The following is a 250,953-nucleotide window of genomic DNA, read 5'->3' as shown; positions in this document are numbered from 1 at the left end:
AGAGTCCCAAAAGCGAGAGTGAGGGAACGGGGGAAATGAGACTTGTGTCGCTGCATCTGTTTGAAATACGTAATTAAGCCCTCTCAGCAACATTCTTATTTTACCTTGATGATAAGGACGGTGAAGGTGCTAAAAATAGCTGGCTGGGTTAGGCAATCAGAGGACTGTTCCTGTCTTATCAAGCCCAGGTGAATACACAACAGAGTGCACAGGAAACAACAGAGCTTCTGCAATGAAACGTGAAGATGAGCAGAAAATGAATGTAACATATAGATACAAGTGACACTTGAATACCTATGCATACAGTGAAATAATAGTAATAATAAGAATGACATATTAAATTAATAATATAAATAATAATAATAATATTTACACTATGTTTTTTATTCATATTTTGCATTGGTCTTTTTTTTGGTAATTTTAATATGTACTTTTGCCGTTTTTAACAGGTTTAATTTATTGTTTATTTTAGTTGTAGTTTTTATTTATTTGATTTTTTTTCCTGTTAGTAATTTTAATGTTCCAGCTTTAAACTAAATGTGAAATTATAAATGTTGATATTGTCAGAGAATCACCACAGTCACCGCAGTCTCCACCAACGACACTCACCAGATCCCAATCCCCTGATTTCTGATCACTGCTAATCACTGCTGTCAGCACTAATCAGCAGCACTATATCCCTGCACTCCTCCCGTTCACTCACTGTCTGGTCTCAAACATTCTATGTTGACTAACCTGGCCCACTTACCTTTTGTCTACCTACCAGTTGCTCCTGTGTTCCTATCCCTGTTCTCCATTGCTCCTATGCTCCACTGTTCCCTCTGGATCCCCTGGATAAAGAAACAAGGACATTAACACTCAGATAAGCCTCAAGAGACTTTCCCATTCCCCGCCTGCTTACCCAGACTGCTCATCTCATTCCCCTCTGCTGCTTTTCAATAGACCTGTTGTTTGCATTGCATTTACCTCTGTGTCCCGAGTCTATCTGCTGACAGATATAAGTTTAGGTTTATCATCTAATAATTACTGTATTTCAGATTTATTTTGATTAACAAAAATGTTTTAGTTTCAGTTCTAGTATTAGTTAACGATAATAACCCTGTAAACTACTTGATGTTTTCAAATATTAGGCATTTTTAGGTATTTGGAAAAATTCCTGATAAATGCTTATTAATAAATAACATGCTTAAAACAAGAAAAATTTACATAGAACACATCTTACAAATGGATCCTAGAAAAAAGACAGAATTATAAAAATAAAGACAAATAACAATTTTATGTTTAAAATAAGAAAAACAATATTTGTGGGGTGAAAAAATTATATAATCTGTGAAGCTGTATTATTTTACAAACTTCTCAAGAAAACAAGACAAAAAGACTAATAATCAAAAAGTCATAAAAACGAGTTGTATATCATCAACACTGCAGATTGAATTTGACATTGTATTGTCATAACACACATGTCAGCAGGGGGCAGAAGAGAACCATAAACGAGACTAAGCCTAAACATCAACCCTTCAGTTTAGCTCTTGGCGATGCTGTTGTAACCTATTCATGTCAACCTACATTTGTGCAACTATTTATGTTTGCTTACAACCCCAAACCTTGTGTATTATGTTTTGTTGAGTAAGATTTCATGTTGATGATTTCACAATGTTCATGCAAAGTATATATGTTTAGTTTGGGGAAATGAACCCTAAACCATCTGTATCTTTAAAATGAAACAATCTTTCAGCATTTGCCCTCACAGACAGTCACCTCTGGATGTTGTATTTAGCTTTGAGCCAGCTGCAAGCTGTGATCTGGATGTTCATAGCCTGATGCCTATCTGCCTGGAGCCTTGTGCTATCTGCCTACACACAGCGTAGGCTACGGCATTCTGCATTCCTAGTGATGTGCTCCCTTGCTCATGAGATCTTAAATTTTGTTCTCGCATCCGTAGATACAGTAGCCCCAAAAGATGCAGCATCTGATAATGGGGTTGAAAAAAGACCACATTTCTGCACAAAAAAGCATCTGCTCGGAGCAACGGTGTAAATGATAAATATAAATGAGTATATATTACAACAAAATGAGAGTTATTTATTCACGAGCACACACATACATCCTCTGAACTTGTCCAGACTGTTCTGTGGTTTAAAGACGAAAAACCTCACAGATCTCATTCTTTTTTCAAGACCATCAGCAGAGACATATTGGGTCTTTCTGTGGAGACATGATAAGATACGCTCTGACAGCTACCTGATTCTCTTCACACTCTTTCATTGGCAGGAGCAAAAAAGCGCCAAGGGCTCAGGTGTATGGGGGCTTTGGGATAATGAAGGATTTTATAACTTTTTCCCCCTCAAGCATGTCTGAACATAGTGGATCTTGTCCAAAAAGCAGCATGGTAATGTACTGCTGTATCTGTTGGCTTTTTCAGTTTTGAGGAGGTGTCTGTTAGTAACAAATACGGCAGTCTTCTGTATTTTTAATTAAAGGAATTGTTCACCTAAAAATGTAAATTGCTGAACTGGAATTGGAACGGATTACTCCCTAATTGATTCACTGCAGTGAGTGGGTGCCGTCAGAATGAGAGTTCAAACAGCTGATGAAAACATCACAGTAATCCACATGACTCCAGTCCATCAATTAATGTCTTGTGAAATGTAAAGCTGCATGTTTGTAACTAATGAAGCCATAATTAAGCTGTTTTTAACTTCAAACCATTGCATATTTATTGCAAGTGGGTCATCCACATAAAATATTGAATCCTCTATCCATAATATTGAGAAATATAATGTCTTGTCTGAATCAGGAGAGAAATATGCACACCAAAACAGTTCTAAACAAATAAGTTGATGAATTTTGATGTGAGAAGACAAACAGTGAATGGATGGAATTTTTTCCTTGGTCAAAGGATTATTATGGATTATTTTGGTTAAATTAAATTAAAATGTTAACATGCCATAATGATGGATTTTTTTTTTATTTTTTATACAAGCATGCAGCTTTTCAATTCACAAGATGCTATTTGATGGACTGGAGTCTTACGGATTTCTTTTGGATTATTGTGATATTTTTAACAGCTGTTTCATCTCTCATTCTGACGGCACCCATTCACTGCAGAGGATCCATTGGTGAGCAAGTAGTGTAATGTTAAATTTCTTCTAAACATCCATTTGGATGAAGAAATAAACTCCTTTGCACACTGGGTGGCCTTGTGGTGAGTAAATGAAATTTTCAGCAAATTGTCATATTTTGGTCAACTGTTCCTTTAACTGAATGTTACTTGACATTGCAAATATGTGAAATTAGCTCAGTGAAGTACATTTTAAAAATGAAAATAGTAACTATTATGTCATCCAGCCTGTGACTCACTGAAAACACAAGGTTGCTTTTCCTCGTCTTACTATAACAGGTAGGGATGCTGTTGTGTGTATTGGCATGCGCTGGCAGTGAAGAAGCACAGGAAAATTGGATCTGTGGAATAAAACTTTCTAACAATGGTTGTTTCAGCAGTTGTTGACATCAGCAGATGACATGCAGCAAAACATGTTATGTCTTGGACTGATGAAGTCAAACAAAGCCAGTTCTTTTTTTCTCCAGTCTATTATTGTATTATGAAAGGAGGGAGTGGTAAATTCTTATGAGCGACATACTCCTTCACGCTCTGGAAGTCTTCTCTACCTCTGTCCCTCTTTTTCCTCTCTCTCCCACCCCACCTCAATCAAACTCATCAACTTCATTAACGTTTCACATCCAGGAGCAAACCAAGCGTTCAGCTTTAAGAAGAGAGGACAAAGTAGCATGCTCTCCAGAGGAATCACACATTGACATTTTGTCAAGTCAGAGTGTCGGTGCGGCTTTCTTCTGTGGAACTGGGTTCATTTTAAAATGATGCCGTATGGAAGATTTTCTCCTGTTGTACATCCACTATTTCTTGAAATCCTCTTGAATATTTTTTTAAGATTCCTCAAAATCTCTGTTCTTGTAAGATATGGCATAAGCAGAGCACTGTAGGCCATTTTATTCTACATGTTGGATTGCTTACCCTCACTGTATATGATTGTATATTGATAATATTCACAATATGGTCCTGTGGCTAATTTTGCACAATGATTACAAAATTGGTTTCTATTTAATGAAAAATTATCCTTATTAAATGAACTATTATTAATGTGTTTTATTTATTTTTTTTTCCTTCTGGGGCCTGAAATTCAATATTGACAATTAAACAATATTTTGCTGAATGTGTTTTTGTGTTAGCACCTTGGCTGGTTTAGGTCTGTCATGGATAAATGAATATGACAATATAAATTTGCACATCAGCATTTGGCAATTATTTGCCATTTTTCTTCTCACCTCTTCACTTCTCAAGCTGTCAGGTTGGATGGGGGCAAACGCACATTTTCAGGTTTCTCCAGAAATATTTGATTGGGCTCAGGCTCTGGCTGGGCCACTCAAGGACATTCACAGAGTTGTCTACAAGCCGCTCTTGCTCTGTTCTTGGGGTCATTGTCCTGTTGGAAGGTGAACCTTCTGCCCTTCTGAATGCTCTGGACTGGGTTTTCATTAAGGCTATCTCTATATTTTGGTGCATTGATCTTTTTTTCTTCTCTGACGAGTCCCTCAGTCTGAAAAACAGCTCCACAGCATGAGGCTGCTACCACCACACTTTACTTTTGGGATGGTACTCTGCAGGTGATGAGCAATGCCCGGTTTCCTTCAAACATGATGCTTGGAATTGAGAGAAACTTGTTTCTCAGTCTGAGGTGCTTTTTTGCAAAATCCAAGTGTGTTTTTTTGCATCTTCACTGAGGAGAGGATTGAGTTTGGCCACACCACCATAAAGCTCAGATCGGTGGAGTGTTGCAGTGATGTTTGTCCTTCTGTAGGTTTCTCCTGTTTCCACATGATCATGGTCATGGAGCTCAAAGAGTGGCCATCAGTTTCTTGGTCACCACTCTAACCAAAGCCCTTCTCCATCAATTGATCAGTTTGGCCAGCTCTAGGAAGAGTCCTGGTTGTTCCAAACAGTTCTTCCATTATGGAAAATGGAGACTACATGCATCTGTGAACCTTCAATGCAGCATTTTTTTTTCTGAACTCTTCCCCAGATGTGTAGTTTGATGCGATCCGGTCTCTGAGCTCTATGTGCAGTTTTTTTATTTTATTTTTTACCTTAGGACTTGGTCTTTGCACTAATATGCATTTTCAGCTGTTATACCTTTTATTAAGACGTGTGCCCTTCCAAATCATTCCCATTCAATTGAATTTGCGACAAAAGTGAGATGTCACGACAAGGCAAAAGGCAATAACTTCCACATTATATAGGGTGCATCACCATTTACAGAATCATTATAGAAACATCTGTATAAAATCTAGTGATCATTTGCTAGGCTATAACATCCAGTAATGTGATTCAGTTTTTTTATTCTGACTGTAACAACCAGACAAAAAGTTAAACATGAGTGGATACCGTTTTGCAACCAATTGTTTTGCAATGTTCGCTAACATTAAAGGGTGCTCTCATTACCCTCCAGCAGTCATAAATCTGTTGACCTTCTTTGTCTGAGACCAATCACAACAACACATCCCCACCTAAACTACTATTTGAACTTAATTTGAATATTAATCTTTGAGTTTTGGGAAGGGGTGGAGGACAACAACGACAAGATTTAAAAAATATATATATTTTCTCCTCTTCTTCTTCTTCATCATCTTTTTTGTTTGGCCTTGGTCCCCAGTAGGCTATGACATCCAGGTCTGTATCTGGTGTGGTGGTGTTGCAATAAGGGTGGGTGGCTGTGAGGTGGGGCATGTGTCTCCCCGCTGTCTCCCTGAACTATCACTTCCACTGCCACTTGCCCAGGTGGTTCTGACTTGCATGCCTCACTTTTTTTTTTAATGCATCACATATCAGCTGAAATACATGCACACCTGTTACGAACCTATGCATGTGTATATATATATAAGGAGGCAATGGGAAAATGAAAAGAAAAAAAAAATATATATATATAAATAAATAAATAAATACACACACACACACACACATATATATATATATAAATATACAGGGTAAGTGTGCCGTGTGGGTGGGATGGGTCTCTGGCATAGGCTGCACCATACGTCTCACTGTATTAATGCATCACAAAGTAGCTGAGACATATACACAACAAAAAAATTTAAATAAATTAATTTACATACAGGGCAAGTGGGCCGTGTGGGTGGGCCGGGTCCCTGACCTGGGCTGCACTACATCTCACTTTTTTAATGCATCACAAACTAGCTGAGACATATACACATCTACACATTAAAAACATAAATAAATAAATATATAAGTGTGGCATGTAGGTAGTGGCCGGGGATGGCTGATGTTTGGGGAAAGGGGAGATGGGAGATGGGAGATGGGGGGGGGCTGCTTTGCGCCCTGTTGCCCAGCAGCATCCTTCCCTGGCCCGTGACATGGGCTGGGGCGTTAAGTTCTGATATGTTCGGAGGCCCCCCCCAATTATTAAACATCAATTTATAATTCACCACTAATATTATTAATATTATTATTTTTACTTGCCCTCTTCATTGTCCTCCACTCTCTCCCAGTTTTGATGAAATCATCATTATTATTATTAAAATCATTATTATTATTATCATTATGATTAATATTATTATGGTTATTATTGTTGCTAATAACATTTGTTGTCTTATTACTATTATTATTAATATTCGTCTTTATTTTTATTTTCTTTATTTATTTTTTACACTACTTATATCTGTTATCAATCTATTATGATGCTATTTCAGTTGTATGCTTCCTTCCCCAACCCTAGACACAATGACAGACACGTGCGCACACACGCGCGCACACACACACACACACACACACACACACACGAACGCACGCACGCACACACACACACACGTATGCTCACAGACATATGAATGCAAATACAGGAGTTAATCAGAACGGACTTGTCATGTTGTCCATCAGTATATATGTTTATTTGTCTGTGTTTCTGCATTTTGGCACATGTAAATATTGTCACCTTCTTTACTTAGTGTTTTGTTTTGTTTTTTTCTTCTCTTAATATGTTTAATCTATGGGGTTCTGTATTTGGTACATGTAAACATTGTCACATTCTTTACTTGTATAATAATTGTATTGTTCCAGATACAACAAATAAAGATAAAAAGAATAGATGGTACTGGCGTCTTTATTCCATGTGGCACACAAAGCATGTCTCCATTACAACCTCTTCCTCTGGAGAGTGCACTTCATCTTATACCCTACATTACTGCCACCTACAGGCTTAAATCAGTACTCATCACAATAGATACTCATTACATCTCTTTTCCTTTTTTTTTTTTTTTTTTTTTTTTTAACACAATCTTAACACATTTTTTTTTAACACATTAGATTCACAATTAATAATAATTCACATCAACCCAACTGTAAAAAATGTCAATGTTTTTTTTTTTTTTTTTTTTTTTTTTTTTTCATAAGTCCATTCGAACAGGAGCTTTTCGAACTCGATTAGTTCTCCGCAAGAGAGGCATATCAGTCTTTGGTACAGATAATTCGAGTTCAGGAATTTGTTCTGCAGAATTAAACATACCTGGAGATAGCATTTCATGACATTGCAGATCAACAGGGGGCATGTCACAAGACTGCAGTTCTGCAGACAGGGTTGTCTCATCAACAAGAGGACACTTCTCTGCAGTCCTAAGCAAGCTCTGTCGATTTCTCCGCAATGTCTGTCCATCTTCTGTTTGAACCAGATATGATCTTGGGTTTACCTCTTTTAGGACTGTAGCTTTCTTTTTCCATCCAGTAGGCTCCGCAATTCTAACTGTATCTCGTTCAGAAAGAGGTTTCAGATGTCGAGCTCCCTTGTCATAATATTCTTTCTGCTTCTTTTTAAGATGTTGCATCTCTTTCAATGATAGACTGTTGTTTTCTGTTTTCAGGGATACTTTTGGCAGTGTATCACGCAGTTTTCGGTTCATCAATAACTCACCAGGAGATAATCCACAACTGAGTGGAGAAGAACGGTAACTCAGAAGAGACAGATTTATATCAGACCTGCTTGCTGCGGCTTTTTTCATAAGTCTTTTTACAATTTGTACCCCTTTTTCTGCTTTACCATTTGCCTTTGGATAAAATGGGCTTGAAGTAGTATGTTTAAAACCATACTGTTCCGCAAACAGTTTGAATTCACAACTAGTGTACTGAGGACCATTGTCACTTTGCACAATATGAGGAATTCCGTGCCTTGCAAAGATGCTTTTCATGCGTTGAATCAGGTCATTCGATGTTATGTGATGGAGCTGTTCAACTTCAGGATAATTGGAATAATAATCGATAACCACCAGATAATCCTTACCATTCAACTGGAAAAGATCAGTTCCTACTTTTTGCCACGGTTCAGTAGGATGAGCAGCTATCATCATAGGTTCTTTGGCCAGTTTATAATGATGACTTAGACAGACGTCACACTGATTGATGTATTTCTCAATGTGCACATTAATTCCAGGCCAGAAAACAGCTTGTCTAGCTCTTCTCTTGCATTTTTCAATACCAAGATGTCCCTCATGAATTCTACGAAGCATGTCGTGGCGCATTGATACTGGAATGACAATTCTGTTAATTCTCAACAGCATGCCCTCAACCACACTCAGTTCTGCCCTTAAAGGAAAGTACTGTGGACACTTGCCTTTGATCCATCCATGTTGAAGGTGTGCAATAACCCTCTGCAATTCAGCGTCCTTTGCAGTTTCCTCTGCGATCAGCTTTAACATCTCATCTGAAACTGGTAACGCTGAATACACCATACTCACATGTCTCTCAACTTCGTCCATTTTGCTGATCTCCGAAGCTACTGGTGCTCGAGACAGTGCATCAGCCACAATGATATACTTTCCAGGTGTATAGACTAGATTCAGATCATATCTCTGTAATTTCATCATCATACGTTGAATTCGGGGTGACATATCATTTAAGTTCTTTTGAATGATGGAGATTAATGGTTTATGATCTGTCTCCACTATAAAAGTAGGTAATCCATAGACATATCCATGAAATTTTTCACAGCCAAATACTAAACCCAAAGTCTCCTTCTCTATTTGTGAATATCGTCTTTCAGTCTCTGTCATAGATCGAGAAGCATAGGCCACAGGTCTCCAGGAATCCTCAAAGGCCTGAAGAAGTACCGCCCCCAATCCATCCTGAGAGGCATCTGTAGAAATCTTAGTTGGTCGTGTGTGATTAAAAAAAACAAGGACAGGTTCAGTAGTAAGAGACTCCTTTAACTGCTTCCATTCTTGATCATGTACTGAAGTCCAGACAAACTCCTGATCATTTTGTAACAACTTTCTCATATGGGTAGTTTTAACTGACAAATTTGGCAAAAATTTTCCCAGGAAGTTCACCATTCCCAAAGCACGCAGAATTCCCTTCTTATCTATAGGTGGAGGCATATCAAGGAGGGCTTGCACTTTTGCGGGATGTGGCTCCACACCTTTTGCAGACAGCTTGTCCCCTAAGAACGTGATCTCTGTGACTCCAAATTGGCACTTTTTCTGATTGAGCTTTAAATCATGTGCTCGAACTCTTTCCATCACTTTTACTAATCGCTGATTATGTTGTTGAATGGTGGACCCCCACACCACAATATCATCAATATATACTCGAACACCCTCTAGACCTTCAATAAGGGTTTCCATGGCTCGATGAAAAATCTCAGGAGCTGATTTGATTCCAAAAGGAAGTCGAAGAAAACAATATCGCCCAAAGGGAGTATTAAATGTACAATACTGGCTACTCTCAGAATCCAATCGGATCTGCCAGAATCCTTGAGATGCATCTAATTTGCTAAAAAACTTAGCTCCTGACATGTCACTAATGATCTCTTCACGAGTGGGTATCTGGTAATGTTCTCTTTTGATGCTATCATTAAGGTCTTTAGGATCTAAGCACACTCTTAAGTCACCATTAGGCTTCTTCACACAAGTTATAGAATTTACCCAGTCAGTAGGTTGATCAATCCGTTGGATTACTCCTGATTGGGTCATGCGATCCAATTCCTTTTTCAAGGCCTCACGCAGAGGTGCAGGGACCCGCCGAGGAGCATGTATGACTGGAGAAGCATCATCTTTCAATTGTATTTTATAGGTAAATGGCAGTGTGCCTTGACCTTCAAAAACATCTGGAAATTGTTTGACAATGTCAGTTATATTGTCACATACAGGCTGTAAGACTACGGTTTCCTTGTTGACTTGATACACTCTTTTAACCAAATGAAGGTCCTCACACGCTTTATCTCCTAAAAGAGATTCATGACCATTGGGAACTACAACAAACATCAAACTCTTCATCTTTCCTTTTACTTGTATGTTTAGTCTGCATATTCCTCGTGTTTCAATTGGTTGTCCATTATAGGCTCTGAGGGGAACTGTACGTTTTTTAATTAGAGGTTTTTCTTTCAGTGCTTTCACATCTCTGATGTTAATTAAATTAACTTTTGCACCCGTATCTAATTTAAAGGGTACTACGGTCCCATTCGCTACAAGAGGAACAATCCACAGCGAAGACTTGACTGAATCATCACTTGATACACACGTTGCAGCATCCAGATTTACTTTCTCTTCAGAAACCATGTTCACATAAAATGAGTCGCTCAAATCACTGTCATCTGCCTCCTCCACTAAATGCACTTTATTTTCCCTCTTCATGTCTTTTGAAAAACACATTTTTGCAAAGTGGTTGGGGCCATTACACTTAGAACATCTTTTTCCGAAAGCTGGGCACTGTCTGAACTTATGTTTGGTCCCACAGCGCTTGCATGAGAATGTTTCATTGTCATTATCTCTGAAACCTCTTGTATCATTGTCTCTGAAACCTCGTGTGTTACCTCTTCTCTTGTCTCTGAAGGAAATGGCATCAACTTCTACACTCTGAAATGACATAGCGGCTGTATTAGTCCCATCAAACTGCTTCACTTGCTGTCTCGCTACTTCACTGGATTGGCACAATTTGACAGCATAATCCAAGGTGAGTTCTGATTCTCGTAACAATCTTTCTCTCAGTTTCTTCTCATAGATACCAAAAACAATCTGATCACGAATCATTGAATCTCTCAATTCATTAAAGTTACAAGTCTTTGCCTTTATCTTGAGATCAGTCAGAAAGTAATCAAAAGCCTCTCCTTCATGCTGCACACGTGTTCTGAATACATATCGTTCATATGTCTCGTTCTTCCTTGACAAACAATGAGCATCAAATTTTTCCAGTACCTTATCCAGTTTCTTCTTGTCTGCCTCTTCATCAAAATTAAAGGTGTTATAGACCTCCACGGCATCAGCTCCAGCAATGGTAAGTAACAGGGCGATTTTTCTTTCATCCACCGCCGCTTTCTGTCCAATAGCAACAACATACAACTCAAACTGCTGTTTAAAAGTCCTCCAATGTGCATCAACATTTCCACACAACTTCAACGATCCCGGTGGTTTAATGGCATCCATTGGGTTTCTCGGACCCCACTCCTGGTACCATGTATTGTTCCAGATACAACAAATAAAGATAAAAAGAATAGATGGTACTGGCGTCTTTATTCCATGTGGCACACAAAGCATGTCTCCATTACAACCTCTTCCTCTGGAGAGTGCACTTCATCTTATACCCTACATTACTGCCACCTACAGGCTTAAATCAGTACTCATCACAATAGATACTCATTACAATAATAATAAAAAAACATTAAAGTATGCAAGACATACTTAGCCTATTGTTTTTACATCGAACTGAATTAAAATAGCTTAACCTATAAGAACGACTTGTGGATTGATGTGAACGCCAGCAGGGATAATGCTCCAGTCCGAATGATTGTGAATTAAACATCTCCTATGGCGTTCATTGCAATGGATTTTATCGATTTACAAGAAAAGGAAGGAAAAGGATTTAATTGTGGACAGTTATTGATTTGATGTGTGATACGCTGTCATGGCATTTGAGTCCTCAAGTACAGAAGTGTGCAGCCCCAGACTGACAGCTGGCACTGAGTGAATAATCTGCATTATAAAAAAAAAAAAAAAAACACTTTAAAAATTATTTACGATTAATTATTGGTGCCAAGTTATCTAGTCGTTATTGCTTACAGTGCTTTGTTGTATGGAGCACTTTAGATCGCGATCAAATTTGTTTGTCTAATGAAGTCCCGACAGATGTATAAAAGTACACAAGTCACACCAGGGCTTTTCACACTTGAAATAGTTAACCCTGGGTCATCCTAAACCCCGGATAAACGGAATCCTGGGTTATCTGTAATCATGTTTCACACTGCTCATACTATACCTGGGGTTAACTGTTAATCCTGGGTATTCATTAACAGACTTTTCACACTGTACATTCCTAAACCCCGGGTTAACGTTCTTATTTGCATACTTGCGGTGTCACTGTTACTGATTGGACAAACAGCGGGCAAACTGTTTACACGGCTTTTTCCAAGTCTTTCCAGTTATTAAAAAAATGTCGCAGCGCAGGTCTTTAGCCGTTTTAAGTCTCATGATGCAAGGAAACAAAGACAAACTCCTGTAACTGACTACTTGAGCCTCGCTGCTCAATTTCTGATTGGCTGTCTATTGCCAAGCGTACAGCAGCAACAAACAAACACCGCTCCGTTTCACACTGAACAAACTTAGCACAGCAAATGCGGTTAACTGCGCAAATGCGGTGCTAACCCTGCTCCAGAGCAGGGTTTCATAACCCCAGGTAAAAAGAGGTGCTTACACCGCTTTCAAATTACAGGTGTGAAACGTTTCTTTACCTGGGGTTTAAAGCGCTGTTTAGAATGACGATAACTCGGGGTTAAATGCAGTGAATGGACAGCAAAACAAAGGCAGAATACCAGAATAACTTCAGGCTGGCACAGTAATATTGATGAACAAATGCAAACAAATGCAGAACACCGTAACTTACTTTGAGTGTTCAAAACCTAAATCAAAGAGCGGTAACCGATCTTATACTGTGTTCTCCGGAGCTCTCCGGGGATACGTATGATAAAGGAGGTCATTAATGTCCCAAAATGATCAAGAACTAATTTTCGACCAAAAACAAAGTTATGGTGTTTTGTCTTTGCATGGCAGCACTGCTGTCACTAGACGGGCGTGGTTTCAGCTCAGCTTCACCCACATCCCGCCTTTTTGCCCATTTTCGATTATCCGTGAGTGACGCGCTGCCAAGATGTCGGTGGTCGGCTCCGCCCACTTTAGGCTTCAAAAATGGTCTTCAGAAACCTACGAGTGAAAAAGACTGTAATTATGAATACATATGAGAATGGTGGCCTTAATTTCTTAGATTTCACCAATGAACCATACCTTTAAGATTAATTGGATTAAGCATCACCTCACTATGCTTTTTCAAATATTGGTGGTCTTAGTTTTGTTTTGTTGTGTAATTATAATATAGATAAAATTCCAGCTAAGTTATCTGCTTTCCACAAACAAGTGCTCCTATCTTGGTCATTAATATATAAGCACAATTTTTCTCTGCATCGCTATTTCATCTGGAATAACAGAAACATTCTTTATAAACACATACCTCTTTTTTTAAAGAACTGGTTTGACAACGATATTAAATTGGTTAGTCAGTTATATAATAAAGAAGGAATACTCTTTTCTTATGATGAATTCCTTTCTTATTATAAAATACCAGTCAATCAAAAAGAATTTGCAGTTGTTTTTGATTCAATTCCTTCTGGTACACAAATGCTATTTAGAGGTATTGATAAAGACCATTCTCCCGGTTCAGTGTCTTTTGATCTTACTAAATCTTATGTTGGTAAAATTTGTTTTTCATCATACCTCAAGAGTAATAATAGAGCTATTCATACTCTTTTCCAAAGAGAAATTGTTACTGTACCTTATATTTTGTCTCACCTTATTAAATGGAAAATTGATTTGCTGGAGGAAAGTGTGGTTGTTACCACAAAAATATCATCTTAGAAATAAGGTTAAAGAAGTTTCTTATAAACTTATTCACAGATTTTATCCAGCAAATCATTATTTACAAAAATTGTAAAAAGTAATAAATGAAAATTGTACTTTTTGTAATGAATATGAGGAAACTGCCTTGCACTTATTTTGGCACTGTACATACTCAGTTACACTATGGTGTAAGGTCCAAAAGTTTATTAGTGAGAATGTTCAGTGTTTAAAACCCTTTTCTCTCTTATGGGAAAATTTACTTTTTGGCTTTACTGACTATCCTGACCAATAGGAACAGTACTTTTACTTAATTAATTTACTTATTCTGTTGACCAAATTTCACATTCATAAGTGTAAATTTACACTTAAATTAAAATTTACAAAGCTCAAAACAGTCATTATTTGTAACACAGGCTATCCAATGTTCAAAACATTGCATATTGCCTTCATATCTTTAAAGAAGCCTTGCATTTGCAGAAGCATTGTTTAAAAATACTAATTTATTATGAAATATCATAGGAACATTACTTTAGATCACCCACACATAAGATACCCATAGTTTCACTGTTTCACTGTACAATCATTAAATATAGTTGTTCAAAACACATGATGCAGCGTTCATTATGGTTCTACACATACATACATCATTTAGAAAAGTACAGACACTGGAATCGTTAAAATTTGAAAATTATTGATGACATAATCAACAACAGGTTTTTCAAAAAACTTTAAACAAGAAAAAAAAAAGTTAAGAAAAAACTACTTAGGCCTATAGTAAAATGTAAACTGGAGTGTCCCTCACTGCACTTCTATGCTTTTATCAACCCTGTCTTGTGGGTTTGGCCACAGCAGGTTCTCATCCACATCATAATGGATGTTTTCATTAGTTAAACATCTTGGAAACAATCTTCTGGTATGGCAAAAACAGGCCTGACATCAGTCTTCTTTGATATCATTGCACATATAATCTTTGGCTTGGAGAAGAGGGACTTGTTTGTGAGGTCTATTGTGAACCTTCCACCTCCATGTGGAGAAAAACTCCTCAGTTGGGTTACAGTAAGGAAAGGGGAATATGGGATAAATACAAGGTGATAAACTGTGGATGGGCCTGAAACCATGATTGCTCTCAGTGCCATCGCTAGGAATTCTGGGCCCATTGCACTGATTTTGCTATGGGTCCCCTCAAAGGCCCCCAGCGAACATCGTTATGGGCCCCTCTCAACTGCTGGACTCCCAACCTTTCATTCATGTCATGGCCTGCCTCATCCAAAAATATGAATGGTTTTCATCAGCATCCAGCTCTATCAACCTCTAAAAAGACTGTAGTAAAAACAAATACTGATAACAATTATATAGAATTTTGGGGATTTCTTTTCTCCCAACAACATGCATGTTGAAACTGATCATACCTGAACATACTCAGTCTTAAGTTGCTTCACTTTCGTAATGTTGTTCATAATTTTCCATAAGAGTAATGCAACAGTTACATAGCACTTTGAGCTGTTGTATCAATTGATGGTTAGATCATTGCAATGAAATGAATAAATACTCAATTCAGATGTAATGTGCGAGTTGTATTTTGCAATAGTAATACTTTGGTGTTAAGTTGTGTCAATTTGAACCTGTGATTTTAGTTCAATGAACAAAAGATCTTTGGCTCATGTGTATTTTTTCCAAGCATTTGTTTTTTTGTGTTATGTGTTTTGAAAAATGTGCATTTTGATCATCGGTTGTGAATTATGTGTCTAGAGTTTTGAAAAATGACATGAAGGTTCTGTTATTACTGCAAAAATGATTGTAAAAAACTGTAAAACCTGCTGAAGTCTGTCAGTGATGTGAATCAAGGAACAAAAGAAAAAGAGAAATCACTGACTGCCCTAGTTGCTGATTAATAAAGATTAATCTGTATAGTTTATGCATATGCCATTTATAGTTTATGTGAAGATTGTTTTAAAATCACTTAATATTTCAGAGCCTATTAAATGTAAAAAATTGAAACTGGCTTACAATTATCCTGTAATATTAAATGTAAAGGGAAAATGCATTTAATAGAAACACCAGTAGCAGTATTGCTATCAATAGGCTACTTCATAAAAAGATGCCATTAAAAACATATTTAAAATATACTATCTTTATGTTGTTTCTACATTAATTTGGAGGTTCAATGTGAAATGATGGCAATATAAATATGTGACCAATCATGATTAATTACCCAAAAAATTGTGATTTATTTATTTTTTTAATCGATTGACAGAAAGCACTAATGTTAACCTTTTATAGATTTTAAATTTAAAGTAAAGTAAAGTCGTGACGTATTGTCAAGTATGGTGACCCATACTCGAAATTGGTGCTCTGCGTTTAACCCATCCAAGTGCACACACACAGCAGTGAGTAGTGAACAAATGCACACACACACACACACACACACCGTGAACATACACCCAGAGCAGTGGGCAGCCATGCTGCAGCGGGGGGCAATTGGGGGTTCGGTGCCTTGCTCAAGGGCACCTCAGTCGTGGTAATGAGGGTGGAGAGAGCGCTGTACATTCACTCCCCCCACCTACAATCCCTGCCGGCCGGGGACTCGAACCCCCAACCTTTCGATTACGAGTCCGACTCTCTAACCATTAGGCCACGTCTTCCCCACGTCCCCCCCATTTCAATTTAATGAAAAAATTGTATAGGTCCACCCAGAAAGAGATCGAGATGGCCCCTACCTCCTTGCCCCCCTTTAAATTTTCAGTTCGATATGAGCCTCAAATTAAGCTAATTGAATAGCTCTGCTCTAATCCGTTAACATGGGTGTAGCAAAAATATGCACTACATACGCACTGCAAACTGAGTATGTGTGAAACAGGCGTAACACGATGGCCTGCTCCGTTTGCAGAACAAGAATCTCAAAGTTTTTAGGGACCAAAAAAAAAAAAAAAGAAGATAAATCAATAAATCTGTTTTGTTTGTTTTTTCCTTTCTTGTAAGTAAAGTAAAGGGACAAACTTAACACATTGTAAATATGTTTAGTCATTGTAGTAGTAATGACTGCCTGTTTTTGCAAAAAAAAAGAGTTTCATGGGCGGTAAAAAATTATTTTGGCCGGTAAATTTTATCACGTCACCGACCATTGGCAGGTGTGGCAAAAAGGTTTAGGCCCTGTATATATATATATATATTATGGCATGTGATTCAGGAAAATTTGAGTATATAGAATGGAATGAAACTTGTATGGAATGAAAGTCTGAATATATAAAATAAAAGTTTGAATATATGGAATGAAATTTGAATATATGAAATAAAAGTCTGAATATACAGAATACAAGTTTGGATATATGGGACGAAACTTGAATTGGGTGGATGATTGACATTAAAGAATTTACCGGTATTTTGAAACAAGTGAATGGTATATTACTGGTAAAAAAAAGAAAAAAAATGGAAGACTTGCTTGTGTGAACAGCACATTTGTGTAGTTCTGTAGTAATCTACATCGATGCCAGTTTTGTCGACAAATAAAAATGAGCCGAAAACGCCCAGTCAGAACTGACGTCCTGTGTGATAGATGTGTAGGCTACATCTGAATTGTAACGTTCTGATCTAACCGTGGGACAACTCTGCACTGATGCACGTTCTACAGGCTCGAACAACAGCACTTCAATAAACAAATAGCACACATTTATGCCAGGCAACTGCTTATGAACTACTGCTGATTAATTATAGCGATGTTTACTTTACAATGTTTATATGTTAATGTGTTTTAGACGGTTGTAAGAATGCATATTTGATCTCCCTCATGAATGAACAGCCTGCAAATAAGAATCCCGGTGTATTTCGGTCTTGTTTCGGGGATTCCAGTTACAGGAAGGAAAGACTAAGGACATTATTTGACATATTATTCAATAAATAAATTTTGCTATCAGGATTAGTATAGTTAACTAGAACCATAAAAAGTATGCGTTAGGCCCTGATGAGCACAGAATTAAGCTCTATTTTGTGTCTTTTTGCACTTGAATTGTCAAAAAACACACAAATATGTCAAACTGTCAGTTTAGTCGTGTATTCAAGTAACAGTTGTGTGATACTTAAATGCTTAATTAAGGCATTACAATTTAACCAAACTCAGTAGATTTTAGTCGAATAAATCTACTGTATTTTTTGTAGACTAAAACTAAACCAATTCAAATGACTAAAATATGACTAAAACTATATGGTATTTTAGTCAAAAGACTAAAACTAAATCAAAATGCTGTCAGAATTACCACTGTGTGTAATGTCTGAGATGATGGGATGTACACTCAAAACTGTTTGCATTGTTTGGAATGTGATCAGCTGTTGCCAAACGTTTTAGATCAACACAGTATTGGAAAATTTGTGGAAATTACATTATTAAAGTCATTCAATTCAGAAAACTATTCCTCTGATAACAAGGATATAACTAGCTACAGTATATTATTTTTCATTAAATACTGTCAAATTTGCATTTTAATTCCATACACTGCAAATTCCATTCTGTATATTCAGACTTTCATTCCATATATTCAAACATTCATTCAATATATTCAAGTTTCATTCCATATATTCAAATTTCATTCCATATATTCAAACTTTCCTTTGATATATTCAAGCTTCATTCCATAAATTTAAACTTTCATTCCATATATTCAGACTTTTCTTCAGTATATTCAAACTTCATATTATAAATACCATCATTTCCTGAATGGCATGCCATAATATATATATATATATATATATAAAACAAATGTATTACAGTTTTTCCCAGTCGCTTTGGTACATTTCTCAGATCAGAATTGAAATTCTCAAAACTACCTGTTCAATCTTCACATCATTGTGTCACTTGTGCACATCAAAAAAGCAGTTTCTCATTTCTTTGAACAAGTTGCAAATGCTTTGTTACATCCATACAAATGATTATGTACAATTCTCTGCTGTTTCCTACATTATCAGTTGCTATTGTCATGTTGCTCAAAGTGTATTATATAGATCTCTGTGCTATTGTCTTGCCCCTCAAAACATCTAGTCATTAGTTCATCGTATAAGTCATTAAATGCAAAATGGTTGATCTAGTTGTCATAAACTGTCAAGCATATTTTCTACACATCTCTATTAGACTTTTTGTAAATTTGCCATGAATTGTGCAAGTGAATCTTGACTCTCACTAATGAAGAGAATATAGATCAACTGATTATAAACCAGTTCTCTGAAATAGCTCAAAGGCTCATTTCATGACCCTTCAATTGGAAAGCATGTATAGACAGAGGACAACACAAAATTGTCAAATTCTGACGATGGATGAACATCCAGAAAACGATCAGGGACAACAGCCGAGAGGAAGAAGAGGAGTAAGGATGCATGGAAGTGTACAGAGGCAAAACAGAGGAAGAGGAAGAAGAGGCCAAGGACAGAGGTGCATATCAGATGAAATAATGTTGTCAATCATGGCCTTACAATGGCTGAAGGCTGCAGCTAAAAATTGGGAGATTGACCATATCCTCAATAATTCAAACATTTTGAAACAGTCTCTTTCAATAAATATCCCACATACAGTAATGTGTAAATTTGTACTTTTGAAAAGAAATATGGTATACATAAGTGCAGCCTTCTGCATTTCAGTAACTGTCATCCAAACTGTAGCCATAGTTTACATCAGAACATCCCTCCAGAGTACACTGTTATACTGACAACATGACTAAGCAATTTGACTGTCTTATCCGTACACAATGACACAAGGACTTGTCATTCTGATGGCACTGACATGTTCATTGACACAGATATTTACTTTTGAGAGATGAACTAAGTATTTTGAGCAAGAGACTGGCTTTTGCAGGCAATCCATGGTGTTTTGCTATTTGTACGAGTTGCACTTACTGTTTTGCAAATGTCAAGGATGATTCGAGAAATGTACCAAAGCAACTGAGAAAAACTGTAAATAGTCTCAGATGGCTGGACCCCAATGTATATAGATATTAGGTAGATATTTAGATAATATTCTCATTTTTATCTACATAGGAGCATGGGCCAGTTTCATATCTCTGCATTGTTTGAGTGGGTGACATGACAACAGCTTTATGAATTCAGCTGATGCTTTGAGAATCCAAGTCATGGCTGAATATTTCTGCCATGTCCTTCATTTCATTACACAAGTCCTTCATAGTCATTACCTCTGCCTGAAGGAGGCTTATGTTGCTCTTTAACTGTACTCCAGATAATCCTGTTTGATCAGACAATAACGGTGTCATTTAATGCTGTGTCATTTAATGAATACTAACTGGGCTGAGTTGAATTTGAATAAAAAAAAAATTATAATAAACAGTTTCATTACAGTTCTATGCTTGGATTTCATTAGCAAATGACTTAAATACAAGGCTCAAGGACTTTAAAGATTTTCTTAAAGATTTTCAAGCACCTGTTTGTTTAGATGTTAAACAAAGTTCATTTAAGTGAGACCACATGACTAGGTTTTGTCCTTGATTCGAAGCAAACATCAGCATACATGATTGCCTTTGTAATTACCGTGCGTTTAGATTATACGACATGCAAGCTGGGTTGTGCATCTTGATGAAGCCGACCAAAGATGTGCGTAGATTTACAGGCGGCAGCTGAGATCAATGACCAGAGGTGAAAACCTCATCAACGCTTATTGGGCAAATGGTGACCTTCTGCAATAATGAACAGCAATCAATTTTACAGCATCCTTTAAACAAGCCTTTGTGAAAGCCTTTCTCTGTGAAACACGAGGGGTTAAAAACCAGCTCGAGATTGGATTCGCAGCGGCTGACCAGAATGAATACATAAATCATATAAATCTATGAAGAAGGTTAGGTGGGGTCAAGGCAACCGCAAACATGAAGCCTTCAATATTTCATGAATTCCAGAGTTCTTAGAATTTGTGATGCAAGAATTTGCTTTTGTGAACAGCAAGTTATTATTTTAACCGCTAAATGTCTTGGTACACACCTGGCAGCTCATAGTTTTGAACTCTGTAGGATGCTGTCCACAGTCTGTCATACTGCAGGTATACATCTCAGATGCGTGTTTCTTTGTTTTCTCCTACTCGAATGAAGCTACATTTTTTTTCTTTTATTGTTTCCTTTTTGCACTGATGTCGATTCGCCCCTCTCCCTGAGGAGGGTACTAATGTATTTGATTTTTTTTTCTACTGAGATGAGTCAGCAAATCACACCATTATTTCACACTAACTTTCATGGCTGTAAATTCAGCTAGACGTTCATAAACTCTCCCTGTCAGCTATTAATGTCTGTGGTGTTTGGGGTGTAACAATGAGTTGGTGAGGTTTCTTGCTGAATTTATGGTCTGCCATGTCAGAGTCTCACATTGAATTGCCCCCTTGAAGTTTCACTCAAGACTCTGTTCTCCTCTACTTCTAATGGAGAGAGCGAGCTGGAGAGCGTTGTCTGAGTTGTTATAGTTGCCGTCTCTGTTGAAGTTTGCTGTGCAAAATCTGTCCTCTCGCACAGAAGTAACACAAAAAGTCTCTCTCAAAGAATTGTCTCAGGAGAGAAGAATCTAAAATTCTCTTTTAGGAAAGTACAGAGTCGTGCTTTTAACCCCCCATACTTAAAAATAGAAATGTGGGGTTTCGTGACTTTATTATGTGTGGGGAAAGATACCGAAACAAGACATTTGACAGCATCATCTTTCCAACTCAATTCCCCTTTTGTGTTCTCAAGGCAAAGCCAGATGTTTGTGTACCCACTCGAAAGGGAAAAAGCGTTCTCTATTTGGTCTCAATCTTCACTGGCTGTGTTAGCTAGGCTAGGTCCAATGACCCATAGGCAAACATCTACATATATTACACAGTATGCTTTTTATAACTGTAATATGGGTCCATAAAAAGGTCATTTTATATTACGCTGGATGATATGGCAGTCGTCTTGGACATGCTGACACCAGGGTAGCGTTAGGGCTGTCGCTATATTAAATTTTCACTGCATGATTATTGTGGCCAAAAAAAAAACACAATAATGACATCATTGTGATATCTACACAAAAAAAAATTATAATTAATAATTAATAGCTAATATCAGTCAAAATAATTGTATGTTTTATTATATTTATATTTATTATATTTAAATTATATTATATTTTTCACAATTTTCTTTTGTGTGTTTCCAGTAAGTATATCACAGTCAAAAAACAAAAAGGTGAAGAGAGTTTGTAAGAGAGGTTGTTGTTGTTGTTTTTTTTTTGGATTGAAAATAATCCAGTGCCATATGTGTTAACCATATATGGCACTGGATTGTTTACAATACTATTGGATGTGTAGTTTAACATTATCAATATTTCATGTTTTTTTTTTTTTATTGTCTATACTGGTATATTGTTACACCCCTGCACCATTCAGATTTTTTATTGTTTTTTTGGTATCCCCTGGGAATCTGAACTGAATTTGAAATGGTGAACAGAATGCAGAACTTTAATCTGAACTGCAATGTAAGTAGAATTTTAAACACAATTAAAAGAATTTAAATTCAAGTTTATAGGTTTTACTGACAGACATCAGCTTCTTGGTCACAGACAGACAGACAGATAGATAGACAGATAGTAATATGTGTCAATCTTTTAAAGTGAGCAAAATTGGGAAAGGAAATATGATATTGCTCCAACCCACTCTTAAAGCTTAGTGTCGATGCCATGAGAAGAGAGCATCCAATGTTTGATCAGGACTAATGCATCTCTCGGGGGGATCTGTGGTCACAGTGCCATGTGCATCTCTGATATTTCTCACATGTTATAGGTGTTAATACGCTTCCTCACACCCATCTCTTATGCTACCTGAGTGTCTTACCTCCTTTTCTTTTAGTACTTCATCCCGATATTTCTCTCTGCATTTACCATACTAGCCTGTATTTAGAACAGTGGGGGAGTCTAATTTAATTAATAATAATTTAATTCTAATTTAAATACTAATAGGACTTTTATAAAACCATAATGTAAAATGCTGCATAGTGAAAAGAAACACTCTAAAGGTAATTTAAAATATGCATCATGCTAACACATTCTGAGCTATTTCAATGAAATAGTTTGTGTTTTCTTCAGTTTGTGCTCTCTTGGCCATGAGTCACAAAGTATCACTTTAAGAATAAATATATAGCATGGCTTTTTGCTAAAATAGCAAAATAGATATAAATAGTTTTTTATCATTAATTTTCAGTGTACGTTTATTACACATTTTATTATTTTCAGTTGGAAGTCTCAATAATCTGTTTGTAGATAAATATGACTATGATCGTAATAGTATGTTTTACCGTTTTGTGTTTATTTTTGCTTAAACAAAATCTCTGCTTTGAATTATGAGGAAAACAAACAATAAATGTAATTTAGACACTTTAATGTTGTGTGACTGCTACTGAGAGTATCCACATTTATTGAAGACAAGTGTCATTTAAAATTGTTAGCACATTCACATATCACATTTCAAGGAAAGAAAAAAAAGTGAACAACACTCGTGGTAAAAAAATATGTTAATTTCATATGTGTAAAAACATAGTAGATTTCTAACAGTGTTCACACATCTATATAATACGTCTTTAAAACACACAGGGACCGCAAATGCTGAATAATGTTGCAGAAATGTCCAATAACTTTCTTGACAAGTTGCTTTTTTATGCTTATGAACATTACAATGGGTTCCAGTGTTTAGGTGATATTCATTGCTGAGTTTAAACGATACAGAAATATATATAATTTGTGCTCATCTGCCTCTTGTAAAAGTGTAAACATGTATAAAGAGAATGACATGTAAAATGTAAAACTGACTGAGTTAACACAAAAATAACATTGCTGAATTCAATTAACTGCATATGTTACTATGTTAACTCTGAAGGCACTTTTTAAGTGTATGTCTGATCTTCTTATGCAACTGCATCATTATATTCTCACAGCAGGTTTTCCCTTCACTTTATTCTCAAAATATCTGGCAGTATAGAGGATGGAGAATACTGGTTTATATCTAAGGGACAATATTCTAGAACTTTACATCATGTGCGGTTCCATCGCGGCTGATTTTTTCCTCCTGTGTTTCTCATGCGCTTGAGGCTGACGGCCATTTTATCCAAACAAACAACTGCAGAACATCCCTACCAAGACACACTCAACCCTCTGCAGAGAGGCGGACTTCAAAGCACGGCTGTCAGCCACTAGAAACCTCGCACCTTTCCTTTCTAAATGATTCATTCTTTACTCTGTCTCTCTTTTTAATCTGCACGAGCCCAAAACTCCCTGTGGAATCAGGAAGGAGCTGAATTTCACTCAGGCATTCTCTCTGTCACCAGGAGAAAAAGGACCATTCAGAGCAGGCATAACCTTCCAAAAGTGAATTAACTAAACAAAACAAAATGGAAAAAACATCAATATTGCTGGAAAGAAATTTTGGGATGGACAAAAAGCTTTTTTTTTATACCAGTCTCCTCATTTCTGTTCAAGGATGCCAACATATCAGTAGTGCTGACACTATTATTTATTGAGTGAAACGAATGAATCAAATTTTTATGCTGTGACAGACACGTGTGTGGCGCCACACCACATACACACATGCCCTCATAACACAAGCCAAAGCTGTCAAAGTATTCATTAACATTCAAACCTACCCGCTGAGCCACATTTCCTAACCTGCACACATTTAAAAAGCACCCACACACAATCACACTTATTCACCTCGTCTGTTTTTTTCTGTCTTTTTGCTCGCAGGGACCCTTGCATGATGCATTAGATCGGCTGTCACATAACCGGCTGGCACGGAGAGGGTGGGACCGCCTGTGATTGATGGCATGAGGATAATGCATGATTGACTCTATGACTAATGATCATGGTGAGTGAGAGTGACACAGTGGAAAAGAAACATGAAGTCAGGAAATGATTATGACAGGCCAAAAAAAATGACAGCTACTCTGACATCACCCACTGCCCGATGACACGCAACAGAGCGATGAGGGCAGTCAGAGAGATTGAGCTGTTGCCTGCCTTCTCTTCTGTGATGAACAATGCACCATTTACCCTGGCTTCATAGCTCCACTTCACGCTGAATACAAGTGAGCAGAGGTACGTCAATATGGAATGATCTGTTCACCTGAAATGATGCATTGGGGGTCATGCTGGTGTCTTTAGCTCTGCTCCTAATGCCATACCTTAAAGGGATACTCCACCCAACAATAAAAATCCTCCCATAAATTATTTACCCTAATGCCATCCCATTCTTTCTTCTGAGGAACACAAAAAGACATTTTTTAGAGAAATAATCCATCTCTGTAAGTTCGTCTAATGCAAGTGGATGGGCCCCTCAAAATTGGCGTTTCAAAAAGCACTCAGAATGAACATGACGGTAATCCATGTGACTCCGGTTGAAAAATCAGCGTCTTATGAAGCGAAATGATAGTGGTATGTGAGAAAAATATAAATATTTAAAAAATATTGAACTATGGACTATAGATTCCGGCCAACTGTCAGCATGTGGTGAAGTGTGATGTATGCGATTTGTGAAACTTGCATGAGAAGTGACAGTTCTCTGTGCTTCTGTGATATTTCTTGCACTAGTTTCATCACATTCTTTTTACATAATTTTAGCATCATCAACCTCGATGGTTCCATACACCTGGGGGCATATTACAGAAAGATCCTAACTTTAAAGTCTTATCTTATCTGTTTGGTAACCATGGTAATTTCAGTTAGGACCACATTTAGGACAAAAGCTATTACAGAACAGCATTTCCTAAGTGCGTTATCTTATCTTAACTACAGATAGGAAAGGGGTATTACAGAAACCTAACTTGACAAAAAACCCTAAAAACTGTCTTAACTTTAGGACAACCCCACAGCTGTCCTAACTTCAAAATTATTTGAAAGCTAACAGAAAAAACGCTTACAACTATGCTGTCTGACAATGGTATTACATTTATTAATAGTTGAAAATGAAGAACTGTTACGGTTCGTGGTTGTAGTAAGGGCGCCCACAATGAGGAATAACAAAAGGTATATTTATTCAGCATCAACACACATATAACCATTACTAACTTAAGATCCGACAAACATAAAGGCAGAACTGAGGACTTATAAAGGGAGAGGAATAAACAAGGTAATTAATCGAACACAGGTGATGCATATAACTGATTAACAGAACTAGGTCAGAAACTAAAACAGGAAGAACCAAATAAGGACAAAAAGGAAACTAAACAAACAGTTCTGTTACAGATATCGCCCCCCTCCCGGAAGGTGCGTCCCGCACCGTAACAGTAACATCGGGGAGGGGGGGCGGGCGTCCTGGAGGCTGGAGCAGGACCAGGATAAGATAGGGAAGCCTCCAGGACGGATCAGGAGCCTTGGGAGGCCATGGCAGGACTGGAGATTCGGGAGGCCATGGCGGATCTGGGGCCTTGGAAGGCCATGATGGATCTGGGTCCTCGGGCGACCATGGCGGATCTGGATCCTCGGGCGGCCATGGCGGGTCGGGGTCCTCGGGCGGCCATGGCGGATCTGGATCCTCGGGCGGCCATGGCGGATCGGGGTCCTTTGTGGCCTTGGCCTTTGGCCTGGCCACACAAACTGAGGCTATATGGCCCCCCCCCAAAATTTCTTTGGGAAAGTTCCCCTCAGGCGGCCATATTGGAGAAGAGGGATCTTGGGGGCGCTCTGGAGGAGCGGGCGCTTGGGGGCGCTCTGGAGGAGCGGAGCTGGACGGAACCAGCGGAGACGAAGGAGAGCTGGACGGGACCAGCGTAGGTGCAGGAGGGCGCTCTTGCAGCGTGGACTCTTGAGGGAGCACGGGAGGCGTGAAGCTGGATAGAACCAGCGGAGACGAAGGAGAGCTGGATGGGACCAGCGTAGATGCAGGAGGGCGCTCTTGCAGCGCGGACACTGGAGGGTGCTCTTGCAGCGCGGACATTAGAGGGCGCACGGGAGGCGCGGGGCTGGACGGGACCAGCGGGAACTCAGGTGGGCTGGACGGGACCAGCGGGAACTCAGGTGGGCTGGACGGGACCAGCGGGAACTCTGGCCCTGGAGAAACGGGCACTGGAAGGACTGGCTCTGGAGAATCGAGCACTGGAGGGATTGGCTCAGGAGAATTGAGCTCTGGGGTAAGTTTACTTAGAGCGTGCACCGGGAAGCACTGGCGTGGAGCGGACATAGGAGGGCGCTGTAGGAGAGCGGGTTCTAGGGAGAGTACAGGAGCTGAGAACTCCGGGGGTATTGCCCAATCCAGTAGCGCTGGAGTATGTGCCGATGGGCCCGCCACATTCACAGGTGGCGGGCTAGGGTTGGCCGCGAACGGCGGTATCATCTTCGCCGTGGGCGGTGGAATCACTAACCTCGCGGGCGGCGGTAACTTCATCGCCGCGGGTAGGGCTCCGGCTCGGGGTCGGAGGCTCTCCAGACAACGGATGGTGGCTTCTCTCCAGTCGAGATCGGAGGTGTCTGGGAGCTCTCGCTGCTGGTGGAAGGTGAGCCCGAGCCGGAGCATCATCTTAAGTGTCCCTCCATCCAGCGTGCTGGCGAGGGCGAGAGGCGCAAAAGCCAGCATAAAGCTTGCCGGATCCTGGTTGGCTTGAGCCAGATAAAAAAATTGCACCAGTTCGCCCATCTTCTGTTGCGGTCGGATCTTCTGTTACGGTTCGTGGTTGTAGTAAGGGCGCCCACAACAAGGAATAACAAAAGGTATATTTATTCAGCATCAACACACATATAACCATTACTAACTTAAGATCCGACAAACATAAAGGCAGAACTGAGGACTTATAAAGGGAGAGGAATAAACAAGGAAACAAGGTAATTAATCGAACACAGGTGATGCATATAACTGATTAACAGAACTAGGTCAGAAACTAAAACAGGAAGAACCAAATAAGGACAAAAAGGAAACTAAACAAACAGTTCTGTTACAAGAACTAAGATGTTTAATGGTAGAAAGACTCTTGGAGGACCCTGAAGATGTGTTATATTTTGATGACAAAACACAGACTGCCGCACAACATATTACAGTTAGCACAGGAACTGCAACCAGCATTATAGAGACCAACAAAAGTGTCACGGAGCATTACTGGTTGTAGTGCAAGTGACTAATGCCTTACGTTTTTTTGCAAAAAGCGATTTTCAAAGTGAAGTCAGGGTTCTGTCACTTCGGTCTAGTTTATTCATGGTTTTGTGACGGAGCCCTGACACTCCCTTCTTGTCTTGTTTTCTGGTGAGCGCGCGGCTTCGAGTGTGCTCGAGCTGCGCGCTCTCTTGTCTGCGTGCTCTGTTTCATGTTGGGGCGTGGTGTTCGGATCCCGGCACTCCTGTCTTGTTCAGACTCCGTTCTGGTTTCGTGTCGGGGTTCGGACACAGCGTGCGATTTCGAGTTTGCTCGGGTCGTGCGCTCCTCTGTCCTCTGTGTGTGTGTTTTGTTCGGCACGCGGTTCGGTTTCGGTGCTTTTTCTTATTTTGTTTTGATCGGTGCTTTCATGTTTGTCATGTTTTGTGAACATGCAGCTTATGAGTCTCCTCGTTAGCTGCATGTTCGTGTCCTGTCTTGCACATGGCTAGTGATTTGTTTTGCTGGCCATGTGCTTGTGTTTTTGTTTTGTGTGAGCACATGGCTTGTCTTGTTTGGTTCTATGTGCTCAGTGTGGTTCTAGAGAGCTCAGTGTGCTGCAAACTAAAAAAAAAAAAAAAACACCAGCAAGTTTAGAAAAAAGTTTGCGCTGTGATTATTTGCACGTTTCTGTATTTTTTTGCATTGTGAGTATTTGCAGCACGTTTCTGTATTTACAGAGTGTTTCTGTATTTGTTTGCATTTTTTTTCAGCATGTTTCTGCATTTGTTTGCGTTGTGAGTATTTGCAGCATGTTTCCGTATTTGTTTGTGATGTATTTGCAGCACGTTTCTGTGTTTGTTTGCGTTGTATTTTCAGTATGTTTCTGTATTTGTGTGTAACCCAGTGTAAATGGGGTAATATAATAAATGAGACATGAGTCGGTGATTTGTTAAATTTGTTTATTTTCATATTGTACATTTTTCCATTTCTGTAAAAGAAATATTCATTATAGTCGCTTGACGTAAAATGTTTACTTTATTTTATGAAGTGACATAGAGTCTCACCGGGTGTCTTGTGGAGGTGCCGAAGAAGAAGGGGATGACGTCGGACTAGGAGGGAAAAAAAGGCAGTGCGCAGAGAGCGCGAGGAATAGAAACAGTGATATGTGAATAACATATTTCTGGGTTGACATCTGATAGATTAGGGTGACTAATCCTTATGAGCTATCAGATTATATCTCAATGCTGATTAGTGCTTTGACTAAAGGCTCGATTCGGTTGATTCACGCGCAGCTTGGACTTTTGCACATTTGTTGACTAAACAGACTGGACGTACAGTCTGGGCCGTACGACTGGATAGAGTGCTGCCCTGAGACTGAGAGAACGCTGCACGATCTACTGACGGTGCTATTACATGATACGTGCACAGTGAGCTCATTCCTTTTATTTATTTTATTTTGCTCCTTGGAGTGAAGTAGCCACGATGAGTTTAGGCTACTACGAACCCAAGCGTGAAACGAGAACTGTGTTTAATTTGATTTCTGCCGGCTGTTAGTTTATTTAGGATCAGGAAAGTTAAACGGTCCATTGCCTTTTGATTATCTTCCAATTCATATCTTTGTGTTTACTATTCTATTTTATTTTCAGTAAAGTTTATCTGTTTGCTTTAATTGTTGTTGCTTATTCTGTTATTTTATTTCCCTTTACTGCAAGTTTATTTGAGAACACGAGCAAACCAATTAATCTTTTGCCCTTATCAGAATAACAGACATTTTAGTGTCTATTAGATGTAAAAGAACTCCGGTTAGCCTTCCCCCTTAAAACGTACTTATGGGGGCGCTACATGTGCAGTGAGTTTTTTCAGCTTATTTCTGTATTTGTTTGCACTATGTTTGCATCATGTTTCTGAATTTGTTTGTGCTGTGAGTATATGCAGTGCATTTCTGAATTTGCTTGCATTGTGAGTATTTGCAGCATGTTTACGTATTTGTTTGTTATGTATTTGCAGCATGTTTCTGTGTTTGTTTGCGTTGTATATTCAGTATGTTTCTGTATTTGTGCTGTGAGTTTTTTCAGCATGTTTCTGTATTTGTTTGCGCTATGTTTGCATCATGTTCCTGTATTTGTTTGTGTTGTGAGTATTTGCAAAACATTTATGCATTTGTTTGCATTGTGAATATTTTCAGGGCATTTATGAATTTGTTTGCATTGTGAGTATTTGCACCACATTTCTGTATTTGTTTGCATTGTGAGTATTTGCAGCATGTTTCTGTATTTGCAGTGTGTTTCTGTATTTGTTTGCGTTGTATTTTCAGCATGTTTCTGTATTTGTTTGCATTGTGAGTATTTGCAGCATGTTTCCGGATTTGTTTGTGCTATGTTTGCATCATGTTTCTGTATTTGTTTGTGTTGTGAGTATTTGCAACACATTTATGTATTTGTTTGCATTGTGAGTATCTGCAGGGCATTTCTGAATTTGTTTGCATTGTGTGTATTTGCACCACATTTTTATATTTGTTTGCATTGTGAGTATTTTCAGCACGTTTCTGTGTTTGCAGTGTGTTTCTGTATTTGTTTGCGTTGTATTTGCAGCACGTTTCTGTTTGTTTGCGTTGTATTTACAGTATGTTTCTGTTTTTGTGCTGTGAGTTTTTTTCACAATGTTTCTGTATTTGTTTGCGCTTTGTTTGCATCATGTTTCTGTATTTGTTTGCGTTGTGAGTATTTGCAGGGCATTTATGAATTTGTTTGCATTTGCAGCATGTTTCTGTATTTGCAGTGTGTTTCTGTATTTGTTTGCATTGTGAGTATTGGCAGCATGTTTCTATATTTGTTTGTATTGTATTTGCAGCATGTTTCTGTTTGTTTGCGATGTATTTTCAGCATGTTACTGTATTTGTGCTGTGAGTATTTTCAGCATGTTTCTGTATTTGTATGTCTATACACACACACACACACACACACACTGGACACTTTATTAGATACACCTTGCTAGTACCGGGTTGGACCCCCTTTTGCCTTCAGAACTGCCTTAATTCTATGTGGCATAGAAACATTCCTCAGAGATTTTGGTCCATATTGACATGATAGCATCACGCAGTTGCTGCAGATTTGTCGGCTGCACATCCATGATGCAAATCTCCCGTTCCACCACATCCCAAAGGTGCTCTATTGGATTGAGAGCTGGTGACTGTGGAGGCCATTTGAGTAAATTGAACTCATTGTCATGTTCAAGAAACCAGTCTGAGATGATTTGATCTTTGTGACATGGCGCATTATCCTGCTGGATGTAGCCATCAGAAGATGGGTACACTGTAGTCATAAAGGGATGGACATGGTCAGCAACAATACTCAGGTAGGCTGTGGCATTTAAACGATGCTCAATTGGTACTAAGGGGCTCAAATGGCGCTTTTCCACTGCGTGGTACGACTCCGCACGGCTCAGAACAGCACGACACGGCTCTGTTTGGCTCGGGTTGTGTTTCCACTGCAGTTTAGTACCGCTTTAGAGTGGGCGGGATTATTAACGTGTCATTATAGCAGCACCGCCGTTGTCATGAGAAATCGAGACCCCCCTTGAAATCGGGTCAGCTTAGAACACCAAGCGATCCCATTGGCTCAAATTACTTTTAATATGTACTCAAAAGTGTGCCAAAAAAATATCCCCCACACCATTACACCACCTCCAAACGGAGGCTACAATTTGCACAGGCTCACCAAAATTGGACAATATAAGATTGGAAAAACGTTGCCTGGTCTGATGAGTCTCGATTTCTGCTGCAACATTCAGATGGTAGGTTCAGAAATTGGCGTAAAGAACATGAAAACATGGATCCATCTCTAACCAGTCTGCCCATTCTCCTCTGACCTCTGACATCAACAAGGCATTTTCGTCCACACAACTGCCACTCACTGGATATTTTCTCTTCAGTTTTTTAAATACTCAGACCAGCCTGTCTGGCACCAACAGCCATTTTACGTTCAAAGTCACTTAAATCCCCTTTCTTCCCCATTCTGATGCTCGGTTTGAACTTCAGCAAGTCGTCTTCACCACATCTAGATGCCTAAATGCATTGAGTTGCTGCCATGTGATTGGCTGATTAGCAATTTGTGTTACCAAGCAATTAAACAGGTTTCCCTAATAAAGTCGCCGCTGAGTGTGTAGATACTATATATATGTATATATATTTATATACATATACAGTGTTGGGGAAAGTTACTTTTAAAAGTAATGCATTTAAATATTGCGTTACTCCCTAAAAAGTACCTAATTACGTTACATAGCTACGTTTTATGGAAAGTAATGTGTTGTAATGCAAAAGTTCTAATCATAGCAAATGTAAAAGCCCTTTCACACCAAAAAGGCTAATGAATAAACCTCAGGCTGAAGGAAAAGTAAATTCACGTCTGTAAAGTAGAACGCAGGAGAAGAAGGTTCAACACTCTTCAGCAATTAAAAACAATGAAGCACAATTGTTAGTTTATCTAAAGTCATTTTTTGCTTATTAGGATGGTTGAACTGGATCATCAAAGGTCAGCAGCAAAGACATTGATTAATAAAATGGGATTAGACACATTTGTGTTGTTTAACATATTTAATTATTGCAGGTTTGCGTCATATTCTGAGTTTGCATTTCACTGTTTTAATTCATTTTGATGAATACTAAATCTGTTTTTTTGCGAGTGGGATGAATTAATGCACATTCACGTTTAGTCTAGAACTACAGTAACAGCATGTTCACACAATGCACTGTCAGTCAATAAATGGGAACAAAGTTACTGGTGTTACTTTTTTGAAAAAGTAACTCAGATATTTTCTTGTAAATTAAAAAGTAATGCGTTACTTTACTAGTTACTTGAAAAAAGTAATATTATTACATAACTCGCGTTACTTGTAATGCGTTACCCCCAACACTGTATATGAGAAAAAATTGTAAATGTAATTTTGACACTCTTTAAAGTGGTGTGACAGATCTACTGCTGAGAATATCCATATTTATTGAAGACAAGAAATCACAGCGGCTTTCACACACAGCCCTTTTTGTAAAATTACTGGTAAATTACAGTTTAGAGATGATATGTGAACAGGACCTTTTGAGAAATACAGGGAAATAATTCAGCGCAATTTTCTGGGATTTGAAATTGTAGGATTACCAGGAAATGACCTTTTAGAAGTGTGAACAAATTTTAAGATTACCCATCACTAGTTTGAACCAATACAATCTCATCGAAATTCAAAACTGTCTTAGGTTTTGGTGAATTGTTGGTGAATTCATATGAATTATTGTGATCTGCATACACTCCAGTGATGGTTGTTTCAGTGAGGTTATGGGGTGGTCCTTCATGCTTACTTTGTTTCTAAAAATCATATGTTTTTGTATGATTCACATCATATGAATGTACTGTATATGAAATCTTTATAAATACCTTTAAAAATAGCTATGTTTTCCCATGACATCAGGTTGGTTTGAGCAGCTACCAGTGATGGGAAGTATTTTTTGTGAACTGGTTCTTTTCAGACAGTTTAAAAAAACAAAACAAAACAAAAAAAAAAACACTCTTTTGCATTTGCAGGTTTTAATAAAATTCTATAAAATCTTACGTTTCCCACCTCATTCAAGTCCACACACGCTCATACTATGAGCAGCTCACTCATCAATGCATAGGGCTTCAACTTACTGAAATGTGTGATCTCCCATGTAATTGTTTAATCAGTGTTTCAACTACAGTAAGCCTTTAATTAAACAGCAACTTATGAACAACTTGTCATCTGCCATTATGTTTATGTCTACCTCAGAAAGTTCAGTGTCAATAGTTCATTATTAGTTACCTAAGAAAAATAGAAGCTCATAGTGCTAATATCGTGAAAATATAGTTAAATTTGAACAACAATATAACTGTTAGAAATCACAGCATGTTTTTAGCCAGTTATTGATGTCTTAATTATTTCAAATATATTGCAATTATCCTAATTCTGTCACAAACTCTATTGAAAAGGTTTGGAATTATTACATTTGCAAATAGAGTCAGAATTCAGAGACTCTATTCAGTGCATAAAACTAAACTGTTTCTCGCATATTTATAATTAACATTTCTCTTATGTGGCCATTTTTTATTTATTGTCTTGTCGTAATGCTTTCTGTCATTGCCTTCTCTATTAAGCATACATGCGATGTTGCCTTGGAATTTGGCCAAAAGCAGGTATCTTAGGAGGCAGCGTAATTAAGTTGCATACTTTTTGGAACAGTCTTCGCACCAGGAGTGTGCCTAATATGTCTCGAAATTTTGCCTAACTAGATTCATTGCCTAACTCACTAGATTCATTTTTCGCATATGAGACTTGCACACATTTCCTGTGATTCTGGTGTTTAAAGCCTCAATGCACCACGTTTGGGTTTTGTTGGATGTTTTCATGGAAACACACACAAACACAGGTAAATACACACTTTAAAGGTTACAGCTGATAGGAAGCCCAATTTATTTTGTGATGGTAGGTGAAAACCGTCTGGGCCTCTCATCTGTCAAGCTCTTTTCAAAATGTCAATGTAGTTGCTCAGTCAATCACCAGCGACGGTAGCAGTGTCCCACATGCCAGTCTGCCAGGTACACTCATGCATGAGAAGAGCCTCTCTCATCTGTTTGACTGGCTGGCCCCTGCGTTACACAATGTGAGAGCGTTTATTCAAATGTAGCACACAGTCATGCATTTCATTGTGTGGACTCAACAGATAACATGAGTAGTGAAGCAGTTATTTGACAGAACTGGCACAATTCCCAACTATTATAAGTACCAGCCGAGTGCAGAGTAAATTCAAACAGAATATCTTAATGGAGCAACTCTCTTAGATTCCAGATGTTTCATTTTCTCTTAAAGGGATGGCTCACACAAAAAAAAAATCTATCATTTACTCACCCTCATGTTGTTCGAAAAAATTTCTTTAGATAACATAAAGGTAAGTGACAACTTAAATTTTGGGGAATATTCCTATAAAAATGTATATTGAGGTAACTACTGGTCAAATATTTGGAAATATATATATATATACATATATGTGAAAGGTCTCTTAAGCTCACCAAGGCTGCATTTAAAAAAAAATTTAAATACAGTAAAGCAGTAATATTGTGAAATATTATTACAGTTTAAAATAAATATTTTCTATGTTATTTTTTTTTTTTTTTCTGTGTTGGCAAAGCTGAATTTTCAGCAGCCATTACGCCAGTCATCAATGTCACATGATCCTTTAAAAAATCATTCTAATATGCTGATTTGGACATTTGGACATTTTTAATTATAGCTTTTGCTGCTTAAAATATTTGTGGAAACCATGAAAAAACAAACAAAAAAAGTATCATGTTTCCACAAAAATCTGAAGTAGCACATGTAACGTAAAGTAATGAGAATGCTGCCAAAAAGTCATCACAGAATAAAAATATTCAAATATATTCAAATTGAAAAAAATTAGGACTATTATAAATTGTAATAATATCTCACAGTACTACTATTTTTTTTTTTTTTACAGATTAAGTAATACCTTGGTGAGGCCTTTTAAAAAAAAAAATTAAAAGATCTTAATCCAAACTTTTCACTGGTAGCGAATACATTGATTTGGATTTTGAGTGTATGTCTCAGTCAAAAGGCTTCATTGTCAATCCTCACATGTGCAGGTATTATAATCTAGAACAGTTTCCTGGCACCCTGCCATTCATATTCCATCCAGAGAAATGTCAGGGCTCTGCAGTCTTGTCTAGGGTCAGTGCTTGGGTGGACAGACAGCCCAGAGGCTCAGCTGTGCCATCGCCAGCGGAAATAGAAGAGGTCACTCTCTGACCTGTGAAACACCTGAATGAAGATTTAGAAATCAATGGAACTCTCTCCCTTAGTGTTTTGCTGTTTTTATTAGGTTTGTCTGAAAATACAATCCACTCACAGAGACCACAAAATGTAAATAAGTTTTCTCCTTGGTGGCTAAGGCTAAATTATGGTGGCCCGATTAATATATAAAAATAGCACAAAAATGTAGCTGGGAGCCATCATTTTTGGTACCACTTTACAAGTTTAATTCATTAACATTTATTAATGAATTGGTTATATGAGAGCATGTACAACATTTATTCATCTAATGGTAATTTATAGATATACTATTGTGCGTTGTTAATTCATGTTCATTCATAATGCATTAAGTTAGTGTATGTAGAATATAACATTGACCTAGATTAATAAATGCTGTAAAGGTAGTAAACCCCCCTGAAATTATAACAAATTAAGTTCTGTACCTTTCCAAAGAATAGATGTCACACTTTTGAGCTCATTAGGCACTGAGGAAGCACGTCATTGTAAAATTTCTTATTTATTAAATGTCCCATAACTCTGAACATGAAAATATCCTTACGCAGTATATCTTTGATCAGTGTGAAGAATCAATTATATGCTGATGGCATCACCGCCAGGACTTTAAAGCCTGCTGTCTTCACCAGAACACCTACACAAGCCTACCAGAAGATTTGGTCAAGCCTCAGGCAAACCTTCCCAATTTACCTTTCAGGTACAGCAGGGGGGATGAGAGGATAAAAAGAGATGTACTTCAAAATGGAACTAGTGCTAATAATAAAGATAAAAAGAAAAGGATGGAAGAAATGACAAGCAATAAGAAGATGATGTGTTGTACTTGGTATCCTGGTTTAACCGTCCCTTTCATGCTTCAGTCTGAGTGATAAGCTTTTCCTTTGCCCTGCAGAGAAAAGAAGCCAGCTCTTTGTGTCTATTTCCATGCTGCAGAGATCACGAGATATCCATCTATGATTAGTGTTCTATGCGGCATTGGCACCAGTAACATAACATAAAAAAACCCACTGAAAATACAAACAGGATCTGCTAGACTAATTGCATTGTGTAAGATGATTACATTTCATAAGGCTCTAAACATGTACATTCTGATAATTATGAAACATCTGGGATGTGGAACCAATCACAATGTAAACACTCTCTTGTTGGTTCTCAGCTTGTGCATCATCACCCCTCTTCACTACTGGAAGCGTGTGATTTGATTGGAAGGCTTTTGCCATTCCGTCCTCTGGTTGGAAATCGTCCAACTGCAGTGATAGGGCTATCTCATCAAAGGACAACAATGGAAGCGTATAGAGCCCCTGCCGGTAGGCCATATTGTTAACATGAATTGTATTCTTTTATTTTCTTCGATGGTGTAATAGGTCTATCTTAAGCAGCTTTGGAGATGGGGCATCATATGGAAGACAGGCAATGCCATCGACATCCAACCGTGTTTGTGATTGCAAGGCCATTGACATGGTACAGCCTGTCTTGAAATGAGATTGGTAACTGTGGTTCTGGGTGGAAAATCTCATTGTTTAAGTATTCACAATACTCAAGGTCATAGGATGTTGCTCCTTTTCGCTCACATGTTTAGCTTGGAGTTTTAAATTGCATTTTGCTTTTTATCATCCAGGGTAAAGCCATCCTATCATAAGGGTTATCTGCAACAGCAACACATTTAACTGGCTGGATGTTACGCTCTTGAGAGCAAGACATTTTTGATGGCTTATGCTAAAGGTGTATCTCTATAGGATCTGTGCTGATGCGTTTCATTCATATTATAGCCATAGTATAAGTATAGCTTTATTCTACTTTCAGAGTATTTTAAAGGAATACTTTGCACAAAATGGCAGCTGTGCTCACTATGGACTTTATAAAAGAGTGTCAAGTTCTTAAAAATCCCCCCAGGTGGCTATTTTCTATCTAGGCAACAGGAATGCAGTATAGCTTTTATCGACTTGATAAGACTGAAATATCCTTTTGGCAAAGCTTATGTTTCAACAAGTAAAACCCCATTAAAATTTGACAAAATATTTTGCATGTAAATTCTGGAATAACAACAAAAAAGAGGGATCATATTAGAGTATTTTAAGCCTCATATACAGATTTATATCAGACGGGCAATATTCCTACTAAATATCTCTGCAATTCTTTCCAAATATAATGAAATATTATGAAGCAAACGGTCACTTAAAAAGCTTTTTCAAGGTAATAAATTTGATGAAATTGCTTGCGAAGACAAAAAAGACCAAAAACTGTCCTTGGGTTGTCTGTTCAGCTTGAAAATGAACCACTGAAATGTGGAAGTAATGAAATACTCACAGTGCTCTAGTACATGTATGTTCATCATCCTAAACTACACTTATCATGTAGGATGTATGTGCCACCATTCATCTACTCACTTAAAAAATGACATTACCCAGGTTCATCATCAATACAATGGCTGGAAAGAATTCCCTGATAGATGACCATGTTGCTGAACATTAGCTGAGATTTATGAGCTGATTTGACTAAGTTTAAGATGGAGAACGAGACACGGATCGGTCTGACCGCCGCCGGTGATGCCGTTGACGCCAGTCTCATGCTTCCATCGACCATCTCGCATTCACAACCCCATTCGAGACAGCTCTCCCCCGATAAGGACGTCAACCCCACTCCAGTGCACTCCGCCACAGCCATGCATGAAATATGACAATGCAGACTGTAATAACACAATACACAGAGCATTCAATTACTGCACTGCCATCACCAAGGTCCTTCTCCTCGAGCCAGGGGCCAGTATTTACACCAGCCTGCCTATAGCTGTCCCCCCAGGCCTGAGTTATTGCCCCCACCCTGTGCACTGGAGCACAGATGAGTCTTACACTCACATCCTCAAAAGCACACAAAATGTTTGCGCCAAAGCCCAGCATACTGATAGCAACCACCTCACATTTAATTAAAAACACACAATTATTTCATAATGATTTATAGAGCTGTCAGCAGGATGTGAAGGAGATAGAGGAAGGAAGAAAACCTCTCAATTTTTTCTCTTTTGCTTTGACAGGTAAGGCAAAGCAAAGCCAATTGTTTTTTTCCCTCCCTTTTATAATCTGCCGGGCTCTTGAAGACTTGAGCAAAATGGAGAACCACATCACATTGTGACCTGTTATTTGTATTCATTGGATTTAGAACTGTGGAAGAAAGATAAGACAAGCTTGCCTTTGTGGCCCTGAGCATATGATGAGTCAAAGAACATAATTATACAGATATGGGCTTTTTCACAGTTAATTACACAGCTCTCATATCTAAAATTTGGGAAGATGGTAATAATATTTGCTACTTTCGTTCTCAGATCATTTCAGCAGCTTTTCACAGATTTGATGTGTTGGACCTAAAGGAATTAACCCAAAAAGTGAGTGATCGCCTCAGCATAAACTCTCCCCGTCCTCCACCCTCCCCAGACGGAGCACAGCAATCACAGGACACCTGTAACAAGCTAATGAAAATATGGAAATCAAACTTGCTGTTAAAATGGGGAGACTCAGTTCAGATATTATCATAAAAACTGATGTTACTAAGTAAATGCAAAGTATAAAGAACTAAAAGATGCAGAAATTGTTTGTGTTAATAGGTTTTGAGTGATTGATGTAATGGTGTCATTCAAATAAATCTTACCTGTGCTTGCTACTTTGGCCATCTCTGAATTTTTTTTCCCTATTGAGGATGACATTGTCCTTTTCTTTATATTATTGTAATTACTCCACTGATATCACTCAGAGTGATAACAATATCTGCCCTACTGATGCAGTGAGCAAACAACACAATCTCCAATGATACCTTTCTCGCTTCAAATGTAAACAGTTGTCCGTAGGGTTATCTGTCATCACTGTCAGATAGCAGATGCAGCCTTTGATAAATCATGTTCGCTGCTGAGAGTATATTGAACTCAATAAATCATTGCCTCAGTCACACCAGCCTCTGAATAAGATTAAATCTGCACATAAGGTCACTAAACGGAGCTAAGCAAAGAATTTTAAATTAGCTAACACTATTTATTCCCTGAGTGTGTGTTATCCATTATTAATTGAACCAGGTTTTCTATATTGCCGTTTTATACAGACCTCTAGTTTGATTGGACAAGGTGATAATAAAAATTTTTAATAAATAATAAAGATTTTTAACAAATATATATATATATATATATATATATATATATATATATATATATATATATATATATATATATATATATATATTTAAACAAAGTTACTACAAATTTTATACAGCAAGCATTGCTGTAGCTCCTCTGAGTACACCAGTGACAGACCAAGACTGCAAGTTTGGGTATTAGGACAGGCCCAGAATAAGCATCCTGGCAGGTTGTTTTCTCTAAGAATCAATTCCTCACTGTTTGTTCTTTTTATTCTTAAAAAGAGATTGGAGGCAAAATCATTAGAGTTCATCTTGCTATGACCAGCGGATATAAAGGCTTACCTTTTAAATTTCTTTAGTATTCATTGATCATTATCAGAATTGCAGTAGCCTAGTATTAAGTAGTGCTCAAAACTTTCCATTGTGGACAACAGTACAAGGCGGTTTCACCCTCAAGCTAAACCATAATCACCACAATAATAATAATAATAATAATTATTAATATTAATATTACTTATTATAATTAATAATAATAATAAACCACAAGTTTATCTAAAGGACATCACTGGTCCCTTACTGGACCCCTGCAGTTTGCCTACAGAGCAAACAGGTCTGTGGATGATGCAGTCAACATGGGACTGCACTTCATCCTGAAGCATCTGGACAGACCAGGGACTTATGTGAGGATCATGTTTGTGGACTTCAGCTCCGCTTTTAACACCATCATCACGGAAACCCTTCAGAATAAACTAACCCAGCTCTTCGTCCCCACCTCTGTCTGTTAGTGGATCAACAGCTTCCTGACAGACAGATAGCACTTAGTAAAGCTTGGTAAATTCACATCCAGCACTCGTACCATTAGCACTGGAGCTCCTCAGGGCTGTGTTCTCTCACCACTGCTCTTCTCCCTCTACACCAACGACTGCACATCTAAAGACCCCTCTGTCAAGCTCCTGAAGTTTGCAGACGACACCACACTGATCGGCCTCATCCAGGACAGTGACGAGTCTCCTTACAGACAGGAGGTTAAAGAGCTGGCTGACTGGTGCAGTCTTAACAACCTGGAGCTCAACACGCTCAAAACTGTGGAGATGATCATGGACCAAACCCCCCTGCTCTCCCGCCAATCACCATCATGAACAGCACTGTGACTGCAGTGGAGTCATTCAGATTCCTGGGCACCACCATCTCCCAGGACCTGAAGTGGGATATTCACATAGACTCCATTGTCAGAAAGGCCCAGCAGAGGTTGTACTTTCTTCGCCAGCTGAGGAAGTTCAACCTGCCACAGGAGCTGCTGAAACAGTTCTACTCTGCCATCATTGAATCTGTCCTCTGCACTTCAATAACTGTCTGCTTCAGCTCAGCTACCAAATCTGACCTCAGAAGACTACGGATGGTAATCCGTACTGCTGAGCGAATCATTGGTATAACCCTCCCCACTCTCCAAGAGCTGTACTTATCCAGAGTGAGCAAAAGGGCTGGTAAAATCACTCTGGACCCCTCACACCCAGCACACTCTCTCTTTGAACTGTTACCGTCTGGCGCTACAGAGCTCTGAGCACCAGAACGACCTTCCCTCAGGCAATCCATCTCATGAACACGCAACAATAAACGTGGAACACACAACTATAATACACTATCCATTCACCACACTCACTAATTTTATTTTTATTTTCTCATTTCTAATTTGCACATACTTGACCTGTACATACATAGTTGTCTATATTATATATTGTGTTTTTGCTGCTTTGTACATTGCCTATTTGCATATTTGTATAGTATTATTTTATTATCTGTGTCCTGTCCTGTTGCTGTCTTTCTGTTGCACTGTGGAGCTTCTGTCACTACAACAAATTCCTTGTATGTGTAAACATACTAGGCCAATAAAGCTCATTCTGATTTCTGATAAGGCAAGCTATCCTATCGGACTGTGCCAACTTAGAGTTTCATGCCAGAACTCTGTATTTGTATATCATGACACCATTGTTTGGAATAGCCTAAGTCAGGGGTAGGCAACGTCGGTCCTGGAATGCCGATGTCCTGAAGAGTTTGGCTCCAACCCTGAAAAAAACCTCACCTGCCTGTAACCCTAAGACCTTGATTAGCTTGTTCAGGTGTGTTTGATTAGGGTTGGAGCTAAACTAGAACAGTGGCACTCCAGGATCGACATTGCCTACCCCTGGCCTAAGTGCTACTGACATCATTTACAATTACGAAAAAGACTGAATCGGTCTATTTGAACTGTCCGAAAGAACTGTTTCATGGAAATAAGGGTTTCGAAGAACTATAAGCAAATGAGTTGCGAATTGCTGTTTAATTAAAAGGGCTTTTAAGAGAGTTGATTCCATACGATGGAATCGAATCCGTCAAATGGAATCGACTCCAGTCAAGGGTTTCCAAAACCAACATGTGCTTTGGTTCAAACAATAGCACGGTATGGAGCACGAGTATACAGATCATCTCTTCATCCTACTGTAATTGCAAGTTTCATCATGAAAAAATTAACATCGGAAGGTATGTTGAAAGATACAGTCCAGCTTAAATGTCATTTTCCAATCATGTAATTACCTAATCAGTGTTGCGACCGTGGTAAAACATTGATAAAACATCTTGAGATTAACGTCACCTGGCGTTATATTTACCTTAAGTCATTTGTGCATACAAAGTTTTTATGACAGCATCTGTGTATATTTTTGTATTTCTCAAGCTCGGAAAACAGTAATTATATTGGAGTGGATCGGGGGAAAATTTCAGTCAATCATTTGTTATAAACCCTATGTATTTGCTGTTGTTCCTCAGTCACTTCGGCTCAATTCTCTAATGAGATTGTTTCCTGAAAACAATAAATTCAGATTTCCAAACATTTAGTTTCTTGTTCACACCAGATGTGAATTTTAGCAAATTGCATGGGTTTTGGCAGGTGTGCAAAAGAGTAACAGTCTAAGTAGCCTACAATTTGCACAGTAGCACATGGCTTGCTGATCTAAAATAATGATTGATTCCCAGCAAAATTGTCATACTCTTCATTACTTAAAAAAAATCATTGTCTCTGCATGTAAGGGACTTCAAAATGATTCAATCTGTGAGCAGATTATGCAAATTATGAATGTTTTCTGTTTACATGAAGACAATGCTACAAAAATCAATGCATTACTCTTTTTCTGCATACTACAGTATTGACTTTCCCAGTAAATGTTTATCTACAGTTGAAATCTGTTTTTTAAAAAGCTCAGTGTGATTCACAATAGGATTTCATAAGTGACAGTATCAACAGAAAATAATTTATAACAAACATTTTGGTTGACTGCCATTTTGTGGCATTGGCCAGTTTACTGATATAATAACTAGGGTTTGAAGCGTGAATGTTTTGGACAAATTGCTACACTTTGTAGATATGCATTAGAGTTGAAGTCCCATAAAACAGTTGTAACAGTTGCACTTACAATTTGGAGAATAAAAAATCAGCCAAAGTGATTGAGAAAAACTAAATAAATGGCCATTTCAGCTCATTTAAAATCTGCGGACATAAAAATATCAGAGGCAGGCTAGTTCCAACCATATTTCTGAGTGTAAAAAATGACCTACAAAAGTATAGCGATTGCCACAGACCCATAACGTTCCACTATTCCCAGCAGTCCCTCAGGTCAAACTCTGCCGCTGGCATTGTACCCAATTAACTAAAATCATGTTAAATTAGAGCAATGATCAACTGTGTGTTTTGCTGAATTCCCATGTTAGATATTTGGCTCTTGTTCTGACAGCATGAGGGGATGAAACGCTGACTCGCTAGTGGTACCAAAAAATGGAAATGCTAAATTAATGATTGTTTTCAAACAGATTTTTCAAAGCCTTTATGCCTCTTCCACCCTGTCCCGTCTGCCATTGTTTGAACGAAAAGGTTGTCCCATCATTAGAGCCATGGTATAGGGCTGAGGGCAGGATTAGTAGTTATGGAAGCTAAGAATGTTACAATGCATTGAAAATATAAAACAAGATAATGGCTAAACTGAGTGACATAGTGTTAACAGGGGCTGCAGTGATGTAGTGATGGTATTGGCAGTGGGTGTTTGGAACAGTGTGAATGAGTTGAAATGACGTCAGCTCAGCACAAAGACAGTGATGTGATGAGATGTGTAATCATTGCTTTTTATATATTTTTGAGTCACCAAGAGCTGGTCAAGAATATGAGCATTTGATTTCTATTCACAAAACCACAAATCTTTATCTATATAAACAATATTTTTAATCTCTCTAAAAGTCTACTATCCTTTTGGCAAATAATCATTTGCACAGGCACAGCACAGATGCTGTACCTGAGTAAAGAGCCAGTAAAATTCAAGGTGTGGTTTCTGAGGTTTTCAGTGCTCTGGGAAGTTTGCCTGCTAACAGATCGGGAGGAATAAAGATCCATCTGTTATATGTCCATCATCAGGTTTATTAAATATTGATGCGTGCATTCTGAAGAATACCTTTGCTTTAGCCCTTATCAGAATGAGAACCTCACCAAGAAGCTTCTGCATCCGCTCAGCCCTTCAGCCATTTTCACACACTCATTTTCATATGTCATTACTTTTAGAGAATGATAATCGTAGCTAGTGTGGTATTCTGTAATTCGTTCCATAGTCACATTAGATTTATTTTTAACACAGTAAAAACAATTTGTGCAGTGTAAAAAAAAAAAGAGACAAATTTCCCTGACTAATATATAAACATTAGCTATGTCCAAAGGATAGTACATCTACCATATTAAAAATAAATTATAAATATAAAAAAGGCTATTTGGTTTACAGGGTTAGGCTTAATTGTTGAAATGGCTTGCTTAAGCATTCACATATAGGGAATGCATTTTTTTCTCATTTTTAATTAACATGTTATTTTTGCATATTGCATGGAAATGAGAAACTCGTTCAAGTCCATTTCTGGCACTGAAGACATATGGGAACCTGGCTCTCCATTATAAGGAATATCTAGGTTTAATTGAATATATTTTTAGACCCAGGTAATGAGAGCCATTCATTAAACTAAGCCCACCATAGAATATATTTTTTACATTTACAGAATGGTAATGAATGTCAAACTGCTTAATTCATGTTCATACGTCAGGTCGATTTTAGAGACTGAGAAAAATATCAAGAACCTTCAAGGTGAAGCCTCATGATGAATGATGTCAGTACTGAAAGAGTCTTTTTACATTTCTATCTTAAAACCACATGAAATATTTTTAAAAACCTTCAGTGAAAACCACGTTTGAATCCTAAAGCTACATATGACTATCTTTACTTTTGAGAACAGAATATCATCCATGCATATTCTTCCACATTTCTGCCTTTTTACCTCCAAATTTGATTATGACAATTGAATAAAACCATCACAGAGGTTTTCTCAAGGCCGGCCGTGACAAACCTCCAGCCCAGCTGCCCCTCCCTCCCACACTCCCTCTGCAAAGTGTGTTGAAATGAGGTCTGATGAAAAGTCTATGGCGGGTGTGAATAATTCATCAATCATAAATTACAGCGCATGCCTCCCTGTAGGGGTAGTTATTTCACACCAGCTGTTCTGTAGCCTCCTCCTGCGCGGAAAATTAAAGAGAGGCGGTATCCTGAACCATCCGCCACCCTGACCACGTCCCAGCACTGTCCATCTCTGCCAGAGCTTTTATCATGACATCTTGTTCTTCGATACAAAAGGAACAGAACTGTGTGTTTTCTTTGTTGCGCCCGATCGATAGCTTCATTCAATATCTGCACACAGCACGACTGGCCCCATAAGGCTCCCTACGATTTGTGTGTGTGTGTGTGTGTGAGCCATAAAGCAGCAGTTTTTTGTTTATTAATAGGTCATTATAGTGAAACAAAGTACTAAGTGAAACTAAAAAGAGCTGACGCTGAGAAAAAGTCCTATTTCTGATGTCACACCCAAGTGATTTAAAAATAAAGTATTTTCTGCTACCTTTGAGTTAATGTAACATGGCTCTTAAAAAAGAATGTTTTTAACAAAAAGAAAAAACAAACTGAACACCACAAAACTCTCTAAAGCCCTTTAATGTGATTAATATATAAAGAACAAAGAACAAAAGCATTCATAGGTCTTAATATTTTATTTATTCATTTGATTTTTCAAAACTATTTTTTCATAATAAATCTTCACTTTGAGGTCATCAAAGAATTGTCACAATAAAAAGAAAAGAAGGTATTATAGAAAAATTGTACACAAATGAAAAACACACAAAAACAAAAAGAAACATTTTATTCAGAATGTCATATATTTTATACCTCTTGTACATTCCACACAGTACAAGATAGCAGAGAGAAGAATGTTTGCAAACACCTTTGAAGGTTTTTTTTTTTTCGCTATCTTTGTGCTTTTTAGCTGTAATCCAATACTCCGTTTTGGGGGGCTGAATTCATTTGTTACTTTTTGAGATTACGATATTGTCTCTCAGTAGACTCGGAGTCCTAAATACCATGCATAATTTGTTTGGTCACTAAGACAAGCAAGAGGATATTGCTTAAACAGTCCAAAATCTTATTTTCCACATGTCTGTTGCTTGTTGCTTTCCAAAACCTAAACTCATACTCGTCTTTTAATGTTGACACAATAGCAAAAAAATTAAAAAATAATAAGAAAATCAAAATAACAAAAAAGGAGTATGTCAAAAAGAACAGATGTTGGAGATGCACATAAAGGAGGGAAAATAAAATCTGTATAGCTAATGGCAGAAACGGTTCTATCGCTATGGCAACACATTAACATTTAATTTTCTGTTTTTCATTTGTTTTCACCTTGGTTTTTTCTAAAAAAAAAAAAAAAAAGTTTGAAGAGCAGGTATACTGTAGTTGGCATCATCTATATAACAGGCTATAAAACACCACTTCAGCCACAGTCCAGAGAGCACACAGATAGTCTTTGCACCGTATATAAACATGTAATAAGATACTTTACGTGCATGGAGATTTTCATCAACCTATCCCAAATGGTCCCGGTATTCCTTGTCGTCATCTGTCATCGTTTTGACAAACATACAAACAGAAGAAAATCCATCAACCTTTACACTTGGATTGATATTTAAGGCCTCCACAATTCTCTTTGACACCTAGGGTTCTGTCCACCGAATGAAAATCAGTTCGGATCCCACAAGGAGCGGTCCTTTCTCATCCAAACGCGCAATACTGCCATCAGAAAAGGGAGTCAAATACTTTGGCTGATTTAACAATCATAGGTAGCATCTCATTTTTAAGTCCTTCATTCCTTTTCTGTCCGTTCCCATAGGTGAATGTCTGTTTGGATTGTTGCAGATGGTTTTTCTGGCTTTAGAGGGAAAATGTTCCGGCAACACATATACAGGCAACATAATATGAAATACACTTAATTCTAACCAGCGGCCTTGTCTCTCAGTGATCCACAACTGTTGTGACTACGTGGAGTCTTCTTGCACAGTTCTGTTTCGTTTTGGACACACTTTTCAGCTTAGTAAAGTTCTGGTGTGCTTGGTTATAAAGTATGTTTTCTTGTTGTTAGTAACAGTATATTGTGTCTTAGGTCAAACTAAGACAGTTTTGTCTTTCTCGATGAATTTTTTTATCAATTATTATACACATGTGGATCTCCCTCCCCTTTTGCGTGTGAGTTCGGAGCACAGGATCTGTAGGTGGGTTGTAAGGGGGGGAGAACGTCTGTGAGATCAGACATAGTACTCCTTGTCCTTGTTCTTTTTATCTTTTTTATTTTTGGGCACGCCAATGGGCTTTTCTTTGACGGCGGCTCCGTTGGGCTGTGTGGCGGAATTACTAATGTAGTTACGGCTCTCGTCCACGTGGTATGAGCCCTCGTCGCGATTTCGGTATTTGTACATGGCGTAGAGAAGAATTAGGATGCAGAGGGCGGCTGCCGCGACGATGCCTACGACCATGCCCGTGGTGCTGCTGGACTCCCGAATCACCTCCGGGCTGGGGTAACCCTTGGCCTCGGGCAGTGGCGGGTGAGCTGTGGACACACGTGAAGGGAAAAGAGAGAGAGACCGTTCATTACAGCCATTTAACTCATTTAACTAAATTATTATAGAGCTCTCTAGAACACTTGATTTTGTTTGGTTACTTGCAGTGTTCAGTGTTCATTTCCTAATTTCTACCATCATTCGTAGCATTGCTAAATATTTGCCAGGTCAATTTGGCAACCGAAACCACCGCATAACTTGATCTTCCTGTGTAATCACAGACTTCTCCAACCCTGCTCCTGGGAGCTGTCAGTTCCAGCACTGCTCCAACACACCTTCTTGTAATTATCGAGTAACCCTGAACACCTTGATTAGTTCAGGTTCAGGTGTGTTTGATTGTAGTTGGAGCTCAAATCTGCAGGATGGTAGCTCTTCAGGACTATGGTTGGAGACACCTGTTGGTTCCTAACACTGGTTCTGGAAGCAACCCAACAACCCAACTCAGCAACCCAACTGTGCACATTTTGGATGTCTCTCTCTTTGACACATCCATTTCAGGTCTTGAGAGTCTCTACTAACAAGGTGAGGAGTAGATTTAGGTAAGTTTGATTAGGGAAACATACAAAATGTGCCAAGTTGGGGATACTCCAGGACCAGGGTTGGGATCACAATTCTGAAGAAATGATCCATTGCTATTTCTATTACATTGCGATATTAGAATTATAATATTGTTGTAGCATTCATCTTTTTGCTAAGCCATTTGTTTTATACACTGTGATGCTTTTTTTATTTTCCTTAGCTTTAAGATAATATGGAGGTAAAATGATCATTACAACACATCAGTATTTCATGTCCATGTCTTTACTGTATTTATTTGGTCAGAAGCCATTTAATTACCTCTGTTTTGGGGTCGGCCATCACCTTGCCAAGGCTTAATTTGCAATAATGACCAGCTGACTGCTCATTACCCCTTTCTTAAAACCTTAAACCATTTAAGTAATTGTTCTTATTGATTATGAAAGTTAATTTACAAGTATTCATTACTGTAATGTCAATATTGCAGCTTTTTTCACACCAGTAATGATAATAATATTCAGTTCTGAACTGATGAGAAATACTAAGAGGAGAAGAGACTTGAAAGAAACCCAAAAATAAATATTTCTTTGCCAAATTGATTAGATATCCCACTGAGAAACTGTTTCACGGCACAGTACAGTCACTTGAGTAAACAGGATATAAACCACAAAAACGACACTCAGCCTTGCAATATATGTATAGTATGTACTGCTGCTGAATGGACAAACTTTTACTGTAAGCTTGTACTAACACACTTTGCTTATCATATCGTCACAAAACACATCTGGCTGACACAGATAGAGCGATCAAAATGGATATGTCTTACATTTTCCATGAGCTGTGACCATTGAGTGAACCTCACTTCCTGGCTATTTATTCCTGGCAGAGAGTAGCGTGGTGGGTGGAATAGTGTGGTATAGTTTCTTCTGATTTATGTCTCTTGGAAAGGGGACAGTAACTGCGAGAGTGCGCGGCTGCAGGCTGAGCGCAAACGCTCGACAAAACTACACCTGTGACAAAGCCATTTACAGCTTAGGCCCGATCCACTGCAACCCGCAGATGCAGGAAATGAGATGATGACAAAGTACAGCAGGGAATTATGGATGGCGACCTCTGCTCAAACATCTGTTTTTAGAAATGTCGCGTGGAAGGAGGACACTTTGGGGATCCGTGACATCATTTCTCTGAGACCTTCTGAGCTTTGGCCAACATTTTATGTTTCTTTTTTTCTGTGCTTATTAACAAGATCACTGCATGCTTTTTCCATTGTCAGCTTGTTTTTCCATTATGTCATGGACATGCTTTCATTGCCCTACGTATAATATGACTGCTGCATGGGCCACTAGAGTCTGTAACTAAGCCAACTGAAGGAATCCAGATTGGGTTAACCTTTGTGCTTCATTTTTCATGTCGAAAGTGGTTTGCGCAGTCGACTGAGTAACCAGGATGCACCCGCTGCGTGGAGAAATGGGAAACGCAGTATGTGCTACGCTAGCATGCTCGCTGGCCTTTTCTGAATTTATACCTCAACAAAATTCGCCAGGTCTCTTTAACCCACACTCTTTGGCGTATACCACTGGCAAAAACGAAATGTGAGCTGAAATTATATAGAAGCACAAAGAAATTTGACAGTGACAGGCACAAGTTTAAGTTTGTTTAATATAATGACCTATTTAAAAACTCATCTAAGCAATGAGCTCCCTCTGTGCCAAAAAGAAAATTAAAATACTATATTTACAGCACATAAACAGGGTAAAGGATTTAATGTGGTTTAATGAGGTATTAATGTCTGTTTAAAGAGGCAAAGGCAGATTATACAAACATATATTTCAGCACACACTGTGAATACTTTGATAAATGAGCACATAAGCAACAGCGCAGCTCAGGTAACAGCGCGTCCTAACCGGCAACAAAACGATAAAAGCTCTTTCGAGTTAATCTGAGCTCCTGTTCGAACTAGCTGCGACAAACGGTGAACGGCCCTACATTTTTTGTCAGTCGCTCGGTTTCTATTTCTGCACCGTAGCGTTGGATTATTAAACATCAAACATGGATGAGCCTAGGAGAGGTTGTTTTTGGAAGCTGAGAAACATCAGATATGACAAATCCCTCAAGATCAACAAGGAACACCACAAAATGGATACCGCCTCACGGAAAAGCTGTAAATACAAGAAGTGTTCTAGGTTTTACGCTCTTCAGTTCGCCTTCGCTGTTATGATTAACTGTTTTGTTGCGATGAATTTTCGCATTCAGGAAAATGACTTCTCACTGGAATCTTGTTGCGCTTGACACAACGGACAAATTATTTAGATTGTTTTTATTTTTCTGCTGCACAATATGCCCGCTTGGCTGAATTTGTGAGAAATGATGCCATTTGGTATTTTAACTATTTTTATAAGTGCACTTGGTAAAATGTCAAATCTAAGGATTGTTTCACCCCAAAATTATAGTGAACAGACACAACACAGAAAATGGATTTGCGTTCTTTTAACTTGTACTGTAGTCACATAATCTTTCATGGAGTGGTTTCAAACAGAATGATAGAAAAATGGCAAACAACTTTGGAGGAAAAGAACAAGTGGACAGTAATAATATAAAAGAAAGATGACTAACCTAACCCACCTGAACTTGGGTCGCAAGGGTCAATGTCCTCATCGTCGCTGGGACATTCTGCCGACGCTACCAGAAGATCATCCTGTACCAGAGAGACAGAAGAGATGAAGGGTTAGTCAAAAACACCTAGTGGCATCATTACAGTTTTATAGGGCTGCTGTGTCATCTAAGGCCTCACACTGCGAAAGAGAGACAGAGGAGCGAAAAAGGAAATGTCCTTTCCACTGCCACTCTGACATCTCTCACAGGTCCTCTCAGTTTTGACTCACAGGCGTGATCAAAAGTGTCCTAACCATCAAAGGTCACAACATTTCCGCAAAAACGACTGTGTCTGTGGATTATAACACACCAAATCGCCTTATAGTACAGTCTGGAGAGACTTCCACATCAAGGCGGTTGGAAAAATCGATCAGAGCAGCACAAACACATACACGCACATACACAAAGATTTCACGAATCCTTTGACGAATACAATTTAGCCGGCAGTTGCTTTATAAAGACAGTCACGCAGGCACATGTGGTGTGAGGAGCATCAAATCCCCTCACATCCTTCCGTCCTGCTGGAAAACAATCTCATCAAACGTGCTTTTAATCTGAAATAAAACCATAGGAAGCAAATCTAAAGAAAAGCGCTATCAATGACAACACACGGCGCTGAGACGCGCACAACACCACATACTGAAGGAAATCTTGCCTCTGCTCCAGTGATGGTTCCGAAGGGAAAGAAAGCCATGTTGAGATTTCACGCTTTGAATTCCAAAGATGGTATCCGACTGCGGTTTAATAGCTCAGAACGTCTCTCCGTGCAGGAATTCTCCATCAACTATGCAAAAAGGCAGCGAGCTCAACGTTCCTCTCAGTGCTACGGCAGAAAATTCCATCTGACGACATCGCTTTGGTGGCATCCATTCAGTGCCAGTCTTCACAATTCTCTCTCTCTCTCTCTCTCTGCAATTAGCCAGAGTGTGTATACATTTGCCAGCTGGCCAAACGTGTACATGCATGTGTGTTTGTTCCAATAGAAATGCAGGACTGGCTGAGTGTGTGTGCGCAGGGGAGGAAAGACATCGATTTGTCTTTCTGAGCTCACACAGTCTGCCCACAGGCTGCAGGGCAATGCCCACGCCAATCAGGACCTTTCACTTTCATCACAGCCGCACGGACCACACGAAACAACACGGGAAGAGAAAGAGACAGAGAAGAAAGGGAGAGGAAAGTGGGAGTGGGAGGGCACCCTGCACGCTTGTTTCAAAGTGGTTGCTATAACCACATGGTTGCCATTTTCCTTGCAGCGATATCTGTTCAACTCCCAGCTCTCAAACACCCTGCAAGTAGGTCAGTGCGGGTGAATAATTTAGATCCCTGACGTTACAGTGCTGGTTTGTGTGCTGCTGCTGGAAGGCTGGGAGACATGGAGGTAATGTGTTGCAGCAGGAGTGCACAACAGAGCCCTCGCTAAAGGCCGGCAGCGGCATGTGTCTGCCTGACTCGAGAGAGAGACAGAATAATAACACAGAGGTCCTGGGAGCCACGGGCTGATGGGTGAAGTCATCCATACCACTCCATCTCTCGTTCTGCGAGCTGACATGAAGGCATAAAAGACCACAACTATCATAGACATTGAGATTAGTAGTCAACCGAAATGTGGTTATGCTTTTGATATAAAACGGATGGGGGAAAGGTACACAGTCTTAATAATGCATAGGCTTGAGCGAGAGACAACTTAGATTCAATGTTCCTTTTCTTGACATGACCACAGAGAGAAAAAATGGAGTTCTAGAACAGGGATGGAGGAGTGAGATAAAGGTGTGGGGTAACGGTTAAAAATGTCAGCAGGAAACTGAAAACACAAGTTGAGATCCATGAGATCAAAATTGTGCCGGAACAATCATCTCAAGATGTAAGTAGAGCTTGCTAAAATATATTGAATTTTCACAACATATACTACCGTTCAAAAGCTTGGGGTTGGAAAAATGTTTCTATATTTTTGAAAGGAATCCCTAATGCTCACCCAGGCTGCATTAATTTGATCAAAAATGAGGAAAACAGTAATACTGTGAATTATAATGACTTTTCTATTTTGTATTTTAAAATATATTTTATTTCTCTAGTCTACAGTGTCACATGATCCTTCAGAAGTCATACTAATATGCTCAAATAACATTTCTTATCAATGTGGAAAACAGTTGCTGCTTTTAAAAAAAGTTCAAGAGCATTTTTTGAAATAGAAATCTTTAGTAATGTTATGAATGTCTTTACTGTCACTTTTGATAAATTTAATGCATCTTTGCTGAATACGTTTCTTTAAAAAAAAAAATTTTTACTGACCCCAGACTTTTAAAAAGTAGTGTATTTCCAATGATTATGTTAGCAATATTAAATAAAATTATCATTATGTTTCCTAACTAACACATCATTAAAATAATTTTGAGATCCTTCCTTGCATTCCTTTGTTTCAGTTATAACTATCCTTTTCTATTAATTGATTCAAAACTCGAATTCACATATTTTTGTCATATTGTCGAGGACATACTCGAGTGGAGTTTTTAATATATTAAAAGACATGTAATAGAAAACAAGCTTTGACTATTTTAACTAGATTTTGTTATGCTTTGAATTTGTAGATCTTGCATTGAAATGTTTCTAATCTATTTGGTCACACCTAACAGTTTGTTAGCTGTGACCAAATTATTTTGGTCACAATAATGGTATATAGCCAAATAGATTAAAAGCATCTTAATGTATTTCTATCTAAAATGATCAAAAGGAATAAACTGATATATCATCCAGCCCTAATTGCATAGAGTAGACAGGAACCTGCTAAATGACTACATGCCATTGTGACTGGCGGCTTTACATGAACATTCTCCACTCAAATCTTTGTTAGGATCTGTTTTTGAATTCCTCTCACACAGCAGAGTGCCTGAAACCATCCTTTTCTTTCACTCTCTTTCCTCTTTTGGAAACACTGCCCCTCAGCAAAGTGTCAAAACTCAAATCTAAGTCCTCAGATGTGGCGTTACACAAGCACTTGAGCGTGAGGCTGTTTTCTGCAGAAAAGTCACGTATGACTAAGACCGAGCCTTCAGCATCCATCTGCCTGAGATCGCCGTTCTCCTCCATCCACTGCCCACTCAACAGCTGTGCTGAGGCGGATGAAGGGGGATAGAAGCGGCCTACATTATGACTGTCAATTTTCCTCCTGCTGAATAACTACGGTGTAGCATGTAAGAGACGGTGGGTGTGCTATAAGAATCTCATTTATGTGCACACACACAGACACCACATGCACAGTATCAGACTCCCTGTTTTGCTTGCTCTTAATTACTGCACTGCCAACGGGCACAATAAGGGATGTGACACAGAGACAAAATGGGTGGGAGAGCAAAGGGAGAGAGAGACGACGGCGCTCGGTTCACCTGTGAACGCAGAGGGGGAACCAGCTGTGCCCTAATGAGAAAGGAGTTACCTCAACACACACGCTCTCACAAAACACACACTTTTCAAGCTCCACCTCCATTCAGCCCATTCCAATTACCTCACAGCTGCCAGACTCATCTACAGAGACACAGACTAAAAGCAGGACCTGAATGAGCCAACTGTACATGCCCTGGATAAGACAGGAGCAGTAAGTGGGTGGATCTGGCCCACTGACCCCTCCATTCCTAAAACGTTTTACCTTGTGTAAGTAGATTTTATGTTATTACCTTAGCGAAGTGTATCATCTATTGTTCCAGTAACACTCATATTCATCTCTCGCTCTTAATGTTGTAGTCTGTATGTAAGTACTGACCCTCAAAACCCTCTAATGGTTCCCTCAATTTCCCTCTAAAATATATCACATTCCTCAAACCCTTGTTCTGTAATCATTTGCACTCAAAAAACAATATCAATTTTATAGGCAGCCTGAGATGGCCAGGCTCAGGCGCTCAAATTCACCTCTATCTCTCCATCTCTATCTCTTTCAGTCATGAAGATGCTAGAATTCCACCACGAATACGAATATCTCAGAACAGTGCACCGTCTGTTGTTGTTGCCATGGTGACATGAAGATTCAGCCTGTTCAAAATGATAGGAAATAAAAACCGAATCGCCTTGGTGGCTCAGCTGGGACCTGCAAAGCAAACCATTGATTTCTCGCTATCTGTTTTTCCTTTTTATTTTTCTCCATATTCCTTTCCTCCAGCCAGTGTGAGAGAAAGAAAGAGTGAGAGAAAGCACAAGAACATCAAAGTCTGCCAGCTAACTTAGCAGCACAGCTAATGAAGTGTGAATATTCATAGAGAGGTCTTGGTGCTAAATGCAGCCTCAGTTCGCTGAGAGCTGTGTGTTTAAAATACCGAGAGCTCATACAATGAATAAAAAATGGCCACTGATGCACTGCAGTATTCTCTAACAAGAACAGGTGAAAAAAAAAAAAAAAAACACAACGGCGATACGCTTGCTAGTATAACGCTAGCATCTACGGGAATATATAGAGCTGGCCCACAGGGCCTCTATATGCATTCATTGATATCCTGTACATGAGTTTCAACTTGTGAAAGATTTAAAGGCGATAAAATCATTCTCATTTGGGTAGATTATTATTTAGCACACTCAAAAGCTTTACAATGCCTTGGTTATTTTTAACAGCTCATTAATATTCTCTTAGTGAAGGCAACATAAAATCAAAATTAACCCAGTTAATTCATGTTTCATCAATGCTGGTATTGTGAATGATACATCGGTGCATTTTATTCCAAAGAAAACAGTTTTTGTCTTCATAAATATTAATTGTTGGATCATTTTAACCATTACCTAAATAGATGTTTTCAGTCTGGTTTCCATTCTGGTTGGTATCACTCACTTTTTGTTGTCCAATCAATTCCAGATGAGTAAAATCTAGTTCAGTCGTATTTTTTCCACGTAGTTTTGCGTTTCACTAAGAAATATGAAAAAATGGCTTAAAATACGTTGCAAAAGCCAATTCAAATGAACTTTACTAAATTAAAGAAAAAAATTGTCCAAATTATATTTTTAAAGTTAAATAACACTAAAGTCTTCTATATTATCTGCAAACATAAAATATTAACAAAGGCAAATGCATCTAGATTGACCGTAAAAGTACTCAAACAACTCTTGACTCACTCTGAGAAGACATGTGAGTCACAAGTAGCCATTACAAGTAACTCCCAGAGGTCATTCAAGTGGGCATAAATAAATCTGATCATAAACGCTGCCCACAGACAGAACACACTGTGACAGACTGAAGCTCTAGATTTTATACAAAGAGAGAGAGCGGGCAACCTGCAGACTTCACCCAACACAATACACACACTTGTTCACAGAATACTGAGTTAAACTTTACTGGAGGACAGCACTTGATCTTAACACACTTTTAATGAGGGGCAGATTAAAATGAGATGCAGATCAAAAAAGGACGGCACAAATGACAGCGTAAGTGGGCGGTCAAGACGACCAAAGAAAGCGTCTCGTTAAGGATGAGAAGAATCGTGCATGCCATGATTAGCTGCAACAGATGTGGACATCGGCGACTAACGACGCCGACCTCATGCACGCTCACAAAAGCACTGCAACTTTTTTTTCTTTTCCCTTAACTCTCTCCCTGCTGCCCCAATTGCTGCCTCTCTCTCTCTCTCTCTCTCTCTCTCTCATCTCTCGCTCTCTCTCGCTTGCTCTACGTGTAGAGCGCTGCAGACAAATGGTGCATGCCTCTTTCGCTGCATGGATATGACAACATCAAAGACTCTGCATGCGATGATGGCTGGATGGATAAGGACCGTGAGAAAGAGAGACTACCTGGGATGAGGAACAATGCCACCTCGCATCCATGATGGCAGCCTGGCTACACTGTCTGCTTCCTCTACACAGCTTTGCTTTTCTGTTTAGGTGAGAGTTTGTCCTCTCCCCCTCTCTGATCTCCCCGTCCCTGCTTCTAGAGCAATAAAAAAGCCCCACACCAGTAAAATAAAGTCCGCTCTGTCAGATCAAAAGTGATGACTGGAGAAGTCCTACTTTGGTAAGCAGATAGGGATGATAAATTGTCTGTGCATCAGGAGAGACTATGAGTGCCTTCTACAGACTAGAAGAGAGAGAGAGAGAGAGAGAGGGAGGGAAGGCGTAAGCGAGGGAGAAGAGAAAACGAGAAAGATACACACGGATAGAGGCGGGAGAGAGAGAGGGAAAATACGGTACGACTGCAAGCTGATCACCTGACTCATCTCAGCCAATCACCATCGCCGCTCGGCTTGAGGTTGCTAAGGGTTTGCTCAGTTGGAGACATTTTATTATAGCGTTTTTTTTACAAAGAGATTGATGTGTGTATATGGAGAGGAGGAGGGGTTGCACACCTTCTGCCCTGCCATGAAACTCCACAGAGACACAACCTACAATCTAACATCAAACAGGCATGCACACTCTCAAAATACATTCGAGAAAGCGAACGTTACACAACGGATAGCAAAAGCTCCATGTTTTCATCTCCACCGGCCCTTCTGATCCTCTGGGACCTTGGGTTATTCAGCTCCATCTAAATGCCTCCGCCAGATAAACTAACCAGCGTGAACGCTCGTTTAACTCGCATTCAAATTTGTGCTTTGGGCACGTACATGCCTACTGAGAAAGGAGGGGTGGAACAGATAAAGACAGATATGTTTTATTCGCACCATGGTCAGTCTCACGGGATTCGATTTGTCCCCTGTGTCTGCAGAATCTGTGCACGGGCACCAAACGTCACCATACATTATGAATGTGACAATATGAATTTGATACATTATGAATGTGACAATAAAAAGGAACAAAAAGCGAGCCAAGGTCTCGACGGTGACGCACATTAGAGATGACAGGTCGGAACACAAATATCTGGTTCATCATAAAGACTACACAAGCCTTTTGTGAATTAACAGGGTCGTCATTACCCAAAAGCACACAGATTAATAACTTTTTGTAATATCTACCAACTCTGGAGAGAGAGAGAGAGAGAGAGAGAGAGAGAGAGAGAGAGGGAGGGGAAAAAAGAAACCCATGAAAAGTAGCTGAGCAGCAGTCCATTTTATTACATGCTTTGTGCCAGCTCAAACAATCGTATTGATTGACTGATTTAAGCGGTCAGTGTAAATGAGCACAGGGACAACAGTGCATGCAGGGCAAGTCACAGGATCCATTAATTGGACAAAAGTGGAAAAAAAGGCACAGGAATCTGGACCAGTTTAAATCTATCTGTGCTGAACATTGTCCTGCCCTCATGATGCAACAGAATGAAATGAGTGGGTACCTCATTAGAGTACACGTGAAGCTGTATGCAGGACTGTTGTGTTTTGGGAGTTGTGACACGCATGCACATCTAATTGAGGTCAATGTACAGCACTTCAAATAAAATAAAATATGCATGATAACTACTGGGTAATATACATTATATTTTCTGGCAATAAAAAAGCAACATCGTGAATTTCCTTTGGCCCTTTGCCCAAAATGTATTAATAGATTAGTTTTGTGATCACTTGTTTCATTTTCCTTAATCATTTAAAAAATATCAGTTTCAGAGATGCTGTACATTTGCGTTTTTATTAATATATGTGTGTGTGTGTGTGAGTATATATATAGTAGTGCTGTCAAACGATTAATCACGATTAATCGCATTCAAAATAAAAGTTTTCGTTTATGTAAGATATGTGTGTGTACTGTGTATATTTATGTATATATAAATACACACATATACAGTATATGTTTTGAAATGTATTTACATGTATATATTTATATTCATATAATTGATATTATATAAATCTATTTAGTATATAAACATAACATATTTCTCTTAAATATATATGTGCATACATGTGTATTTATATATAATACATGTATAATCGTTTGACAGCACTAATATATATATATATATAGCTTTTCATTTGAAAATAATAAATCATACATCAGCTACATTCTTGAGACATTTTTTATATAAATTTTATCCCCAAAGTGTTGCTAGGTTAGACAGATGCATTCACACACACACACACACACACACACACACACACACACACACGCACACACACGCACACACACACACACACACAGTTTAGTGCATAATTTCAAATCACAAAGGCAAAACAAAACTAATTTTAAAGTTTCCACATGCAATTTCCATATATATTCCCACTATGCTGGAAATGTAAACACATTACATTAATTCTAAAATTACATGAATTTTTCCACCAAGAGAAAAAAAAAAACTATGACCTATTTTGTATCTGATGGAATCAGATCCACTCGGCGCCAACACAGGGCATCTATAAATGCATGACTTTCCCGTGGCATACGCCCACACTGCCATTTTCTAGGCAGAGAAGTGGCGCTTCACTGCCCTCTGCCCATGTCTAGATCTAAAAGATACCCCGGGGTGTTTAATGACATGCACAGCTCACACAGGAAATGCTCATTTATTATTTAAACCCCAGCACATAGCCTGACGGCCTGCTGCAACAAGATCAGAACAAACACATGGGTTCCTGGCATGCCAAATCCCATTGAGCCGAACGCCACGGCCGTAGATGTGAAGGGATATACAGAAACAAGGCATCAAAAAACAAGACAGACCAGCCATATATCCATAAACATGGTGATGTAACAGGTAAAATACAGAGAAAGTATACTTCAGAGAAGAAAAACCAAAGAAAAGGAGTGGAACAGGGGATAAAGAAGATAAAAAAGCTGTCACTTCTGAACATCAGTCGTGCGGGTGGTAGTCACAAAGGAAATCAACTTCTGATAGAAATATTAAACATCTCATCTGTCAGTCACAAGCAGACGGTGCATGCATGTGTTTTTCTAAGCATGTTGGGCTCCTTTGAGACGACCTCAGTTGTTTGTTTGTTGTGGCGGCTGTTTGAACAGAAATGAGTAAATCATTAACGCTACTTTAAAAGCATATATGCTTTGAGCCACTGTCAGACAATAGCAAAACTAGTTTATCTGAGGATAATCCAAGCTCCACATGTCATTTTAAGATTAAGTATGCTCACAGAGCAGATCTGAAGCCATTAAATGAAAAAAACTGGTCATGCAAAGTATGCAAAATTATTCCAAAGACTACAGACCTCATTTACACTACACAAAAATGTGCTGTATTATAAGCAAATCAATTGATCTACATGAAATACTATTTCCTTCTGAGCCATTCATTTGTAAAGTGTTTGTACAATACAAATCATCTCTATTATCTAAGTGCCTTTATCTACAAAGGCCACGCTAACAATCTGGGACTCAAAATCTTTTTTTCAAAGTTTTAGGATTTTTAATATTTAAGATTCTCTACTAGAGCTCACTAATCAAACATTAATTATATGGGTCAGTGGTGTGACGCTCTCTTATTCAGAAATATATTAATAATGCAATTTATATAGAAAATGACTAGAATTCACATCTTCTATGATGAGTATGTTTTTAATTTCTGAATTAGAATTTGCTTTGATATTTTCGGGTAGCTCAGATTGTTGGTTAGCTCAGACTTCCGAAAAACAATTATATTTATTAAATATCATTAATAAAATGTATAAATTAATAATTCATGATATTTGAAAACACTTTTTTTTTTTTTTAAGTATTAAATTTTTTACACCACATTACATTTTTAACAATTAGGTGATTAAATCTAATATTTTCTTAAAAATTTTACCATATGAAATTATCATAAATATTTAAAGTACATTTTTACAACTTGACAGGTAAACTAAATTTTTTTTCCCGTTTCTTTATTGTGAACATCATTACACATCACTGACCCATATAACTGAATATAATCAAATTATAATCAGTTAATTTTTCAGTTCCTCCAATTAACAAACTTTTCATACAGATTGAACAATTAGGTATCTATGCAGCTCACTATTCCTTAGCATAATGCACAGCAATTTTCACACTCTCAAGTGCCACTTAAATTCCTTCAGCCCTTCTTCTTCCAGATCTCGGCTTATTTGAGGTTGTTTAAGGGGGAGACCTCGACGGACACTCTGGACAAGTGTTAGGAAGATTGAGAGCCCAAGAAGTTCCATTAGCTCTTATTACAGAGAACTCTCCGGTCTAATGGCCGCTCCAGTCTAATGGGCATCACAAAGGCCTGTAATCAAAGAACCACAAACTCCTCTTTGATTTCACATCCCTCTCTATCCAGCTTTTATCATTAATTAGATATTACAAATCCATCTAAAAAAAATGAAAGCTGTTGATTTGGACTGCGCAGCTGTGCTGAGAGAGAGAAAGAGATTGTAATGGATGATAATGGAGCGCAGATGGAGCAAACTTCGAGAGTGGTGTAGACACCGCTGTGCAGAGAAGAGAGAAGTCTCAGATTTCCATGGCAACATTTACCATCATCAATGGTGTGCGGAGGGCAGCGAGCCCACCATTTTGTAATGCAATCCACACACGAGGCCATGATAAGCCAACATCACGATTGGGTGCTAATAGATCGAAATATCTGTTATTACACGACTATCGCTTTCACGCGACGTGCCTGGAGTGCCCTTGAGCAGGGAGGTAATTTAATATGCAGTGCCAGAATAAGTTTTAACCATATCAAATTACGATTTTATTGTTGTGGAGGCTAAATCACAGTGCGTGAAGTCACGCACGAGGAGACGAGACTGAACTGGCCTTGGCAAGCCTGTCAATCACCCCGCTCAGCCTCCTGCTCTGACATGTAATTACAGCGCCACCGTAATTAGAGCTCACTGTCAGGGCCCTGAATGATGCTTCGCGCTCGACTCGGAGAGAGAAAGACCGGCAAGAGAAAACCTGCAAGTTGTAAAGGAGAAAGCATGTCCACCTACACGGCGCTCATCTTCCCTGCTGATTTCTCCCCTTTATGGCCCTGTTCCATTTGCCTGTGTGTTCTCTCTGTTCATACAGACTTATTAACTGACTCTAGTCTCCCGGCACTCGCTCTCATCCTGAGCCACAGCACATCCACAAAAGAAACGGGCCAATCACTTTATGTCTGAAAGCAATTGAATTGTGCTGGGCCGAAACCCTTTGCCGGTTCGATAATGTGCGATCCAGCCACGGGCTCGTCTTTAAGTGCCCTGGTCTTAGTCTCGAGGCCTCTTTTGCTTGAGAGAGCACTGAGCTCAGTTTAAACCGGCCTCATTGCTGTCTGGGTCACTTATTGAAACAGCTTATAATGTTTTGGATGGTAAAAGAGAAACTGAGCGAGTGTACGCGAGAGGAATAAAAAGCGAGTCCGAGAGTAATGATGTAGACAGCCAGTAACAGCACAGAGATAAAACACAACACACTGACCCAGACAAAACACGGCCTGTCTGTTGCAATCTAAACACACCAATCGGTTCTGAATCTTCATCAACTATTTATGACCTTTTCAGTTCATTATGGTAACTGGACAAAATCATTCAAAGTGAGACCTATTCGAATGAATCATTTAGTCCAATTTGTCAACTGAAGATTAATTTGCTCAGAAATCAGACATCGCTATGATCTGCAAGTTAGTTTTTCTCTACCTAAAAGCAACACCTAGCATATTAATTACAGAACTAGCACAACATGTTTAATGGCTTGAGAAATTTCTAGACTTTTCACAGCCAGGAAAACCGCATTTTAAAGTTGCACTTTAAGGCAATTTTTTCCTCATTAAAAAGTTTTACACATAAGCAAACAAACGTTACTTTGAGAAAATGTTTATGTAAACATATATAATAACATCATGGGCAGTCACATGGGATGAAGACATAATAATGTTAATAATAATACTAGCAACCTAATAAAAGCTGCTTTATTTAAAGGGAACCTATTATGCAAAATCCACTTTTACATGGTGTTTGGACATAAATGTGTGTTGGCAGTGTGTGAACACAACCACCCTACAATGATAAAAATCCACCCACTCCTCATTTTTTTATTCCCCTTTAAACCAAGTCAGTCTCACTAGGCCTGCCGTTTTGATTCTCAAGCAGTGTGAAGTCACATTGCTTAGGGCCAGGCCACGGCGGCTGATCGACAGCCTTGCATTGCCATAGTTTCCTCCCTCAGCGGTTGTAAGCTGTCCTTCATTTTCTCTGCGCTCCAGCAGCTGTAACGTCAACAATGTCTCGCAAGCAATCCCTGTGCTCTGTGTTTGGATGCAAGACTGAACATAAGAGTCTTCATTTTCTCCCAACATCCGAGCTGCTGAGGATGCTGTGGATTACTTTCAGAGAGACATATACGCGACGCCCTCTTCTGGAGATGGGGCGGGAATATGCAGCTCATTTGCATTTAAAGCGATACACTCCAAATCAGCTCTTTTTTTAGACACACCCCAAAAATGACATTTTCCAGCTGTTATAATAAATGATCTGTTGGGTATTTTGGCCTGAAACTTCAAACACATTCCGGGGACACCCAAGACCAATATTACATCTTGTAAAAATGGGCATAATAGGTGCCCTTTAAAATTAAGTAGGATGCCTCATGGGGGCAGACTTATCGCACACTTTTGCTTGTGGAATAAATGAAACATGTCTTACAGTGCAGTGAGCTTTCATAACAGCAGCGTTAATGCAAAATTTTCATCATTACATGATAAATCCAAAATAACCGCTATAAACTTCACTGAGTGCATCTGTAAAATTCCCTGTTTATTCCGACTTTTTCATGAATGCAAAACCCTAGTGTTTTCCAAATTCATGTCACATTTTGACAAGGAAGAATTTTTTTTTTATCGAACTCCAGCATCATCTTTCACAAAATAGTGAACTAGAATAAAGTGTCCGCTGACCTGTGGAGTTGTCGTCTGCTTGCCCTGGCGGTTGGATGCGGTCGTAGTGGTGATGTCGGTGATGGAGGGTGAAGTTTCTGAGCGGTTGCCCGTGGCGGAGGCGCTGGACTGGGGCGTAATGGACGAGGAGGGCATATCTCCCACCAGCCGGGCGCTACCCTCCACACGTACGTTGGGGTCGCCCTCGGCGGCCATGTTGAGCACTTTTAGGCCATTGTAGTAAAGCCCTGAGAGCTGGCCCTGGAAGGGCCGACTGCCCTTCTCCCAGCCTCCGATCTTTATGGTGGTCTGACTGTTGAAGATGGTGAGTTGCCGACCTGCCAGGGAAGAACGTTACAGAAAATACAAGAGTGTTCAACGGCCCACTCCCCCACGCCATAGAGACGCACACATACACATGCACACGCTAACAAACATAGACACACGCACGCACACACGCACAGGAGGAAACAGAACTGATGGAAGTCCTGATGGTAAAACACACAACAACCGTAACCTTATTTTCCCTGGGGATCATGAAGCAATAAATTACACTAATGCTAACAGCAACACTGGTAATTTATCGACTGTAATTTAATGGCTGCTGTTGGCACAAAGTAAATAAATGAAGGGGATGAGAAAGCTGGGTCCCAAAAAAATCAATGGGACTTTGCTAAAAGGACAATCAAATACATACTAAGATGAGAGACAAAAATATTCTTCATCAGTAGAAAGTACAAATTTCCCCTTTTTTGTATGAGAAAATTACTGTTAATCCTTAAATAAAGCAGTTTATTGCAAATTACAAAGCCTGTATGCACAGGTCTAGTAAATTTTATTGAGATTGCCTTTCAGCAAGGGCAATGGCAATTAAAATTAATTAGACTGAAATAAGGTTTATGTGAGAATGGCTTTACAGCTACATGATACATTACAAATGATTCATCATGGTTATAATTCCATTGAAAAGGGAAAGCAAGAAAACAAGCAAACTTTAAAACAAATCAATTTGAACGATTCAATTTGTTACATACATTGCAGCATGCATTCAAGTCTTTTCCCTTCTTGTGTGTTTAACTTGCTTGTTAAAGGGACTTCATATCTGATGCCAATAATCATTGAAGCTATTTAAGAGACATTTGCTTTGAGCTTTTAACTGTGCACTTTAGCAGTTTCCAAAAGAAATATGTTTAACATGACAAGAAGATATGCATATATATAAATTAAATAGAGTGTGTACATCACTATGAATTCAAATAATTTCCACTGTGGACTTGTACTTTAATTAGTCATTTAGATTATTACAGCTGCAAAATAACATTATTTAAATAGGTATTTTAATGATGTAAACATATTTTTTAATGATTGAACTAACTTCAGTTATCAGTATATTACCAGTCCCTTTAACCTCTGACAGGTTTACAAGTACAGTATAACAACACATTATTGAACTGCACAGTGCATATATTACAAACTACATTTGTTTAATTTTTAAACTTGGTTATACAGGGGATTTATGTTTTAGATGGTTTATTTGCTGTGCAAAATATCACTTGCTTATGATCAAATTATCTTTTATTTAAAGTTTTAATCAGTGTTTTTACCTTTGTCGAGTAGCCATTCGTCAACTACTCGACCAAGCCGATATGGGATTCGCTGTCTAGCAATCGCCAGGCGTTCGTTATCAATGTTGCCTTTAAAGTTTAAAGAGACATTTCATTGTTAAAAATCTGAAAGGTCAAAGATTAAAACCTACAGTGAAACATATGCCTTAACTGTCTGGTTTTTTTCTTTTCTTTTTTTTCTCTTATTTTCTTTCTTTCATTTTTTTTTTATTTGGAACACCAAGGTTGCATACATAAGAAAGATGAAGCTTTTCATTCAATTAAAATTTAAGCAAACAAATTAACCCTATTTTAATAGAAGCACTATGTTAAATATGCACCTACTCTTCTCGTGTTAAGAGAAACCAATCAAACTCAAATCACGTTTATACACAATATCACTCCTTTACATAATACATTTACAAAATAGTAATCTTTTAAATCTTTTTAGCAGATTTTTCATCTAGTTATACATGAAAACTAGCTCATTTTAATCTAAATATTGACATTACAGTACATTCCAGCGTTTTGCAACCAATTTGATTTTAGCTTCACATTTGCTATCTAATCTAAGGTATTTTCAGTCATTTTTGATATGATAAATCTCACATTATCAGATCATACATTTAAAAACATCAAAGTAGCAGAAAAAACACTCAAAGGATTAAAGCAACAGGAAGATTATCAGTTCATCAGTTATGCATGTAAGATCAGTTCATGTTCATGTTCCCCATGTGAATTTGAAATTGCTCTGACAAAAGCTTTGACCTCAGAGATGTCTATATGCAAACATTTAGGCGCTCGTTCCCTAGGGTGGGCGCCACGTGATCTTGAGCAGAAGCAGTGCTTAAATGCAGGTATTTACGCAAAACATGTCCAGGTTGAGCCAGCTACGGTAGCTCTATTGAATTGAGATTATTTGAAAACATTTACTTCACTCCCATTACTGCCCACACATAATTAGCACTCCTGACTTTGCTGGAAATTTCAACACGAACTTGACTTGCTCAGATTTCCAAAGAGTATAATTACGCCTTCAAATTTTTACTATATGAGCCATTAACTTGTTATTTGTCAATCAAAAACGAGTCTCGCTCTATCTATATGCGATTAAAACATTATTAAAATATGAATGTATGAAAATGTCTCCTCAACAAGACATAAGAGTAGAGTAGAAAGTCTATGATGTGAGAAATTCAGTGTGAGAATTACTAGAAATTCAGTGTGAGAATTACTAGAAATTCAGTGTGAGAATTTCCATTCTAATGTGTTCTCGTTTTCTATATACTGTACATATGCACAAATACTGACAGAATTGAACATTTTATAATCAAACCTGTATGACTTTCTTTCTTCAGTGGAACACAAAAGGAAAATCTTGTAAAAATATATTGGATGCTCTTTTTCGTGTAATGAAAGTGAATACGAAACATTTTTGGTCATCTTGTTATCTGAGCTCGATCTGTATTCACTTTAATTATGTGGAAAATAGCAGCAAAGACATTAGTCAAACAATTTCCTTTTGTATTCTGCAGAAGAACGAACATCATACAGGTTTGAAATGACAAAGCAAGGTGAGAAATCTTGGCAAATTATTCCTTTAAAGCACCAAATTTAAGCTTATACCACCTCACGAGTATAGCTGCTCTAGTCGACTGCACGTCTGAGGTAAAGCTCTTTATTCTGTATCCGACACTGAAATGACATGACTAAATTGCTTCTCAAACACAGTACAATACTGTTTTTATAGGTGATTACAGAAGAAGGACACCCACGGACAAGGAAATAAGGCTTCCACAGGGCTGCACATAAGGACAGATGGAGTGCTTGACTCTGGACTTGAGTTTGAGAGCACCTGTGAGAGCAGAAAGAAGTTTGAAACTCAGTCCAATACAATGAGTCCCCCTTTCCTTTTACTTTCATTCATTTGTATTTTTTCCCCTTCTTTAATTCTGTCATTTTCTCCCTCCTACCATGTGCAGTCAGGTCTAACTGTGATTTATGTCCACTTGTGCACCTTACCTAGAGTAATCAAGAGTGAAAGGAGTAATTTGTCTCAAATCATAGCTTAAAAGAAACAAGACAAGAAGGGGAAAAAAGCAATAGAAGCTCTTGAAGCGGGATGGACCGGATGACTAAGGGCAAGTTGTGCGCATGATTGCTTGAATGCACATAAACACACACGCACGCATGCACGCCCACCCACCCACTCACACACACACACGCGCTGTGGTCATGCTCTATTTAAATGAGGGGGCAGTTGTCCGAGGGCCTCTCGGTAAAGTGCAAATGACTGCCTAGTTAGCTTAGCATGCTAACAGTCTGAACACTCTTCCTTTGTAAATAGACACTTTACTGTTTCAAAGGCATCTAAATTATCCAAGAAAACATTTCTGTGCTTTTATATCTGTTCTGCATCCATTTGTAATGTTAGGCAGTACTCAGTGATTTTCAAGGACAGCAACAACACCTCAATTTATCCCTCTGCCAGTCCAAATCTCATGCTGTGGTCATTTTGTGCCCAGCAGTAGCCGTGTGGCGGTAATTCTGTCAGGAACATTACAGGACCATTCCATTTTTTAAAAACTAAATATGAAAAAGGTCTACTTAAGTGCTTATGTCCATTTAAAATGTCTACAAATGGACATAAAGCATAGGTGATTTAAAATGCTATATAGGGGGTTTCGCCGCTCACCTTTCATCAAACTGCTTTTAAAAATCTGTGATTACCTGAGCTGCCAGAACTCTTCAAAAATCTTTCCATCACATTCGCTGACAACAGCAACTGCAGTTTGTTTCACTCTCAATCCTTCCCTTAACAGTCATTAAGAAACATTGTTACATTAAAGGGATAATTCACTTAAAAATTAACAGTGTGCCATCATTTACTCACCATCATGTCGTCCCAAATCTGTATGACTTTTGCTGAACGCAAAATATATATTTTTTTGTACAATGAAAGTAAGTGGGACCCTGTGTTGTTTTGGTTTCCATTTAATATAAAAACAGCCAAATTCATCCAAAAAAAAAAAAAAAAAATAGAACTTTGAGTGCAGAAGAAAAAGCTTGATGGCATAATATTATTTTTTTGGTGAAAGTATCATCCCTGCTGCAATACAAAATAAAATGCAATACAAAACAATCCTGATGTACATTCAGTGACATTTAGATGCTATTTTGATTGAAGTTATTTTAATTTGATTTAATAAAAAAAAAAAAAAAAAGAAGGAAAACAGACAAGACTCCAAAGATGAAATGATGAGTAGGGAGTTGAATAAGTGTTTCACATTGAAAATTCAATTTCTTAGTTTAATATATCCGTTATTGCTATAAGTAATTACTATATTACAATTGCATTACAATACAATTGTTAGGTGAAAGAATGACAGCATAGGTTAAGAGTGGGAGGAAAAATTGCATGCTATCTTTTTATGTTAAAGCTATACTAGTTACAGAACTAATTGTTCAAGATAAACAAGCTCCCCATTTTGTTCTCCGTCGTTGTCAATTTAAATTCAATGCATTTATTATCTCGTCTAACGCAGAGTCAATCAAGCGCTGATTAAAATGAAACGGTCATGACTCATTTTCTTTTTTTAAATATTTCAGTGGAAAAGTTTCTTCCATTCTGCCACAGACATAAGATGCATTAGTATTCAGGCAATCACAAGTGCACCGCTCACTAAATCCACAGACACAATGGAAACAGGAAGCTGAGAGAAAATGGCACATTACAATGGCTCCATTTTAACAAGCAATTGTCTTCCACTCCAAATGAAAGACGCTGCTGGTATTTGGGTTGTTTGTTTACACTAAAACAATGAGGGTCTCGACAAGGAAAAACAGTACCTCTCTCTCCGTGTCTGTTTCTATTTCTATCCCTCTGTATTCTTTTTAGTCCTGTTTCCAAGAACTTATGTCTATTTCTATGATATCTGGTTTTAGCGTATGTCCTAGATTGCCTAAACTGTTGTAAATACAAAATGTCAACTCTTGGATTTGGATAATCCTGTTAAGATTCTTACTGTTCTCCAAATTAAATAATACAAAATGCAATTCTATGCAACCAGTGTATCTACAGCTGTATCTAGTGTGTCTCACGAGTATACATTTGCATTTTCCCAGCACATTTTGAATTTAATGACAAGCCATATTGAACGCAATGATGAGCAACAGACGACAATGCAGCACTTATGGCAAGCATGAGATTTTCCGAGCTTCATTACCACTTCAGTCGTCGAACACTCAACATTTACTGTCAACAATCTATCACGTCTGCTCCCAAGAATAAAGAGGTTTGCGAAGATCGAGAGCAAATAATCTCTGTAATGGAAGAGATGGTTTAAGAAGAGCTTGAAGTAAAATACAAATTAAAAGACTAATACAGCCGCCTCCTTTTCATCATGATTGACAAACGAGAGCAATGGGATTATTTCTCATCTCTGATCTCTTGTCAAGCTTTTGTCAGGGCTTTTCAGGCGACTGGGAGGCTGGTGAATTTGATAACCCTGGCTCTGACATTTCAGCCTTCTAAAGCCCCAAGAGCAATCATCTCTGCTGGCATTTGGAAAGGATACCAGGGTTACCTTTTTTTTTTAACTGTGAGAAACTACAATCACAGACAAAGGCATTTTGTCCTTAATCCTGTGATTCAGTCTCTTTTTCCTGAGCTCTGCCAGCCATTTATTGTTCCCATTGTGAATAGCTGCATGGCTGAGATTGTGTGTGTGAGTGTGTGTATGAGTGTGTGTGTGTGTGTGTGTGTGTGTGAACATGCGTATAAAGGCTGAGGGCTCTTACCTGTTGGGAAGCGCTCAATGACTGGCAGATCATCCACCTGCAAGGTGGCGTTACCACCACTTCTCGTAAAGCGAACTATGTGGTACTTTCCATCATTTACAAACTTTGAGGTTTCTTCAATGTTTATGTCATCAGTGCCCACATTGAACACCACTCTGATATTGCCTCTTTCCTGTAAAGATAGAAAGAGAAAGCAAAAAAAGAAAGAAAGAGGGAGATAAAGGAAGAGGACTTTAAGATTATATCATAGTCATTCTGTTCTGATTCACTCCGCCAACATAAAGCGGTCAGGTTATATGCACTGGCTTATTTTAGCATATGAACATCACATTTAATGATCATCACTCTGTCTTAGCAACCTTGCAGAAGACAATTTTTGATTATTAATAAAGGCTCTCATAGAGAGGCAGTTATACTCCATCTTAACTGGCAGAATAACAGATGTACCGAATTTATTGAGGACCAAACAAGGTGATAGTTTATCAGCCTGTGCACAAGTTCTCCTGACAGAACAATGCATCAGAAAGATTTACCACCGCTTTAATACTCCAGCAAAAGTCGGCATTCATATTTAATAACAAAAATATCTATAATTTATGTTTTAATGAGCCTATTGCATAAAGGAAATGGATAGTAATAAAGAAACCGGCAAGTATTTTTCTCCATTTTTGCAATTTCTTTTGATAATTAGTGGGGATATATTTGTTATATCTGTGTATATAGAGAGAATACTACGGTTTTAGTTCAGACAAATTCAGTGTGTATTATTGCATTTTCAATGTGATATGTAAGTGATAATGTACAGTCAGCCAGTCATTATGACAAAATAATTCCTGACAGGTTGATCAGGACACCATCGTACAGCGGGAGGTCTTGTATCACCCTAAAGTAGTTTATTTTGGATTAATGACCGGTTGACTGTACATCATCCTGCTCATTACATGATTACTTACCAACTAAAGAAATAAATGGACATGAAATATTGATTGCAGCTGAAATTATTCAATTACAAGAAAGAAAATGCTGAGCCTGTATACAGACATATTGTAGCTCATGCTTTGTAAAATGTTCAATTAAATAGCCCAATGCTGATTATACAAAAACATTATACAGCTTTGTAGAATACTGCAGTTCAAAAATTTTAATAAATGACTGCTACACTGTATAACTGCCTGTTGTCGAAGGCAACTGATATCCTGCATAGCTATGTCTCTCGTGTCACCCCGTGTCCTCTTTCTTCTCATTTTGTAAAATAATTTCTACTCATTCCCCTTTGAATCAATCCTACAGGGTGATACAAAACCCCTCAGCTTTCTGTGGGGTTCTGATTTCTAATATATATATATATATATATATATAAAATATAACGCAGATTGAAAGACAAACTCACATGCTACATTTATGGCAAGACAATATTTCCAGCAGCAATCCGTAATTTTAAAGGGGGTGGCACGACTGCTGCAGATGTCAAAATAAAATTTACTGAGTCACACATTAAGCCTTGTAAACTAAATAATACTACTTTTTCATTCCCGTTCATGTTCAAAAGTTTCTCAACAAGCCTGCAGGCAGATAACATAATCGAATCAGGAAATCACAGGAAAAAAATAACCTTATAAGATTTTTCCCCTTGAAATCAGTGCCTCAAGGCAATATGCTGGTCATACAGAATAATGTGTGACAGTCTCACTGAAACGGAATCTAATCTGTATTCTAATGCACCGCTTGTCATTTTCAGTGTAAATTCTCATCAATGCATGTTTCTGTTTTATTAATACGAGCAGTGAGAGTGAAATCATTCCGTGTGCTTCACATCCACACCACTAGATGGCCTCAATCCTTAATGGCTTCCTATTTTATGCAGCTCAGTGGGTGGGATTGTCTTTTGCTAATTACAATAAAACATATTTATGCGCAAATAATCTCTTCTCACGAAAGCACATGCTAATAATACTCGCTCAATCCACTTGCTGCTTGTCTTATATAAAACAGTAACTATGCCCACTCTGTGTTCTCCTTGACGACCTGCGTGCCCACATGCATTACTTAGTTAACCAAAAACTTGTTGCAAACTTGTTAGGAAACGCTATTACAAGCCTGCACATGAACGCAAGTAATTGTGAAAATTGTTATCTGACATATTTACGACAGATGGAGGCCATTAGTTTAAAAACAACGAAATAGGCTGCTGTGGGAACGTGCGGTCCTTTCGATTGATTTGTTGCAGATTGCAAAAGCTACATGTGGCATTTCAAAATAATGAAATGAGGTGTGTATGAGAAGATCCCTTTGTGAATTCCCTTAATTCACACCTATCTGCAGGAAGAGAGCAAGCAGAGGACAAATCGCAACACCAGACTTCATTATACCCTCCCAGGAGATGTGTGTTTTTGTCTGGATACTCACAAGCTCTCTTTTTCTGACACACACACACCATGTTGTCATCTCCAGCTGGGCTGAAGTTGGATGTTCCTTCAACCTCTCACACCCCATAATGAAGACAGACTCTGCCCGTTAGCCCTATCCTCTTCCCATCACCGGGAACAATGCGGCAGCGTCTCCTTCACCCTCCTCTGCGCTCTCTAACAGCATTTCTCGAGGGCCAATCGCTCACTCCCTGCACATCTTTTCAGCTTTGTGGTCAGAGAAGTGATGTGAGAGCTTGGCCTGCACTCCAGCGGGCTGTAACACACCACGCCCTCCTCTAATTGGAGAACGACCTCTCTTTCACCCTTCCATCCAGGCCGTCCATTCGGGTAGCTGACCTCATCCTTCATTCGGGGTTCAGCGGCTGGGACCAACACCAAGAGTGGCAGGCCTTTTGAAAACTCGGAAATGACAGCGTTGAATCAACCACATCCTGGCTAGGGGGAACGTGGACATGGTAATGAAGTCCGCAGAGCTGGGTAGATTACTTACAAATTGTAATCCGTTACTGATTCCAAATTACAAAAAAATTGTAGTAACTTAATCCATTACATTACACATTTTACATAATATAATCAGAATACTTTTAAATTACTTTTGACCTATCTCATTTTTCACATTGATTTAAATATGAAAATAAATGTGAAGGATAATCTTGAGTTTACTGAAAAGCTAATAATTGATTACATGTGACCCGGTACCACAAAACCAGTTTGTGGTTTTATATATTTATATATAATAAGAAAGCTGAATAAATAAGCTTTCCATTGATGTATGTGTTAGGATATGACAATATTTGGCTGAGATACAACAATTTGTAAATCTTGAATCTGAGAGTGCAAAAAATCTAAATATTGAGGACATCGACTTTCTTTTTCAAAATGACGTTCTTAGCATTGCATATTACTAATCAAAAATGAAGTTTTGATATATTTACAGTAGAAAATTTACAAAATATTTTCATGGAACATGATCTTTACTTAATGTCCTAATGATTAAATATTGAGAAAATCGCCTTTAAAGTTGTCCAAATGAAGTTCTTAGCAATGCATATTGCTAATAAAAAATTAAGTTTTGATATATTTACAGTAGAAATTTACAAAATATCTTCATGGAACATGATCTTTACTTAATATCCTAATGATTTTTGGCATAAAATAAAAATCAATCATTTCGACCCATGCAATGTACTGTTGGCTATTGCTACAAATATACCCGTGTGACTCATGCCTGGTTTTGAGGTTCAGGGTTACAAATTTTACATTAAAACAAATAATTTTAAAATGAATCAAAATAAAACACTTACTGAAAAAATATTTATTTTAAAATCTCAGGGGTACTTCCAATAAAAATATATTAGGTGAAAGAAGATCAGATGACAAAAAATTTGGTGAATTTATGCATTTTAATGTGTTTGAAAGACACAGTAAAATAACCAACTAACTGATAATTAAAATAAAATTACTGTGTTTATCACTAGTTGATGCAATGTTGAAACACTTACTAAACATGAAATTATTTTTGCAAATCCAGTGGTCAAATGCTGCGTCACCACCGGACTAATGACTGATCTCTGTGTAAATGTCCACAAAACTGGAAGTCTTTCTGAGTGTATAGATGCGGTATTAGAAAAGAAAATGTAAGATATGAAAAAGAGGAATAAGGGAGAATCAATAAAATATGAATAAATGCAAATAATATGTAATCATGTAATCCATAAAAAAGTAACGGTAGTCTGATTACGAGTATTTTAAGATGTAATTTAATCTAATTACAAGTATTTAATTTTTGAAATCTGATTACATGTAATTGCTACCCAGCTCTGGAAGTCCGTAAGCATTCTTGAAGTTGGGGGCTTGGACATTCGCAGGGGGCTTCTCCCTGCAACTTAAAGTGGGCATAGTTTTAAGAGAGACGTCCTACATTCAGTCCCAGGTGCGATAATGTCCCAGTTTCAATGAATTTTCTGTAAAAAAAAAAAAAAAAGAAAAAAAAAGAGAAGGCGGCTCTATTATGAATGCCTCAGGGGCTAAACATACGGGAGGGGAGAGCAAAACTGAGCCGTGACACCAAATCCCAGATTATCACAGAATAACAAATGTTTTGGGTGCTGTTCTCAGGATTCGGTGTTCGTTAAATGATCCCTAAAGCGAGCGAGGGATGGGGTGTCATCTAGAAGGAGGGCTTGGTTCCACACGGATGTGTCTCAGTTGTTCCTGTCCGTCTCAAGCTTCATGTCACTTCTCCACCGAGGCCTGCAGTGCTGCTCTAAATATAAAGAACTAATACAACTGGATTCTCATTAGACTCAATGGGGGTTGTTATAGCAACACTGTTCTCTAGGGTTCTCTCGTTTCTTGTAGGCAATTAGATGACAACCACGGTGCCATCCTGATTGACAGAGCATTTCATCTACTCTGGAACTGCAACGACCTCCTCTTGCCAGACACAAGAATATGTAGTTTAGAGCTGTAGGTTTCTTGTGCTTATAAATATACTTGTTACCAAATATTTATTTATTACTTAAAACAAGACACTACAGGTGAGAAACAACCTCATAATCATCACCATACCCCAATTTGCATATTCATAGCACATTAAGTTTTCTAATATGTTATGTTTAAATATGCAAATGAAGCATTACCTAATTAAAAATAGACTAATTTGCATACATTTTTCAGACAGGAAGTCTGAATATTGGATAAGGCCAGGTTTAAAATTCTTGTTTTGTTGATATATTAGAGTTAAATGTTCTTACAGAGGGGATTGTTTATATTTTCTTCACACTAAAAATGCTGTCAATAGCCAGAAAAAAATAATTTTGACCAGGAATGAAATGTTATATAAATCAGGCAAATGATATATGAGCAAACCCCTCTGTAAAAACTTTCAGAATATAGATAGGAATGAAACGGGAAAGTTTGGTGTATGTAAGCGCTACTAAAGGGAAGATTTCTGGCTTTGTGCTTGAGAAAAAAATTCTCATTTTTGAAAAAAAGAAAAGACTTTAAAGATATGTATTGTATTTGAAATCTACAGATGAAAATATATATTTTGGAATAAAGACAAGTTGTGGTAACCAAAGAGCCCACAATCTAAAAATTGACAAAAAAAAAAGTTTTGCCAGTGGTATCTTGCCTTAAAGTGGCGGTTTACCCCAAAATTGAAGCTCTATCATCATTTACTCACCCTAATTGTCATTCCAAACCTGACTTTTTCCCTCTGTGAAACATAAGCTGCGAAAAATATATTTTGGAGTTTTTGTCTATAATGAATATCAGTGGGGTCCAAAACCACCCCACTGACTTCAAAATACCATCTTTTGTGTTCCACAAAGAAAAGTGCACAATTTGGAACAACATGAGGGTGAGTAAATGATGACAGATTTTTCATTTTTGGGTGAACTATCCCTTTAAGCTCTAAATAAATCGATGGAATAATTGTGATATTAGTAACAGGCAGAACGTCCCATCAAGAGAAGCCAAACACACACACACACACACACACACACACACACAAAGGGCTGGGATGGTTGCTCCAGAAACCTGAAGGACAGAAGAGCCTCTAATGATGTGTCTTATTTAGGAAAAGGTGCAGGCAGAAGCTTATGGAGTATAACGGAGTGTGTGTGCCACAGCAGGGATGCTGATCTGCCATGGCATTCAGCTTAAATGAGCTGGTGCATCCAGGAAACCTCAGCCACTTTACATAAAGAGCCTCTCAGTAATGCTCAAGCTAATACCAAGGGAATGCGCTTAATTGGATAGAACACCCAGACATGCAATATACGCTCTCATAAATAACTTGCGTTTGATATTAGATCAAAATATCACACCGTGTGTGACACGCTCCAGAGTGCATGTGCCTTTATGTTTGAGCACTGCAGGTTTGGTGAAACAGATACATTTGTTGTGTCCGCAGAATATTTCCACTTTGGCAAGCAGTTCTTGCTGTTTCACCCCCTCCTTCTCCTCTCTTTCTTTGTGTGTCTCTCTCTCTCTCACGCGCTAGCGTTCGCTCGCTCTCGCAATCTCTCTTTATCTTCTGGTAAGGACTGGATCTGGTGAGATCATGAATCTTTTTGGCAGCAGAGAATTCTTTTCCAAGTTCTCTAAAAACTGAAAATAGCACTCTGTCCTAGTTCCTCTCGAACCTGAAAACCACATGCATTCCATGGGCGTTGTCTGCAGACAATATCCAAAAAGTCATGCACATTGTCTCCCTACTGCTGAGGAAAAAAACAAAGAAGGCAAACAAATACAAACGCTGGCCTGAATGCAATATATCTTGCAGACAATATCATTTCATATTACAATCGACAAATCCAAGGCAGACTGGAGCGCTGCTATTTTTGTAGTGATCCTTGTCAACCCGTCACTGGGCTTCAATAGTAACACATTCTTTCATGCACTGACTCTAATCTGAAGAAAAAGCGTGGTAAACATTTAAAAAAAAAAAATGCAAAGGAACGAGTGGGCTGAGCTTGTCACAAAGAGAGCGTTTAAAAGAACACCTGCCTCTTTTATTTTGATGAATAAATTTAAATATTCGGCTTTTACTTCTGCTGCCATCTGTCTGCTTATCCTTTCAGATACTAAAGATAGCAAAGGCACGGTTTGCCATATGGTGCACTTATTCAAGAAAAAATGGCTGACGAAGACCAAACATTAAATCGTCTGTGGCCAGTCAAACTGTTCTCCACGCCACTCGTAAATTGCATAATGACCTGGCATATAGTTTGACAGTATGTAAAAAATGACAGAGCGCATGAATGACTTGTACTCAAATTATGCGGGTAAGTGGGTAGAGGAAGTAAGTGTCGCTGAGTTTCGTCTGAGAGAAACATAATGGCATTTTTCCAAAGCACTGGCTGTTTCTACCTAAGCTGCTGGGTGGAGACAGGCTTAGTCCGCACCGACGGTATGAGGTCAGCAGACACTTTGCTGTCACTCAGAGCCATGTCACACGTCACTCATGTCTGACCAGGTATGTCCTGCCCACTCAGACACAAGTGAAGCAGAAAATCAGCATCTGTCACTCTCTTTCACTTTCACCTCCATCCAAATGTGCACCAGTGTGCGTGCATGTGTGAGCATATGAGTCTCTCGGGCTGCCCTGAGTCACTTTGACTGGAGACATCTAAAATATATAAAACACATACAACAGAATATGAAAAAAAAAGATTTATATATATATATGGATCCATTGTCAATTTCCCAATTTTAAAGGAGCAGTTTGCCTAAAAATGTAAATTATCTTTCTTCAATGGAACACAAATGGTGATTTTTCAGAATAATACCCTGGTCGTTCTTTTTCATACAATGAAAGTGAATGGGGACTGGATCTGTAATGCTCTAAAACAACAAAATGTAGCATAATCTTATGAAACTAGTCCAAACGAGTTGTGTTCTATAGTCTATATAGTCTACTGCTGCCATATGTTTTGCCATACGAAAGTCTGAAAGTTATGAAAGTTAATACACTGATCTTTTCCTCTGCAGAGGAATTTAAATGGACTACATACACTACTGTTGAAAAATAAACAAAGTAATTTAGGCTTTTATTCAAAATGTAGGGCCACAATACATTAATCAAACGTGACAGTAAAGACAGTTTCCACAAAAAATATTAAGTATTAAGCGCCATTGATAATACAAAAAAATGATTCTTGGGAACCACATCAGCATATTAGAATGATTTCTGAAGGATTGTGTGACACTGAAAACTGGAGTAATGGCTGCTGAAAATCCAGCTCTGCTAACACAGAAATAAATGACATTTTAAAATATATTCAAATAGAAAATAATTTTAAAATTGTAATAATATCTCAAAATTTTACTGTTTTACTGATCAAATAAATGCAGCCAACATTGAAAAATCATACATGTGTATGTATATATATATATATATATATATATATATATATATAAACAAGTTGCATGAACTACAAAAATGATGCATTACACTATCGGTTCTCTCATCACAGATGTCTTTAGTAGTTTTTTTTCACATTTTTGAATCCCCATTCACTTCCATTGTATTCTTCAAAAATTCACTCTCTGTGCACCATGGAAAAACAAGTTATACGAGTTTAAAACAAATAGTGTGAGTAAATATTTTTGAGTGAACTATCCCTTTAACATGGTCAATGTGCCCGTTCTGCTATCACCGACATCTCAGCACAGGTGCTCTCCGAAAGCTGTTTCCTTTCACTTCCTTTCTCTCATTTTCACACACACACATTCCCTATCCCCTTGTCAGTACTACTGTTCACACCTCTGTACCTCTCACTGCTGAGTTAGCTGTGATCGTCACCATTCTTCAATTGGACTGATATGCTCATTAGACTGCCCACACGCTCTCACACACACACACACACACACACACACTTTTGGCATCGATAGTGTGAGAGGTCAGAAAGTGCTAATGATTTGGTCAAACCCCAGGGATATAATCACTTGGCTTTGACTCGTTTACAGTCATCACCCATTTCTCCTTCGCTCCTGTCCTGCTTGGTGGCTTGCACGGCTGCCACAAATGGCCGGGCGGTCCGCAGGGCATTTGGCCATGGGTTTGAGCAGCTGGCAAACTCATCTTGAGCAGAAGAAATGTATTTAATAGGCCATTACCCCTTAAAATGCGCCATTATGCTGAGTGAAAGAATGTGCACCAATGTTTTCTTTTTCTGTACAGTGCCTGTCTTGCCGTTCCTTACAGTTTTCGCTCTCCGTCTTGTTATTTCCCTCTCTCTCTCTCTCTGCATGAGGAAGTGGCTCAATGATTTGGGGTGAACGGTGACTAATGATAATCCCCAGTGATGGTGATATGATGATATTTAAATGAACTCTGTCACAAGTGTTTAGGGTCATAAGCAGAAACGGGGCGCGGGGGGAGGGATGCCACTGTCTGTTTGAAAAATCAGGACATCAAGGGCCGCTCGTTAACATGGTCAATGATCCTAAGTTAATTCACTTTCAGAAAGGCAGTCTCTGGATAATGATATCCTCCCAGCCTACAGACAGGTTTATCAAAACATTCCGTTACATCACCGAACAGCCTTGCCATTAATGTCAATACTGACATACTTAATCAGTGTCAGTGCCTAAATATAATTTATGGAAATTGAAGGGAAAATCTTCTTTTTCCCCTTGTTAATTATGGGGTAAAAACGGTACTGGAAATCTATACTGATTTCAACTGCTTTATGGACGGTTAGCGATGTAGGTACAGCTAATTTACCCTCCTACACAAGGCTGATTCATTTAGTAAATACCTTTTATGCTGGCTTAGCAGTCATCAGTCCAACAAGCATCAAAAATGGCAGACGTAGCACTGCAGAGACTCCACCAGTCATACATTAGAATTAGCCTAGATATCCAGCGCTAATCGCATCAAGACATTAAGGGCCTTTAATTTGCTCATAAACATTCCCTGCCATCCCTATGCCAAAAAGCCATATATCAGTCATGGATGCCCGATTAATTGTCATGCCAATATATGGAAATATATAATCTGTGATAATCTTAATTACAGGCATTATGTAAAGTGTTACATATTTTGGGCTTACGCAACTCCCGCAAATTCATTTTAAGACGCATTTCACGAAAACATCACTGCTACCTACCACCTTGCATTCTCAAACGAATATCTGAGCCGAGATGCGAGGAACACAATGTTCTGAGTACATGAGATGGTAAATCATAACCCACAGTCTACTGGGCATCTGATATCATTCTCGCGCTCTGATCTTGTGTGATTTTGCTGATCGATAACACATACTGAAACAAAATATACGTGCTGCAAATTTACATAGGGCACAGGGTTCATATGTATGCGCATGCAAATACTGTTGCTGCTTAAGCTTTTGCTGAAGAAAATGACTTTTATTATAGGAACAGTTCACTAGAAATAAAAATTTGTCATGAAAATTGTGTTAAAACATGATTTATTTTTCTTCCGTGAACCAAAGGGAGACATTCTGAAAAACGTGCTGGATGCACTAGTGTTAATATCGTTAACTAAAACTATGATGAAAAATGGTCGTTAAAGAGCTTTTTTTCGCATTCCTAAAAACGAGACGAAGACGAGATGACAATAAGATCAATAAATGATAACTATATCAACATGCAATTTCGTTGACGATAAAAGACGAGACTAAATGTCTTACAAAAAATAAAAACTTTACCAAAATCTTTTTATTTTTGTCAAAAAAGAGACAAAATATTATTGCAGACTGCTCTACTACGCAAGTTTTCATGTGTGTTTTTCTGTTACAAGGATACATTTTCTGGCCAGTGTTTTATTTATTTTTTGCAATCTGGCAACCATGCGCAGGTGCTTGCTCTTCATTGCAGAAGCGCCGCCGCCGATGATCTGAAAACAGTGACAAGCAAGCTGGAGTTTAGCGATCTAAATGAAAGTGTCACTCAGCCAGTCTGTGTTCTGTCATGAGATTTTGACTAAAATGTTTGCGATTGTGGTTGCTGAATAAATGCATATACTCAACCGCTGTTGTTTTAAAAGAGAAACATAGGCTACTGCAATATGGAATTATTGGAATTACCATTAGGAATTTCACTGTTATAATATTTTTCATTTGTTTTACCAGTTTTCATAATATAGACAGAGAGCGTGCATAAGTTGATTTGAATTTATATAATAAATAGCCTATAATAAATCAGTACACTAAATGAGGTAAAATAAACCATGCGTATGAGTCAACATTCTATTGATTTGTGCTTTACTGGTGAAAGTGCAATACCTGAAATTCAAACGTAAATTTCTCAAATGACAACAATCATTACGATTATAATTTTGAGCAAAAATATATATTTTTTATCAGTTTAACCATTATACAGCATGACAAAAATATGATTTCATTGACTAAAACTAGACTAAAATGCTCAGACATTTCATCAACTAAAACTTGACTAAACAAAAACAGGACAAGGTTAACTAAATATGATAATAACTAAAACATACATTTCAGACAGGACTAAGGCTAAGACTAAATTAAAAATTGCTGCCAAAATGAACCCTATTAACAAAAATTAACTTAAAATTAACTAACACAAGGATTATAAAATCATAAAATGATAGACAAACATTATTTGTTTTTTCAGTTCTCAATTACTTTTACTTTATTGAACCGAATGGTCAGGATACTCTTTTAAAAAATTACTTATGTTAGGGGAAAAAAGAGAAAATCATGCAGATTTGGTACGACAAATCAGACGAGGGCGAGTAATGAGTTTTCATTTTTAGGTGAACTACCCCTTTAAATAAAAGCATGAAGTACATCGGGCTATTGCAGCACTGTAGCTGAAGTCATATATAGACACCAGCACACATCTTAAACTCCAGGGCTCAGCTGGAGAAATCATTACCTCACCGTGCTCAAAACGCATTTGCTGAGGCAGTCGTGCAACAGTCACGCCATGATGCCACCCCTGAGAGAGAGAGCTGATACTTCTGGGAATCAAGTTTGTGATTACAGCAAGAGTGGGCGTCAAAAAAATAGAACGCAGGAAAAATAAATAAATAAAAACACATACAACTCTTCGAAGCTCAGTGCCAAACACTTTCCCGTTCCCCTTGCCTCCACCTCCTCCACCTCCCACTCCTCCAGCATAGCATGTCATAGGAAATGCGGGTTCTATCAAATAGCATCCTCTAAGCAAGCGTTGGTAGCGCCTTCTATTCTGAACATTATACAGATTTTATTCATGAGGACAGTCTGAGGCGCTGCATCTTTCTAAAACAGACCAGCACTTTGAGTGCTGGAGGAGGCGTAGAACACTATGATTACCCTAATGATCATTCACAGGGCTCGTCGGGAGCATGATTTTCTGTGAATTTCAACTCTGGGGTTTGTGTGAGAATGAATGAACAGCAGGAATTCTCCGGGGAATCTGTGTAGGTTTGAGCAAGTTCAAACAGTTGAGACCAAAAGTCTGAGACCATATTGAAATTCTGTGATTTTTTCGTTTAAACCTGTAAATAAAGTTTTAAGATTTTGAAACACTTAAAACAAAACAGAAATTTTGACATGAAATGAACAAGAACCACACCGTAAAATTATTTTTCTAGCCTACTTAAAAATTCCAAGTTTAAATCGATGTTTCATTTGACGATTCGTTGTAATTATTTCTGAGATTTAGTAACAATTTCGAGTAAAAATTATTTTAACACCAAATTTTCATGACATAAAATGCAAAATAAAATGAAATAAAATTCTGAGTTGAAAATAAAATAAAAGATTATTGGCATACATTTTACCCAAAAATACTACAGTGTTTCCGCCTCAAAATCACAAGTTTAAATCAATGTGTTATTAGCTGATTCGTTGTAATTATTTGTGAAATTTAGTAACAATTTCGGAGTAAAAATGTTTCAACACCAAATTGTCATGACATAAAATGCAAAATAAAATTAAATAAAATTCTGAGATGAAAATAAAACAAAGATTAATGGAATACATTTTAGAAGACAATACTCCCACTCACCAAGTTTAAATCAATGTGTACTAGCAGATTCTTTTCAAATATTTGTTAAATTTACTAGTTATTTCTGAGTGAAAATAGTTTCAAGTCCAATATTCTTTTCATGTATTCAAGATTCTGCAACAGCACTTGGTCTAAATGACTATATTTGTGGCACCTATCATGCGACTCTTTGCACAGATGGTCAGATGTTCTTTCAACCCACTGGATAATTCTCAAATAATGCTGGATAACAAGATCATCAGGTTTGACACAAACTTGTGGAATTCATGCAGCTTGTTGCTGTTGCATTAAAGAAAAAGGGGTTTGCAATAAATACCAAGAAAATTTGAAATTCATGTAATTTTATTCAAATAAACTTTTCACTTCAATTTAAAAAAAGGATGCATTTTCACTAGTGGGCTCAAAGTTTGTGACCCAACAGTAAGTGTGTGTTTGTTTGTGTAGGACTCACAATCTGAAGCTGCAGGTAGTCTCCCAGGCCGGAAGAGCTGTCCACCCTAACCAGCACTGCATCCTTCTGCTGGGTGCTAAAGCCGACAGCCAGTCGGTCAGCTCGTGTGCTCGGTCTGTCGTTGGGCGGCCATGTGTACACAATGAGCCCTCCATCACGTCCGAATATGTATGTGGTTCCCGCTGCAGAACGAGAAAGAGAGAGAAACAGAATATTAAGTGTAAGAACATCAAAGTAAGTGGGAAAAGTATTTCCATTTTGCATGTGTGTGCGTGCGTATGCATGTCTCTGCTCCATTACACAAAGCGCGGGAGTATCTTGATGAACCCATCAGAGTGCCAGACAGCCCCTGCTGGTCCCTGATTGGCTAAATTATAGCCCTTATGTGACCCTCGCTACGCTGATGTCACCAGGAGCACCTGTGTCTGCCGAAGCATGAGCTGAACAGAGTCGCTCTTGCAACAACCACTCAATGCACACAACCCCCCATCCGAGCCCAGGGCTGATTGAGCTGATTACAGCCGCTCTCTTCACCCGCCGACACACCGGACAATCAATCCAGCCCCACGGCCCCCAGCCCAGTGCCTACTTCTGCATGCATTTATTCTGCCAAAGGTGGGCAAACACGGCACGGACTAGACAGCTATTTCCTGCTCAGCGAGACGCATGCTAATGCCTGATGGAGCTAATTACAGTGTCAGAGGCAGGTAGCTTACTGTGAGTGGGGTCACTGCGATTCAGTGCCTGCAGGAAGGTTTCTCCGGGTTTTTGCATCGAGAGATAGAGAGAAACGTTACTAATGGAGTTGATCTCATTAACTGGCAGACCGCGCTAGCTCTTTTGATCAGGCGTGACTTCAAAAGCAAAACGGGGCGAAAGCGCTTCGATTGTGGCAGGTGCAGTCGGGGTAATGTTCGCAGAGCAAAGAGCTCATCAACCTCAAGATAACAGCCTCGGGAGATGCAAGACGCACTTCAACACTCTCCTCTCGGCGGAGCGTGACTGCTGCGCTTCTGAGCTCCAGATGCAGATAAGACGGGCAGCGAAGCAGCACGGGGAAAAAACCCAGAGGAGGCCGGAGCTCTCAGAAGAGCAAGAGGCCCCCGAGTTAAAGCACTGAGAGTGGTTTCAAAAGGGCTGGGTTATTTCCTGGCACGTTCCTCTATTTGCAGAGCCGTGCTCATTAGCTCCACTCTGTGTGATTTTCACCAGCAGGCTCTCACCGGCCCCCTCGAACGCATCTCATTGAGACTGTTTCACACCGTGTCAGCGATCGGCTTGACCCCCTCCAGGGCAGGCACATTCGCTTACACGGGTACACAAATGTTCATGAGCACGCACGGATTCATGCGCAAACTAACGCCCGGTTAGTGACGACTCCCTTGATGGGCTTGTTCCAAACGCAGGGAAAGGAGCTCTGCTCATTAGCGGGTCTCAGATGGTTGAACTTCACACACACATATGCGCACAGGCCATCATAAATGTGAAGCGGATAGGGATGAGAGTTTGGCTCTGTTGAAATCTGTTTCGTGCGAACCGCTACGGCTGCCTGCCTCATATCTGTCGCTCAGTATGACGGCAATTCGCAGCTGTGGGTGAGTGAATGGATTTGCCGGGAAGGGAAGCGTAAAGCTGTGCAGAGATTTACGGGCACAAATGGGCAATGCACAGTGTGCTGAAAGTTAAAATCAGCGCAATTAACTTTTAAAAATACAAGCTGACATCTGACTCATACATGCATTTAAAGGGATAATTCACCCAAAGATGAAAATTCAGCATCATTTACTCGCCCTCATGTCCTTCCAAACATCTATGACTTTCTTTGTTCTTGTGAGCAGCAAATGATGTTTTGAAGAATGTCTCACCTTATTTTGTCTATATATTGGAAGTCAGTCAACTGTACAGACAAATAAACCAAAATATCTTTGGTTACACTAAATTGGTAACACTTTATTTTAAGGTGTCCTTGTTACACGTTACATGAACTTACAATTATAATAACAATTAACTACGCATAATTACACACAAGTAACCCTAAACCAAACCCTTATATAAACCATATAGTAAGTACATGTAGTTAATTAATATTTCTCAGTACTTAAATGTATAAGGACACCTTAAAATAACCCTGAATTGTAAGTTGTCCTTTTTAAAGAGTAATTACACAAATAAATACTGAGTGATAATTACAACATCTATTTACTATAATATATAATGGATTTTGTTGAGGATCAGTTGCAAATTTACTGTTATACATTGTGTTTCCCAGAAGAAAGCAAGTCTTGCAGGCATGGAACGACATGAAGGTGAGTAAATAATGAAATGTTTGGGCCAACTATCCCTTTAAAGGACAACAAACCGTAAAATAAACCCCTAAAAGAGTGTTTAGTATTTTATTCAGAGAGGGCTGACTGAACATTATCCATTTCTATTTTAATGCAGCCACTTACCACGTAAATAAATGAGCATGAATTATTGATTTGTGCTGAAAAAAAATATTTTTTTTAATAAAAAAGAGACAAAAACAGAGAGCCTGCTGGGTTCTTGGAGGCGTGGTATAGTGACACATGTTTCAAAATCAATATATGTTGCACAAACGGGAAATTTGAGTTTGAATCTGGCCTGCGTCAAGCCTTGACTCTATTCTCCCATTTTCTCTCACTTGAATAGTGAAATCCTGAAAATATCTGCTGGATTCTGTGTTCGTGCAGTCGGCTCTTATCCCAATGACTTGGGAGCTTCTCCAAGACACCCTCTTTTCTTTTCATTCTTTCTTTTCTTATCTCCCTCAGCCTGACTTTTCACTCCCATCCCTGATGTGGTTAAGGAGCTTGCTGCCCTCCCTCTAACGGGGTTAAACCTCTTCTCTGAAGTCTATTTTCTGATGCTGTTAAATGAGGCAGGCTCTTTGTGCAAGCCAGACCATTAGCCCCTTAAATATGTTCCATCATCTCGGCTGGGTGGGCAGCTGGGTCTGGGTTTTAAAGAAGACCCTCGCTACCTAACATCCATGCGGGTCTTTCCACTCCAGCGCCCTTCTAAGGTCAATCAGCAGGAACAAGTAAAAGAGAGAGGGCCAACTACCGCCCCATAGAAGAGCTGTGTATGAATGCTTGAGAGAGCTGTTCTAATGAGATAGATATTACCTGGCCCTCTGGAATCCCATCATAGCTGTAATCTCTTTTTTGTGCTGATGAAATTAAATTACGCACCAGCTTCTTCTTCTGCCAGGGTCTCAGAGGCTCCATATGGATACCTCTCCACTCTTATACACAAGCTAAAAGACTACTTTTGCTTAAAGGAATAGTTTACCCAAAAACGAACAGTCTGTCACCATTTATTAGCCCTCCTTCTGTTGGCATACAGGTTTGAAAAACATGAGGGTGATTAAATAATGGCAGAATTTTCATTTTTCCGTGAATTATACCTTTAAGACTCTAACACCAAGGAGTGTATTGATAAAGATATACTTTTAAAAATCATCCTTAATTTTAATAAATAGCAAAGTCCACACCACAGCTACAATGGCACAAAGGAATGATATTGTTGGAATCATTTTGAGAATGACTGATGAATGATTAAACACTCGAGCATTTAATGAGCTTGAGCATTTAAAGTGTCAGACAACATAACAGCAGCAATAAACAGAATGTTATTGTGAGTTGGTGTGGACTCTAACTGTCAGCAGATAGACACAGGACACAGAGGTAAGTGAAATACAATCAACAGGTTTATTGAGTAGCAGCAGAGGGGAATGAGATGAGCAGAATGTCCAGGTAAGCAGGCGGGGAATGGGAATGTCTCTAAGGGCTTATCTGAGCGTGAACGTCCTTTTTCCTTTTCCAGGGGATCCGGAGGTAACAGTGGAGCGTGGAACCAGGTGAAGAAGAGGGCCCAGCGAGCCTGCTGGGGGTTTAACCTCTCAGCACTTCGGAGATATTCCAGGTTTTTGTGGTCAGTGATGACCATGAAGGGGTGTTGAGCTCCCTCTAGCCAGTGTCTCCATTCCTCCAGCGCCAGTTTCCAATATTGTAGTTCCGCTCTGCAGGGGAAAGCTTCCTGGAGAAGCACGCGCAAGGGTGGAGTCGGGGAGGCTCTCTGTGGTATTGCGACAGCACTGCTCCCACACCGGTGGTGGAGGCATCCACTTCCACTATGAATGGGAGTTGGGGTTCGGGATGTGAGAGGATGGGAGCAGTGCAGAAGGCCTCCTGGAGTTTCCTGTAGGCGGCCCGAGCTTCGGAGTTCCAGGAAAGAGACTTGGGTTTCTGACGAAGCATGGAAGTGAGGGGGGCTGAGAGGAGACTGAAGTTCAGAATGAACCTCCAGTAGAAATTTGCGAAGCCGAGGAATCGTTGGAGTTCCTTTACTGACTGAGTCTGGGGCCAGTCCCGGATGGCTTGGACCTTCCCCATGTCCATCTGGATCCCATCCGCACTGAGGATGTAGCCGAGGAACTGGACAGTGGGGGCGGTGGAACTCACACTTCTCGAGCTTCAGGTAGATGTGGTGTTTCCTGAGCTGGCATAGGACCTGCGTCACATGATGGCGATGTTCGGCCAGGTTCTGGGAGTAGATCAGGATATCGTCTATGTACACGATGACAAACCGGTGGAGGAACTCCCAGAACACCTCGTTCATAAACCCCTGGAAGACAGAAGGGGAGTTGGAAAGGCCATACGACATGACCCGATATTCATAATGAACGCAGTCTTCCACTCGTTGCCTTCCCGGATACGAACGAGGTTATAGGTGCTCCGCAGGTCTAGCTTCGAGAATATGCGGGCCCCACGGAGCTCCTCGAGGGCGGCCGGGACCAGGGGAAGAGGATATGGGAGCTTGACAGTGTGATCATTGAGGGTCCAGTAGTCGATGCAGGGCCGCAAGCCTCCGTCCTTCTTGCCCACGAAGAAGAAGCACGAGGCCGTCGGAGAGGTGGAAGGACGAATGAACTGTTGTTGGAGAGCCTCCTTGATGTAATCCTCCATCGCCTTACGCTCCGGGATGGACAGGGGGTATACTCGACCCTTGGGGAGTATAGCTCCTGGCAGCAGGTCATTGGCACAATCCCATGGCCGGTGCGGTGGTAACTTCGTGGCTGCCTGTTTGCTGGACACATCCTGGAACGCCATGTAGTCAGGTGGGATCATCGGAACCTCACGGGGTTCGGGGCTCTCCACTAGGGTAGAATGAACTTGGAGACTGACTTCGGGGGAATGTTGAGATAGCCAGGGGCATCCCAGGAGGGAGTCCATGAGGGCGGGTACTGAAATTAAGTGATGTGGGCTCAGCAGTTGTACCGTTAGCAGTGGTAGGGTAGAGATAGCAGGCTCCAATTGGAGGGTACTCACCGCTGGGCATGGGGGATGAGAGGGGCACACCCGAATGAAGTGCCCCGGAACTCTGCAGTAGAGGCACAGCCCAGTGGTGAGACATCGAGCATGCTCAGTGCGTGAGAGGCGTTTAGTATACATTTTCATAGGTTCTGGTACCGGAGGACAGGCAGCTGGTGAGGACGGAGAATGAGCAGTTATTTCCGGCTGACGAGACGCTGTGAGAAGCTGTGGGACGTTGGGAGATCTTCACGGCCTTCTGCATAAAGCTCTGTCATCATAGATCGCCATCTGGGCTCTGATCTGTGGATCCAAGCCCTGACGGTAAGCAGTGAGTAGTGCTGCCTCGTTCCATCCACACGAGGCTGCCAGAGTCCGGAACTGCAGGGTATAGTCACTGGCCGAAGAATCTCCCTGACAGAGGCAGATGAGCTGGTCAGCAATGGAGAGCGAGCCGGTGGATAGGCCGAAGACCTCCTTGAAGTGGGAAGAGAAAGCATCGAAAGAGTTAATTATAGTGGTCTGTGAGTTCCAGATGGCTCGTGCCCAGAGCAATGCCCGTCCGGTTAGCAGGGAGATCAGGAAGGCAACTTTAGCCCGTTCGCTGGAAAATTTATGGGATTGCATCTCTATGTAGAGTGTAACTTGGAGTAAAAAAAACGTTACATTCAACCGCCATGGGACTGGCAGAGGCAGACTGAGGCTGTGGGACCGGAGAGAGAGCTGTTCGAAGCGCGCTGACCAGCTCTTCGAGGGCATCCACAGCGACGGGGTTCAGCAACATCTCCGGTCGTCGGTTCTGGTCTGGTCTTCTGTCAGCAGATAGACACAGGACACAGAGGTAAGTGCAATACAATCAACAGGTTTCTTGAGTAGCAGCAGAGGGGAGAGAATATCCAGGTAAGCAGGAGGGGAATGGGAATGTCTCTAGGGGCTTATCTGAGCGTGAACATCATTTTTCCTTTTCCAGGGTATCCGGCGGTAACAGCAGACTGTGGAGACGGTGGAGAACTGAAGCAGTGGAGAACAGGGATAGGAACACTGGAGCAACTGGTAAGTAGACAAAAGGTAAGTGGGCCAGGTTAGTCAACATGGAATTTGGACAGCCTACCCTTCTTTCAGTTCCCTCCCTTACCCATTGCTCATATCCTGTCGCCTAGCAACCGTGACAGCGCCAAGCAAGAAGCGGGAAAATGGACAAACAAAGAGTTATTCTCCTCATTTTAATTCTTTTGGAAGAAATAAAGCAATTAAATAAATTAAATACTTTCTTTGCTCGTTGTCGGAGAGTTTTTTATATCAGACTACAAGACAGTCACATCCAGGTAAGCCATTATAGCCTATTTTTATTTGTTTTTAAGTATTCTACTAATTTCTCCTACAAATTCATTGAGCCGAAGCATAAACTTTAGCTTGTTTTGTCTGAGAAACTCCTCTCCCACTCCGCTACCGCTCGCTTCGTCCGCCATTACGCTCTGCCGAAAAGAATTATGGGATAGGTAGGACGGGAAAGGATCCACCACACCCATCCTTCCAATTCGGGGAAAAGGAGGACGTATTTGTGGGCCGCATTTGAAGGATCCTACGAATTTGGACAGCCTTCGTCGCGGCGCTGTGACGTAACATCCTTCAAATGAGTACTCCGAAGGATGCAGACCCTGAATTTGGACACAGCCTCTGACACTAACATAGTTATCTTTGTAATTATCGTTCTTAGTGTGAACGGGCTTTAAGACTCTTTATTTGCACAAAAGTTCCCATCAATATAGCCTATCAGTTAGCATACGTGCTCTGACACATTGAGACATAACGAGACATCCCCTCACCCCCTCTTCAAGCTATAATTTAATGCATAAAAAAGTTATGAGGATGGAACAATTCATATTTTATCATCTGATTTCTTGAATCCATGTTTAAATGTAAAATCAATGACATTCAATACAGTCATTGTCTTGGGGGCTTATACGCAGCAAATCATACTGCTGAAAACACAATATTTATAAGCTGCGCTGAACTGACTTTCCATCAATAAACGTTTCAGAAACTCAAAACATTGTGCTCGTGTCTTGGAATGGGGAATGAATTGAGCTCCCACTCTATTCTGCTTCATGTCCCCAGATGCCTCTTTCCTTAGAACAGAGGCATTGTGAATGCCCTGGCAGTTTGGTCTAAAATTACGGTGCATTGTGTTGGGTTGCCCACCTCCTACTTGCATGCTAGAATGAGGAACATCAGTCAAACTCTGCAGGGTTGGAATCATTCACCCGGTAGGCAAACACACACACACACGCGCGCGCGCATACACACACACTACAATACAGTTCTGCACATCAAGTGTGTACACGTAAGTACACACATACACACGCAAACACACATGCACCCCACTGGTATGAAAATGCTGTCAAAATAAACAGAAGGCAAAGTGAAGACCCCACATAGAGAAGTATACAAAAATCTAAAAAGTAACACTTCAAGCCAACAAAAATGAAATGATGTGCTGTACTGCAACCTTCACAAGTCTCAAGAGCATTGCAAGTGACTTAAGGATGTTTCAAACCATGTGGTTAAAAGTGGGGTCCGAAAGTCTGAGACTACTCTTAAATATGACATTTTTAAATGTTTTTTTTTTTTTTGGTAATGTTTAAAAATTTTTTTTTTTTGGTAATGTTTAAAAATTAGTTTTTTTCAGCATAACAATTTGAATGAGATGAACTGAACAATTTACATTAAATTTTATGTCTTAGTATACGCTTTGTCCCCTGCAGCTATAAATATAATTCATTTATTAATTTTTTTTCGAATTGTACATGTTTATGTTTCTTTCCAGGTTAAAATAAAAAGGTTCTGGACCCAACTGGATGTTTTACAGGTATGTGGTGTATTGTTTTCTGTGTGTTTTGCAAGCTTATCCACCTGGCAGGTTATGGACAGAAAATTGTTTTTTGTTCCATTATGCTGAGAAGAATAGGTGTGTGTGTGGGCGAAAGTGAGTGTATTGATGGTTTTTTATGTGAAGCAATTATAATGTTTACGTGAAATATGAGTCTGTGACATTGTATTTGTTTATTAAACATTCAGTGCGAGCTGTGCAGCAACTACAAAACTGAGGCTTCTGCAATAATAAACAGGCAATTAAAAAGTGAATTACTGCAGCTCCAATTACCAGACTGACACCACAGCGCTCCACACCAACTGGGTAATTACAGGCAACAGCTCGAGCGGAACACTGGCCAACCTAAGAGCGTGCGGATGTGTAGATGAATGTGTGTATCTTTGCAAATGTGTGTGTGTTTGATGCTAGTAATCTGGCAGTTATCTTCAGCAGAAAAAGCCAGAGAATAACGCTCGTAAATCTGACTGCGGTTTCTCCCTTCCTCTCTCCAGGAATTGACCTAAGGAATTAAATCCTCCGGCTGACTGACAGAGACTCAGTCTCCGGTTGGGAGAGTTTAGGCTCTATGGTGGGTGGTAGCCTGGGGACGCAGTAGAGAGTCTACACGGACAGCTCTAATACTGTTCAGTTCCTGCACGCCTCATGGGTTTGATTTTTACATGCATCATTGGCACTGTCAAAACATTTTCCTTTCCTTTCTTTAATACTCTCTTCAGTTTTTATTGTCAGACCTGAGGGGGCTGAATGAATCAGAACTAATAAAACAATAAAACCCACTGTGAAATGTAAAGTCTTCTGATTTATTTCATGTTTATTGCAATGTAATTCAAGGACAATAGTCTGGCACAAACTGAATTTCTCCAAATCTGGATAGCAGTGCGTTATACAGCACATTACAGCAGTACAATTTACCTTTGAGGATACTCGCCACGGCTGACTCTTATGCTGCTTCACAGACCCAGTCAATACAATGAGCCATGGCTGGAGAAAAACCAACGGTTCATACGTGAAAAGGGACCACTGAAGAAAAGGCAGGGAGCACTGGGGGTTTGTGGTCGTGGTAGAGCTCTGGTATTTCTCCTGCTGACCTTTCCAGGGCCAATTAGGGTAGAGCTGGGAATGAGTGGTCAGTGCTGTGCTGGCTGAAAGCCTGTCTGCGGTGGCACTTTAGTGGATGTTGTTTTGATTTGCTTTGTGTTTTTATAACGAGCTTTCAGCTCCTGAGCTCCTCCAGGGGGTTTAGGAGACGATGAGGCTTAGTCTGGGGGTGTGTGAGAGTGTAAATTATCCTTTGAGTGTATATGTATGTGTTGATCTTTGTGTATGATTTACATTTTGTATTTGCTTTTTGTAAAAGCAGAGAAAACAGTGACAAAAATTTAAAGATGGGATGACAGAACAAGAGAGAAATAACAGTAAGAAAGGAGGATTTAGGAATAAGTAAAGAAATTAAGATGGAGGAAGAAAAAGAAAAGACAAAAGGCAAAAAAAAAAGAAAGTTAAAAAGGAAGGAAAGATGGACAAATGACAGGAAAGAATTTAAGCAGAGAAAGAAAAAAGGAGGAGAAGAAAGAAGAAATTGGGGGAGTATAGAAAGAAAGAAAGAAAGAAAGAAAGAAAGAAAGAAAGAAAGAAATTACATATGAAGAAATGAAAGGAATGAATGAAGCAGAGGAGGAGGAAAAAGGAGGAGGAAAGAAAAAGCAATTAGGGAAGATTAAAGAAATTAAAGAAAAGAAAAGTGTGAATTGAAGAAAATGGGAGAAGAACAAAAGGAAAGAAAAGAGGAAATGAAAGAAAGAAAGAAAGAAAGAAAGAAAGAAAGAAAGAAAGAAAGAAAGAAAGAAAGAAAGAAAATAACTGAAGAAATGAACGAAGAGGAAGAAAAATGTGGAAAAATGTAATGAGGAGAGAAAAAAGGGAGAGGAATGAAAGAAGGAAATATGAGGAAAGAAAGGAGGAGGAAGGGAGGAAAGGCAGAAGGAAAAAAGGGAGAAAGCAAATTAGGAGGAGGTAAAGAAGGATGTAAGGAAGGAATGAACAAATGACAGAAGGAAGGAAAGGTAAAGAAATAAAAAAATGGAGGAATAAAAGAAAGTGCTGTGTCGACTTTGAGCGATGAATTCACAAATAACTATTTTATTAGACGGAAGCATGTGTAATAATCTCTGCAGGTGTGTGTGTGTGTGTCAGTACGTCCAGTCTAAGCCTCCCTGAGCCCCATGTGTGAGCTACAGTGACATAATGAGAAATCTCTCTTGAGGTTTGGCTTGACTGGGTTTAGATTACACACCACAGCTATTGTTCCTTCTATCGCTCTCTCACTTTCTGCAGATTCTCTTGGGAGAGTGTATAGCATTTAAAGAATCAATCACCTCCATACTATCAAGGGGATGATATGTCTCTCTCATATAATCTCGCACACACATACACAATGCACCCACTATAGAGTGCAGCCTGCAGCCCTGTACAGTCACTCATTGTCTCACTGTGTTTGCTGGTGGAGATGCTGTATTGTTCCCAATGGAATATCACTGTCAAGTGCATGTAGTCTTTGACCACTCTGCTCATCCCTTTGCCTCTTTTAATTCCCTCCATCTCCCTCTTAGTCAAGAGAGCCTATGCTTCCAATACTCAGCTTCTCGGAGTATCATATTTAACCGGGCACATCACCATTCACCAGCAAATCCATGCTACCCTCTCATTACAGCAATTCGGGCCTCTCAAACTATAGCTCTGACATAAAAGAGAGCAGAAAAAACAGAGATAGATTGCTCAACCCCATAAGCTCACTTACTCCAACTCTACTCAGATTTGCAGTGATGGAGAAGAGAGGCAGCACACTAAAACAGCTCACATGGTCATTAATAGCCTTTGGAAACATATGCAAGCACACACAAACACGTTTTTTAAAGAACGAGGGGGAGTGATGTTAAACCTACACTGTTCGATTTTACACAGCAAGTTGCATAGGATCCATTTTTCTGTAGGTGTGAGAGAACGCAGCGTCCTTCTACTGTATAACTTCATCTAAATGTAGGCTCTGTTATATTTGTCAGTGGTGGAAAGAGGAGATAAAAGTGCAAGACTGCAGCAAAATTAGAGGGGGAAAAGGAAAAAAGGGGATGGGTTTGACTTTAAAAACACTGTGCTGGAGCCCAGGGTATCTTCTGATGATTTGCCTCGCTTTCTGCTTTCATTTTTTTTAGTTCTCATCCAATCATTTCAGTGGGAGAGAGAGCACATTTACTGGTGTACACAGACAAGAGTGCACACACACACTTTTCTGCACCCCACATAACCTACTGTCAATGGTTTTTAAATGGTAATTGTGCTGCAACAACAGAACTCGTGCTGTTCTCAAACTCCTCGTCACAGCATACTAAAACAGTGCTGGAAGCAGGTAGGGCTGGACAGATTTGCAGTTCGGCTGAGAAGGTGTCCGCTGGTGCTGTAAATAGCGTAGCAGACACACAGCTGGAAGCGACTTCGGTTTTAGTTTATTATTATCAGAGCTCATGAATTATGCTCAGCTGTGAACAATGTCATCGAATATTCTCGGGCAAAAGAGGTCCGGAGGTTTGAGAGGTTTAGATTAGCTTGGCCGGGAGGGGGGCGGAGGCAGAAGTAATGGACCCAGATGCGCTGCCTCGCCGCCTAGGGGGATGCATGCGAGCAGCGTGGCTCTGTGATCTCAGCACACCCTGCCATTAGAGATGCCAGCTGTGTCACACACAAACACACACAAACGGAAAAGAAGAATATGACAGACGGAAGGAAAGAGTGATAGGGAGAGAGGCAAGGAGGTAGAGAAGACAAACTAAGAGCCTTTCAGAAAGGATGATAAATGACTCGTCTCACTTCACAAGCTTCCGCTCTCTTCCTCCTGTCTCTATTCAATAGTGTGTGTGTGTGTGTGTGTGTTTTTTATTTTTTTTATCAAAGCATAATCGGTGAGGATAATGCTGAGAGGCAGCCAGGTCTCATTATATAAGTGCAGTGGATCACATACTGACAGCTCAAGCCCCTCTGCACACACAGCGTGGAAATTGCCCTGATAGTTTTAAACAGCCAGCCGCAACGAAACATTACAACACAAACTGGGGGGAAAAAATCTTGTGCAATAAAGCAGAAGGTGTTCAATTTATACTGTATACCGGTCTCAGGAGTGGTAGCCGGTGGGATTTAACGGCAATGCAGAAGTAATAGAGTTTCAACGGAGGTGTGGGGGGTGCACCAGTGTGGAAATCTCAGGATGGCCCTGGGGTCTAACAGTCGCACAAAAGCCTGTCCACTGTCCCTTCTAGACCTAATACATTCAATTTGGCTGGTTCGCTGCATTAAATCCATGCATGCACACACACAACATGGCACAGTGACCACGATGCAATTTGAATAGAATTTCATCATGTCAAAGGTCAGCTCGAGTCAGCGTGCACGGATGTGGCCTTTGAACCGGAGAGGTTAAAGATGTTGTCCCGGTGCTTATATAAACAAAGCCCCCTTGATGGGCCCTAGAAATAACGCAAAGACGCATGCTTTCAAAGCTGAATCATGGTGCAGCCAACATTATGCTCTCAACATTTGTACTCTGCATAATGCATCTGCATAATGTTCACAAACACCTCTTAAAGATCGCATTTGCATCCTGACCACATAATTGCGCAAGTACACTCATAGACCTCGGCCAGTTACCGTGAGATTACAAGAGAATGATATCGTTTCTTATGCTAAAATCTCGGCACACAGAAAACAGACACTCTAGGAATGAAAGGTTACAGAATGGCAAAGCGGTGAGAGGATGAATGTGGCAGTCGAATAAGCTACGCACCATGTCCTGCCCGCAGGGGGGCATGGGATCTGGCGGCAGGCACGAGGTGATGAGGCATATGTTGAGGGACGTACAACTCCCCAGGCCCCTCTGCCAGAGCCAGGGCTGACCCTAAAGTCAGCGGTGGCAGCCAGAGAGCCAGGCGCAGGCTGACGTGGAGCAGGATGGAAGCAAGACAACCAGGAGCCCCGCAGGGCCACAGACCCAGCATGCTACCGGAGTGCAAGGACTTTAAAGAGGGGCGTTCCTTAGACCACCTGGCAACCCATGTCCCGCTCAAGCCTCGGATCCTGACCATGCAACAGCCTAATCACTGATGGAGAGGCAGAGCAACAGCACGTGCCGAATCCACATGGAGAGGAAACTTCCACAGAGTTCTCCCGGAAAAAGAGCATGGGTGAGGTAAACTTCAGAAGAATAATGATCCTGGGTTAAATTCCTCTCTTCGTGGCATTTAAAAACACAAAATCCTCCACAAAGAAACCACGGAATCCGATCCAGTACTCCAGTAAGGTAGGCGTAGTGGTGTATTGGAGAAGAGGGAGAAAAAAGTGAGCAGCTTTTGTTACAGACCTCTCAGCAGTCCTGGACTTTTCCTACCGCCTGAATCCCAGCTGTATCCCATGAAGACAAGGCTGCTTCCCTCGTTATCCCCAGTGAGAGAATGGGAGAAGAGCAGGGAGACTACCAGAAGCGATGGCACACACAAGACGAGATCGCCGCTGCAGCATTTAACTCAATACAGAGTGCCTCTCCCCCTCCCCAAACGACAAACACACTCTCTCTCACACACACACCTCACAAGAGCTGCTGCTGCTGCTTCTGCTACTGCCTGGCTGGCTGAGACCGCACTGACTCTCAGAGGAAACATTAGCAGACACACCAAAGGAGGACAGGAAGAGAGAACCAAGAAAGGGCAAGAGTGGTCAAGTGCTCCTCGTGTGAAAAAGGTGCTCAGAGTTTCTGAATATGTCAGTGTTAGGAAAATCCTTCCTCTTCTCTCACTCCTTATAGCGTCTCTGAAGCGGAAGCGTTCCTAAGCAGCATGCTTAGAGGAAAAGACCCTCTGAATGAAGAGAAGGGGGAACAGAGAACGGTGAAGCTTGGCTGAGTTTTCCTCCCCCTCTTTTCTTCTCTCCCTCCCCCTCGATCATCAGGGAGGCGCGTGCAGCTGTGGAAAGGGGGGTCTTGTGTCTCGTCCTCCTAATCGTTCTTTCTCTCTTCCTGTCTTCGTTTCTCCTTGACAGAGGGGTGGCTCGAGAACAGTCCAGCTGGAATTCAGAGAGTGTGGGCTCTCTCTCCCTTCTCAAACTAGTCAAACCTTGACATACTCCTCCCTCTTTGGCCATTGTGTAGCTGAATGAGTTCTCTCACCGGAAGGACAGTTTTATTGGGCGCACTTTAGCACCATGGACAGCGCCTGGCTTGATTCAATAGAGGTCTTTCTTACTTACGAGATTCAACAATAGCTTCAAGGTTTCGAGCAAGGCTTAAGATGCAATTGTAATCGGTTTTTATCTCAATAAATCTGCAGTGTGTTTGAGATTTTGTTTGCAGAGTTTGTGATGAAATTTTACAGTTTATGAAAATGAAGTCATGCAACCCAAACATGTTGCCATCTGCCTAATTTGTACCAAGTAACAAGTATGATAAGTCAAAATACTGCTTAGATGGGCAGATTTTGACTTCAACAACAAAAATACACAGGAAATGATTTCTTAAAGGGAGTTCACCCAAAAATATAAATTTACTCACCCTCCAATTTTGTACGACTTTATTTCTTCTGTGGAACACACAAGAAGATATTTAAAAAATGTTCAACCACTTTTGTTCATACAACAAAAGTCTGTGGAGAACAAAACAATGTTTGAGCCCCACTTCCTTAAGTCAAGGTTTAGAATGACTTCTTGACTTTATTGACTTTGCATGATTATATGGTTAGCATTTAGCATTGTATTTTTTACCCTGCTGACAAAGACTGGTCACAACCCCCAGTTGAGAACCAAAAACCCAATCTAGTCGACTAGAAAGTACAGTTGGGCAAAAAAGTATTTAGTCAGCCACCAATTGTGCAAGTTCTCCCACTGAAAAAGATGAGAGAGGCCTGTAATTTTCATCATAGGTACACTTCACCTATGAGAGACAGAATGGGGGGAAAGAATCCAGGAAATCACATTGTAGGATTTTTAATGAATTAATTGGTAAATTCCTCGGTAAAATAAGTATTTGGTCACCTACAAACAAGCAAGATTTCTGGCTCTCACAGACCTGTAACTTCTTCTTTAAGAGGCTCCTCTGTCCTCCACTCGTTACTTGTATTAATGGCACCTGTTTGAACTCGTTATCAGTATAAAAGACACCTGTCCACAACCTCAAACAGTCATACTCCAAACTCCACTATGGCCAAGATCAAAGAGCTGTCGAAGGACACCAGAAACAAAATTGTAGACCTGCACCAGGCTGGGAAGACTGAATCTGCAATAGGCAAGCAGCTTGGTGTGAAAAAATCAACTGTAGGAGCAATTATTAGAAAATGGAAGACATACAAGACCACTGATAATCTCCCTCGATCTGGGGCTCCACGCAAGATCTCACCCCGTGGGGTCAAAATGATCACAAGAACGGTGAGCAAAAATCCCAGAACCACACGGGGGGACCTAGTGAATGACCTGCAGAGAGCTGGGACCAAAGTAACAAAGGCTACCATCAGTAACACACTACGCCGCCAGGGACTCAAATCCTGCAGTGCCAGACGTGTCCCCCTGCTTAAGCCAGTACATGTCCGGGCCCGTCTGAAGTTTGCTAGAGAGCATTTGGATGATCCAGAAGAGGATTGGGAGAATGTCATATGGTCAGATGAAACCAAAATAGAACTTTTTGTTAAACTCAACTGGTCGTGTTTTGAGGAGAAAGAATGCTGCGTTGCATCCAAAGAACACCATACCTACTGTGAAGCATGGGGGTGGAAACATCATGCTTTGGGGCTGTTTTTCTGCAAAGGAACCAGGACGACTGATCCGTGTAAAGGAAAGAATGAATGGGGCCATGTATCGTGAGATTTTGAGTGAAAACCTTCCATCAGCAAGGGCATTGAAGATGAAACGTGGCTGGGTCTTTCAGCATGATAATGATCCCAAACACACCGTCCGGGCAAAGAAGGAATGGCTTCGTAAGAAGCATTTCAAGGTCCTGGAGTGGCCTAGCCAGTCTCCAGATCTCAACCCCATAGAAAATCTTTGGAGGTAGTTGAAAGTCCGTGTTGCCCAGCGACAGCCCCAAAACATCACTTTTCACAGAGGAGATCTGCATGGAGGAATGGACCAAAATACCAGCAACAGTGTGTGAAGACGTACAGAAAACGCTTGACCTCTGTCATTGCCAACAAAGGGTATATAACAAAGTATTGAGATGAACTTTTGTTATTGACCAAATACTTATTTTCCACTATAATTTGCAAATAAATTCTTTAAAAATCAGTGATTTCCTGGATTCTTTCCCCCCATTCTGTCTCTCATAGTTTAAGTGTACCTATGATGAAAATTACAGGCCTCTCTCATCTTTTTAAGTGGGAGAACTTGCACAATTGGTGGCTGACTAAATACTTTTTTGCCCAACTGTAGAATAGGGTGTGTAAATGAGCAGTTTAAAAGTGTCATCAGTCAAAACCCCAAATCTAGTGTATCTTTGATTTGTTTTGTCATGAACAAATGAAGCAAAAAGGAACATATTAAATTAATATGGTGTACGATTCACCCTCTCCCTAATGTGCACCCCATGTTGTGGGTGTGTTTGCTTGTTGGTTCAAGGAGGAAGTCTGCAGGTGTGCTTTTCCACACAGACTCCAGTTGAAGTGTGAAGAAAGATGCACTAAAATTGACACTGGTGTCATCTCCTCTCACACAAGGAGATCGTTGCTTCTCCCTCCTCTCGGCTTTGAGCATCGTTAGCACTGTATAATTAAAGTTGACAAAGCCGGCTGATCAGAGCCACCTCGCCAGGGGCTCCAAGACAGACTGCAGCAGAAGCTGACACTGCTCTATTGGGAAGACAATTTTATCACTGTGACTTTAGCAATACCCAGTGTTGTACTTAATGAAACATCATATCACAACTCCAGAGGTTTATGAAACAATTTGGGAACCAGACTGCTGCATTTATAGCAAGCTAATTGTTCCCTGCGATATTAAAAGAATGCGAGATCCCAGCCTGCGAAATGAGCATGTGCTTCATTTTCTGTTTACAAGGCTGCCACCTAATGGTGAACGCTGGGTGTCGCTTTGAGCAGCGGACCCTCGCCATTCTCTGGCAGTCACATGTTTGAGCCAATCCATTTCTTTTTCCAGCTGACCTCAAAAGCAGATTCAAAGGAAGTAGAGCAAGTGTTAATACTGGTGCTTTCATTCTGTGGAGGAAAAAAGGTTTCAAGTATTTTAAACAGTAGGGGAGAATGAGTGGAAAAGTCTGTTTTTCCTTCCACTCATTTCACTCCAGCTTTTGTATTTTTTACAATGTTCTGTTGTTCTGCCCTCCTTTTTTTTAATAAAGGAAGAATGATTCATGCAGTGAAAAGAGAACAAATAAATAATGAACCCTACATTAATTTTCCTTCTCCCTATCTATCCAATGACTATACAGGAAACATGAATCAACTACCCCCACCCATGATGCTCCAGTGATCGGTTTGATGTTGTTTATTAAGAAACAAGATCGCCGATAAGCAACAAGCTAATTAAAAGAAGCACATCTTTAAATACATATTGTTCGGTTAGAGAGCAGATGGGTGCGTTGCCGTCATGAATGGCGCGATTAATCGGATTTAATATCACATTTCTCACGTGAGAATGAGGTTATCTCTTCATGTTTTTCTTTATAACGGTGGTCATTTTTTAATCACGTAATTATTTCGTCTCTTATCTATGCTCTGCCTCTTTAACAGTATTTATACCGAGCAAATCAACTTTGCATTCATTGGAGAACCGCCGCTTCGCCATTTCTCCTTGCTAGTTTTCTAAAGTCCTCTTTGATAACCAGCTCAAACCAAACGGCTCATGTTGATCATAGCCATTCAGATCTGAAGTGTGTTTGAGTCCATGCTTGATGAGCCTAATGGACAAATGCACCCAACCAGCATTCAGAATTAACTTTTGCCAAAAAGGCCAAGAAACTGCTAAATTACATCAGCCTAATATTTCCTACAGACCATGAAACAGGCATTTTTTTCAATATTTGTAATTAAGCATTTAATGTTAATATGTGAAAATGATGACAATTATGAAAATTCTATTTCTTTTTTTTTTTTTTTGCACAGAAATAGAAATTGGGAAAACATATATTTGTCATTATGAAAATTAGATTTAGTTCTATCCATATTTTTTTTCAGCATTTCTATTTAAAATATATATATATATTTTTTTATTAAAATATGAATATGAATAATGAAGCATAACATTAATGCAACAATTCATGCATTTGTCAGCATTAAAATCTGATATATTTTTTTTTTTCCTTACATAAAGATGGAAATTGAGAAAATCTACCAGCCTAATATTTCCTACAGACCATGAAACACTTTCTGTATTTTAATTAAACATTTAATATGAATACGTAAACATATATTTGTCATTATGAACATAAGATTTAGCTGTTTTTTTTTTTTTACTTGCACAGAAATAGAAATTGGGGAAATTTACCAAGCTAATATTTCCTACTGTCCATAAAATGTTATTATTTTCTATGTTTTTAATTAAACATTTAAAATGTATGCGTTAACATATATTTGTCATTATGAAAGTTAGTTTTAGTCCTTTTTTTTCCTTGCACAAAAATATAAATTGAGAAAATTTACCAGCCTACAGTTTCCTACAGGCCATGATACCATATTTGTTTTTCTGCATTATTACTAAAATATGAATATGAATAATGAAGCAGTTGTGGCCTAATGGATAGAGAGTTGGACTTGTAACCTGAAGGTTGTGGGTTTGAGTCTCAGGTCCAGCAGGGATTGTAGGTGGGGGGAGTGAATAACCAACACTCTCTCCACCCTCAATACCACGACTGAGGTGAGACCCTTGAGCAAGGCGCCGAACCCCCAACTGCTCCCCGGGCGCCACCGCATTGGCTGCCCACTGCTCCGGGTATATGTTCACTACTGTGTGTACACTTGGACGGGTTAAATACGGAGCACAAATTCCGAATATGGGTCACCATACTTGGCCACACACCCTTTCCCTTAACAATATTCATGCATTTGTCTTACATAAAAATAGAAATTGAGAAAATTGATCAGCCTAATATTTCATACAGGCAATGAAACCAAATTCTTTCTGCCTTTTTTTATTAAAATATAAATATGAATGAATCAGAACAATACTTATGCATTTGTCATCATTAAAATTAGATTATTTAGTCAAATATTAAATATTTCTTATTAGCCACGAAGCACTGTTTTTAACTAAATCATTAATTTTATTAAATAAAAAATATGAATAATATAAACATTATTAATTTGGTCATTATCTCACAAACAAATCTCAAAACAAAACATGAAGATCATTATTTTGTTAATCACATTTTTATATTGGTGGATTAATGCAAGAATTTCCACGTATAATGTAATCAAACGATATACAGTATATAATGTTGCATTTATAAATAAAGTTCCCTGTCAGTGGTGAGTAACTCATATTTACTTGCATTTAGCGTGTGGCAACTGTTAACTCTTGACCCTGCACCCACCCCGCAGGGATCTGTGTATTGATCAGTGCACACATGTGTATGTGTTAGTGAAAGCTTGTTTCAGAGATGAAGAATTAATGCTGAGTATAGGTCTGTAGCATGTGTAGTGTAGAGGAATGACGTGGTCATGCATGTCTGCGGCTGAGTCTCAAACCCAGGCTTTACTCTCTGCCACTATGCTCAAACAAAGCCTCTTTCTCTTTGCACTGCCTTCACGGCCTGATGATCACTGGGCTTCTACACATCTAAATGAGCCTTTATGTGTGTGTGCATGAGCATATAACCGAGCAGGAACATTAATATTGTGTGCACATATAATTCTGTCTGTTCCTTGCTCAAATAAGAGCCCAGTAAAAGATGGATTCAGTCTGTAATCATTAACCCATGGGCTTACATATAATAATGAAGGCGAGACCCACCAATTTATCCATTTATCGATCTGAATCACTGTAGAGATTAGAGATAAGGGGAAAAAAAAAAAAGAGTAAGCTAAAATAAATGTGTTTTTCTTTATAATTCTAATTAGGTAGCAAAAGCGACCCTATCATCCTCTGCCATTCTCATCTCTAAAAACACACTGAATAGATTCCAATGAGGTGTGGGGATGTGGATGATGTAATGCAAGCCATCTATGTGGTTTCTTCCTCCTGAACAAAGGCGGGCTCTTATCAGTTTGGCAAACCCGCAGAATGGATTAGCTGTGCATGGCTTGAGCCTGTAATAGATCTTCTCCGTAAACCATCTCAAGGACTTTCACTCTGCTTCGGATTCCTGGCACTCAGCACTTTCACAGGCTACACGCACAAGGGGTTTTCACACCAAATTCAGTCAATGTTCTTCTTGGGGTACAGCTCAATATTACAAACCCATTCAGAAATTGCCGCAAACGCTTATGCGATGTCTCCCTTTGCATATAATTTATATCTATGAGAAACAGTCCAATAAATCTATTTTTTACTCATTGCAGCATATTGTGATATACAGCATGGTGCAGATCCCTAGCTATGCAGTGTCCACCAGCCCCCTCTAGTGGTGTAGCAGAAGACTGCACAGTTTTAGAAGAATGCAGTGAGAAAAATCTAGACTTCTCTAGGTCACGTGACAACAATGTAGCATATAATTTTTAAATATTTGTTTTTCACAACGCGTACACACACTGTTTCACATGCTATTTTTAAAAATAGTGGAAGCATGTGGTGTATTCTGTGCAGTATGCAGTACACAGCATGCTAGTATTGTGTTCTGAAAATAGCTACTTTCTAAGGGTCACTGAGATTCCATTTTAATTCAATGTGACATGTCACATCTGATGCATCAGTGGAATCTCGTATTGTTTTTACCTCAGTCCTTGCATTGTGAAGCACTGTATGTGAGTTTTGAATATGAATTGGTGTGTTTATTTTTCACAGTTTATATATTCAATACCATTTTCTAAAAATATAATAGCCATTAAAGTGGATGACGTTTTTTTAGAATACTATAAATAATAGTGTCGCAAGTGCTCTCATCCACTGACAAACCAATTTAGGTGGTTCTGGATCAGTACGCTGGATTTTCCTACAGTAGCTGTAAAGAAGGAGAGGTGATAGACTCACGGTCATTGCAGAGTGGCCCTCCAAATGATGTCATGCTGCAGTCGCAACTGAACCCCTCCCACTGCTGCAGACACACGCCCTGATTGGAGCAGGAATCCTCTTGACAGGTAGTGCTGGGGCCTGAAGAGACCGATGACAGAGTAGTGTAGAGAGAGAGTGAGAGAGAGAGAGAGAGAGAGAGAGAGAAACAAACAGACAGGAAGAAAAAGAGAAGGGTATATAAATTCACAGGCCCCTTATGACATAAAAATCCACACTAGAGAAAAGCTTTTATTGCAGCAGAAACAGCCACACAGAACCGTCCCATCTGCTCACTCCCCTAGATAAAAAAACAACTAACAGTGAGGACACTGGATGCACACTTGGCATTTTTATGAATACTACATTTTCAGACATAGCACTCATTTGACACTGCTTTTCACATGATATATTAATAAGGAAGTTGTTACTGTCACAGTTAGACTTACACTGACACCTAGTGGTGTAGATGTACACTTCTGCTCAAAATTTTAGGTCCGTAAGATTTTTAGTGTGTTTGATAGGAGTCTCTTATCTGCATTTATTTAATATAAAATACAATAAAAACAGAACTACTGTGAAAAATATTACAATTTAAAATAAATGTTTTCTATTTGAATATATTTTGAATATTTCATTCCTATGATGGCAAAGCTGACGTTTTATAGCAGCCATTACTAGTCTTCAGAGTCCCATATCATTCAGAAATCATTCTAATATGCTCATTTGTATAATTTCTTAATATTATTAATGTTGAAAATGTGCTTAATATTATCAATACTGAAATTATTGCTCATTAAACTGCTTAATATACATGGATTAATTTATTTATGATTCTTTGATCTAAATGTCACAGAAACCTTCTGTTTCCAGTAAGTCACAATTAACTTATTTCACAAGTAAAAGTATATAATAATAGGTGACATGATACATGTAAAATAATTAGTATATTAGCATATTAGTACTTTAAAGGTACATTTTAGTCCCTTTTGAAAAGGTACGGCCCCACTGACAGATGTTCTACCTTTATTTCTAAAAGTGTAGTATTGAGTCTTTATCTAAGGTAAGGATGATTTTTAGAAAGTACTATTTAAAACTTTTTTAACAAGGTAAAAAAAAAAAAATACTGAGTGCGCCTTTAATCGGTCTCATTACTCAAGAACACATTAAATGTGGACAGGTGACTTGATTTTAAAGTGCAATCCAAGCATTGCACCAGTGGCTGTGTGACAAAGTAGCATTGGCAGTAATGCGCAGTGTATTGGCTGCAGTAATAATACAGGCCCCAGTGTGATAATAACATCTGCTCCTAGTATTGCTGAGGTGGGTTTAAAGCAGCAGCACTCCCTGGGGACTCGGGGCTGTAAGATAAATGGGGGCCGTCTGGAACAGCTCATTTTGTGTTCAGTCTACAGAAGCGAAGCGACGGGGCGACGGGCCAGGCATATTACAGCCTGCGGAAACACTTCTGTTCTCATTTCTCTCATTACTTCAGCCGGCATGTAAAACAGGCCCCTGGCCCTCAAACGCTCCCTCCTCTCCATCACTCAGCCATTTGGCCAATCAGTCGCACATTTGTGGCTTGGCCACTTGACTCGGAAGTGAAGCGAGTCTGGCAGGGAGAAGGAGTAGGAGAGAGAGAGACACTACCACAGCCGCCGGTACGATCGAGATGAGCTGCGCTCTTCCTGCCTCACCTGATCTGTCTGAGCGAAGCTCATTTAAAGTCTCAGGCAGAGAAACAGAGGGTTGGCTCGCTCCCCTGACGAGCTTCTCTCAAACCGAGTGTTACATATCTGAGCGGAGTAATCTGGCTTCGAAAGATTCCCTAACCGTTTGGGAAATTCTATCTAGTTTTAAGGCCCTTATCGGGGGTAGGGTGGGGGGGTAAAGGCTATAGACTATTTCCGTCGCATTTCGGCGTGGAAGGTGCTGAAACCGCATGCAGTGGGTGGAGGGGGGCACTGTCGGAAGAGGGAAGGGGGGACGCATGCCTCCAGTAAACAACAGAACAGATGTACGCTCCAATGAAAAGAGCAGTGACGGGTAAGTGAGGGAAAACTATGACACAGGACACTCTGAGACAGTTTAAGACCGGGAGGCTGTAAATACAAGGTGTACGGACGGTGCTTGTATTTACGGTGATGGAGTTACTAGACCGGCTGCCGGGCAAATGTGATCTACGACATCAGACGCTCACACTGGAGGGGGGGGGGCACATTGGTTAAGACACACATATGGCTATCTACCTTGCAAGTCAGCTTTCAGCAATGCAACTTTTGTCAGCCAAACGAAAAAGAAAAAACAAAACAAAATATATAAGATGTTAGTTCAGGCACTGGGATGTCTGTGATTATAACAAATTAAGTTGTTAAAAATGTAAGGGAACAGAGAGAGGACATAAAGAAAGCAGACAGAGACCCAGGGAAGAAGAGAGGTGGAGTTAGAGATGACGAGAGAGACAGAGTCAGTCAGGAATAGACATGATAAAAGCCAGTAGCGTAGGTATGGTTTGAACAGAAGGACATTTTTTCAGCCATGATCGCTCCCTGTAAATGGGATCCCGAAATGAGCTTATTAAAAATAAATATATACATTCATAATGTAAGATTTATATGCATGTAATGTTGTGGTTCTTAGCACATATTAGCAGTTCTTTTACATCTGATTATACTGATGGCCATATTAAAACAATCTGTATGTATGTATTTTGCCAGACAAAATGTTACCATAAATGTAAAAAATAGGTTTGCTTTTAACAGTAGAGTTACAGATAGTTTGTTGTTAAGATAATTCAATTTAATTAAAAATGATTGCAGTCTGTGATAAGGTTCCACTTAGATATCCGTAAACATATTTATTATACAACTGTTATATTATTGAGGTGTTGAGTGTTTTATTTTTTTATGCATTATTATGCATTATCTCAAATTAGCTGTGAGAATAAGTCTCTTATTCTCACAGAGGCTACATTTATTTGATCAAAAAACATTAAAAACAGTAATATTGCGAAATATTATAATTTAAAATAACTAATTTATTCCTGTGATGACAAAGCTGAATTTCCAGTCTTCAGTGTCACATGATCCTTCAGAAATCATTTTAATATGCTGTTTCTGGTGCTCAAGAAACATTTCATATTATTATTAATGTTTAAAACAGTTGAACTGACTAATATTTTTTGCATAAACCTTGATTTACATTTTTAATTTTCTGATTAATAGAAAGATCAATAGAAAAGCATTTATTTGAAATCAAATTTTCTGTAACAGCGTTATTAATATATTAATTTGTTAAAAAGCTAACAACTTTTGTATGTAACTTCATAAGCTTAATCATTACTGTTTCAATATTAAAATTATTTACATAATGTTACATATCTGAAACGTCACTTTCAATAGGCACAATGTCACTGTTAATAAATCTCATAACTATTCTTATATTCCCCTTTTAAATTAGTTTTCCCTTTTAGAATGATTGCACTGCATTCAGTTTTAATGCATTCAATTCATCTTTTAACAACAGAAGACAAAATGGTTTATTTTTGCTAGCTCTCTCAGCAGTCCTGTGGGCCATCCTCAGTTATGTTAGATGACTTGCTTTTATGATATCGTTATCTTTCTGAGCTTCAATGAAAAAGGATTACTGTTAACTATTATTCATTAATTAATATAACTACTAAAAGCTACTGGCAGTAACCAGTCTCTTTCCTCTTTAGCTTCATAGTTACAGCTTGGAAAAACACAAGATCTCTTAAAGGGATAGTTCACCCAAAAATGAAAATTTGATGTTGATCTACTTACCAAGGACATCCAAGATGTAGGTGACATTGTTTCTTCAGTAGAACACAAATGAAGATTTTTAACTCAAACCGTTGCAGTCTGTCAGTCATATAATGTCAGTCAATGGTACTCACGCCTTTGAGAGAGTAAAAAACATACACAGACAAAACCAAATTAAACCCTGCGGCTCGTAGCGATACATTGAGGTCTAAAGACACAAAACGATGGGTCTGTGCAAGACACTGAACAGTATTTATATCATTTTTTACCTCTGATTGACACTCCTGATTGAGATTGTAGTTAGTGTCAATGGTCCATTTGAGAGATAGGTGGCGGTAATGCACTTATAAGTCTGTGATCCACCGTAAAAAAGCAAGAAGAAGAAAATGACCCATCACGCGCCGGCTGTTGTGTGTACGAGCTCAGGACAGTTGGACCGGGGGCGGATCAGAGGTAAAAAATGATATAAATACTGTTCAGTTTCTTGCACAGACCGATCGTTTTGTGTCTTCAGACCTCGATGTGTCATCACGATCCGCAGGGTTTAATTTGGTTTTGTCTGTGTATGTTTTTTTTTTTTTCTCTCAAAACCGTGAGTACCATTGACTGACAGATTGCAACAGTTTGAGTTAAAAATCTTTGTTTGTGTTCTACTGAAGAAACAAAGTCACCTACATCTTGGATGCCCTTGGGGTAAGCAGATAAATATCAAATTTTCATTTTTGGGTGAACTACAATGATTGGGACATGTCCATATTGTTCATCCCTAATCTACACTCCTGTTGCCAACAGAGAAACACAGAAGCCTGAGACCGGTTAAAAATGGCCCAGCATGAAGAAAACACAGAACAGATGATGAGAACAAGAAGCAGAAAGGATGAACAAGTGCATGAGAGGAGACAAGGATTGGAGATTGAAGTCATCAAGCGAAGGACCACGCTAAGCCAAGCTGGTGTATGTTTCATTCATACCGTTTTCCTCACCTTCGCATCCTCTCTCCACCTGGCCGGCATTGGACAGTGCGTCTGACAGCAGGTCTGGCAAACGGCCGTTCAGGTCGACAGATGCCAAGCAGCCCTGGAAGCCCTCTTTAGAATGCACCAGCTTTGGCAAGTCCTTATACATCTCTTTGGCCACACCTCCCACATACAAATCACCTGTAGAGACAGGAAATATTATGCTCTGACTGAAGATGTCTTTTCAAGTCAACTATCAAGGGAGCATGTTATGTAAATTGCCATAGAAAAGGAACACCGCTGCCCTCTGCTGGTTCACTTGTTTGTTGCAAAACACAACAATGAATATCAATGTGAGGTAAAGAATGCTAACTAATCTAATCTAATCTAATCTAATCTAATCTAATCTAATCTAATCTAATCTAATCTAATTTAATATAATCTAATGTAATCTAATCTAATTAGAAATAATAATATAGTTAAGTTATTTTTATTTTATTTTATATAATCATTGTGTCTTTTTAAGATCTAATGATCAGTTAAAATCATCCAGAGAAATCATTCTCATAAAGAAAACATCAAAGGTACCTTTCAGATCCAGGTTTTTGGCTCCCATGGTAGTCTGTGTGGTGATTTTGGTGTCTATTTTGACCGTATGGAGGTTGTTTGTATCTCGCGAGATCATCACATTGTGCCAGTGATTGTCATTCAGTGGTGTGTTGGAATTTCCTTTGATGAGATGAGCTCCATTTCCCAGGTCTGACACATAATGGAGATATCTGCATGCAAACAGTCATAAAGACAATTAGTGAAGGACTCATCACATATTCTATGCATTCAAATAAAACGTAGTGCATTAAAAACCAATGGAGCTCACCCTTTAACCAGCTCTACTACTATAAAGTCATTGCCATCTCCTCGGTTGTACAGGATGAGCCCATCTGGTGAAGTGGTTTTAAACTGGAAGAACAGGTGCATGGAGTAGTAGGCCTGAAGTGTGGGCAAGGTCACATAGCTAGATCGGGACTTGAAGGTCACCGGGTCTGCCACGATGCTCCTGTAGCCGATCATGGCGTTCAGTTCGCAGTAGTCGATGTCGCCGTTCTTGCACAGGTCAATGTAGGACATGCCATTGAAGGACAAACCTTGCAGGTGTCCAATGAAGTTGGAGGGCACGGCGGGCATATAACGCTTCTCAGTTACGATTCCTGTTTCCACATTGTGGAACTCCAGCTGCGTGTGGTCTCCTGTGATTTGACCTTACCAGGGCGAATGATCGAAAACAGATTTAATGTAGGAAGGGGAGAGTGTCAAAACCGGCCCTGTCCCAAAAGGGTGGCAATGCTACATACAGTATAGATGATCATGTAGTAGACAAATGGGACACCATACAGTCTTATGGAATTCACAGACCGCATGTACCCACTATCTGGGACAGGGCCGCAGTATTACCAAATGGGCCGACTTAAATTTACTGCAGCAAAATTAGATTTTTAATAAACATGGAAGACTAGAAAAACATAAAAGCATTAAGCGTTAGAAGAATTTTAGAAGTATTTTAGGGGATTTGAAAGAAAAAAGGTTAACTTCATCTTTCTGTGATCCAGTGGGAGAGAAAGAAGCCCTTAAATATTTTAAAAACCTCTTTTAAAGCTTCCCAAGAGGAAGTTCTTTCACTCTAAAATCAGTAAGGTTATGTGAGTATAATGTATTCCCTCAGTGGCCTCCGAATGCATCAGCATTAAGTGAAATACCAAGTCTATTTCAAAGTATCGAACACACACCTGTAAGTTCAGCAAGAAACTAAAGATGATTGTACTGCACTGTGGGAAAGCACTGCCTTTTTCATATGACGCTTCATTCAGTGGGCAAATTGCAAAAGGTGTTTTTGCCCTCGAAGAGCACTGAGGGAAGGCTATTGGAAGTGAGCCACTGAATCTCTTCAGGAAAGGCCCTTCCTCAAGACCGTTAGCAAAAAGTACATGCAATTACTTAAAGGAAATAATTATGATCATGTCATACTCTGTGGTGCGTCCCTGAGATTTATCTTAACACTACAGATGATTTATCCTACATGGGATTTTAAAGGAGTCATGCAATGCATTTTAATTGACTGCTCCTGCGGTTATAATGAGAGCGATTTTCGATCGCTTTCTGTATATAAAATAATCACAATATAGACAACACTACTAACAGGGACAGTGAAGTTAATAATTTAGACATTGTGACATCACAGTTGTCCCGATTTCAAATTCAGTGATCAAAAGAATAATTTATATTTTAAACTGGAGAGTTAGTTTTGAAATGTGCATATCTTTTTATGTGTAATTTTTGTGTAAATATCAAGAACATTTTGATTCTCCATTTAATTTAAAATTCTCTCATACCCATTAACTCTACCAATAAAGATATAATTTCTTATTTTATATAAGAAAATCAATTTATATAATATACAATACCTGTGGTTTCATATTTGAAAATCAAAGGTTTTTTAATTAATTAATTTATTTATTTTCTTGCATGGAAACCCTGCTAAAGAGAAAATAATATAATTTTTGATTTTGGTTTTTGATTTGTATTTATAAAATTACACTACTATTCAAAGTTTGGGGCATTTTTTTAATTAATACTTATAAATGTTGTTGTATTAAGCCGCACAACTGTTTTTAATATTGATTATAATAAGAATAATAAGAAACTGAAGCCATCATATGAATAAACTACATTCTAAAATATATTTCAACAGAAAAGTTATTTTAAAATATAATAATATTTCACAATATTACTGTTTTTACAGTTTTTTTCATCAAATCTTACTGACCCCAAACTTGCAGTTGTACATGTTGGCAGTGTACATGTTACTAGATACAAACCAACAGGAAATTTCAATAATGTGAGTTAGGTCATATTTAAATAGGTCAGTTTTATTCGCCACAGCAATCCTGAATCTTTGGTATGATAAAGCAGTAATCACAAAAATGTTCTTATATGGCGAAACAATAACCTTCATCCTTCAAACTACCCACTTCAAGCACTCGACACTTCATAATAGGACATAGGATGCTCACAACTTTCAAATTTGTATGTGTGTGAGTCTTAAGATGGTAAAATACTTGAGAATGTGCTGTACCTTCAGAGGGCTGCAGGTCATCCACCATTAGCTTCAGACTTTTGCCTCTTCTGATGACACGAACTGTGTGCCATTCGTTGTCATTCAAGTTCTGGCCCGCAAATATGGTCTCTGGACCTTTACCTATAACATGTCCCACACAGCGGTTAACACAAAGAGCAGAGGGAGAGAGAGTGATAGAGAGACAGAGGAAGAAAAGGGTTGTGAAACAGGATAAACTAAAAAAGGGGTGTAGAGAGGTGACTGATATCCATGTAGAGAAAAAGAAGAAATAGCAGAGGAAATGATACTCTCACACATCACATTCACACATCTACTATCTATCTACGTCTTCTTATTCATTTCATGATCTCTGCAACAGCCCTGTTATGAATTCGGTCTTGCCTTAAATAATGTATTTGTTGGTATACACAAGAGTGCGTTCAGAATTATCCCACTTCCGCCACTAGATGGAGCCACGTAACCGTTTTTCCAATGGCCCTTCTTGAGGGAACCGGTCTGCATATGTGATGTTAGTCGAGATGTTCGGCTGCATATGCGTCTCACGTTCTTCCAATTCCTGAGTGGTTTAGGAAGCACATCCAAAAACCTACAGACTGTAAACTCTATTCGAGAAAGCAATTTCTCGCCTGTAGAGCCTCCCCTTATCCCGTGTGCGCGTGCGGCGAGTTCAACGGGGCCCCTGGACCTCCAGGCTCCAATCAAGCTTCCACTAGATGATCAGAGCGCGCGAAGAAGAGCCTGCAGGCTTTGTGATTTCAGCCGCTCTGCCGCTCTTTGACACATCGTTGTCTCTCCTAATCAGTCAAACTGCTGCTAAGAGGGCAGCGTGTCATTGTCAGGGGCCCCTGCAGCCCATCTCACTTGATAACAGGTAAAAAGAGTAGCCATTAAAGAACTGCCAGGCTCCCAATCGATTTTCTATCCCTCCCTGTTCTCAATTACTATGAATCCAGATCGGCCGGCCATGAGCCATCTCTGAAGGCAATAAAAGCAGCAGCAGGTAAGCTTTCAGACTGCGCAACAGCTCCCCCCAAAGGAATCTTTGCAGATCTAAGGAAAAGGAAAAGCCACCACTGAGAGGTAACACTGAGGGGCCATACCGTTAAGCCTCCGGCGATATACAAGACACGACATTTGCTTTTTATAGGCCTCTGACCATCGCTGCAAAAGGATGTATGTGAAAAGGTGACAGCGTGTGATTGGACAGCTGGAGAGACAGCTAAAGGTCCATGGCTGCTATGCCTTTATTAGTAAGTCATGTTCAGACAAACTCACAAGCAGCAAAGACAAAAAGCCTCTCTCTCTGTCTGGGAGGGCAGCTCGTTGCCATGGATCTGGGGCAGATGGCTGCGTGTGTCCGGTCACTTTGATTCTCATCTCCCAGGGTGGAGAGAGAGGGCAGAGTTAAATAAGACAGAGGCGGGCAGGGGCTGGCTAGAGCGCTCTGACAGGACAGAGCTAGCAGGAGAACACAGACCAGACGCGCACACACAGACACACACAAACACGCTTGTCTCGGCCAGGAGAGATGAGGTCTATTCATATCTAGCTCATCTAGCTGAGAACGATACCCATGTGGAACAAGCGCAGGCAGCCATTTTGAGGCAGGACGAGCCTCATATTGAGGACACAGTAATTCAGCTGTACTGGGACTGACTAATCAGCAATGCTAAAGGCATTTTACAAACTCTTTGATCGACTGGCATATTTAAAATATGGATGTGTTACAGCTCAATTTTTCTATTTTTTACTATGCATTGTAATTAACCATGGATCGGAGAAAAAATCCTGTCAAAATTAACAAAGTAGCTTGGAAATTTAAATTGTGAGAAAATATAGGCTATATATTTTTTTACATGTATGTGTAAAACATGTTTTTATTTATATGTTTTTACTTTTTATATTTACATAATTACATTTTTATCAGTTGTGTTAATGTGTTACAGCTCATTTTTTCATAAAGATTTCAATTGTGAGGGAAAAATTATATGTACCGTATATATGGTACACATATATAAAATATAGTTGTATATAGTAATGTAGTTGGCAGAAAATTAGTGTGTGGTTAGAAAAAAATATATTGAATAAAGGTAGGTAAAATTAAAAATATATATATAATGTAATATAATATACTGCCGAAAGTGACAAAAATGCTGTAGATATTTTAAACGTGAACCCAAAATGCTAACTAAAAATGTGAGGCATTTATTGACCCTTCCCTTTACTATAAAATTAATTTCTGACACCGGTATTGACTGTGTCCTACGTTCTTGTCCGCAACCACCTGTGTGTGAGGGATTTAATTTATTAGAAATTATGGTTAGCCTACTGAAAAAAAAGGTACTGCTGGGTGAAATTACAATTCACACTGGAAGAAACAGGCTGCCTTTCTATTTATTAACATAGCACAGTAGGTGAAAACATTAACTTTCGTATCACAGCGTAATAAATAACCACAGCATAAAAATACAATCTTAAACCAATACTCCTCACATTTCATTCTGTCGTATGAAGCAGTTTTTATAGAAAATAATTTAAAGGTCATTAAAATCCGAACAGCTGAACCATTTCGATGGTGCAACTGTAAATGTCAGAGACCCAAGGTGAAAATATGGATCCCTGAAGTGCAAACCTCTAACCAACCAAAATGCCGCTCTCAACCTATAGCCTGATTTAGCCATGAGCGTATAGTGACCCCACTAGTTTCTAAATATACATCTTTCATCCTGCTGACACTCAGACCATATTAACAACCCATGAGCTGATGTGACAGCACTCTCTTAGTTGAACACACTGTCACCCTGGGGGAAGCAGAGTCCCTAATTGGCAACGGCTTGTTCTTCGTGTCAGAAGAGGAACAACGCTCATAAACACACACACACGCACCAATGACAGGAGTAGCTATGGCTGACACAGATAATTAATGAGGATACAAAAAGAGAGAGATGAGACTGCACAATAGCAGGCTGTTCGAACAAGTAAAGCCCCTGCTTCTGTTTCTCCACGGGAGCTTAAATAAAACATCTCCTTTTGCTCAGAATCCCTAATTCTGTGTTCTGATTCAGACAATTAGACGACAACGCTCACATGGAAAAAGACGTAACAAGACAGATATCACCACAAAAGCTCATATATTTTGAAGGTTGAATTGACTTAGAAATCTATGAACGCCCACATGTGCTAGAAAAACAAAATGGCCACCATCCATGGCCTGTTTTTGATGCCTAAATTTACCAAATAGAAAAAAGACAGGCTTTGTTTTCACTTCCTGCGTGGGGCGGAAAATGAACGACTTAACAGAAACAAATGAAAATAATGATTTTTAGGAAAGATAACAGAATAAATAAGAACAATTAAAAGAAAGTATCATAGAAGTACATATGAAGAGTTCATTTGCAAAAACCGATAACTCCATTTTTATTTATTTTCAGAAATCACGCTTTTTTACTGTGCATGCCTAGTAATATCAATCAAACTGCAGTTGGGTTGTTTTGATTTAGCAATAATACCTTAAACAAATACAGGTAATTTACAAAATTAAAGTTTATTGAAAGTACGTTTTTCTTTACATATTAAAAGTTTGTTTTATAGAAAAAGCAAATAACTCCCAACAGTCGTTTTTTTGGCAAAAGCAGATAACTCCACATTTCATGTTTTAGAGTTAAAAAACACTCGTTTAATCTTTGTAATCTCCTCAGATGACTGACAAACGTTGTTGTTGTTGTTATCATAAACTGTATAGATGTACACAAAGCTTTTCCCTCACCATTGTAACATGCTGCTTTTGCAAGGTTCCGTGAAAACATTTCAGCTTTTATTTTCACGTTCACCCTGAAGAAGATTTCCCAGGTTCATCAAGTTCGTCGAAACTCTTATCTTTGACGAAACTCTTCTCAGCTAGCACGTCTTTTCAAAGTGAAAGTAGCCTTGTTACCTGACCTGAATTCAGCACAGTGATTCTCTAAAAACGGCTTCTGTTCACAAACAACAAGGGCGCTTTTCAGCTTCTGCACTAAAACGTGAACTCGCGATGCCTTGAAAGTGGACAATACTGGCTTTTTTGACAAAACGTATTTAGGGTTCAGATCCCGCTATATGTGGAGAATAATGCACGGCAATCAGCTCCTTTTTTTTTTGAATGTGGCGTTATCGGATTTTGCAAAAAAAAAACTCTTCATATATTTTAAAGACTGAATTAACTTGAAAACCATTAACATCCACATTTGTTAGGAAAAAACTAAATGGCTGCCATCAATGCCTTTTCTCATGTTCAAACGATAAGATTTATCAATGCTTTTGAAGTCTCTTATGCTCATCAAAGCCAAATTTATTTGCTCAAACGTACAGTGAAAACAGCAATATTATGAAATATCATTACAATTTAAAAAAACTATTTTCTATTTGGATACAATTATAAATGTTTTTTTTTTGTTTTTGTTTTTTTCCTGTGATAGCAAAGCTGAATTTTCAGCAGCCATTACTCCAGTCTTCACTATCACATGATCCTTCAGAAATGCTTCCAATATACTGAATTGGTGCTCAATAAACATGTCTACTTATTATTAATGCTGAAAACAGTTGCTTCTTAATATTTTTGAGGAAACTGTTTTTTCAGTGGGCCTATTCTTTGATAAACAGAAATTTTGAAAGAACAGCATTTACTTGAAATAGAAATGTTTCATGACATCATAAATGTCTTTACAGTCACATTTGATCAGTTTAATGCATCCTTGCGGAATAAAATTATTAATTTCTGTCAAAAAATAAGAATAAAAACATCCTACTGACATCCCAACCTTTGATAGCCACTCAGTAGCTATCACCAATCTGTTTGATACATGTGCACATCAGAAACAGTTTTTCTCTTTCAGTTCCTCAGTGGAAAAAAGGCAATAAACAGAAAAAAATGAATGACAAGGGTTCATAATAGTTCTGAAAAACATCTTTCTCAATTTGCTTTGTGAGTGACTTGTAAATTGAAATAACAGAATGTAAACAAGCAACACACCACAGAGTCAGACTTGTTTCCTATGTGTTGTGTTAAAAGGTAAACTCTCAGCAGGGGACTACAGTGCGAAACTTTTCCATTTCTGAATTGTTTATAAGACCTTGTACCCAACTGTACCGGCAGGTGACAAACCACTCTTCAGAAATATCCAAGCTTCCTTCTCCACTATCGATGTGGAATTGGTTCCTGTGGTTTTCATGGGACCATTCACACCTTTTCCAACTTCCTCTGTGTTCATATGTAGTTGTTTATAATTATCTCCCAAGGCTCCTTACTGCGTGGGTAGATGCCCAACTGTGAGGGAGATGTGGAGGATCCTGACAGCTCCCGGCAAATGTGTTTCGCACATCGTCAAGCTAGAGCTGTTTTGCCTCTTCAATGCCAAAATACCCAGCGCAATCAGCAAGACTCTGTGCTTCGTGGAGGTGAGTGCTTGATGGCTTGGGCCCATTTCAACTGTTCGCCCCGCAACCGTTTCCCTCTAAGGAATAGATGCAGGTGAGAACGTTCTGGTAACTTTATTTAACATCACCAGAATGTAGTCCCATCAGGGTAAAAGTACATACATTTGGTACACAAATGATGCCTCTGCTGTGTAGACCACTGAGTTGTTGAGAGGACAGAGTATCTCTTCGAACCCCTGGGACTCCTGATGGCTCGCTTTTGGAGACAAAATTGGGTCTTCATTAGGAAGAAACAAATAATTTAAAGAGCCAATCATGTCGGATAAAAGGTTTCGGGTCCGATGCCCAGTGGTTCAAACAAAGTCAGCCATCCTGCCCAGATCTGAACAGCACTGTGGAAAACTGGGATACTGAGGCTGTGATGGAGCAGGGGGCATCATGATGTGACCATCTGCTCCATCACTCTATCTAAATAAGTAAACGGCCTTTTAATATTATTCTCATAGGACAAATTCACAATGTGTGAGACTTATACAGTCAGCCACAGCATGTAAAGATCAGATAAACAAACAAAACGTTCTTTTCACCCTGCTGTCCACCATTCTATCTGCATCACAAATGAAACAGGAGCATCGCCACTGCATATTTATGAACACGGCCGCTTCAGTAAATGGCAACGCTGCTGCATATTTATAGTAGGTTGTTTCAGAGAAATGAGGTCCTTTTGAATTCACATGAATCTCTTGATTCTGGTAAAGGATGCTCTGAATGCAACAAAATGTCTTCCTCTTGTCATCTGTAAACACGTTTCTGGGAAGATCAAGTGCAAGGTGTTATTAAATAATCAGACTGGAGTTTGTTCATGAGATCTGCTGTTAGGGGACATGTCAATGCCCAACAGACAGTTCACATAGGATGTGTTATTCTGTTTTTTTGTAAAATATTGTTCAACTTTTGATATGAAGCTTGGCAGATCTATGTCAGATCATTCTGGGGTGGCATATACATCTTAAATATATTCACTTTGCACATTATCTCTGGTGTACGGGCATTGATGCACCTATAAAAACACCTTTTGTTCAATTATGTCTCTCAAGCTATTTTTAATAAAAAAATCATTCTATGTGAATTTCTCCTATGTGCAGTACATCTCTGTGTAAGTACATTTACATTCACAGCTATAATTGAGCTAGAGCAGGTTATTGCATAACCGAGCTACAGTCTTTATCTGTCTAAGCATATATGACACAATGCGTAATCAAATATTTGAAGGATTAAAAACACACTGTGAGTCACCTCTGTCTCTCAGAGCAGATTGCTGAAGCCAATTGTAGCCTGTTTCTTGTGTATACACTACTGTTCAAAAGCTTGTGGTCAGTAAAATAATAAAAAAAGAATGCTTAATTTATTTAGCAAGGATGCATTAAATTGATCAAAATTGACAGAAAATACATTTATAATGTTTTTAAAAAATCCTATTAAACATTTAAATTCTTTAAAGAATTCTGAATAATAATAATAAATAGTATTGGCGTTTCAACTAAAATATAAATATAAAATAAGCTGAACAATGGTTTTGAACATTGATAATAAGGGCAAATGATTCTTGAGCACCAAATCAGAATATTAGAATGATTTCTAAAGGATCATGTGACACAGAACACTGGAGTAATTGCTGCTGAAGATTCAGCTTTGCCACCACAGGAATACATTACATTTTTAAATATATTAAAACAGAAACCAGTTTTTCTCTCATAATAACAATTTATAATTGTCATCATATTTGACTCTTTTTACTATATTTTTGAACAAATAAATGCAGCCTTGGTAAGCATAAGACTTTAAAAAAGTACAAATCTTATCAATAAACATTTGAACAGTAGAACTAGACAATTCTAAGCTACAATTGCATTATACACATCTGTTAATCTGACTTCACACACAAACAACTGAAATTGAGTGCTTGCAAATGCTTTGAAGCTACGATTGCAGCTTTCATGACATGAGCCAAGTGAGAAAAGCCAAGACAGATTGTGTGACATCAACAGATTTGACGATATACATCATTGACTGGGCAGTCTGCGTCCAGTCTGACATCCTTATTTGAGGATGAGCATGTCACACTAAGATTCAAGACAGCTGAATTCACCCTATGATGACAGAAATAGAAAATCAATATTTTTTTACAATATTCAAAATTTGTCTCAGGCTGCTTTGTCTCAGCATGCCACTGGCCTGTTTATAAGACTACTGTGTCTGGGAGTGTGTTGTGCTCCCATTATGCAGAGGGAGTAGACGAAAGATGTGGCATAGCCCCTCGAGGAAGCTCAGGTGCTTTGCTATCTTTGGCATTCAGGTTAACACAGATGACTGCTTTATTGTCAAATTAGCCAATATACTGAGCTCAGGGTTGCAACGAAATAACAAAATAATAACACGCTCACAAAAGCCTGTAAAGAGGCACAAGCAAAATATACTTAGTAAGACCAAGGAACAAAGCACTTTATCAGATGATGTAATAAAAGGTACAATCCTTTAAATGTCTGGATGCTGCTGATTGGACAGGAAACTCAGGCTTGCTTACTTCTGTAAATGAACAAATTTGCTTTTGTTACTATGCAACAGTACAACTGAAGGCCAAATTTGGATGCAGAACCATATTAGTTTGATGATAAAGGAGCTGATCATTACGTTCATTCTTTGAATGTGAATGAGCAATGGCAGTTTTGGGACACAATACTCTATGATGAGTCACTCATAGAGATACGTACCGGAAACAAGCAAACACAAAAACAAACAAAGACTCCTTTGAAAGAGCCTTTAGAGGCTGCCATTAATTACCCTGAGGCTTTTGGAGAATCAATGCCAGGGAAGGCTGGAGCTCTCAAATAAAAAAAAGAGAGAAAAAATAGATTGGCAAAGCCTGCAGAGATGGAGAACACCTCTGTCTCATCACATCTCTTTTCTTCTTCTTCCAGTACCTTCCTAAACAATGTCTAAATGGATAGTTCAAGAAAACAATAGAAATCTGTCATAATTAGCTCATCCTCACATTGTTCCAAATCTGTATGCTGTTATTTTTCACTGGAAAACAAATGTGAATGTTTAGAATATACATGTCAATTATGGGACGCAAAAAGAGACAGGCAAATAAATGTACAAAGTAGACCAAAACATGTGTCATGCCATAAACAGTTTAATATGGCATAAATAATTAACATGATAAGCAATTAATTTGCTAATAAAAATCTAAAATCAGAGCACAATTGGCTCTTTTAAAGTAGTTTGATTTGTTAATAATTTACATTTGATTCAATAATCCAGTCATAGCTGGAAGGAAGAGGAAGAGGAAGATTTATTTGTCCGCAAATAATTTAAATATAATATTCTATGTCTTCAGAAGAGTTGGAATATAGCACATGCCATATGGACTACTTTCATCATGATTTTTTCCTTTTTTATTCGTAACAGCTGTGCTCTGTGTGTCACTGTATGGAAAAGACCAGGTGAAGATTCTAATATCAAATTTTTTTTGTTCCAAGGAAGACATAATTCATAACTCACAATGGCAAGTAAATAATTACACAATTCTCAAAAAACAGCCACATTTTCCTCTTCTCACCAAAAATCAAATACTTCCTTATGGTCGCTCCTTCTGCAGTGAGCAACAAAAAGACGACAGAAGGAAAATAAGGCAGTCATTGGATGCCAAGCTCGGGGCTGAGGAGGGATTTGAGGAGAGGCTCTCTGAGGAAATGATCTTTGTGAGGGTTATTGGAAACGGCGTGAGCTGGAGTGTGATCTGTGAGTGAGAAACTTAATCACCTATCCTCTCATTCCAGTCAGCTCCATTTCTCATATTCCTAGAAAATGGCTGCCAGGGAGCCTGAAGGCTTCTGCAGCCCACAGGCAAAAACTAGCCGTACCTGACCGCTCGCTTGCACTTTGGAAACACCACTCAAAGCTCTGCTGGCCACAAAACAGAGGCCTCGTAAGCGCAATGTTTTACACTTCTGAAAGCATACACGCACACGCACATACATACAAATGAACAGTACACATACAGAGGAAGGCGCTTTGGTTCAGTATCATAGAGGCAGACAGAAGAGGAAGAGAGGGGATAAGTCACTTACTGGTAGTACAGTTTATCCTGATACAGTCTAGATGGGGGAGAACAGACAAGATGTAAATTCAGCCTTCAAGGTTATGACTGCAGACATCCATTACAACACATCGCCCACAAACTGGGGACGGACACGCAAACCAGGTGGAGCGGTGAGGCGCTGTTTCGCTGACCAGATACGCACTCTTTCTTTTCTACCTCCTGCGTGCTGATAATGAACCCCAGGTGGACTGGATTTGGACTCGCTGTCTGCGCTAATGAATATTCATGCCTTCACTGTGCCATAATATATTTAGAATTAGGGAAATTTGGCATGTATTGAAATGTGATTATACCCAGTTCCATACTAGTCTCAGGACTACTGAATATTCAGAGGTAATTGATTCATTTGCTCTCTGGGTTAGCTCAGAAAGCGGCACAGGAAGCAGAAAAGAGAGAGAATCTTGCCAGAGAAGCAGTCTGTCCTCGCCAACGGCGCTGCTGATGCTCTCATATGCACATTTTTTAAAAGCATTTCCCGTTAATGAGCAAAAACAGAAGATTTAAAGAATGACTCGTATTTGACCAAACTGGAAATGGGAAAAGGGCGGCCAGATAAGAGGGAGAGGAAAAACTTGTGTTTATGGACATGTCGCTGCAGAGCACCAGAGCGTGTCCCACAGTAAGCCTTAGCCTCCTGGGAGAAGAGCTGAATTCAGAATGCTCCTGTAGATAAAAACACTCCAAAACTCACAGCTCTTGACTTGATGTTCACTTTTCCTGCTCGCATGTGAGAAGAACCCCACGTGCATGAATAAACATAGGAATATCACGTTTTATAGTAGGCTCTCACAGTGAAGCTTCAAGGAAAGCCAGTTTGTGTGCGCGCAGTAAAAAAAAAAGGACTTATCTCTTGGTAATTTCCCTAAAGACAGTACACTGACACGATCATTATTATTGCTACTAATACTGCTTTGAAATAAATTCTCTTCAGGATTCAACAATAAGGATTTTTCTTTAAAGCTGTTTTTACTTGCCCTGACAGCGTCTGCACTGGCCCCATGACAAAAGAAAAATAATTTTAAATTTATGCTAGAAATATATTTTATGTGCTAAACATAAAATGCTAGAAATCAATTTTTATTTATTTTCAATTTAAATGCTAAATGAAATTGTCTAAAAAAATATACACATCGTTATATCATCATGATAGCTGATTTTTGCTATTTCAATGCTAGCCAGCTAGATATCATTGTGTTTGTAACAAATCAGCAAAATTTGTAACAACAATATTGACTATATCAAATAAAACCAAACAGTTACGTTTTCAAGGCATAAAAATCAATGTACAAAAATCAATGGCCTGTCAAATGGCCTAAAACTCTCTCACACTTACTGTCCTTATTGTAGAGCCCTGATATCACTTAACATTCGAGATGTTAACTGCTTTTCCAAACCCCATGTTCCCATTGGAATTTGACTTAACACTAAAACCTAAATCTTAAAAAAAAAAAAACTCAAGGTGAACTGTCTTTAAAACACTAAAAAGTACAGTTCCGCTGAGACTCCTTGCTGAACTGCACAATACAACTGCTTTTGTTCTGGCTGGTACTGTATAATATAACACCTTGCTTGAATGCTGGGAGAAGGCCCCCCTTTCCCATTACTATCTTTTGCAAAGAGTACTTCTAGAATGGAGAATCGATATTTCTCGTGCACAGCCCGGGCTGTCCCATGCTTCAGTGTGTGCTATGATGGAGTGGAGGGCCGAGAGGAATTCGGAGCATTACACAAATCCAGCTCTATCGTTTTCCCATAAGGCTGCAGCACGTCGCGTGTCGTCAACCACAGTGAAAATCGTGGCTGCTAACAGCCAGAGAGCAACGTGTGTCCACCCTAACAGCGAGTGCAATACCCTCCGGGACAGAAGGAATGATTGGTGTTTGTGTGGGTGCATGTCTGTTTGTGTATGCAGAGGAGTGCAGGTTTGAGCCTGCTGGGACTACTGGAAGGTTTTAGACATGCTATATGCAAGCGGACATGTTAAATGACACAGTATATGTCACACAGGCAAATGGGAATGGCTAACATTCATCTTAACGAGGGAATGTTTGGTTCTGCACATTTCAGCAGAGGAACTTTTTTAGTTCAGTTTTGCATGAGAAATACTTGATATGGTGTGGGAGGACAGTTACTTACTGTGAACTAGCTTGAACTTGTGAATAGTAGAGGTGGTGCTTTATGAGTGGAGCAAGACTGTATAATATTAAGCTGTGCGACCAAGGGAGGAAAGCATAGTGGCTTGTGGGGAAATGTAAATTAAACGTACTGGGCGAAACAATGGCTTGTCAGTGCTCCTGACACGTGTAACGCTCTAGCGGGGAGTCTATAGTATGCAGGTGTTGGACTATTGTGTATCAGTACAAGGCAGGGACTGTGCACTCTCTGGTAGGGCAAGTCTACAGCGTGCTCATCTGGGAGTGAGCGTTTGGCCGCAGACTCTGGCCGTTGAAGGTTCTACATCCTTCTCTTCAACACACAAGGATTTTAAAATGCTAAATGTGTCTGTATACATACTTAGCTACACTTTAGGGACAAATGTATCCCCAAAAATGAGCTGATTGGACAAAACCTTAGTTTAGGGACACCCAGGAATGTTCTCATTTTTAAAAACATAAATATAATATAATATAATATACCGTTCAAAAGTTTGAGGTTGTAATTTTTGTTTTTGAAATAAGTTTCTTATGCTCAACAAGGCTGCATTTATTTGATCAAAATTCAATAAAAACATTAATAACGTAATATATTATTACAATTTAAAACAACCATGTTGTAATTTAACATACTTCAAAATGTAATTTATTCCTGCAACACAAAGCTATTTTTTCAGCAGCAGCTTCAGTGCCACAAGATCCTTCAGAAATCTCTAATATCCTGATTTGGTGCTCAAGAAACATTTCGTATTATTATTATCTGTGTTAAAAACAGATGTGCTGCTTAATGTTTTAATGTAAATCATGATACAATTTATTTTCAGGATTTTCTGTTGACTAGACAGTTCAAAAGAAAAGCATTTGCAATAATTTATTCAGATTTATTAGAATTGATTTATTATGAATGGAAATCGTTTGTCTTTACTGCCATTTTTGATCAATTTAACGCATCTTTGATTAATAAAAATATAACTTTTTGGGGTCTTACTAACTTTACAAGCTTTTGAACGGTATTATAATATAATAAATATATTATTTAGTCTATAGTGCAGTATACATAATTAGCTGTATATATATTAAAAAAAACAATAGCAAGAAGTCAATGATGTCCTCATAGCCAAGTAAATTGTGGGTGTTACCTGAATAATAAAAGGATAATATTTGCAAAAATAAATCTTACATTGTAAAACTTATTAACATAGACAATATATGAAAAAGTCATGTACTAATATGCCTGCAGATTGAAAACAAATTATTCCATGCTATGTTTTGTGTCATGTACGTTTCATTTCTATGTGTGGTGTTAACTATTGAGGTGAGCGCTCCAATTGTACCTAGATTGACAGTGAGTCGGACACGCCCTCCATCCAGCTCCAGTCTCAGAGTGTCTGCTGAGTTCCGGGACGTTGTTGCCATGAGAACACCATAGGCACGCTGGGAACGGAAGCGCAGCGACACGTCCTCTGCTTCTGTGTGCATCACTACTGGCAACTGGATCTTCATGAACTTACTGCCGTCATAACTGAGGATGGTGGCATCTGAGAGAGAGGAGGAGAGAGAATTTAGGAAACACTAAAAAAAGAGAGTGCTGGGCAGTGACAGCAGCTCTGTGGCTGATCATAAACCCTAGTGTTGATGGTGACAGATGAATGACTGGTTACTAAAATGTTTTACAGGCAGACACTGAAATTCCCCACAGCATTTCACACCAGTAGCACAGAGCTGCTCAGTCTAACCAGAAGATAAATGGCATAAAAAAGACTCATTATACACCACATTTTATTTGTTCTTTTTACTGCAAAGCAGTATTTATGAAGACACCATATAATGTATTCCTGCTGAGGGGCTTTTGAAGCACCGTTTAACGCTGTCCGTTGCTTTAATCTGTTTATTCGTATCACAATTATTTTATTGAGCAATTCAATTTAGTGGGCCGGATCTCAAGACATCTCATTTGCAATGGGAGATAGTCGAGGTCTCAGAGCGACTGGCATAATCTCACCAGCTGCTCAGTCAGAGATATACAGTCCAGAAAGAGAGGAGGAGACACACATGCCAACAGACCGATCTGCACATTTCCACTTCATAAAAGCTGATTCCAGGCCGGAATCAATCAAAACTAGATCCACATAACTTTCCCACCCCATTATTTAGTTTGCTTGCTCAACTTTGTTTTTTTCATGGCAAAATAATAATAATAATAATAAAATAAATAAAAAAAAATATAATAATAAAGTGATAAAATGAAAACCATAAAAATATAAGAAACATTACAATAAATCGCGCTACCAATGGTGATTTAATCTAAAGATCAGTTAGCTCATATCACATCTAACTGTGCAAAGTATTATCATTGTTATACTTTGTTCTCAAATTATTAATGTTAACAACATCAGCATTGCGTCACTATGAGTATAGTGTGTACTAGCGTGTATATTTCAATTTTTGTACAGTCTAATATCTAATTGTCATACCATTCTAATTTCATATTAAGAAATTCTTTTAATCCAAAAAGCAAATTAATCCTCCTTCAAACTGGTTCTATTTAAAATACAAAAACTTGTGTAATCCCACGTTGGCTATCTGTAATCAGAAGCACATTTAAAACTGGAATATAATAAAATTTCATTAACATGTGTTTCATAAACACATAATCCTTTCTGGATTACAATCTGCCATCAAAATGATAAATTTAATTATTCTATATCTGCTGTGAGAAAAGGCTATAAATGATCCGCCACTTGCAGGATCCTCACGTGCGATAGCCTACTAGCTGGAACAACTTCTTTACGTTTACAGACGTGACGTAATGACGCGGCAGCATGCTAGAATTTCCCGTGGAAACCTACCCATACCACTCAAATTAGAAAACATTATTATAAGCTAACTGTTGTGAATCAGGCTAAAGTAAGGTAGTTTGGAACACTGGCTGGTTATGTACTTTCTCAAATATTGATTTCGGATCATTTTTAACCAAAACAAGTTACGGACTGCAGCTTTAAGTTCTAATTCTTGCCATTAAAAACCACTGACTACAAGTTTTGCTTCAATAAACACCGGATTCGCTGCTTATTAATAGCTAGGCAGTTGTTAAATTTAGGTGTTGGTTAAAAGTAGGGATGTAGAATATGGTCATGCAGAATATGTGTTTTATACTGTACAGTTGTAGCCAAAATTATTAGAACACTGGTATTATTAGAACACTGGTATTTTCACCAGCTAAAAAATGGTTTTAAGTCAGTTATTTCTATCTTTTTCTGTAGTGTGTCAGTAGGAAATATCAGTTTACATTTCCAAACATTAATTTTGCCATTAATTGTTTTAATCCGTGAGATTTTTGTTTGCACAAGGAGTCTGAAAACAGCCAGTCTCCACACAGAGATCTGATATCATCATCATTCAGTCTGTCTGGAATGAGAAACAGAACAAACGGAGACAGACTAAATCCAGAAGAATTGTGGCAACATCTCCAAGATGGTTCAAAAGACAGTGTTAATTACCAACTGTCATGTGATTTCAGCTCAGGTACTAAGACTTTTAGTTGCTCTCTTTTCTTAAAATAAAAACTCAGAAGCTTATTTTACCCAATGTAATGTTTCCTTGAATTGTATAACATTGTGTGAGAACCAGTAACAATAAAATTATAGGCTATTATTTACGCAGTTGCTGTAGTTATATCTTTGTTTTGCTCTCAGGGCAGAAACAAGAGCCAACTCTGAGAGAAGTTTGCAGATCGTTTGCACAGTTTTGGTGGAAAAGGTATACAGAACCACAGGAGTGCTGAGTATGAGTTGTGTTAAAAAAATAAAGAGAAAAGAGGTAGAAAAAGTCCGATGAGGCGCTTGTACAGTGTATATGCCCAGATAATTTAGCTCGATAATGGAGGCCGGACGCATCTGCCTCTGTGCAAAGACCGGCCTCTCAGCCAGAGGACAACATCTGGCATGGAACCAGTACAGAGACATCACTCGCTTGTGAGGGAGCTCTGGAGATGACGAGGCTGCAGGCTATCACCAATTAGGCTACCCTCTTCTTCACACACACACAGACACACACTCTTCCTGTAATTTTGGTGCCTGTCTCGTCTCAGCATCCCCTGTTTCTGTTACACCATTGCCAAGCCTGAGAGCACAACAGAGAGAGCGAGACAGCGGAAAACAAGACGAAGACAGGAACACAAATACGGCAGCATGCATACTAATCAGCGCAGTCATGTACACTCACCCCCTGAGGAAGAGAGAGTGTGTGAGACAATGTAGTCATTGAAAAAGGTACCGTAATCATGTTGGACGAGTATTATGTGTCTCAACTCTTGCAAAACATTGATTTACCCAACAATCTCATAGTACTATGCACATAAATATACCATTACTTTCATGGCATGTAGAATTTCAACCCTTTAAATTTAAGTCAATAAATACTTTAGCAAAATTAAGGTTTTAGTAAGAATTATTGCATTTCATTTGTTTATTGATTTTATTTTTATTTTAGTTGTTTCATTTTTTATTTAGCTGATTATTATTTGTTTAATTTTAGTTGTTGCAGCCCTAGAAATGTATATTTGTATTCAGAAAGGATGCATTAAATTGATCAAAAGTGACAGTACAATTTTTTTATTTCAAATAAATGCTGTTCTTTTCATCAAAGAATCATGAAAAACTGTACAGTGTCACGATTTCCACAAAAACCTCAGCACAAAAATCTACAAAAATATCTTCATAATTTTACAATATTTTCTGAAGGATCATGTGACACTGCTGCTGAAAATTCAGCTTTTCCATCACAGGAATAAATTGCATTTTGAAATATACTGAAAACAAAAACAGTTAAACTATAATAATATTTCAATATATTACTGGTTTACTGATTTGATCAAATAAATGCAACCCTCAGTGAGCCTAAGATAATTTTTAAAAACATTAAAACAAGAAAAATCTTGCAGACCACAAACTGTTCCTGGTCTTATTGGGCAACATTCACTGTATGTTACTCAAAAGGTTTACAGAAATAAAAACTGAAATCTCACATCAAAAAAGCCAACAGTCAAACTGATGTTAAGGTTTTGTTTGTGTACCGTTCTAATTAATGATAATTTCAGACTAAATTATAAATTCTTGCTAAAATCATTAGCACAGTAATAGAATAAAAGAAAATGGAAAAGAAGCTGCAGCATTATATAAGATCCACGTTCCACAATCAAATTTACAACTTGTATTTGTCTTTGGCTCTTTTCAGGTATTTCACTTTTCACTATCCAATCAGTTCTCAAATGATAAAATCAAGTCCAACCCTCCATTACAGAAGTTAGATCTAAACACTGAAGAATCACAAATCATGTCGACTTTAACAACCACTAGGATGCACCACAAAGCAGATGTCCACCTACTCTATGCTGGAGCTCCCACTGTAGCCTTTAACCCTAAACCCCAATCTTTAGCCCTCCCCACCGAGACCTGGTCCAGAGAAGAAGCAGCCTCAAAACAATGACAGCTTGACAAACGAGCCCCCCCTCTCGTCTCCAGTGCAGTAGTCTCACACTAGGGGAGAGGATAATGAAAAGAGAGGTATGGCCAGTGGTTCAGAAAGACCCTCATTGCCTCATCAAACAGCGCTATGCAGTCACGCAGCGGGAGAGCGCAGCAGTATGGCATCTGCACCGCTCGACAGCCCACACATCACATTCAATCTGGACAAGATGGAAGCGACGCTCTCTGTGCCTCGCAGAGGTCTGTAGAGGTTTCAAATGAAGAAACATGCTAGGAAAACAGCATGGAGATGGAACAGAGGGAGGACGGGAAACGACAGGATTGAGGGAGTGATTGACGGAGCTCAGCTGTCCACAAATTTAGACACTAGAAAAGGATGTTTCTTCAGCTATAGGCACTTCTGGACCCTGTGGACTTAAAATAATTCCCTTCGGCTAGTTTAAAACCTGTTAGCCTGCACCAGAGCGACCTCGCACTGAACGATCTTTGTTTGCATGTGTCATTGTTTTCTAATAGAATAAATGAAACGGGACAAAGTTAATCTTGACAAACTTTATATCATTCTGAGGGTCTAAGCCTCAAGCATCGACGACAGATCGCTGTTTTTCGATGGAAAGCTTATAAGGAATGAGTGGCACAAATTTGCTACATTTGTGTAAGCAGTACACATCCAAACACGCAGAGTAAAAAAGCCGTACGTACCTTTATCATTGTAATAACGAGCCACAAACGCGTCCACTGCTGAAATCCCAGTTTAGTTAGAGAGGTAAGGGTCCACAGAAAAACATCCCAGCGAGCACTTTTAGTCCAGCGAAACAATAACGTTGTAATAAGGATGAATATTCCTTTGTTTACATTTCATTTCTTCAGAGAGTTATTGTTCGCGTCCGTTATGGAATAAATTACGCTCAAAAACAGCGTCTTGGTGGTAAAAAAACAAAACGATGTTGTAGAATACGGTCTTACAAATATAATGAGACCGTCTACGGAAAAAAAAGTCTCAGAAAAGCGGAATATAGATTATTTGAATTTGGCGCTCCCTCCAGCCGGCAGTGACGCTTCTGTGACGCACGCTGTCATCTGAGCGGGGCACAATTTAGCGATCTGCTTTATCCATAAAAAACTGTTTTTTTTTTCTTCTACATTTTTTATATGTGTGTGTGTGTGTATTGTGTGGGGAATGTGGCCGTGTCTGCATGATTATAATCTGTATGGACGCACATCAGCGTGTTTATTAGCGACTCTATGACGGCTATCATTGTGATTCATTGATCAGCTATTATTGATTATATGGCCCATCTGTTTGATTATAATCTGAATGGAAGCACATCAGCGTGTGTTTACTGACTCTATGACCATGTCTGGCAATATCACTTCACGTCTGGCAGTGATATTTATCATTGTAATAACGAATAACGAACAATACTTCAGTATACATACTATATACAAAGCATTTTTTTCTATTTTTTTTCCTTTTTTATTACTCAAATAATTATTTTTGTATTTTTTAGTGCTCAAATAAATCTGTCTATTATTTTATAATTGAAAAACTATGCAGGAACATGTACAATGACTAAAATAGCTTGTATAATTCTGTAATCCATTTGGTGGTTATTTTTCCTCAAACAGGGGGGTGGGGGGACCATAAATAGTTTCAGAAAAAATATTGCAGGAATCTCATTTTTCATGGTATCTTCTTCAAATTTGAAATATGAACACATGAGACATGTGGCTTTCGATCCATTACTTTTCTGGATTGCTCCAGGACTTATTTCATGTATTTGTATATGAAATAAAAAAACATTCAGTGTGGAAAAATATTTTTCAAGGGACGTCAGTGTCTATAACTTTTTATCTTTTTGAGCATTATCAACTCTGGATGATAGATAGTAAAGCCCAGAGTCTCTTCTTTCAAAAGATACCTAATTTGTTTGTGTAAGCACACTTTGTCACAAACTGTTACCATTTTAATTCAGGTAGGTTATTTTCACCTGCGAGGCCACAAATGGGGTTGAAGGTTAACAGGTTAATATATCTACTAACAATTCCCAACAGTGTAGGACAGCACTATTTTATATAGATTTAATCAATTTTCTGAAACGTCATGAATATTTCCATCATAATGCCACTACAACATATCGTGTCATTTATTTTGTTTGATAGCATTCTAATGGAAATTTAAACATTTTTAGAATGTTTAATTTTACATCTAGCATTGTATAAATCCTCAAACTATTTACAAAAATATATATGCACCAATAAAAATGTTGTTCATATATATTCACATTTTTTATCGTTTAATTTTTCATATTTGACGTTAATGGCTTTTTTCAATAAAAATGATGCTAGTCACAACTGAACAGTCACAAATTGTGGAAGAATATTAATATAAACAATTTTCACACACTAAAAATAAAAATTGGTCATGTTTATACAGCTTTTTTTGTACCATATTTTAGACTGAAAGTCTGGATCTGGGATCTGAGTGTAATATTTAAAAAGAAGCTGAAATAGCTCATAATAATGCTACCTTTCAGATTAAATTTTTAATTGTTTCACTCCTTGTTTATATCATATATATATATATATATATATATATATATATATATATATATATATATATATATATATATATATATATAATGTTTGAATGTATGTATGATTAAATATGCATCATTGTAAAAATATTCTACCAATTTGATAACAACTGGTAGCAACCAGACAGAATTCACAATTAAAATGATTTCACTCAATTATTTATATAATTGATAAAGGAATGGTTTTAATGTAATCTTCATATAACAAAAATGGGAAAATCTTAGTATTATAGTGCCCATAGCTGTAGAAACACCCATAAAGACTTAATTTTATATTTTTGAATGACACAGATCTCTCAATTAGAGGTCAATCTTGTCACAACAAGCACTGAGCAGTCTCGAAAGCTCCTCAAACTGCCGCTCTCCTGGTCTGTAATGAGAGAGACGGAACTGGAGGACCGCAGGTAGAAAGGAGTGTACATGGTTGGTCACTCTCTCCATCTGCCCCTCCATCTGTTGCTACTTTCATTTAGTGCTCTGTGGCGTCCAGCTCCTCTGATATGCAGGATCAGCCCCACACATGCAAATGGAGATACTCAGTTACGCAGGACTATATATCTCTTCCATTTTTATCTCCCTTTCTAGCTCCCACATAATCTCACATGAAGCACTTTTTACTTGGTCTCAGACAAAACAAAATAAATACATTAATTAATTAAACTAACCTGGTAAAATTTAAATTGTATCTAATAAATTACATGATGTGCCAATCCATAAAACGGCCTAATCAAAATTAATCATTTTATTTTAGGATCATTGATATGCTAGTATAGTTTTTTAAATGATCATTTAATTAATATTTTGCTTAAGATTTAATATTTTCTGTTTTTATTTCAGTTATAGGAATTTTTGGTGTGTTTTTATAATTTTAAAAAATATGTCTATATACAGTAGTTTCTATATAGTCTATATATGTCTAACTAGTTTGAATAATCTGAGTTAAAGTTTTAGTAAATTGTTGTGTGTGCCTGTCATTTTTTTTTTTTTTTATGTATAGTTTTTAGTTTTAGTTAACTTAGTTTTAGTTATTTTAGTAACTTATGTTACCTTGGCAGCTAGCTGAAATAAAATATGCCATTTTTATGCCATTTTAGTTGTGTCACAAACAACAATATTTGCTGATAGATGAAGAAAAAAAAAAAATCTAAGACATTACTGTCTGTACTGACATAAATGTCTGACATTCTAAGCATAATTTAATGAAATAGCATTTCATGCATCCTTAATATGCATAATTACCCCACATCATTTGACAACATTTTAACACAGTAAATTGTTATTTACCATGATTTTCATCTTATTTTATTTTATTTTATTTTTTGGCCTTTTTGCCATTTAATTGATAAGAATAATAGAACTAGAAATGCTGCCAGCAAGGGAGAACAGTTTCAGGAAATGACACAAGCCAGACTCAAACTTGCATCACCTGCATGGATGCTCAACATTTCAGAGCGCATTTGTTAATCACAGCTAGGCCACGCCTCCACCTCGCATCCACAAACATGCAAATGACCTAATCTGCCTACATCTGAATACGCTCTCCCTGAATTGCGAAGTTCTTTGAGTTTAGCTCGCTGGGTGACATCCGGAGAGTCAGCAGTCACATGGTGGAGCTGCAGGCCCTCCCTGCTAGAATTCAGCAGCGCTCAGGAGCTATGGTTGCCACAGGGATTAGGGAAATGTATGTTCAACAATCATGATAAACAGGATGAGTTGGCTCAGAGGCATCATACATTATTCAGGCTTGCTAGTGGTGAGTTCCCGCATGCCGATGGAACCTTCACAGTAAATGCATGTTACAATTTTTCTGCAAGCAACACGACACCTCATGAAGTCTAAAAGCGCACAGCGGCTGGGGCAATGAAACAAATACTGACTTGGGAATCAACATGACCGACCTGCCAAGCGTGCAATCAAGCAGGTGTGGCTGTGGGAAACAAAAGTGAAGTCTATTACGGCTTGGCTGTTTAAACCAGCTTGTAGCACATCCTGTCACCTTTCTAAACAAAATAAACGCTGTAGGGTAAAACTCTGTTTGCAGAACTATCAGGTACTGAGGGATGAGCAGAGGTTATGCACTAAGTTTAGTCACTGTAAGAGCCCATTAGGACCCTTGGAGAAATGACAGGAAATTAGGGCAGATGTTATTCTGGGGCGATTGTTTTCCTTTGATGCTTTGTTCAAGTAAGTCAAGCACTGAGAGCAGCTGGATGGTTATGGATTTATGCACAGAGTTTATTTCACATCACACAGCTGGGCAGGGCCAACTGTGAACATAATGACATGCTCTGAGAACTTTTGCTCACCCTAACTCACCCTGTGTACATCTGTTGGTGGTGTTCATTTTCAGTTTTATTTTTCTTTCGTTCATCCTGTAAATTTAGCTAGTTTTGTCATGTCAAATTCACTAATTTTGACCAATTTACTCAGATTTAAATATTCAGTACACATATAAATATAAAATCTACAATAAATATGTAGTAATATAAAAAAATTATGTAATTTGGTTTTAGTAGACCACACATTAAACAAAAAATATTTTACAATTTAGCCAGTTTAGTCATGTCATATTAATTGTGCACATTTTACTCTGACTGAAATAGCAGAATTATTTCTTAAGTGTAACGTGTTAAGGCAACAACAACTTGCACATTCTGATTAGCACTCAAGTTTGTCAATTTGTTTAATTATCTTTGCAAATAAATATATATATTAGGGGTGTAACGATTCACAAAATTCACAGTTCGGTTCGATACAATACAGTGGTGTCACGGTTCGGTACGTATTCGATACACGGGGCGGGGTAATTGGTTATGTTGCAATGTTGGAAATATTTCTGTTTTAAACCATAAAGGTGAGCAAATGTTTATCACACAAGCACACGTTTGCCCACGTGCAAACTTTGCGCAATATTTATGCTGGTGAACATCTTAATCTCAGTCAATTCACTATGCAGATAGTGAAAATAAAAATGGAATGACGGAGTTATGATGGAGCTTTCGGCATCTGACGCCGCTTATTCTCTCAGAGACGACGAGAGACGAATCTACTTCAACATATGCTGATAACGATATAGGCTCCTGTGGCCCATACATAGTGAAAAAAAATATAATAATAAAGTCGGTGCTTTTTATTTCATTGATTTTTATTGATGACTGCAGTGTTTGTTAAAAACATTTTAATTGAGGAGTAAATAGCCTATAATCTTATCTTCGCAGCGTGTCAGTTATGTGGTAATTATTGCAGGGAAAATTAATTGTAATTTGAATTTAATAATAAAAGTAACTTCATAATAATAATGGGCCTAATAAAAATAAGAATGTAACAGGCCTACATTAATTGGAAATGCCAAATACTCTAATATTGCCAATAGTTGATGTTTTTGACAATATCTCTGGCTATTGTCGATACAAGATCATCGTCTTTTGATGCATCCCAGCAAGGGGCGGTTATTGCGGGGCAGACAGCACGTTGCCTGTTACGTCGTTTGGGCTGCCTTGTTGAGCGCAGTGGTACTGAGAACATTACATTTCACACACTTTAAGCTCTTTTATTTTCCAAACGTAACAGGATTAGTCCAACGAATCATTTGGTTTGTACTGCGTACCGAACGGTTCAATACGAAAACGCGTATCGTTACACCCCTAATATATATATATATATATGCACATCATTGTTCAGCTCTTTCAGTTTCAGTTCTTTCAACATACTATAATTAGATAATGTCATCCAGTTATTTTGATCTTCTTCTAAAATCATTTACTGCATTAATATCTTAATCATATTTCAAGCATGTTTTAATTAAAATGTTTTAATTATTGTCCTTAAGCATCTTTGCCTCATCTTCTCTCATTTTCATTATAACTGACAAATATATATATATATAAAAACTTTAACAAACATTCCATTATTAATTTTGCAGACAAGATTAACACTGTCGCCTGTCTCTTTTTGTCTCTCTGTCTCTTTCTCTGTGCGTCTATCTCATTTCATTTCTCCATTCTATCGTTACACAAAAAGCTGTTTTCTGTGACTGGAATCTTATAAACGTGCATCTGGAGGAAGCTGGCAACACCCTATAAAACTGCACCAGACTGCACCATTCTCTTTCTGATGGCTGTTTGCGGTGAACTTTGCTCGGGCGATGACAAAGCAAGCCATCTTTGATGGGTTAATTGACCGAATCATTTCCATAATTCCTACACAGAGCTTCAACAATGCGCATATAATTGATTGTATTTTCCCACAGTAGCGACTTTGCTGCAGGGTGATATCAGTGTCCAGACAATAGCAAAAAGCTTTGGAGAGATGCACTTCCATTAAAGAATTAGCCACTATAGCTTCAAGCACTTCCAGAATGAATATACGGAGGCGCCTATGAGGGGTAAAAATACATAGCTGGACTTAGAGCTCTCCTGGACTCCCTTTTTAACAGGGAGGGGGTGAACGCTGGCCGCTTTGTTCATGTGGAAAAACAACAGAATTAAAATTCTGCTAGGGAGGGAGACAAAAGGCAAAAACATAATCCATGCTTGAGTGGCTCTCTATGAAGATGACATGGGCTGAAGAGAAACACAATTACCACGGTAACAGTAACGTCAGCTCAGCTGCACTTTCCTCCTCACTGTCAAGGATGAGCTGACAAAGAGAGATATTTTTCTATGCTAAGGCCGAGGCGGCAAAGCGGTGAATGTCACCCTTCCCTACGCAACATAATGGACGAAATAATTCTGAATGAGTGCCACGTCTTTACACGTCATGAGAGAAAGAATGAGCGTACAGATCTTTCATAGAAGCAGTGATTCTTCTAACACCTCATCTTACTTCAGTCCTTAGTGAAAGACAAAGAATGCACTAAGCAATGGCATTTATATTATAGCATTTAAGGTGAATAGGACAAACATTTAAACTAATAGATATCAGCAGTTAATTAATCACAGTACATTAAGACATTTGTTTTGTATGACATGTTTTCTGAAGTGTTAGGTTTAACTATGCAAATGAGGCATTTTCTAATTAAATGTGCACTGATTTGCAAACATTTCCAGAACAGAATTCTGAACACTGGGTAAAGATATGTTAGTCTCTCATTTTGTTGACATATTACAGGTTTTTACATAGTAGACCTCTTTTTATTACTCCATAAATCAGACAATACAGCTGAAAAAAAAAAAAATTCTAATCATGCTTTTTTGAGGAATAAAGTGTTAAAATTATATCAGGTGCATGATATATGAACAAAACTCTGTTAAAACCTAGAAAGTAGAAAGTTTACTGTATATGCAGTAAGTGCTACAGAAGTGGAGATTTTAGATGTTTAGAAAACAAATATGTATTTTAATTGAAACTGTGAGACACAAACAGATACATTGTTATAAAATAAACATTTTAATATGCATTTTGGAGGTTTTCTTTCCACTAGTCTTAAAGAAGACAAGTAATGGAAGCAAAATCTCAAAACTGATAGGATCATAAAAACATGATCATAAAAAAATGTTTTTTTATGCACATTTTTAGAATTCATGTACATTTTGGCATTTCCATCCAGCGTATTTTTATGCGATTTCCCAAAATGTGCATAAAAATAGGTGGATGGAAACTAATGAGATTGATGTGGGTGGAACTACCCAACACAACACAGCAAAAAGAGAAGCCAAGCTTATATAAAAAGTATACCAAATCTTGACTCAACATGCAAAATACAGGTACTCACCTCTCTCACAGGAGCGTCCCAGATAGCCCGTCCCTGAGCAGTCACACACATATCGGTTCCAGCCCTCTCTGCAGGTGCCGCTGTTCAGGCAGGGGTTGCTTAGACATTGTTTGGGAGGTTCCTTAGAGCAGGACGGCTTCACCCCGACCGCTCTCTGGGCCTCCGCTATCCGCCGGATGTCCTTGCTCTGGCCGTCCATGAACAGATCTCGCACGCAGCCCACATAGCCGTAGTTTAGGAGCGCAGTCCAGACCTCCGTAGGGAAGATCAGACCGGCACGCTCCTCTGGCAGGCCACCCAGATAGAGTATGTCGTCTAAGTCCAGGATCTCACTCTCCCCGGGAGCGTTGTAGGGCGTACGGATCGAGTTGACGGAAATGGTGCCTGTCACAAAACCATGAGAAGCAAATTTAATTTTGTTAACTTGGTGTTTAGACGCCATTTCAGCAACTTCTAAAAAGTTTGATTCAGTTTTAATGAGATGCAAATGAGGCTCTTTAAGGGTATTGAAATTATCCTTCATTCTTTCCTCCGTAAATAAAACCCCCTTTGCTTTTAAAGCACACAATGCAGATGTAAATCTCTCAGTTTCAGTCTCCTTAAAGTAAATTTGAAATGATGTAGCTACTGTATATTCATGTTTAAGCTGGGAAGTGAGAAAGATGATTTCAGAGCAACACTTTGTCACCATTTGTCAGAACAGCGCCTATAGCATTGATTTGTCAGTTTTACATTTGTAGGTATGTGTCGAGTATAAAATCGCTTTGCGGATGATCAAATCAACTTGATGTAGATGTCAATAGCAAAAATATGAGTTATGAATAAGACTGGAGCTAGAAAAAATAGGAAGCCTGGGACAAAACTTGGGCCTTCGGCGCATTGAAAAATCTTTAGCATAATTTCTGGTTAAGGTATGCACTTATTTAATGTATTCAAAACGTTGGAATAGACAGACTTATTTAAATAAGATTCAAAATAATTGTTTATTACTTCCACTTGGTGTAATATAATATGATGTAATATGATATAAGTTTTATTTTATTACAAACATCTTTATGTTGTGGGAATCTGTATAATAAAGTCCTCTTTATAGTACTATATTGGGTGTATACTAATACTGGATGTGTATAGTAATAATTAAAATGTTACATATTGTTGGAAATGGGGCTTCACAGTCACAAAAACATTATAGAGTGATTAACATTCATATATGTGTGCATGCTTTCATATTATCATCTGTTTTGGGCTGTCTTGAACTCAGAGAGCAAACCCTTACACAAAGACAAAGATTCAAAAAGCAGTCTCCATAGCAACAGCAGACAATATGAACCAGATTCACTGGATAGTCATCACTATCAAAAGGGCATATAACAGAATAAAAGCTGAGCTCTATTCATATCTAATTTATTGGTTGTGACTGATTCAGTTCTTACAAATTATTTGTGTACCCTTTCAAAACATGTTTCAGTCTGCCCTCTTCTTTGATGGTTTATGTCTAAAATACCGCTTTTACAACAGTGGTTAATATAAAGAGCAAAAACACAGTACTCTCAGGTGAGGCGAGTCTTTCATTCAGTCTAATAACGTTAAAACACTTTCACGAGTTCCATAATCACCCTCATTGTTTTCCTGGCGACTCCAACAAACAGGCATTTATACGCAGCCAGCAATTCAGAATTTTCCTTCTCATTTTCCACCACTGTGCACCGCCATTATTCACGCCTTGAAGGCAGTTACAAAAGAAAAGACATTACTGGCAAGATAGGAGAGAACAGGCAGGGATTAACGCAAAGCGCTGGCCACTGCTGAATCCTGTTTATTAGTGTCCAACACTGAGTCCAAACTCAATAAAAGGCGGCTTAGAATTAAAGATGCCGCCTTTTCGGTGCCAAAATCGTGTTTCTTTAGTGACAAAAATGCAGCTTCTGTTATAAAGGCAAATTAGTGTGAATGGAACCGAGGGGTCAGATGGAGGTGGTACTGCGAGGCATGCAACATGTTAAAGGGACAGCTCATTTAACGAAGCACTAAAGCAAAAGTACATCTCATGGAAGTGCAAGGCTTAGGGAAGAAAAATATATAACTGCAGACTTGCTTTTAAAGATATTTAAAGTTTATTTTTACAAATGTTTGGACAACAAGCAGTTTTCATAATTGTGTATATACTGGGTATATGTATGTGGCTGGTATATGGGATAATTTTTCATGTGGTGGTGGTCTTTTAGGACTTATTTATACTTTATTGTTTGTTGAGGATCAGTCTGTGACCTTAATTGTAAGACAGACTTGTTAACTTATTATTGATCACTGATTGTTATGTTACCATTTTTCACCTCGGAGTAATTATTGACTTTACTAATCCATTATCGACTTTACTTACAGTACTTTCTTTTATTTTGAGGAAATTGAACCTTGACAAAGATTTGTTGCTGAAATATTGGTAAAAATAAACTTAAATGAGTGTGCAGTTACAGTAGGCTATATATTTCAGTTTACAGACGGGCAGAAAATTCGGTCATCATTTACTCGCTCTTGTGTCATGCAAACCTGTATGACTTTGTTTTCTGGGTAACAAACACACACACACGTTTGGGGATGGGGCTCAAGCCCTTGCCCCTTTGAGGTCCGACGGTAAAGTGACCACAAAAGAAGATGTTATGAAGAATCTGAGTAACCAAACAGTTGCTGGTCCACACTGAATTTGATAGTAAAAAACATCCTGTTTGGTTTTCGAGGTTCTTCAAAATAGCATTTATGTCTAGCAGAAGAAGGAAACTCATTCAGGTTTAAAACAACTTTTGAGTGAGTAAATGATGGTTATAAAAACAACACTATTTTTATTTTTGGGTGAATTATTCCTTTAATATTAATAAAACACCAAAACACAAAGAGAAAAATCACTCACTACTCTTGACTGAAACACTTTAATACAGTTGATTTAATAGGAATCTAGTGTTTTATTTGTATATTTGTTCATTCAATTTCTTGAATGCTCCTGCTAAATACACGCAGCCTACCTGAAAATAAAACACTGTTTTATTTGTATATTATGTGTATTTGTAATGTGTATATTTATTCAATTTTTTTTATAAGAAAGATAAAATAATAACAAAGATTTTTATATTCACCCACTTTGGCCTAAATATCCGCAATACATTTTTTAATTTTGTTACCTTGAAAGGCTGTTTTTATAATAGGGAAATTAGTTTGTCTGTAATGCTCAAACAACTTGCAAAATAGAAAAACCAAAATGACAAAGAATCGGGATAAAATCGAGAATCGTGATATTTAAAAAAAAAAAAAAAAAATAACATAGGGAATACCGGGACCACACACACAGTATGGAGCTGTTTGTTTTGAACCCCACTGCCTTTAATTATATGGACAAAAACAGTTCTTCAGAATATCTTCTTTTATGTTACACACATCAAAGAAAGTCATTCAGGTTTGAAACAGCAAGTTAATTATGACAGACTTTTAATTTCCTGGTGACATGTAAATGCTAACTTGGATTTTAAATGCCTCTAAAATCTAACATTGGCCAAAAATATATGGATTTTCATTATAATTAGTCTGTGAATAGATCACAGGAAAAAACAGCAGGACCGTTAGTGAGTATGTACATTTATATGAGTGCCAAGCTCCGGTAAGGGATGTATTTGTTCTAAGATCTGTGATTTATTTTAATCATTAATGGCTATTGTGGGATTTGAATGAATGGCTGCAGTATCGTACTGCTATGCTTTCCAGTCTGTGATGTAGAGCTCTGGGCCTGAGCTCAGATCTGCGTCACATACCTCGAGAGGGAGAAAAATTCACTTTGAGATTAAATGTGATTCCATAGACTGATTACAGCCTCCTGTATCTGACTCATTATTCACAGGCACACCCAAAGCACCGGGAGAAACACTAAACGGCCAGACATGGTGGCACAGTAAATTATAATTATGCTCCGTGCAACTTGTTCCCTGCCAAGCATTTCGATGAATATGCTGAAATAGTGCTTTCCATTCTATTCCGCTTGATACATCACTGCAGAGATGCCACTTGTAACATGCTAACAGTGTTAGTAAATAAGAATTTCATTTTCCTCTAAGCCTGTAATAAGTCTGTGTGGATTTGATGAGGCATAGCAGCACTTTCTCCTCCTCTCGCACTCACACCATCACATACACAAACACACACACACACATTATCTTGTCCTGTGTTGCGCACTTGGCGACAGTACCCCTAAACAGCAGCCAAACATCTCCCCCGGGTCATCAGTAATGAGCATTCTCCATCATCTCGACTTCCATTCACTCTGCTCGGTGATTACACAGCACGGCCTAATGCTGGGCTGGTTTTACTTTATGTACACACAAACAAATATACACACACACCAGTGGAGTAGAGTGGATTTCTGAAAAAGGAGGCAAAGTCCCATTTGTTTTTTTCATTACAATATAAATTCATGTTCCAGTTCATTTGGTGTTTACATGGTTTCAGCTTGAAATGTGTATGGAATGCACTTTATCTTACATTATCAACAAACAATCAATGCTATTATATTTTTGCATCAGTGAGTAACATTACAGTAAGATTATATCTTAGTTTTAGGATAATTTCGACTGTTTTCTATATCTCTATACTAATGTTTTAAACCTTCAGAGTGAGATATTTATTTCTATTTTTCCATTTTTTTCAATTATTCTTCATTAAGGTTACAATAAAAAATGGTAAATCTTTTAGTATAAATAAATATTTGCTATATGGAAACTACCATTCAAAAGTTCACGTGACATGAAATTGTAATATTTATTTTACCATTTTACTGCATTTATAACATTTTAGTTTTGATAAAGTCTTTATATGAGATTTCTTTCAAAACATTAAGAAAAATCAAAACTTAAGTTGTAAGCTACAAACTTTTAAATTGTAGTGTATAAATGAACAGTTAAAAATGGGCTCTTCGTTTAGTTTTGACACACTTATTCTATTTGAATGCAGATACAGAACTGATTATTTGTTGATGCAACATATACAAATAGAGATAATGACTTTGCACAATTTTATTTAAGCCAAATCACATTAAAATCTCAAAGTTTAAACTTTTTTTTCATTGCTTCAAAAGTAATTACTGCAGTAGTAGGCTACAGTATTAAAAGCATAACTCATGTGGCTTGTTATGGTAACTGATGTTTGGCTATTATTATTAATAGTCACCTTCTTTTTGGACCATTAGTCAACAAATTCTCTGTAAACACAGCAGGTCTCACGTCGGTCGCAGGCACGGAAGTGCAGCTTTCATTTAACTGAGCTGAGTGTAGGGCTGCAAGATTAATTGAAAAAAAAAATCACGATCTCGATTCATAGGCTACATAAATGCGATCTCATTTCTAAATTACGGCGATTCACTTCCGTGTATTTCCCTGCATTCAGATCATGCTGCATTCACGAGTTATTGGTCACTCACACACAATAACAAAACACTATTAATTCACCAATCAATCATAAATCTCGATCAATTTTCTCCTCTCCCTCATTGGCCACGTTCCGCTGTCACTCACGTGATGTGTAACAAGGCGGCAGACGTAAACGGAGTCAATAGGTGCGTTCGCAGAATGATCACCGTATGACATCTAAGTACCACGAGAGCGATAAGAAAGCAGTCAGATCCTATGCATTCAAATCGCTCTTGCAGTACTTTGATGTCATACGGTGATCATTCTGCGCAGCGCTGCTTCAACGGGGCGTCAGCATCAATGCTTGACTGAGGGCGTGTCTGAAGCTTGGTGCTGACCAGAGCCGCTGAGAAACAGAGTTGCGACACGCTTTGATCTCGCAAAGTAATATCTCGAATAATATTAATGGGGTTTTCTTGTTTAACTATGGAGTAAAAACATAGTACAATGCAACACACAGGATAAGGCGGTTACATTTCTTTGTATGCAAAGCATAAATAGTGTAAACTGCTTAATAAAGATTGGAGACTTGAGGCATGACTTTGTGTGTTTTTGTGTTACACTTATTCATGTGGATGTGCAGACCAATGATGAAATAAATTATGCATATTTAAAGAGCATAAGAAATCTAATTGGTATGTAAAATGTGTTATTGTATTAATATATATTTCTTCATCTATGGTCATTATTATTCACATTTTAATACAATATTATGTTAAAATATAAGATACAATATGCATACACAAGTGAATATCAATGAATGCTAGAAAAATGCTAGAAATGGTTTTAGCCATTTTCAAAAAAAAAATCTAAAAGACATCTTTTTCGCCACCATCTGACCAATTAATATTAGCACTTACCTATTCTATTTATTTATTTATATTTATTTTAAAAAGATCATTGCTATGTGAACTGTGCTAGACTAACTGAGACTTGTCACAGCACTTTATTTTGTTGCTCTTTCGGTGGTCTGTTTGCTTCTACATTGTAAGTCGCTTTGGATAAAAGCATCTGCTAAATGACTAAATGTAAATGAAAAAAATTTAAATTTAAGTTTTACAAATACTTCAAAATAAAAAAGGCAACCAACTGCATTCATCAAAATATTTTATTATATAATATATCCACGTTATCTAACTGCAAATATAGCATATACTGCCTATTATCTAAAAATAAACATTAACTATAACGCGTTTCATAAAATACAACTACTGGTCAGATTTCCGAGAGGTAAACTAATGTGTTATAATGGCAAAAAATGCTGTAATTTCCTCAACTTTCTGGCGACTGTGCTTGAGAAGCACTGAAATGAATGGGCTTCAATGCTGAAACTATCAGTTGTTTGGAACTATTGGCTGCTCCATGACACGCTTTACTTCTGCATTCCTAAGTTCCTATGGAAGCCTATGGAAGTGTTGCAACTCTGTTTCTCAATGGCTCTGGTGATGACCATGGTGCTGATGCGCCGTCATAGTGATAACAGCCAATCACTTTTCTGGTTCTGCATGAACGGGATTGGCTAGCGTCTGCGCTAGGGTATTTGCATAAGGCGATCTGATTGGCTGACGCCTGCGTTGGCGCTTGAAAAGTTTTCAACTTCTGCCGCGTGCAATGCCAGTGAGGCAACGCTTGACGTCACTCCATTCAAAGTAAACGAGAGGCGTTGACGCCGACGCCTGTGTGAATGTGAATATTTTTATTTATTATTGTTAGTGTTCTCTTATGTTCAACAACTTAAAGCTTTAAAATTATTCACTTTAAGGGGTCTAAAATAAAGAAAAGAGACCATTTTTTGTTATTCCAGCACTTTTTTTTTGTTTTTTGTTTTTTGTACTTGAGTGCAATACATTTTGGTTGAAAAAATTAGAATCGTGTAAGAGAATCATGAGCTCAATTCCCATGGAGGAAAATCGTGATTCACATTTTAGCAAGAATCGTGCAGCCCTAGCTGAGTGGTCACTAAAACCTCACTCATAGATCACTTCCAGTTTATTTCAGTTCAGAAATGACCGAAAGTGGTGATATCTAAGTGGGTGTGTTTACTTTGTACTTAGCCTGTCCATTTCCACCCGTTTGACCCATTAATTCAGGCTAATGTTTGGCCTGGCTGCCTGTCACTTTAGAAAAATAAGTACTTTATACACTACTCAACCTCAAATTTCAGAAAATTTCTGTATTCTCTCATCCTACTTTTTTTTGCAGAGGCACAAAAACGCCACTGACTCACATCTATATGTCTACATATGTACATTCTCATTAATAGATGCATATGCAGACGCACAACCGTACATGTTTGCATACACGCACGCAAAAACACCAGCATGCCCACACACGCGCGCACCCTGCACCAGAATGGCTGCCCATATATGATCAAACGGCTTGCGTAGGCAGGCATTTCATGCAGGTGGGAGAATGACACAGCTCATTCTGCGGGCCTGAAATGCAAGGTCCCATCTGTCAATGGTGTTTCAGATTCCCATGAAATGTTACTAAAAGAAAAGGTTTATTCTCGCTTTCAAACTGTGCCTGAACTCACAATGACAACCAGTGGATTGTGCAGCAATAAAGCCTGGAGAATAAGATCAAACCGAGCCCTGTGGATAAAAACGACGATTTGATGAAAAATACAACTTAAAACCGTGGAAAAAAAGACCTGCGCTCTTTACGAAACCGTATCCAATCCCAAATGAATACTGTATTGACATGGAACAAAAATATCACTCTTGCTTTAGAAATTTGATTTCATAATTGCTCCAAAATGTATTTAATTTTCTTCTTATACCTTTCGCATTTTAATCTCACAGTGTATGTTAGAAATAATGCAGGTGACTGGCGTTTCTATATCCGGAAAGAGAAGATGAGAGATTCGCAATAACCACGGATCAATAGAGCCTTTTCTTACTTTTTTACAGAAAAAGTACCAAAGGCCATTCCTTTGACTCCAGGCAAACGGCATCGAAGTGGGAGGAAAAGGGGAATAGTGGGAGAGTTAGGGATGAATGTCTTTACTTGGCAGAGCTGTGCACTAGCTAGCTATCCTTTGGGAAACCAAATCTGGTTTCCATGGCAACTCTGCCAGAGAAGACAGAGCAAGAAAGGAGGAGGAAGACAGGAAGGACTGCGGGTCCTGTTCATATTCAAATGCCTGCCTGACAGTGCGCTCCGGAAGGCACGGTTACGACTGTGTTCACGCGAGCGTGAGAGAACACTGCTGTCTCGGCTAAGTCAATATTTTCGTAGACCTTGAATACGAGCTAACATCTAACCATACACTGAATACATTAAAAAACATTAGCAGAACAGAGCCAAATTCTACCTGATCTTCCGTCTCTCTGGAAGTCCACGTGGTACCATTCCCCGTCATTGACTTTTTTGTTGACGGCACGGGTTTTGGTAGTGCCTGAACCCATGTCGAGCAGAAGGTACAGGTGGCCATCCAGCATCTCAATGGCGAAGAAATCCACCTTCAAGGTTTTGGGGCTCTTGGGGTCTTTCTGCTGCTGCGGTTTGGGTTTTCCGTGGCTGAAGAGGAGAAGGCCGTTGGGCTCAGTGGTGCGGAAGTCAAAGGATATGGAACCGGCTTTTTTGGCAGACCACTTGTCAAGGGTAATGAATGACTCTGGCGTCTCAAAGGTGACAGGATCTAGGGTAGCCACGTTCTCGCATTTGAAGGCCACCACACCGCTCACCTTCATTTTGGGGTCGCCTAGCTTGGCCAGTCGAGACAGCTCGAGCCTTACATCGTTGTTCTTGTACACAACCTTTATGTGAAAAGAGAAGAAAACATTTTTTTTAAGTGAGTTAATACAAAAATATACCACGTTTGTGTTACTGTGTATTCCAGCTAAAGCTAGGGGTTGAAATCATAGTAATAATGTTAAACTCTGTTCCAATATTATTGCAATTTCAGCCAAGAGGACCTGAATCAATAAAGCGTACAAGACGTCCACTAACCCTATAGTGACGACTCTGATTGGAGCTGCTACTAAATATAATTTGTTAGTATTATTTTAATTAATTAATATTTACATGTAACATGCGCATTTGTATAGAGGACCAAACCTGCGAAACTTTAAATAAATGTAACAGGAAAATAAATAAAGCAATAAATGATTTTATAAAAAAAAAGAATTCATTTGTAATAAAATTTAATCCTGAATGTATTATTACCTTTTTTTCTTAATTTATTATTTTCTGTATTTATTTTTATTCTTTTTTACTTTTATTTACTTTTTCTTTTTTTCTTTTTATTATTTTATATATTTTTTATGCATTAGGTTATTTTTCTATCTATCTATCTATCTATCTATCTATCTATCTATCTATCTATCTATCTATCTATCTATCTATCTATCTATCTATCTATCTATCTATCTATCTATCTATCTATCTATCTATCTATCTATCTATCTATCTATCTATCTATCTATCTATATATATCGCTGTATTTCTATTTTATTCTATTCTATTTTTTTTTTTCTGCAGGTTTGGTCCTCCATACCTTTGTATATAAGAATCAAATCAAATCAAATAAAAATCCACATTCTATTTACATGTACTCATCTATGTATTGATGAACTCCATTCTCCACTTGTTGATTGTCATTAAATCCTTCAACAATTCAATAGTCAATATTTAGACTAAATGTGAAATCCTCTCTTTGACTGCTGCATTAATCACACCAGGTTCAATGACACTAGTGACACTAAAACTTAGTTTGAGAGGTTACTGATAATGATGGGTTATTTATGCAACAAACTTTGTCTATGTTTTTTTTCGGGTGCGTTTTTGACAGAAATAAATCAGTCTCCTCTGGTATCCCTGCAGTGATTAAAACTAATGATATTGCAGCATAAATAAAAATACATAATTCTACATTTTAAATAAATAAACTCTCACTTCAGTCGTTACGCTCATTTTGAATACATTTTTATGGAGAATACATCTCAAATGTGTCATTTTTGTCAAGCCTTTGTCAAATAAACTTTGACATTCACACTTTTGGTTTCTCGAGATGAAAAGTACTTATCCTTAGACTATATTTATCTTGTACTATAGTGGGTATGTAATCATTTGCACTTCCCGGTGTCGTTTTACTATTCAATCCGAATGGAATCAAATAGCAGAGCATTTTCTGCCCTCTCAAAATGTGGGGCACAATTCTTTTCCTCTCTCCTCCACAAGGCCAAAACCCTGTGATATAAACCCGAGCACCAGACTGTGAAGTGTTCACGATAACCCTCTTTTAATTCAGTTTCGATTTCATTTGAGCCTTTGCCAGGAAGAAGATAATGGTATGCGGATGTAATAAAAGCTTATTGATGATGCTTCAGAAATGCCAATCACAGGCAGGCACAAGAGCCTTTCCAGCCATTAACGGGCCACAAGAGTGAGCCCCCCCCCCCTCCTTTTTCCCGCTTCATAAACTCACACGGGGGAAAAACACTAGCGATCTGTGAGAAAACACTGCACAACATGGCCGCCGGAGAAGAGCGCGTTACAGATGAGAGGTTAGGGGCAGGGACAGCAGGTGGAGGACGACGCATCTGTCTGTGCCACCTGATCTGAATGATCAGGAGCCTGGAAAGCACTGACCAAATGCCCCTGAGAGGAGGGGCGCATTAAAACAAATGCACTAATGATGAATGGGCTTCTTGTGCACCCTGCTCTAAACGCCTGAATAAATCAACCTCGGCATAAATAACTACTCGCGTACAGTAACAAACACACACCTAGAGGTCCTCGATGTACCTCACACACACTCATAACGCTTGAAAATATTAAACATGACCTTTGCAAAGCAAAATAATGACAAAATAAAATGTTAAAAGGTCCCTTGTACCACCTACGCACAGTCCTCCTTTTAATGCCAGTAAAGCCTGTGAATGAACAAAGAAGAGCATCCATTAGTATGAATTCTTGTTCATGAGTTCAAAGCACTGGAGTGTTTGTTAACATAGGTCAATGACCTCAGGCCTGCTGCTAATCTGTGGAAATGATAGCGCCTTAGCACAGACAAGAGACACCAAACGCCTACATGCGGCAGCAGACCACAGCTTACACGAGTCTGCATTTTCATGTTTTGACACTGATTGATTGCTTGTGGATTGGTTTTGAAATGAAGGCTGGGGGCTGGGAAGAGAAACAAATGGTGAGTCTACACTGTTCCAATGCTTCCAAAATTTCACAAAATTACACATTTTGTCATGTTTGTGCCTCTTGTAAGAATTTGTAAGCATTTAAAGTGTTACATTTGCATTAAGAAATGATCTAGTATTACTGTCTATTTGATGCATTAGATGCCTCTGTCTAAAACCAGGATTTACATCTAAACTAGTTTCTCACAAACTGGTTTCAGGTCTATTCTAACAGAGCTGCAGACAGCTAAGAAAATCACTGCTAAATACAAATAAAAAATGCAATAAATAATATTACAATTTTAAAAATGCAAATAATAAAACTATACATGAGTAAGAGGGGTTGGGGGGTTGGGGAGTTAGGACGATTCTAAGGGCCCGACGATGGGGGGGGCCCTGAGAGGGAAACGCGATTTCTACTGAGGGGAACGAGATCAAGATTTCTAGCAAGGGGGATTCCCCTGGAACGCAGAATGCGATCTGTACGGAGGGGGACACCATCCACCCCCACCATACCCCTCCTCCCCGGACCACGATCGAGATTTCTACCAAGGGGGAACCACCACCAGCACACACCCCACCCCACCCCCCCTTCCGGAACGCGGGGGCCGAGTGAATATGCTGTCCAGGGGGCCTATAAACCATAACGGCGCCCCTGTCCCTATAATAAAGTAGGGATACATCGCTATTAAATTTAAGTCTGATACTGATGAGAAGATAATTATTTTCATTCAACGCATAATAACCATTAATCACTCATATCGAATTAAATAAAAAATAAAAGACTAAAATAAAACTAAAGTCAATTATTTTAAATGTTAAACATAAATTTAGATGCCACGATATTATAATGTACAGCATAAAAAAACAACAACATTCTATTTGATTTTGAGTTATTATTTGCTTTAAAGATAAACTTTAGGTGAAGGTTTGATGACATCAAAGGTAATCTTAATGTAAAAAATTAAGTATTTTATTATTATTATTTTCATCATTTAAAACGTACATTTTCCTATTCAATCTATGTCATGTTTATAATTCTGCAGGTTCCAAAACATACCTTAATCTATGGAAAAATGTGAGCAAAATATGCAATTTTTTAATTATTATTTTTTTTTTTACATTTGTGAAATAAACAATTTTGATTCTGTGTTGGGAACCTGATGACCGATGTAAAAACTACTTCTGAGGAAAAGCCAGCTGAGAACCACTGACCTACAATGTGTAAGATTGGACATGATAAATAGACTAACAAGGTAAATGCCAGTGAGCATCCCTCACTAATTGTAGGTCTACAGGTTAATGAATGAATCACCAAGAGCTACAGCACCTTAAGTTCAACCAAGAGCAAGGCTTCATTGTCTCCCTGTTTCATAAATCAATCACAATCAGCTTGAGTTAACTGCTTTCACAAGCATACTGAGGTTAGCTAAAGATGAATTTTTCTATATATAAAACAAAAATGGCTGGCGTTTAATGTCTGTTTCATAACATCAAAAGCATTTCCGACTTCCTGGCAGTCAGAACAGCTCTTTACTTCACCAGCTGGCGTATCAGAGGACATCCCATTCCACAGGGATGCGAGTCTAACATGGAGGATGGAAGCTGATGGATGAGACAACATGTTCTCTACAGTTTTCCTCTGAGGAGTATTTCGATCACAGATAGCTCATGTCAAGACCATGTAAGGTAGTGGACAAGTGATCTGTCACGCAGACCTATTAAATATTGCTGGAAACTGAGTGATTTGAATGTATTCCATTAAATGTATTATTTACTTATTTATCCTATTTGTCGCACTCTTGTTTATTTGTTAGTTCTGTCACTGTTGACGATCTGTGACCCATTTTCACATTAATAGTCTTCAGATGTGAGGAAACCTCATCAGCAATGTTAATTAGAGAATGCATTTCAACTCTGCCGTTGTGTTTCGGCTCCTGAGTCCGCGACTGATGAATAATTCCCTCAGTTGTTGGTGTATGTGACGTGTTACGATTTTATACAGGGCAGAGAGAGCAGGGCTACCATAATGTGTACTGGGACACATACTATAGAAAGAGGCTCCTGAGTGCCAAACCAGTGAAATATGATTTTCAAACCCATGCTGATGACGATCGTGCTGACTGACATTTGCAAAGCATAAGTGCATAAGACGCGCCTTTACACGGGTGATCTCTTTGCCGATCTCCCTTATAAAGTACATTATTGCAAAATATGTATTGACGAGATTCACATCATAATCTGTTATGACTGACATGAAAGTTTAGTTAATAGTTGGGGGGAAATCTAATGTGTAACATTATATTTGATCCATGCATTACAGTAGGTCTTAATATATATCTGTCTCAATGTTACATTAAAAGAAAAGACGGAATCACTCGCTGCTCTCAATTATATACTGTTTATTTGCATCTTTGTTCTTGTTTTTAATAACAAAGATAAAATAAAAATAGCTATATTGTGATTAATAATATAGTAATTATTATTAAGAAAAGAATTGGAGGAATTTATGCAACGTTGCTTGGTGATTCTGTAGCTCAGTAATTTTTTATCCGATTCCAACGAGTCATATATCATTTTGAAGGTATTTCAATGGAGAATGTGAAAATAAAAATAAATCATTTTTGAAAATTTGCGCATTCCGACTCATTTTGCCAGCGCCGGTCACACATGTGTTGAAACGGCTAATAATAAAATGTGACATTCTGTAGTTTTGTGTCATATTCATCTTTTAATCATATTTCTCATATTAATCATATATAAATATATGAAGAGTTCTTCAGTTCGAAGCTAACTCCATTTTTAACAATTTTTAAAAATCATGTTTTTTCATTCCAATTAATCTCAATCAAACTGCAGTTGGGTTATTTTGATTTGGTTAAAACATAACTAAAAAATACAGCTAACTAGCAAAATAAAACAATAAAAACATAGCATAATAAAAAACATGAGTTATCTGTTTTTGCACATAAACTCTTCATATACAGTGTATACACACACATAAAAGAGAGGGGGGTGGGGGGAGAATTTGTAGCAGACATTACTACAGAAATCAAGTGTATTTATTATTATTATTATTAAATTTATTATTATCAATACTGAAATATTTTTGTGATACTTTTTTAGGATTACTAAATTAAAAGAAACTTCAAAAATGCAATGTTGCAATGTTATATAATGCTTTTCTCTGTCAAAAAAATAATTAAATAAATTATTATATAAATTATTATTATATATGCGTGCACACACACCCACACCCACACATTAATTTACCTTTTTTGAATTCAGACACACATATGGGCATATTAGATGCAAGGTCTTATCTCTCTTTTTCATTACAAAAATAAAATAATATTTTTAGAGGATGTTTTCAATAAAGAATATTATTAAAGAATAATACAAAAGAAACTAGTTAAATATACCTCAAATCAGTATATTGCGAATCAATTTAGTGAATTAGCTGCAAGGTCATATCTTTCTACGATTCAAAAAGTAAATGAATACATGTAATCCAGTAGCAATAGAAGGTGATTAAATTACTGAAAGATTTCTGGATGGAATGACTTTTTTCAAGAAGCAATTTTCAGAGCACTTACCTCTTTCAGGCAGCCCATAAAGTTGTTGCTAACGGGGGATCCGGGCAGATCAGCAGTGCTGGGACTACCCCCGACATAGAAAAAGTCATCCGAGCCTAGCATGGTGTAGTCCTCTTGTGTATATCCAGTGGTGGTCAGAATTCCATCCACAGATATTGTAACCTAGACAACAAAGCACAGGGAAAGGACACGCTATACTCACATATAACTTGAATGCTGTTACAGGGCTTTGGTCCCCCTCGTAAGGATTTGTATGCTTGGCTTTGTTTTGTTTTTGCCTTTAATGCTTCTTATTTATAGATTTTTTATAGCTTTTCTCTTTTTATTGATTTAATGTGAACCCATTTTCATGTCTGTTTCAGCAATTCTTATTTATTTACAGGTGCATCTCAAAAAATTAGAATATTGTGAAAAAGTTAATTTTTCTTGTAACTTATTTCAAAAAGTGAAACTTTCATATATTTCAGATTCATTACATGTAAAGTAAAACATTTCAAAGGTTTTAATTTTGATGATTAGAGCTTACAGCTCATGAAAGTCAAAAATCAGTCTCTCAAAATATTAGAATATTTACATTTGAGTTTCAATTAATGACCATCCCTACAGTATAAATTTAGGGTATCTCTTGTTCTTTGAAACAACAATAATGGGGAAGACTGCTGACTTGGCAATGATCCAGAAGACGAACATTGACGCCCTCTACAAAGAGGGTAAGTCACAGAGGGTCATTACTGAAAGGTGTGGCTGTTCACAGAGTGCTGTATCAAAGCATATTAAATGCAAAGTTGACTGGAAGGAAGAATTTGGGTAGGAAAAGGTGCACAAGCAACAGGGATGACCGCAAGCTTGAGAATACTGTTAAGCAAAGCTGATTCAAACACTTGGGAGAGCTTCACAAGGAGTGGGCTGAAGCTGGAGTCAGTACATCAAGAGTCACCACGCTCCGACGTCTTCAGGAAAAGGGCTACCAAACCACTTCTGAACCAGAGACAACGGCAGAAGCGTCTTACCTGGGCTGTGGAGTAAAAGAACTGGACTGTTACTCAGTGGTCCAAAGTCCTCTTTTCAGATGAAAGTAAATTTTGCATTTCATTTGGAAGACTGGAGAGGCACAGAATCCATGTTGCTTGAAGTCCAGTGTGAAGTTTTTTTTTTATTCATTTTCATTTTTTTTTTATTCATCATCACAATCAGTGATGATTTGGGCTGCCATGTCATCTGCTGGTGTTGGTCCACTGTGTGGTAGTTCACAGTCAACGCAGCCATCTACCAGGAAATTTTAGAGCACTTCATGCTTCCTTCTGCTCACAAGCTTTATGGAGATGCTGAGTTCATTTTCTTGCAAGACTTGGCACCTGCCCACACTGCCAAAGGTACCAAAAGCTGGTTCAATGACCATGGTGTTATTGTGCTTCATTGGCCAGCAAACTCGCCTGACCTGAACCCCATAGAGAATCTATGGGATATTGTCAAGAGGAAGATGAGAGACACCAGACCCAACAATGCAGATGACCTGAAGGCTGCTATCAAAGCAACCTGGGCTTCCATTACACCTGAGCAGTGCTACAGGCTGATTGCCACGCCGTATTGATGCAGTAATTCATGCAAAATGAGTCCCAACCAAGTATTGAGTACATAGAAATGAACATACTTTTCAGAAGCCTGACATTTCTGTTTAAAATTCTTTTTTTCTTATTGATTTTATGTAAAATTCAAAATTTCTAAGACACTGAATTTTGGGTTTTCATTATCTGTAAGCCATAATCATCAACATTTCAAGAAATAAAGGATTGAAATATTTCACTCTATGTGTAATGAATCTATATAATATATGGGTTTCACTTTCTGAAATGAGTGACAAAAAATATTGACCTTTTTCATGATATTCTATTTTTTTTTTCAGATGTACCTGTATTGTTTAACTTTTCTTTTTTTTTTTGGTCTTTCTAGATTTACGTTTTTGGTATGAACTTCTAGTAAGTCTGAGCTGAGGAAGTCTGCGGCACATTAGCCCAGTCTCAATGTTAGCGGTGCCATTAATAGAGCACAAAAAGTAAATCAGCAGACACAAAAATGGTGTTAGTAGTATGTGTGTTTCTGAGAGTTAGTATCGCTTGAATCCAGTGCGTGTGAGTAGTTTCAGCAGTTTTCAATGTTTTTTATATGAGGTGAAACAAAGAACACGGCGTGTTAAGAGGTTAGAAATGAAAGCACAGGCAATTAGAGGCACATCTCTCACAGATCTGGTTGAATGGATGCATGCTTCATTATCCCTCCCTCTCCACATGCAAACAATGGTTGGTTAGAGAGAACAATTCTTCTCACAGATTAGACTGCACAGGAATGAATAAAGAGAGAAGGGGAGGGAGAAGGACACAAACACGACGGAGCTCATGAGACCAGTCACAGCAGAAGCGTCGGCATGCATGTTCACATGAAGAAAAAGCAAAAATGACAACAGACGAGATGACCGGCCACCCATGCTAGCCTCGAATGTACTGATGGAGCAGAGGTGTTAGTACACAGGGTGGCCAGGATGCACACCATGCTGAACAACAGGCCTCAAAGCTAGCTGGACCAATGAAAAAACTCAGAGCCAGCCAGCTGAGACCGATCGGTGAGCAAAACCTTATGCAAAACAACCCAATGAAGGAAAAGATGCAAGATAACCTAAGAGGAAAAAAAAAAAGAAAAGATGGACGGGACATAAAGAGCTGAGGAAACCCAACTAATGAGAAGAAAAAGAAAAGGGGAATTTGGGCAGGGCAGGGGAAGTAAGCGTAAAGAGTACCAACCGCATTTTCCCCCTTTTTTTGTTTAGTATTGATGTCTACGATTCAAAAAAAGGAAAATAGACACACGGCAAACCCAAACTAAGAAACAATTAGAATGATATCTACCGAACAATGTAGTTTGTTTACCATAGCGTGTCCAATGCCTGAGTGCTTTGTGGAAAAGGGGGGAGAAAGGAAATTAAAAAACTGTGAACAGAACACCGTTCCTCAATCAAAAACGATGGTCTCTTGCCAAGGTTAGTACATCAGCGTTGCACGTTAGTAAGAGGTAACAGGTTAGTAAATGACACATTCCATGGATGAAAGGTTAGTTTCTTTACCCAAAAGCAGGTTAGTAAACATTTAAAAAGAGCAACAGAAGAGAAGGAAAGGAGAAGCAGACGAAATCTGCACCGTGGAGTTCCTCTGGGACGGATCTAGTCTACTCTGTTCCAAACATTGTCTCTTCCTATTCATGGCGCTTCGCTAACTTTACTGATGACAGAACGCACCACAGAGCTTTTTATGTTTACTGCCTGTCCTATCTAACTTCGTGCCACACGTCTAGGATCTTTTCCGAGTCTTGACACTTCAAACCCGTTCTGCGCTGACAGGTGACGTACTCGTGTAATGTAGTGAGAGGTGGCGCTATCAAATAGTGACAGTAAAATATGGATGCCGTAGCATCTTGAGTTTGAATTTAAATATTAGCTGAGGGGAATGGGGGTAAAGGTACATAGTACGTTCACTCATCTCTGAAAGCTCAATTCATGGCTGCTTAATGAATACTTTAATATCGGGAGCATATTTTTTACATCAGATCTGCTCTATGTTACATAAATGAGCGCTAGTGCTAATTTATAGTGTTAGTGCTAGAACTTTCTCTTTTAGTCTCATCTTTAGGCAACTTTCAAATACATAATTTGGAAACCTGAACTATTTTAAATGGGTGCATGTCTTGATCAGGGTCGGAAATTAACAGGTCCCTGCACAAGATCTATTACGGCTGTCAAGCTTAAAGTGAAATTAATATAAAGTGTCGAATTTCATTTACAGCAGATTTGCTCAAGTTGAATTAGATTACTTTTGCATTGTTTGCAGCATTGAGCATTAAAACCAATCACACATATTTCTGTTGAGTTTCTGAATGCAATGTCCAATCAGAGGTGTTTGGATTTGTCATCGCGGAGAACGCCGGAATTGTTCGGTATGCACACTCACTGATGGAATTCTTAATCTGCATTCGCAAATTCTCTCATCATAATAAACAACAAAGTGCAGAAAAGATGCAAGTAAGAGATTGAATTAGCAGTGTAGATAGCTTCAGTTATTATATTCCAAAAAGCTTTCCATTAATCAACATTAATAATCATTATTACAGAGCAATAATCAACAATAATGATTTTATTATGACATTGCAGCTTCATCTTATAATTAGTTTTAATTTATAAGCCATTACTCTGCGATTTTTGTGTAATTACATGTACATGAGCAGCATTAAACAGTCATGCTTTATTAGTAACAGCCTATAGTATTGTAACTGATTGAAGCAGCTGGTTAAATTTAAGCACAGATACTTTTGATTAGATAAATATAAAAATTGCCCCTACAATGGTAAAAAATGCCCCTGGGAATCAACTCCAGAGGGCAAATATTGCCCCTTAATGGAAAAGTTAATTTCTGACCCTGGTATTGATTAAAGTGGTTAAATACGGTTAAATCTAGATGGAGGGTTAGTTTGATGCTACTAATCGGAATCTGAATGTATCCAATCTCGACCTCTGCCTTTTCTGCGCGGTTACCTGACGAAGGTTCCTGGTAACCTTCACATCATGCCAGGCATTGTCATTAAATTTCCCATTGACGGGCTCCACCAGGGCCTCGAAGGCCCCAGAGCCCAGGTTGATGACCAGCGAGACAGCACCATTCTTCAGCGCCAGGTTGACGTAGTCTGCAGATTTTCCGGTGTGGAGCATCAGTCCATTGCGCTGAAGGGTCTTGAAGGAGAGCGTAATCTCATCGCTACTGCTCTGGATGGGATTCGGGGACAGGTCGTAACAGAAATACTCTGAACCCTTGAAGGTGGCCACGTACTCTTCTCTCTCTGCAAGAAAATGGAGAAACAAAGCAGGTAAGCTGGGAGCATACCAATGTTTTGCATAATCAGAGATGCATTAATACCAGTACAGAGCAATATAAAAGTTTCTTTGGAAAGCTGAGCAAAATAGGGGTCAATGACATGATTTTTTTGGCCTATCTATTAATTTATTCAAAACACATTAAAATGCAATTCATGAATACAATGAAGAATCAAACCTAGGACACATTTTTAATTTCTGAAATAAAATGTTTTGGACATAAAGACGACAAGGTGATGCAATGTAGCTATTATTTATAAAAAAAACTTTGTCATAATCCTATGTCTAAAAGATCATTACTGCATATGAATGAAAACCATTTGTCTGTCAAATCAACAGTAACGTTCTCCAACCAACATACAAGAAAAAAAGGATATGACATCATGGAAAGGACACCTGCCAACCCTCATGACTGTGTATCAAGATCAATATGTCTCTTAAAATATCAGATAATTTGAACTTTTCATTACAAGGCAAGGTAGTAAAATGCCACGTGCATGTGGCTTCCCAAAAGCATGGTATTTATGATACTTATGAAATAATAATTCATGACATTTAAAAAGAAACAATTTGTAGAAAAATACATGTAAAAATATTCACAGCTGTATTCAAGATTTAAGCAAAATATGCTAATTCTTCTTACTTTGTTGAATCATATGACATTTTTAGAGTCATTAAAATTGAAACTTTCTTGAAAATGGTATAAAAGTTTTCAAAACCATATGAATCCAACATTAAAGCCCCTTTACTTTGTCGTGGATGATCTTGTATGTCATTGACCCTGTAGCCCTCCATCACATAATAATACAGAGCAGATCACTCACCGTCATCTACCTGCTCCCACACTTACTGGACACGAGACTTGCTAATTTCAAATGACTTAACTTTACAGAGCCAAAAGTCAATCTGAAGTCATACGGAAGGGGTCAAACGTAGTGGAAACTCACCACAGTCAATCTGAGAGTGATTGGTTGCTGTCAGTGCACACACACACACACACACACACCTACGAGATTGAGGTCAGTGCCATCTTGCTCATAAATGAGAACCAAGGTCCTTGATAATGGTGACCATAAATAAAGCAGCCACACATATCAGGACATAATTACCAAATCAGTCAGCGAGACCCATTACTGTAAGCATCCTGGCACAGAACCCATGCGCGCACACTCTCACTCCTCTTCCAATTTGCGCAAACAACTCCGACTGTCACCCAGATCCGAGTGTATTTTGGGAACTTGGTTAAAATATTAACTGAAGAGGCGCCCATTAATAAAGTGTGAAGTCCTGTCTCCACAGCTACCTTCTTACCGGTAAATACACTTACATTATTACAGAGCAGAGCTGAGTCTACTTCTCATCAGGGATATTAATGACTTTAACAGGCAATTTACAGTAAGACTGAACCAAATTACCATAAATCCAGGAATCTGCAACACAATTAACCTAACACACCATAGGACCAGCTCATTTGCTCTGGAATTATCTGGAATATTCTTAAAATAAACCCTTGAGATATCAACAAGGCTCATTTACTCCATCTCTTTCTCCATCCTTCATCACCCTTCCTGTGTCCACTGCGAGTTAAATAAGCTTTTTGTCTCGGCTGATGGAGTGTGTGTGTGTGTGTGTGTGTGTGTGTGTGTTTGTGCACAAAGAGCTAAAGGGTGGTGCTGTATCTGGCTCTCTTCCACCTCCTCTATATACCACTGAGTCAGCTATAATGTGACTCAGTGCAGGAAGGCGCCCACAGAGTCGCACCAGCACACACAAACTGGCTTTTGCACCAACACACACACATTGGGCCATGCACACACACCGTTTCACACAGGTATATATATTGGATGCCCAGAATAACTCCAAAATGGCCTTCAAATCCCCATTTCGATACCAGTAACAGAGTGCTTTATGAATCTTTCGTTGTCATCGGTCTCTCTTGTGACTTCCCTGTCCCGTCTCTCATCAGATTTGATCTCTGCAAATACTCTTACAGGAAATCAAATCTTCATCTTCAAGAGTAAATAACCAGGAGATCTCATTTAAATACAGCATTAGACTATCTGTTGGATAAAAGTGACCTCCAATCACCTCTTCGCTCAATAGCACATAGCAATTTGCTCTGATTTCTGCCTTACATCATATGTATCTTATGTCTGTGCTTTAAAAAGCCATATCCTACCTGTTGTTATCATTTATTTTTGGCAGTGTCTATTTACACCAACCTTGGTAAAGGCTATTTTCTCTAACCGCCACTGCAATTTACGCTTCGTACAAACAGCACATTACTTCCATTTGAACTAAATGCAAACAAGATGTTATTTGTTGCCATTTACACTTGGTGGAACCTATATGTACTGTACCTTTTTTGCTGTAATGTACCTGTAGTACATTTTCGCGTTAATCAATTTTCTTTGCTGTAATTTAGTATAATATATTTTCCATCCTTTCTCTTCCATATAGGATTAAACTGGCTGTTTTTGATATTGTGCCTTTAAGAAAATATGTATTGGATGCTTGCTATGATTGCTTAGAAATGGGCAACATTGCTTGTGTATGAGCTGACAGGTCCAATATAACTGGCACTGCACGATCTTTCAATAACAGCCTTTTGTAAAGCTCCCTTTGACATTCGCCAAACAATCTGCGCCCAAATGGGCCACACAAAATGCTAAGGTAGGTGCTTTTCTTTGAAGGCTCGAAGAACAATCCATGACATCAAATGCTGTATACTTTGTCTATCAACCTACAGACATTGCATTTGAAGATGCATACCAGTTGTGATATTACTGTCTCACCCACTTTCTGCTGCTTTAACTCATATATAATTAGAGTTAGGCGCATTCTGCCATATTTTTAAGCAACATTCTGCTGTTTATACAACATGTCACTTTTCCCATTCAGGTGGTATAATTTATCATTTTAAATGTGTTGATGTCTATATTAATAGACATGCCTATATTAATTGATGTTAAGATTTAAAAAAAACAAAATATTGATTGTACACTACCGTTCAAAAGTTTGGGGTTGGTAGTAATTTGTCTTTAAAAAAGGTACATGCTCAGCTGCATTTAAATTACAGAAAAAAAACAGTAATATTGTGCAATATTTTTTATATAATTTATACACTTTAAATTTAATTCATTACTGTGATAGCAAGGTTGATTTTTCTCTAGCCATTACACCAGTCTTCAGTGTCACATGATCCTTCAGAAATCATTCTAATGTGCTGATTTGCTGCTCAAGACACATTTCTTATTATTGTCAATGTTGAAAACAGTCATGTCAAACAGCCAAACTTTTGAACGGTAACACACATTTTCTACTATTACTGTATAGGGTCTCCACATGATGTCCACAGTTAAATCTGAGAACTAAACCTGTTGAGAACCACTGCTTTAGCTTTATGTTCGCACTTATGGAGTGATGCCTTGTATGCTGCTGACTGAGCAATTATCTCTTCATCAGCTTAAATTTAGACAGGAACGTTGGGGGCAGCACGTCTGTGGGCTTGTTACCTCAAAGCTGCTACAGGCGACAGCCTGTGAACGCCAAACACAGCCAGTCAAGCATTGAGAACTCCCATGCTACAGGAAGACAAGCTGTACTACGGTTTCCTGTAGGTTCTCCCTCACCGTCTGAAAGAAGAGCTTTACGAAAGCTGTTATTTAATGACTCCCAAGTAAGGGTGGGGTATTAAAAAAACAAAAGAACATCTGACAATAGTGTCAACTTTAATTATCTGTATGGTGCTGCACGTGATAAACGCAATATGACAGAATTTGTCTAATTAGCAGGACTGCAGGGGTGATAATGAATTAATATATTTTTCTGTTCAACAACAGACATCTCAAACTCATTTTGACATACCCATATCTTATTCCATCTGAGCCTGAGCATTTTTTTTATTTTTGATATTTAAAATGGACATAGTAAAAAATTAATTTTGTAATCACATTATACAACGGCACAATCTCCAGGGGTCTCAGCAGCAACAAAGCCAATAATGCACCACAGAACAGTCAGCATTAATAATTGACGTTGAGCATAAAACTAATTAATTTGGGGCTTTTAATATGTCCTTATAAAACTACACCAAAATGACACTGCAAAATAAAATATGAATGTGTCTAGTTAAGAAAAGAAAAGAAAATCACAGGAGCTTCTCTAACAGTAGGCTGATTTTTAACTATCATTGAACGTTTGTTGTCAGACTGAACAGGGACTACGCGCCAGATAAACTGTCAAAGCTGTCTACATTGATTTTTCATAAGGTGCAAGTTATGGGAAATTAATATGTAAGAAAAAGTAAAGCAATTTCAGCACTAGCCCACAGACTTATGTGAATTCGTAATCTGAAGAGAAACACTGCACTGTCATTGACTAAAGTGTAAATGATACACCTGTCATCCATGTACCTCTGCGGCCACAGCTAGCTTGTGCATTTATTTTATCTATGCTTTGATTCTTCCTCTCTTTGTGTTTCAGCCAAACGCCCTTTATAGGCTCTCCAGAGGTATGTTATGGCGAATCACATATAGCTTTACCACCATGGCCCCGTTCGCGCTGTAGGGAGTACAAGAGCGGAGATAAACGACAGTGGGGCTGAAAGGGAGACTGAGGCTCTGGGAACAGATACATCTAGTGGGAGGATACACTTCTTCAAGCTAGCCCACTAGATCAAGATTACTTACAAACCCATTCAAGTAATAGCTTAGCCACTTGTATTTTATCTGCTTGAGAAGGGGGTGAGGGTAACAGCATACCGTTAAACACAAGCTATCATGTTTTTTATTTAATAATGATGTCTAACTGGACCACAGTATTAAATCACACATCTCTACACAACATTCTATAGCCTAACTGTTTGGGGTTTAAAATCTCTTTCTCTTTCAGTCTTTCCAAATATCACGTTTAATTCAATGAGTTTCTTGCCATTTTTTTTGGCAATAATTTCTGAAGGAAAACAGTTTTTTTTCCCCCATTGTATAGAAAATATAAGAAACTTGTTCATTCTGCTAAATATCTTCTTTTGTCTTCCATGCACAAAAGAATGTCAAATTGGTTTGCAATGACATAAATTCATTTTTTTCTAAACTAATTTTGAAACATTTTTGTTCTGACCTGCATAAAAGAATGTGATCTTTTTCTAAATAAAAACCTTGCAGCATTGTTGTAATGCTGTGAGGAAACTCCCTTCAAATCTCTTGGAAATATTGAAGTTGCAATGCATTCTGGGGAGAAGCAGAAACAATTAAGTAAGCTCATATTACATGCATGTGTATTCACACATTTCCTTCTCTCTCTTCCATAACACATCCACACTTTCTATCATTTAGCACCAGCCTTTACCTTGTCTCTCTCCATTTTTTTCACACCATCTTTCCCTGAGCTTCAAGCCTTAAAATTCGAGCAAATTATTGTCCTCCAATCTAATTCATAGTAGTTGCAGAACATCCCCAAACAATTTGCACTCAGTATGTGTGTGTGTGTGTGTGTGTGATTTGTATGTTAATTGTGTGAAACTCACCTCACCTTCACAGGATTAAATGTAATCTGCTGACAAAGACTTGGTGTGCCATAAGATATACTGTACATTAGATATACAGTTCTACGTATATATTTATGTACCCTTCGCAAGATGTTTCTAATTGTGTTTGTTTACCACATTTTGTACAGCCATAATAAAACCATTATGTAAACTTTTGAACATAATATAAATGTAATAATATACATCAAATGCATATACAGCATACATATATAGCTAATTTTATTTGGTTAATTCATATTTGTATTCAGCAATGAGTAAGACTGCATTAAATAGATCAAAAGTGACAGTAAATACATTTCTAATGTTTTCTATTCAAATACTTTTTTATAAAAAAATAAATGTTGATTCTTTTAAACTAAAAAGATATTAAGCAGAACAACTTTTCTCAACATTGATAATACTAAAGAATGTTTCTCGAGCACCAAATCATCATATTAAAATCACGTGACACTGAAGGTTAGAATAATGTTTGTTGAAAATTCAGCTTTTTCCAGAATACAGTTATTTCAAATTGCAATAATATTTTACAGTATTACAGTTTTAATTAATTTTTGATCAAATTAATGTAGCCATTGTGAGCACAAAACTTCTTTCAAAAACATTGACATTTATATTAAATAATTATATTAACCCCTTAGCTGTAACCCTCCATTTTCAGCATGGAGACACAAATGACATACCCAAAATAAAAAGGTTCCTGCTCATGAGTCTTTATACATTTTCTGCAGTTTCTTCAGGGCAAGACTAAAAATGCATTATTAAACCATTAAAACATTGAACAGATTATGCAAGAGGTACACTATAAAATGATTTTTCAAAGTTTTTTACAGATTATTGAAGTACGTTTTACAAGAAAATATTATTTCAGTAATGTTTCAAAATTTCATGTTATGTTATATAACATAATTGTGTTAATTTTTGGGTAATTATTTGTGAAACTTACTAGCAATTTCTGAGTGAACATTGTTTCAAACCAAATCCTACAGAGGAGTATGTAAACCAAATGTACAACACTGCACATCCAGTATGTATAGGGGCTATAAGAGAAAAGGAGAGGACAGGTCTAAGTGGCTCCCAGTGAGCAGTACACTCACTCAGGCGGCTTGTTTTGCCACTGGAGATGATAGCACAGTGAGTTAATGAGAACAGCTCCAAAGCCGAAGCCGAGTCTCAATCTAACAACGACAAGAAAAACAACAGGAGTGACAACAACAGAAGATAATAACACCGCAATTACCCAAGCTAAATATAAACCGGAGGGCTATGGACCATGGACAGCAACGATACCATTAAACTGACTCTGAGGTCTAGTTACACTGCCAGTGAGCTCTTTCAGCTACTAAGAAGTACGTCAAGTACATTCACTGCATCAACTGACATAATATAAATACATATTGTCGGATAGCAAGGAACCATTACATCCATAATTCCAATTAATTTCCTTGCGTGATGTTTTCCCCCCAACGTTCAGACGGAGCGCTATATTATGTGTGACAAGTTTATTCAGTCTGCTCAGCCGCTCCGACCTTGATAAGGCCGGTTATCAAAATTTCTCCATCTCAGAGCGCAGCCGAAACCCGTCAAGCTATTCTGAGCTGGCGCTAAGGAGGAGCATTTCACACTCGACTGGCCACAGATGTGTTTTGTTGAATATTGATTTATTGTTTGAATGATTATTCCTCACATCATAAATCCGCCAGTGAATGGGATCAGACGGCGAAAGACACAAAAAGCACAAAAGACTGGCTGGCTCATTATTTCAGATGTCGAGGCAGCTATACTGTGGATGTCGTTCAATCTGAAATTACTGTCTCCAAATGGCAGCATTTCCATTTTAGGGAGAGAGTTGATATTTAAGTCTTTCTTTGCTGAGATAAGAGCTCATATCTGGTAAAAATAAAATTGGAGGTTTTGGAATATCATTCTAATGATTCAGTACTGACGAGACTGAAAGCACATCTTTTACAAAATGGTTCATGGAAATACTGCACTTTTCCACCTTAAAACCTGAAATGCATAATCAATTTTGGCAAATGATCTCCTATAAACATAATTCATAATGTGTTTCGTTCAAAAACGGCAAGGCTGGGTGCTTTTTTGAGGTTGAAAATGCATTCGCTCATCTGAGATTCACTGCAAAAGAAAATCCCAGTTTCATAGCAGCAGTGTTCGTGAGCAAGGAGTCCGATTATCATTCCAAGAAATGGCACTATTAAATGTCTTCCTATATTCAGCTGTGACCAGACACCTTTAGCTAAATGCTCCAAACACATATATCTCAAAAAATAGCCGTGAATCTGTGTAACATGCATCGCGAAGTCACAACTCACTTCAAAAACGCTCTATCCACCTCCACAGCACCTCATTACAGCCTTTCTTATGCAAATGCGAGGAGACAAACCGGCATCACACAGACACACAGCCTGCCGTCCTACAGGCATCTCTTCCTCTCCTAATGAATCTTTCTCAATTTTTGAACTCCCTTTCTCTATCTCTCTCTCTCTTTCTTGCAGGTGCATGTGGAGGCTCAGCGTTTTTAAATGCTGCCATTTTCTAGGACACCACGTTAAATCGAGAAGCCCGTGGTTGAGTGACGTAAAATCCTCAGATCTCATCTCAATTTCACAGAGAAGATTCAGTTCATATGGCATCTGGAAACCAGCCAATGAGATGAGAGAAAACAGATTCTTCCACTAACGTTATTTATTTCACAGCTCTTCTCGAGAAACCCGTGCGGGCACTTTTATTTTTGAAAGTCCTCCTCCGTGCGTTGGGACCTGTCCGACCTGTCAGAGCCAGCTACCTCTCTGGAGCATCAAACCAGCAGTCAACCCTCTCACTCAGTCCCTGCCATATGTCCCAGTGTTCTGCCAATTCCTTGCACACAAGACCTCAGAGCACCCCATTAGCGAAAGTGAGAGACAGAGATAAAGAGAGAGAGAAAGAGAAGAGGGGGAGATGGGGAGTGAGACATGGTTATAAACATAAATCGAGAAAAACAGAGGTGGGGAGATGGAGCGATCAGCAGAAAAAAAGATCATCAGAGAGAGCAAAAGTAGAACAGAAATACACTGAAGAGAGTAACAGGGAGAATCAATCAGGGGAGAGAAAGAGAGAGAGAGAGACAGTGCAAGAGAAAGATAGATGTTAAAGGAACAGTTCGAATGAAAATTAAAAAAAAAAAAATCTCATCATCCATATACTTATTTTTAGAAGTGGCATAACTGCTATCCAATGATTCGCCTTACTATATATTATTCAAATAGTCAAAAAAATACCATAAGGTGTATCTTTAGTCATCAGTCATGACTCAGAGTCATTATTTCAGGAGTCAGATTATACTGACTGTGCTGTATGTTTTTGATTCATTACAAAGAACCGACTCAGTAAACTGCACTGGTTATGCTGTATGCTTGTGATTCACTAAAAATAACCTGCGTGTACAAGTCATTTATTTGGGAATTGAATTATACTGCGTGCTCTGATTGAACTGCATGTTTTTCACTAAAGTGTCACTTAAAAAGAAAAATCACTAAAAAGAAGTGACTCAAGGTCATGTTCAGAATTTGGACCACACTTGGTTGTGCTGTATGCTTTTGATTCACTAAAAGGAACCTGCTTGTAAAACTAATTTATTTGGAAAATTGGACTTCACTGGTTGCCCAGTATAGATTTGATTCCCTAAAAAGAACCAACGTAAGAGTCATTCGTTCAGGAATTGGACTACACTGGTTAAGCTGAATATATTTTATTCACTAAAAAGACCTATCTTATAAGATAAATTTATTTGGAATTTGGGCTGTAATGGTTATGCTGTATGGCTCGTAAGAGTCTTCAATTTTATGCTGTAAAAGCAGAATTGGTAGAAGTGTTCCACTGCAATTGAAGTAGTAATTTCCGGAAACTCTTTTGGAGTAATTCAGTAATTTAGTATATGCAAACAAAACTGAACATTATTAAATTACGCAAAAGAAAGCCAATGATATTCTTAAAATTTGTGTCTAACAGAAGTCAGTCAGTCATACAGGTTTGGAATGACATAAGGTTGAGAAAATTAGAGAATTTCTGTTTTTGGGTGAACTGCTCCTAAAAGAAAAACAGGAGGTGGGCATATACAGACTGTCAAGATTCCCACAGACAGAAGGAGAGATTTTGAGAGAGGTGTTCTTCGCAAACTCAGTCAGAGCTCAGTGCTGGATGAGTGTAATTTGATGTTATCGTCAGACCGTGAATGTGGATACATGGGTCTGTGCTGATATTGAATAACAGCAGGGAGGAAAGCTCAGAATATCAGTACTCAGAGCTCTGCCCTCTCTACTGAAGCTCTCCAGCATGGACACAATATGGCATACATGCCATACGTGCCAGAACAGCTTCGCAACTGATCAATGCGCACACGTACACAAACACACGCGTTCATTATAGACCTTCCCATCACAGCAGAGACTGCCTATAGAGCCAGCATGCAGCACTCGCTCATCCCTACTGCATATCAATGCCATTATCTCAGACCTGTATTTCCACCACTCTGCAGATCGCTAAAGTAAGCTGTGTTTGACGCTGTGTGGAAAGCTGTCCACTGGTGTATTTTTAGAAGCTTGAATATGATAACGTAGTTTCCGTCTTCAAATGCATTTCTCTGCTTTTGTCAGTTAGACTGTAGGTTATCGATCCTCTACATTTACACCAGATCTGTGTAAGGTAACCACTAATGGAGTGACCACATCGTTTGTGCCATTTCTCCCAGGTGTGACCCTGAAAGAGCTGCTACCATTTCTTCTCTCCTTTCATTATGAAGCTCAGTGAACTCTATATGTAGGAGTTAGTCTCCCATGCTAGTTCCCACTGCATCAAAATGGCATTTGTGAAAATGACAGTTGTGCTTGCCAATATTCTATTAATAGACATAACATGAGTAAGAATGCTGGTGATGCTCTGGCCAATAGCACAACTATGATATTACATTCGCACAATATATTTATAAACAAGACGTTAATTTTGAGTGACTTAAATTTTAGGCATCATACTGCCAGTTGCTTATTTTTGCTTGGCCACAAAAATAGTACAAAATGAAGCACAGCAGAAGGAATTAGTTGAGCAAATTCAATGATTCACTCATAAATAACTTGTTTAGTTCCAGAATGAACCAGTGTTTAGGAAGGGATTGGTTGAATGATTCACTCATAAAGACGCGTAGAGGCACTTGTTACGTCTGACTGAATCAGTGTTTTTGTTAGAATTAGCCGAGTAAATGGTTTCCTGACTGACTCACGAAGACAGTCACTTGCCTGTCTAAAAATCTGTCTTGCTTTAAGAAGACTTGAGAAGCAAAACCATGGTTAATTTTCGTAAGGTTGCTACCCAATTGACAACTGACAATAGACATGTTTGCCCATGTAATATTGTTGAAATTGTACCACATCTTATAACAGTAAGACTTGTTTTCACTGAATAGAGCTTTGTAGAACTTCCCCACTGGCAAAACTTTTTTGTTGTTCATAAATTTAATTAAATATATGCTTAAAAGAGAGAGAGAGAGTGATAAAGAGAAAGCCAGCAGGGTAAGAAAAATTAATTAGGAAAAATAAACATTCAAGACGTTATCTTATGCAATCATGTTTTAAGGATATTCGAATTTCACTAGATCACAAAACAAAAATACTGATTAAGAAAATGTTTTGCAGTTTGTTAGGTCAGTGTGAACCAGGCATCGCTTTGCTTGCTCCCTCTTTTCTCTCCTCTCAGAGAACGTGTGCTCACTTCTGTCACTCCCGTAGCCGTTTTACAATCCATGATGGAAGACTTGATGGTTAGCGCTGCAGCGCTGCACACTGCTTCACAGCGAGATGGCACCACCCGAACACACTGCAAAATGTGATTAACACATCAGTGTGCTTTACACATGCGCCCTTCTCCTCCCATTCTTGAGAGAAACTACAGACTGGGGAGGGAAGGATGGAGGGAGGGTGTCGGCAAGCCTCGATGGTAATTGTTGGTGCAGGGGAAAACGAGCAGGTTGAAACAGTTGGGAAGGGAGACGCAACCGCTCATTTTCTGTGCGAAAGCTCCCCTCCGTGCTTAACAGATCAAAGAAGGGAATTTAATGGACCACCCATAGAGTCGGATGACAGCGTAGACAGGACACAGGACAACTCCGCTTTAGAACAACCAAGTCACCGCATCGCAAACGCAACAGAACGTTCACCCAACTGAAGACATCAAAGTGTACTTGTATCTTATGGTGGATATGAAACACTTAGTTAGAGCACAGAACTACCTTTCATTTCCAAACACCAGCCGAGACAAACAAGACAATTACGCTCAGGTCTGCATCTCCTCCTCCTGAACGCCACGGTAATCAAATTCTCCACAGCGTGAAGACCGAAAGCAACAAAACGCCAAAGCTACTGGAATGATAAATAGGGGACCGAGTAGTTTGGCAGGAAGACTAAACGACGGGATGAGGCAGTTGAAAGCTACACCCTCCTCAGGTAGAGGTTCAGTCTCACTCCGGGCCCCAGCTTCCTCCATCTCCATATACACAGACGTAAACACACGTAAACACCTTGGCTAGGGCTTTATGAATGACTCCTGATCCATAAACACACACAGCCAGAGACGAGCTGAGGGAGCAGCCCTGCCGCTCTCTGATAAGCTTCCCTTCCTTCTACCTTCACTTCATCTACATAATTCTGCCTCTGTAAAATATGCAATTGTTCATTTCATGCCTCAAGTGTTTATGTGCTTATATAAGTTAAAGGAGAGACTGGGGCTTCTCTGTCTTTACTTCTCTCAATCTCCTCGTCTTTAATTTTCTCTCAGCCACTTCATTTCACTTTTCATATCGCTCGCTGGAATAAATCACGGAGCATTTGAGCAGGGCAGTCGAACAGGCTTGTGGATTGACAGAATATATGGTTTTACATAATCAGGATACAGAAAATGTAACTGTATTTTGTTAGAATTACATTAAAATTATCATCAGATCATAAACCAAACCATAATCAGATCATAGTTACATTTAAATGACCATTTTAAGTGTATAATGAAAAAATAAAGTACTCTGGCTCTTAGCGGCTTGCTTCACTTCTCCAGGTTCCAACTTCTGTTTCTGTCCACCACTCACAGTGAAAATGAACTGTGTAGTCCAATGTTACAATGATATAGATTTCTTTTTAACTTTCTATTCATAAAAAAAAAATACTGAAAAAAATGTGTCATTGTTTGATTGTTTTCAATATTAATAATAATAATAGGAACACTTCAAAATCAGCATATTAGAAAGATTTCTGAAGGATCATGTTACAATGACAATTAAATTCAGCTTTGTTTTCATAGGAATAAATTACATTTTTAAAATAGAAAATAGTTCTTTTAAAATTTTAATATTTTTTACAGTTTTTACAGTGTTTTTGATCAAATAAATGTAGTGAGCTTTGTGAGTATAATAGACTTCCTTCAAAAACATGAAAAAAATCTTACCAACCCCAACTTTACTTATTTTCCAAAGAAAATATCTAAAGAGTTTTGCAAAAGATGACACTTTTCATGCATTGTATATTAAACATACATGTACTCTGTCTTGCTGCATTAGCATAATTGTTTTAAACTTGTTTTTATAAAATAGTTTGGATAGTTCAGGTCCTTCATTACGATTGGCTGAGGACATTATAAAATACTATATAAACACACCTGTGACCTCATTACATTAGAATTACTGTGCTGCTGTGTCTATTGTTTTCAATTAATTCTTACATTTTCACTACTGTGTGTTTAATGTATGAAACTTTGCCAGATATGTATATGTACAACTATCATAAACAACAGCAAAATATACTTATAGAGATATTCTCTCAAAATCAGCCTTTTGCAGTCGTGGTTAAAATTACTGGCACCCTTGGTAAATATGATCAAAGAAGGCTGTGAAAATTAATCTGCATTGTTAATCCTTTTAATATTTTATTTTTTAAAAATCACAAAATTCTAACCTAATAAGAATTTAAAATGGGAGGAAATATCATTATAAAATAAATGTTTTTCTCTAATACATATTGGCCACAATTAACGGTACACTTTTATTCAATATGTTTTGAAACCTCCATTTGCCAGTTTAACAGCTCTAAATTGTCTCCTATAATGCCTGATGAGGTTAGAGAACACCTGACAAGAGATCAGAGACCATTCCTTCATCCAGAATCTCTCCAGATCCTTCAGATTCACAGCTCCATGTTGGTGCTTTTTCTCTTCAGTTCACCTCACTCATTTTCTACAGGGTTCAGGTCAGAGGACTGGAATGGCCATAGCAGAAGCTTGGTTTTGTGCCCAGTGACCCATTTTTGTGTTGTTTTTGAGGTTTGTGTTTGGATTATTATTCGGTTGGAAGATCCAAACATGGCCCATTATAAGATTTCTAACAGAGTCAGACACTTGTTGACTTTTTATCTGTTGGTATTTGATAGAATCCATGATGCCATGTGTCTAAACAAGATGTCCAGGACCTCCAGCAGAAATATGGCCCCACAACATTAAAAATACAGCAGTAAATTTCATTGTACACATGGGGTAATTTTATCCCTGTGTGCACCAAACCCATCTTTAGTGTTTGCTGCTAAAAAGCTTTTTTTGTTTGTTTCATCTGACCAGAGAAGCCTGTCCCATTTGAAGTTCCAGTCATGTCTGATAACTGAATATGCTGGAGATTGTTTTTGGATGAGTGAGGAGAATTTATCTTGAAACCCTCCCGAACAACATGTGGTGATGTAGGGGCTGTTTGACCAATTTTTTTTTTAAGGTTTTCTGCCCCGAAACTCAACCTTTCTCTACAATTCTCTAGCTGTGGTCCTTGAAGAGTCTTTAGCCACTCAAATTATCCTCCTCAACATGCATTAGGACGATATAGACACACGTCCTCTTCCAGGCAGATTCATCACATTTTCTGTTGATTGGAAATTATTAATTATTGCCCTGATGGAGGAAATGGGAATTTTCACTGCTCTAGCTCTTAAAGCGACTATCCTAATTTGTGAAGCTCAATTATCTTTTGCTGCACATCAGAAATATATTCTTTGGTTTTTCTCGTTGTGATGGATGATTAAGGGAATTTGGACCTTGTTTTCCCTCCTATTCATATTTCTGTGAAACAGGAAGCCATGGCTGGATAATTTCATGTTCATAATCCCCCTGGTGTACTCAAAATTGTAAATATGAATGGGAATATACTTCAGAGATACAGTATATTACTCATAAGATTTTCTAGGGGTACCAATAATTGTGTCCAATGTGTATTTGAGAAAAACATTTATTTCGTAATGAGATTTCCCCCCATTTTCAATTGTTTTAGTTCAATGAAAGGTTAGATTTTTAAATAAAAGATCAAAAGGATTAATAATGCTGGTTTATTTTCAGAGCCTTCTTTGATCATATTTACTAAGGGTGCCAATAAATCTGACCATGACTGTATCTTATGCAGAGTTGTTTCTCAAGTAAATTTGTCTAGTTTTAACGATTTTCAGCTATTTCAACCTGAAAGTTAGACTTTTTGCTGTGCAGAAATGCATTTAAGAAACAACCCTCTCATCTCTGAGGTCATCTGGGAATGTTATCTGCACAGCTCGGCTCTCCCGATGGATGGAAGGTGACCTGGCTTGTAGCCCCTGCGACGCACACGTTTTTAAAGTGACTATTGGCTGTGCTAACACATGCTTCACTGCTCAACATACACACACGAGCACAGCCCCCGTCACTTATCTCATCCCGCATGGCTGCTCTGCTAACAAAATCGCTCTCCTCAGTCACAGTTTTCAAGCTCCTCCTTTCTCTCCTGTCTACTCCGTTGAAAAAAAAAGAAAGTAAATGAAAAAATAAATACAACCAAAGCTATGCATTCACAGATAGAACAGAGTCAAAAGATATCCGTGGCTTCGATTGGATGGACATGTGATTGAGCTTTGACAAAAAGAAAGTAGAAATCTGACATTCATCTTGGTCGACTTGCCTTCACAGAAACCGGTTTCTGATTTCAGGGCGCAAGAAATAAAAGTTATCTCTCACAGCATGCTTCAAATGGTATCCAATAAGAGTGAAAATGTAATTCCTACACCAGCCCCTGTAGGTTTGTGGTGAGTTTGCGGTCTTACAAATATTGGTGTATTTGTAATGGGAAAGCCATTATCTTGGTTTGGCTCCTGAGGCGAGTTTTTACAGCTAAGATAGGGGGGTGGGGTGTTGGGTAAGGGGCTGATTTAATGGCATCCACTGTGAGTAACACTCGGTGTGGAAATCTCAACAGATGTCATTCCCTCGACAGCAATCATCAAAGACGTGCAAATCATGCAGCAGCAAGTGTTATTCCGTGACAGGCTGTCAGTCAAATATCACTGTGCTAATATGAGCATGGGGAGGGAATGAACAACTCAGTCATTTATCATGGTACGTTATTAAAGATCAGCATTGTCCTTCAGAGAACAAAAGGGAGAGATGGAAAGATCTAAGATACACAATTTACATCCCACCGGAGGCAATAACAGATGTTTATCGCCATTCTGAAAAACACTGAGTTCTGGTGAATTGTGCTTTTTTGTTTGTACATTTACCCAAAATAATGTAAGAAAACTTACACCAAGGAATGATACGACATGATAATTATAGAACTTATAGAAATGTATTCACAAATTTGTCATTAAGTTGCCCTTTCCTACTAATATCAAATAATAAAAACAAATAATGAATTCACTAAATATGATTTCTTATGTGCACATTATTGTTCAAAAGTTCGGGAGTCAGTAAAGTTTTTATTTACTTTGAAAGTGCTAATGCTCACCAAGGCATTTATTTGATCAAAAATACAGTAAAACTGTGAAAAATATTACAATATAAAATAACTGTTTAAAGGTGCTATAGAATGCATTGATACAATATTTTAAATTGTTCTCTGATATCTACATAGAAGGTATGTGGCTTAGGTAAGGGCAAAAAAATCTTCAGAAACGCTTTTGCATGTCCATTTACAACCCTAGGATTTGTCCCTAGAATTAAATGGTCTGTTATTACCTTATTTGGAAGGGTCATGAATCATAATGTTGAGCTCCGATTGGCTTTTTTCACAGTGTGGCTGAATGTTGAGCTCTGCTCTGATTGGCTGTTTTACAGTGCTGCTCATTTCAGTAGCTCACACAGCAGGAAGGAAACACAGGGAAAATATATATTTCAATACATTCTTGAGCAGTTATATCGTTGGGTAATTATACTGTAAATAAAATGTGGGCATCAGGGAGCTGCTATTCATATGTGGGGCATTGAAACTGCTTTCGAATGCACGATCGCTTTTTAGTTTCACTTTTGCTTTCGAGATTTGCGATCTAACATACTCTGTTTATACTATGGAGCGGCAGTACTTACCACACATTTTACAAGATCAGATGCTTGTCAGTGGTACTCAGGATCTGTAAATCATTCACCATCATCCTCAGTCATCTCTCCTTACTCTGTTTACGTGGTAAATTAAATCTTATGTACTGTAATGTAACAGGCTACCCCTAGCAAGCGGCTACCATGTCCCTTTAGTGGCTCGTGTTATTTTATTAGAATGCTTTCCGTGCCTTTCTGAATATAGACACCAACCCAACCCATCCCTGCACTTCACATCCCCTGCACAGCCTAGAAAATAAAATTTATTTCCATGAGCTGCCATTTTCGCTGTTGTCCTCGCTTGTTTCTTCACAATACCTGCAGAACTTCTGATGGTTCGGCTGGCGGCTGGCCTAAAACATGGGCGGGTATATGAAAATGTTGGGGGTTTAACTATTAGTGATCCCGACTGTTACGTTACAGTCAGTGTTATGTTCTGATTTACCTATTTTCAGTGGTCTTTTGCATTCACGACATTTACATAAGAAGGAGGAAACAATGGTGTTTGAGGCTCACGGTATGTCATTTCCATGTACAGAACTCTTATTATTCAACTATGCCAATGTAAATACAGTTTTAATATTTAAAATTTAATAGCACCTTTAATATATTTTATTATGTAATCTATTCCTGTGATGCCAAAGCTGAATATTCAGCAGCCATTACTCCAGTCTTCAGTGTCACACGATTCTTTAAAAATCATTCTAATATGCTGATTTGGTGCTCAAGTAACATTTAATAAAAGTATTAAAATAAAGAAAATTTCTAAACCCTAAACTTTTGAACAAGAATGCATACAGTATATTTATTTTATCAGAAATCACCAATTTGTGTGACTAAACTGGAACTGGCCAATAGAATCACACCATAAACATATCCATCCTCAAGTCACTCAAAAGTTAACATTTTGTTCTTATAAAACAAAAAAGGAGTTGCTCATTTCCATATATTAAAAATACATGGTGTTCACAGGAACACTTGGCATGCTCAACAAACCTATTTCATATTGCAATAATTAAAATAGTTATTGAACAAATTACGGTAATGGCCTCTTGTCAGAATCTGTCTAGGGCACCAAGCGAACCTGAACCGCTACTTGAACCCAAAAACATAAATTAATAGGTGCATGACACCTTAAAATAACCCAAAACAAACCCCCACAGCATTCATTGCAAAGATGTTAAAAGTAGGCGACTCCTAAGAGGAACGCAGCAATGAGAGGAGGGTGGGAGATGTGACTGACACACTTGCTATATTATCAGGCTCTCCAGATTCAGACCCAGACTGCGCCGTGGTGCGTGAGTCACACGGCCTCACGGCCCAAATTTACAGTTTCTTTGAGAGGGATTGGGGTTATGACAGTGAACCAGTTTCATGGAGAAATGGAAAAGAGATTATATTTCACCTCACCTATCGAAGCTCTCAGCGCCAAACAGAAGACAATTTACAGACATTCACACACAAACACAGACAGCCTCGAAACATATGTTTAACAGACAGACACACTCATTCCTGCGACTGTCTGTCATTGTGATTTCAGACACACACTCGTGTTCTCTCTCTGACACATATAGACACACATAGACAGTTAAGAAAATGTATGTGTGTTTTAGTCATTTCCCTGTAGAGAGTGAGCCAAGTGTAGGGAAAAAAGTACATCAGCTGTCATTCGCTAACAGAAGTGTTAAACGGGTCCCAATAAGATGCACGGCACGGTACAGTAAACAGATGTGAGGTTGAACCCAGCCTGGGAGAACAAACTTCACAAAGCCACTATAGGAGCTGCAGCCATGGCCCTTCCATGCTGGGAATTTACAGCTGTGTCATTAGATCAGAGTGCTGGACATAAAGCATCACTGAATCAATCTGGGTGAGCTGTCGGCAGCCTGGTAAACACTACGGACGCTGGCGGACGCTCCCTATTATGCTGGGGATTAATGGTGTTGACAGAGTATTAACTCACATTGAAAGGTAAACAGGAACACTATGGAGAAATGCCGAGGCTGACACTGAGCCAGGCTTCCCAGAGGATACTTCTTTCCTGAACTCAGCAGGTCATGAAGGAGAAAGGGAAAGAGAGAGAGAGAGAGCGAGAAAGAGAAAGAGAAAGAGAAAGAGAAAGAGAAAGAGAAAGAGAAAGAGAAAGAGAGAGAGAGTTGAGAAAAATCTCATATCTTTGAAAAAACAACGATCCTGCCTGGGATACAGAACAAGAACTGAGTGAAAATAGAATGACAGATTGTGCTGGGGTGAGAATGTAAAGGTTAAAAAATGCTCTGTTTTGTATGGATATCTCATCCCGTTCTCCCTGGCAGTCTCAGCGGGCACGCCCAAGGTTACTTAGTCCACTCTGCATGCGAGCTGACATCGGCCATGGCTCTCTAAAGCCAATTGACCAGCTGTCAGCACTGCTAGGAGAAGAAGCAGCCCCAGTGGTCACCCTGAACAGAGACGGCCCAGCACAGGGCCAGTGTTGATGTCCAGCGTGACTGGCAGGTCAGGGCAGAGACTTCACAAGGGACGCCCAGTCAATGTGTGCCACAGTCGATGCTTCCGTTGCTGTTCGGTTCCGGTTTAATATCAGCTGCATTCGCTGATTTTAACGCTATGCTTTGTCACCCATTCTTCTGAAGTTATGCATTCTGTCTGATCGCTACACAGTGAATGGACACTGTACAGACTTTGGGTCAATGGCCACAGGTTTTAATGAGCTGTGCTAAAAGGCTGAGATGTTCTAGAAGCCAGCCAAAAACTCCCTAATTACCTGACACTGTGTTCGTCTTATTCAGCAGCAAAGAATGCTGAAAGAAGATACACAAAAGACCGATAATATGCTCGCCTAACAAGAGGTAAACAGTCCTAAGCTAATGAACTAGCCAAGGCTGTTTGGAAAAACTGCTATAATGAAATAGCCAGTTTTTCCAAAACATAAAAACACGCAGTACATCTGATTAGCAAAAGAACAAAAATCAAACCAAACTTAAGCACAACTATGTAGGAAATACACTGTAGGTACACAAATTATTGTGATTTTAACAGTAAAAGATGGCAAAAATTATAAACCTGTTAATTGGTTAAATAGTAAGTTTCTATATACAGTGAATAACTGTCATTACATTTAAATGTTATTACAGGGTAAAATAGTGTTCAAATTATGGTTTTTGGAAGTGAAAAAGAACAAGTCATCATATAATTTACAGTGAAAAATCATAAATTGACACTCTCTGAATTCCCTGCATGATGCTTCACATTTTATGTTTTTTCATTAAAATAACTCTTAGTTTTTTCTTATCAGTTGTGTACATTAGGGTTTTATCTTACATCTACAGTAATGTTGCTAAATTAATGTTTATTGCATTATTTCAGTGTCGTGTGTTACCATGATGGCGTTTAGTATTTGTATTAATGACACTGCACACCTTCTATGTATATTAGTACTTTCCTTCTCAGCTTATGGAAAAGCTGTTTGTGATGAACTTTGATTCATCGTGAATTTCTCATCACCATCTATTTTTGGTGGTTATCAGTGTATTACAATGTTACAAAACAGATATTAATCCTTCAATAGGATGGTATTATATTCTAATATTATATTATATAGTATTATTATAGTATATTATTATAGTATTATATTTTATCAGTTAATTAAATATATTTTTTTAACTGTGAATTTAAGTTAAGTCTGTAAAATCAAAAATTTTGCTACCATATATATACTGATGTGCAAAGGCATCCTTTATCGTGTGCATAAGTATCTTGAGTTAATTTCCTTGATTTTCTGAGAAAATAATGGGTCGTCTCAACCGTAACTTCGAAAAGCCCCAGAGAAACCAAGGCAGAACACCGTATATAACACCAGTTACCGCTCTTTCACTTTGTTTGGAACGCTCAAATTGAGTTACGGCGTTCTGCCTTTGTTTAGCTGCGCATCAATATGAAGTTACGGTGCCAGCTTGGAGTTATATGGTATTCTGCCTTTGTTTTACTGTCCATTAAAGTCTGCAGCATTTTAATTACGGTGAAGATAAACGAATTAGATAGATCAGCTCCATATAACAAAGCATTGTAAAGACTAGATACCTTGGCAGCAATACGTAATCGTGAATAACCTTTAAAGATTTTTTTTTTCCTTTTTATAATGCAGATTATTCTCTAGGCTGTCACTTCTAGTTGGATGCGTGTGGACTCGAATGCCGTAACTTGATCTATCATAAAATCAGTAGCCTACTAACAGTTCGCAATTAAATACATATCCTACCTTTTCTTGTAACCCGATAAAATCAATCGATGGCGATGAACGTCGTCGGAGATGTTTAATCCACAAGCATTCTGAGAATTCCTGCTAGCTGGTGTTCACATCAATCCACAAGTCATTATTTTAGGTTAGGCTATTTCGTTCAAGTCAACATAAAAGTAATTATGCTATGTCTAGCATTTGTTTAGGTTACTGAGCATAGCAAATAAATTGGTTGCAAAACGGTATCTTCTCACGTTTAGCTTTTAGTCTGCTTGTAACGTAAACATTTTTTTTAAATAATAATAGTCACATTACTGTATGCAATAGCCTATGTGAGATAGCACATGATCACTAGATTTTATACAGGTGTTACTATAACGATTTTGTAAATGGTGATCAGCAACCAAATATTGATAATGTGGAAGTTACTGCCTTTTGCCTTGCTGTGACTTCTCACTTTTTGCAGACAATGCAAAGGCAGAGTACATTAACTTCAAAATAGGGGTAAAAATCAAGTTTGAGTTCACAATTTTTTTATGCAGATAATTTTCCTTACTAAAACATCTAATTGACAAATTTCCAGTGTCCTGCCTATAATAGGGCCCTATTATTTCTGCGATGCAGAAAACGCGGACGGAATCGCGGAATCCAGTCATAAAAACAGAATTTACAGTTTAACGCGGAATGTCACGGAATTTGTCAAAGTTTGGATGAATTAATCAAAAGTAGGTCATTACACTTAAATCAAATCGCGATATGTGACCCTGGACCACAAAACCAGTCTTAAGTCACTGGGGTATATTTGTAGCAATAGCCAAATATACATTGTGTGGGTCAAAATTTTCGATTTTTCTTTTATCCCAAAAATCATTAGGATACTAAGTAAAGATCATGTTCCATGAATATATTTAGTAAATTTCTTACTATAAATATATCAAAACTTCATTTTTGATCAGCAATGTGCATGGCTAAGAACTTCATTTGGACAACTTTAAAGTTCGTACTTGACTAACTGGGGCCCAGGTAAGGAAGCAGACAGACCGGCTAAACAAACCGTCTGCTAGCCGCCTCACGTCACAGAAGTCAGTTAATTCTCAGCACAAAGAGACTATTTTACCTAGATATCACACTATAGAGACTGTGTCTGTTCCTCGAACTAGAAAATACAGAAAACATCCAAACCAAAGTGAGAATAACAATTTAATTGATGTTCAACAAATAAAAAACAGATATAATACAGATAAACAAATGATAAAGCTTGGCTTATTGAATATTAGATCCCTTTCTACAAAAGCACTTTTTGTAAATGATATGATCACTGACCATAAACTAGATGTGCTTTGTTTGACAGAAACCTGGCAAAAAACAGATGACTACATTACTTTGGGGGTAGACTCGTTTAAAGTTTACAGTTACAAACATGAACCGCGTCCAAAAGGTAAAGGGGGAGGTGTTGCCACAATTTATAACAATATTTTCAGTATTTCTCAGAGGTCAGGTTTCAAGTATAATTTGTGCGAAGTAATGGTGCTTCATAGAAGTAATGGTGCTTCATATAATGTTATCCAAAGAAACAAGTGTTAATGATAAATCCCCTGCGATGTTTGTACTGGCTACTTTATACAGGCCACCAGGGCACCATACAGACTTTAATAAAGAATTTGCTGATTTTCTATCTGAGGTAGTGCTGGCTGCAGATAAAGTCCTAATTGCTGGTGATTTTAATATCCATGTTGATAATGAAAGAGATTCGTTGGGATCAGCATAGACATTCTAAACTCCATTGGTGTTAAACAACATGTTTCAGGACCTACTCATTGTCGAAATCATACTCTAGATTTAATACTGTCATATGGAATTGATGTCAGTGGCATTGAAATATTGCAGCAGATCGATGATCGCAGATCATTATCTAGTTTTGTGTATATTCCATATAGCTAAAGATGTAAAGTCAACTCCTTGTTACAAATATGGTAGAACCATCACTTCTACCACAAAAGACTACTTTATAAATTATCTTCCTGACTTATCTCAATTCCTCAGCATATCCAATAGCTCAGAACAACTTGATGATGTAACAGAAACTATTGACTCTCACTTTTCTAGCACATTAGATACAGTTGCTCCTTTACGCTTAAGGAAGATTAAGGAAAAGAGTCCAACACCGTGGTATAATGAGCACACTTGGGCCCTAAAGAGAGCAGCCTGGAAAATGGAGCGCAGCTGGAGAAAAACAAAATAAGAGGTATTATGTATTGCTTGGCGGGAAAGTACCCTATCCTACAGAAAAGCATTAAAAACTGCTAGGTCTGCTTACTTTACATCTCTTTTAGAAGAAAACAAACACAACCCCAAGTATTTATTTAATAAAGTGGCTAAATAACAAAAAATATAACATCAGCAGGTGCAGACATTATCCAGCAGCACAGTAGTAATGACTTTATGAACTACTTTACTTCCACGATCGAAACTATTAGAGATAAAATTGTAACCATGCAGCTGTCAGCCACAGTATCGCATCAGATAGAGCACTATAGATCCCCTGAGGAACAATTCCACTCATTCTATTGGAAATGAAGAATTGTATAAACTTGTTAAATCATCTAAACCAACAACTTTAGGTGCTTCCAGAAGTAATAGATCCTCTTCTGAATATTATTAACTCATCATTGTCATGTCCCAAAAACCTTCAAACTGGCTGTTATTAAGCCTCTCATTAAAAAAACACAACTTGACCCCAAATAATTAATTAATTACAGACCGATCTCGAATCTCCCTTTTCTGTCAAAGATATTAGAAAAGGTAGTATCATCACAACTATATTCCTTCTTAGAGAAAAATTATATATGTGAGGATTTCCAGTCAGGTTTTAGACCATATCATAGTACAGAGACTGCTCTCATTAGAGTTACAAACAACCTGCTTTTATCATTTGATCATGGTTGTATCTCTCTATTAGTGCTACTGAATCTTAGCGCCGCGTTTGACACTATCGACCACAACATTATTTTAAATAGACTAGAAAATTATGTTGGCATTAGAGGAAGTGTACTGGCATGGTTCAAATCGTACTTATCTGACCGCCATCAATTTGTGGCAGTAAATGAAGAGGTATCATACTAATCACAAGTGCAGTATGGAGTACCTCAAGGCTCAGTACTTGGCCCCTTACTTTTCACTCTTTACATGTTACCCTTGGGAAATATCATTAGGAAACAAGGTGTTAGCTTTCACTGTTATGCTGATGATACCCAGCGCTATATTTCTTTGCGACCTGATGAAACTTACCAATTTGCAAAACGGAATGTATAGTTGATATCAAAAACTGGATGACTAGCAATTTCTTACAGCAAAATTCTGAAAAAACAGAGGTGTTAATTATTGGACCAAAAACATTTGCATGTAATTACCTAGATCACTGTCTAATACTTGATGGCTGCTCTGTAAATTCTTAATCATCAGTTAGGAACCTAGGCATACTTTTTGATAGCAATCTTTCCTTCGAAAAACCTGTTTCTAGCATTTGTAAAACTGCATTTTTCCATCTTAAAAATATATCTAAATTATGACCTATGCTCTCAATGTCATATGCAGAAACATTAATTCATGCATTCATGACCTCGAGGCTAGATTATTGTAATGCTTTATTGGGTGGTTGCTCTGCACGTTTAATAAACAAACTCCAGCTGGTTCAAAATGCAGCAGCTAGAGTTCTAACTAGAACCAGGAAGGACTTTGACACAATTTGTATTGTTAAAAGCGTTATACAAATAATATTGACTTGACTTAAAGGAGATTATTTTGACTTTTTTGCATCCTCAGATTCCAGATTTTCAAATATTTGTATATCGGCCAAATATTGTCCAATCCTAACAAACCATACATCAATGAAAAGCTTATTTCTTCAGCTTTCAGATGATGTATAAATTTCAATTTTGGAAAATTGACACTTAAGACTGGTTTTGTGGTCCATGGTCACATATGGACTAGTATCTGTTAAAAGTCGCAAAAGTCAATTTAAATATGAATCCTGCATGTTCTGCGCATCTCTGTATGAATGGAGCAGACGTGCGGTTTTGTTTAGTATCGTTACACACACAGCACGCGTGTGGCACTCACGGTGATTTCAGCATCTGCCATCTCAATGAGGACATAAATACATGAACAATCCCTGCGTTCCATTCGGAAGGGCTTATCCCTTTGCCCTAATCCCTTCAAAGGGTTTACCCTCCAGAGTGAGAGCTTCAAAGGGTTGAAGGGTGTAGGGGACCAAACAACCGTTTCTTGAAGTGCCCTTCTGCGTCATTATACGAAGGCGGCGTCATCATGCAATGAATCAGCGCAAAGCATCATGGGAGCCCGAAGTGTCCATCAGTTGTACCCTTCTAAATCTTTCATTTCGAAAAGCCCTTTGAAGTGGCTAATTTTGAGCACTTCTATGATTATTGACTTCTATGATTTATCGGGTTACAAGATTGGCCATGATTGTTTTCACTCCGAAGTGCCCTTCGGAGGGCGATATATCCCGTTTGGAATGCACCGAATATCTCCAAAACTGATCTGAGAGAAACTGTTGAAAAATAATAAAACTTTATTTTTTAAGAAATAATCACAAAATATTTTAACTTTAATAGTAAATCCCCTTTATTTGCCAAAAATTGTAATGTTTAATTTTCATTAATTAAAATATAAATTAAATCAATGTTTTATGCCTTCATCTGATAACCAGTAAAATGTAAATACACAACACAAAATTTCTGAGGGGGGAAAAACATTTCATAAGGCTACTGTAAGAATAAATAAAAATTGTTCGTATGCATTCAAATAATTAGACATGCTAAAACACAGAATTTGGTAACAATAAAACATCAGGTGAGAAAAAAATAAAACATTTCATATGGCCCTAAACATGTCATTTTTGTTACACTTTTAATAAATTAATGTTAAATTGTATAAGTTTCATGATTTTACGTAATTAGACATGCTTTTTGATTAATAAAATTTAATTTGACCATTAAAAAGGGGTCCAGAAAAATTAAAACGGAAAAAAACGGAATCCAGAAAAATTAAAATGGAAGAAACTGAATTTAGAAAAAAATAAAACGGAATTTGTGAAAAAATAAAATGAATTTCATAGACCCCTACTATAATTAATTTGACTGGACAAGTAAAAAACCTTAAAGTCATTTTTCTCAGTTTCACAGTCAAGGTCTTTTGCCTTTGTAGGGCAGCATATATATATATATATATATATATATATATTGGGTAACACTTTATTTTAGGGTCTTTTAACTAGGTGCTTATTAGCATGCATATTACTAGATTATTAGCCATCTATTAGTAGTAAGCACAAATTAATGCCTTATCCTACCCAAAATCTAAACTTACTAACTATTAATAAACAGCAAATTAGGAGGGAAAAGTCATAGTAATAGTGAATAAGTGTTCCCTATTTTAAAGTGTTACCATATATATATATATATATATATGCTGTCAGCAGTCAGTTAAGGGTTGTTTACAGTAAGGATAATAACTATAATAATAACTATTAACTATAACGTTTTAATAGTTAATCACTGTTATAATAATATTGACAGAGGAACAAGGAATCACTTTTTAGAATGATATTTTCTATCTAATGAACAATAATCAGCAACCAATCAGAGTTCACCCAACGGACATTTGAAATGGCAGACAATATAACTGTAGTGCGTACTTATAATCAACAAAACATTACTGTGCGTCAGCATATAGTTGTCATACTTCTAGTTCTTGGTGTGAATGGCCATTTAAACAGCATTGTCATGGACACCAGTCAAAATACTGTATGGAAATGTTACAATCTTAACCAATCAGAATCAAGTTTCCGGAATGCCTTCCTTTGAATAGGATCGCAGTTGAGCCAGGTCATAATGGTCAACAGGTCATGTTTACTTCAATGCTGCTAATTAGATTGCTCTAACATAATTTCGTTGTATAAGCATATGCAATGATAATAAAGATCAAATCAAATCAAATAATTGGTCACAAGATATTTCAGTCTTAAAGTGATAATTCACTCAAAAATGAAAATTCTTTCATCATTTACACTCACGTCACTCCAAATCTGGATGACTTTGTGAAAGTCATAGGGGTTTGGAATGACATGAATTTTAATTTTTGCGCGAACTGTCCCTTTAAAGACTTGACCGCCCTTTTAGCTGTTTTTGACTAAATTACATTGCTTGTTGAACTACTTCAACTGTGTGTAGCTCGTAGCTTAGCAAGTAGCTTTAGCAACACAGTCAATAGGCCACACTGGTGCACTACTGGACATGTGTGATATAACATGCATTGCATACGAATTTACGCTGCTCCACTTTGCTACACTAGCCTCTAGATATACCTTCACAGCAGCCACTTCCTCTCACTAACAAGTGCGTCAACACACAGTAGAGCCAACCAGGCCAAAAGCGCTTCAAAAAAGATCAGCACGAGTGATAATGACACTTTGCTGCCAAAAAAGGAAAAATAAAACAACGACTTGAGTCACCAGCGGGCCACATAAACTAATTAGAAAGTGTTGCCTTGGGCTTATCGTGTTCAAGGGAAAGTGTTTGAATCTAATGAGAGGTTTAATATCAGCAAACAGTGCACACAGCACAGGAGAGGATAACAGCCTTTGCTTTAAATCTAAAACCATAATACCAGAGTTTATCTCTCGTTTTCCCTTATTCAGGGGTTGCAGAAGGTGCCCCATTTTGGAAGGAATCGGTTTTGTCTCCATGTGAGTCATGAATCTCAAATAGACTCATGCATTGTGTGAATACAGATATCAGCTCATCACTGTTCTAAAGTGTGAAGGCAAATATATTTATCCAGAGCGCACACACTCGCACACATATCACACTGGGGGCCTACGCAGCGCATGGTGCACCACAGATAAAGGGTTTAACACATCCAGAGAGTTCCAGCAGGGATGGAGTGGTTTTCCTTTTTTTTACGCCACGTTTGGGTCACATTCAGATTCGTCAAGACTTTTATCTGTGTTAGCTCACTCTCCACTCCTGGGAAACAGCACAGCTTTCTCCACGCATACTTGCACTTCTAAGGGTTAAATTGGCCCGGAAAGGCGTTCCGCCACCTCCGAATCAATAAAGAAACTGCTTGTCAGTCCATTTCATTACCTGCATGATTCTGTTTTTGTCCAAGTCACAAAAAAAAATGCTTCAAGTTTGCTATGTTAAGTATTATCCTCCACTCTAGTCAGTGGCAATTCCACTCATCTGCATCCTTTCTGGTCCAGTAAAATCACAAAATAAAGTGCAACCTAATGAAAAAACCTGTACATATTGTGTTTTGGATTGTGGCATTCTGGTATCCCAAACAGATGTGTTCACTTGCTAAACCAGCAAGACGGTCAACCAGCTTTGCAAGTTTATTTATACGGGTATATGCTGCACAATTCATACAAAACCGTAGCTTTGTATAGCTAATATAAAGATGGGTGTAAAAATAAGGAATTAAATATATGTAAATAATAAATAATAAAAATAAATAAATTAATAATATTAAATGCAACACAACTCCTTGTTCAAGCTCTTGTTCTGTCCAGACTTGATTATTGCAATGATCTCTTGGCAGGTCTTCTAGCCAATTCCATCAAACCTCTACAATTAATCCAAAATGCCGCTGCAAGATTAATCTTTAATGAGCCAAAAAGAACCCACGTCACACCTCTGTTCATCAATTTGCACTGGCTACCAATAGCTGCTCGCAAAAAATTCAAGGTATTAATGTTTGCCTACAAAACCACCACTGGCTCTGCAGCCCTTTATGTGCTCTCTAGAAGCTTGCGTTCTGCAAGTGAATGATGCATTATTGTTCCATCCCAAAGAGGCACAAAATCACTTTCACTGACTTTTTCATTAACTGTTCCCACCTGGTGGAATGACCTGCCCAACTCAATCCGAGCAGCTGAATCCTAAGCCATCTTCAAGAAACAGCTAAAAACACATCTTTATTTAATCCTCTAACTCTAGCACTCTCTATTCTAATTCTGTTTTATCTATATGTCTTCTTTTTATAAAAAAACAAAAAAGCAAAAACACACTTGACCCTCTATCAATTGCATATTTATTCTCCAACTGCTAGCTTTTCATGAAAAACACTAGCTTTCTTTTTTCTATTCTATCTACTTGTTTCTTTAATAAAAAAACAAAAAAAACACTAGGTTTCCTTTTTGCAATATTCTATCTACTCATTTTCTTTAAAAAAAAAAAAAAAAAAAAACTTGCTACGTGTACTGCGTTAGGCTAACCGAGACTTGTCATAACACTTGCATGTTGTTGCTCTTTTTGTTGGTTTTGATTGCTTCTATTGTCCTCATTTGTAAGTCGCTTTGGATAAAAGTGTTTGCTAAATGACTAAATGTAAATGTAAATAAGTAAAAAAAAATATATATTATTAAGTAATTTTATGGATAACGCCATTTAAAAATTTTTTCTTTCAAATTATTTATTTATAATGTATTTAAATATTATGTGAAAAAATATAAATTTCTTTGCAGCATGTGTTATTTGTTATCTTTAAATTAAATAGTATAATATCATAATGTATATTGGCTTTATTACAGCCATCCACCACCCTGCTCTGGCATCGACTATAAAAAAAAAAAAAAAAAAAAATCACAATTCGTTGACCACTAATAAAAACAGAACAAAAAGAATACTGTCAGTCCTCTGTCGTGTGTGTCATGTGTTCCTGCCTCATGTGTCCATATTTGGTTTGTTTCCTGTCCTTGTTAAATGTTATCATTAGTTAATTCTTGTCCAGCCCTGTTCGTCTCGTTATCTATGATTATCCCTTGTATATTAGTCCTGTCTGTTCAGTTAGATTTGGTCTGGTCTACTCGTTACTCCCCGGTGTTCCTGTCTGTGTCAGTCTTGCCTTGTCTTGCCCTGCCTTGATGTTATCAGTAAAGACTATGATTTGAAGTTACATCCTCGTCTGCGTGTTCCTGTGTCCTCCCTCGTGTGTGCACCGTGACAGAAGACCAGACCTATACAGTAAGCGGCACCCCTTCATCTCGTTTTGTTTTGTTTGTTTTTTCTAGTTTGTCAGTCCCGCGGCAAGGAAGTCGCCACTCGCGAGTGCCGCGAGTCCGCTGACCGCGAGCCCTCCAGCCTGCCGATCGCGGAAGATATCCGCCGCCGCCCGCGGCTATCCCAAGCCTGCCGCTCACTCCAGCCCGCCGTTCGCGGGAGATCGATGTCGCCGTCCGTGGAGAAAGCCAACCCACCGTCGGCGGTTCCCCCAAGTCACGCCACCATTCTCGGCTCACCGAGCCCGCCGTTCGCGGGAGATTTACGCTGCGGCTCCCCCAAGTCATGCCGCCGTTCGCAGGAGTCAAGCCTGCCGGATCGCCGCTGACTCATGCCCGCCGGATCGCCGCCGTTTCCTAGTTCCAGCCAGGAGTGCCGGTTTTGTGTTGTGTCCACAGGAGCAGTTTTAATCATGTCATATCGGTTGGTCTTGTCCACGGAGACTCGTCTGGGGCAGGCGGCTCTTCTTGTAGTGGCCGCGGAGGCCATTTCTAATCGCCTGCCCCCTTGTTGTGGAAGTGGAGGCGGTTGCTGAGGGACCCTGTGAGGGCCCCTGACTCCTTGTCATGCCCAGGAGAAGCCTCAGCTTCCGAGCTAGCCCAGGAGGGCTTCCTGTTCCTGTGGGTTGTCCTGTCCAGTCCTGTTCCTAGTCCTGTCATGTACTGTTTTGTGTGTCTAGCCCCGGAGGGCTCCTGATACCCCCTAACTTCCCCAGGGAAATTTTTTGGGGGGGTAAGAGGGATCCGGCTGTAGGGGCCGGGCCGAGGGGTCCGAGGCCAAGGCCCCGAAGACCATCTGCCATGGCCTCCTGAGCTCCCAGCTCCGCCTTGGCCTCCGTCTGTTCTCTGGAGGTCCCAGTCCTGTGTTCCTGTCCTTGTCTGTCCTGAGGGGCCTCCAGAGCGCCCACCCCCCCTCCCCGATGGAACTGTTAAGGCTCGGGACGAGCCTTTCGGGAGGGGGGAGTTATGTCAGTCCTCTGTCGTGTGTGTCATGTGTTCCTGCCTCATGTGTCCATATTTGGTTTGTTTCCTGTCCTTGTTAAATGTTATCATTAGTTAATTCTTGTCCAGCCGTGTTTGTCTCGTTATCTATGATTATCCCTTGTATATTAGTCCTGTCTGTTCAGTTAGATTTGGTCTGGTCTACTCGTTACTCCCCGGTGTTCCTGTCTGTGTCAGCCTTGCCTTGTCCTGCCATGTCTTGATGTTATTAGTAAAGACATATATTTGAGTTTACATCCTGGTCTGCGTTTTCCTGTGTCCTCCTCGTGTGTGCACCGTGACAAATACACTGTAAACTAAAATAACATAATGCAATCAGTATTAAGTCAATGGGTGTTTTTTTTTTTTTTTTTAGTTACTTTTTGCTTGTAAACAGCATAGCTACCATCTAAACCAGCTTTAACCAAAACAGCTTGGAAATTTATGCTGGTTTAATCTTATAGATGCAGTTTTTTTTCTTTTTCACGTGTATTTAAATTTGAACCGGTCTTCTGCTGTTCCGATCTTCTGTGATCAAGTCACTAACCATACTGTGCACATTCCCTCCAAAATCTCAGGTAAGCCAGAATGAAAAATAGATCATCATGTCACATTTCCTTCACATTAGCTTCAATGAATTCATTAAGTGCAAAGGGCTGGACTTTCATCTGTCTGTCAGTTGTGTGGACAAAAACAGATGGACTCGAGGAAGAGGTCAGGAATGAAATGTGTCCACAACACACCCAGGGAAGACTTCAACGACTAATTCATTTCTCGGTTGCTGGGCAACCTCCCCCTCTGGTGAACCTGAAGGAATGTGTCCAGCTGGGAAATTTGCCTGCATGCTAATTGACTTATTTGATTTCCTTCACCACCGGTTTTCAGCAGGTGTGACATTCTTCGGCCTATGACAAGCCATTGACATGTCTGGATCAATTTCAGTGATTGTGTTTCCTGAGACGGGAGGTCTATTAATACTCAATCGATAATGGAACACACTTTAGCCTAACACGAAAGCAGACAAAATCTTTTAGCGCTTCCTTAGCATCGATGGCTGGCATTAAGTTTCTCTCTGTGCTAAATAACAAGCCTTAGATAGGCTCCAAGTAAGTTACTCGGCATTCACAATGGCGCTTGTGTGGCAGGGGAAGTTTGTTTGCGTGTAATCCCTGACGTATTTTCTGGTCTGATTAGCGTGTGGTGTGCGGTAGGACTAATCTGACCGTAGGCTTGTAATAAGCTTTCTGAGTTTTGAACATTCATGCTATAATGCCTCCGTCAATGTCAGCCCCACCACCACGGAGTGACCTTTAAAAATGAAGCATGTTCTCCGACAACCTAATCTCTGCCTTCATATGTCGTCTTGACACGTTCTATACCGTATCAAATCAAGAGGCTTTGTTCTGTCGCTTTCACTCTTCTGTCCCCGTCACGACTTCATCACATCTTTCTATCGCCTGCTGCAATCATCTTCTGCTTTCTATTTCTCTCAGCCTAAACCCCTCCTGTCTCTCTCTAGTATTTCATTCCATTTGTACGTTCTTTCGCTAACCTGCTCTCTCCTCCCCTCCTCCCTTCTTTCTTTCACCCTCCCAGGTGGGAGACCATCTACGCTTGGCTGCTGGAAAACTAATTTGCCTCATCTTCGAAAGTACGGGTGTTTCTATAGCAACCCAATGCTAAGGGGCTCCATCAGACAGTCAGTCTAAGTGTTCATTTGTGACGATGAAGGAAAAGACAGTGTGTCTCTCCACATCCACATCGCTCCGCTCCAAAACTCAGAAAAAGTTTGAACGCTACGTAGACAGTAACTAGTTATCGGCATACAAATAGAGCTTCACACACAAAGAATCTGATTTCACAATGGATGTCAATAGTTAACAATGTGACAGTTTGCGTCCACATAAGCTCTGTTCCAAAAGCTAGCATGCTACCTTGCTGTAAGAGACCTACATAGGAAGCTGTGTTCAAAGGAAGCTAACTGAAATAGAAACTCACAAGTGACCAATTTGGAATACTGCAGATAGGTAAGAATTCTGTGTGTTACACACATAGCCCTCCTCACACAAAGTAATCAAAGAAAACACTGAAAATACTCATATAATAATTTCAATTAGGTCTAGGCAATATGGACAAAAATAAGATGACACGCTCTAAAAAATGCAGGGATAAATACAACCCAGCGCTGGGTAAAATATGGACAAACCCAGCGATTGGGTTGTTTTGACCCAGCATTTGGGTTACTACCCAGAAGGTTTAGTTTAGCATAGAACCCAGTCGCTGGGTTTGTCCATATTTTTCCCAGTGATAGGTTGTACTTAACCCAGCATTTTTAATAATCTCATGCCCTTGATTTTGAATTTCTAATAAATATGTGGAATGCTTCTCTTCCCCATTAGTGTAAACATAGCTTGTTTTAAAGGATTTTAAAACAACCCGTTGAGTCCCACTGAAGTCAACTATATGGAGAAAAATCATATAATTAATTAATTATATTAATAATAATAATAATAATTATTATTGTTATTATTATTAACAACAATAATAATAATAATTAATATTATTATTATTGTTGTTGTTTGAGAAGTGCATTTTACTATACAATGGTACAATATTTTATATGGTATGGTAATATATTTCCGTCATCGTTTCTTCAAATTAAACCAAACTTTTACTTTGGCAATTTGTATTTGACAATAACTTTTATCAAATTAAACAGTGAAATGTTTGTGAAGTAAAGCGGCTCATTCACTCTTAGACACAGAACATTTTTAGTATCATAGACCCGATTGTCTAAATGTAGACTAAATATCGAAAACTACTCAAAAGTTTATTATAAGAATTATAATTTTTTTTAAGAACAGCCCTAATTGCAATAGAACACGGTGTTAGCATGTTGCTAGGCTAACAATATGTGATTGAATAAGCATAAAATGCACAACATGCAAATATTAGGTAAAACAGATGGTTTTTAATTAGAATGACATTGTAATCAACACTTTCCCTGCTTCATTTCTCTTTTTTCCAATGTGCATGCCGTCTACATAGGCAGCACACTAGGTTTTGGAACAGAGCCATCCACACCATCTTCCTCTGTGCGTGAGCACACGAGCGAGTGTTTACGTCTCTCTCCATCATTTCAAGGATGACTTTGCCTGAGCCTTTCTGAGAAAGACTGAAAGGCATTCAAACTTGCTTGTCAACCACTGCACCTTAGATTGTGTGTGTGTGTGCTGCTATAGTCACAGGAGTGTGTCGGTGTGCATGCCTCAGCGCATATCTGCGTGGACAGCTCCACTGAATCAAAATGGAGGACGCAGGAAACGGAGGCAGCACACTGCTTTATCACTGCTGGCGCTCATCCTGCCCAGACTCAGCAATACATCATTTAGTGATAGTCAAGAGATGGACATGAAGAGAGGAGAGATAGATAAATGGATAGGTAAAATGCAAACAAGAAAGAAGAGGAGTGAGGAACCGAGAAAAAGATGGAGGCAGAAGGAGAAAAATATTCGGTCAAGAGACAGCAAGTGCGAAAAACCCAGAGAAAAGAGGAGAAAAGAAGGGAGGATATTCAGAGCTGTGATGCGTAAACTCTTGAGGGATGCTTCTCTTGGTCTCGACCATCATGACTAATTGATGTGCCTCTTGAATACACAATTCAGTATGATGCACTTGCGCCTCTTCTGAGCTTATTTTTAGAGGTAACCGAGATGGTCTGCCTTTGGCACAGATTTAAGATGCACACAGCTACCAGTAAACTAACTACATCAATTGGAGCAAGCTGTGAGAAAAGTATTGCAAAAGCGCTCTCTTAAAGGGATAGTGCACCCAGTTGTGTTCTTAAAGTCTGTGTAAAGTCAATTCTGAGAATTGCTTGTAAACACATTATAAATGTTAGAAATGCATTGCTGAAACATGTTACAAAGACTGTGAACTATGTAGTACTTAATTGTGGAGTTAGACCGTTAGACAGTTTTTCACCATTTTCGTGATCAGGATTTTTGGGCGGGGCTAAATCAGGACTCGATGACGCAATCGATCCACCGAACACAGCCCCTTTCCCAACACTATAAGACGTGTGTTCGACTTGAAGCAGCGCTCCAGACCGATCGGTGTGTGACATCAAAGTACAGTGAGAGCTACAGAGAGCAGACGCTCCTGATGCTTTCGAATCGCTCTCGCGGTACGTTGATGTCATACACTGATCATTCTGCAGCGCTGCTTCAAGTCGAACACACCTAATAACTAGAGTGCATTAGCATCAGTGATTCACGGCTCAATCGCGAGTTACTGTCATTAGCGGTAGTTACTACTGCCTACAGTTTGCTAGCTAGCTTTGCCTTCGTCACGTAAATGCATAATACCTGGTTGCGATCATTTACAAAACAGCTTGGTCTCCTTATTAAATAAGCTGCTAGAGGAAGACAGTTGAGGGAGACGGCAGCTTTCCCGTGAGTGGGCGTGGTTTCAGAGCTGCCAGTGGACACGCCCCCAGCATTTGAGAGCAGAGAATACTGCTTATTTGTTCAAGATTTTGAAACCTTATTTTATTTACTTGGCCGTTTTTTTTAGCATTCAAATTTGGCTGGGTGGTTAATAACACATTTTTCTGTGGTGTGACCAACTCAGAACACACATTAAATATTGACTTTACACGGACTTTAAGTATTACTTATATACTAATATAGGGCCAGTTTTACTAAGCAGGGCAAATTAGCATGAGAGCGCATGTGATGATGAACAAGGTTCTCTCGTGAACATCAGTTCACAGTGTTATTGTGTTTATGGATTTGTTGTTTATGATTTGATATGTGTAAGGAGCCAGTGTCTAGGGTTCAAATTGTGTCTTGTAGTGGAGTATAAAAAGGGGACAAGAGACGTTAAAGGTTTCATATTTCTTTTGTTTTGCATATGTTTGTGTAATACATTTCGTAATATGAATTGCCGGTGTGATCCGAGAGAGGAGTGTTCTGATGACGTGATATTCGGAATTCCTTTGTTAATTAATGGTTATACCATTTATGGGTACGGGGATTCATTTGAATGTTTTGATATGGTAATTGTCTCATTGTAAGTGTGTATTGTTTGTCTTTGATTAACTGTGATATTCGTGATCATGATTATCAGTTGTATGTGTATGTGTGAATATTGAAGTTGTGTTAAACGTGTATTTCCTGTCATGGGTGTTAAGCGACCCCTGCTGATGGTATGTTCCGCTGATGTTTAGCGGGAGGGTTGAATATACATGTGAGGGTGCCTGCCTGTGTGAAGGGGAGTCAGGCCACGGGCGGCCGTAGGCTATTGTTTGTGAACCCAAATACTGAAGCTATGTTGATGTCTGATGTGAGACGGCCGTGTCGGGTTGTACCTCGAAGCTAGTGTTCAGGTTTTGTGTTGCTGCTCTCAGCATGTTTTATTTGTATGTTTTGTACAGTTTATTTTGTGTATTTTGTTGATTTATCTTCGTTTATTTTGTATCTTTGGTATGAGCGCGTGTGACGAGACAGCTGTCAAAAAATAAAATCACTTGGATCTAATGATTGCCTTTGCTGTATGCAAATCTTTCCTGGGCCCTAGGCAAAAGTTCACATACAACTCAGTCTAGCTGTATAACGTCTAGCCATCCAATGTCTGGTGGCGGCAGTCTTAAGACTCCCAGTGGCAGTGGTTGTAGCAGCATTCTGACAGCGCAATTCCAAAACAGCGCCGATGGGTGTGGAAATTTCTGCGGGTGGTTTACTAACAACCAAACAATGAACACAAATTAATGAACACAGACACAACATCTCATTTATATATCGACCAACTGATGCCAAATAACAAATGCCAGTAATTTGACAAGCGTAAACTTAGTCACTTAACATCACTTAGTCTTTAGTAAAATCTGACAGTATAGTTTTAACACCAAAAGACAGTTTAACCTGGCGCAAGCTGTTAGTAAAACTGGCCCATAGTATTTATTAATATTTTTCAATTAGCTTCTATTGTTATATTTTCATTTCATGAAACCCATACGATCGTTCAGTTTTAGCCTACAGTATTCCTCACACAAAGCCATCATATACCTTTAAAGTACCTGAAATATTGTTTGTGAGAAATTTGAAATAATTTTATGATGCATTTATGATGTGTCTGCTCTTTTTGGAGCTTGGCAGCACCCATCCATATCCGCTTTCATTGAATGCAAGAGAAATGCAGAAAAACATTCTTGAAAACAGGGCTGAACTATTTGGGGAGAAAAAAAAGAGGATTGGGATTTTTCTAAATCTGGTTAAACCATTGTTGCTTTTATTGCCTTTTAGATTTTTTTTTTTCAGCCACAATTGCAGCCCTACTTCAAAACATCTCCTTTTGCATTCTAGAAAGTCATCGAACATGTTTTAAATGACATGAGGATGAGCAAACGAAGACAGAATCCCTTTAAAAAAAGGAATTCATGGCTTAAAGATGAGCATATTCTGTGTTTGGAAGCCCAGCAGGCAAGCAATAATCATTTTAGTGTTGTGCAAGCATTGAACTGAGGTAAAGTAACATACGATTTTATGTACAGGAGTCCAAAATTCCCACCAGTAAACAAACCCTGAATACAGTGATAAAAAATAAAGTAATCCACCAGCATTAGACTCTCAACTGCAATCGCAGCAGGCAACAAACGCATAGCTGCACATACAGACGTTGAGCTGTCAGCGACTGGGTGACAGTAATGCATTGAAATCTCATCAGCCACCATGTTGAGGACACAGTATAAACAGATAACAGGATTAGGATCAAAAGCAACCGCTGTCTGTCAGAGAGCAAAATCGATTTAGTTTGGAATAGAAAGGGGGGAAAGAGGGTAAGATGTAAAAGAGGGAGACTGAAGACAGATAGATAGAAAGAAAGAGGCGGATGGAGGAAGGGAACAGATACAGTCACACACCCACATCGTATCTAAACCCAAAATTAAAAATTTCAGTCATGGCAGACCCATCACCATGTGGATTGCTGGTCGCAAACACGTTCACAAACACATCCGCCATCACAGAGCGTTTTTTTCAGGGATTCATTTCCGCCCACGTTGCATTTTTCATATCTCGGCTGGTCTCAAATCTTCCTTCTGCAGTCAGCTTAAGAAATGCCACAAAGGAAGGTACGAGCGCGCTATTATTTTCCAGCTAAACAAGAGAAAATTGACGCACTGACAGAAATGCCTCGAATACAATCATGATTTGAAAGGCACAACGTCCGTGAAAGGATGAAGCTACATAACCTTAACCTGTAATGACTGTTTTCCATTCATGGTAGCACCTCAAAGACAGATGCAATGGGGTTGGGCATGACGCTACATTGCAATGTGGTATACCAATACTTCAAATGCATATTTAATAAGCAAAGCAAATGCTGTTTTTGATATGCGCACATGCTCCCACTCGTATCTTAGCTGAACTATGAAATGCAATTACACTGAAAAATGCGAATGTAATGGCATAAATGCCAGAATCCCGCCCCATATGCTCAATATGATATGCATGTGAAATCACATGCTTGCATGTTTATTTTAAAATGTAACAGCATATTCATGTCATATGAGGGCTGTTATATATACCATTTATAGAGCAACCCCAAACCACAGGTATACAGCTTAAGGCGTCTTACAAACAGCTGTTTGCAATGTACTTTAGGGTCGGTTTGCGAATGTGCCATATGCACCATGTGTCAAAGCGACACTTCTTCGATACGTGTGCGTGCAAGTTTGTCAACTGCCGACATGTGTTCCACGCGCACAGTGTTGTGTGTAAATGTGTTAATAAGGAAGGATATGCATAGCTGTTGCTGAGCTTACAGATAAATAGTTGACGAGCTGTGAGAGAAAAGGGAGGTGAACTATGTGTGACACAGATATGATGAGTAATAAAGGAAGTATGACAGTAAGATGGAACAACATCATCTACAGCTTAAATCAGCATGAATTTTAATGATTGTTAAGGCTGGTTAATGTTGGTTTGGTGTAAAATACTTGTGTTGAAGCTGCTGACTGAGAAACTCTTGCTGGTTAAACTGGTTAAATAAGCAATTTATGTAGAAATAAAAATTCTGGGTAACACTTTAGTAAAGGGACTTAGTACTATTAACAGGTTGCTTATTAGCAGGCCCATTATTAACATATTGGCTGTTATATTCTACATGACCACATTCCAAATCCCTAATCCAACCAATACCTAAATTTAACAACTACCTTACTAACTATTAATACACAGCAAATTGAGGCAAAAGTCTTCGTTAAAGGGATAGTTCACCCAAAATTACTCACCTTCATGTTGTTCCAAACCCGTAAGAGTTTCTGTCCCTGCAATGCAACTGAAATATTCCCAGACCCAGGAACATAGTAATGACATTATAATTAAAATAGTGGTTCAACTGTAATTTTACAAAGCTACGGGAATACTTTTTGTGTTTAAAGAAAACAAAAATAATGACATTATTCAACGATTTCTTCTCTCCCAGGACAGTCTTCCACCATTTTGAGAGTACCGCGACTGTAGCATACAATACACGTGTGTCGCGGTACTCTCCAAAATGGTGGAGGACTGTCCTGGGAGAGAAGAAATTACTCTACATAATGGTGGAGGATGCGACGAGGAAAGTCGTTACTTTGGTTTTCTTTACGCACAAAAAAAGGGGTCATATGACGATGCTAAAAATAACATTATTTTGTGTATTTGGTGTAATGCAATATGTTAACATGATTTAAGGTTCAAAAAACACATTATTTTCCACATACCGTACATTTTTGTTGCTCCTCCCTGCCTTTCTGAAACATGTCAATTTTTACAAAGCTCATCGTTCTGAAAAGCAAGGTGTGCTCTGATTGGCCAGCTATCCACAGCATTGTGATTGGCCGAATACCACAAGCATGACGGGAATGTTACGCCCCCTTACCAGTTTTGGAATATAAGCTTCCATGGCGGTGATGGCAACAATACTACAGCGAGAATAAAAGTTATGCCTTCTTTCTTTGCTTTCTTTTTTGTCATTTTGGAGTTTACCAGGTCCAGTGTTCATTAATTTTCATTATATTGAAAAGTGGCCAGGATATTCTTCAAAACTTGTGTTACATGGAAACAAAACAAAAAAATATAAAAAAAAATATAGAAGGATAGAAGGGTGAATAAATAATTTTCAATTTCAGATTCAGGCGCACAATCGTATCAAGAATCATGCTGGTTGCTCCCTCTTGCAGTATTATGTACAGAGGCCGCCAGTCAAAGATACGTTTGCAACTCTCTTATAATCCTACCAATAATCTGTAAGGATATGTATAACAATCAATGTCTCCTCATCCTTTTCACCCAGTGTGGCCTCGACAGTTTGTATCTCTTTCGTTCTTCCTCCCGCTCTCATTCCTTCTCTCTCTCTTGCTCCCTCTCCAATTTTCTTCATTGACTCCCCCCTCCCTCCCTTATAATATAATTTATTTATACCCTTTCAATTTCCCAGAGAAGAGGCCGTAATATTTTCTCTTCCCATCAGTAAAAGCAATCTTACGCTTCTATCAGTCAGGGTGATTTGTCATTATTTAAACCCACATTTTTCCTCTCTCTATTTTCTCTGCGAAGATCTCCTCCCCTCCCACCTCGAAACGTGGCACCTCCCCAAATGTGTTTCAATAGCTCATTAGTCCCAGTCACAGGCCGGGGTTAAAATAATAACCAAACAAAATAAATAAATTGGAAGGGAATGGGCTGTTTGTCTCTGCTATATTTTGCGTCTAATTTATCTTAATTAAAGAGTACCATCTCATCAGGAGGACGAGAAAGTGTTAGACTGCTGCGAATAACAAAAAAAAAAAAAAAAAGTTTCAAACATACCCTGTTAGAAGTTTGTAATTAAATACACTCAAATCAATTTCGACCTCTTGCCGGCACCCATACGCCACCTACCAAATGGTTCAGTGTGCAATTTTGAACCGCAACACACTCATTTCACATCCTGAGCATCCTTTCTCCCCATCCAATTACTCCTGAGGGCTTCGCTCCTCCCCAACCCAGCCTTCTTCCCACTTCACCATGCTCTCCAGCAACCTTTAACGCTTCCTCCCCATGGCTGCATGCCCATTCCATACCTTGATGAATGAAGTTCAACCAGAAGCATGAAATTCTATATTCTGCAGAGGTGAATTACCCTCGCTCTCTCTCTCTGGCGCTTACTCTCCCACTGTGACCTTGCAACCTGATTACGGTGTAATCCTCTCCTCCATGACATGTCCCGGGCTATTTCAGTGGGTTGCCAGGCGACAGGGCCTGCCTAGGACCCCCAACGGAGGCGAAGGAGGGCGGCGTGACCGCGGGCTCTGCAAACATCATGCTCACAACCACGGATGTTCACTCTCACTTGTTCACAGCAGCTGCATCAGACTCCACGTCTGCCGTTCATTACTTTGCGGTGGTCTGCAGTAACCCGATAGCATATGAGATCATACTCTTACACTCACATACACGATCGATCACCGGGTGAGGTCACATTTCTGAGCGCTCACAGATTCATTCACTCATCTGCTGTCTCTCTCACACATCACTTACTGCTCTCTCTTGAACCGTACACAGATGGATGGCCCATTACTGTCAATGTGTGCAAATGTATGCAAATGAATGCACACTCCAGATATTAACCTTCAGTCCAATTCGGTCTTACAGCAGAGTTCACAAAAAATAATCGGGGCCAGAGTTTAGGAGGGTATCAAAGTTAATCTTGTTTCTGTATGAACACAGATGTATGAACAACAGCAATCAAAAGTCAGTTTCAGCTGGATCCCTTGTTACGTAGAGTAATTATTGTGGAGGAGAAGATTTGAGTACTGTTGTACTGGTAATTTATGGTTGTAAAAACCAAGTACTCTAAGCAATAAACAGCCTTTAATGTTCAATCAATACCATACAGCTGCCATATACTGTACATCAGCCAATAATTCTAACATTTCCTTTTTTTATATAAAAATTGGCACATTTATCAATACTGACTACACTTTTTTCAAACTCCTCACACTGTTCACAACACAAAGTCTGACACATCAGTTATTTCATTTTTAAAGTGCACTAAAACATTACCTGGTGTAAAATCAATATTTGTCATAAACTCCTTCAACCATTAAAGCGCAAACACTCTCAGCCAGCAAGAACATTTTGTCACTCAAAGCACACTAACCTTAAAATACTAAATACAGCCTTATACAAGATATATCAGTGAGGAAAAAAAAAATGCTAATGCATTAGTTATCATTAACTAACAATAAATAACATTTCAATTTAGTTTAGGGTTACACTTTATTTTAAGGTGCCCTTGTTACACTGTAATTGTACATTTATGGACTGAGTAATATTAAATAACTACATGCACTATATGGTTAGGGTTAGGATTAGGGTTTGGCTTTTGCATATAATTATGCATAATTAAATGTTATTATAATAGTAAGTACATGTAACGTGTAACAATGTCACCTTAAAATAAAGTGCTATCTTTTTCCTAATTAATTGATAACAATATACACTACCATTTATAAGTTTGGGGTCATTGAAGTCTCTTACATTAACCGAAGCTTTGTTTATTTGATCAAAAACACATCAAAAACAATAATATTGTGAAATATGTAGTATTACAGTTTTATTGTAAATCAGTTTACTGTCACTTTTGATCAACCAAATTAATCCTTTCTGAATAAAAATGGTTCATAGAAAAAAAAAATACTGACCCCAAATCTTTTAACAATATTATAAACAAATTGAAATGCTAAATATGTATTTACATTAATCAACATTAATCAAAATGCTATAAAAATAAAGTATTGATCATTTTTAATTCATTAACTAATGTTTATTTGCATGAACTGTGATGTGTTACCAATGTTTCATTTAGTTATCTTGGATCTGAACAGTATGTATTGTAATGCACCTGTGATGCAATCTCTTTGCATGCCTGATCTGTCCTTGGCAATCCTCTGCATTTAAGTCTGGATATCCTGCATTTATTGTATCTAGGAGGGACATCTGATCATATGGATAGTAGCCTTACACTTTTCCCCTCCATGAGGAAAAGAAATTCCTGGGATTAAGGAATGCAGAGTGAGGGTGAAAGTCATATTATGCTGATACTCTGCGACTGCTAGACAGTGGTGAAATGCCATTTTCTTCACTTATTCTTCACCACGCACAAGTCTTGCATGAAGGTCATCCTAGAATTAAATAAGGCATTCTGAGTTGTGACCCAATTACAGATGCGTCCAGTCACTACTTACTCTGTCAGCCATGTTTAAGTAACAGAATCATTACAAAAAGCTAAGCAATTTCAGTTTTTTTAAATAGACTACTACAAAATTTATCAAGATTGTTCTCAGCTTCAGGGTGGTTTTCAGCTAAAAGTGGAATCAGCTATCGTACACCTAATTGTGTAACACTTTACAATGAGGACACATTTGCTAATACATTAGCAATCATGAACTAACAATGAGCAATACATTTTAACAGCATTAATTACTCCTTGTTAATGTTAGTTAAAAAAAATAAAACAATCATGGTTTGTTCACTAATAACACATACACATTTTGGGTAACACTTTATTTCAAGGTGTCGTTGTTACACATGTTACATACAATAAAGGGCTACTACTACTACATGTACTTACTATTATAAAAACAATTAATTATTTATTATTACATTAAATTAACCCAAAGCCAAACCCTAATCCTAACTCTAATGTAGTTAATTAATGTTACTCAGTACTTAAACGTATAATTACACTGTATCAAGGACACCTTAAAATAAAGTGTAACCAAATTTTGTATAATTTTTTTTTGTATTAATCCTAAAAAATACCATTTAAAGATGAATTATTGCTGTAATAGAAGTACTGTTCATTGTTAGATGTATAAATGAAATGTAGTTAAATAATGTTAACAAATGAAAGCTTTTTTCAGATTTTGAATATTCTTCTATAAGCTATTACTGTACAAAAAGGCACAGTGGTTCATAAACCACTCAGGAAAATGTGTGCAGACTTGTACATAGAATTTTGTTAGTGGTTGAGTTGGTTCAGAAAAACAAATGTGACTGATAAGGTCATTGAATGCATTTTGTATCAAAGCAATTGAAAAGCAATTAGCAAGTTTAGACAGCAGACACGGCTGTTGCTCTAACTGTGTGAAGAGCTTTAAAGACGTGTTCTCGGCATTGAGTAATGCACATAATCAATTGTAAAAAACTAATCTGCATAGAGAACACAACTCTTTGCACTGTACTGATTTTAAGTCACTTTTTATATAAGAACAAAGAACCCTGTGAAATGAAGTGTGACTTGACTTTCCATCACGTCCCTGAAAATGTAGATCACACTTCAGTTTTAATCGCACATGCTTTAGTAGGAGCTTGAACCGCTACATCACGACAAGGTCCAGATATAAACATGACTGTGAGAAGCAGCTATGCCCACTGCATCTTCAAAAGTACCGACAATTAATCATCACTCGGCCTGCTTGAGCCCTATAATGCACTGCCTATTCTTGAATTACCGGAATGAGTAATCCTTTGAAATGTATGTGCAAAACAATACTTCCTCTGAGAGTGGATGGAGAGTTATACCTCCTTCTGAGAGAAGTGGGTGCGATGATATAATTGCTGTCTCCTGCCATCCTCTTCACCATGAGCCGCCCTGGTCATCCTGTGGCGCGCAGGCCCACGCTAGCATACAGTAGCAGTGATAATTGGTTTTGTAAAATCAAATACAGTCGCGCGGCGTGCAACACGTTTCAAGGAAACGGCAGCTTGAATAATCGTTAAAATGTAAATTCTGGCCTAAATGGGTTTCATTTTTGCAAGGAACATCTACTGTTCCCGAGAAGGGTAATAAATGCGTTACTGGGAGGTTTAATTTTAATGACGAGCCATAAAGGTAGGAAATTAAAGCTAATTACCGGGTCTGGCGTAGAAATGTGTCTGGTCGGCCCTCCCCTCGCACACCAGAGTTGCCTCAAATTTATCGAGGTCAATCACCATTTACGCGACACTGCCCTACTTCTAGCCAGGTTCAATTAACCGAACCGGAGAACGAGGACTGGATTGCTCGGCTAAATATTATGACTTGCCTGACACAATGTAAAATATTACAAAAGCTGGATCGTATGCACACCAAATGCTGACGTACTAAACGCACCCTTGCGGGTCGCGAGTCTGGTCTTATCAAAAAGCATTCTACTCGACGCTCTATAGAGAAGCGTCTCTATCTATCTCTACAGCGTGAAGCCTGCGCTCTGCGGAGAGATAGCGCCATTGGCATATCTACCAGCTTTCAGTCTAATTTCCTGTCAATCTGGCAGATCATCTGTCTTTGCCTCAGGCTCTCTGTGGCCTCTTTGCGCATTCTATCACCCCGAGCCTACTTACCGTGCTGCCCACTGGACCGCTCGGCCCTCCTTCTCTCCTGACCTCCTCTCCAAGCGCCTATGGTCCTTGGGGGTGCGGCCACAGCCGGGAGGGACATTAATAACAGGCAGTGCTCTTCGTTACGCCTCCCTGTCGCCCCAGCAACAAATTAATTCCACTTATTTATCTCTCTCGCCAAGGTCGGTGCGGATGGAACAACTGTTTATGGAGCAAAAAGGACGAGGAATTATGGGTGATGTGCCGCGGCTGACAGCGCCGTTTGTTTTCTTTGGCGCACTGCGAGCGAGATAAAGCTTATAATGATCAATTTGATAACAAAAACTCTGCAGTCTCACTTTTCCCTGCTCGTTTTGATGAAAATGTTTTTTTTGTAAGCACACTAACTGCATAAAATGAGAATATAGAGTTAACGGCGAATGATAAAGAGGCGGACATTTTGAGAGCATTTATCATGATCATTGTCATCGTCTTGCGAGAAAATTCTCGTCAGGCACTTTTGTCTAGGCAACAAAAGTGGGAGTCAGGACTGATGAAATCTGTTTCCCCGACCACAGCAGCCCACAGACCCTCTCCCTCCTGCTGACACGAACAGTCCGCCTATGAAAAATCATACAAACCGTCTTTATACATCATACTACACCGCTCTCATGATTCACCTCCAGGGCGAGAAGGAGAGCAAGGTCTTTAAACAGGAAAATCTTGGCGAGTCAGGATGTTTTCCTGTAACTTGCGCATGACAGCATAAACCAACGCTACACGTAGAAATGAAACTCGTGAGGTACGGGATAAACGTTCAAGAGGATTTAGGGAGTTAAGAACCAGAGAGTATGAGAGATCGGAGATCTTCAAGGCAACAGCACTCCTTGTCATCTATAAGTGGCTTCACCAGATGTTGTGATTGTGATATATATAGCATGACATTTTCTACAGACTTGAGGAGGATCTCTGAAGTAGCTACTCAAGGTGAAGTGTGACCTGCTCCATCACACTGAATTGCTTTGACCTAGAAACACATTTCGAGATTTATTTACTGATTGAAAACAGAAAGTCATTCTAATGATATAATTATTGTGTTTCTACGCATTTCAATGGTGGTTGCAATAAAAACTTCTTTGAAAAGAAAAAATGGAATGTGTAGAAACAATACTGTGATATATTGTCATTTAAAATAACAGTTTTCCATGTAAAATGTTCTATTTTCTATTTGAAAGCTGAATTTTCAGGATCCATCACACAGTCTTCAGAATCACATCCTGGTCATTCAGAAATCATCCTAATACTGTATGCTGATTTGATGCTCAAATAAATATTTCTTATTATCAATGTTAAAAACAGTTGTTCTGCTTAAATATAATTCAATATTATAATTGTGATCAATTTGATGCATTCTCACTAAATTAAATTATTAATTATTAAAACACACACATACACACACTGACCCCATACTTTTGAAAAGTAGTGCATACATTAAAAATACAAAATAAAAGTCATTCAAATTCATGTTTTGTATTTGTAATCACGTTTCTCCACAAACGATTATCCCGTGTCTTCTACTTCAAAAGGAGATGACATCTCAAATTTAGGAACTGACATTTTCTACAGAATCTATAAGGGAATCATCAAGCTAGCTGTCGAAGGTGAATTATTTACCAAACCCTCTCTACAGATCCTCAATTGTACTACGCTAAATCACGGTTCAAAATGGTTGAAAGCGAAACAAACAATGAGACTCCAGGTCTTCCTTTCACAAGGAAGCTTCCAGCAATCATTTTCCAGATTGATTTTTCTCGCTGCAGCTTCGTTTGAGCAATTTGAGTCCTCTGTTATTAATGTGGCTGACAGGCCTCTCTGTAAGGCCGAGCCTCCCGTACCCTGCCACTCACACAGACCATTTGAGTCAGGAAATGAGCTTGCAGCTCCGCGCTATTATAACAAAGCTAGTGAGGACGGTAAAGCGAGACAACATCCAAAAGCCATGGATTACATCCTTGGCTGTTAAAGGAAAAGAATGGACAGTTCAGTGACCTCCCACTCCCATCTCTCCCATGGCATTGACTGCGCCGAGGTGAAGATGAGTCAATCACAGAACCATTAAATATTGAGGCATTGTGTACATGAGCGCTATAATGAACAGCTGGACGAATAGGCAAGTGCCTGGACACACACACAGTGTTTTTGCTGCAGGCTCTGTCTGGGTGTAGTGTTTTTTCCCTTAGGCTCAGTGGTTGCCCAGGTCCCTAATGGCCTCGAACACAGGCATTTCTGCTCCGCATCCTGTGCCTCCTGCAGCCGCAGTGGCAGTGAAAAATGGCTGCAATATCCCAGTCGCCACAGCAAAGTCTGTCAGCGGTAACAGCACCACCTTAACGGATCTCTCGTCGCTCTTCTACCTCTCTTCCTCCCCGCTTTCAATTTAGTTAAAGTCCTGACAAACTAAATCTATTTGGGAAGATAAATTAGCCCCCTTCCGCAATGAAGTATCAGACAAGGGTCATGTAGAACTGTTCGAGTACTTATTCACGTCGCGAGCGGTGTGGGATTAAAGTGCCACCGTGAGACGTATATACGCCGCGGCACATTTGCAATTTCCCTGAATCAGCAGAGGGACTTCCTGGATTCAAAGGGTGCGTTTCTTAGAAATATACATCCTTGAGGTCTGCTGACGATTGTAATTGCATTAATGAGTAAGAAGTATTTGATTATGACAGCTGACCATGGTTTGAAAGTTTTGACAAGCATTACAGTTTCGGGACAGACACCAAATATGACAATTCTTTCACTTCTATGTCATTCCAAACCTGTATTTTCTTTCTTTCTTACGTGGGGTTCAAAACAAGCATTGTTCCCTAATGACTTTTATTGTATGAACAAAAAAAAAAAATTGTACTAGCGCAAGGCCTATAGTACATTTGACGGTAATTCAAAGTGTTTTACACAAAAAAAGGATTTAAAAATAATGATGACATATAATTAAGAGATCATACGGATGATTAAGAAATAAGATTAACAATAGAAAGTAAAAACTTTGCTTTTGCTTCGACTTTTATTGTGTGAACAGAAAAAAGAATGAAAGAAAAGAAAGGAAGAAAGAAAGAAAGCAAAGAAATAAAGCAAAGAAAAAGAAAGAAAGAAAGAAAGAAAGAAAGAAAGAAAGAAAGAAAGAATTAACAAACATGCCTAGAACTTTTGTTGATGGTAATTCACAGTATTTTACATTAAAAATGATTTTAAAATAATCATAACAGAGGATTAAGGATTAACAACATAAAGTAAAAATAAAGATTCTAATAAAAATAGATTTTATATATATATTTTTAATTTTACATGTGATGTATTACAGAAGAAAGTAAGTCGTACAGGTTTGGAACGACGTGGGTGAGAAAATAATGATAGCTTTTTCATTTTTGGGTGAATTTTTCCTTTTAAAGTCACTCTGAGCGATAACATGAGGTATGATCCACATCATAAAAGAAGGAGAAAAGCATATCATTTACAGAGCAGAGCACACAACATGAACCCTGTTGGTGTGCCCTTGTTACATTAGAAAGAAGCCTGCTCTGTTTCAGCACAGGCTACAGAGCAAAGTTGCTCTTTTGACATCGGTTCCATTTGCTCTTCTCAGTTCGGTGAGTGCTTTCTCTATGAGGTATTATGCTTTTTGGCATATGCAGTGGAAGCCAGCCTGCTCTCTTCCTTTGTTTCTCTCTCAAATCATGGTATGAATGCACACATGCACACATCTGAAGACAGAATGAACAGGAAAGAAATCAGAATCAAGGCTGTTTTTGCCAGGCTTGGCACAGGCACGATTTGTATAATTGCTTTTGACAAAAATGCTTTGCCTATCAAATATCATTCTTCATTAAATTGCCTAGGATTCAATAAGCTGTCATATTTCCATATTTCCAATTTGACAGGTTGTTCTTGTGGTGGGAATCTAAATGTATTCCAGAGCTTGCTCTCCACTCAAGCGCGCCGTGGCTCACAGTTATCACGAGGAGCGAAGAGGAGAGGGAGAACTCATTTCTACCCAGCGTAAAGAGCTCCAATTCATTAACATAACACCATACCAGACATGAATATGGATTATTGGAAATCTTATGAAAGAAAACAGCCTCGCTTATCCAATCTTTGCCCTCCATTTTAAAAAAGCATTAATTGGAGATACGGATTCAAAGGAAGAAAGGCTCAATTAAAAAGCAATTACAACCCAGACGGACCAATGCAGCCAGAACATGTTAGACCTTTCAGCAATCACCTTTTAATCAATTAGCAAAAGCATTATGAAATAGGATTAATAAAGATCGCTCCGCGCTTCATTGTCAGCAAATACAGGAGGAACAAAAAAGACGATGCAAGAGATGCATCGTTCTTTGTATCCGTCACCATTTTACGTGCCTAGATCCCCGGAACTTCAAATATTGAAGACCCAAAAGTGCTTTTCATTTGAATATGACTAGATATACTTTGAATTGCACCGCCTTCCATAACCAATCAAACTACTACTCCTCCGGCATTGCTAGGCAACCCTTCTCCGTGTGACGCTAGTCTTCTCCTCGGTCCCAAGGAGAACATCGCCTATTGTTTAAGACTTTTTCTGGTAACCACGACAACTCCTCTCACATAAAATCTTTTGTTTTACATCATTCAAGCATCATACGGCTCTTTTATAGTTTCAACACAACCCACACCAACAGCACTCTTTACATCTTCCCACTTCCCACCCAAATTAAAAAGGGATCTCAGAAACCAAAACAAGCTAATGGATGAATATTGAATAGACCTTAGTGCAAAAGGATGCAGAACAGAATCAATATGCTTTGAATTGCAAGAAAGGAGTAAACAACATACATTTAAATAATTTACAATAATGGAATATGCATACATAGAGGTGTATAATATCCTTCCTGTCTGTGTAAACTAAGCCAGCAGGAGAGAGCAGTTGTGAAGGGTAAAGCGACAGAGTAGAGGCATCTATCTCTCGCCGGTGAATGTAAAGTTCAAGGTGAATACGAGTGAAAAGAACAAAAGCGGAGTGGAAAGATAATTATGTACTGTACAAAAGTCTACTGTCTTATTTGGAAAGGCAAAGTAATGAAGAAAAAAGGTAACACTTTATTTTATGGTTTCTTTGTTACAAAACATGTTACATGTACTTACTATTATAATAACAATGGACTATGCATAAATACATGCAAGTATCCCTAAGCCAAACCCTAATCCTATCCCTAACCAGTACATGCAGTTAATTAATATTACTCAGTACTTAAATGTATAATTACACTGTAACAAGGACACCTTAAAATAAAGCGTAACCAAAAAAAATAAAATCTGTGCAATATCTACTTTGAAATCGATTTCTAGAGTTCTATTTGAATTCTACTGAGACAGAAATGTTTTTTGTCTGACTGCACAACAAGTACGAGGATGAAGCAGTACAGAACTTGTATAAGCTACAAAATAATAATAATAATAATAATATATATAAATATATATATATATATTTTTTTTTTCAAACAGCTGATTATTAATATATTACGTTAATATATTAATCAGTCAAAAATTTGGAAGAATCGATTTTTTTAAATAAAAATAAGAGTCTCTTATGCTGTATTGTTAAATACAGTAAAATCCTTGACAATGTGAAATATTATTACATATAAATGAACTATTTTCTATTTTAATATATTTTAAAATGTAATTTATTCCTGTGATGGAAAAGCTACATTTTCAGCAGCCATTACTCCAGGCTTCGGTGTCACATGCAGTGTTGGAGAGTAACTATTTATATGTTACGGAATTACGTAATTTAATTACAAAATAAATGTAATTGTAATCAGTTACAGTTACAGTTACTGAGAATTTTTTTTTTTTAAATTAAATTACAGTTACTTGTGAACATGTTAAGAATTACAATGTTAAGGTTAAATCTGAAGTGTATTCACACACACCCACGTACAGATTTAATTGATTTCTTTTGTTGCAGTGACTGCTCTAAAATATGAGACACATTGTTTCAGGAGTTTAGGACACAGAATAGGACACATGTTTATTCAATAACTCCTATTTAGATTAATGTATTTGCTTTATTTTTTAAGATTAACTTGTTTTTTCTAAGATACTGTTAGATGCCAGTGTTTCCTGTCACAACTATGCAAATATTTTATTTCAAAAACCGTATCATACCTATTAAACTATTTCTTATGGTTTTAAATCTGTATTTAACCTCAGAATGATCTCAAAGTCAGTCTGATTTTGTGGTGGCCGTGCTTTAAAATTAAATTATTATCATTTTAATACAAGTGATGAAGGATTTCAAAAGTCTGACAGTGTTGAGTAAGGTTAACCCTGCCTGGTTTACATGTTTTAAAAATGATTTAACAATGACATTAGAAAACATTGGAAATTTAGAAAAGTAATCAAAAAGTAACCAAATGTAATCAGTTACATTACTTTACTAAAGTAATTGAAAAGTTACACTACTTATTACATTTTAAATAGGGTAACTTGTAATCTGTAACCTATTACATTTCCAAAGTAACCTTCCCAACACTGGTCACATGATCCTGCAGAAATCATTCTAATATGCTGATTTTGAGCTCAAGGAACACTTCTTATTATTATCAATGTTGAAAACAGTTGTGCTGCTTAATATTTTTGCGGAAACCATGACACACTGGCATTCAAAGCTATTAAAAAGTTATTCATGCTACAAAAATAGTGGCAAAAACGGTTTGTAACACTGATAATAATATTAATTATTGATAGCTGAGCACCTACAGTAACTGAGCAGCATATTAGAAGGATTTCTGAATGATAATGTGACAATGAATACTTAAGTAATGGCTGCTGAAAATGTAGATATTAATGTAGTTGTGACGCATTTCCTGTTTAAGCCACACCCTCGATTCAATTATAGATACAAAAACAATCAATGCAAGAGATAAAATTGTAGTTTCACTGCACAGCAATGAGTTTCTAAACAGCAATGCACATGTAAAGCACACCCATTTCCCCTCAATCAAAGATACATGTTCATACCACTCACACCTACTGTACATAAACACAAACCACTGCTCCAATAAACCACTGCACTGCAAGATGACGTGACAAAAACCAACACTGTTCCACTATTCTTCACAGACTGCTTGTCATATTTCAATAAAACAACTTTTCAACTGAAAATCACCACTTAAAATTCTTTAAGAATACCTTCTTAAAAGTTTGTTGCTCAAGGATAATTATCACCTAAACCACCCAAGGTTATTTACGTAAACGAAAACTAAAACTAAGACGAAAACGATTGATGAAAAAACTATTTCGTAAATAAAATAAAAATGTAAAAATATTTGAAAAACTAAAACGAAACGAAACTAACAACAGTTATTGAAAAACTAACTGAAATAAAATAATAATGAACGAAAATAAATAATCGTTTTCGTAATCATTACGTTCTCACCCCTTGGCTGAAAAATATATGAGCTGTGTGGCGGTTTAGGGAAATACCTGTAAATTGCGCATATCTGACGGAGAGAGATGCATTTGCAAAGCAGTTTAAGCAGAGTTCTGCACGGGTCCTGTTTGGTAAACGTGCACCAGCATTACTTAACAGAACACCCGACCCGTTATCCCACAGCAGCACTAATTTATTTCTGTAGCCTACCAGACCAGAACCGTTAATCTTATTAACATTAATCTTACAACATCAGGAAGGCAAACTTATGAATCTTCTCATGTAACACAAGCAATCAAACCAACATTAGGCAAGTTGGTGCTTTGAAGAAAAACAGACACGCAACATGATAATTAACAGAAAAAAAAGACGAGAACGCACCTTTCTGTAAACAATACAAAACTTGTCCTAGCATCTTGTGATCACTGCCAAACTTTAGAACAAATAAATATGCATAGGCTAAATCACATCATACACACGCTTATAATTCTTCATAAATAAAGAAAATAGCATATTCAAATGTGAGCTTTTAAATACGATTGCCGTTATTATTGAATTTCATTCGTCCCAGTTATGATTTATGCGCGGATGTTTACGGAAAACTGCGCAAGACACGACAGTTACAATATCATCATGATTATGGTTAAATAAGAAAAAAGACATAACTAAATTAGGCTACGTTTATTTTCATATTAAACATCTCAACACACCATTAGATATGACATTAAGTGCAACTTGTGAAGATTTACCTTTGGTGTATATTTGTATACTTTTATCTATCAATCTCAGCATGGGTTAATTTTGTCGCTAAACGTCCGCCATGCTAAAGTTAAATTATGCCTACGTCTTTCTTTGGCCTTCGCTCTGGAGGTGATCTGTTGATTCTGCTAAACTGAAACTAAACTATATAAAAACTAAATAAAAATGTGTTCACAAAATAAAAACTAAACTAAAACTAACAAAAATATTAATGAAACTAATAAAAACTAAACTGAATTTCATAGCAAATTTGAAAACAATATTAAAATAAAATGAATAAAAAAATTCAAAACTATAATAACCTTGAAACCAGCCCAGGAAGTCATTTAACATAACACAATGTTTCCATTTCCAGTCTTGACTTCTGTTTTTGTGTTTCCTGTTCTTTTACATTTGCATCCGTCTTTGGCATGATTTATGGCCTAATGATCTCCGGCCCAGTTTCTCCAGAACAGAATGAGCACAAATTACCCCCGTCCAAGACGTCACATCCCCAGCCAGGGCTGATATACTGCCCCCCTCTCCACACGAGACGAATGATCAGCCCCAGAGCCACTGTGGCGGTGAGCCCATCTTGTGTTTGCTATTAAAGATGTGATGGGCCATACGTTTAGATTGAGACAGCCAATCCAAGAGGTCTCTCTGTTAAGTCAACTTAAATGAATTGGCAGGGCAGCTGCACTTTGGTGGCTTCAACTGACGATCACAGGAAAACAGTCTTGTATGTTTATAAAACTTGGCTAGAATAGTTTGCTACTTCAGTCAACTTTATATTAAATTTTGATCATGCCACCGTTGTTTGTTTTTCATGACATTCCTGTGCTTCCATTTACTCACACTCTTTTTGTTCCGAACCTGTTTGACTTCCTTTCTTCTGTAAGGTTTAAAACAAACATCGGTCCCTATTGGCTTTCATTGTATGAACAAATAAACCCCCCCAAAGACATTATTCAAAATATCTTTGTATTACACAAGCAATTTTTTTTAAATGTCTCAGTGTTTTTTTTGCCATTCGATAAAAGTCAGTGTGGTCCAATGTTGTTTTGGACCCAACTGGCATTTATTACAGTTCTGCAAAATATGTTCCACAGAAGAAAGAAAATCATTCTGGTTTAGAATGGCATGAAATTATGACAGAATTTAAATTTTTGGGTGAACCATCCCTTTAAGAGATTCTGACTACATCCATTCGTAGATTGAAGTGGTCAAGCAGGACGTGAGAATACCATCCCGACAGAAAGCCTGAAGACTGAACGACTGAAACATCCCTTCCAGAGCAATGGCTGAATTGGAAGGTTTTAATGACAAGAGGTTTCAGTTTTAATAAGGGGGTAACTACAGCCAGTCCATGGCCCGGAATCAATTATACCCTAATATATATTTAGCAATCCACACTCATTGAAATTCAGAGAGCTTCCAGCCCATGTCAAAAATATAAATGGCAACATATTTTTAGAGTTGACATATAGCGTGGCAAACATTATGCCATTACAGGATAATTAGCTAAACAATTAAGCAAACAGAAGGAATATCAGCGAGGGCAATACACACAACACTTTCTGTGTGAAACATGTCACTGCGGTTCGTTATTAAAACACACACAATGTCAATCATGGCTCATCATTATATCAGTGATGTAATTGCGTCGTTGAGTAAATTACACACTCATTAGAAATGTCATGTGGATACCCTTATTATGTGCAGCTGGCCGTGCGGTTCGCCGGATATCCGTAAAGCCCCGGCCGTGTCGCGTGAATAAATACGTGCATTAATGTAGAGAGACACTGATGACCTCATAAATGTCAAACGGAGAGAATCATGATCTCTCAGTATCTACTATTAAACAATTACTCTGCCCCCTTTGGGATAGCAGGCCGGAGATTAATGAGCACCCGCACACCCCCAGGGAGGCCGACTGGTGCCGGCCGCCACAGATTTGGCAGGTCAAGAGGAATGGGGAAATGGCAGAACTCAATCTCCCACGGGGGTGCTCTCCATCCCTTCAGTGCAAGAAATTTTAAATTCATCAAAGTGGGCTAAATGGAAGGATTTAAATATGTATTTTCCCTTCTGAGGCCTTTACGCATTCATGTGTTCTGTTAATTAAGGTATTACAATTACCTCCAGAGGACGGCTTGAATTTGCACTTGAATCTGCGATGGGGCAACACAGCTCTGTTTATGGATTCATTAAAATACCTGTCAATCAGTAGCACAGAAGCTGTCTGTTTATCTTTTCGCATCGCAAACCTTTAAGGGCAAACTAGCCGCAGGGATCCGACTGGTTATTTATTTATTTTTTTTCACCATATTCAACCTGAATCTGAAGTTCACATATGGCACTTAAAGGACTATGAATGCATAAGCTTTATGACTCATGAGATGTGAGTCACACAATCCACATCTTTCTTCACAATCCACTGACTGTGAAGAGGAAAATGCTTAGCAGCCTTTCTCATGCATATTTACTGCTTTTCAATACACAAGCTGTCATCACGCATCACTTCAGAGCTTAAAAAAATATATTGTGTGCATGCACGCGTGTGTGTGTGTGTATGTGTGTGTGTGTGTATTTAAGGTTCATTTTCGAAAGTGCATGTTTGTATGTTTAATCGCTTTTAAAGGTCACGCTGGCTACAGTGCTTTATTGTAGCAGTTCTATCAGAAATTAGAATACAGATAAGCGTCCTGTTTATTCCTGGCATCAACTTGCTGAAACAACAATAAATCATGATATCACATCTGCTACCAAGGTATAAAAGAATAAATAAAGTAAAAAAATAAGCTCTTGACAATTTGGCTTCTAGCAAACGATGCTCTATGAAGATAAGTGGCACAACAGGGAGTGAGATACTGCCAGCTCTACTCAAGGGAGATTTATGCTGATCTTAAATAACCAAGGTCGGACGAATTCCCGCTGAAAATGAAACGGTCGTGCAAGCTCAGTTTAGGGCCCCCACCCCTCCGCCTCAGGGACTGTGCCCTCGCTCGTCTGCCCAGGATATAGTTTTCCATCACCTCAGTCACTCTCCTCTATTGACTGTAGGCCATTGATTAAACGTCTGATCTCCATCTTGCTCACCTGGGGAGTTTGTGTATCCGTTGTGTATTGATTTGTGCTGCCAATGATTTGTCTTTTTGTTTTTTTTTCATTCTGTTTTTCCGCTTTTCGTTTCTTAGACGGTTGTCACGACTTCCCACTTCTATGTTTAATGCAAAGCTCAAAAACACAGTTCTATCTTCTGGTCAGTGAATCACAGCTACAGGATCCAAAAAAAACAAATAATACCTGGAGAAACCCATCCATTCATCTCTTTCTGTCTTTTAGATTTCAGCTATATTTGGTATGACTTGGCAAAATTTAGAATTGAAGATTTAGCTCCATTCAATTTAAGAGAGTGAATATGAATTTAGTTGCCAACGCCCCATGAGAAACTGAATTGGAATTTAAATTGGAATGATAGGAACAGAAATTTACTGAATGTATAAAACCCTTGAACTTTAAAGGGACAGTTCACCCAAAATTCTGTCATTAATTTCTCACCCTAATGTCGTTCCAAACCTGTAAGACGGAACACAAATTAAGATATTTTTGATGAAATCCGAGAGCTTTCTGACCCTGCATAGATAACAGTGCAACTACCACATTCAAGACCTAGAATAGCAAGGACATCATTAAAATGCTCAATGTATATCAGTGATTCAACCTTAATTTTATGAAGCTACGAGAATACTTTTTGTGTGCAAAGAAAACAAAAATAAAGACTTTATTCAACAATTTGTTTTCTTCTGTGTCGGTTAATTCGCATTCTGAAGACAAATGAAGGTCTTACAGGTTTGGAATGACAAGAGAGTGAGTAATTAATGACAGAATTATAATTTCTGGGTGAACTATCGCTTTAAGGTTTTTTAAACCACTTTAAACAAGCCTTTGATAAACCAAAAACTCTGGACAAACTTTCTATTTTTTCTATATAAAAAACAGTAATATGAATTGCTTTGAATTTTACTTAACGGTACTTTACTTACTTCCTTACATTCATATTCATCAGTTCAAACTAAAATTCTAATTACAATTTCCAAATCAAATATAATTTGAATTTCATGAGCCAGACTGAAATGTAAAAAACACTCTCAATCCAATTCTGAATGGTGCGCAACCTTGGTATTTAGTGTAAATTTAGAGCAATGTTTATTTATTCTATTACTCTAAAAATACAAAAATATGATGCTATACAAATTATAAATGGTACTTTCATAATTGTTCTGTCACACCTCAGTTCATGGACCATTCATCCTGTCACTAGCACTTCCTGTTAATGTTGTATTTGAACCATGCTCACTATACACCCATTGCCAAGTACTGCCACTCTGCCTTACCAACCATTCTTTACTGCCCTTGTTTTCACAATGTGCATCAACATCTTTTGCCTGACCTTTGGATTATTCCCTGTGTAATTACTGATTTGGATTTATTTACATTTTTAAAAGATATTACCCCCACAATGCAAAAAAAAAAAAAAATGTTGAGCCAACTTTTTGAGTTTTCTTTAAGTTTATACAACAAAAAGTTGAGAAATTTCCTAAAAAATAAATTGAGAAAACTCAAAAATCTACTGAAGCTGGTTGCCTTAAACTTTTAAGTTGGCTCAACTTTTTTCTACATACTTTTATACAGTGACTTGTATTGTACCCCTACAAAAAAAAGAAGAAAAAAAAAGTCAAAGGAAACACTTGTTTGTAGTTGAACCACTACAATTAAGACTTGCTTGCAGCTCGCAAAGCTTCAATTTCTACAATAAGTATCTTCCTCAACACTGCACACAAATCAAAATGCCAATCACTATCAAAAGCCAGTGATAGACTTCAACTAATTAAATGTTTACAGGCAAATATCCTAAATCTCCTCCAAAAGGTTAATTCAGCTATCAACTTACCCCAGCACGCATGAGAACGTGCAGTGCAGTGGATGAGGATAGAACCCACCTACCAATGCTGGTAATGACATTCTGGCAGGCACACCACAACAATGAGTCCAAGCACTATCACACCTTGAGGGTATTTCAAAATAGCTTGACCTGATGGAAAAATACTGCCAGCAAGCATTGCTCCAGCAAATTAGGCTCAGCATGCTCCTCTCCTTCAACAAGATAAAAGTGTTTCTTCAACTCCAAAGGAGATAAGGACAGAGCCTATCTATTGCTCCCTCTAATTAGGTAGTCTTTTTTGCCTCACTGATTGCAATATAACACTTTGCAGTGTAACTTTAATTTGCATAGAAAAACAAGAAAGAAAACCTTCCAAGTCAATAAGAAAAATACTGCACCACATAAATTAAAAACCATCTACACAATATTGTGGCTTGATTCTCTAAATATCAATGGTGAATATTACATTCCTAGATTTCAGTACACGACATTCATACTGGGAAATTGGGGCCACTAATGTTCAGTTGAAATCCATTTAGAAGAGTTGGGTAATACATTTTGAATTGGTCTGGCATAGTGGCATTTGAGATTAAAGTGTCTCTCAGCAGCTAGACTGACCTATCAAGAAATCCTTTCACCTTTCCCAAAGATAAACCCCCCCCCCCCCCCCATCCCAAAAACGCATGAATGACATCTGCTGATTACTTTTAATTTCATTATAGGAGTTTAATGAGAAAATCATCTTATTAACAATGATCGGCTCTACATAAATGGCAACGGTGAACTCATTGCCGTCCCCTGACTGTCTGAGTATCCAGCACCTTTAGCCCAGACACAATCCTAAAATGTCTGCTGCTCTGATGGGGTTGGCCATGCCTCTGAACCCCATGAAATGAGCTGTCCTCCATTACAGACTGCTCCAACTGAATAAATGTTGGAAAATATCCACAGCCATAAATCGTTTGTATTATCTGCTGAAAACACCGGCAAAGGTGTAGGATGAATAAAGTGGGACACTTGGGCTTAATCACATATCATTTTGTGCATTTTTTTCAGGAACACTTTAAAGTAAGGTTCAATTCTATAACATTAGTTCAAGCAAAAGATATACTAGCAATTAACATTTTTTCAAGCATTTACCTATTTATTATACAGTTATACATATTTTTTTATTCATGCTTGTTCAAAATACCTCAGCTAAAATTATTACGCAGCTCTCTGGAATGCTCGACTCTAATTGGTCAATCGCTGCATTATCATATTTAGTCATAGTTAGTTTACTAATAGTCACCATTGTCCATAATAATAATACTGTATATTATACGCTCATCTGGTAACTGTATTAAAGACATAGTTCACCCAAAAATGAAAATTCTGTCATTAATTACTCACCCTCATTTTGTTCCAAACCCGTAAGACCTCCGTTCATCTTCAGAACACAAATCAAGATATTTTTAATTAAATCTGAGAGTTCTCAGACCCTCCATAGACAGCAAGGGTCCAGAAACGTAGCAAGGAGATCGGTAAAATAAGACATCAGGGGTTCGAACATAATTATACGAAGCTACGAAATTACTTTTTGTGCGTAAAAGAAAAAAAAATGTCTCCAAATTCGTCTTTGTCTCTAGTTTCCGTCCAGCGGATATTCTCCAAAATTTAGCTACGCTGACGTAGAGGAGACAACTGTTGAATAAAGTCATTATATTTGTTTTCTTTGCATACAAGAAGTATTCTCATAGCTTCTAAAAATTACGGTTGAACCCCTGATGTCACATGGATTATTTTACAGATCTCCTTGCTACGTTTCTGGACCTTGATCACGAAAGGACCCTTGCTGTCTATGGAGGGTTTGAGAGCTCTCAGATTACATAAAAAATATCTTAATTTGTGTTCCGAAGATTAACAGAGGTCTCACAGGTTTGAAACGACATGAGGGAGAGTACTTAATGACAGAATTTTCTTTTTTGGGTGAACTAACCCTTTAAATTTATGTTTTGGGTAGGCTGATATATAAATACATTTACATTACAGTAAATTAATGGAACAAATCACTCAACAACAAATGCAAATTATGATCATTATTAACATTTATACATGAATGGAGAACACCATTACAACATCTACTCACCTATATGTGCGTCAATTTTTATGGCCTCCTTAATTTGAATTTCATCAATATTTTTAGCTAAATTGGATAGTTTCCCTTCACATGTTGCTTTAATCACAAATGTGTTTAATGAAGTGCTAATGAGACACCAAAAGACTGGCTTAAATGGTTTTCTAAGACAATGAATGGTTAAATATTTGTAAGGAGGCAACCAAACACCATTCCATTAATTGAATATCCATTTTCATTGGTTGTTTTGTAACGAGAGGAGTCTTTACGCTGGCAGCCCCCTTAAATATTTTGAAGTAGCTGAAACGCACACGAGTTACCACATATGAAAGAAAATGTATATTTATTGATCATATACATCTAAATTGTGCTCATTACTGGGTCTATCGTATCATACCACGGACACGCTCTGTCTTCTTTCTTACAAATTCAACTGCCGCAATCTTGCGTCTCAATTATCAACAGTAAAATAACATCAGAAGACTTCAGCATTAATATTAATAATATTGTTGCAGTTTGTCTTGTTGCCATACCACTTGTTTTGTCCGTCATAATTACATTTTATTTTAAGTGGAAGCTTTAAGATAACAAACAGTAAAATAGTGAGATATTGATGTAGCCATATAGATCACATTTGAAATCCAACGCCGTTGATGAATTGTCAGAAAGTGTCTCACTTTACCTTATCTCAGTTGTTTAGAAGCAAGTCTTGTTTTCAGTCTGAAGTGGTTTGAAAAGATTTGTGGAGAGTGCTTCAGAAATGAACGAGAAAGAATGACCCCTCCATCATTAAATGATTGCTAATCAGCACAGGAAATTCCTACAAACAAAACTCTTCTGTTACATAAAAAAACTACATTAGCCCACTTGACATTGCCATTCTAATGTTCTTTTTCCCATTTATTTATATCTTTTGAGCAAAATATCATCCGAAATGATTCCAACTGAAACTCTGTGTTTGATTTAAATGTGCACCCAATTTAAGATAAGGTCTAGCATAGGACTGGTGTCTTGTAGATATGAATACTGGGAGTCGGGAGGCAGTATTAAATCCATAAATAACACAACATACTCTTCCTCCAGAAAAAAAAGGGAAAAAATTGCTCTTTTCTTTCTTTCTTGGCTTTTTTGGTACTTCAAGCTACACAACATCAGTTCCAACTGGCAGCAAGCCTGAAACATTGCCTCTCTTCCTTATAAAAAAGTCTTTGAAGTTTTGTGTCAAAGAGCGCTGAATGAGAACAGAGTAAGGTGATGGGATTTGTGATGGATGTTAGATTGCAGGAAGTGCTTATAACTGAAATGCGTGACCTTGTGTGACTTACGCTACAATTAAGATAAAAAGTTGGTCAGTTCGTACTTGTTTTTTAGCCTGTATACAAATTCTCACATAAAGCCAAAGTACAAAGTAAATTACGATCTTTTAATCTTTAATCACCTGTGTCTGCGAGGTAGCAATATTGATTTATTTCTAAATATTGACATTGTGGTTTAGCTTGCAGGTTAGTGAGGTTTTTTCACAACTAAACCCGGTGGCGTTTTCCACAACCATTTCTCTATGTTTCATTTAATACATCAGAGCGTATGAATGAATGTGACAGTGGCAAGTCAGCAAAGGTACGGTTGTAGTAATTTAAGAGGCTGTTCCACTTTTGTAATTACATTAACGAGGCATCCGATGTGCAACGGCAGGCGTAATGGGATTTTAAATACGTATTGATCAACACGTCACAGCTGGCTTTCTTCTTCCTATCACACACAGGGTCATCAGTGACAATGACACAAGTGAGTGATGGTATCTGAGGTGCATTTCTTGGCAAAGCAAAAACGACTGTAAGCAGCTAGCACAGCATTTTTCTAGATTATAGCAAAAGCTAAACATGCTAAATGGAACAAGTTGCCTGAATGATTTCACTCGCAACAGAAATAAGAGGTAATGCACAAAGACCTTTCAGGAAGAGAACAAATTTGACACTTCTACCAAAACATTGCTCATTTAAACAGGTGCAGGAGGTTACAATTCAGAGGATTTACTATAAATACCCAAGCTGGGTATATTCTTTATGCCTGCTATGTCAATTAGACTTAAAGAATTCTAATTTGGAGTCGGTGAAGTCCCACCTGTGAACCGGGCTTTACAGCGCCTGCAGCAACAATTCAGCTTCACAGGCTCTCTCCGTGTGAAATGACAGCAATTCTGCGCACCACCCGTATTACCGCACATCTTTTATCCTCCCCAAAGCAACTTAGCATAAGAATGACGGTAATACAGCTGCAAAGAGCAGACAAGCTCAATCTCACAGACGCACACTTCATCTATGCTGTTCGGCACTTATTTTAATAAGATAATTTCACTTGTCTTCGATCCGGCTAATGTCAAGTAAAAATGGGTTTATGCATTCCCAGCGGGAAGCACACATATATTATAAACATTAAAAAAGTCTATGTTAGGGCTTAGAGTTCATTCATGCTGAAAGCAAGGACACTGCTCAAAGGAACCCTGATCTTCAAAGGTCTCTAAACATGATCTAGTATCATATTACAAGAATATGGATTACAAACACAGAGAAACTTGGTTAAACTACTGGTAAAAGAAGAGGATACATGCAGTTAGTCTACCTGATCTGGCCTTAAAAAATTAATTTTAATGAGATTTATTGATGAATATTATTATTTTTTTTGACTTGCATAAAACCAGTTAAGTACAGTTTAGTTTACCTGAGAATTTATATTTGGCAATGTAACTGTGACAAATTTCCTTAATCAAAGAAATGAATAGTTATTTAATATTAGGTTTTGTTCTTAAATTTAAATTATCAAGCTTTTTCCATTGAGTTTTATTAACTAAACCTCTCTTCAGGCTGCTGTAGGAAGTTTGCATGGACTGATTTTGTAATATTCCAAATCTCTTTGTGAAAACCAGCCAAAACTTTCATTATAAATGCTAAGATGACAAGCATGTGAGATCGCAGGGTATAGATGCGCTTTTCCTATTTTTCACTTAAGAACTTTATCTCACGTTTAAACACTCCTTGAGGAGAAACAGAAAAGCTAATGCTAAACCCTTTTTTCAGAACTTCAGTTATCATATTCGGTCATAGCTAAATTAAAATTTTAAATTGCAACTGAAAATGTTTACTCTGTTATTTAGTTCTGGCACTCTTTGACTGCCTTCTCACCATTTAACATGAAAGTAACAAGAATAGAGATTCCTTATGTATATATTTATTGACTTATTGATAAATTTCAGACATGCTGGTAATTTAATTTCTCAGCCGTGCAGAGCTCAACTGAACATACCAATATTAGGAATGAGATGAAACAGAAGCTTTTTTCTGAATCTCTGATTATATTATGTGCTGCCTTGTAATTAAATAGGCTGCAACTATTGGTAAATTTGTGTTGTAATTGTTTAAATTTAATTGCAGGACTTCACTGAAGCACGTAACGAAACGTGTGCAATTAGGGAGATGCTATGAGAACAGTAAACAGAATATAAATGAACAAGAAATGCAAATTTCACTTCATTTCCTTTCTTTATAACAACTGTGCTCCTCACACGCACACACACAAACATATATTCACAGAAAAATAACACAATGCAAAATTCATTTGATAATGCAGGCGTGACCCTGCTGGCAAGGTCAGCCGACACACGCACCATTTCATTCAATTTTACAGACAGATGAAAACCAATTTTCTATGAGAAAATGGAATGAGAGAAAATATAAATGCCTCTGAAAATGTATTCAAATGTGCTAAGAGAAGCCTGAAGCCCCTACATCTTCTGTGGGCATTAGCCCATTCAGGATAGTGTGATGGCCTGGGTGTCAATGCCTTACAGAGCACAATCAAAGAGACCCGCGAAAGACAGAAAGCACACCTACCTGCTCCGCCTATCACGGATCCCTCACATTTCAAACCAAGGTGAATAACCCGTCAGTCTATGACTGTTTAAAGTTCAGTGGATATACCAGCATGCAGTGGTCTGTGAGCCAAGAGCAGGATGTGAGTGCTTGCAGTTGTGATAGTGCCAGGTGCCGTCCACTTACCTTAGCTGGATCTCACCGGGCTCTTCAAAAATTGTAATTTAATATCAAAGAGCAGTAAAGTGCTACTAAATGAATATGCATTGGTGCGCACAGGCTGTATGAAATGCTCTAAAAGAGATAACTGCCTGCAGATTTTGAAAATCCAAATATCTTGAAGTGCTCTTACCTGATATTTTTGTGATGATCTGACAACACATTTGTATTTATATTGAATGCTTTTAAATGTGCCTTAGTCAACTCTTTTGTGTGGTCAACATTTTATGCATTTTCTTTCAGAAATAACGCAGATAAACCTCTCTAATTACTGGGTTTTTATATTCTTTATTTTTGTTATACTGTAAATTATGACAAATGGTTAATCGCGTTTAGTAATCAATTTTATGTTGCCAATAATAACGCATCTACATTTTCTATACAACTAAATAACATTTTTCTTCCTAACCCTATGTTACATTTGTTGACACATCACACAATGACACATTTCCATGACATCTCACCTACCTTCCAGCCCCTCTTCATATTTGTAGGGAGCGACACAGAAAAATCAGTGTGACTTCAGTACCACAAATACACAAATAAACGGATGCATGTGTAAAGCCACAGGTACAGGAATATACATCATGGAGAGCTTAAAGAGCTCAAATTAAACTACATCATTACATAGTATGAAAGAAGCATTATATACCTTTTCTTTTCCCTATGATATTGATATAATGGTTCCATGAAGAGAAAGTCCAGAGAGATACAGGAAAATACAAAGGAGAGGAAAGAGGCAACAGTCAGAATCATGACCGCGTGTTAGATTCAGAGACAGAAAAATGAAAGGTTACGTTCAGAAGAGACTCCATGCATTGCAGACAAAAAGAGAAGAGGGCAGGCAAGAGGAGATGGAGGCTTCCTATCGCGATACATGCCAGAACATGACGATGAGAGAGATGAGGGAGAATGCATGAATATCGAACAGACGGCTAATGCTTTCCAGTTTCAGAGCTCGAGAATACAGACTAGCACATTTACAAAGAGTGAACAAACCCATGAGAGAAGTCCCTGTAACTCACATCATCCACTGGGTTGAAAGTATTTTTTCCCCTCTATATGAAAATGAAGTTGGCAAGCAGCAATGGAATAGCGGGGCTGTTGAGAGAATGACGGAGAGAAAAAACAAAAGCGCAAAAGAAGCGGAGAGATGGGTTAAAGGAAAGTTAGAGTGAAACGACAGAGAGAGAGAGAGAGAGAGAGAGAGAAAGAAAGAGGAAAGGGTGGGGGAAAAATGGAAAAGACCAAACCATCCATTGACTCAGCGCCAAGCCAGAAAGAAAGCAGCCCCAGTAAATCCCTACCAGCAGTGAAGGGAGATGAGGAGGATTCAGCACAAGGCAGTGAGAGAGAGAGATGGAGGAGGGAGTGGCTGATGGAGACAAAAAGGTGAGTAAGAAATTAAACCCATACCTTGGTCGCCCATCATCAGGTGCGCAAGACCTTAAGGGAAGACAAGAGCACAGTCAGCACAGAGAACGGGATCATGGGAAGGTTTTCTGTCACATTGACACACGGGCATCATCTGAACAGAGGATGTCCGCGGTGTGGGGTGGAGTGGGGTGGGGGAGAGGGGTTGGGGTCAAGAGGTGAGGGGGAGAGTGGGCATGAGGGAACATTCAGAAAGCATTTCCTCAACCCAGCGGTTGCAATGCTTTATCGGTCACACTCGAAAGAGACAAATCTAGATTAGAAAAGAAAAAAATATCACTTCGCTTTCGCCATACATCAAACATGTCGTCCGCCTGGTCAACCTTCCACGGGAAGATGATGACACATACACAGATTGGATCTTAACAAAATTAAGTTAGGTTGCACACAAAAATGTGTCAATGCAATAACAAAATACCTACAGGTTATATTGGGATAAATCAATATTACCCATCTTTCATAGGATGTCTGTTTAGGTTCCTGTGAGCCACAGCCCAAAATATATAGTAATACCTCCAAAAGAATTCATCTGAACCGAGAACTATAACTATAAACTGCATTGGGAATTGTTAGTAAGATTAGATTTTGTCATTTGTCTATGGTACTTACCTGTCAAACTGTCCAGGTTTTCCATTGTAGTGAACACTTCATGTGTATGTATGTCAGATTCCATGAAATGTATTAACTATATGAGGATTTAGAAGTTTATAACAGGAGCTACAGTAATGTGTCTGTATCTTTAGATTGAATTTAATCAGGTTGGCGTCCATTTTGCTCCAGCCTCTGGTTTCTGCTTGGCAGAACACTCCAATTTGAGTGAAGCATGTGTTTACTGACAACCTCAAATTAAGGAAGTGCTCTCGATTATAAAGCGGAATGAAGTTGCATACCTTTTACCTGTGTTGTACACCAGTTCCACTTACTGTTTGTGTACCATATTCAAATCAAATAGGAAATATTGAATATTTAAAAAAAAAAACAGGTTGAAATATGAAGACAGAGAGAAGTACATGAGTAGGGACAGGGGTCGGATGAAAAGAAAATAGGAAAGAAAAAATGTCTACCCACCTCCTACATAGGCCTCTTCTGGAGGGGCGGCCGAGGCGTGAAGAGAGAGAAGGAGACATTGATTAAGAAGCATGCAGACTGGAAGGTGGCCCAGCCTTGAGGATTACCGTGGTTACCATGCGTCTTATCATCCTGTGCCCAGGCCAAACATTCATTACCATGGAAAATGTGGAGACTAGAGGGTTTATTTGACTTTAAGTGTCCTCTGTCCTCCTCAAGATCTAATCTCATTGAGTCTATAGTACTCTGAAAGAACGTTGTTCCATGGTGAGATGATGATAACACATTATTAAGTCATTCAAAAGCTGATAAAACACATGGTGAAATTGACTCTTCACAGTATATCAATGAACATGCGCAATCATGCAAATCGTAATTAAAAGTAAACTGAAAGACGAAAAATAATGGTGGGACCCCTTACAGCTACGATTTTACTTCAAAAATAAATATGCTGTTTTCCCTCAGGAAAAAAAAGGCAGTTTTTTGATGGACTTACAAAGACAATTTGTATCTTTTGAATTCAAATTTATCATTTTGAATGGCGTTCATGGTTGCGTGTGAGGGGAATTTACAGCGGCTAGATGTGAAGCATGCACGTGTTCGGAAATAAAAATGCCGGTAGATGATGCAACATGAACCTACTAAGAGAAAACAACATCATTCAGTCTGGTCAGTAATAAAGAAATGTACAATACCTGAATATGCATATGCATATGCATATCATGTTATTACCCCGTTTACATTGAAATTTACATTTATTTAACTTCAAATGACCTTTTCTGTTCTAAAACAAAAAGGGTACATTACCTTCATTCATGCATTCATTCAACACACCTTTTACTTCTGGTGACACTTTCAGTCTCTGGATCAACTCACCCAAGACTACCTAAAAATGGACTTGGCTATCTTAAAGTTAAAGCATCCAATCCTACCTCCATGTTTTGCATCTTGGGTAGGAGAAAAATGACCCGGGACTTACCGCAGCTGGTTCCTCCACTCGACCAAACACAAATTGCATGCACCACTACTCCCACGAAAAAAAAATGCTGATGAATGTATGAATAAACAAACCAAAGGAAAATAAATAAATAAATCAACTGAAAAGCATGCCATGGCAGAAAATATGACAAAGAAATATTTTGCTGTTAGTGTTACAGTGATAAATGACAGGTGATTTTCTATCCTCTCTTATCAGCTTATTAAGATACTGACAAACCCTACTTGCTTTGACAAATGTGCAAACTCATCCCACTGACAAAAAACAGCTCGGAGGGATAAAAATAATGCTACAAAACAGTTTAATTAGCTTAAACCATCACAAAACACTAACTAGCCATCTGCACTGACTCTACAGCAGTTTAAAGAACCCACTCTATTGATTTTGTGCTTCAACCCATCCTGCATACTGCAGAGACATGTGTCACATCCTCTCTTACAAAACCTGCCAGACCAAGGCCGAAATGTATATATATTATGCCGAAATGATATACACTATTTGTGTGTGTGGAAGCAGCAGCCATTTTGGAAGAACACCACACACACACATACGCACAGCCTGGTCTTCTCAGAGGCCGGCTGACCGAACAGCGGTTGTATTTACATTTCACTGACTGACAGATCAGGATCATGTAGCCTCTCCTTAGCACTGCAGAGCTCACATGGAGCCAGCGACATGCAGGCTTTCATCGAGCTGACAGCTTCTTTTAAGTGCTGGCCTTGCATACTGCCCCGAATTTGGCAGAGAATAAGAGATATAAATTGAGGATGACCTACACACACACATGCACGCCCTTACTCGGCCCGGGCCGGCGCAGGCAGGGGGCAAACACGATGTGACGCCCGCACTCAGGCAGCCCTTTACAAACAGGACTGCAGCTCCAGATGCTCGTTTAAAACAGTTTTCAGTAAGTCAGAGCATGTTACCCTCAAACGCACACGCGTGGAACTCGCCCAAAGGGATCGTATGACGAGCGTACGCTCCGCATAGCGCAGCGGCAAAGTCACTAAAGATGTAGCTGTCAACAACGATTGAACAAAACATCAAAAAACTCTGATAATGACTGTCCGGTTGGAATGGAGTGAATTTGCGGTACAGGTTCCTCTGCATTTGAAACCTAATGAAGCATCCGATTCACATTTGACTGAATATTAGATAGTCAAGCAGAAACCACTAGTAAATATACCCAAAACAAGTACTTATTGTAAAAGCTTCTAAATATAGCGCAACGTCATTGATGTATTGTCATTGCGCCAGTGATGAGGATTTTAATCCTCTTCACCAAATCTAGTTTAACATTTCCCCCACAGGGAGCAATGTGCAGCATGTTCCATATTGCAGTCATCTACAGTACAGAGAGATTAGTGAGCTTAGTCCATCTGGAAAGGGTTCATCCGACACTAATAGGGGAATTCTCAATATACAGTGTATTTGACACGGTCTCCCCCTCCATTCAAGATTATCAAGCGATGTTGCCGGATCAAGGAAGGTGAAAGTCGATTGCAAGACACAGGGAGGGCCAATAGATATTATAATAATCAAGAGATTTTATACTAGAGCCCTGTTTTTGACCTACATTGATAGCATTCGCTTAATTTATTTAGGTATTATAATGTGCAGATTACATAAATATCTTTTGTCTTAAAGGGACAGTTTACCCAAAATAAATATTATGTAATTATTTACTCAAATCTGTATTACTATTTTGTTCTATGGAGCACAAAATCACTTTTGTCCATATCAGTGAGTCGATGGGGTTCAATAATCAAGGGATGTTCATACAGGTGAGTCTTATTGAATTAATCTATTTCTTGTTTTTAATCTGGATTATTAGTATTTGCTTAATTTATGTATGTATTGTAATGTACAGATTTCAAGAATGTCTTAAAGGGACAGTTCACCTAAAATAAAAATTCTGTTATCATTTAATCAAACCTATTAGATTTTTTTTTTTTGTTCTGTGGAACACAAAATATGTTTTGTCCATACAACGAAAGTCAATGGGGTCCATTAGTCGAGTGCCCTATTGAATTAATGCATTTCCAGTTTTTGACCTACTTTGTTAGTATTTGCTTATTTTGTGTACTGTATAGGTATTGTAACGTACAGATGATATAAATGTCTATTGACTTAAAGAGACAGTTCACCTAAAATAAAAAATCTGTCATCATTTCTTCAAACCTGTATGACTGTTTTCTTCTGCGGAACATAAAATATGTTTTTTTTTTTTTCATACTGTGAAAATCAACAAGCTCCAAATGTTTTTGGATTCTATTGATTTTCATTAAATGGACCAAAACGGTTTAAAATATTTGACAGAAGAAAGAAAGTCGTACAGGTTTGGAATGACATGAGGACAAGTAAATGGCAGAATTTAAATTTATTTTTTTTTTTTTGGCTGAATTATCCTTTTAACATCTATCTTTTGTTAGCTTCAAAACAGGCCTCTGGTGACATAATTAAATGAGTCACTAAAATTAATATGCTGATGTATCCAATTAAAGCAGGCCCTTTATTTCGTTAGCAAGAGGTTAATGGACGTACACTGCACTACACCACCCTAATTAATTTGCATAGGTCCAATAGTAGAGGTAAAAAAAAAAAAAGCATTTAAAACAGGACTGCATCATTAAATGACAACGCACAGCCAGGGTCCGACCCTTACGAAGTTAGCTCCACCACAAAAGATAAGAGATGAGGTGAAACAATCTAATCGCTGTTGTAAACAAGCCCTCCAACACAATCCATTTCTCCAACCAAAGTCTCCTAGCATACAAAACCGCACAGACGTCAATTGTAGATCCCTTACAGTCATCTTTAACCAGGGAGACGGAGCACATTATACAGTTAATAGAGCATAAAGATAAGGTATCAATGGCTGCAAGCTGATACAGAGCAGACCCTTTTGGCCTTCCAATTCAGACTTGTAAGAGCATTAATCATCATAACACAAAATAAGGCCCTTTCTCTAACCCCAGCAGAGCAAAAATATCTCATTACCTGTAGCACTGTTATTCTTTGCGGTGCGGACTACCTCTCCCGCTGAGAGCCCCACACCTGCTTTGCTAAAGAAGGTTATTACCACAACTGCCTGTCGAGAGAATGACAGAGTGGACGTGCGGAGAGAAACGACATATTTAATCCACATACCACCCTTTCCTGCCTGAGATCTGCAAACATGTACACACGCTCTCACGGCACTGCAAAGTTTTATAGATAAAGCGAGCAGCACATATATCTAAATGAAAAAGCTAGCCATTCATCAATGAGCCATTTAATATGCAGCTATCCCTTTTTTATCCGCGAGTCTGGGTGTTTTTTTGGCAACGGCGGTCGGTGGTCAGCTAACAGATCACCTTGGTCATGAAGCTGACAACACACAAAATGACAAAAAGTGGCCTGCTTTTCCCCTCAGCAGGAGCTTCGTGGGCCAGATTTACATTAATAACTGAAGCAAGGACAGATTTAGGCTGTTGTTTTAATGAACACAACGTTGGCTCAATGTCTATTTCATTTGAGGAATTAAGCCTTCATAATGGCTGTCCTGTCCTGCATAGTGCCATTTGGAGATTTGTGATCGCGCTAATAACAAAATCAGCCGAAGACTTAACGAAAGGTCATCTGCACATTTGAGACAGAAAAGGGAGGGATCGTACATTCTTAAAAATAAAGGTTCTTAATTGAAATCTATGGTTCCATAAACAACCTTCAACCATTCCATTGCACAAAATGTTCTTAACAGTGCATAATTGTTCTTTAGATTATTGAAATATTTGCACCAAATTTCACCAAAAACAGACCAATTAAAACATCAAGTCAGAAAAAAAGAAAGCAGGCAGCGCCAACGCCTAACCCCGCTAGCCTCAAGATCCTCCAATATTAAATAAATAACGCTAATGATTCAGAGCGACATGTCCCGTGGCCTCCACCATCTCCACATATCCTTATGTGTCATCCAAAAGCGTGTGACGGAGGCCACTCAAAGCTGCGTGGGCAGGTCTGTTCTGACTCACCCGGCAAAGATGCGCATTTCTACCAGCACAGGGGCTGGAGAGCGGCACGTCTCGCTTTTAAGCAAGCTGCCGAGCATCTGCGGGCCCTGCCCTTTTGTCTTAATCTCATCAAATCCACGAGACAATGCATTTCGCTGACAGCCCAGCGAACACCGTACCACGAAACGACTGCTATTCTAGTTTGAACATTTGTCAGTGATACATACTGTCTCTCTGTTGTGCTTTAGGAGGGCAAAATTTACTCAGTGGGTATGTAGTTTCCTTGGCAACATGGTGCCTCTTCGGCTTACGGCCTAACTCAGACAATATCCATCAACATCAAGATCAGTCCACAGAGACAGTTGTAAAAATGAAGAAAAAGATGGAAAGAACATAAAAACAGTGAAATCGGACACCAAGGGAGTAAGTCAAACTAGGAAACAAACCAGAACATACATATTCAAAAGGGAACAGACTTTACATGAAAATCTGAGTCGTTGTAATATGAGCACAACCATCCGTTTTCAAAAGAATAAAAGCAGAGACGGCCTCCCCCTATTTAGTAACATCATCAATCGTTCTAATCGCTTCTGTAATTAAAATAACTGTAAGTGCAGTAGTGGAGGTTTACTTGTAAAGCTGGATTAATAAATGCTTTGCGATGGTTGCTGAATGCTGTATTGAGTATGTCATTATTTTTCCTGTGATGTTGAAATTGCAACTTTGGCTAAGTCATTACAGTGACTCTATGAAACATCTGGCTAATTACGTAATTAGAGCAACCAACCCCTTAAATTCGGAGGGAGAATAATATTCAAATCATCATACTTCAATCATGGGCTTGTGTGCATGTATTCAACTCATCATTTTCAGATTTAATTGTAATGCCAGTGCAGTGTCAAGAGTATATTAAGTTAATTTAGCATAAAAAAAAGAGACCGAGAAGCCTCTGCTGACGTCATGTTATCAAAAACACAGGCTTTCATGGATGCTCCAGAATTGACACAGATGGCACTAAAGCCTATTTAAATGATCTCCTTCAGATCAACGGCTTTCTCTGAATGAAATCAGAGGTAATCTAATCATGTAATGTACTAGGCCTGTAGTGGAGGCCTAATAGGAACAGACATGATGTAGCATGCACTGCCTCTGAGGACCTAGTGCAATGTTAAAACGAAAAAAGAAGTGAAAGGGCTGTGTTTGAAAAGAAACATTTCAACACTTCAACAACAGAGACGACGAATCCAGGCCTCTTACCTTCACTGCAGTCTTTTCCCTGGAATCCCGTTTCGGAGCAGTCGCAAATGGGCTCGTCGTTGACGATGCTGCAGACTCCTCCATTCAGGCAAATGTGGTCGGCTTCGCAAATGTCGCTGTTGATTCCCTCGCTACCGATAAGCGGCGGCTCGGAACTGTTCACCCTCAGATTGGTTATCCATCCTTTGTAGGGGACCTGATCTTTGATGGCTGAAGACGTGAGGCGTAATGCTACAGATCGCAGTTCAGGAGGTATCCCTCCTAAGAATAAATGGCTGAAGACCGTCATGTCCCTCCTTTTTGACTTAACCTCCACCCACTTAATCTCTTCGTCCACAACTAGCGTAGTGTTTTTGAAATTCCTGCGCAAGGTCACGGCGTGCCAGCGGCTGTCGTTGACGGCGGTATCGGAGAGCACCGTCGCTGGCTCGGCACAGAAGATGGAGAACCGCAAACTGAGTCTGCCGTTGTGGATGAGCAGTTCCAAGAAGTCACAGAATCCCTCGTCGTCAAAGTACACTAAAAGTCCATGAGCGCTTTTGGTCTTCATGTTGAAACTCATTTCGCTTTCACAGCAGGCATTCCACATAGGAAACCTTGCCCACTGGCCTTCTGCACCGGTGAACTCCATACTGGCCCCCATGTCGACAAGGCAACAAACCAGCAAGCCTATCCAGATTAGATGTGCGCCGTTCCGCATTGAGAAGCTCATTGTGAATGGTAAAGGAAGATAGAACTAACAACAGAACTAATCGAAAACTAAAATGAGCCGGCTCTCTTAGTGATGTGCTCCTAAAGTGTAACAGAGCACTCTATGACATACAGGACTGCTATGCATTTGGGGTAATTTACTCATTATTCACTGAGAGAGGGAGAGGGCCTGCGTTACGGCCGACTCTTTTTCAAAATCTAAATACACAAATCGGAACAATAAAGGGAGTCGCTAAGGCCCAAATACTGGTCTATGAAAAAAAAATAAGGCTACTGTTTAGCTTAAAAAACCTTCAGTGGGATCCAGGTGTGCTACAGTGGGGCCAAGTCATCAAAGTATCTAAAAATTGCAGCCATGTGTAGTGCTGTACAGCAGAGAGTTCATTAGGGGTATGTAGGGTCATTTAAGTAATTTAAGTCTAGTTAAAAGTCATTGTGTAGGCCTAAAGTCAGCACTAATCAAAAGTAGACAAAAAGTGCACTTTGCAGTGTTAACGTGCAGGCCCGAATAGGGCCCTTAGTGTTCACAAACCTTCAATTCACATCCGTTTTGATATATTGATCCATAATCTGAAAAGAATGAAAAAGAATATCTTAATTTCTTCATAGGAAAATAAAGATTGTGGCCTCTTTTAAAAAGACAGAAACTGTAGCAACCATACACAATATAATCATTCACACACAAAACCACAATTTCATAGTGATATTGAAACCCCCAATTTCACACTGATATTGATTGCATTAATCTTCAATTACAGAAGTACTTTTTATTTGCTTTTCTCCTTTTTTTCTTTTCTCCCTGTAATTCTCAATGATTAGAATTAATGTCTTATGAACCAGAAAGCTCCAGAGCATTTCATCATGTGGCTGTGTTGTTTTCCCCCAGTATCAAATACTCTGATTTAATGATCAGAAAAGGCAACGAAAAAAAAATCTATACTTTTCAGATGTATTTACAGTTAAATCAAAGTAGCTTGAACTAAAATAAAATGATATAAAATGGCATCTAACCCTTTTATTTTCATTTTCAAGAGATTCTCTCATGACATTTACTCTTTAGTATCATGAAATATAGCTTCTGCTGCAAAATGGGTATGTAAAGTATAAACTTTTCATTAAATGCACAGTGATGTTACAAGCATTACATGAAGCATTACATGAAGATTCTGGTCATTATATATTTTACACTTCCAAACTAAATATACATACATATATATATATATATATATATATACATATACATACACTAATATATATGCTTAATATGCCAACCTATTTTAAAATCATTTTGTTTCTTTAAGTAGAAATTCTAATAACACATAAAACAATGGAAGACCACATGACAGCTTAAACGTCATCAAAATTAGTCTCTTCAGCAATTGTGTCAATAATAATATAAAGACAGAACACAGTGTCCCATACAAAAACACAAATTAGGATAAAACACACACACACATTAAAATAATATTAACTAATTAATATGACATGCAACATAAAACCTTCCAATGTGCATACCATATACAATATAAAAAATAACGAAGGCTATTGATATTTTAAACTTTTTTGTATTAAAAATAATGCAATTGATGTAAATCGTCTCCAGAAAATATTTAATTTATACTTTTTTTCTTTTACATAGAAAACAATTTTACAACATTTTACTACCAGATTGTGTTTTAAATTATAAAATCAAATCGTAAGGTAAGATTAATTTACAATTAACCACCTAACAAGGTTTTTCTGTGATGTTTTGCATTCTTTTCCGTCGTAATTTGTATAGCTTGGAGTCGAGTCAGACGTACAGGCAATCATATTTACAGTTATTTCAGCAGGAGGATCTTTGCAGTCAGACTAAAGGTCCAAACGGGCGGCAGCATCGAAACTGTGTAATGGGGAAATCTCGTTTGATTCAGTGAACCTCGATCAGTTCAAGTCCTGCATCCCAAAATGAGCCCAGGGCGGGGGCTTATCGCGCGCCTCTTAAGCATTAATGACACTGCAATTGTCTGGCCTCTGGGCTGTCTGTCAACTGATCTCAACCAATCATTTCATGCTTGAATTCCTATGTGTTTACTGTCAGGTTTACACGGGGCTACTTAGCAAGATAACAACCGACCCCTTTCACAGATGGATCTTACACAACATACCATATGCGATTAATGTAGAGAAGGCAGTCTTATTTACCGTATTCGCGAAACGATTACGGTAATGTCTTGCTATCAGTAGCTACTGTAGATGGAGTCTCGAACAATACACAATCATCCTAATAGCCCCGCGCATAAGATTTACAGTCGGGATCCTACAATACACATATCTGCCATTTAAAATCTAAACTTTGAAACAGTAACAATTTTCGCCCGTTTTTCCTTTCCTTTGATTAAAATTGGCAATGACTCAGATGCGCAAAACATAGCCAGTAATCAACCACCATCTGCCCAAACTGAGCGAGAAAGACACCTTTAACACCGCGCTCTCTACCAGGCGGTGAGGGCAGGAAATATAGGGAGTCATCAAATATCGCTTAAGATGAAGCAAAGGCCAGCTGTAAACACAAACGAATCGGTCATAGAGCGAAATTAAACAGAAATTAAGCCCAGCTGCATCATCTCACCTGCGCTTGACTGCATTGAGCGCGTGAAGCGCAACCATAACTCTCACCGAAAACAGCACATAACCTCAAATACGCCTTCGAATTACATTTACACAATTCTTAATTATTTTACCTTGAGAAATGGACCATTGTGCGTCCCTTGACAGGTCAACCTCACCAATGAACCTTGTTGATTTCCTCCACATCGATTCAGGTTTTCATCTGATAAAAAAAAAAATCACTGCATCGGTGTCGAATGACCAGAAGAAATGGGAGCGATAAAATTGCGTATGCGGATCTCCAAAGTCCCAATAGATTAAAAAAAAATTCAAAATGGAGCCAACAACCAATTAAGATTCAGTACAAAACGGTTCATGCTTAAGAAATTCTCTAATGGAAATGTTCGTTTTTTTTTTTCGTTGTATATAAAATAGAAGATATCGCTCCCTGTTCTGTGTGCAAGACAAGGTGCGATGTGTTTCTCAGGCGAGCTTTGCCAGGGACTGTCAGCACATCGCGTCACGTGTCTCCCGGTTAGTGTGTGATGGAGACGGGCGGGGCGAGAGCCCTGCAGCACCTTGGACAGCGCTCACCGTTATTAGCTACTCCACATACAGATGAGGAAACAGCTTTATCCGTGATCGTGTGCTACTGAAATACTTCTACAAGGATTCTTTAAACAAGTACAGCAATTAATATCCAGAAACTTACGTTCCAGACTGATTAGTTCCTATATTTGATATTCACCAACTAAATTAGTTCCAAAAGGAACTTTATATTACAGTGTGCATGCTGATAGCTAATATTGTCAGTTAAGAAGTCATTTATTTTATAAATGTGTTTTTAATAATAAAATGGTCCTTAATATGCTGTTACTATTTAATGAAACGTTTAATTATACTTGCACCCTATATGTGTAACATGGTCACTGTAATGTAAACTGTCAGTGTGCACTTATATTAAGTAATATGAAAGAATAATATCAGCATGGCTGGAGGCAGGAGCCCACGGGTAATCACAGTCGTGCTGGTATTCAGTGCTACTGAAATACTTCTACAAGGATTCTTTAAACAAGTACAACAATTAATATCCAGAAACTTACGTTCCAGACTGATTAGTTCCTATATTTGATATTCACCAACTAAATTAGTTCCAAAAGGAATGTCAAGCTGTGTGTGTCGCCAAGCAACACCAAGACTAAAAGACGTTCTGGAATAGTGTATATGAGTGGAGCAGGGTGACAGATTTCTGCTTCCTTTTGAAAGCGTTATAATCACACGGATCCATCTCCACTCCGGGTTTTTTTCTTTTAAAGTTCATAATGAGAGAAACTCCGCCCGAGCGACCTTGTTGCTATTGATTCTCGACGTTAAAAATAACATTAACAAATAATGATAATACTAAGACTTAAAAAAAATCATGCTCCCCCCAATGATTAAATAGAAAGTATCTATGATTTATATTAAGTTTATTTTAAGTGTATGTAGCCTATGGTACTCACAACAACAAAACATTCTGAGAGGTCTGCTCATTCAACAGCATTTGTGGCATAATGCTGTCATTTATTTTTTATTTTTTTGTGAAAAGTTGTCTGTGAGGACCAGAATAAAATGATTGATTGATTGATTGATTGATTGATTGATTGATTGATTGATTGATTGATTGATTTTCCACAAAAAAGCGAATGAGGCCAAACTGTAAATGTTAAGGTGTGAATAATATGCAAGTTAACACAATTTCACTGTGAAAATGACTTTGCCACGATGACGCAATGCCATAAACAAAAAAATAATGACAAACTAGTTTTAAGAGAATATGAATGTGCAGTTATAAAATATAAAGTTACAAATTTCTGCTTTTTCATTCAACCTTTTCTAACATTTGATGTAATACACATATTGTGAACACAACTAGATTCATATTGCGTCTACATAGGTTAAGGTGAGCATCATGGGTATGGTCACCGCAGGACTCCAAATAAAAATAGTGTATGAATATTGCATGCAAACCTTGCAAGCAGTTCCCTACCATGTAGCCATACACCACCTCACTCTTCTCCGCATTGTTTGCAGTCTTCACTGTCACAATCTAAAATAAAAAGTGTTGTAGATGTGCCCTCTACATCTACAACACTTAAGTATCCAATATGTGCACTGTAATCAGTTTTAATACATGTACTGTGCATAGTAGTTAAAGTCACCTATATGAGGTGAGACTAAGTGAATTTATTCAAATTCATCTCTAAATAGCAGTTTGGGCACCATCTTGTGGGTATGGGATTTTTCAGAGGGGAACACCAAACGGGATGCACAGAAACTAATATGTTCGATGTCCCCTCTTCTGCTCAGTTAGCTATTATCTTTTGACAAGAAAAGTGGGCCACAGCTCCATTGGGAACCTCCAGCTTTGTACTCAATAGTTGCATGGTTCAATGACTCGTCCCTCCACGTCAAAACATTGCATTGGTAACAGGCCCAGTCGCTACACGTGTGAAACCGGAAGTGTTTTAATACACAAGGTGTGAGTTCCTCAGGCACTTATGGTGAGGCGTGAGATGACATGCATGCTTTCTGGGGAAAGCTTTGCTCTGTTTATATGTGATCATCAGCATGGATGTTGTTTGGGATGAGAATAAAATCTCATTGGGAGTACCTGACTGTTGTGAAAAGGGCTAGAATGAATCAGCTGTTTTGGTCTTCTTTGGCATCTGGAAAAAAAACATAAGCAAGGGTAAAATATTTTTTTCAGGATATAGTGTTTCATGATTACTCTACATAATTAACATTCATCAGTTTTGTGTTTTTTATTCCTTTTTTCTTTTTTCTTTTTGATGGACCTGTATCTTGATTCCATTTTATGAGTTCCCCAGAGTTCTTTCTAATTTCAGCAAAGTAATTATTTCCTCATTTAGACTTTGAAAATTCAAAGTCATTACTCAATACAAGATTATGTTAAGACAGCATTTTAATGGGGCTTCCCGTTACATATCATAACATCATATTCACTTATGTATCTATATCCCAAATGTTAACTATAACTACTTACAACATACAGCATTATTATTATGTCAGTTGTGCATCGCATTCAGTCTGAGCATTATGATTCCTCTTCCAAAGCCTCATGCTCTGTTCGCTCTTGGGCCTTTAAAGGTACATGAGAGAGAATTCATGAAAGTCTGATAACTAAACACAACCAAATGCAAAAGATGTGACTCAAGACGTATTCACAGTGGACCACACTATATGCCTGCTGTTCATTTGTCTTTCGAAAGCATGGTTGAAAGAATGTTGCATCCCAATACTGGCCCTCATTTAAAATCATGGTATTAATAATTTATGAGGAATCTTTGTTTTAACATTGCTGCCTTGATGACATGGCCTGGTTTGGACCATAGTGCGAATAAAAATAGCTGGAATAGCTAAATTTAAAAGTTGCTCTAAATGCATGGTTATTGAATAATGTAAATGAATGATTAAACATTGTATCCTTAATCTTCTGTTATAGGATAATACATTTCTAATAAGCTACAACACAGTCTTGTGTCTGTTTGGCTCTGTATAGTTCAGGGCATCATTTTCATGACATTGAGGAGGCACTAATTATGTCATGCTGTTTACAGACTGCAAATTATTCTTTATTGCAATAGAGTCCTTCAGTTATGATGTCAATTTGTAGGCCAAACCGGAAGGGTAATGCTCGATGGTTTTCCCTCAGGAATTTCTAATGGGTTTTTAAAACAATGGTTTTGGAAACATGAGTAAAATAATGTCAGTGGTTAACATTACTTGAAGTGACATTCCCATTGTGTTTCATGGCATGATTACAATGAGTCATTGCTCAAATGTGGATTTTTTTAACCACTGTATACAAATGTGTAAGAATAATAATTGTGTAATAATAACAACAATAATTAATTACACTAAATGAGACCCTGGTTAAAATAATGTAATAAGTTTAAGTAATGGTAATACAGACCATATTTTACTCAGAAAAAAAAAAAAAATAGGGGTAACACTTTAGATAAGGAACCAGTTCTCACTAGTTGGTTATTAGCATGCACACTCACCTAAAGGATTATTAGGAACACCTGTTCAATTTATCATTAATGCAATTATCTAATCAACCAATCACATGGCAGTTGCTTCAATGCATTTAGGGGTGTGGTCCTGGTCAAGACAATCTCCTGAACTCCAAACTGAATGTCAGAATGGGAAAGAAAGGTGATTTAAGCAATTTTGAGCGTGGCATGATTGTTGGTGCCAGGCGGGCCGGTCTGAGTATTTCACAATCTGCTCAGTTACTGGGATTTTCACGCACAACCATTTCTAGGGTTTACAAAGAATGGTGTGAAAAGGGAAAAACATCCAGTATGCGGCAGTCCTGTGGGCGAAAATGCCTTGTTGATGCTAGAGGTCAGAGGAGAATGGGGCGACTGATTCAAGCTGATAGAAGAGCAACTTTGACTGAAATAACCACTCGTTACAACCGAGGTATGCAGCAAAGCATTTGTGAAGCCACAACACGCACAACCTTGAGGCGGATGGGCTACAACAGCAGAAGACCCCACCGGGTACCACTCATCTCCACTACAAATAGGAAAAAGAGGCTACAATTTGCACGAGCTCACCAAAATTGGACAGTTGAAGACTGGAAAAATGTTGCCTGGTCTGATGAGTCTCGATTTCTGTTGAGACATTCAGATGGTAGAGTCAGAATTTGGCGTAAACAGAATGAGAACATGGATCCATCATGCCTTGTTACCACTGTGCAGGCTGGTGGTGGTGGTGTAATGGTGTGGGGGATGTTTTCTTGGCACACTTTAGGCCCCTTAGTGCCAATTGGGCATCGTTTAAATGCCACGGCCTACCTGAGCATTGTTTCTGACCATGTCCATCCCTTTATGACCACCATGTACCCATCCTCTGATGGCTACTTCCAGCAGGATAATGCACCATGTCACAAAGCTCGAATCATTTCAAATTGGTTTCTTGAACATGACAATGAGTTCACTGTACTAAAATGGCCCCCACAGTCACCAGATCTCAACCCAATAGAGCATCTTTGGGATGTGGTGGAACGGGAGCTTCGTGCCCTGGATGTGCATCCCACAAATCTTCATCAACTGCAAGATGTTATCCTATCAATATGGGCCAACATTTCTAAAGAATGTTTTCAGCACCTTGTTGAATCAATGCCACGTAGAATTAAGGCAGTTCTGAAGGCGAAAGGGGGTCAAACACAGTATTAGTATGGTGTTCCTAATAATCCTTTAGGTGAGTGTATATTACTAGCATATTGACTGTTTATTAGCACTTATAAAGCGCATTGTAATGGCTTATTCTGCATGACCATATTTTAGACCTTAACATTAAAGCATTAGAACTTAACAACTTACTTACTGACTATTAATAAGCAGCAAATTAGGAGTTTATTGAGGCAAAATTCATAGTTAATAGTTAGTTAATAGTGAGAATTGGTCCTTAAAATAAAGTGATACTGAAATAAGGAAGCAGTGGTTCAAAACTTGAAATAAAAAAATGCTGTAGGACTATAAACTGAACACTGCAAAGTCATAAAGGAATAATGAAGAAGCTTTCTAAGTATCCGCAACACAGTCTTCACTTGATTTGAATAATGAAACATTTGAGATTTTTTTCAGATTAGGAAATCATTTTCATGCTGATGTAAACATATGCTGGGAAGATTATACTAATCGTGCCATACTGTTCTTTTTAACACCATCAGTTCCTGATAAGAAATGTCAGACTGTTAAGGTCCCAATAAGACTTTCACTAGAGAGTATTACAAGACATATTGGTATAAACCCAAGTCCAGGCTTCAGGAAATATAGTCAGCAATCACTCTAGAACTGAGCCTTTAAATATGAGCAATAAACAAACTGAAAAATAAATAGCTGGGACAGCCTTGTAATAGGAAAATCCACAAACGCCCGAGCTATAGTTGCAGCCTTTCACAGCAGCCACTGGGACATGACCAGAAGTCTTCTGAGGATGTGGCATGTGTAATGCAATGCATTAGAGCTTGATTGTAATGTAGACTTTTGTCTCGTGTTCATCAGATAAGCAGAACTGAAAACATTTCCACTATTTTCCAATGTGTTCCTTTCCATGTGTGCATTAGGTTTAATGTAGGGGGGATGGGCACATTTACATTCGTGTTGAATTGTCTCAAGCAGTGTTGAAGGAGTCGGCAGGGTCTTATCTGTTGTTGGCTTTGTTTACTTGCAGAACAGGGTGGCAGGTTGACGAATGCAGTAATCAGATTGGGCAGAGATCCCTCGGCGACTGCAGTGGGGAGATGTTTCTTGTTTCTCCAAGACTGGCATCCTGTCGACTATGCCAACTCCCTCACAACCATACTGCCTGTGCTGCTACTGTGAACATGAGCAAAAAGTTATTCTTTACTAAACTGAACAGAAATTCATGTTCATTTTTCAGTTCAACTTTTTTCGGGCTTTTGCCTGTGTCCAAAATTAAATTTTTGTGTTGCATTTTTCAAATGTTGTTTTCATTACAAATTATTTTATCAGCATAACAATTTCAATCAATTGTTAAATGTAGATAATATAATTTATAATGAAAATGTCAAAAATGGACCCCAAAGTAGATAGAGAAAAAGATGTGCAAAAGATGAAGAAATTTCACCATTAATAACTCATTCCAGTGGAATGGTGGGTAAACATACCTTCTTGTGTTGTTGCATGGTTCAAAGGTCTTTGAAAATTTGTGTCAAGCATCTCAAGAGACAATGGCAGGTGAGCTAATTACAAGCAACATTCTTCCAAAAACCTCAGAAATTCTCATGGCTATAGAGCACCTGTGCACAGAAAACCTGAGGGAAGGAATTTAATTAATACATGTAATATATCAATGTAATTATATATTAAAAAAGTATATTTAAAAAAAAAAAATTAAAATGTGTTACAAGAAGCTACTTTGCCCAAATGTTTCAGTTTTATCAGAATTACTACTACTACTACTACTACATGTAATAAAATAAATTTATCATAAAATCACATAATTAACACATAATTAACATTATGTGATTAACAAAATCACATAATTAAAATGTGTTATAGTGTGTTATATTTTCCCCAAATTATTCATTTTAATTATTATTTTTATTGCAATTTTTTTAATAATTATAACTTTAACTATATTTATGAATACAGAAATAATCATACGTATATTATTAAAACTATATATTTTTTAAATAAAACATTATTATTGTTACTTAATTAGACTATTAGTTAATTTGATTAACTAATTCAATGGCTTATTGAACAGAATTTGCAAATATGATATTTGATGTCCAGTATGAAGTTTTGAGAAGCAGGATTTTAGACCAATCAGATTTGACAGTGGGTGGGGCTATCCAGCACTACACTACATAAATACACATAGTGGATTAGGACAAAAACTCAGATTTACATAAATAGAGAGCTTTTATCATTTTATAGTCCAGTTATGTTAGGACACATAAAGGTGCCTCCAACAAGCACGTCTCGGATTATTACATAAGATTTAAAGGCTTTCATGTGTATCAGAATCAGAATCAGAATCAGAATGAGCTTTATTGGCCAAGTATGTTTACACATACAAGGAATTTGTTGTAGTGACAGAAGCTCCACAGTGCAACAGAAAGACAGCAACAGGACAGGACACAGATAATAAAAGAATAACAACAAATAACCAAATAGGCAATGTACAAAGCAGCAATAACACAATATATAATATAGACAACTATGTATGTACAGGTCAAGTATGTGCAAATTAGAAATGAGAAAATAAAAATAAAATTAGTGAGTGTGGTGAATGGATAGTGTATTATAGTTGTGTGTTCCACGTTTATTGTTGAGTGTTCATGAGATGGATTGCCTGAGGGAAGAAACTGTTCCTGTGTCTGGTCGTTCTGGTGCACAGAGCTCTGTAGAGTCGACGGTAACTGTTCAAAGAGGGAGTGTGCTGGGTGTGAGGGGTCCAGAGTGATTTTACCAGCCCTTTTGCTCACTCTGGATGAGTGCAGTTCTTGGAGAGTGGGGAGGGTTGTACCAATGATTCGCTCAGCAGTCCAGACTACCCTCCGTAGTCTTCTGAGGTCAGATTTGGTGGCTGAACTGAACCAGACAGTTATAGAAGTGCATGGATTCAATGATGGCAGAGTAGAACTATTTCAGCAGCTCCTGTGGTAGGTTGAACTTCCTCAGCTGGCGAAGAAAGTACAACCTCTGCTGGGCCTTTCTGACAATGGAGTCTATGTGAATATCTCACTTCAGGTCCTGAGAGATGGTGGTGACCAGGAATCTGAATGACTCCACTGCAGTCACAGTGCTATTCATGATGGTGAGTGGGGGGGGGGTTCTCCTGAAGTCCACTATCATCTCCACAGTTTTGAGCGTGTTAAGCTCCAGGTTGTTAAGACTGCACCAGACAGCCAGCTCCTTAACCTCCTGTCTGTAAGGAGACTCGTCACTGTCCTGGATGAGGCCGATCAGTGCGGTGTCGTCTGCAAACTTCAGGAGCTTGACAGAGGGGTCTTTAGATGTGCAGTCATTGGTGTAGAGGGAGAAGAGAAGTGGGGAGAGAACGCAGCCATGAGGAGCTCCAGTGCTGATGGTACGAGTGCTGGATGTGAATTTACCAAGCTTTACTAGCTGCTGTCTGTCTGTCAGGAAGCTGTTGATCCACTGGCAGACGGAGGTGGGGACGGAGAGCTGGGTTAGTTTATTTTGAAGGGTTTCCGTGATGATGCTGTTAAAAGCGGAGCTGAAGTCCACAAACAGGATCCTCACATATGTCCCTGGTCTGTCCAGATGCTGCAGGATGAAGTGAAGTCCCATGTTGACTGCATCATCCACAGACCTGTTTGCTCTGTAGGCAAACTGCAGGGGGTCCAGTGATGTCCTTCAGATAAGCCAAAACCAGTCTTTCAAATGATTTCATGGCTACAGACGTTAGGGCCACAGGTCTGTAGTCATTAAGTCCAGTAATTTGGGGCTTCTTTGGGACGGGGATGATGGTGGAACGTTTGAAGCATGAGGGGACTTCACACAGCTCCAGTGATCTGCTGAAGATCTGTGTGAAGATGGGGGCCAGCTGGTCAGCACAGATTTTTAGGCAGGCTGGTGACACAGCGTCTGGGCCTGGTGCTTTCCTTCTTTTGTTCTTCCTGAAGACCTGGCACACATCTTCTTCGCTGATTTGAATCGTAGGAATCTTTTAAAACGACAATAGAACTCTTTCAAGTCATCTGCCAGGTGTTGATTCTCCACAGTGCTGGGGGATGGTGACTTGTAACTGGTGATATCCTTCATTCCTATCCACACTGAAGCAGAGTGATATCCTTCATTCCTATCCACACTGAAGCATAAGCCAAAACCAGTCTTTCAAATGATTTCATGGCTACAGACGTTAGGGCCACAGGTCTGTAGTCATTAAGTCCAGTAATTTGGGGCTTCTTTGGGACGGGGATGATGGTGGAACGTTTGAAGCATGAGGGGACTTCACACAGCTCCAGTGATCTGCTGAAGATCTGTGTGAAGATGGGGGCCAGCTGGTCAGCACAGATTTTTAGGCAGGCTGGTGACACACCGTCTGGGCCTGGTGCTTTCCTTCTTTTGTTCTTCCTGAAGACCTGGCACAACAGAGTCTGGGTGTTGTTATTCTGTGTCTGTGATTATATCAGCGAGTTTCTGTAAAGCTGTGCTCACATGTGCTTGCGGTAGAATGTAAACACTCACGAGAATGAACGAGAAGAACTCCCGCGGCGAGAACGGCTTGCAGTTAATGAAGAGCATTTCTAGATCTGAACAGCACAGCTTCTTTAACACAGATACATCTGTACACCACCTCTCATTGATGTAAAAGCACGTCCCGCCACCACGCGATTTCCCCGTTGATTCTGCGTCCCGATCTGCTTTGATCAGCTGATAATTAAGCAGATGTAGCACGCTGTCCGGTATGTCGCCATTCAGCCAGATTTCCATGAAACACAGAGCAGCAGAGTTAGAAAAATTCTTGTTTGTCCAGGAGAGCAGAAGGAGTTTGAACGTTTTGTTGGGTAGAGAGCGGAGATTCGCAAGATGGATGCTAGGCGACGCCGTTCTAAATCCGCACTGACGAAGTTTCACGAGCGCTCCGGCTCTCTTCCCTGCCTGCGCCTCCTGTAGCGTTTGACCAGAGCTACGGCTCCGTCAACTACAATGTCCAGCAAAACGTCCGAAAAATCAAAATTCGGTAAAAGATTTTGTGGTGTGTTCTGCCGAATGTTCAGCAGGTCATCCCTGGTAAAACTGATCGTATTTGAAAAACAAAAAACAGGAAAAACAAACAAAAACAGTACAAACACTGAAGGGCAACGCACAATAGCTGCCATCATCGGCGCCATCTTGGTCGGGAAGCCTAAACTAGGTTCTAAACTACCATCAGCCACAAGTGGCATTCGAGAGCAGCCTGCTGGATCAGCTGTGTTCATATAGAATGCTGAGACTCACGCTAAGGGACAGTTGAGCGCATTGATTTAACTCTCTGAGTCAGTCGCATTCACTGTTGAAGGCTGGATCAGTGCTGGAACGTCCCTTCAGGGCTGTATATGCATGTGATGGGTCGGTTTATGGATGCGCGCTGGATAAGTCGGCTGCGCTGACTGGTTGTGGGGTGTTTAACAGGCCAAGTGTGTCTAGTCTGCTATGCGTTGCGTGCAGGACTGGTGCGCATTCCCAGGGAGGATAAAAAAGGGAGGGTTTTGTCAGCGGTGAAGGCCATGGAGGAGCGCTCCTGTCAGTGATTAATGGCTGGCAGGGTTTACTGTTCTCTGGGTTATGGATTTCCTGTCTCTCTCTCTCTGTGGTGGCTGCCTCTCATTAAACACCGCAATCAAAGAGGCCCTGGCAAGACCCGCAGCTCAAGGAGGGGAAGAGAGTTCACAAACATACCGAGTGTAGGTGCCGGACAGATGAGGCAAGTGTAATGACTGGAGGAAAGGAGAGGAATGGGTTAATAAGAGTTATAAATCAAATCGCACACCAAACCCAGATGATCCATGTCCTGAGAGAAGCCGGAGATTATGTCAGAAGATGGATACATTTTAGCTGAACAAAACAAGGAGGGAGTGGCTCTGCACTCTGTCTTGACATGTCCGTATGCTGTTTTGATTGAGAGAGCATGCCCAAATCTAATGAAGTCATCAGAGACGAAGAGGAAAAACCAGCTATGGAGAGAGGAAATGAGTCAAGGCACATTTGAGTGACAGATAGTGTCTCATGACAGCCAAAGGCCCACACCTCAAAGTCTTGTCAACATTAGACAGCAAATGAAGGATGCTCGCACTGTACACATACAGGCTTAAAGTGATAGAAACAAGATCCATTTTCAAGCTACTGAAATTCCAAGGTCAAAGATGGCGGATGCTAGTCACTTTGTGCATGACTTGAAACATATGTTATGAGAGACAATGTATTTTATCAAGCAACTACACTGGGGTTCAAAAAGGTCACATTAAAAATCTGAGACTATATATTCATTTAAAATAAATTCAAAATAAAACAGCAAAGAAGCATACAAATGATAAAAAAGAAAAAAAAAACTGATAGAATTAAGAGATGCAATATGTGTGTGTGTGTGTGTGTGTTAATTTTATATTATCCCACAATAAATACTCATATGCAAAACATTGACCAACTAAAATATATGCATGTTAATATAGCATGTATCAATATTTTCATTTGGCAATAATACATATGACATATTATGATATTGGGTTTTGTTAGACTTATTTGAAAATGCAGTGTCCATATATAAGTATTCAATATAACCTAATAAGGGTGCATGTTCATTTAAACTATTTTAACATTTTAATTATTTTGCCATCATCTATTGCTCACTTAAAATGTAAAAACTAACAATTTAATAACACTTTTAGCATTCTCTTTTGTGATGTTGATTAATTTGCACTATAGCTTTTTGTTAAAACATGCAAACATCTATAAATAAAAATTGTGAACGAGCAAATTGCCAGCAATATCTGTGGATGGAGCTTTGAAGTCAGACAAAATAGTATCTCTGACATTTTAACAAAGCTATTCAGATTACAGGGAATTTACACATCAGTAAACATGAATTAGAGGCATCCCGTGTGTTGCTGTGCTCCCTGGCAGAATTAATTGCAAATAAAAATCTGAGCAGCAAATAGAATCTCACAGTTAAACACGCAGGGTGCTTGTTTATTATTCAAATAGCCGTCAATCATTAGAGTAGTCTGTCTGGACAATGACCTGAGAAGTGAATCACACTGGTGTTGTTACTAATCATGACAAAAACTGAATTTTAAGGGCCAGAGGATAACCTACAATACAAGATACCTAAATAATCTCCTCTGCTTGACTACTATCCATCTCACTCACTTTCCAAAACAAGTGTTTTTTACACCACAAACCGAGAGTCGAGTCAATGTTTGGCCATAGGCAATGAGTCAACATGCGTAGGCAGTTCTGAGGAAAGACGGCGCTAGTTCAGGGTCTTAAGAAGAGAATAAGCCTAAAGTTTAAAAAAGAAGAGAGAAGAACGGGAAAAACACAAATCTAGGCTGAGCTTTGAAACTGTACATACCATGACATCTCAGTAACCAGTTTTATGATACTCATCGTCACTGGATTGCAGTCATTGGGCTGTTTTCTGCCTATCCATCTCGTTTTCTACCGTTTATCTAAGTGTGCATTGATTACTGAACATGCCTGCGGGCTCTAGAGGAGCCTAGCCATATTCTCCCACAGTCCACAATCCCATCGCTCAACGGCTATAAATGTCTGTCAGCTTCCCTCACAGAAACTGACACGTTCTTTAGACAGGCTCTGAAACAAACTTCACTCTGCCTTTGTGTCCCAACAATACCTCAACGCTAATGTTTCTGACGCCAGCACAGCTGGAATCCCGCCGTTTGTAGTATAGCGAGCTATATGTATGTAAGCAGGGTTATATAATTATACATTAGTATAATCATACAGTGTGTGGTTCGTGTCACACAGATGGGCAAGCATTTAGGTGCTAGGCAGTTGACAACTGGGTGAATAATCGAGCGCTCTTTCGGAGATGGTGTATAGTGTGGCATTCGTATCAATTCTATTAGACACAATTCCTTTTATGAGTTCAGACCTCATCTAATGGAACTGAATGTCGTGGGACATAAAGACATCAGGCGTGAGTAATGTCTTCGCAGTTCTTTCGCATAGTAAGCACACTTGTCACTGTTTTGTGTCAATTTCATGAGCTGTTACATCAAAAAATATGTTAAAGGGTAGGTCAATTTATAGTTGTGGCACGCCAGTTGTGACGCCTGCTGAATGTCAGGGTGTGTCACATGGTACAGTTGCTCTGAATGCTTATCTAATCACGCCTCTCTTTCTTGTGTCAGGGTGCACCTTATTACATTAGCCATGACATGGATCAGAGCACATCTAATTCAACTACGCGAACAAGACGGACGTTAAAAAGCAACGACGTGTGGGACAGCCTGAATCCAAATCCTCCAGTGGTGGCTGGGAGCTCGGAATGCTGATTTTGGCAACGGCCGGACTCATGGGCAGGAATTTGCTGGTACAATTGGCTCGGATGAGATCAATGAGGCGCTTAATATAATAGCACATGTAAAACTGGGAAATCAACTGATTTAACTCTACAAGCCAGTCTGTGGGACTTTGGTTTTCATCCTGCATCCAGACAGTATTTTATGGCAATTTCATTGCTGACTGTGACTCTTTTTCCACTTGATTGATTAGACACTAGCCTAGTGATGAAAGTGATCTGGGACGGAGCTAGGGCAGTGCTCGGAGAGAGGTTACATGGTTCAGTGGCCAGAGCTTTGAAAATGCCAACCACCAGCAGCTCGAGTCTCCACTGGAGATGGTTTCAGACACAATACAGTGGGCTTCAAAAGCCTATTTGTGAAAATGCTTCTGTTTTGCATTTTTCTCATTTAATGCCGTTTTTAAAATGACAAATATAACGTGCCTAATGTTTGTAAAGGTTAATTGAAAATTAATTTTGAATATGTCTCCCTTTTGTGCTTTTTAATGTTATTGCTGATAATCAAAAAAGGTATTTTACATTTCTATACTATTTGGCATAAATAAATTACAATTAAAACACTAAAAACTTAAAATCCATCATCTCAAATGCTACAAATTAATTTAAACATCACAGTATTATAATGTACAATTTAAAAAATATAACTATTGTTATTAAAAATTAACTTTACATGAGCATTAAATGAGAGTAAAAGTCATTTAAATTTAAAAATTAAACACCAAAAACTAAAATCAATAATGCTACAAATGGATTTAGGCATCACACCATATTGTACAGTCTGGAACGTCTCGGTTACGTACGTAACCCTCGTTCCCTGATGGAGGGAACGGAGACGTTATGTCGTGACGACATAGGGGATTTACTTGGAAGCCCCAATCATCTCTGACTAAAGAGAAAACGCCAATGAAATTGGCTAGTGGATTTTGCATACCTGAGCCACTCCCCGTACATACGGGTATAAAAGGGCGACAGGTGCATCCACTCATCAGGTTTTACCCGCTGAGGATCCAAGAACGGGTCCCCGGCAACCAGCGATGGTTCAAGATTGTGGCATGGGGACATAACGTCTCCGTTCCCTCCATCAGGGAACGAGGGTTACGTATGTAACCGAGACGTTCCCTATCTGTCGGTCACTACGAGTTATGTCGTGACGACATAGGGGTCATATGGAAAGCGCCACAACCTGAACCCCGTCACGACCTTGTGCGTGCAGATGTTGACAAGCTAGTGCGTGACAGACAAATGCCATGCGAAGGTCGCAACCTTCCCATCGCCCCAGCGCAAATTCGCTAACCTTGGTGCCCGCAGGGACCACTGAGTACATTGCTGCTGGAGATAGCCAAGCCGCTGTTCCTTTCCCCAAGAAATCGGAAGGGATTTCGACCTTCTATGAAAGACTGCTTCAAGTCTTTCCTATTTGTTGTTACAGCCTGGCAGTAACGACGGGGAAGCGAGCCTTCCGGAGAAGGGCACTACGGAAGCCACATCCTGCCCGAAGGGAGGTAACATGTGGAGACACTGATATGGACTGACCCAGGCCTGGGGCAGTACTACATACGACTGGACCCTGGGGAAGATCCTACCTAGGAGTAGGGAGGAGGGCTGCCAGCAGGGCCTGACAGAACTCTGCCAAAGGGAAGACACGGGTTTACCATGAGGGAAACCGTACCGTGGACGAATACACGTGTGGGATTACCCGAAGGGAATCAGGCCATACGGACACCTAGCCGAGTACAGGGGCTGACCGGAGACCCGGGCGAGCTAGCACCAGTACTGGGCCTGGCGTCAGACTGCTCCG

General features: G+C 38.6%; 1 protein-coding gene across 1 annotated transcript; it reads right to left on the bottom strand.

Annotated features, from left to right (window-relative positions):
* Positions 1-46,047: 46,047 nt before the first annotated feature.
* On the bottom strand, positions 46,048-236,029 carry LOC306857458 (neurexin-1a-like). The gene is made up of 24 exons (XM_079397415.1): positions 235,688-236,029; positions 232,254-233,534; positions 226,008-226,025; positions 224,922-224,951; positions 224,158-224,169; positions 158,165-158,466; positions 156,510-156,533; positions 153,589-153,750; positions 147,172-147,616; positions 138,412-138,795; positions 125,950-126,153; positions 122,431-122,457; positions 112,883-113,005; positions 110,630-111,011; positions 110,341-110,531; positions 109,768-109,953; positions 107,264-107,290; positions 104,997-105,116; positions 83,610-83,791; positions 70,227-70,398; positions 65,427-65,516; positions 63,844-64,160; positions 51,081-51,162; positions 46,048-47,941 (listed from the first exon to the last, which is right to left on the bottom strand). Exons 2-24 carry the CDS (start codon positions 232,963-232,965, stop codon positions 47,640-47,642), a joined length of 4,494 nt encoding a protein of 1,497 aa, XP_079253541.1. The 5' UTR covers positions 232,966-233,534; positions 235,688-236,029; the 3' UTR covers positions 46,048-47,639.
* Between the last annotated feature and the right edge of the window lie 14,924 nt (positions 236,030-250,953).

The sequence above is a fragment of the Barbus barbus genome (assembly GCF_936440315.1).
Source record: "Barbus barbus genome assembly, chromosome: 38".
Classification (NCBI taxonomy): domain Eukaryota; kingdom Metazoa; phylum Chordata; class Actinopteri; order Cypriniformes; family Cyprinidae; genus Barbus; species Barbus barbus.
This window is presented reverse-complemented; position numbering and strand designations above follow the sequence as displayed.

What these genes read in the sequence shown, in the direction of transcription:
- LOC306857458 (XM_079397415.1), bottom strand. Translation starts at nt 232,965, where the DNA reads ATGAGCTTCTCAATGCGGAACGGCGCACATCTAATCTGGATAGGCTTG. An exon ending in ACTACCTGCAGCTTCAGATT is followed by an intron (nt 70,399 to 83,609) that starts GTGAGTCCTACA and finishes CTATCTTTACAG; the next exon opens with GAAAGAGGCAATATCAGAGT. An exon ending in AGCAGACGACAACTCCACAG is followed by an intron (nt 51,163 to 63,843) that starts GTCAGCGGACAC and finishes TCTCTGGTACAG; the next exon opens with GATGATCTTCTGGTAGCGTC.